Below are 288,358 nucleotides of genomic sequence, written 5' to 3' on the forward strand. Positions count from 1 at the left end.
AACATACCTAAAAACGCTCCAAAATAATTGACCTTCACTTTTTTATTAATTATTAATTTATTTTTTAAATCAGTTTTTTATTGTCGTGCGCCTTTAAGGGTTAGGCTCATTTTCAGCGAAGGTGCATTATAAATGTGTGTTTACAATGCAAAACTTTCACCAAATGTGTACTTAACAACATAGTGTAAAATATTCATCAGGACGTGGTCTGGTTTTATATCTGTGGGCCCACGCAAGAAAAATCCACGCAACAAATTTTCGCGCAGGAGGAATCTCCGCAATCTACGACGTTTTTTTTTTAAATAACGCGGTACCATTACCGTCGTAAAAAAAACTTCAGTGTAATTCGACCATTCGAACCGAAACCCCGCATATGATTAGCCCTTAAATGCGCAATGTTGTTTTAAAACAACATACCTAAAAACGCTCCAAAATAATTGACCTTCACTTTTTTATTAATTATTAATTTATTTTTTAAATCAGTTTTTTATTGTCGTGCGCCTTTAAGGGTTAGGCTCATTTTCAGCGAAGGTGCATTATAAATGTGTGTTTACAATGCAAAACTTTCACCAAATGTGTACTTAACAACATAGTGTAAAATATTCATCAGGACGTGGTCTGGTTTTATATCTGTGGGCCCACGCAAGAAAAATCCACGCAACAAATTTTCGCGCAGGAGGAATCTCCGCAATCTACGACGATTTTTTTTTAAATAACGCGGTACCATTACCGTCGTAAAAAAAACTTCAGTGTAATTCGACCATTCGAACCGAAACCCCGCATATTACGCCCGTTACACCGCCCATGTGACGGATCCCACTTTTGACGTTTTCTCCGATTCTCTTTTGTTTCGCTCACTTCGTGTTGTTTACTTTTGTTAAGCGCACGACGACGCTTCCACCCCCGCGTACCACCCACATCCCATCCGGCGCAGACTCCTTTTGTTGCTGCATCGGAACGCGTTCTCCCCGTCCGTGCCGTGCCGTGGTGGTCGACGACGGTGTTGTTCGAGTGCGAAACAGATTACGTTTTTTTCGCGATTCGTCAGTGGTCGGAGCTAGCGTAGTGAACGAAACGAACGACGTCGGAGTCGGTCGGATCGGATCGGAGAACCAGAACGTATTCTGCGACCGAACGTGTCGGACGTGTTGGATTCTGTGTTCGTTGTCGCGTGGTGTGTGAAAAGAAGTTCTTGCATACCCAGTTCTTCAGTGTTACAAGGTGCAGTTTACAATAGGAGGTGCCTTTCCCCGAAAAGGAATTCCCGTTTTATTCCAATCACGGGTGGATATCCGGATATAGAATTAGTGGACAGGGGACGAGATATCAGTGGTTTTGGAAATCAGGTGATTTAAAGTGTGTGCAGAAGAAGAATACTTCGAAGAATGGGGCTGAGACGCAACTAGAGGGAGAAAGCGTGTCCGTCCATTTGTGTCTCCCGGAGGAATGCAAGAAAAGATGGTGAAGGATGAAAAAAAATATTAGCACTCGAATTTGATGCGCGAGGTGTTGTTTATTCATGAGCGTGTTGAGAACGGGAGCCAAGAAGAACGCTGTGCCAGGCCGCTGCTTAGATAACACCCCAGGGAAATCGCGGCATGATTTGGAATGAGGACGGAGAGTGGTGTGCCCGGGACACAGCCGGAAGTGTTCCGCAGGGAGAGACTGAAGATTCAGATGATTCTAGATTACGATGTGTCCGTGTTTCATAGTGGACTATTAACACTTTGCTTTTTGTTCTTATGTTTAAAATCGGGGATTAGGAATCGCCTCACTGTCTGAAGATTGATTATTTTCCTAAAGTATGCCTATTAGCTATTAGCTTTATTAAAACGGTAACATAGGAATATGTTTTTGAAAGAAATTAGTCGAAATATCTCAAAAATCCAAAGAAATTCCTGGCAAAACCTTCAATAATATTCAAATATAAAAATTATGTATGAATTTCCAAAGAATCCCGTGCGGAATTATAACAGGAATTCCCATAGAATTTGTGAATAAATTTTCGTAGACATTTATTTTAGAGCTTCCAAACTTTTAGAAACCTTGCAATTTCTACTAAAACTTGAGCCGTAGTCTCTCCAGGATTTCTGCAAAAAATATACTAAGCAATCTTTCACGAATTTCTCCATGGACTGTCAAAAAAAAAAGACGGATCCTTCCGAAGCTGTCTCTGAATTTCTTAAAAAGTTCTCGGTAACTCTGCCAAAAATCTCTTGGAATTTGGTCAAACAAAATCTTCATAATTTCTGACGATATCCATCAAGGAAATTCTTAGGAAGCTTTAAACTCCATGAATTCTAGAAATTCCTTCAGGAGTGTTTTTGAAGATGCCGCCAGGAATTCTTCGAAAGAATTTAAAAAATCCCAAGCTGTTTCTCTAATAGATTTCTCAAGGAGATCACACACGAAGACGGGCTTGGTGGTCTAGTGGCTATCGCTTCTGATTCATATGCAGAAGGTCCTGGGTTCAATCCCTGGCCCGTCCCTTTCCTCCTACTTTGTATCTTTCTATATACTTTCTCCTAAAGTGTCTCGAGTATACCAAAGTGGAGAATCCTTGTCGTTTGTTTTGACAGGTCTCCTGCTCGATTGGAACTATGGGGATGACACTAGATCGACTGTTCCAATTTTGATGTTTCTCCTCTTTGTTTTATCCAGGCTCGTTACTTTCTCCCTCCTCTCTACATACCTATACAACTAATGTATATGCACATGTTCATAGCCATCGCTAGAACAGAAACGGGTTGTAAAAAGCCGTTTCCCTTTCTCCCAAATACTTTCACAGCACAGGGTCTCAATCCTATTAGATAACGCCTACAAGTTATGCAATCAAGCGAACTGTGCCGCACAGAATAATTAAAACACACAATTCTATCACCTTATCCCTTACCCTGGTATCCACACACCAATGTGTGAACCTTCTGCCAACCAAGTCCCACCAACACTCCGACATCCGCATGAATTTGTGCTGACGCAGAGGTATATTTGGTCAGATGTGGATACAAACGATTGCAATCATCACTTCCTTACCCTTCCCCACATTGACCTGCAACCTAACGTGACAGGCGCCATTTTCACCTAAAAATAGAAGATCACCAACGCTCACACACTGAAGATGTCTGTTAGTCCCCGGCAGATATCTCATTGGTTCCTTGTGTGAGTGTAGCTGGTCTGGCGATACTGCAGTAGCATCTAGGGCTTGTTCACAAATGTCATAACGTTGGAGGGGGTGGGTGGGTATCCTTCGTGGTGTTACAGCTCGAACAGAAAAAAAATCTCCCCATACAAATAGTGTTACGAAGGGGTGGGTGGGTGTCAGAAATGGCTAATTTTGGCGTTATGACATTTGTGAATGAACCCCTACGGGCGGTGAATCATGCTTAAGCCCAAGCTAGAATTCTCTGGGAGATCACACATGGATTTTCCCGTCCGTTCAAAGATCATACAGTACTTTTCACGGGAGTTCCTCCTAGAGCTCAATAATCCTTTGAAAAGATCATATATGATCCCGGCGAACAGATGTGTTCGAGACCAGCGGGATTGCGGCATCAGCGCGGCAAGAATTTGCATCCTTTGACAGATACGTATTTGGACTTCAACTGTAAGGTCGTCTTCAGTGTCCTGCAGAAACATCAGCGACCGTGTGTCTATTTCACACACTTTTTACTGAGAGCGGTTACGCCGGTAACGGGAAAGCATGCTTATCACGGCAGTAAGCACAATTTCTAAAGGAATCCTTAGAGAAATCCTTGGAGGTATGTATATCTGTGGAAGAATCCATAGAAAACCGCTAAAAATTTCAAGAGGAATCATTGAAAGGATTCCTGAAGAATTTACTCGAGCTATTCCAGAACGTAGGAATCTCGTAAGTAATTTTCTACAAACCTCTTGAGCTCCCGGATAAATCACTTCCATAATTTCTGAAGAAATCCCTATGGAAATACATATCTCAAGAAATTCCTAAAGGTATTCCTGAAAAATAAAATCCTGGAGTAATTCCTAGGAGCATTAGTGGAGGAATTCCTATTGGAAACTCTGAAGAAATCCCTGTTAGTATTCCAGATAAAATTCTCGATGAAATCCATGGATGAATTCCTGGAAAAAAGTTCTGGGGAGCATCTAAAGCAATTCCCGAAAGAATACAAGCAGAAATGGTTTGAGATATTTTAGCATAAAATCCCAGCAGAACCATCAGGAATTTTTGTATGAATCCTAAGAAGAAATTCTTACATAATCTGTAGGAAAATCCCTAGATAAATTCCTGGTTGAATCCACAAAGTTATTCTAAGAAGAATTATTGTAGATTTCTCTAAAGAAATTTATGGATGCATACCTATAGAGACGTAAATACCTGTAGGAATTCCTGGGAATAGTCCTGCAGGAATACCAGAAATAAATCTGTTGGAATCCCAGCAGGAGTTTCTGAAGGAATCCCAAGAAAAAAACATCCGGGGGTATAACTGGAGGAATGCCAGGAAAATTTCTTAGGGACTTATCTGAGGATTTTCTTATAAAAAAATCCGAGAGAATTTCTGGAGGAATTCCCGGAGCAACTTCTGGAGGAACACCAGCCGGAAATCCTAGAGGGTTCACAGCAAAATTTTTTAAAGGGTTCCCAATAAGAATTCTAGTAGAAAACCCTAGAAAAAATCTGGTGTAATCTTTGAAAAAATCCCTGCGAGATATTTCTGGAGGAATATTCAGAGATATCCTTAGGAGAATCCCAGATGAAACCCCTGGAAAAAATCCCAGCTGCAAATCTACCGCAAAAACTTCAGCATTGATTTTGTAACATTTTCCAGCAAGGGGCCGTTTATTAACCAATAGACCAAATTTTGGTCATCCAAGATTTCCCTTCCCCCTCGTAGACTTTCGTTCATACAAAAATTTGTAAGTTTAGGTAGACTTTTGTTAGACCTCTCGTCTCTACTCCTCCCTCCCAAAGTCTATGTGGTTTATGAACGAACCCTACATAATCCTGGAGAAATCCCCGGAGGCATCTCTGGAAAGAAGAAGCCAATTTTGCCATTTTTCATATTGGGACGGATATCAGTGAAAGAAGTGATTTCTACCCCACTGTCACATGTCTAGGGATATCCGACTTATATAGTCACATCAACTGGCAACGTTTTTGATGTTTGGTTGTTCCTTTCCCAGCTTGAGGGTATTAGGAGTTGCCGTTCGCTGATATCAGGTACCTGGGAACGAAAAATTGCCGGGGCTGGGAATCAATCCCGAGCAGGAACGGATAACTGACACATAACTACAGCATACCAAAGTCAGGTATCATACCAAGATGAGGTATTGGTCGGTTAGCCTGGTAATGAAAATAACTAATTTTGGTATTGTGTAAGTATTTATAAAATATCTCAACGAGTTATTGGTTTGGTGTTAAGGACTGCTTGAGGTATTATTTAATTATGGAAAAATCACTTTTTACCCGAGCAGGAGAAAATAGCTGAAGAATAACAAACTCAGGTATGGAAAACCCAATACCTACAACCTGGATGAGTTATTAATTAGCCCTGCATAAGAGGTAAAATACCTCAAATAATAACTGGAGTGTATTCTGTGCATAACTAGTGAATAATGACATCAGGTATTGCAATACCTAAATAATAATCGGCGAATTTTCTATACAAATAGCGATTTTTCCATAATTGAATAATATCTCAAGCAGTCCCGAGCAGGAACGAATAACTGACACATAACTGCAGCATACCAAAGTCAGGTATCATACCAAGACAAGGTATTGGTCGGTTATCCAGGTATTGAAAATAACTTACTTTGGTATTTTGTAGGTATTGATAAAATACCTCAACAAGTTATTGGTTTGATGTTAAGGACTGCTTGAGGTATTATAACTATATTATAACTATGCCACGGACCCCGATTTCAAGATTTTTGTAAGACTTAAAAGCATTACATATTTTTCAGTTACAGTCTTGTCAGGAACATTATTGTAATCATAGTAATCATACCTGATATGTTCTTGTTTAGATAACTGAATTAAATAATTATACCTGGAATGCTGTTTATAAGAAGTTACATCTGAAATTTGTCACAAAAATCACTGCCACAACTCCACAGGGAGCATCCATTTAGTACGTCACTCTAAAATTGAGTATTTTCGACCACCCCTACCACCCCCCCCCCCCTACGTACGGGGTTTTCCTACTTATTACATTCGTTGGACCCCCCTCTCCCCTAAAAGCGAGACGTACTTTATGGATGACCCCTTAAAAGAAATCATCTAGGGATTACTCCATGGATTGTTCAGAAGTCAAAATTCCTCCATGGACTTCGTCATAAATTCTCCAAACAAGTTCACTGAAACACCTGCTAGGACCTTACCTCACGGTTACCTTCCTTTTTTTACTTAAGGGCCTGTCCATAAACTACGTAGACTCTTAGGGGGGGACGACCCCCCGGCCAAAGTCTACGCTCCATACAAATTTCGCGGATCTCCAGTTAGCCTAGTGGTTAAGACTATGGATAGTCAATCCAGACAAAATTTTCCTCGACTCTCAAGGCATAGCGTATCATTGTAATTGCCTCACAATATACAAATTCATGCAATGGCAGGCAAAGAAAACTCTTTAATTAATAAGTGTGGAAATACTCAAAGAACACTAAGTTGGAGAGTAGGCAGGTCAAGTTTCAATGGAAACGTCGAGTCATAAAGAAGAAGAAGAAGAACATAAGCATCTTCACTTTCTTCTACAGATCTTCCGATGACTTAAAATTGTTTCTGTTTTTGTTTTTCTTTACAAATCATTGCATCTGTTGGATGTAATAATGTAAACCAAAATTAATGACCAAACGGCACTTGCAATCTCGGAGTTCGCTTTCTGTAACTCCCCGAACGCGGTGTTTGTTGCTTGCGCCGTGTGTTTATGTAATAGGCCGCGTGTACCAGACCAAACTTACCACCGTAGCTCTGGCTAGGCATCTATGAAAGGTGTACAGCAGCTGGTTTGCTTCCTGCTTCTTTCTCAATATATTCGAACGCGCGCGTTGTACTGTGCCGTCTGTGTTCATTGGAATGGTAAGGTGGCAATCATCTCCGATTGAGAAAGGCAATGTATGGTTCTGTTTTACACAGCTGGTTTACATTTGAAAACGATTAGATTAAGTTGTGCACTTTGCCCACGCATGTTTGTAGAGAATCACTTGCGGATCTGGGTCGGTAGGTTTGCCCGCAAAGTTCGTTGCCTTTTGGTAGAGTTAATTTGAGAAACTCATACGATGAACTCTGCGGTTGATGCAAATCTCGTTTAGTTCTGTATCATTTTGCCTAAGGACGTTTTAGAATAATGGAATGTGTCATAGAAAAAAACTTTGAATATGCCAAGTACGTATCCATTTCGCCAAACTGTTTTATGTCTAATAACTCTAATCCTCACAGTCTGATGAGACTGGTACACGAAAAATCACAAAACAAAATCACGTACAACACATTCGGAAGACCTGGGAATCCCGCAGACTGTAATTGATTTATAGTGTGGTTGTTCTCTAGCTCCATATTATTCCACGATTGCATCCATATTTATGAACTGCGGGATTTTCTAGATAAAATGATTTCATTCTCATCCTGCAACTGGAAAACACAACAGATTTCCTTCATAGATATAAGTTTCTTGTTTTGCCAATCCATCAACTGACAGAAGATTGCATTCTGCATTTGTAATTTAAATGAGCGTCTTAGTATAATGTTAAACAACTAGGGTAGCGAACCACTTGGGCAGTGGCCGGTATTTTGGGCACTCTTCGCTATAACTCAGTCAATTCCAAACCAATTGACTTGAAATTTTGTGCACGGCTAGATACTATACATATCTCATCGCATTCCAAAAATTGTGTTATAGTTATAGCGGAAAAGTGCCCAAAATAGGACCCCTGCCGAGATGGTTACACTTCCCTATTGCAAAACAACTCCTCTAATGGGCAACGACTTCTTTATTTAATTTTTATTGTAGAATGATTTAAATAACTACATAGTGTGACAAGTGTCTCAATATTAGATTACCTACTTTCGATATGCCAGCAGAACCGTAGTGTTGCTTTGATCCACGAACGCTTCTCCTCAACACGAGGCCTTAAATCTGCAGATCGCCCGAAGCTTGACCGTCTGTACTTCTTCTATTGGTTTAGTCGGCATATCACTCTCCATATATAACGTCCAAGTAACAATCTTGATTCTATTTGGTTTTATTTGTTTTTATGATAGTTTTATCGGAACATTGCATATTCTAGTTGATCATATCGTAGTTTCAGCTGAGTACAACTTCTTCTTCTTTCTTCTTTATGGCTCTACGTCCCCACTGCGAATTGGCTGGCCTCGCTTCAACTTCCACAGTTATCAATTGAAGGGCTTCCTTTGCCTGCCATTCCATGAATTTGTATATTGTGAGGCAAGTACAACCATACACTACGCCCAGGGAGTCGAGAAAATTTTCCCGACTGAAACGGGAATCGAACCCGCTGTCTCCGGATTGGCGATCTATAGCCTTAACCACTAGGCTAACTGGAGGCCCCTGAGCACAACTATTCTTCGCCAATATGTGGTTTTAAAAACACCTCCAAGATTACTTGAGGTTCAGTTCGTTAAACCATAAACACAACAAGAACTGTTGAACTTATTTTCAGTTTTATAAGGCTCTTGTAGTTATCTTCAACCATCCGATCTTGATCAAGAGCAACCGTTCTCGCATGAGAACAGTTTGGTACATGAAAAATACAAGAAAAAAGTCAAGCATCGGATTTTAATTCTCATCGTTCCATTATTGCTGCCAATCCTACCCGGAAACCCAACCGCGACGTGGTGCAGTGTCAAGTTCCTCCGGTTGCAGCATCCGCAATAAGGTGGGTTTGGTCATCCAGGTCGTCGATTCCCGTGCAATCGGGGTTCCAATCGATCTTCAAAATCAACAACTTCTTACCTGTTGGAAATGCTGACCGGAGGAATGAGGCACTGCACCGCATCAAGGCCGGTTATCGAAAAAGGTCTGCCTGGTTGGCAACAGTACCGGGATGATGATTAAATTCATCGGACGAGATTCACAAAATCCACCGCGGTGCGATAATTTATTATTTGTTTACAATTTGGCGTACATAATGTACGACGTTCTCGGTGGAGTTAACATAAACCTACATCAAGAACGATATAAACCAGAGTACTCTTAAGTAATACTTCTTACCCTTGCTTAAGATGAAATAAATTTAACCTTCCGTAACTCGCGCGGTTGGCTAACTGCGTCAGAACCACGCTAATGCTGAGTACAAAAAGCGAGATTTTTTCAACGTGTTGTACAAAATACAACAGCGCGATCGCTCGAGGGTTAAGACGTTCTTGATGGATGCCAACCAGGCTGCATTGAGAACGTTATAAATCCTAGTATTCTTGAGTTATGCTTCTAGCTCTGGCATGAGTTGAAAGAAATTTAAGACGATCTTATGGTGATGTTGATTAAAACCATAGATAATGGACCGACCGCACCGGCCTAGATTTCAATGGAAGCCATGTTGAGAAAACTCATGAACGATGTTCTCATGACCAGGAATAATATTTTTAAATATTTTATTAGTGTATTATAATGGAAGCGCGTTGCAATTTTTGAAAGTATCTTGCAACATATATACGATGAATTTTGCTTGGCATTTGGCATCCTTGTTACACCACGGAAATATTTCTAATTTGTGTAATAAATTAATCCCGATTACAATAATGGGTCATTTTCATTGTGTTTTTTTTTTTCAATTTAATTCACCAAACTTATTTGTCGACATAAAAGCTGCATCAGAAACAACACTGACAAATTATCGTTTATCGTGCACTTGTAGAATTCTACAAGGAGAGAGCAATTCGCCTTGAGGACAATTTGGGAAGTACAAGTTTTAAGAGACATTTAAAAACAACTCTCCAAGAGCATCTTAGGATTTGTCACGTCAACGTTAAGTCACGTTGTTGGCGACAGTAGCTCTTCCTCTCTGGCGCCACCAAAATGTTGGCGGCAGTAGCTCTTCCTCTCTGGAGCCACCATTTATTGACGACGGGGCACTTACCGTTGCGAAGGGAGACGGTATTCGATTCCGCGTGTGCCGATCAACAGGCAAGAGAAACGCACTGAATGAACTGTCGACGACCGAAATTACAGGGGATTGACAAAATGATCGGGACAGGCAAAATTTACACTTTTCAAAAAATGTTCAACTAGCTGTAACTTTTCGAAAAGAGCTTCAAATATTCTCATTTTTACTGTAAGTTCATCAACTAGTTGTGTATCCCTGGCCAAGTTCGCAGGGGTTGACGGTATTAAAGTGAAGGAGTTTCATTTTGATTATTGTAATGTAGTGTTCTTTAGTGAAACATATCACCTTTTTAACACTTTAATGCGCCTCCAACGGTTCATAACGAACCGGCTGCTGCAGATGGAGTATGGCTGATCATATGCATCAGACATGCTCGATAAACATGAAGGATCCGCCAGGGCTCATTAGAGTCTATTCCCATGAAATAGTTCCAAGTCGGTTGGATTTAAGAAGGTTTTGATGATCGTTACAAATCCTAATAAATGTATTGTAGGATTTGTGACAGATTTTGGAACCTTCTACAGCCAGCTGACTTCAAAATGTTGCTTGGGCTCTATTTCCCACGTTTCTCGGTTGATTTTGATTAGTAATTCATTAATGTCATAGTCGCTTTTTCGAATTTTTAGAATGTTAGTTGGTCATATTTTCTTTAAATAAAGCAATTAAAATCGACCGAAGAATTAATAGTGGGAAGGAGATTTGCAGCACTTAATTGTGCTGATAGATTCGAAGCTAACGTGCGAACACTTAAACGCATTGTTGACGTCAATGCGTTCGACGTGACATTTTGGACAAAAACTGACTGCTTTTTATTAACTGAACAACGTTACTTGTGTATGAGGTTGACAGGTAGGTTGACATTTCTAGGCTACGGTTGAGAAAATGACATGCTTTATCTAGGTAGGACAGATAGGACAATTGAACGAATTTGAACATTTTTCATAGTATTTGTAGGGGGACGAATACATAGTAGTTGACAAGCAATCTTTATTATTTTAAAATTTTATTGCAATCAACTGACCAACTTGACGTATTTTTGTTTATCTCTTAGATGGTATTTTGACACCAACAGAAAAATATCAGAAGTTCAGTTGCATGTTTCTGTGGGTTTTGGACCGATGGCAATTTAAGGACACAAGAGATGAACACAGAGAAGTAGAAAATGATTAGCGAAATCAAGAAAACAATTTGACACAGGATCGACTATATTTTAACATACAGAGTTTGATTGATTCGATGAAAAAAAAAAAAAGACAACTGACTTAACGAGAAGAAAAACATATTGTACCATACCACAAAATCGAACAAGGCGACAAACACAAACCGTGTGACCATAACACTACATAGGCAAATCATGACTGACTGACCAATTGAAAACTTTCCAACCTTCTACCGTAACTTTCTGAGTCAGTTGCAACAGTGTCTTAATGGATATCATTTTCCGCGTACGGCTGGCAAACTGCTTCTGAAAGATTACGTACTCTTTTCTATCTTCGGGTCTAGTGTAGAGGATTCAACTCTATTCAGAGTGCAGCTAGAAACCTAGCAAAAAAAAAAAAAAAAGTTCATCAACTAGTTGTGTATCAGTGGTTCAAATTTGGAAAAGATCCGGCCATTCTCCACGAAGTTATAAAGATTCTTGAAAAAGGTAAAATTATCCGGTGACCAACTTGGAGCTGTTATATCTCCGGATTCAATGAACCGATTGTAATAAAATTTTGACCATTTATGACTTATATAATGAACTCTGGAAAACATTTGACTTAATTTGAAATTTTTAACAAGAGACAAAATTATAGCGATTTTATTTTTTTCACGATTTTTTAGTAAAATGGTCCATTTTTAATATGCATTCTATTATTTTTTCATTTTATTGGTGGCTATGTTGTTACTTTCCTTCAAAACACATTTATATATTAGTTAATTAGAGGGAAATTAAATGAACTATAATATACATCTTGAATTTTGAAACGATGTTGATATTTTGGATAATTTGGTGAAAAATAATCTAATCGTTATAATTTTCTTCCGTGTTAAAAATATTAAATTAAGTCAATGGTTTTTCATAGCTCATTATATAACAAGTCATAAATGGCCAAAATTTCATTGCATTCGGTTCATTGAATCCAGAGATATAACAGCTCAACGTTGGCTATCGGATAATTTTACCTTTTTCAATAATCTTTATAACTTCGTGGAGAATGGCCCGATCTTTTCTAAATCTGAACCACTGATACATAACTAGTTGATGAACTTATAGTAAACATTTGAGAATATTTGATGCACTTTTCGAAAAGTTACAGCTAGTTCTACACTTTTTGAAAAGTGAAAATTTTGCCTGTCCCGATCATTTTGTCTATCCCCTGTACTTACTGATACTCGGAGGATTGAGTGGTAGATAATTAAAATCGACTGGTCCAAATCGAATGTGGGAGCGATCAACTGGCCTTCCTAGATCCGGTCAAATTCTTTCGCACTCGAAGACGTGACTTAGTCGGATGAGGAAAAGTTGATCGCAATGCATTTATATTTTTCTAGATTCATGCCAAAGTTACTCGCATTCGGAACCGTGGCGTACCAGAGTGGAAAAAGTTTGATCGATTCAGTATGATTTGGGACTTCCTCGATTCTAAGTTCCAAGTAACTCTTTTCAAAGACTTAAGTTTTTCCAATCAAGCTCCAGCCAACTCCTTTCGCATTCGAAGGCTTGGGTAATAGGAGGGATTAGAAAAAGATTAAGCTTCTCAAAGCGCTTGGTAACGAAGGATTTCGAGTAGCAAATAAATGAGCGTTCTGGTGCAGTTTTGCCTTGTACGTCACAAGCATGATTCTAGCTGTTTTGATGTAATTTTGGGACCTTTTGGAAGAAGAATTTGTAGTAACAGGAGGAAGAAGAAGAATCTCATATCCCCTTGATGTTGGAGAACCGTTATTCCATGGTATTTCGAGAGGTGTATTTGAATGAACAAAAAATTACTTGTGCTTCTTGCAGAAAGAAACATTGGTAAAGCCACGAAAGTGGGGCAAAAGTTCGCACTAGATTTCATAATTTTTGCAGTTTGCACCCTCAAATCCCGACAGAGGGTTTAAATTTGGTTTTGGAAGAAGGTCGATTATAAGGCAATCATTGTGTTCGCCTATTTAAAACAAAATATGAAAAATGGATGAAAAAACATTTTGAAACATTATTTTTCGCCAAACTCGTGTCACCCTTTGTATGCTTTTGGGAGTCTTATGTTGATCTACTTTATTGGGTTCTTTCATAGCTTTGTTTATAAATTCACAGTTATAATTCGTCACCATGCTGACGGAAGTTAAATTCGATTGCGGTGCCGTTCAATAGTTTCGCAGCATATTTGATTTTTTTTAAGTTTTTTTTTGTGCTCTATAATTACCCCACAATGTATTTCGACAACTTCAGTAACGCTCGAAAGAAAAACTCTTAGTTACAAGTTGTGGAAGTATGTACTCATAAAATATACTGTACTGAGAACCAGGTCGTGTTCCAGTTGGCATGTAATGCCATGAATAGAAAGAAACACATGTCAAGGCTTGAGTGAAAGGATGAACTTGAATTAAACTTCACAACAATAAACTATTCTTCGCACATGGTGAGAACTTTTGCCCCGTAACTACAGAAGGAACGCGAAAAAAATCTAGTACTACGTTTTGAAGGTAACATGATAGGGAAGCGTTTAACGAAGAAAAACGATTTTTTTTGCTTTTCGTTCAGTAATTATTTTATGAATACTGTTAGGTGCGAACTTTTGCCTCGCATTACTCTACTGTTGGCTTAAGCCTTAAGGCGAAACTGGAAGCATTTCCTCACTTTTTGGTTTTTGATTTTTTATTAAATAACGAAGGAATATTTTCAAAATCGGTTTTCGTGCACATGTAGAGTATGGATCATGGTATCTTCTGATTTTTTTTTTTGTAGTGGAAAATGTTTTTCGTTTTTGCAGAAACCATTTTTGAACAATGGTTTTTGCAAACATGGAAAACATTTTCCACCTCAAAAAAATTGAGAAGATACCTTGATCCATACTCTACATGTGCACGAAAATCGATTTTGAAAATATTGCTTCGTTATTTAATAAAAAATCAAAAACCGAAAAAATGAGAAAATGCTTCCAGTTTCGCCTTAACGGTTTAGTGCAGAATGAATTAAATACATAATTAAACAGAAAATTTCTTGTCAGTTCTTCACAAGTACTAAGCTGTTCGGAGGTGGTCAGTAAACTTTTTTTGTGGTCTTGTCGGCCCCTTCCGATAATATACGTCGCTCCTTGTTGTTACGATTAGATTCTTGAGATTTTTGTGTGAAATTTTAGGAAGTTGAAAAGAGTTTTTTTTGATAATTATTTCTGATTTAAGTATGGTTCTTCCAAAAGTTCAAATGATATGATATCATTTTTGTGGTGACATGCTCATTTTGGTATCAGATTACTCGTAAACACATTTATAATTATAGCTCATAAAGCCGCAATGGTTGCCTTACGAGCCCCTATAGCACGTGATTATTTCAAAATACACAACACATCCATTAAAGCGAATACTTCAAATAGTTTATGTGGCTTTTAATAACACCCCAGTTTCCGGGTTTTCAAATGCCGACCGGAAAGGCAAACCGTTTTCCTCGTGAAGCTACAAGGTACCTCGTGTCACGTCATTTTCCGGCAAAATATTATTTCGCTCCCAGTCAGCAGTGCCACCACATTGTAATGACGAAGCCACTCAGGAAAAACAACAACACCGCGCACAGATGGTATCTCTTCGGCGAGTGCAAGCCCGGAATCGAATAGGTCAGTAGGTCCTTCTTCGCCGTTGAGTGCCTCACCCGTCCGCCAGACCACTCCGACAATGGGTAATAGTGTGGAAATGTAGCCTTGTACACCCAAGCTAGGTAGTTACATACATACATCTATCTATCACACGTGGGAGGACGTGAACCGGTACAACCAGGCTAGGCTAGGCCGCCAAACCGACCAATATACGATCTACGGTCACGCAACATGTTTGCGGTTTTCCCGCTTCCTAACCGGCGAATGTGGAATACTTACGGTGCTGGGCTGGGGAGGAAGATGTTTTTATATTTTCGGAAATCACGAAGGTTAGAAAGGTGGTGGCACCCGGTGGAGTGATGTCGTAAATCAGGCAAAAAATAAACGTTGAATAACCAAATGGCATTCGGATTTTTTCCGGTGGTACCTTGGGAACGGTAAAAAGGTGAAGCGATCAAGAATTGTGGAAATGTGAGGAACGGCTTATGATTTTATGACAAAAGTTGCTACTTTCTAATCATTCACACAATATCTCATTTTGTTAGTTTTTTTTACTAAAAGTTCAAGATTTTCTGGAGTTTGTCTTGAAACAAGACAGCATTTTCAGAAGGAAAGCAGTTTTTCATACAAAAAATAATAACGAAAGGAACCTTCTAACTGCAAAAGTGTTTGAACTTCGCGAACTTGCAGTTCAAAACGCATTTGAACCGATCCAAAGTCTACTGCAATATTTCTTTGAAGAGTTTCTACAACACTTTATACAAATATATCCGTTACGATTGTTTTTAGATGTAATTTCCTGTTATTTTTAGAAGTTTCTAGAACAATCGATACTGTTTCCAGGAATTCTTTTACAAACATCTGTTAGGCGAATCCCAGATATCCAATCGAAACTACTAGATAAGTTTCGATACGAATCTACCTGAATTACCGGTAGAGTTCCGAGAGTATTGTTGTACTCAGTGTACGCAGAATATGCCACCGCAAGCGAAAAATAGGCAACAAAGAAGGCACCGCAACAACGCTTTGTTTTTTCGTTAGCAGATAATGACAAAATCGCTCCCGAGTTTGTTCACAACAAAAACGGTAGGAATATTTGTCTCGATCTATTCACATCGTGATTTTTGCATTGTTTTACAACTGAAACTCAACTCTGAGGTTTGTAAGAGTTTTATTTCGTCCAAATGCTTATGAATTCGATCATGTGGGTCGTAAGTTTCAGAAGAAAAGTCGGAATATCAGCACACGCACGGCAAGCGATGTTTGTTTTGTTACTCTCATCGTCTGACATGCGTTTGTTGCGGAGCGCCTTTGTTACCAACATGCACCGCTTAGGACAAAGCGTTTGTTTTTCGGCGTGATCCGTTTTTCGTACCCTGATTGGGCGCCGTCCACAAATTACGTAACGCTCTAGGGGGAGGGGGGGGGGGTACGGCCGAGCGTTACGACCCATACAAAAATTGTTGGGTTTTCATACAAAAAAGCGTTACGGAGGGGGGAGGGGGGGTCAAAAAATGTCAATTTTAGCGTTACGTAATAAATGGATGCTGCCTTGTACTACATATTCCTAGGGGCCTGTCCATAAACTACGTAGACTCTTAGGGGGGGACGGGGGGGGGGGGGTCTGGCCAAAGTCTACGCTCCATACAAATTTCGAAAATTTTGTATGAACAAAAGTCTACGAGGGGGGAGGGGGGGTCTGAGATGGCCGAAAAAAAGTCTACGTAGTTTATGGACAGCGCCTAGAGGCATTCCTCTAAAAATCCCTATATCATTTCGGGAAAATCTTCAGTAAAATCTGTTGGGGTCAGTGCTGAAAATTTCATTTCGTCAAATCTAAATTCAATCACCTACAGCTCATTTTAGAAGCTGAACCTGAAAATATGGTATATGAAAAACTTGTGCGGCTAGACCAGTTCTGCAAAAAAGTCACGGAAAAACTGCTACTTTTCGAATCTTTAAGGTAAATGTCACGCACTACCTGTGAAAAATGCCAAATGATATTCACCGTGAATATCATTTGGCATTTTTCGAAGGTAGCCCGTGACATTTACCTTAAATATTCGAAAAATAGCAGTTTTTCCGTGACTTTCTTGCAGAACTGGTCTAGCCGCACAAGTTTTTCATGTACCATATTCTCAGGTTCAGCTTCTAAAATGAGCTGTAGGTGATTGAATATTGATTTGACGAAATGAATTTTTCAACACTGGTTGGGGTAAACCCTGAAGGAACCCACCGAAAATGTGTATGAATTTCCGCAAGAAGTGCTGGTGAACATATGAACAAAAAGAAACATTCCTGGGGTTCTAGGGAATTTCTACAGGGATTTCTAGAAAAATCCTTAGAGAAATTTCAAAAGGGAAACCCCGAAAGCATTTCAAACTGAAAGTAAATCTTGAGGTTACTGAAGTTCGAATCAGTGTAATCAGTTTCGTATTCGTACCTTTCAATTCCGCCCAATGATGCTTAACCTTTGACAGATACGCGTATTTCGACTACCACTTGTAATCTTCCTCAGTGTCAGTTATGTCAGTGGATAACTGACACTGAGGAAGATTACAAGTGGTAGTCGAAATACGCGTATCTGTCAAAGGATAAGCAAAATAGGGCGGAATTAAAAGGTGCGAAACTGATTACACTCATTCGAAGAGGGTATTCTGCTTAGAGGGTTCGAAAAGTCGGTACAAGGTTACTGAAGTTGTTCCTTCAGTGATTTCCGTGGGCATTTGTTTCAGAAGTATTATTGCGAAGGTTTGTTCAAACATTTCTCCAGCAATTCATCGATGTGTTTTGCTGTACTTTCTTATGTACTTTCAATTGATTTGTATCACTTTCTTCAAAAAATTCTTCAAGAAAATGTTCCCCGTTTGAGTAAGGTTTGTTTTTCATAGAAAGGACATGTTGCAGGAGTTTAGTCTAGGAGTTCCTTTTTAATTTTCACCAGATTTTTTTTCTAGAAATTTCTCCAGAAATTCAGATGCCTTTTTTTATTCTTCCATCACTTAACCTAATTTACAGCTCTATTGTCACTAGGGCACTGCGTGAGCGATTCCATAGACTTTGTACAGCGCCTGAATGTATTGTATTCTAATTGTAATCATCGAACTGGTTGCCGTTGCGCTGCTTTCACGTTCTATCCTATCATGGTAGAATGATGAGCACGAGTATGTTGATTTGTGGCTGTTGGTTGTTCCTGTTTCCAGTCCGATTGGGGGTCCATTTTAGGTTGCCGTTCTCCGATGTCCAAGTATCCGGGTTTATATGAGCCATGGGCTCAGAAGAGGGTCAGTGTCAGCTGCTCTCAGGGGGAAAGAGCAACTGACGAAAGTGCCGGGGCTGGGGATCGAACCCGTGACCATCTGCTTATGAAGCGAACGTGTAGCAACTACGCCACGTGCCCCGGCAAATACAGAGTTCAGATGCCTTGGCCTATTTCTCCTTGATTTTTTGCTATAAAACAATATGAAATGAGCTCACCTGTATATACCAAAACAAATGATGATGTTTTTACAATCTTATATCAAACTAGCTGTACCCGGCAAACTTTGTCTTGCCTACTGCGTTTTTTGACGTTTCAAGTTTCTATCCAAGACCCACACCCCGGTCATAAACTGTATGGAAGATTGATTTTCAAAAACTCTCAATTTTTCCATGTTTTTTTGCCTCATAAACCTTCCTTAGCTGAAAACTAACAGAATAAAACTAAGACGATCAAAATCGGACCTTCCGTTCCGAAGTTATGCGTGGTCCCACGTATGCCACTGCATTTTTATATAGGGTGGGGCGGGGCAAGATGGGTCACCTAAGGATGGATCACCATAACTTTGTAAATACAAATCGTATTGGTTTGTATTCGTCCGCTACTCTTCAATACACTAGTTAGCTATGCTAAAAGTCGATAAAAAGTTCAATAAATACAAAATATGATGTTAAACAAGCAGTTTTAAAAAGTGATCGATTTAGCGCCGTGAAAAAAGTGCGGGGCAAGATGGGTCACCTTTTAGATAATTCACATTTTCTCAACGAAAAACGTCAAAATATAAGATTTGTTCCGCATTCATAAAGGGCGAACACGATGAAATTGCCACACAGAAAATATTGTATAACTTTTGATTGCGTTCGTCAAAATAGCTAACTTTTTGACCATGAATAGTATATTATGTGTAGCTAATACCATAAAATTTTCATTAAAATCGGTTGAGTATTGGCGCATATATTGTCGATACCATAAAATGAGATTTTAGAAAATTTGTGCACCCATTTCAAAAAATTACTTAGGCTATAACTTTTTTGTTACCTCATCAAAACGTTTGAAAATTTCACTCGATATTCTTAACATAGTATCAATTAAGTGGTAAAAATTTGGTCGAAATCGGTTCAGTACTTTTTTTTAGTAAATATCCAAAGTTCAAATCGCTTCAAGGTACATTTTAGTTACTTTTTGACCATTTTTAGTTCCGCGTGCACTATTTTGACTGTAGAACTGGTAACACTGTCCCGATTTTTATAAAACTTTGGCAGTGTAAAATTGTTGTGTTAAACTGTTTACAGTGAAAATTTCAGCCATTTTTGTTGAGTACTTTCAAAGTAAGAACAGTTTGAATTTCACTATATCAAAAACCACATCTGCTTATTGTGACATAGTGCGACATATATGGCTATAACTTTTTAACGGTATGATCAAATTGAATGAAATTTTGACAAACTACTTCTACATACATACTTTACGTACATAAAAATTTTCATTGAAATCGGTTCAGTATTTTTGGCGCCAGCGTTGAAACGGCAAAAAAGTGATATTTTCCAAAATGTTTGTTTGCACAAGATTCTCAAGTGGCAATTTCCTTGTTTCAACGATATCTCCGCCAATACTCAATCGATTTTAATGAAAATTTTATGGTATTAGCTACACATATATACTATTCATGGTAAAAAAATTAGCTATTTTGACGAACGTAATCAAAAGTTATACAATATTTTCTGTGTGGCAATTTCATCGTGTTCGCCCTTTATATGCTCCATATTCATACTGAGTAAATAAATGCTACTAGTAAACATTTTATAAATTTATTTGGAATATAAAAAACTTTACGATTTGAGTGGTACTAAGGCGACCTAAAAACCGATGTTTTTACTAAAAAATTATCATAATTTTATGTTATAATTTTCAGCGTTCATCCGCTTGATTGAAGTCATTTATGAGATAGTCTTGTAATAAAAAATAAATTACTTTTGAATGCTCCAAAAATACGTTCAAAATTGAAGGTTACCCATCTTGCCCCGCGGCCGTTTATATGGAGATTATATGGAATGTATCGCATAAGAAAAATGGCTAAAAACCATTTTATTTTTTATTTCCAATGAGAGTGAATAATTTTTCAATCAATGCCCCAAACTTTTGTACACTCATGCTGGTTATCTAACAAAATTATTAACATAATCAAAACATGAGTGCCCGAAAATGGCACTGACCCATCTTGCCCCGCGACCCATCTTGCCCCGCCTCACCCTATATAGAAGATAAGTTGAAGCGCCTTAACGTCACTGAACAAAAAGCAAAGTGTTAATAATGCAATGTCCTATTTTCAAATACAGAAATTGTACATGTGATTACCTAGTTGGAAAAAGCGGGATTATTCCGGTGAACACACATATTCGTAGTGCAGCAAGTTAATGAAACATCCATCGAAAGTGGCGTGCTCGAGTGACTCCTCAAAAACAGCGTCGGAAGTGGTGGCGACGGCGGCGGCGGCAACCATTCCAGGATGGTTGATAAACCAAAAATCGACCTCGGCTCGGAGGAGATAGTCAACCCGTCACCTACCATCAGCAAGGGGACCGACTGCAGCAGTCCGCCGCACGTGGTCTACCTGACGGAAACGTTCTACATCAGTTCCAAGAAGAATACCGTGTTCGAGGTACGCCTAACCGACAAAGGCCTTAGCCTCAAAAAGCAAACCAACGGATCAACCAAGGAACAAACCATCCCGCTCAAGGACATCATCGGCTGCCGCTGCCTACGGAGCAAACGGAAAGGAAAGGGAAGTTCCGCATGTGCCTGCACTTCCATCTCGGGGACCGCTCAGCTCAAGGTAGTCGAAGAAAACTCCGGCCAAGAGGATGAATCCGACGTCAGTGCGTATCTCTACATCTACGCCTACATCCTGAAACGGAACCGGCGCGGTGGATTTCGCGAACGAACGACCATCACCCTACGGTTTCGGTCCTTCGACAAGTACGAGGACAACAACAAGGAAGCGCAGAAATGGCGAGCCGCGATCAAGTATCTGGTCGCGGGGGAAACCTCCATCAAGCCCACATATCATCCGAAGGAAACGCGCAAAATGCTGGTGGTCCTCAATCCAAAGTCCGGTTCCGGCAAGGCACGGGAAATGTTCCAACAGAGGGTGGCGCCCGTTCTGGCGGAAGCGGAAATCTCCTACGATCTGCACATAACGAAAAAACCCGACTGGGCCAGGGAGTTTGTCCGCAACCGGGACATCTACCTCTGGCGCGGGATAGTGGTGGTGGGGGGAGATGGCATCTTCTACGAGGTGCTCAATGGGCTGTTCGAACGAGAAGACTGGCAGACGGCGATCGACGAATTGGCGATCGGAATCATCCCGTGCGGTTCCGGCAATGGGCTGGCCAAAACCATTGCGCATTTGTATGAGTAAGTATCTTCATCTTCAGTTATTGAGTATTATAATTCTCTTATTATTATCATTATGATTACATTTCCGACTAAAGCCTGTCCACGTTAAATATAGGACTCCTAAAAACTGCAGAATCTCGAAAACAATGTTACAAATTTCACATTAAATACAGGGTATCCACTACCTGAAAAAAAAACCTAGAAAACCGGGAATCCTCAGGGAATTTTATATAACAGGGAAAATCCTGGAATACTCAGGAAATATCGTGAAAACTCATGGAAATTTTACATCGATGGAAAAACAATAAAACATTGGGTCGCATGAATAAAAAGAAGCGATTTTTATTACTTGTAGATTACTCAAAAATTGCGTCCACAGAGTTTACTACATCATGGGTCTGAATAAAAAAGTTTTCGATTATGTAGTGTTAGGTAGTGTATCCATCTAGAAAATCGTCTACAACGATTTTTCCAGGAATTATGTCAGGGTATCTTTCTGGAATTTCTTTGGAAACACAACTTGAAATTCCTTTCAGGATTTTCTTCCGTATTTTTTTCATACCATTTGTCTTGGTATTTCTTTTTGAATTCTTTCGGGGATTCTTCCGGATCCTACCAGAATTTTTTCACGCGATTCGAATATTTCTTTCCAGGATTCTTCCTTGAGAATCTTCTAGGATTCTGGAATTCTAATTGATTTCTTCTGGAATTATTACATACGGAATTTCATATCATACAGATAATTACAAAATTTCTTGGGAGATTTTCCCAGTATTGCTCCCAGAGTTCCCGTGGATTTCTACCAGGATTTATCCCGAGATCTCCTCAAGATTTTCCCTCAGGATATACCGCAGATGTTGTTGCGGAATTTCCGTTAGTGTTTCTTTCGTGATTCCTCTTAAAGGTGTTATTCCAGAGATTTCTACCAAGGCTCTTCCAACGGTTTCAAAGTGTTTTTCGCTAATTTTCTGCAGGAATTCCTTCCAGGATTTCATCCGAGTCTCTCGTGTGACCTTTTCAAGAAACTTAGCTTTCTTCTAGAGTTTCTCCTTGGATTTCTACAGAAGTTTCAGCTGGTTTCCCAAAGGTTCTCACGGGATTTCTTCTGAGATTTCTCTCGGAACTTCTCAAGAAGCGGAGAGAAAGATTCCTTCCGGTGTTGATCCTGGGATGTCTCTGATAGTTTTTAAGAATTTGTCTTGGACTTTCTCCTAAGATGTTTTAGAAAGTCTTCTGCGATTTCTGCAGGAGCTACTGCTGGTGTTTCTCATGGAGTTCGTGCCGTATTTATTTTTCGGATATTTACCAAAGTTTTTCCTTGTAGTTGATTGTCTGATTTCTTTTAGTGATTAGATTGAGATTATTTTCTCACAGATTTTCTCGGGATTATTCCCAGAGCTCTTCCCGGAATCTCTATCAGAAATTATCCCGAAATTCTGGATGCTTTATTTTGAGATTTCTTTGAAAATTGCTTCCGGAGCTCTTGCAGGATTTTTGCAGAGTTTTTCTCGGAATCCCTTCTGATCTGAGATAACTTACAAGATTTCTTGTAAGAAATTCCCGGAGAAATATCTGAAGAAATCCCAGTCAAATTTTGCGAAAACCTCCACAAAGACTAATTGGAGAAATGTCGAAAGGAACTACGATTGAAATCCTGAGGGAAACTGGGATATCTCGGAAAAAAAGTTCTGGGACTGATCTCAAGATGAAATATTAATGAAAATTCAAGGAGGAACTCTGAAAACCTCTAAAAAACTACGTGCGAAATCCCGCAAGGAAATCCACGAGAAATATCTGAAAACTGTCTCTGGAGGAAATCTCTGGAAGAACTTCTGCAAAAATCCCTAGAGAAACTCTTGGAAAACTATCCCGAAACCACCAAGAGAAATTCCTGGAAGAACTTTGGAAACAATTGGAAAGATCTCCGGGAGGAATCCAGCGAGAAACTTCCGGGGGGTGGTACATACTCTAGCAGAGACCACGTGAAAAAAAAAACTCAAAAAGCCGTGAAAAATTTCGGAAGGAGCTGTTTATGGAAGTAAATACGTAAAAACCTCTGGATATTTTTGGGAAAACCGGAGAAAGCCAAAAAAAACAAAAATCTTCGATAATTTCAAAGAAAAACTTTTTGTGTGAAACTGGAATTGAATTTAAAGGAGGAATTCTGGAAGGATTTGAAGGAAGAATTACACAGCGCAACATTTTTTTGTCTCAAGAGCAAACTTATGTGTCTCCGAAGGATTTTGGGCCGCTGAATCCGAATCCGGGCTCAGATTTGCTCCAACACATCACAATTTTTAGCTATACCTCAATTTATAGGGCAAAATATAAGATTTTGGCCTTTTTTTGGCTGCAGTATGAAAACTTGCATGCAACTTTTGGAGGGTGACTTGTATGGGAAATATCGTACCTAACATAAATCGCTTAAAACTATCAAATTCGATTTGGTAAAATGAAATATTTTGCATGAGTCGTTAATTTAGATATTAATTGTCCAATTAACCTTTTGATTGCTAAAAAAATATTTCCATGCTTAATGGCTTGCAGTCAAAAAAGCCCAAAATCGCATATTTTTCCCTATAAATTGAGGTATAGCTCAAAATTGTGACGTGTTGGAGCTAATCTGAGCCCGGATTCGGATTCAGCGGCCCAAAATCCTTCAGAGACACATAAGTTTGCTCTTGAGACAGACCAAAAGTTAATTTTTGTTACGCTGTGTTATGGGTAAACTTTTGAAATCTCAACATTACTACACCACCAGCACAGAGTACAAACACCTAAGTTCAAATTTAAAACTGTGTGTGGAATTAACGGTCATACAGTCTGTGGAATCAGTAATGTTCTTCTGATTTTTTAGAGTATTTGTAGGTGGAAATGTCAAAGCACTTTCTTGCAATTAACCCAAAAAAACTTTGGATTTTTTTTTTTTTTAAATATTCCTTCACCGATTTTTGCAATATATTCGAAACAATTTTATTAGACAGTTTTTGAAAGAATTCAGTGATTTGGTGAAATGTCTTGGATAATAAATCTTGCGCATTTCTTCTTAAATGTTTAAGTTTTGAGAATAATTCTGTATATTTTTTTATCTGTATTAACGAGATTTTTAGCCCTAAGCTAGTTCATCTCGGGACCCACGCTTTACTGCCCTTCCGAAGGAAGAACTCACATTTTGCGAGTTTGTTGGGAGTGGGATTCGATCCCAGGTCCTCGGTGTGATAGTCAAGTGTTCTAACCATCACATCAGGTCCGCTCCACTGTATTTCCGTGTAGTTTTTGAAAAGTAGGGGTAGGCGGGGCAATATGGACACCCTAAGGTTTTTGCCAACTTTGCCAGGCAAGATGTCAAAAAAGTTTAGTTTTTTGATACATGTATACTTTTAAAGTCTATTTAGCATCTATTGCATAAGAATGCTCACTAAGAAAAATGATTTATCCACTTCAAAAAATGTTATGAAAAATGTTAGTTTTTATGACCGTCTTCAAGCATATGGGGCAGAATGGACACCCCCATGGGGCAATATGGACACCATGAGACTTTTACGAATTTCGTACATTATTTACACCTATAAAGTCATTTCATTACAAAACAACTATTATGGATGAATAATACGCCGAAGTAGTTAATTTTTGTTCAGTTAATTTAAATTCAGGCTGTTCTGGATAAAGCTGTGTTTTTGTCGGCATGTACAGCTGTGCCTAGAACAACTGTTTTCCACTGCTGTCGTTTTTTGACCAATTTGTTTCACCCTATGTCTACTATAGTGAACATTTAACCGAAAATATAATGAAATCGAAGAATTTTGTTGGTTTGTGATTTAGGTTATATTTTTCCCTTGCCGCTTCTTTCAAAAAGGTGAGTGTCCATTTTGCCCCGGCAGCAGAAGATATTTCCAAACTTGATTTTTGATATAATAAAGAAAAAAATATAAACATGTTAAGCATGTAGATACAGCAAAACTACTTGCATGTGTTCTAGAAATATCAGGTTTTAATCAACCCGTAAAAATAATCACTAAATATTATTTTAGATGGTGTGAAAATTATATTTTCCATGCACAAAAAAACGAAGGACGCAACTTTTTCGTGTAAAATCAAGTATAATTTTAATTTCGAATGTTTCTTTCCCGAAACTACGTTTTAGACAAATGGACTATTATTCTCCATTCATTAAAAGTTCAAAAAAGTTCGCATATTTCAAAATATTGAGGGTGTCCATTCTGCCCCGGGTGTCCATATTGCCCCGCCTACCCCTATAGACATTTTATGAAATTTAGGCTAATTTTTGATTTATCAACATTTAAAATTTTCCCCCGGAAAAACCTGCAAAACTCAGGAAATGTTAGTTTGTCTTATGAGTAGACACCCTGATGGAGAGCCAAAGACATAGATCTAAGGTAGCAAATTATAATATTGTCATTACTGGAGTTCATTCAGCTTGTATTTCAAGTACCGTCTACCCCCGTTGGTTTGACCTCATCTAATCTGAACACTTTTTAATTTGACCCCCTCTAATCTGCACATCGTTCAAACTAAAAATGATTCAAACGTCATTCTGCTCATGGAACGGGGTGAAATGGAACGCAGAATTAAAACAAAACAGCAAAAACGGTTACCATCAGTGTATTTTTCGATGTCCACAGGGTTACTAGAAGTTCAAATTAAAAAACGAACCCCGTTGGTTTGCATGAGGTGTCGTTCAAACCAACGGGGGTAGACGGTACAGAGCATAGACTATAGCTTTAAAAATTACATGTAAAACTATAGCCAATGAGTAATGAGAGTCATGGTAGATCTGAAAAATATATTTAGATAGTTTTATTGGCTTGGACTATCCCACAATAACTTTCGTATAATCCCAAAAGAGTTTTAGATTATAGTTGGATAAGTGACGTTACAGTTCATTTCATAGTGCAATCAATTGCTGTAGGGGCTGTAGATACCAAGGACTGAACTTCAGGACAGACTGGACGACTCTGAATGTCCAAAAACATACCAATATTTATCAATTTTCAGATTTGTCCAGCAGGTTACGTTATTTTGTATGACGGATATAAATCCAGTCACTACGAGTGGAATATCTCAAAAGAAATTAGGTTAGTTAGTTAGATAGTTAGATATGTAACGTTGCAGTTCATAGCAAAAATCACTAATGTTACAGCTGTAGATATCAAGAACTTAATTCCAGGACAGTTGGGACAACGCTGAATATCCCAAAAGAATATAACAATTTATACCGGTTTTCATGTTAGTCCAAAAATTTTAGTTCAAAGACCCAACATTTTATAATTATGACATTACTCTATATAGTGCATATGGCTACTGTTGCGAGTGTTAACCTGCCTGAAGTTCTGCTCCATAGGGTTGTTTAGTAGGAATTGGACTACCCTAAATGTCCCAAAAGCATATACTACTTTCTATAAGGCTTCCAGTAGATCCAGTAACCGTAGTTGATTATGCAATGTTACTCTGTAAAATGGACATGACCACTGTTACGTGTGTAGACCTGAGGTTCTGCTCTTCGGAGAGTAGTTCGATTGGTCTGGAATATCCCGAAATAATTTTGAAATGATTCATAAAATTTCAAGGGAGCCTTCAATTACTCTCACTCTCACTGAGTCCCGTTGGTATAGGGGCTATCGGCTGAGTCAAACAATCACTCGATCAGGGTTCAAGATCCGCCTTTGCGCAATAGTTGGAAACATTGGTTGTAGATTATAAAATACATTTTGCAATTGCTGACGATGTCGGTCAAGTAGATTTTTACTATTTTGGTCGATAAAATAGGTCTGAATGATAACTAATTGATAACAAAACCAGTTATCAATCAGCTTTGTTTTTTCAATTTCATAACTCAATGTAATGTTGAACAAAATATTGTATAACACAATTAGTTATCAACTTGAATTCACCGATAACTGAACTTCTTATCATTTTGGTATTCGACAAGTAAATTTGAGTTATCATTTTTGTATTGTTGGCTCTTAATTTAACCTAAATGATAACAAACTCAATTATCAAATGAATGATAACCAGGTTACAGAACTTGTTATCATTTTTTTATATGCCTTTCCTCGGGTTGGACGACCTTGAATGTACATAATAATAATATTTGTTAGTCACCAAGCAGGACCAGTAACCTTAGTTGATTATGCAACTTTACTCTTTATAGCAGACATGGCTACTGTTACGGGTATAGATCTGAGGTTCTTAACTCCAAGTTAGTTTGGATGACCTTCATTATCCTAAAAATGTCAATGAGTGGCCTCTGAGTTGCATGGATTACAGCAGATTAAGGAGTGTCATAATGTGTTGCTGAAATGCCCAAAATTACTCCTGCAGATTTGAATAACTTAATTTCAGAACAGTCTGGAACACTTTGAACATCGCAATATGTGACCATATTTATAAAGAACGCCATTCAAATAGGTATGAATATAAAACATATCGAAAATCAGCGTGTAACGCTACTGATTTATTGATTGTTTTGTTTTTTTGAAACTTCAACTTTACTTATCTGCTACAACTTCTTTGAACAACGAATATCAATAACATTTATTTCAATATAATTACAATAAAATTGCATTTGTAATCCGAAGCCAGAATCGAAGTGCCCGAAAAATTTGAATTTTTCACTAAATTCATCGGACAAGTCGGGCCTTCGCAGGTCGCCTATCATATATATGACCTGTGTTTCACTGACGTGAAGGTCATGGTCATATTGCACCGTGTTGTTAATCAACAGCAAAAGAAGCCAAAGACACCCAAGTACCGAGCACCGGAGCAGTTATAATTTGATCAATCTTTTTTGTTTCATTCACTACCGAGTACACCGCCCAAGTTGTATGTATGTACACATGGTCCTACGGTGAAAAGATCGAAAAAATGATTTCTTGCTAATATTGTACACGTGACGTATAGACCGCTTTGGTTTACTTAGCTGCATGACTGGTCGAGTTCGAGTAGTATCGTGTTCAAATCTTAGTTTTAACAAACCAAGAAGGTTCTATGAAAGTTATGGTAAAGCCATATGTGCACACCTTAACTTAAAACTACTGTGTCGGTTTGTTATGCACAATTTATTTTATTGTATTGCAAAAAGCAAAAATGAAAACATAAGCTTCTCGCAGCAAGAGTTCAAAGCTGTGATTGATCAAGGATGAAGCCTCGCTCATTTATCGCTTAAGTTTATTTTTGCGCGATTCTCACGTATATGTTGGGTGGGACAAGCCTATTACTGTCGGATCGTGATTGAAAAATAATAACAAAAAAATATCCGCATTTTGTGCACGCTATAAAACAATCTACTCTCTTATCAAGTTGACCGTCGTCATTTGTTGTTATCCGTATCCCTCTCTCTCGAAGCGCAGCAAACAACAATCGTACCTACGTAATGTAACCTAGAGAGGAAAATTAGCAATGCCTCGTAGGTACCTAGTGTATTGCGCGCTAAGCCAATCATAAATAAGTCGCGATGATTGGTTTGTTTGCCACACACTTTCGCCGCTACTAAAGGCTTCTTGAAGTCAGTCACTTACTGTAATCGCAACAAAGGCTCGCTCTTTGTTCGGCAATCGTCAATAGATTGTTTGCTTAGTAATAGGTAGGTACACTTGAAAGCTGGAATGTACTAACAGCTGGCAGTTAAGTAGCTCTAGGATTAATGGACTTACAATCGTAATTTCCTCGCGAATATCTTATAATGTGGCCCGTCGCCCGTGAAGACAGAGTGGTGGTGCAGGAACACAGTAGAAAAATGAACCTTAAGGCGAAACTGGAAGCATTTCCTCACTTTTTGGTTTTTGATTTTTTATTAAATAACGAAGCAATATTTTCAAAATCGGTTTTCGTACACGTGTAGAGTATGGATCAAGGTATCTTCTGATTTTTTTTAGGTGGAAAATATCTTTCGTTTTTGCGGAAACCATTTTTGAACAAAATTTCACAAAAAAAATGGTTTCTGCAAAAACGAAAGATATTTTCCACCTCAAAAAAAAATCAGAAGATACCTTGATCCATACTTCATATGTGTACGAAAACCGATTTTGAAAATATTGCTTCGTTATTTAATAAAAAATCAAAAACCGAAAAAATGAGGAAATACTCCCAGTTTCGCCTTAAGTTATCTATCCACTCCAGTAGCGTATGGAAATGCATGCAAATACACAGACGCTAATTGTTACCTTTTGGATGTTGCATGATAGACCTCTAATTTAGCAACACCTTCAATTGTGTTTCTATTAAATAGTGACTTGCTTGGGTGTTCACTGTAAGTGTGTGAAAAATATGACCAGTCCGGTTGTTGAACTCATAACCTACTGTATCCGTGATCAGTGGCGGAATAGCTTTTTAATAGTGAGCAAGTTTTGACTTTACGGAGAGCTGCAACTGAAAATACTGTTTTTGCTATCAGTAACCCATAAAGATGAGTGGCGTCAAACACATAGACGCCCTACTAAAATTGCTGAGGGTTCACTGATTTTGTGAATACAAACAGTTCGGCAAAACAACTTATCGATAGAATGCTACAAAAAGTTATTAAACTATCTCTGTGCTAAAAAGTTCGACAATTTTTTTTCTGGCATTACATAGCATTGAAGCAGATCTTGTTTCTCAGCGTAGTTGTGGAATGTAATCGAAATGATGTTCTCTTCGGCTTTTTTTGCTCAAAAATATCCATAATCCATGATATTTTCAAACCCTATTTACTTCTGCATGGTTATTTTTACGACGTTTAACGACGATTTTTTGTGTGAATGGACCCCAAATCTTGAAACTATGCATAGATAGAGGTTTGGTGTCTTCAGCAAAGATATTTGTATTGAACATATCTATAACTTTACCAAAAATGTTGCATAAAAAGTTAGATTTTACAGTGTTGCTTGCAGCAAAGTTCCGAACCAAAGTCAAACGCCATCGGACGAGCCCAATATTTATAAAATTTTTATCTTAAGTCACCATGCCGATAGAATCACGTTTAAACGCGCTACTGAAAAAAGTTCACGTTTTTTACCAATTTTAGACTAACATTTCAGAAGAGCGTAATAACCATTGCGAATTTCGGCTTCTCCACGTCCACCTGAGCGTATTTCCCATTATTCATGTAATCTCTGACCAGTAACAGGTTGAGCAGACACTCCTCTATCTGCTAACAGTATAAGTTTGAATAGGGAAGGGGAACCATCTCAGGGTCCTATTTTGGGCACTTTTCTGCTATAACTCAGCCAATTCTGAACCAATTGACACAATTTTTGAAACGCGATGAGATACGTATAGTATTTAGCCGTGTACAACAAGTCAATTGGTTTGGTATTGACTGAGTTATAGCGAAGAGTACCCAAAATACCGACCGCTGTCCAAGTGGTTCACTACCCTACATAAAATGAAATTCGCAAGTGATATTTTGATTTGTTTTACTGTGAGGTGCCGGGAATTGACGCGGGTGCCCAAGTATTTCGAAACCCTATGGGTTGAGTTACTTGAAAATGTCTGTGGGATTAATCATCATGCACAACAACTAGGGTATATGTACCATTCCTTGGCCTAATTTGCAAGCCGCCTTGACAATTTTGACCATAACTCATGAATTAATAGCACTGGAAATAATATGTTGACCCTCTTACACACTCTAGGCAATGCATATTTCACCAATTGGAAGTAAACTAACGTAAATATTCAAGAATTTACTTAATTAAGTTGAAAAGATTCGATGCGATGGTATACAACGTTGGTCTATGGTTCAAAAATTGGCCTATTAGTGGATACAACGTTGGCCTATTGCTTTCCATGCACTAGAACCACTAATTATCTCATTTTTTCAATATTTCTGCTGAAGTATTATCTCTGTTTGATCACCAATCTTACTTTTAAATTACATTTTCGGAGCCAAATTTTCAGAAAGTTATAAATAAAGCACTTAAACTAAAGTTCTGTCTTAATTTAGTAACGAAAACAACGCATCCCTTTTATTGTGTTATATTTTTACAGTCACCGCACACAAAATCTTTCTTCCTATTCGTTCTTTCTGGTTCTGAGGCAAGAAATGTTGTTGACGTCTTTTTATCGGTGTTTTTGACGTCACTTTACGGATGGGCCAAGATTTGGGTACATAATGAAAAAAATGACCTCAATATTCGGCCCACATTCAATTTGTAAAATAGTTATTATTCGTTGAAAACAAATACACAAGTTCAAAACAGCGTCTTCGACCGTCGCATCAAATGTTCAGTTATTGAAAAGTCATTTCGAAATGTTCCAGAATCATGCCATTTATGATCATGTGTACAGACTACCCACTAAGCCGAAGAATCATGGCGTCTGCAAAAGCTAAACAAAATGACATTTTCATTCAATTTTAATGTTCCAAAGTGCTAAATTGAAACGAAATGTTACAGTTGTTTGGCGCAAAGCTTTTCCGATATCCAGTTATGCGTGTTTGTTTGAGTTTTTGGTTTACGTTGATATAGGCCGAACGAGGGGACTATGCCAACGAAGCATCCCGATACCCTACCGTTTCCCTTAGTGACGTGGTAGCAGAACAATTCGATTTACGGCTTCCAATCGATAACTGGGCTATGACGACAGCAAGTGCCGATCGATAATTGTACTGAGCAGCTCCCATCGCTGGAGACACTGCAAGCCGCGGTTGTTAAGGAAATTTTTGCAAGACGTTGACGTTTACGATTTGAAATTCCCATGGGTGGTTGATTGAGTTCCAAAGTTCGCGTAAGTGTAAATTAGGGTGGCCCACACTTATATAAAAAACAAAAATTTCAAAAAATGCCAAGTCCTCCTCCTCCTAAATCAGTTGTTTTGGACTCCCAGAAGCTACGTTCAAAATTTGAGCAAAATCAGTTCAGCCTAAGGGGGCGCTCAAAACGCTTGATAGGGAAACTTGGCCAAATGTATGCAGGTGGCGCTGTAAGCGTTCAATAAATAAACCCTTTTGTATTATTGTAGGTGACTATATGCCAAAGAACTTTGTGAAAGACCGCGAAGTGATCCGATAGCTGTGAAAAAAGTTATACCCTAGGCAAAGTGAGGCAAAGTATTGAGATTTCATTATTGATATTATTCCTTTACATGTATTGGAAAAACAACAATAAAGTTTATCCTCACTTTTCCTAGGGTATAACTTTTTTCACAGATGTTGGATCACTTTGCGGTCTTCGACAAAGTTGTTTGGCATATAGTCACCTACAATAATACCGAAGGGTTTGGTTATTGAACGCTTACAGCGCCACCTAGCGGCAAAATTCGAAAACTTAAAATTACATACATTTGGCCAAGTTTTCCCTTACAAACTTCAAGCGTTTTGAGCGCCCCCTCAGGCTTAATTGATTTTGCTCAAATTTTGAACTTAGCTTCTGGGAGCTCAAAACAACTGATTTAGGAGGTAAGACTTGTCATTTTTCGAAATTTTTGTTTTTATATAAGTATGGGCACTAAGGTAAATACTAATTTATGACTTGCTGGAGACATCCCCCATGTGATCCTTGTAGAATTTCCTCAGGAATTCCTTCTACGGTTGTAACATTTCTCCAAAAGTTGCTGCATTCATCCAAAAATTCCTTCCGAAATGAGTCTTAGGATTTCATTCTGAGGTTCCTCCAGGAATTCTCTCTAGGATTGCTCCAGGAATTCCATCTGAGATTACCTCAGCAATTTTTCTTAGGATTTCTTCAAGTGTTCTTTCCGTGATGTATCCAGAAATTTATTCCAAGATTCCTCTAGAAGTTCCTTCTGATATTTCTCGGAGAACTCCATTTGAGATTTTTCTTGGGATTGCTTCAGAAGTTCCCTCTGAGATTTTTCTAGGATACTGTACACGGACAGAAATGTTGTCTGGTCGATATAACTTTTTCCATAGTTCTATCAAGCTTCAAAGATGTTCTTGGTGTAACAGCATGGTTGCTTCACAATGATTTGATGTTTGCACCAGGCATATTTTTCGATTGAATCAACGTCATTGAAGATCAACCATTACAATGCCTCAACCAAGCATATATGTCATTACTTGAACCCTCTGGCTGCTGTGTACTCAGCCATAAATTGTTGATATATTTTTTCATCATGGCGGCGGCAGTTGCAAGAGACGAGTTCAATTCTGTCAAATTCTTTTGACATCTGTGGGTATGTATATACCAAAGTTTTATTTCTATATTAAGTGTATTTTAATTATTTTGTTTTCAGTCAACAATAATGATATTTCATAGCTGTAAATTGATCGCGAAGAAATACAAGCTCTCCTGTCTCCACCACGTCCAGCGAACAAAGAGCATTGCAGTGGTTGACGAATTGTCTTGGACTTTAATAATTATCACAAGACAATTAAGTTCTAATATCCGTAATATTATTTAAGCAATAATTTTATCCAGGCGTTTATCCCAAATATAAGGTTTTTAATGATTTTAGAAATATTGCAGACTACATCTCAAATTGGACTATCACACTTTTTTTGGTACGCCTAAAAAGTGTGATAAAAGTGCACATTTGCCTCGGATCGTCTCGACGTCTTCGGTGTACTTATTCCTCCATTTACAAGGAATAAGTGCACCGAAGACCTCAATTCGATCCGACGTATCCCTGCGCTGTAATCACACTTTGAAGGTGTGTGCGCACTATTGTGTCAGTCCAATTTGGGGTGCAGTTAGCAATAATAAAAACAGCATTTGAACGATTCTCAGTGTATTTTAAACCAATCATCCGATACAGTTAGTTCAACCTTCAAGTTGAGGGTCAAGTTAAGCATAAACATGCTTGAATCCACCATGAGAAAAAGTGAGCTGTCAAACCATCAACCATAAATATTGTTGATGTAAGCATAATATGGTTGAATGAACCATATTTCTTGCTCTAACCAAATCGCCAATTCTGGTTAATTCAAGCTTCCATTATTCTTCGACCTATTGTATTATGCGTGAAACAATCTCAGAAAAGGATTATATTATTGTTCGAGACCGTAATATGATTGACATGACTATATATTTTTCTCCGTGTATGATTTTCCTACTGGCACTTCAAGCGATTTCTTCCGAGATTTCTCCAGGAGTTTCGGGAATCCTCCAGGAATTGTTTCCGAGATTCCTTCCGAAATTCCTCTTAAGATTCTTTTAGGAATTCTTTTCGACTCTTTCCTAATAGTGTCTTTCGGAAAGTCTTCAGTAGTTTTTTTTCTGGAATTTCCAGATACAATCTCGGATAGAGCAGGAAACCCAGAAAAAAAAACAGGGGAACTCCTTACAAAGCTGATGAAGAAATTTCTCAAGAAATAGTTGGAGGAATTTTTCAAAAAAATTTTGGAGGAATTTCTCATGGAACTCATCTAGAAACACCATAAGGAACTTTTTGATTAATTCCATGAAAAAACTCCTAGAGGAATTCCGTAATAACCTCCTGGAGGATTTACATCCCAGAAACATCTAAGATAATTCAGAATAGACTTCCGCAGGAATTTCAAAGGGATCTTTGGGAAATCCAGAAGGAACTCCTAGGAAAAGAGTTGCTAAAGGAATCCAGAATGTAGAATTCTTTAAGGAGTTTGCGGAAGAAGACCCAGAAAGAGTTCCCGTAAGAAGTGTCTGGAGAATTCCTGGATCAAGTTCTTGGAGGAATCTCGGAAGGAGTTCCCGAAAGAGGTTCTTGGAGGCATCTCGGAAGAATTTTCCGGAAGAATCCCAGACGGAACTCCCGGAGGAATCTCGGAAACAGTTCTTGAAGCAATTTCGGAAATTTTTTTCTTAAAGAATTCCTGAAAATGTTTTTGCGAGATTCCTGGAAAAGGGAACTCCAGGAGGAGTTCTCAGAATAATTCTGGAATGATTTTCTGAAGGAATCCAGGAAGGAGTTCATAAAAAAAATCCGGAAGCAGTTCCTGGAAGAATCTCGGAAAAAGTTCCAGGAGGAATCTAGGAAGGAGTTTCCGAAAGAATGCGGAAAGAATTTGTTGGAGAAATCCCAGAGGAGGAGTTCTCGTAGGAATCTCGGAACGAATTACCGAAAGAAGTTCTGGTAGGATTTTTTTTAAAGATTCCCGGAAAAATTTCGGGTGACAACTGAATTCCCTAAGGAAGAAGAAAAAGAAGTAGAAGAAAATCCATGAGCAATCTCTGACAGAACAATGGAACAAAACCGTAAGGAGCACATGGTGGAATACTAGGAAGAACTTCTGATGAAATCCTGAAAGTAATTCCTGATAAATTTCGTAAAAATACCTTGATAGAACTTCCTGGAGAAATCCCAGATAAAACTTGTTTAGGAATATCAATTCTTGGAAGAGTGCCAGAGGAAACTTTCGAAGGAATCCTAACTAATCAGCAGAAAAAGAAGAAGAAACTCTCAGGGAATCACAGGAGAAACTTCTCTAAGTACTTTTGGAGAGAAAACTCGGAAGGAAGTCCTAGAGGAAATTCAGAAGGAACTCCAGCAGGGATACCCCCAGCAAGTCATAACACACTTTCCCACGCACGCGAACCCCAAATTTTTGCTTCTGCGGAATCTCAGATTACTCTTTAAAAATGAAACTGAACAAATATACGGAGTTGGAATGCATTTCCCCATACGAGCGAATCCAAACGGGTTGATAACGATGACCTCCAAGGAAATCCACTTGAAATCCACAAGGAACTATGAAGTCTCAACAAAAGGGAACTCAGCATCTACACCACTCCCCCTGCAGATACTATCTACAAAAGATTGGAGCAATTGAAAGCTCAAATAGTCGTTTCTGTGACGAGGCGAAGGGAACATCAGAACACATTTTCTGCTATTGCAGTGGAATCAGTCATCGTAGGCTCAAAGTTCTTGGTAAGCCATTCTTAGGGCTTGTTGACATATATGGATCTTATACCCCAAGAACAGAGTTGGTTTATTGAAGCTTGTCTTAGTCTTAGTTCTTTTACAATATTTTTTACATGATATGGAAGCTAATAAATTAATCAGTAATTGATAACAAATTGGCTATGAGGTGTTCGCAAGAAAAAAATTGATCATTATTGGTTGATGCTTAGATAGACGGGAATTAGATAAATCAAACTTATGTGAAAACTTATTTATGCATTCATTGACCAGCTGAAAGTATCCATAATTGTTAAATTTCGTTTGGTCGTTCACCACAAACGATAAAACATTACATAGTTAATGTGAGTAACATAGCAAAATCGATCGAAACGATGCATCATTCCTGTCATTTACCACCGCTCTTCAATTACGCCTAATAATGTCATATACATAACCACCTTGAATTAATTAGGCAATCCGGTAGCCGCGGTGATTTGGTACTACCGGCAATCAACGTCGACTATTCGGTCAGAAATAGCTTACCTTCGCTCGTCAGGTGATAGCATTATGAAGGGGAGCGTGCTTCATTGCGCACCTATTCAGCTTGGTGGCAATTCTAGACTGAGCTTAACCCTCCCAAGATGTTAAGCTAGGCGCACCACGCTGCCGTAGTGCACGTTATTCTATTAACAATTGAATATCATAAACAAACAATAAAGTCTCTCCTCGAATTTCTTCCTTCGGTAAAGAAGCTCGTACCCTTCATTAACATGATTTTGGATGGATCAATACATCAAATTCCTCCCCTCCACCTTGGGCAACTTATTTCCTTGAGTGCGTTTCAAAGTATTCCCCCCTACCACCAACCGCAGTTGAACGGTTATGATGACTTCCCAGCCAAATCCGTGCCTAATTTCTCCTCCCTGCGGACAACGATTAGCAAGCCTGTCGACACGATTTTCCTTCGTTTTTTGACACACTCTCACCAGTTATAAACCCCACCTAAAGGTAATATGCAAATTAAGCTTGAGCCGTCCCCGTCGTCCGTGACATTGCTGCACCGTGTTCCCCATACACAAATCCCCGCAATCCCAGGCGACAATAATGTAGGGTGGGTGGGGCATGTAAAATTAACTCTTCCAACACATTGCAAGTGACATCTGACAACGATATCGCGGGACGGACGCCTTGCGTGACTACAGCGAACCCGGTTAGCTAAAAAACGTGCCGGAGTTTTTGGCGTGACAGTTTTATATTTTTCACCAGCATGCGCCATTAGCCAGAGACCGAGCCGCCGCGACAGTAGGGTGTCTTGATAGGTATCAACACGAATTAGCGGCATCATTAGTTGTTGCGGTGCGGGAGCCGAAGAGAACTGAAAACTGAATCGCTTTAAGGATCCATATCTGAGTGGCGTTTGTCTTGGTGGCTTCCGGTTCCGGCAACCTTTTGATACTACCTAAATATGCGACAGTTCTTGTCGATAATTTGGCAGGTAGTAACGTTTAGCTTGAGGGTTAGATTAGATCATCTCCTCCTCGAAATAACTTAATAATGGAAACTGTAGAATTATTGAGATATCATAGGCTTTATGAGCCGAAGCGGTTAAATTATGTTAAAAAATAGTGTTAGAATTCGATGGCGAAGAAAGAGTGGTCTTCCGAGATTTTAAATATCCGCGTGTATTTGGAGATATTTTAATATCCTGCATGAAATTTAACGATTATAAGACTCACATTTTGTTTGTTTAGTTGCTACTCACGTTTAGTCAATCTTCGTGTTCTTTGTCCCTCCTATGTCCAAACTCGGTCCAAAATCCCTGACTAGCGTTGTGAGGTCTGATAACATGTTATTTAATAAATATTTGATCCAATTCAAGCATAGTTTGTCACAATTACCTGTAGGTCTTCGTGTTGAAATTAGATATAGATTTAGGTTAGCTCTAGTCTTAATTTGTGTCGCACGAAATTGTACGATAAATATAGAAAAAAAGGATAATTTTGTATATATTCACATAGTATTAAGCTCCATTCACCTTTTAGCATATAATGACTAACTTTAAGCAAACTTTTAATTATTAATTATTAAGAAGTAAACTATCAAACTTTAGCTTTAGAGATTGCATGTGTCTTCAATGACTTAGCTATTCACTCCTGCTGGCTTGTTTACATTTTTACCTCTCCCTCAATCCATCTCTATGAACAATAGTCCCTATCCATCGTCATCCATCGGCGCACGGCCACTCCGTAGATGGGGGTACGATCAATAGGAGCGATACAACACCGTGGGGTTGTAACAGTCCCCCCCGGTATGCTTAATCCAAGATTTGGCTTACTCATTTTCGCTCCAGATATCTAGAACCGCCAATTTAACGGCCGGGCGCTCGTAAACCCCTTTACTTGTTTGAACTGTAGCCCTACGTACCTGACCGCCTTTTTCCACTGTACCAATAACCCGACCTTTCGGCCAGCAGCTTCTTGGCAACTCCGGATCTACAATAACGACAACATCTCCTACTGCTATAGGTTTTACCTTTTTGAACCACTTGGTTCGTCTTGTGATTACGGGAAGATAGTTCGTCAGCCAACGTCTCCAGAAAAGATTCGCCATCACCTGCGATATCTTCCATCCACGCCGTACCACCTGAACGCTATCGTCGTAGAGTGCCGTTGGTTTCGTGCCATCCGATGACCCCAATAAAAAGTGGTTGGGAGTAAGAGCCGGCTCCAATTCGTTGTCCACGGGTACCTCGGTTAACGGACGACTGTTCAACACAGACTCAATCTGTATCAGCGCGCAACGTAGTTCCTCGTCTGTTGGTCGCTTAGATTTCAGCACTTCCGTTAGGTTTCGTTTAACAGATTGAATAAGTCTTTCCCAGCTGCCACCCATGTGCGGACTGGCAGGTGGGTTGAACTTCCAGGAAGTTGTAGGTGTTGTAAACTCCTTCGCCATTTCGTGAGTGTCTATGGCGCGTAGAGCATCACGAAGTTCTTTAGATGCCCCAACAAAATTCGTCCCTCTATCGCTGTAGAAGCAAACTGGAGTACCCCGGCGTGCCACAAAGTTGTTCAAAGCCATCATGCACGAGCTGGTGCTAAGAGAGTTAGCGACTTCTATATGCAGAGCCCGAACTGTCAGACACGTCAATAAGACCCCCCAGCGCTTCTCGACCTTACGACCCACTACGACTTCAATTGGCCCAAAATAATCCACGCCTACATGGGAAAATGGCCTGGTGAAAGCAGCCATTCTTGCCGTTGGAAGTTCAGCCATTTCGGGTGGTGCGGGTGTTGCATCGCGGTTTCGACACCACTGGCAGTTGCATTTCATTTTTCGTAGCGTTTGACGAAGCCTTGGAATACAATATCGCCTGCGAACCTCATTCGCCACTGTTGCATAATTTCGATGATGATACCTTTCGTGAAAATCCGCCAGAACTAGATTAGTGACGGGGTGGTTGTCAGGAAGTATGACCGGAAATTTCTCGTCCGGAAACAGGAAAGAACATTTAGCGGCCCTGCTATTCATTCGCAGAACCCTGTTCTCGTCCAAAAACGGGCTCATCTTGTAGATACGACTGCTGCTTGGCACTTGTTTCCGCTTACTGACTCCATTTTCTTCCACTAACTGTAGTATCTTCAACTCATCGGTGAACACATCTGCTTGAGCTTGACGAAAGTGATATTGTTGAGCCCGACACAATTCTTCACTTGTTAACGGTCCTTGCTGTATGTGTGATCCTTGATGTTTTGCTTTTAGGTTCTTCACGAATCGTTGAACGTATGCCGTTACTTTCACCAGACGTCGCCAGCTCGAATAATTACTTGCCACGATAATTGGGTCCACAATTTCACCGTGGACGTGCACTAGAACGTTCGACCGCATCTCTTCAGAAGTTGTCTCTGATGTATTGTGAGACGGCACAGGCCATTCTTCCTCCGGTTTTTGCAGAAATTCCGGTCCTTGAAACCAGCGATCACTTGCCTTCAACTGCACCTGGCTTGTCCATTTGGTGCCGTCATCAGCGACGTTCCATTCCGATTTTACCCAGTTCCATTCGGTGACGTCGGTAGTGTCCAGAATTTCACTCACTCTTGCTGCAACATATTGACTATACCGGCGATGGTCAGAACGTATCCAGCACAAGACGTTCCTGGAGTCACACCAAAAGAAACGTTGAGACACTGAGAGCGATAGTGATTTGAATATGCTGTTCGCTAGTCTCGTGCCAATTACAGCAGCTTGGAGTTCTGATCTCGGTGTGGATAAATATTTTAGGGGAGCAACGCGTGTCTTCGCCCCAAGCAATGCACATTCTACACGTCCGTGCTCTTCGAATCGTAGATAAACTACAGCCGCCATACCTTTATCACCCGCATCTACGAAAGTGTGCATCTGGATCCGATTGTTTACCCCGACGGTCGTGATTTGCCGGTATCATCGAGGAATCTGCAGGTCCTCCAGCTTCGGTAGAAGCTTTGTCCAATCCTTCCAGCTCTCGAATTGTCCACCTCCTATCTGGTCGTCCCATTTCAAACCCAAACGCCATACTTCCTGGAGCATTACCTTGAGTATCATTAGGAAATGGGATATTAATCCCAAGGGATCAAAGATGCTCATCAGTATGCGAAGCAGCTCTCGCTTGGTAGGAGATCAACTCCCGTCAAATAGCGCAGTATCAAACCGAGACCTGCAGATCTTAAACGTGAAGCAGTCGGTTGATGTATTCCACCACATCCCTAATACTTTTTCGGTCGAGATTTCGGCAGTCAGGTTCAAAGATATTTCTCCTGTGGGAGTCTCGCCTAGAGCTTTCAGAACCTTGGTGGAGTTTGAAACCCAGTTCCTAATCTCGAAACCTCCCTGCTCGTGAACGTATTTAACAGATTGTGCCAGTTCAATAGCTTCAGCGTCTGTCTCCGTGCTGGCGAGCATGTCGTCGACATAATGCTTCTTTTCGATGACTTCGACCGCTGTAGGAAACTCCAGTTGAAACCTCCGAGCCGAGCATTTTGATTTTTGACAAATTGTGCTGTCGTCGGTGATGAACGAGCTCCGAAAATCATAACAGAGACCACGAATGTACTCGGTTCTTCCTCGTTCACGCTGTCGTTCCACAGAAATAGTTGGCAAAATTGGTCTTCAGGGCGAATACCAATCTGGAGAAACATCTCCCTGATGTCTCCGCAAATACCGTAGCGATACTCCCGAAAGTTGTTCAGTACGGATACCAACGAGCTCAGCATGTCTGGACCAGTGAGCAATACCGAGTTCAGGCTAACTCCATGAGCCACCGCTGCTGCGTCCCACACAATCCTGATTTTTCCTGGTTTATTGGGATTGATCACAGGAAATGTTGGTAAGTACCAGATTCGGCCCTTCTTCTGCTCCAACTCTTCTGCTGTCACCTTCCTAATGTATCCTTTCGCTTGATAATCGGTTAGCTTTTCGTTGTAGGCCAACTTCAGATTGGCATCGTTAGCTAAACGCCTTTGCAGGCACTTCAGGCGTTGCAGAGCCATCGGCCGACTATCGGGTAGTCGAATGTTGTCGAATCGCCATAGAAGTCCGGTTTCGTACTTGTTACCGACCATCTGCGTTAAAGAGTTCAGCAATGTCAACGCCCTTTCGTCATCTCTGGACATTGTTGAGCTTATCGGTGCCATTATTCCTAGACTGTCCAAGCTGAAGTATTGCTTAACGTCTCGGTGAAGTTGCTCATCGTTGGAATGGTTACATGTACGGATGTGGTACGTATAATTTCCTTCGGTCGCTGTTTCATGACTTGTCCAACTGCCAAAAATTGTCCAGCCTAGATGGGTCTTTACAGCGATAGGTTCACCTTCCTTTCCTTCGCGACTCCGTCTCACCAACGAAACATTGGCATGTTTGACCCCTATCAAGATCCTTGGACGCACACGATCATAGGAGAGGACTGGCACATCCTTCAAGTGATTGTACTTGTTCTTCAGGGAATCGACGTTCAAACTTTGACACGGCAACTCAAGCGCTTCAACAGTTCGCACGCCATTCAGATCGAACCTTTTGCCGTTCATCCCGGAAATTCCAACACCTACTCGTCTTGACTTTTCCTCGAATCGATGAGTTCCTCCCGTCCACTTCAAGCACAATGGCTGTTCATCACCGGCCAAACCCAACTCTTTTGCGATCTGTTCATCCAATAGCGTTAACTCTGATCCATCGTCGAGAAATGCGAAGCATTCCACCTTCGTGTTTGGCCCGAACAACGTTACGGGGAGGTAGCGGAACAGCTCCAGGCCAGCATCCACTTGATGTGTGTTTACGCTACGCTCTTCATTTGCCTTGTTTTGTCCCGTACTAGCTTTCGGTTCACTTGGAGCGACGAGGTTTTTATGCAGAAGTGAGTTGTGTTTAAATTCACAGCCGTTCACTCCGCACAACTTGGTGTTGCAATTACCCCCATGCTTGCGCAAGCACCTGCGACAAAGTAGGAATTCACGAACCGCTGACCATCTTGCCTCGTACGAAAGATCCAGAAACCGCTTACATTTAGCAGCTGTCCGACAGTTCCCTTTACAAAGGGGGCAGCTGCTCGGCTCTTCTCGGGGCCCTTTATCGAGGGGAGTATTGTGCCTTCGATTGCCAGCAACCATGGAATGGCCACTTGCTGCGGATGCAGAAACCTCAGCGTGGGTGTTCACGAAAGCTTTCCCGTGACGCTTACCCCGTGTTTCCTGCTCGTAACTGTTAGATCTTCTGGGATTTGCAACGATGCTTGCATCTTCCGCAATAGAAAAGATCCAATCGGAAAATGTAGTGAGGGTAACCTTCACGAATTTTTTGCTGTGCCTTGCCCAGTCCAACTTGATAGCCGGTGGAAGTTTACAGACAAGCTCTTGCATCAGCGTTACATCTCGCATATACTCTCTCCTTCCGCAAGCATCGATTGTAGAGCACAAATTCTGCACGGCTAGAGCGTAGTCGACTAGCTTCTCCATAGAATCAGATCTGACTGGTGGCATAGCTAGAACCTTATCGCGCAATGTGCTGATAATCATGTGCGGTTGGCCGAATCTGAGCTTCAAAACGCTGATCGCTTTCGGCACCATCGACGGATGCATGAGAAAACTTCGCACGGCAGCAAAGGCTTCATCTTTCAAGCAGTTCCGGAGACGGATCATGTTTTCCTCATCCCTGTAGCCGCACATCTTAGTCGTACTTTTGAACGTCGATATGAACATCGGCCATTCCTCTGGATTACCATCGTACTTAGGAAGGTTGCATTGCACTACCTGTCGTGCCGCAATTTGTTCACGTGTGAGATCGGTTTTGGACCGAGAGTGATTTCCAGGTCTTACAGCGCCGTGTCTTCTCGCAACAGGTGTTGAACGTTCTCGTGGAGCGAAGGGGTCCTCGTGATCATCGCAGTCTTCATCTTCGTTCGAACCTTCTGAGTCACTCGTATCCTCCTTCTCTTCGCTTTCCTGATCCACACCTTCAGATGATTCTCCTTCTTCGTCGATCGTATCCTCGTTGCTCGAATCGGTCGTACTCGAAGTATCGTCGCTGTCACCCTCATCGCCGTCTTCGATCGTGTCCTCAGATTCACTATCGGATGAAACCAGCTTCTGTAGCCAACCTTTCACCTTTGTCAGCGGATCCGTCACTTTGGCACCTGGGACTGGACAGCTACGTACTTCAGCAATCTCCTCCATCAACTCGAACTTCTTCTTCATAAACTCTCGTCTACGTTTCATCTCCTCCAGCATTAAGGTTTCTTCAGCCAACACTTGTTGCATCTGTAGCTTCAGCGAGAGACCCGATTTGCAGGTTGAACTGGATTTCACGGACTTCGCTTTGGCCGATGTGGCCATCTTCTTCTCGATCTCAGCAAGCAGCATGGCATCCAGGTTCGCTGATTTTTCCCCACCAGTAGCTTTACGATCCGCTCGGAGGTCCTTGGAAGTTGAATCCTTCACCGTCTTTGGCTTGCCAGAATTCTTCTTCGCACTTGCTTTCGTTGACTTCGCCGTTTCCACTGCGCTTTTGGATCTCGTTCTGGACGTCTTCTGCTTACCGGGCTTTGCCTTCGCGGTTTCGCATTTCAGGCAACTCCACTCGCAACTCTCGACGTCCTGAGTAACTCCTGCACAATCAAGGTGGCACCAACAGTTACACGTGACGCACTGAACCATCCGGTTATCATCTACACCCGCGCACATAACACAACTTCTTCTCTTAGACGAGGCTCGAATCCGGGACGAAATTGGTGATTTATTTTCACCCACTCGCGCTTTGCCAACATCACCGGCGATAGAAGTCTTGTTTTGGGGGTTGGGGTCGTTCGGGGGGTCTTTATTCGATTTTTGTTTTCGGGAAATACGTGTCTTTTCGGGTTTCTGCTTACCTTTAGCACCTCTGCTGGTCGTCGGGGTGTTGTGGTCGATCGGATTGGACATTTTCCACCTCTTCCAATAAACGATATTAAAAGATGTTAGAATTCGGTGGCGAAGAAAGAGTGGTCTTCCGAGATTTTAAATATCCGCGTGTATTTGGAGATATTTTAATATCCTGCATGAAATTTAACGATTATAAGACTCACATTTTGTTTGTTTAGTTGCTACTCACGTTTAGTCAATCTTCGTGTTCTTTATCCCTCCTATGTCCAAACTCGGTCCAAAATCCCTGACTAGCGTTGTGAGGTCTGATAACATGTTATTTAATAAATATTTGATCCAATTCAAGCATAGTTTGTCACAATTACCTGTAGGTCTTCGTGTTGAAATTAGATATAGATTTAGGTTAGCTCTAGTCTTAATTTGTGTCGCACGAAATTGTACGCTAAATATAGAAAAAAAGGATAATTTTGTATATATTCACATAGTATTAAGCTCCATTCACCTTTTAGCATATAATGACTAACTTTAAGCAAACTTTCTTCTTCTTCTTCTTCTTCTTATTTCTGGCGAGCCGACACCGTTCGGCATCAGCTCTAGTTTAACGTCCGCCTATTTCTGGTACTAAGCCTAAACACGGACGGTCAGGGAGACATCCACACACACCTGACACCCTACATATCGAACCCATCAACACATGGGCCGGGACCTACGGCTTTACTTCCTATCCGAGGGAAGGCGTGATCAGATATTTTTGTCTCAGAAATACCGACGGCGTCGACTAGGATTGAACCTAGACCGACTGGGGTGAGAGGCAACCACGCTTACCACTACACCACCGACGCCGCTTAAGCAAACTTTTAATTATTAATTATTAAGAAGTAAACTATCAAACTTTAGCTTTAGAGATTGCATGTGTCTTCAATGACTTAGCTATTCACTCCTGCTGGCTTGTTTACATTTTTACCTCTCCCTCAATCCATCTCTATGAACAATAGTCCCTATCCATCGTCATCCATCGGCGCACGGCCACTCCGTAGATGGGGGTACGATCAATAGGAGCGATACAACACCGTGGGGTTGTAACAATAGGATATAATAAACAAACAAATAATTTTAGTTATCCCATTGATGATGGAAAAATACAATCAAACAGTAGTAGGGTATGTGTGCCATCAGTAATCTCACGCTCCCATATTCATCCCATTTGAAAACAAGCGGTTACGGCACCGATTGATTCCGTTCTTTTTGTTTTCATAGGTGCTATTAACATGCTATTAACATGCATTATTAACATATGCACTATTAACAAAAAAAAATACAAAAATAAGAAACCAAACAGCTACTCAATCATGAAAATGGGAGCCACATGCTTAATAAGGGAACCAATACCCTATCAGGGGAATGGGAATCAAGGGGAAGAGCAACTGACGAAAAAGTACAAGTGCCGGGGCTGGGATCGAACCCTAGGAATTCAGTAGTCGTGCGATTGGGAATTGCTATGCTCTTAACCAGCAGCGGTGCTACTGGAGATGCAAAACGGCAGTTTCCTATATGCTGTTTTGGCATGCTAACCGATGACGGACGAGCATGATAATGTCATCGGCGTAGACCAAGATATGCATGCACTCCTAGTGTGAGAACTTCGAAAACACTATTTATTGCCACTAGGAAAAGAGTGACCGCGATCACCGAGCCCTAGGAGACTACAGTTTTCTCAGGGGTGGGTTTTAAACGGTGATTTCGTGTAGCAACGTGATAAGGCGTGATAAATTACGTAGACTTCAAAGGGGAGGAGGGGGTGCGGATCTGGCCAGTCTACGAACATTTTGTATGGACAAAAGTCTATGAGGGGAAATGAGGGTCTGAGATGGCCAAAAATAAGTCTACGTAGTTTATGACAGGGACAAAGTGCGATTAGTGAGGTAGCAAATGGAGACAGTGTCTAGTTACGCCCCAATCAATGAGTTGGCATCCAGGCCCTGTTGTAAGCGATGCTAGTTCAACATGGTCTTCTCTATCCATTATTGCTTAGTCTGAAATTTGACTCAAAGCTGCAAAATATGACCCTATACCGTCAACAGTTCTGAAGGCGTCCTTTTGTGATATAGACTGCTTATACTTTCCAATTGATGCACAAAATTTCAGGAGTTCTATCACTTTGGCAACTCAGCTGGTAATGCGGTATTTGAAGAACCCGAGCCTTTTGGAAATAAACAACGCCGTGTCCTTAACTTCTGGCATCATTCAGTTATCCTTTATTGATGGTGTCAACGAGAAATTGCTTGTAGAGCAGGACACATGCAGGAAGTTTTGGAACATCGTGTAAGCGATATCGTCTAAACTGGCTGACTTGCTTTTGAGCTTTCGAGGAGTGCTTCCGTCTATAAAAGAAAAATCAATTATTGAGCTGCTGTCCATGATCCGGGTTGTTCCTGATGAAAGAATAGCGGTATCAATTGATGCTGAGGATTCACCGGAATGGTCGGCAAGAGCGTTGGCAATAAAAAGGTCTATTTCTAGGCCTAGCCCTTCTTGTCGCGTCTACCTTGGCAAGCCAGTTACTCGGCCACCAAGTTCCGATGTAGATTGGTTGACGTTCTTCTGGTCCAGAAACTAGAACCATGGTGCGTCTTGCACTTCTCGGATGATTTGCATCGTGCCATTCGTGTCGGCTCCCCAGGTTGCTACCTTGTCGATGTGTGTAGTGTTGTGACGGACGGTTGTTCCGTGTTGTGTGGAGAAAATAAAAGTAATAATCGGCTGATGGTGGATCGGCCAAACTTTGGGATAATTATAAGGTTCGAATACCACAGGTAGCAAGGTCAATGATGATTTGCGGAAGGTTATTATCAAGCCAGGCTTCAAGCTGTCCCAGTCCGCCTTGTCTGACTTCCACCTGGGCCTCCTGGAGATTTCAGGTACGCTCCTTCCCGCTAGGGATTAGAATAACCAGCCACAGAAATCCAATGTCGCGACTGTTCGTGTGACTAACATCTAGTTTGCCTCGCCCTTACAGCGTCAGTAGCGGTACTATAAGTGTCAAATAAATTTTGTTTACCAAAACAAATGGTCCTCTACAAGATGGGCACTTAAATATAATCAATTATTGGAACTAAAGTTATTAAAATAATTAAATAGGAAAACTGAGTACAGCGCCATTGGCGTTCTAGTATATTTCTCCGGATCCACTGCCCAGGTCTACTGTTCGTATATATGGTTGGATGCAGTGGCATAGCCAGAAATTTACTCTGGAAGGGGTTTTCGACGAACAAATAGATTGTTTTGGTAACTGACAGTCACATTTCTTGAGCAGGGATGAATAATTTGAGTAGTAGTTTCGAAATAGCGGCGCAGCCGAAAAAAAATTTCGTTAGAAAGCGTTTGGTTTTGAAAAAAAAAAATGTCCAAAACAGTTAGATCTGGGGGGTATAACCCTTACTGGCTACGTTTAATATCGTAGAATCGGTCATAGATGTCACACTAATTACCTCCAACCTGTAGTTAGTGTGACATCTATGACCGATTCTACGATATTAACCCTAAAAGGGATACCTTCATGGCCTCAGTTTCGTCACCTCGCTGAGTGTGTTCCATCAAAGACGAGCTCTGAAAGGCGCCTGGGGTCCAATGGACCCCAGGTATCCCTTTTAGGGTTAAACTTGGATCATGCAATTTCCTCGATAGAACATGTTCAAACAGTTGTTTAGTATCAGGGTGTCTACTCATAGGGCAAAATAAAAGTCCCTGAGTTTTCCAGATTTTTCCAAGTGGAAATTTTTAAAAGATACAATTAAGTTCAAAAATATCCTAAAGAAATAGTGGAAGTAAAATGCGCAAGTCTTTGACTCAAGAAATCCCACCAAATAGCTGAATTCGTCCAAGCACTTTTTGGTGAACTAGATACCTAAATTTTTTCCAGATTTTCTTTGGGTTAATTGCAAGAAATTGATTCGACAATTTCATCGAAAATTTCTTTTAATGAGAAATGTCAAGAAAAACAGGGAAAAAACATTCCAATGGAAAACTGGAAATTACAATAGTATTTTAACAAGTTTGAGTAAAGCTGGTGGTACCGATCGATTATTTAGGCTATTTCGATGAATAATTACCTAAGATATTTTTTAGTGTTTTTTCGGGATTTCTGAGAATTGATCTTAGGATTTCTACCACATTTTCTCTCTGAATATCTGTAGCTGTTTTTCGCGAGGTCTCTGTTAGGGTACCTCCCGAATTTTTTTCAGAGGTTTTCTTAAGTTTCTCGTTGGATTCCTCCCGGAGATCGTTCCAAAACTTATCCAAAGTTGCTTAAGGCATTTCTCCAAATGGTTTTCCGGTAAAGCTTTCCAACAGTTTCTCTCAGGATTTTTTGCGAGGTTCATGCAGAAGTTCTTCCAGGGATTTCTTCTACAGAGTATCCTCGTGGAATTTCGCCCGAAGTTGCTCCCAGGATTTCTCTTGGAGGTTTTTAGGGTTCCTCCTTGAATTTCCTTAATATTTCCTCCCGGGATTTATTCCAAACTTTCTCGCGAGTTTTTCCAATAGATCTTCGAGAGGTTTCTCGCAAAATTTCCCCTGGATTCCTTCCGATAATGCTCCGGGAATTTCCTACAATGAGTTTAGTAAGTTATCCCAAGAGACATTCCGAGAAAAACTCCTAGAAACATCACTGCAAGAACTCCTGGAGCAACTATTAAACAAATCCCAATAATGAGCATCCAGAATTTTTGAATGATTTTTTGGTAATGGATTTTGAGATAATCTCTGGAAATAATACGAAGAAAGGTCTAGAAAAAGCTCTGAAAGAAATCACCGGAAGAATTCGATGAGAAATACCAAAAGGCACTGAAAAAACTTAGGAGATAGTTCAGGATAAATTAAGAAAAACTCTAAGAGACATCTCAGGACCAATTCCGGAAGGAATCTTCTGAGAGAAGTACTGGGACAAACTCCGAAAGAAATTTCAGGCGAAACTTAATGCCGTAAGATCTTTTAAGAAGTGTTCCAGCTGCAACTCCTGTACAAATCCAGGGTGGAACTTTGAAGAAAGCTCATTGAAATTGGTGTCAGGCCATTCGGCCGAAGGTCATTAGGCCGAAGGCCATTCGGCCGAAGGTCATTAGGCCGAAGGCCATTCGGCCGAAGGTCATTAGGCCGAATGGTCATTAGGCCGAATGGTCATTGGGTCTTCTTCTTGCCATTACGTCCCCACTGAGACAAAGCCTGCTTCTCAGCTAGTGTTCTATGAACACTTCCACAGTTATTAAATGAGAGCTTCCTCTGCAAATGACCATTTTGCATGTGTGTATCGTGTGACAGGCACGACGATACTTTATTGATGCTGAATCTACTAATATTTTACCCATGAATTTTTCCTTCTTTTAAATATAGGCTGTTCTTTCTAGTATCATTGCTAAAATAGTTTTTGGCGCTGAAACTACTGATATTCAATTCATAAATTTTTCCTTCTTTAAAACATAGGCTATTCTTTCTAGTTTCATTGTTAAACTAGTTTTTGGCAAAAAATGTTGGAAAAGGTAAAAACAACGGCTAACTTTCAATTCGTCCTGATGACCATTCGGCCTAATGACCATTCGGCCTAATGACCATTCGGCCTAATGACCATTCGGCCTAATGACCTTCGGCCTAATGACCCAGCATCGAAATCCTTGCAGGAGCCTCGTAGAAATCCCATAAATAACTCCTGCAGCAAATTTGGAAGAAATCCCAGGAAGATTTACTGGAGAAGTCTCATGAGAAATACTGGAAAGAATCGCGAAAAATTTTCAAAAAGAATCCCGAGATAAACTTTGGGAGAAATTCTGTGAAAACACCTGCAATATATCTTGATAGAAATTCTTGTGGAGATCTCGGAAATAATCATAAAATTTTCTTTGGGCAAACCGCATTAGGAACTTTAGGAAAATCCCACGAGGAACTCTGGGAGCAATACCGAAAAAAAAAATGTTTTTTTTAGGATTCCCGTGAAAAGCTTCAGCAGAAATCGGCAATAATACAGGAATTTTGGAAGATTCTCAAGGAAGAATCCAGGAAAGAATTCGAATCTTTGAAAAATGCCAGTAGGGATCCGGAGGAATCTCCTGAAGGAATTAAAAAAAAAATATTACCAAGAAAAGTGACATGGAAAATACGGAAGGAATCCTGCAAGAAATTGTGGGAGGCATTCCAAGAGGTATTACTGAGGAAGTTTCAAAGAAAAATCTAGACGGGAATTCTGGACAATATCCTTGTAACGGTATTTCTAGATAAATTTCAACTACCAGAATAATATCAACAATGTAGTAAACTCTGTAAATTCTTCATCTTAGTGGATCTAGAAGCAGCAAAGTTTACTACTTGTTACTCATACCACCCAATTTTTTTTATCGAAGTAAAATTTCCCTGAGTATTCAGAATATTACCTGAGTATTCCTGGTTTTTCCCTGTTAAACAAAACTCCCTGAGGTTTCCCGATTTTCCAGGTTTTTCCAGGTAATAGACACTTTGAGTAAGTTTGTGTTTGTTGACCATAATATGACTCCGGAGGTTCGATAGCCGGCTTCATCCATGCCGGATGATGGCCGTTGACATATAGCCGAGGAACAGCCTGAGATCAGAAATACATATTATCCAGACCTTCGTAGATCTTTTTCTTCAAATCATACAAATTCCCGTTTGGCAGATATGGCAACGCGACCGATTTAAGTGAAAGGTCATGTTATTCGCACCGCGATTTTGGGGAGGTCGTTTTCTAGGTCTATCATTTCTGAGAATAGCTCCGCAGCTATTCCAAGAGCGACGTACTTCCAGGCTTCCCGACATACCATATGTAGCTACCGCGGAAAGTTCGTTCCATATGGGTAATGTCTCTCAAAACCCGCGGTTGATGGTATGGTATTGTAAGGAGTTATCTGTGGTAGTTTTATTTTTATTATGCTGTTCACATGAAAAAAAAAAAAATAGAATCCTCTCAGTCCTTCTACAGTTACTTCAATGTCTATATTTTGTCAGTTCGGTCTCTTTTATCAAATGGCCCTTGAGCCATGTTCGTGACTTCTTATTTTCAATAAATTTGCGGCATAGTTTATACTTCTTTTTTTTTTTTCAAATAACTATTTCGTAACTTTTCTAAGTAAAAGTATTTCAGAAAAAAATGTTTAAAGAAACTTTATATGGGTCATTCCATATGAAGTGACCGAGAAAATGTGAAAACTTGCAACCGACCATCACGGATTTGAACCAAATTTGGTTGAAACATTTGTTTTGATGGAAAAAGAAAAAATCCAAATTTTGGTGCCGATCGGATCACCCCTCGGCCCGTGGCAGCACCCCTCGTTTTGGCCAATACTCAACACTGTTCTTCACCTCTCTGCCCGGGACAATAAAGGACATGTTCTATTAGGGTATTTTAGCCAATAGTGGACCCCTTACCTATAGTGGACCCCCTTATATTTTTCCTAATTTTCCTGCTTAAATCTGTTTTTACCGGTGAACTTCCACCGGGAGACGATGGATCATGTTCCTAGCCAGTAGTTACAAGTGGTGGAGCTACGCTGGAAAGCAATAATTTGATTTTTTGAACAAATTTGTAAATGTAAACAAATCTGGGGGACCACTATTGGTTAAATCCAAGGGGGTCCACTATTGTCTCCGTTTTAACATGGTAAGAGAATACGATTTATCCTATAGTGGACCCCAACAATCCTATAGTGGACCCCGGGGGGACCACTATAGGATAATTTGAGCCAGATTTGAAATGATTATTTTATGGGAAATATAGGGTGGTTTGGTAAGGTTTTTGTGTGCAATGTGCAGGAAAGACATAGAACTTGCTGTGCAAACGTTGACAGGGTCAATTTAATTGGAATATCATACTGTTTTAACGATCAGAACAATTTTCAGCTACTAAGGGGTCCACTATTGGTTAAAATACCCTATTCTGCGATCCCCTCATAGGCGTGATGCATTCACAGTAAGAGTAAACGCAATACTAAGCATCCCGCACCTATTGTTTGCGTTTCCGCGAAATACTAGCATACATGGCAACACTGCCGTTAAAACCAATCAAAAGATATTTTTACAGGGATTTTTATAAGAAGTTGAACCTTCGAATATAAAATAATAATACTGAAGTCTTTGCTACCAGTTGCGCGACGATGCGTAGTATCTAATATTATCTAATTCCAAAGGATATCATACTTCATATTTTATCATATTCCATATTTTCAAGTTCAGCTTCTGAAGTTAGCTGTGGGTCATTGAATGTAGTTATATCGAAGTGACATTTTCAGCACTGTTACACTCATCAAATGTTTTCCTGAATATATTTTACGTCGATGTTGCCAAATGTACTAAACCTAAGTAAAAAAAATACTTTTGGCTTGTTAATTAGATTTCATACCAAAGTTCTAGTAAAATTAAGATTTCTACAATAAATATTACATATTTGGCAGCACTTCCGTTCAGATAATGTTAAAATATATGAAATTTGTTTGGAATTGATGATATCAATATATTTTTTTTAGTTCAACAGGTTATGCTAGTCCATTACGATAGACTCATAATTGATGAACGGGCAACACTGTCACAATTTTTTAAATCATTTTTATACTCGATATTGTTCAAATCAGCACAAAACATCTATATATGGCATCGAACAATGTTTTTTTGCGAAATTTATAAACTGCACCTGATTTTATATGATACTTTATATGAAAAAAAATGAATATTTTTTCTTAAAAACGCTATATCTCAGGAACGACGCAAATTACCTTGGGGAGTTAAGCTTTTTCGATCGGAAAACGTCTGATAAACACGATGGAATCAAAATTTTTAAAATCAAAATATACGTATTTTGAGAAAAATCGATTTTTAGTTTTAAAATTGAAAAATACGATATCTGGCAACACTGTATCAAAAAATAATATTTTTTCTGGATTCCCTGAACGATTTCCTTTAAAAAAGCCGAAGGTCGAAAATGTGTATGTGCAATCGTTTCAATGATAAAAATAAAAGAAAGAGAGGATAATTTTCATATCGGCAAAAACGAGGAGTGCTGCCACGGGCCGAGGGGTGATCCGATCGGCACCAAAATTTGGATTTTTTATTTTTCCATCTAAACGAATGTTTCAGCCAAATTTGGTTCAAATCCGTGATGGTCGATTGCAAGCGGTCGGTCACTTGGCGCGGAATGACCCATATTTTAAATGAAGACATTGCCTGAAAATCCTCTGGTGACCTTATTTTTCGTTCTCTGCGTGAAATATTAGGCTAAATCATCGTTTTATTTGCACGTTCTGGATTCAGCTCAATGAGCATCGGGAGCTTGAGGAAATCACTCAGTTTTGACTGTGAAATGGATTAATATGCATCTTAGTTTGATAATCGTTTGCTAGTCCACCGTCATCATGATATAACGCAATAATGGAATCTTTTTGTTCGAATGCACTATAAGTGGCATTTAGGACACGAGTCGCACAATTAGCAATCATTTACTTTTTGTTTGAGAATAAAAAATAGATACCTAGAGCTTAACCACAATGATCTTTTTTGTAAACATCACACTTTCTCACTTCTTGCCTAGTAATGCACTAATGGTTCACATGGATTTTCGATTGAGCACCACGTTTTCTTCTGTATGCTCGTTTTGGATGACTTTGCACATCTTGTTCTGAAGAGCTTAGCTATTGACCATGATCATGTTTCTTGAACTGCGTAAAGCTTCCTTATTCGTCCCGATTGTTGGGTACCTACTTTCAACTGTGAGTCACAATAAGCATTGAGCAAAAATGACGATATGTAGTGATGATGTGACGAACAATCTGACGTACGCACCTATACGAGTTTATTGGACTCGATTGGATTCAACTTTCCTTTACCGTGGGTGATTCCGCGGATTCCCCGTTCTCAGAAGTGGTTCGCTAAAGGTTCGCTCCAAGGTGAACAGGCTAGGCGAAAGCTTATGTTAATGAACTGCGATTATGACGTGACCTTGCTAACCGGAGAGTAGATGTAGTATGATTCAACCATACGAGCAGTATCGAGAAACTCAGTGTATGAAGAGGTATCAACAATTGAATGTTTAAACTAACTGAGATCACTAGGCACAAGGGTGGAAATCTTACGATACAATTTGAGTTTGAGTTTTTCAAACAATATCAACTTCATTAATATCACAGAGTTCTTCAACATCTGAAAATATAGTTATGGTAAAAGTTTATCGAGATTTGCATGATAATTATGGAATAAGTTTAAGGCCGATGAATATGGCGTTAACTTGTATGTACAGGAAAATCCAATTCCTATTTTTGAACCTTCCATGTACGATAATATGAATGTCTATCATATAATCCAGTCTGGCACACATCATCGCTGCCACGTTGACTTTTTATCATAACACACCGCCGTAATGATAGCAAATAAATCGAATCTCCCAGCTTACAAGAAATGCTCGTATCAATTCGCTGCCAAATCAACCGTTTGCAACAAAGCTTTCCTTTTCCCATCCCAGGTGTTATTGACTCGTCGTCGTCGTCGGTTCGTTTTCTTATCTGATATTTTTGATTGGTGAAAAAATGAAAAGATTAGTGAAGGTCGTTTGATGTTTGTTTTCGTTCCGATGTCCGAAGCCGACGTGGTGTAAAATGGTTTGGCGCGGTTTGGGTTACTGACATACATACATCTGTGGTCAAAAGCACAGTCGACAGATAGTACTGGCCAGACGTTGCCAGCGGGATTAATTAGCTTAACACACCAAATGAATCATGGTTGAAAAACCGTTCGGTGGTTTTTTGAAGATTTTAGAGACGCTAAGATGTGAGCCCGTGGGATTACCATTAGGTCTGTTCAAAATGGATGCATGTAATTATCCGGTTGTTATAAATAGTATCAAATATTCTTAGTAAGGTACCCAGGGGCAAGTGAGAATTCGGGGCAAATGAGACCTACAGCTATATTTTTTTTATTTTTTTAGTTTTAAGGCAAACATTCTTCGTAGAAAACATAGGTATTACACCAACGGATACTTTGAATTCAAAAATTGTCATTGTTCTCACCATAAAGAAACCATATATGTTATTGTTGTTCATATGTAATTTTCAATTCACTAAGTGAGATTAACGTACTCTACTACATTCGTCGTTTAAAAATAAAATAACAAATAAAGTAAAACTTTTTCGGTTTCAGGATAATCTTTGGAGTGCTTGCAAATTATTTTAAGTGAATAAGCTGTAATTTATTCTCATTTATTACCTTTAGTTAACTGCTCTAACTTGCCCCAGTGCATTTCAGCATCTGGGGCAAGTGAGACCTATGAGAGTAAACAAACACAACTTCATAGTTTGATCTCGCTTTCTTCAGCCTTAGTCGAAATTTACACAAAAGTGAAGTAAAAATCAGCGTCTTAAGTAAACAATCGTTGAATTACACTTAAATACTTCTATTCTGGTGATGAATCTATTGTTTAAAATGGTAAAGTCTTGGGTAGAACCATCTACCATCTAATCATCTATTTTTCATACTTTATCAAATTATACTATTTTTTCGTTTTTTGGTGCACAATGAGTTTTTCTGAATATTAAGAAACCGGTCATAGAGTATGAAAAAAATGGGAAACGACTTATTCAAAGTTCACGATTTCAAAATCTTTCTATAATGATCGTAAAATTATGTTAGGGTAAACATAATATCTGTAAATCTTGAAAAATCTTTTGGCGAGTTTCATCAACTACGTAATATGAAAAGCAAGTTTGGAAATCTTTCGGCATTTAACCTTAGCGCGCTATTTGTATAAATAAAATCAATTTGTATTGCACGAGCTGCTAGAGTTTAATCATTCTTTTCTCAGTGATTCGTTATTATATGTGTTACGTAATTTATGCACGATACCACAAAACTTTTCCAACATAAATCGCTAAACATAGTTATTCGCATAATATATCTATAATTCATGCTACATTACATACATGCAGCAACTTTATTAAGGCCGGACGGGACGGTGGTTGAATCGTCCGCCATTGCTCTGTTGCTAGTAAGATGCAAATCTCAACTTCTACTTCATATTATTGACTAGAAATTTGATCGTTCATTTGCTCACTTGTGGTGCACAATCGACTAAAGTTTCGGCTACGTCAGTGCAGTGGAAATTGATATTTGCTTCTTCAAAATCGCGAGGCAAATTGTTAGAAAGAGAGGGAAGATAGGAAAAAATACACGTCGTCCCGTGCGGCCTTAAGCCATTTGTACAAAAATTCCGAATAGGTCCCACTTGCCCCGTGATACGGTGTAAATGAAGATCTGCTCCACTTTTCATCATATGCATAATATACAGAATTTAAAAATTTTGAAACAGTTTCAATGCCCGTTAATAAGAAGAAATATACCAACAATGTCTTTCAGAACCATTGTAATTATAAAATTATTTATGTTTAGAATTTTTTGGCTTGACAAATCCAAACTAGCATTTTTTTAGGTCCCACTTGCCCCGGGGTACCTTAAGTTTTTGTATTTTTGTCAGGGAATATTATTCCCATAATCCTGACTAATTATTAAAAATATTGAGAAATTTCTAACATGACTTACCTATTATTTGATAAAGCCGAAGAATAGTCAACGAATTCCGTCTTTTTACGTCATGCCTTCTATACTAATGTATCCTACAAATAAAAGACCACACAGAAAACAAATTCCCAACCTGATGGCTGATTTCGTCACCAATCGAAACGGACGAAACCGTTTTATGCCGGAATCGGCTTGACTGACTGAGCGGCCATGCCACTCAGCTGCGACATAGTAGAATGAGCTGATGGCGTGTAAGGCATAGTAAAATGTTCGATTCGAGAAACTTGTTGAAAGACCTCCTCGAACACTGTTCTGTTAGTGAGCAGGAAAGGCAATCACACAAATGAAATGGCATCCTCAATGGGAATCACAACTATGTAACTAGGCCATGAAGCCGGCTGACGAAAAGGAGCACGACGTAATGTAAAATCAACAATGTTCTCAATGTTCCGTGTTAACGTTCGACAGTCAGTCAGCATTGGGAGATTCTACTGTGTAGGTGTATGATGAAGCTGTTCCATGTTTTACAAAACAGCAACTATTAACTACGTCAATTGTTGGCTGTAAACAAAATGTTATTAGGGTAGAAGCATCAGTTTTGGTCAGTCAGTTGTTTTGGCCATAGTGCGTTGTTCAGGCTGTTGTGATCCCAATCGGAATCAAATCATTTTCACGAGTAGATTCTAGTGTGCTGTGAAAACCACAGATTTCAATTAAAAATGGCAGAAAAAAAATATTTTCCTTAAGCAATCAGTTCTCATCTAATTTGACCAGGGTGCTTCAGTTTTGGCCACTCCCATAAGAAATGTTAGTTGCATCAGTTTTGACCAGTCGGGTGTTTTTTTTTGCCATAGTGCGTTATTCATCTACTGATTGATACATGATGCACTATGAGTTTATGTAGTGCGCAGAGGTTCCACACAGATAAAACACGTGATTTAAGTTCTTCAACAGCTCATAAAACTTAAGACCTGACTTCAATCGAATTGGTCCGAGTAAGTCGAGAGACTTACTTGCTCCTGTTCGTTGTAATATTAGTTTATAGATCTTACCGTTTTCCCTGTGTTCAAATAACCCCAAAATAGTTTTGGGGGATCTACTAATTGACATATTATAAAATATGCCTTCATGTAGGGCACAGAGGTTTCACATAGGTAAAACCTGTGATTACAACTTATCTGCAGCCCAATGAACTTAAGACCTGACTTAAACCAAACCATCCTGAGTACTCAGGAATCTAGTCGAGGAATTTACTTATACTCTTGTTCGATCTCGATGTAGTGTTTGTTTCTGGGGCTGACCATTGTTTTCCTCTTGCAAAAAAACTCTCATTGTTGTCCATCTACGGTTCTCTGAAGTCAGGGCATGACTTCTCTTAAATCATAAAATTTTCTTAGGAATAGTTTTAAGAGATTTTTTTATTGGCCCATGATAGAATATGGCTTTATGTATTGCAAGGAGGTTCCACATAGATAAAACATGTGATTACAGTTTATCTACAGTTCAATGAACTCAAGGACTGACTTTAATCAGGCCATATCCCGGGTACTCAGGAATCTTGTAAAGAAATTTACTTGCTCCTGTTCTATGTAGTATTAGTTTCTGGAGCTAACCGCTGTTTTCCGCAAAAACAAACTCCCATTGTAATCCATATACGATTCTCTTAAGTCAAGGCAAGAATTCGCTTAGGTCATCAAATCTTCCTAGGAATAGTTGTAAAAAATCTTTTTGTTGACCGATGATGGAATATGACTTTATGTAGTGCACAGAGGTTCCACATATATAAAACATGTGATTACAGTTTATCTACAGCTCTGTAACGTCTGCTTGTCTATACTATTATCCTCAGGTGGTAAATAGGGTCTGATTTCTGGCATTGCAATGCACTCTTACATGGTGCATGTACATGTAAAAATTAGGCCTCTATGACTTCATTTATCCCTTCATGATTAAATGTTAAGGAACGACCAAAGTCGTCATTCTTTAGTGTTCAACAGAATAAAATCACGCAAATCATATATGTATCTATTATCTAATAGAGTGCGAGCACCGGTTTTGGCCAGTCTAAGGGGAATCATTTTTATAAGAATAACCAATAATCCAATGAGAACTAGCATTGTGTTAAATGAAAGGTTTCGATCTATACTTTATTAGAAAAATGCAGAAATCAAGCTAATACTTGATTTTTGTATTAAAAGTGGCACTGGCCAAAATAGAAGCCTTGCCGCAGTTTTGGCCATATTCTCAGCTTTGGTTTCTATTTTGGCCAATCACGTGTATTTTTTATGGGAGTGGCCAAATTAGAAGCACCCTGGCCAAAATAGATATATGGGAGCTGATTTTTTAAGAGAAATTATTTTTTCTTCCAGTTTTTAATCAAAATGTATGGTTTTAACAGCTGCAATCATATTATTAAATTAGAATCTACTAGTAAAATAGTTATTTATGTAACGAGTTGCAAAAAGTTGATTTTTTCAGCACGATTCGTGATACTGAATTGCATAAAATAAATTTATGCCAATTTAGATCGTTACAGACTGAATACCGCACTATGGCCAAAACTCCGGGCTGGCCAAAACTGAAGCTTCTATCCTATTATTGATTGGCCTTCAAGTTTTCGGAAAACGGTTTTTACGTTTTTGCCAGTCATAGTCGTAACGTCACAAAAAAGGATCTGATGCTGTGTCGCTCGATTGAGGATTTCTCCACCCAGCCGTGCATACATCCAACTTAGCCAGTTAATGTCTAGCCGATAGGCACTGAATCGATGCATACTTACAAGCAAGGTTATCAAATCCGAAAATTTAGGTATTCCAATCGTGCGGGTGAAAGCATCCGGTCCTATCGGTGTGATGTGCGAGACTGCGAGGTGCTGCTGGGGACTGTTTGATCGATTTTCCATCTACATTCCACAACCAATTGTCGTTACGCGTTTTGCCGGCTTGGGGGTGTTTGATTCCGTCTCGTTCTGATGATAGTGACGATGACTGCCGGGCCATACCAGCTCATTAAACTAATGGGAATCTCATTTACAATATGAGTGGTACACTGTGTTGACATTGTACAAATATTTGCGCTACTCAATCGATGGGCTTTATGAAGATTTTCACTTAGAAAGGCACAATGACGTCTGTAATTGAAAAGCTTTTGATTTGGCATTATCGAGAGGCGGTAGAAAATACACATTTGCCAGATCGCCGCCAAACTTGCACGCGGCCCTCCAGGTCTTCTTGTTCCATCCGAATCTCTTACGAACACCAGCTTTGCAGGGTTGTTGTCCGGTATTCTCACATCATGTCCTGCTCATCGTGCCCTTCCAGCATTTTCCACCTTCCGAATGCCAGGATCGCCGTAGAGTGCAGCAAACTCGTGGTTTATATACCGTTCTTATGTACACCGGCAAAGATGGTCCTCAGCACCCGCCGCTCGAAAACTTCGAGAGTGCTCGCATGTCCTCCTCGATCATGGTTCAGGTTTCGTACCTGTAAGGAACCACCGGTCTTATGAACGTTTTGTACATGGTACATTTGGTGCGCGGGTGTATCTTTTTCAATCGCAGGTTCTTAAGTCTATAGTAGGCTCGACTCCCACTGATAATGTTAATAAGGATCCGAGGTAGACGAAGTCCTCTACCACCTCGTAAGTGTCCCCGTCTATCGTAATGCTGCTGCCTAAACATGCCCTGTCGTTCACGGTTTAGCCTGCCAGCATGTACTTCGTTTTTGACACGTTCATCATCAGTCCGACCTTTGCAGCTTTACGTTTCAGGCGGGTGTACGTACAGTTCTGCCACCGTTCCAAATGTTCTAGCAGTAATGTCCATGTCATCCATCCGCAAAACAGACAAATTGGCCGGATTTCGTGAAAATCGAGCCCGACTCGTCGAATAACACCTTTCAGGGCGATACTGACCAGTCGTTAGACAGCCCGTAACCCTTACGCTGTTTTTATACCGTCCATCGTCGCTTTGATCAGTCTAGTCCAGCCTTTCTCAAACTACTTTACCGACGCGTGTATTTCTTACGGGGCTAGTGGATCGCGACCCATTGTTTGAAAAAAGCGGGTCCAGTGAGTTTCCCGGAGAAGTCGTTCTCGTCCATGATTGTCCATAGCTCTGTGCGGTCGATACTGTCGTACAGTGCCTTGAACTCGATGTATAGAGGTGGTGCGTTGGAACCTGGTATTTGCGGCATTTTTGGAGGATTTTCGGCACGGTGAAGAACTAGAAAGACGACGGAAGACGATCTGGGGTAGCACCTTGTATACGGCATTCAGAATTGTGATCGCTTGAAAGTCGCTGACACTCCAACTTGTCACCTTTCTTGTAGGCTGCTGCTAGATAGCATCTTTAACTTTCTTCAATGTGGGAGTTGGCTCGTTGTTGCTACCTACTGTATTGACGTAGTAATTTCCCCCGCTACTTTTGGTGCTCCATGTCTGCGCTTCCTTCCACATCATTTAGGTCTTCGTCGTAGTGCTGATTCCACCTTTCGATCACCTCACGTCCGTCCGTCAAGATCCTTCCATCCTTATCCCTCTACATTTCGGCTCGCGGCACGAAGCCTTTGCGGGATGCGTTCTGGTAGAACTTCCGTGTTTCTTGTGAACGGCACAGCAGTTCCATTTGTTCGCACTCCGCTTCTTCCAGGCGGCACTTTTTCTCCCGGCAGAGGCGGGCTGCTGGTTCCGCGTTCTTTTATATCGTTCCACGTTCTGCCGAGTCTCGTGCTGCAGCATGACTGCTCTTGCTGCGTTGTTCTCTTTCATTCCAAACCATTGATGAAAGGTTAGGGGCTGTTCATAAACCACGTAGACCAACATTTTGTCATCTCAGACCTCCCCCCCTCCCCCCTCGTAGACTTTTGTCCATACAAAAATTTTGAAATTTGTTTGAAGCGTAGACTTTGGCCAGACCCCCCCCTCCCCCAAAAAGTCTACGTAGTTTATGAACGGCCCCTTATATAGGTTATATGAAGATATCTATAAAACCAGATTTTAAGAGTAAACAAAACTCTCCGATATGTAAACCTTCTGGCATTTATTATAACCACAATAAAACTGTCCGAACTCTCAAAGAACTCACATATTTATTGTGAGTTTGTCGGGAGTAGGATTCGATCCCAGGTCCTCGGCGTGATAGTCAAGTGTTCTAACCATCACACCAGATCCGCTCCACCTCGAATTGATAACCCAAGTAACCACGGTACTGAAGCCTTATTGCATGCAGATATACGGTGTATTTAGTGCAATCATTACTTTACATGCAAACTTAAAGTTGATTTAAAGTGGAAATGGGCAATTATGCGACTGCTCCAAGTTATACCAGTATAATCTTAATTTGATTGTATAATTGCCCACTTCCACTTTAAATCAACCTTAAGTTTGCATGTAAAGTAATGATTGCACTAAATACACCGTATATCTGCGTGCCTTGGCTTCATGGTCGTGCGGCTAAGGTCACCAAGCATCGTGCTGAGGAGCGCGGGTTCGATTCCCGCCGCAGCTGTCAGGAAAAGTTTTCGGCTGTGCCACTGGGCGTTGCATGCTAGTCCGTTGTCTAGTGTCGTGCTTCCTTCAAAGAGCAAATAGCTCACTGGAATGCATTAAACGTGTCCGTGTCTTTTTTAATAAGGCTTCAGCACCGTGGTTACTTGGGAATTTACCGTCATAGCCATAGCACGTTAACCTAAATAAACTCTCACAGCTGCGATTTCTTCTAATTTGAGATACTTTTACTAGATTAACAGAGTAATTTATTTCATTCCAAGATGGTAATATTCACCATTTTCGATGCGCATTAATGCTATGATTCTACAATCCCAATATTCACAGTAAAATTGATTGCGCATACGCCTCGTAGCATAATAACTACTAAAATATAACTTTGAAATTATTATTTACTACTTGCGAATGACATCTCCTCCTGAACTTTGCGTGCCATTGAAAAAGCTTGTCTGCATCTTGAGTTGTCATAGTTTTTGTTGAAAAAAAAAAACAACAACAATCACCATAACCTCCCTCAGAGTATGGAAATTTTTTCAACCGGGTTTTAAAACAGTTTTATTGGTACCGTCGTTGGGGTGACAATGGTTCAGAGGGGCGAGATTATGTCAAAACATTATCTGAAATATCTCATCAAATATTGCGAATTTCCAATCGAAAATTTTTATGGTGTCATTCTCGTTGTTGCCATTAGTTCCTGTCGAAAAATTAGGTTCCTAGAGCAATTACTTAATTATTGAAAAATCATCAAAAAAAGCTTGAAAATAAGGCCTTTTTAAAATGCCATTTTTAAGGCTGGATGAAACATCACACTTTAAGATGGATTCATACTTTAAAGAATCTCAAACTTATATTTTATATTATTGGTAAGTAGTATCAACCTTGACCAGAACTTTATTAACTTGCTTTGTTGCCAATGCAGAACAAATTCGGTTCCCTTGTCCCATTCTCACCCCCTCGAAGGGGTGAGAATGGGTCAATTTTCATAAACTTGTAGTTTTAAGAAAAATTGACGAACTCCAAATATTTTTTCATCATTTGTGCATGCATTACCAAACATCACATTCCAGTGATCGAAGGACTTTTTCATGCAAGCAAGTAAAGCAAAGCAAAGATAACCGTACACATCGTAGTTGCTACTCAGTGATTGACCAGAACAATCGAAGTTGCACAGAGATTCAATGAATGGTGCTTGGGACTAGCTACACACTCTCAATGTGCACAATTCGAGAGTTCAATATTTTAAAGTCAACAACGGCGCCGGTCACGTCCCAAGCAGCACCTGCAACATCATCCAAAATGTGGTTTTCTATGCTTTGGTCTAAAAGAGTTGCAATAAAAGCGCACGCAACTTCCATCTTGTCAGTTGAGTTGCATTTTAACTCCGCATATCGTTAAGTTGCAGCTTTGTTTCATAGGAATTACAAATAACATCGTATTTAACATCGATTTATGGAGGCGGAGCTTACATATTCCTCACAAGTGGCAATACAGTCAGCTTGCATTAAATGTGCTATGTAACACACATGAAACATCTTACTCTGGTTTGTTTGTTCAGATTAGGTTCCAAATGTGTTGCGGAAAACTTGCGCGTCTTTTCATTTTGACAGCTTTCTAACTTGTGGCAAAGACGGTACAATGAAGTAACGCGTAACTTCAGTAGCTTTTATTGTGCATTGAGCAGCAAATCTTACACAGAGCTTCTGGTGTAGTGTGTAAGGTGAGTGGTTAATACTCCTGGTGTCCATGGTTCGAGTCTGAATATATTGTTTTCATTTTTTTATCATTTCCCCTAGCTCAAGTTGCACAACGATTTAAAATTTGCGCTTTTTGCGTTTCAAAGAAGAAGCAATTGTGTTCTGTTGTCCTTAATTTGAACAGTGAATAAATTGCACTGATGTTGCTGGTACTGGCTTTGAAACAAGTCGTGTTGCTTGGGGTCCTTACGGCCATCGGGAGAGGGGAAGGAATGTTAGTTCGACAACCGTTGTTACTAGAAACCTTGGAATCCACAGCATCCCCACAGTTGTCTCGGGAAGGAGTGTTTGTTAGTAGGGTAGGGTAAGGTGTAGATCTTGGAGCCACCGTTGGTAGGTGAAATGATCCACTAGCTATCTGAAAATACACGACACGGTTATCATCCCGACTATGATTTATTTGGTCGGGATAGTAAGGGTAATGCACATACGTCAACGATCGTTCTATATTAAACGCGTCACCGCATTGTTCGTTTACACAACCGTAAAACCGACTTTCCCACGAAAGTTATCGCGCGCTTCTGATTTGGCATTCAATATTTGCATCCCCACCTCCCTACCGAGAAAATCGACCGAGCTATTTTCGAATTATGTATTTTACTAATAGTAGTCCCATGTGTTACCTGTGATCGGCAGCCGTTGAGGTAATTAGGCCAATTATTTTAAATTTGCTCAATGATTGTTGTGAACTGCAATCACTTTCTTCTAACATTTTTATCGCTTCAATATTGGGCCTGCACCAGAGCTACAAGATTAATTTGCAGATATTACCAGACTCCAGGAGTCCTCATGAAACGCATTGGCGAAATTACCCCAACTCCATCTAGTATGTAAAGAAAAAAAAACTCGGAATGATCTCACCCAGTTCCATGTCGTCGGATGAACGCAACCACTACTTAACTCCTTCAATTTTCTGCAATGCTGTTTGCTACCCCCTGTGCATCCATTTTTATCCCTTCATGATGAAGGACAATGTGCACCTGCCTCCTATGATGCAAATTATCATCTCACGAATGCTCAATCAACTTATCAATTCAGGCCAAACATGTCTAATGGTCCTATCTGCAGAAGAGAGGCTCTCTTTGGTTTCCCTCTCTTTCGTTAATATCTCAGCTGCTTATTTGTATTATGACTGTCTCCTTGTGTTGAAAGATGGTCAAAACAATCGTCTTTTGATTTGTACTTCAAAAGTAGTTGAAAAGTGTACCATTACATTGCAATAATTGATAGAGAAAGTGAACAAAGAGAGCCTCTCAAATGCAGATAGGACCTATTGAAATGTTTGGCCTGAATTGTATTTTTATCGCTTGCGATTGAACTGTACACTGCTCAGCGATGACCAGAGCAAAAGAGGTGGCAAAACGAACATGATATAACTCACAAACGATTTTGCACACATCTGTCAGTGCCGCCACATGCTCACCCGAACAGCCGAACAATACCGAATGGGTTGGTTTTAGAAGCTATAGCACGAACGCTCGACACGCACGTTTCCAGTTTACGATGCTTCGCGATAAGCGATCGAAAGCGATAAAAAGACTTGGATGGCTGGAACGCAACAGCTCAACGGCGATAAGGAGCAGCCAACAGTGCTGATCAGCGTCGAGTCTGTTCGTGTGCTATTCGTACGGGCGGTTGGTAATAAAGCGAGGAAGGGTGAAAACGTATTCGTTGTCGAAAGATAATTGCATAATTTCGTGAATGTTTTCACCAAATAGCAAGCTTGCCTGCCCCAAACACGTGTCACTTTTCACTTTTTCCTTCGAACCATGCAACGCGACCGAGATTTTCATCACAACTGCCACAAACACGCGTAATTTTTCACTTTTTCCTTCGAACAATGCCACCCGATCGCGATCCCCATCGCAACTGCACCAAACACGCGTCATTTTTCACTTTTTCCTTCGAACAATGCCACCCGATCGAGATCCCCATTGCAACTCTCAAAGAACTTTTTCATGCAAGGAAGAAAAAGTTTTTGAACAATGAATGTGGAAGTTTTCTCACCCCTAACGACGGTACTTTTAATACGGTTCGCAAAACCTCTACGAGATGTGTGGTCCATTTAGCCTGAAGATGTTCTTAAAGCGGTTATCAGTAGTTTTTGATGTACTTACTAATCAGTGTTATTGCGAGTTTTATTAAATTGGTCTAGAAACTCTATTATAGAGTCGAACAAAACATAAAATATTACTTGAGAAGTTACTTTACTCTATTAAGTTTTAATTAATTTTAATATGTTATCAGCATATATTTAGAAAAAAAGTGTATACCATACCAAATATTTAAAATGTGTAGTTTTCCTTAATATATTTGAATGGTTAAATATGACCCAAAATACCACAATCAAAATTAAAAAAAAAATGCAAACCTTACCATTTGTCAGATACAAATTTGCACATAAACCGGTGAACATTCGTAATCCACCAATTTGTCGTCTCAAATAGTACGACCGTATCGCCTTTGGGATTCCATCTCATCAATCTTTGTTATGCCATTCAATTCCCTGTCATAACTCACCGACATTCGAAACCGTAAAACCGCTTGTGATTATAGAGACAAACATTATGGCCTTTGCTAGCCATTATTCTGACCGTGATCGGTGTTCTGCAATAAACCGTGATTCGCATTTGCAAATCTATACACATCATCATATAGGTAAATGTGACACCCCAATCCCCAACCATTCTAGTTCGAATCTGGCTCAAATGCCAGCAGTGCCACCACACGCCGGATTCACCCGTCAGAGTCGACGACATCCAGAAATAAATGTGCCGGTTTGTTTATTCATTCCCCGTACCTGGGTGTTGGCCCGGCCATGCTGGATTGTTCCAGTTTTTCCCACTCTGGCTAGTTGGCCAGCTAGGTTGGTAGACATTCTTTTTGGCATGCATACGTGTGTACATATGAGACGTTGTTGTATAAAATAAATGATACCAATTTCAAGTCTGAGTGTCACTTATTTGTTCCTACAATACCTAGAGTGGCAGGCGTCTACCAGTGGCGGTAATAAACGGACGTTGAGTCAGGTCGTTCCCATATGTTTGGGACACTCGCTTGTCTCTCCTGATGCACGTTTATGTGTACTCGAAAAATGTGTGTCAATGCTATCAGCAGCATGTCTCAGAGTTGTTTGCCTGTCAACGCGATATCTTTTGGAGGGATCGTCCGAGAATCATGTAGAAGAAGCGAAATTTGTGAAATTTGTGGAGGGTTATAGGCCCACAGGCGCTGTCCATAAACTACGTAGACTTTTTTTTCGGCCATCTCAGACCCCCCTCCCCCTCGTAGACTTTTGTTCATACAAAATTTTCAAAATTTATATGGAGCGTAGACTTTGACCAGACCCCCCGTCCCCCCCTAAGAGTCTACGTAGTTTATGGACAGACCCACATCAACTCCTTGAATATCACATGGACAAAAGGCCACAAATTGGTTTGTTCATCAAATTAATCGACGTTGTTCTTGAACAGCCCCCGGCAAAATGTGTATCTACCCATCGTGTGTTCCGGTTTGATTTTATGTTCCGCAAGATATACGAAAACGAAATTAGCAGCGGATGAACGGACTCGTAGAAGGTCGTTGATTGGAGCCACTCAGTGTGGCGTGCAGATTTATTGACCTTGCCGGTGGTGTCGATTTCGGATGATGCTACACGGCTACACTACGTAGACAGCGATTCGCCATAGAGATGCCGCTATGCCTCTGTGCAACTGAAAGTATAGCTGCAAGCTAGAAGCCACAGTAGTAACCGAAAAGTCATAAAACGAGAATGCAGATTATGGCCAGAGTGATAGGTACGATTATAGCGTCGCTAATGCTAATAGGAGACAATCAAATCACTTGATTTACACCCTGTAGTAAAATAGCAATACCATCGTGGTTTGTTTGAGTGCAGAAAATGCTGTTGAACTCTGAGCGATAAAAGCTCATGAGCGTGAATGACAATTCAAAATTGGCATACATCAATGTTGGAATTTTTCTAACCACCGTACTTCTATTTTGTTACAGTTTTTGGAAATCCTGGAATGTGTTTCTGATCATTGCATTTGAACGACCTTTTATACATCTTACGCTTATTTGATCTGCTGCATCACATATATTCCCTTTAAGTGTCATCCATGATTGTTTCTAGGATTGCGAAAATATTGTATGTTATGAAGTCAAATGTAAGGGTCCGTTCATTAACCACGCAGGCTTTTTGAAAAAAGGGGGGATCGGCCAAAGTCTACGCTCCACACACATTTTAAAATTTTTGTGTGAACAAAAGTTTACGAGTCTTAGAAGACCAACATTTGATACATAGCTGAATCATATACACAACATATATTTGTCTTCACTGGCTTCCTCTCTGATTGAATTCTCGCGTGGTTTTCTAATGCTCCTTTTACACACATAATCCCAAAGCAACAAACAGCTCTTCATAGCCACATCATTACCACCAATCAACAAGTAGGACTTACGATTGCTTTCTAACGTTTGTTTTTCGATTTCTTTCTTTTTTTTCTATTACAGCGAACCCTTCGAGACGAAACCGATCCTGGCATCAGCTTTAACCATGGTCAAAGGCAAACATTCCATGTTAGATATAGTTAGAGTGGAGACACGGTCTCAAGTAAGTATGCGAAATCGTATTGTAGATATAGAGATTCTTGTAAGCAATCTTTCTTTTGCTTTCTAGAGTTTTACCTGAATTGTCATTTATCATATCATATCGTAGCTACTTCTTCGTGTTTAACCAGAGTAGTCAGAACAGAGAACCAATGAATGGGGATTGAGACTAGCTAACCATTCCAAACGTGCACTATTTTAGAATTCAGCATTTAAAAAGTCAATTACGGCACTACAAACGTCCTTGTTAGGTCATTGGCAAAGGGACGGAATGTGTAACTTGACAAAACGTTGCGTTGTTTCTAAACCGTGGAAACCGCAGTAGGAGTTGCCTCGGTACAGGTACAGGTGTACAGGTCGGATTCTTTTTTAACCTTCCTTAGTCCCTAAAAAAAAGTTACAAATAAGACCCTGGGGTCATTTTTGACCCCAAACTTTGGACAGCTCGCAAAAATCAGTGGCTTGACCGATTTTGGATCTCTTTGGCTCAAATGAAAGGGGCACAAGTCTAGTTTTCAAAACCACCGGAGAAATCCGGATTCGGCTACTGTGGCCACCGGGAACCTGCTTCAACTGAAAAATGCCGCTTTTGAGACCCTAACTTTGGCAAGCTATAACTTTGCAACCAAACAAGTAATCAGGACCGTCCAAGGGTCGTTGGAAAGGTATTCACGTGGACTTTGATTATAGACATTAATATTGACTAATTATTAAGAACCGGTTCCGGAAATCCGGAACATCCGAAATATTAATTTTCATCATTGCTATGTGCTTGAAAATCCACAAATGTATTTCCTTTATGCATTCTATTGCATTACTTCTCTGCACGCTTCACTGAAATGAGACACATATTGTTTAAGGCCATTTTTGAAGGGTTCTGGGCAGGTCTGGTCAATGCGGAACGGGTTACAGGGACTCCGGAAGGTGATCAATTGGGTAACGACAATGAACTTCGTATAGTTTTCGCTCCAAAACCCGGCGCCACCACATGGTGCAACCTTCATGGATTTTCATATCTGTTGTTCTTGTGATACACAAAGAGATCGATAGTCATCTTCTTCTTCTTCTTCTTCTTGGCGTAACATCCCTACTGGAAAAAATCCAGCTTCTCAGCATAAGTGTTTTATGTGCACTTCTAAGGACTGTTCATTAAAGAAAGTGGACATCTGTTTACCATTAGTTTAGAGTTAAAACTAAACAAAAAATTGTGAATTTTTGCTCAGTGTGTAGAAACATTGTTCACTTCGGCAATACACTCAAAGAAAACGGAAAAAGTACGAAATTTCGAGCGATAGGTCGTATTAGCTTTGTGACTAGCAGATTAATTCTGCACAAATGGTGTTCCAAAAAGTTGTCGTTTCGAGAATTGGCTTACTAATACACTTCCGGGACCGCAATTTTTTAACGCTAAGCAGGGGACAGTTGTGCCGGATGATGTAGGGTACATCAGAACTGAAAAATTTGGGAAAAAGTTTTAGTGTGGCAAGCCAATTGTTCATGTAGCTTAAAGAGTTCTTCGTATTTCACAACGGGAACAATCAATCAACGGTGAAAATAACAGAAAGGAATGCATCAAAAAACGACTTCTACTTATCTACCGAAAACATACGGATCCTCTTTTGTTTTAGGTGGATCTGGCATCCGCTTATTACGCTTCTTCTACACTAGAGATGCTCAATACGGAAATAGTCGATTTTGTCGAAAAATGGCAAAATCTACAAAACTTCTCTGAACAGCGTCCTGGGGAAAGATACTGGACAATAATTTAGCGGCATCTTAAGAAAGATGGAAGAGAAGCAAGCTCTGTTGATTGGTTCAAAAAAATTTGGCCTGCGGCACAACGGAAAGTTACGGAGAAAGTTGTGCAGAATCTAATGGGAGGTGTCAAGAGGAAAGTCCGAGCGTTCTTCCGAAAAGCGAAGAAAATGTTCAAACTCACGTGAATTTGGCCACATGTATGTTGATTGTCATTTATAAAAAATAAACTTATGAATTTGTTCAAAAATACATATTTTCTATTGAAAAACAGGTGTCCACTTTCTTTAATGAACAGTCCTTACTAGTATATTCTGAAAGTTTTCTCTACCAATCATTAGTTTACATATGCATATCATGTGGCAGGCACGAAGATACTATATGCGCATGGGAGTAAGAGAATTTTCCCTTACGAAAAGTTCCTAGGCCAACCGTAAATCGGGCCCGTCTAAATGCCTTTGGGGCCAGCTATGGTTATAGGGGCCCCAAATGAATAGTCATATTGGTTCCACATCGTCACCGGAGTGGCCACCGGAGAAATCCATATTATATTGCTCTCAGATTTTTACAACAAATGTAGGCTTCGACAGCTAAATTTAAATCATTTACATTTATAATTTGTAATGTTCTGGTATAAAAAGGAACAAATGATGATCTCAATCTTGTCTTGCGATTTTGACTGTGAAGATTACAAATTGGGTTCCAAACGTTGGAGCTAAAAAAATAAATTCGTAGGCCAATTTATTATGCAAGTCAGACCAAAGTTCGTTCAAAGATCAAAGATGATCTCGATATTTCCAGGCCATGGTCACCAGAGAAACTGTTTTACAGCATAAGTAGACATTTAGCAGCGGGCCTCATATTGTGTTTCACACTTGAGGTGCAAAGTGTGAGAAACCAATCTGTCATTTGGTTCTTTGTGATCAAAGAATTGATTATAAAATGATTCCGTACTTTAGAAAATGAAGTTTTCCGTGCTTTAGAAATTGAAGTTATACTGAGAATTACTCCAAAAGCTTCACCAGGAATTTTTTCAGAAGGTGCATTGAAAATTGTTGTAGGAGTCAAACCGGGTATCTCTCCTTGAGAGATTCACCGATAAATCATCTAAAATTTCCGCGGATAATTTATCTAAGAGTTTCCCGGAGAATCTATTGAAGGAATTGTCGGGTCGATCTCCTTCGGAACTTATGGAAAATTTATGACAAAAATTCCGAAGGAACTCTTGAGGGAATTTTCGGACGACCACCTGAAGAAATATTCTGAGAGACTACTGAACGAAATTCTAGAGATCTACTGAAGAACTTTCTGCTAGAAAGATTCTTAGTAGAAACCCTAGAAGAATTAGGGGTGGAACTCTTAGGACAATTCCTGTGGAAGTCCTTGAGGAATTTCCAACTAACATTTTTGCTGTAAAAGAGCTTAAAGAGCATTCGTCCAAAAGCGTTTGTTCTACAAGTTGCTATGCAGCTACGTTTGTTAGTATGGTTCCTGGTGGAACTGTTTTTTGTTAGTGTTTTTTTTTCAAATTAAAAAAAAATAATAAAATTATCTTTTGGTAGAATTACTGGTGTAACGCCTGGTAATTTTTTTTACAGAATTTCCCGGTAAAGCTCCTTGATGATTTTCGATAGGAAATCTTAGGATTCCCGTAAAAATCCCAAAAAAAATCGAATGGAAGTCTTTGAAGAACTCCATGTGGAGCATCCATAGAAACTATAAACCAGAAACATTGGGCATTTAGTGGCACTCCTAGAGGATTTCTTGGTGAAGCTCCTCTGAGTGTACCTACTAAAAATTCTAGAGGAATATCCGGTGTACCTATTGTAAATTCGAGAGGAATTTCAGGAGGAGCTAGAGTAATCCACGAAGCATCTGTGTTGTAAAGCTCCTACAGTTATTCACAGCAAAACTCTTGGAAGCTGATGGATATCTCAGAAAAATTTCCGGTTAAACTTCTTAACAAATTTACGGTGAAAATCTAATAAAAATTAGAGTGGAACTCTAGATTTTCACACAAGAAAATGCGTCACGGAGGGTACGAAAATTAAGGTTTATGTATTACGTATTAAATTGATGCTGCCTAGATGAATTTCCAAAGTAACTCCTAGTAGACTTTCCGCTGAATTTTCTGCGGAAATTTTAAAGCACTATATAGTGAAACTTGCAGAGAAATTTTCGATGGAATTGTACGGTGGAACTTTAAAAGTAATTACTTACCCAGTCAACCAGTCATCGTATAAGACGTTGAATAAGATGTTAAAGTGGAGGCGATATGCGTACATTTTATATGCGCCTAAATGGAGGCATGCACGTATATGGCCTCCACTTTATCATTTTATACAACATCTTATACGATTACTGGTTGTCTGGGTAGAGAAATTCTTAGTGGAGAGCCTAGAGGATTTTCCAAAGGTATTTTGAAAAGAAATTTCCACAAGTATTCTCGGCAGTATCTTCTGTGAATTAAACTTTCAAAGGAATTCCTGACAGAATTTCTCTAGGGATTAAAAGTTTATCTCCTAGTGGAAATTTGCGGCGGAACACATAGAGAAGTATTTTGAGGAATTCTTGGGGAAATTCTCTTTGAAACTTTTAGAACGATTTCTGAAGAGATTTTCGGTGGAACTTCGAGAAAAATTACCAGAAGAATTCCCGATAAAACTCTTGCCAGACTTCCCGATGGAACTTCGAGAAATAATCGATGCAACTCCTAGAGAAATTCTCTTTGGAACTCCTTGAAGAATCCCTAGTGGATTTCCTAGAGGGATTCTTGCTGTTACTCATAGAAGAATTTCTGGTCGAAGTCTTAGAGGAGTTCCAGTGCATGTACTGAAGGAATTCACGGTGTATTTGCTGGACAGATTCAAGGTGGATCAACTACTACTAATTCTGGATATTAGCGGAGGGGGTCCCACAAGTATTCACAGAGGACCTTCGAGTGAAACTTCCTCTGTAACTGGAAGTACTTCCGTTGAAACTTTTAGCAGAATTTCCAGTGAAACTCTGACAGGAACTCCTAGAGGAATTCCCAGTGGATCTACCAAAGAAATAACTAGGGTAATTCGCTAATTGTTGAACACTACCCAAATGTTGAACAGTTTCTGAGTATTTTATTATAAATCTTACTTAAGTAATTTTCATCCAACGTAAACGTATGATGTAGATGCATATACATGTGGGTCACGATATTGCTCTAATTAAGTTACAAAATTATACATATTTCACGTCAAAAAAAATGATAGAAAATTTTGTACCGCTGATGACACGAAAACTGCACAAGATTATTTTTTTAGAAATTGCTGTTACGAAATAAGCTTTGCGGTCAAATCGATCACAAATATCAAAGGCACACCATAGTTACAATAACTGGAAAGATGTCCTAAGCAGTTTAACACTGTTTAAAATCACATTTTCATTGTAATTTAATTTGAAAAAATATTTTTCTTATCACACTATCATTATGCATCCATGATCCAATTGTTGAACACTGGCATAACCTACGAGGTTAAACTGCTAGATTTTTGCCTGCTAGAATTTTTTTTTTACTTTATCTAACCGTGCATTTCATGGGGTTTCAAGAGCGTTCCAGGGATGTTCTAGGGGTATTCCAGTGGGCTTCAGAAAGATTCCAGTGGTTTTCAATAGGTTTCAAGGGTGTTCCAGAGGTGTTCAAGAGGAATTTAGAGTGTTAAGGGGATCCTAGGAATATTTCAAGGCGTTCCAGGAGGTTCAGGAGGAGCAACCCACGGGTTTTCAAGGGATTTCAGGGTCGTTCCATGAGTGTTCTTGGGGGTTGAATGGGTTCCATGTGTTTCCAGGAGTGTTTCAGGGGCTTTAAAAGGCGAACTCTGGAGCAACATTTGAAAAGGGCCCAAGAGGTCTTGTGTCTTTTTTCTAAAACGCTCCGTAGGGCATAACAGCAACCCGCCCACGCAAATGAACACCGTTATCCGAAAGATCGATGTTTGCTCTATCTGATAACGGTCTTAGTTTTTGTGAATAAGCTGAGGGGGGCGCAGGAGCGACGTGTGAAGTCATTGTTTACCAATGCTTGTATGCCCTTTTCAAATGTTGCTCCACTTTTCTTCTGTCGTTTTCGCTTCTAATCAAATCTTTTCAGCCATTTCTGCATCTAGTCATGTTTAAAACGATTTCAGTCCACTAGAGCTCTCTGCAAATCAGCGATTCCTTGTCATTTAAATGAATTGTCACTAGCTCGGACCAGCTGGGCACAAAACACAAAAAAACCGGAAAAAATCCGCCAGAGTGAAAAAATATCCGATGTCAGGTTAAAGTCGGGTTAAATTTTATCAAATGTTGGACCACTGTTGGACTCATATCGGATAACTGTTGGGTCTATGTTGGGTTTGGTGCCCAAAATAAAAACAGATGAATGATAGGTTGATGTCGGGTTATACGTCATCAATTACGAACAAAGCTTCAACCGTTCAACAATTGGCGAGAACCGTCCAACATTAGGATGAGCTAGCTTAAGGAAGCGTTCAACATTTGGGTTACAGACTTCTCATACAAATGTTCTATTTTCTCTTAGAAAATGGAATTTAAGGGAATACAAATTCAATGGGCAGTATAAGGGATAAGTAGATCTAGACGTTCACTGGATATTTTTCAACTTAAGTGGAATTATGCACGGAAAAACAAACGAAAACCTAAATGCCGGTACTAACCGTTCAACAATTGGCGAATTACCCTAGTATCTTCGTGCCTGCCACACGATATACATATGTAAACTAATGATTGGCAGAGAAAACTTTCAGTATATACTAGTAGAAGTGCACATAAAACACTTATGCTGAGAAGCAGGATTTTTTCCAGTAGGGATGTTACGCCAAGAAGAAGAAGAAGAAGATGATTATCGATCTTTTTTGTGTATCACAAGAACAATGAAAATCCACGAAGGTTGCACCATGTGGCGCCGGGTTTTGGAGCGAAAACTATACGAAGTTCATTGTCGTTACCCAATTGACCACCTCCCTGTAACCCGTTCCACATTGACCAGACCTGCCCAGAACCCTTCAAAAATGGTCTTAAACAATATGTGTCTCATTTCAGTGAAGCGTGCAGAGAAGTAATGCAATAAAATGTATAAAGGAAATACATTTGTGGATTTTCAAGCACATAGCAATGATGAAAACTAATATTTCGGATGCTCCGGATTTCCGGAACCGGTTCTTAATAATTAGTCAATATTAATGTCTATAATCAAAGCCCACGTGAATACCTTTCCAACGACCCTTGGACGGTCCTGATTACTTGTTTGGTTGCAAAGTTATAGCTTGCCAAAGTTAGGGTCTCAAAAGCGGCATTTTTCAGTTGAAGCAGGTTCCCGGTGGCCACAGTGACCGAATCCGGATTTCTCCGGTGGTTTTGAAAACTAGACTTGTGCCCCTTTCATTTGAGCCAAAGAGATCCAAAATCGGTCAAGTCACTGATTTTTGCGAGCTGTCCAAAGTTTGGGGTCAAAAATGACCCCAGGGTCTTATTTGTAACTTTTTTTTATAGGAGCGCCCCTAGGGGTCATTCAATGCTTTTGATTTTTGGGAAAGGTTTATATCTGCGAAAAAATAATTGTCAGAAAATTTCAGATTGCTAGGATTCGTTAAACAAAAGCTACAGAGAATTGAAATTTGAAAAAGGTCAAAAAAGACCCCAAGACCTTACTAAGGTTAAGACTACACCGTCTTCAGCCAGATGCTGCACAGACTAAACATTACTAACACGAGACAACGGACAACACACATAACACCCAGTGGCCCAATGGAGAATTTTCCGTTAGACGAAAAGTTTTCCCCAACTGGAGCGGGAATCGAATCCACACTCCGAGGCTTACGAAACGCCTTGACGACTGACGCCGCTAACCGCACGGCCACGAAGCCCACATTGGTTTAGTTGAATAACTATGTTTTCTGGAGCAAATAGCTCAAAAGTAGTGTGTTTTAATTTGTTTTTGTCAATTATCTTTGAAACATGCGTAATAATTTAAAATTATTTCTTTGGCAAAGTTGTGACTCCTTTTCCACTCTACAATTCGTTTTTTGACATCAAACTTCTATCTCTTATCGTTTTATTGCAATTTCGATTTAAACATTGCATTTCAGATCATAAATTTGCAACTGTCATGGTAAGCACTTTTTTGCGCACTGTGCCGCACATTTAAATCAAAATTGCTAGAAAACGATAAGAGCTAGAAGTTTGGCGTCAATGAAAGAATTGTAGAGTGGAGCAGGGGCCACAAAGAAAGAGTTTTAATTTATTACGCATGTTTCAAAGATAATTGACATAAACAAATAAAAACACATTATTTTTAACAATTTTGCCCTAGAAAACTTAGTTATTTAACTAAACCAATTGATTCAAAGATGCCATTTGATAGACAATTCAATAATCTTTCGAATAAGGGTAAAAAAACGGCAATAATAATAAAAAACATGGTGTGGTATCCGAGCAATTCGGCCGCTCAGCCATCAGCCGATTTTGTTTTCCACTAGCGCACAGCGCAGGACGACCGTCCGTCACAAAAATACTCACAAAACTGAAAATTCATGTCATGCACGCTAAAACCCCAGACAGACATGTGATACGAGTGTGATTCCTGTACCACGGTACGCAGTGTCAAGAAAATTCTAACAAGACTGACTTGAACTGAGAGAATTTTCAGTATGGCACTCATTTCAAGCGTAATTGTACAGTGATTCTTGTATCACATGTGTGTCATAAGTATAAGATGGTTGCAGACAGCATGCACGCTTAAATAATAAGAGTACATTTTCGAGTAAATTTAAATTTAATTTAACTTTATCCACTACAGATACTACACACTTAATTTTGATTACCGAGTTCGGTAATTTTTTGACGAGATTAAAACTGCTGAGCACCGAACTCATTCAGCAAAAATGCATTGTTTACCTTTTCCATACGATTTTGACAGTTGTTTTACAGAACCTCAGTAAAATCGATTACCGAAACTACCGTGATCGTACTGCTGTTATAATCTCGTCAAAAAAGTACCGAACAGGCAATTCAGAAATAAGTGTGTACATCCGCCTACTTCTGTACTCTATTTGTATTCCTTTTTCTCGTGGCAAAAAAATCATCATCATCATCATCAAACTCGTTTTTCCGCCTCCCGGCCTATTCCGCTGCTCTTCCGGCAGGGAATCTTACCGGGGAGCTCGTTTTTCCACCTCCCGGCCTATTCCGCTGTTTTTCAGGCAGGGAATCTTACCAGGGAGCTCGTTTTTCTACCTCCCGGCCTATTCCGCTGCTCTTCCGGCAGGGAATCTTACCGGGAAGCTCGTTTTTTCACCTCCCGGCCTATTCCGCTGCTTTTCAGGCAGGGAATCATACCAGGAAGATCGTTTTTTCACCTCCTGGCTTATTCCGCTGCTTTTCAGGCAGGGAATCTTACCGGGGATTTGTTTACATCCCATTTCGTCAACCTTTTGTCATTATTCACAATGATACAAACCTATCACAACTTTCCGGCGCTGTTATCTCCCAGTGAGAGCGCTGTGGTTCCAATCCAGCTGCGCCATTGTGGTATCCGAGCAATTCGGCCGCTCAGCCATCAGCCGATTTTGTTTTCCACTAGCGCACAACGCAGGACGACCGTCCGTCACAAAAATACTCACAAAACTGAAAATTCATGTCATGCACGCTAAGATGGGTGCAGATGCAGACAGCATGCACGCTTAAATAATAAGAGTACATTTTCGAGTAAATTTAAATTTAATTTAACTTTACCCACTACAGATACTACACATGGCAGCTTCAATAACTACGTAACGGTTGAGATTTGACCATATGCGTAAGGACTGTTCAATTTATAAAACGGACAACTTGCTTGTGCGATATCTTTCTTTATTTGATGATTTTGTGGCTATATCGGTCTGTTTCTACTCATAAGTATAAGGGAGTAGAGATCAAAGTGGATAATGAAATGATAGATAAGCCTAGTTTGGTGTTCGAAAGGAATCGCTCAAGAAACTTCTTGACCGATTCCTGGCAGAAACTTTCCACGGTGACTGCCATTTGAACTGTCATTTCTTTGCAACTGCGTACTGTGATCGAAGAAAAACGGTTTCTTAGGCGATTCAGGCAAGTAATTTCCCATGCATCAAGATAGGCCGAAAAATTCCTCCTGAACTGCAAACAGCGCTATATGATAGAATTCGCTAGGTAGCGAACAAGTGTGAAAATTTTATAGAAGGTGAAATTAGGCAAGTAGGCCATGTATTGAACGAATACATCGAATGCGTGAAACTTCTGCCGTGCGACCTGTGCTTTTAGATAGATCGGCTTGGTTGGTAGTTCATACCACCTTACCAAGCCAGTCTTGGGCTCGTCCATAAACTCATTTTTGCCCAAAATGCAGATGGGACTGATTTGCGATTCACGGCAGTCTATAGGAAGCAATCAGTGAAGTACTAGATTGAAAGTAGTGAGCTGGATTTTTGTATGGTGAGATGATCAGTTCTTCATTTCTGCAATGAAATGGTGCAAACAACGTGGGTTATTTGGTTTCTTGCCTAATTTGAAGCTGTTTGAGCAAAAGTTTGGGTAACTGTGTTGTTGAAGTTGCAAGAAATAAATAATACAACAACACAGTTACCCAAACTTTTGCTCAAACAGCATCAAATTAGGCAAGAAACCATATAACCCACGTTGTTTGCATCATTTCATTGCAGAAATGAAGAACTGATCATCTCACCATACAAAAATCCAGCTCACTACTTTCAATCTAGTACTTCACTGATTGCGTCCTATTAGGCACCCTACACACTACTCAAACGGTTTGACCAACATTGACTCCGCCCCCAGGTTGGTGGTTGAGTTGGTGCTGTGTTTGACCGTGTGTGATGCTGTTTGACGAACCGATTTGGCAGTTCGTCAAACCGATTTGACGGTTGATGGTTTGGTTGGCAAAAATCAAACCAGTTTGATTTTACTCAAACCAACGGTGGGCGGAGCCAATGTTTGACGAACCGATCGTACCGTGTGTAGTGTTGTTGCACAAACATAGTGCGATTTCAAATGGGAGATGATGTTGGTGCAACCTCAGTGACATGTTGGTGCAACACGGTTTGGCAGTTCGTCATACGGTTGCAGAAACATTCGATGGTTCGACCAACCTGGGGGTGGTGGCAATGTTGGTCAAACGGTTTGAGTAGTGTGTAGGGTGCCTTAGACAAAAAATTGTTTCTTGAAGTTTGCTTAGCTTCGAACCGTGCATCAAATGTAGTAAACCAGATTCCTATTTTTTACTGTTGATATATGAATTTTTTGGAGAATTCTTGTATTGCGATTTTCCAGCAGTTCCTATTTTGTTTCAACTTTATAAATTATTTTTTCTTGTGAGTTACTGCAGATCTTAAGAACATGGTTTTCTTTTAAATTTATCGGCTTTCAACTTGTATCGTAACTTATTTCATTTTCTTAATTTAGCAGCAGTTTCGTGATCAGAACATAACATAACGAATAATCGACATTTATTACATCTTTTCCAGATAATGTTCTCCTTCCTGTCGGTGGGCTGGGGTCTAATCTCGGACATCGACATCGAGAGCGAACGACTGCGGGCCATCGGTGGCCAACGGTTTACACTTTGGTCCGTCCATCGGCTAATCAGCCTCCGTACCTATCAGGGCAAGGTGTCGTACGTTCCGGCACTGGTTAGTAATATAAATCGATCCAATTCGCTTCCCCGCGAGGGCGGAGCTGGCGGTGGAGGCGTAGGATTACTGAAGCACAGCATAAGCTACAACACTACCCTGGATTGCCACGACTGTCGGAGTGGGGGTGGCGGTGGAGCCAATGATAGCCATAGCAACTGTGATGCCTGCGATACGAACTTCAGCGACGTGCTATCGTTGGAAACGGGTAGCAATCTGGACACGTTTCGGCCTAGGATAGACAGTTGGTATTCGGCCACATCACGGAAGAGTACGTACTTTTCCACCGTGGACAGTATCTATGAGAGTGATCGTGCTTCCAACGAGGGTGCTCCGACCGGAGTCAACATGGTTCAGATGTATGGGCCACCTTCCAGGCTTCCGGCGCTAACGGCGTCTGTTTCGGACAGTTGGAAGACCATCAATGGAGAGTTCGTGATGGTGCACGCAGCCTACCAGACGCATCTCAGTACCGATTGCTACTTCGCTCCGCTGTCCAAATTGAACGACGGTATCATATGGCTGTTGATTATCAGGGCCGGGGTAAGCCGGTCTCAGCTGCTGTCGTTCATGCTGGGGTTGAGTAGTGGATCGCACATTCCAACGCAGGCCAACGAGTACATCCAAATGGTTCCGGTGACGGCATTCCGGATCGAGCCCAGTGGGTCCACGCCGGGTCACATGACAGTGGACGGCGAGAACGTGGAGTATGGGCCCATACAGGCGGAGATCTTTCCTAGTTTAGCCAAAGTTATGGTACCGAAATGAGCGCAAGAGTTCAGTTTTTCATGAAATGAGAGTATAACTTCGTATAGATCTTTGTACGAAGACGTTGCATGTGGAGCTGCGCAAAGTATGTTGTTTTCTCTGATATTGTTACCATTTATTAAGGCTGGGAAGATATATGATTGTGATGCAAATAATGAAGGGTCAATGGACTGCTTCACTGTTGAATAGGATAATTTAGGAGTTGATTGTTTTGTCCGATTTAGCGCGGTAATAATGAGTATTGTCTTTCTTGCAAGAAACTTATTTACTTATTTGTCTTTGTTTGTGCTATAAATGTGGAATACCTTATTTGGCGGAGATTCCTCATGGAGTATCTCCAGAGATTCTTTCTAAATCTAAATCCAGGGATTCTTCAGGGATGCTGTTTAAAGTTTCTCCAGCAATTCCAGTTTTTAGCATAGTCCTACCAGTTATTTCTGCCGAAGCTTCTCCGGAAGTTCGTTCTTAAGCTTCTTCAGTAGTTCTTCTTTGAACTTTTCCAAGGATTCCTTTCTCTAGCGATTCCTTTTGAAATTTCTTCAATAGTGCTTCTTTAAGTTTTTTTTTACAGGGATCCCTGCTGATGTTGCTTCAGAGATTATTGCTTGAGTTTCTCCAGAGATTAGCTGCCAGAATTTTCACTGCATTTTCTCCGGAGATTCTTTCTGGGGCTTCTATAGGGATTATATTTAAGGCGATTCTTTAAGAATTTTCTCCTGGGATTGCTTCTGGAATTTCTGTAGGAGTTCTTTCGGAAAATTTTCCAGGGGTGCTTTTGGCGTTTCTGCAGGATTTACTCATGGGTTTCTATCTAATGTTTCTTCAGAGTTTCATGCATGTTCTTTCTTCTGTGTGAATACATCTGATTTTTTTCTAGGAATTTCCTCTGATGTTTCTCTATGGATTCTTGATTGAGATAGTCCAAGGATTCCTCCAGAAGTGCGCATCCAGGGATTCCTTCTGGAGTTTTTTCAAAGGTTCATCTGGATTTTGTTCAGGAGTTACTGCTTGTGTTCCTACAAGGTAACCTTCTGGACTTGTTCCAGAGATTCATTCTGAAATTTACCAATAAGTGTATCTTTTAGTGTCTCCAGGCAATTCTTCTGAAGTTTTTTTTTGTTTGATTTTTGTCGTAAATTCCTCCAGTTTCTCAAGATGTTTCTCGTGTAATTCTTTCAGGAGATCCTCAAGCTTCTAATGAATTTCTTCCGCAATTTTTCCTGTGATTGCTCCTGGGGTTCCTCATGATATTTATTTTGAAGTTTTTCCAGGAATTTCTTCAGAGACCAAGAATTACTCAAATTTTTATATTAAATATTCCGAGAGATGACGCAGAATATGACACTAAAGTGCTGAATTGATTCTTTGAGAATGTTTTGAGTGTCAGACTGAAAATTTGTTAAATTTTTTTTTGAGCAAAGTTTCCATGAATTTCTCCATAAGGCCTACGACGGATCCCATTAACCCAGAGTTTATAGTTTACTGAGTTTTAAAAACGTCTTGGAGATCGCCCTGAACCCATAAATATTTTTGTTTGTTATCACAATGAACTTATAACTTTCTACTTGGCTTAACAATACTCGTAGAGTTTTATGTAGTTTCAATTCAACTCTGCACTAGTGTTCCATTATTTCTTCAGTTATTTCAGCTTTATGTGAGAACTTATTGCTGATTCACTTTCATGATTTTAAGATAAAGATTACTTTTTTATCTGAAATATGTCAAGTTGGCAAATCAAATAAAACAGTTCTCTAAGCTGGTCATAAAATTGAAAGTGCATAGACAAGTTTGCATCCTGAGCTTCGAATCGTTGATTATTTGTCTCCTGCGAGGTCTTTCTATTGATTTATTAGTGCATGTTTTGCAAATTTACAACTATTCCTGATTCCGCTACAGAAAAGCAATTGCAATGCTAAAGGAAGTCCATTAATATGTATTTGAAAATATAATGGGTAATAACACCAAACATTCCTTACATCAGATATCATTGGTAACTTGGAGCAATTAAATACCATAAACATTTGTTCGGCCCTAATCTAAGGCAACGTAATCCTAATCAACCACACTCATCGAATCATGAAACAAATATGAACATTATCATTAAATCTGAAAAAAAAAAAAACAAAATCTTAAAGCTTTAAGATTTATCTTAAACACTAAAACATACTAAAACAAACTAAAACAAAGGAGAATAAAATCAAGGTTGTAGATTTTAGCCAAATAAGCATCGGATGTAGAAACCTAAATTACTCCCCATCCATTTCAACCGAAAAAGAACAAAAACATAAAACATAAGTATTATGATTAGCCAACTAGAAGCAAAGCTGAATGCAACAATTAGTTCAAACCCATTTGTTAAATTTCTCTTTCGATTTTCGACTGTTATCTAGTCTGTAATTTAGTGCGCTCGCAAGCGTTTTCTAGCAAATTGTTAACAACAGGTCATCATTATTGATTGCTCCACTGAAGTTGTACCAAAAGTAAAGGTAGGTCATCGATTGGTATAGTTTAGGCAGGCTCAAACCGAACCGAACAGTGTTTTGCATAGTTGTTTCCTTAGCAAATTTGAGCAGTTCAGTTTTTTGGGACAATTTTTGTGAAGCTTTATCCAGGATGGTATTCCCGGTATTTTGAGGATCTACCAACGCAATACGGATTATACATGCGCAATATATTTGTTACTGTAATTAGTGGGGCAGGGCACAACACATTGATGTAGTTGTAAATCATACCATGAAGGTTAAAACATTTTTAGACTAAAAACAAAATAATGTTACGAACAAATACATTTTCATCACATTTAACGGGGAGTTGTTCTTTAATGGAGTTGAAAGAAAGTTCCTTATTCGTGTGTTTCACGAGTTGTTTGACTCGGATTAAAATTTCACATAAATTTCACTGGACATGGGAAACATATTTTTTTTCATCTTAACATTTACCATAGTGCGTTATTCAGCCTTTCGCGATCTAAATCAGCACAATTTTAGTTTTTACTAGTACTACCTATACATAAAGAAAAAATAGTAGTAAACACAAACAAATTTCGGTTCGATTTAAGCGGAAATTCGAGTTGAGCTGGGCACAAACGGAATATTGTTGGGCCGCCACCAAACCGGACGTCGCACGATCAAGTCGCGACGCGACCCGATTCGCAACGTTTTTGAATCATGTTAGCAGTAGTGTGCATCCTTCCCGTTGTTATCATCAAAGCGCACTAGATGCGAAATAGTTGCGACACTTGTAAACCATGAAATGGCAATTTTTGATTGAATGTTTGTCTTGATTCCAACCGGATAGACAATATTAGTTTGATTTTACTAACCGCATTAGTGAACTATTTTTTTTTTCGTTTTTTCGGAGATTCAGTGATTAAATTCTACAAACATCCGGCATCCGGTTGAATTTACCAACCTGTTAGTTGTTTGATTTTGACAACTACGAAAACAAATGGTTTCTTTAGTTGTTTCAACTAATATTATTAGTTTGTTTTTACCAATTTTTAGTTTGAAATAAACGGACTAATTTGTTGAAAATACTATTTGTTCCGGTTGAATTTCCCTGCTCATCCCTTCTTTCTTTAGGAAAAATTTTATTTGTTAATAATAAATAAAATAAATTCATTTATTCTCGAGATTCATTGCACATTTAATTTATTTGTCTTTATTTACAAAATATTTTTACCTTAATTATAAAATTCTGATGAGCTTTCCGGTGGGCAAATGTATTGCGGAGATTCCACCTGTTTAGACTCCTGCGCGAAAATTAGTTGCGTGGATTTTTCTTGCGTGGCCCCACAGATATAAAAACAGATCGCGTCCTGGTGAATATTTCACGCTGCGTTCTTAAGTACACACTTGGTGATAGTTTTGCATTGTAAACAAACATTTATAACGCACCCACGCTGAAAATCAGCCTAATCATTTATTTGCGTCGGAATCTATAAATCTTCGCAACGGGCAATAGTACCATTGCTTTATTTTCTTAGATATTGTTCTTGTAAGGTGAACGGGAGCTTTAACCCAAGGATTGTTTTTCTCTCGTTAAATTCCGAGGTGTTTTGGCTGACGATAAGGAATGACCTGAGACGAGACTCGCGAAGAGGAAAAAAAGCAACGTCAAGTGAAGCCCAACTGAGCTGTCAGTTGTAGCCCGTTTGATTACGTTACCTAAAACGAGGAAAGTATTGCTATCCGAGATAAATTCTGAAGCCAAAATTCACTCCGAGCAGCATTTTCTTCTCCTGTACTGTCAAAAATAAATTGAAAATAAAATATTCCAATGATTACTTTGCTTGGCGATTATTGACAATGCAAAATTTCACTTCAACATGATTTTGTGCGTGAATGGGATTCAGTCACACTGCATGTGAGCTGATGCGGTCACGTACGTGTTTGAACCACCAGCCCAAAACATAATGTCAACACAGATAGGAAGAAGAAAAAAATAATAAAGTGGAGAAAAAGAAGACCGTCTTCGCGAGTCTCGTCTCAGGGAATGACTATCGATTCTTCCCTATCTGACGTATAGGAATGGCTTTTTGTTGTAGCTTCTCCAGATATCTGTGCTAACATCCAGCGAAAGTAGCCAAGATGGCGTTCATAGGTCCGATAAGCTCGAACGGCGAAGTCAGGTTTTGCCGAGGGTTTTGCGCTTCATCAGGTACTGAGATTTATGATGAAATACAATAAATGCAATCTTTTTTTGCTTTTATTCATTAAGCCAACAATTGGGTTTTTAAGGACAGACTTGTTAGAATCCCAAAATGGTCGCCACAATGGCCGACTTCGGCACCTACTCACGATTTTGAACGCACAAATCTTTTCGTAAACAAAACCAGCGCACCTGATCTTCCCATTTTAAGCTTATTACAAGTGAGCAAGAAAAGAATAATGAAATTCACTGTTGTTTGAAGCACAGATAACAGATGTTTATGCTAGTACAAATTTTTCGCAGAATCCTGTGTAAATGTTCAAAACGATATACGTTGGCTCACTACCGCCATCTACTCAACTGATTGCGGCATTACATCTAACTTGAATGCAAGAATAGTTCAAAGTTCCAGTTTCATTCAAGATCGAATACAATCTTGAATGTAAAATTGCGTAGTGCATGCAATCTTGAAAGCGATCACTGACTATCGATCACTGCGCCATCTCTAAATGATTGCCACATGAGTTTCAGCTGCTCGTTACATACGAAATGGCTGTTGAGCATTTTTACACACATTGCCAATATAAGCATAAACGTCTGTTATCTGTGTTTGAAGCTTGCTTCTTGAGATTTGTGCGTATAAAGTTTTGATGCACTGTTTAAGCGGGATTTCAAGACGTTTGTCCTTAAATTATGAAGAATGTATTGATTTTTTAATTTTATATTGAAAAATCACCTTTTTCTCTGCCACTATGATTTTTTGCAAATTTTTAGCACTTTGTTTTGGTACCTAAAATCCATTGCAAAGAGATTTTTCGAAATCACCTTTTGACAGCTGGGCAACTGCTTGACAGCTCCGCCTAGTACACGGAGAAAAATAATAAGTAAACACAAACAAATTTCAGTTTGATTTAACCGGATTTTTATGTTGAATAGGCTCCTAAAGTCCTATCGGGATTCTTGTTTTAAACCACAATATATGGTTCAAGAGTACATATTTACTCAATTTTTGACGTTTTTATCAACCGTAGTTGAAAATATATAATTTTTATTTTTTTAGCCTTTTGTCTCGTCCCTAGCTTATAACACATACTTTGAGTGATTTTTTTTTCACCGTGTAAGTCAGATAGGAACATTATTGAAATCCCAGTGCGAAAAATGTCGAGCTCAGTCACACAAGGTTGACCTCATATGTCAAAGTAGAACTATTTACCATTTTACTTATTTCAAATTTTCTCATTATTCCTTTGTTTTTCAAGTTCAAGTAAAGTACAATTCCGATTAGAATACCATGCTTGATCGTATTATTCAATATAAGCGAGATTTCGTCTTTCATTTTAGGACCCTATTGGGCACAGACAACATATTGGTTTGATTTTACTACCTCGGGCAGTATTTTCTAACCAATTTTTTTTTTATGGGTTTTCAGTTGGAGCTGCGTGACAGCTTGTTTGTCAAGGCTGAACCCGTATTCAAATTTCATCTCTACAAAGACCAATGTTTAGACGGAATAGGCTACACACCAAAATTTTTGAAATGCTTCCAGCACGCCAAAAATCAGCAAAAGAAATTGCTGGATTTCAGCAACATTTTTGCTGAATTTCAGCACAACTTTGCTGATCAACTGTCAAAATTGCTGGATGCCCGCATAATTCCAAACCACAATAAAACATCACGTATTAGAGCCGATGCACACGGGCGGCGCGTCCACGCAGCGTGCACGCAAGTGCGTCCTGAGTTACACACAATCAAATGGGAGGATGCACACGAGAACGCAACGCTACCGCACCGCAACCGCGCCGCACCGTGTGCGTCACGCAATGTCAACGCATACCCCACAGGAACGCTGCGGCGACGCAGCGTGAATTCACGCAGCGTCAAGTAACGCTCGTGTGCATCGGCTCTTACGGTGTATGTTTCATTTTTTACCATAATCAATATGGTACCTCCGACCATAAATGAACCTTTGCTGGGTAATGTTTCAACCGTACTGATTGATGTTTTCAGAGACCCGACCATACGAGGAACGGGTTGTTAAGAATGTTTACCATTCCAAAATTGAAATTTCCCCATACAAAATTGGATCTTCAACCTTAATGGTAACACAGCATGTAATGTCGACATTCACTATGGCAAAATAGGAAATAATGGTTGACGTATTGTTGTACCATAAAATTTAACAGTTGGTGGTATGGTTCAAATCAGAGTTGTATTTCATATTTAAAAAAATAAAAAAAACAAAATTTTGTGAAACTTTCATAAAATTTATTTCATTACAATCAAATAAACACTTAAGACCACTGAATACATAATGATTGTCACCTATTTTACTCTGGCTGAGCTTCACATGTAGACCCGATAACTTGAAGGAACATTCCACAACCGCATTTGTAGCCGGGAGTACGCTCGGAAGGATGAGTAATCTAATCACTTGCGATGATATAAGACACTTTGCTGCGACACATTTTCGTCGGATTCCTAGCTGGATGGCTTGCCGGATGCTTAGATTTTGTGTTGATACCTTGGTTTATACGGTTGCGGCTGGACAATAAATCCTGAATTCTTATGAAGCAACATCCAGATGTCCAGCTCACTGTTGTTAGCGGTGCCACTATGAACAGAAAGAATGTAATGTCAAAGTTACTTTATTTACAAATCTTTTTGGAAAAAAAATCAACAGAAACTCACCACTAATTGTATCTGGGGAAATCCGGATCAACTTCCACACTTTTACTGTTTAGTTTCACGGCGAGTTGTTCCGGAAAATCAGGTCGCGTTTTGAAACCAAGCATGAAACAGCACAGCAGCGGGATTAGAGGCTGCAATCAGAACAGAAAAAAAGTTTATCTGTAGTTTCACTAAATGAATTAGGTTTAAATAAGTTCATTCTACTTACCGCTGTTGGAGGTATCCGCTTTTAAATAATATTTATCTGTTTTCCGGCTTAATTAGATGCCAAATGTGAATTGGCACTTTGTTTGTTGAAAAGAAAACGACTGATTGACGTTTGCGTTCGGCCTCGGCGTGGTAACAGTAGCCATTATGGTAGGACTATGTTTTCTTATGGTCCACAAATCTGTCTACTGTCGAAAAATACCTGAACATCAATCAGAACGGTAACGGTACTATGTTTGATACGGGTATTGTTCTACCATAATGTGTGAACTATTTGCACACCATATTGAGATATGGTAACCATATTGTGAACGTCCGCATTGTTGTTCGAACTGTTCTGAAAGTGGTTAATTTCTATGCGGGTGGTTCAGCAAGTTGAAAAATAATTGCTGATACTCAGTAATTTGTATTGCTGAATGCAATCAGCACGCCAAAAATCAGCAAAGTTTGCTGATTACCAGCAAAAATATTTTGCAGTGTATGTTGCCCAATTTAACACTAGTTTTCACATTGTGCCCAAGTAGTTTTAATCAAAATTTTGTATTTTCCCTCCCGTAGATGTATTAGTCATGTCCGTCCTCAGTCAAGTGAAGTCTGTGAAGCTATCAGAATGGATCTTTACCCGCGGAACCTGAAGCACCAGGAATGTTTATACCCTTGCTATTACTTCTTGGAAATAACATAACACAAAATGCTGTCTATGTTGACAACTGTGCTTATGCTATCTCTAAGAAATATTATGTAAAATGTATAATCGAATTAATTACGGTCAAATACCAATTGAAGACAACAACCTTTACTGCGATAACACCTATGTTGGTAGCCACCTACAGCACTGGCGCCATCCCCAATGATAGACACTAGTTTTGAACATGTCATGAGTTTCCAATGATACGAGATACGAAAACAACCTAACTATTACAACAGAGCCAATCCGTTCATTTGTCCTAGCAAGATAAACCATGTCATTTTCTCTCCTAGTCATACAAAAGTTACGTCCTTCAGCTTAGAAACAATCAGTTTTTGTCCAAAATATCATGTCGAACGCATTGACGTCAATAAAGTGTTTAAGCACAGACAAACAGACATACTACTCAAATCGAAATCATCGCACGATTTAACGGTCATTTTGAAAATATAGTGTGGTTTGGACTGTGCTCGCAAGTGTCATGGTGGCGCTGCTGTGCCACCGTCACCTCTCAATTTCGGGGAGAAATGAACGCGACGCCGATCAATGTTTACATAAAATGACTCAATCATGAACCTTCATTCATGTTTTATGAATGGATGACGCCTCGGGGGAGTCGTCACCAGCAAAATTTTTACATCGAGCCGAGGGAAAAAAACACCTGCAAATGAATGCTTCGGATTGAGCATTATAGACGGTGCTAGTGAGATGCCAAACGATGTTTTTGAAGCAATTTTCTTCTAAGTAATGTGTCTGCTTGTCTGTGGTTTAAGCACAGACAAACAGACATACTACTCAAATCGAAATCATCGCACGATTTAACGGTCATTTTGAAAATATAGTGTGGTTCGGACTGTGCTCGCAAGTGTCATGGTGGCGCTGCTGTGTCACCGTCACCTCTCAATTTCGGGGAGAAATGAACGCGACGCCGATCAATGTTTACATAAAATGACTCAATCATGAACCTTCATTCATGTTTTATGAATGGATGACGCCTCGGGGGAGTCGTCACCTGCAAAATTTTTACATCGAGCCGAGGGAAAAAACACCTGCAAATGAATGCTTCGGATTGAGCATTATAGAGGGTGCTAGTGAGATGCCAAACGATGTTTTTGAAGCAATTTTCTTCTAAGTAATGTGTCTGTTTGTCTGTGGCTAACGTGCGAACAATGGACTACTGCACGAATTTATATTATTTTATTATTTATATTATAATAAATTTAGTAGTTAATCAAAATCAACCAAAAAATGTGGGAAAGAAAGCCCAAACAGCATTTTCAAGTCTACTGTCAATAAAAAGGTTTCAAAACCTATCACAAAACCTATAATATTTCTATTAGAATTTGTAACGATCTTCAAAACCTTCTCAAGTCTAACCGACTTGGAACTATTGCTTGGGTATAGAAACTATTGAGCACCGGCGGTCCCTCCGTGTTTATCGAGCATGTCTGATGAATATGCCAAAACATACCCAAGTAACCACGGTACTGAAGCCTTATTGCATGCAGATATACGGTGTACTTAGAGCAATCATAACTTTACATGCAAACTTAAAGTTGATTTAAAGTGGAAGTGGGCAATTATAGAATCAAATTAAGATTATACTGGTATAATCTTGGAGCAGTCGCATAATTGCCCATTTCCACTTTAACTCAACTTTAAATTTGCATGTAAAGTAATGATTGCTCTAAGTACACCGTATATCTGCATGCAATAAGGCTTCAGCACCGTGGTTACTTGGGTATGATCAGCCATACTCCATCTGCAGCAGCCGGTTCGTGATGAACCGTTGAAGGCGCATTAAAGTGTTAAAAAGGTGATATGATTCACTAAAGAATACTACATTACAATAACCTTCACTTTAATACCGTCAAACCCTGCGAACTTGGCCAGGGAGTTATTTCTAACCAATATTGTTGGTTGTTTATCCGGTAATTCAGCCGTTAAATTCTACATCCGTTTGTAAATATCATTCCGTCGGTTGTTTTATTTTGACAGACGAGAAAACAATCGTTTTGTTTGTTGTTTTCAAATGCCGTTTACAGATTGTTTTGACTAAACTTTGGTTTGACTCTGTGGCACCTTGTGGTATGCACATAATAAATAAATTATTGTATTAAATTGATTGATGCACCAAGCGGTAAGAAGAAGAGTTTTGACATCCAAGCGGTGTGCCGTTTACATCCATCGACCAATCAGCGACGAGGATCTAATCGACGGCACACCGCTTGGATGTCAAAACTTCTTCTTCTTTTCGCTTGGTGCATCAATCAATACCTGAATCACCCTATAATCCGGCAGCAATCTGCCCCTGGTTTCCCCAAAACGTAACGCTATTGAATCAATTTTCACTAACGGGTATTAAAACGTCAGTCCGCGCGCGTTACGCTTGTCTCGAACAAACAAACGAAGCGACCTCTCCTTCCGCGCTTCTGTTTGTAAACACGCGTCGTCTGGTCATCATCTGTTCGCGGAGTTTCTTTGCATTTATTTCGATATTTTGTGGTATTTTCTGCTATTTTAGTAAGTTTAACCGTGAAAAACATTTACCGTAGCCATGCAGAACGTTGTGATTAAGGAAATTTTCGACGGGTTCAACGATTACCTGAACAAAGAGCAAGAACTTCGCGAGGTAAGTGGTTGTTGGCACTCTGCCAGCAGCAGCCGGCAAGTAGCGCCAGTTTGGTCAGGGATTGCAAAACCAATCATTTTTTATCAATTTAGAAAAATTTAAGAGTTTCAATGTTGATTTTCTATATTTTAATCTAGCAAATTCGTGAAGTGGTCCGCGAGGTTGACCAAGCCGTCAAGGAGGCAACAATCGCCTTACAGGTCATTCACAGCAGTTTGACGGAAGTGTCCGCTGCGTGTGTCGTCGCACGCAAACAGTTCGAATTGTGCCGTCAAAGCTTCCAACGTTTGGCCGCGTTGATACCGGAGGGTCAGTACTACCGGTACAATGACCACTGGCACTTCCTGATGCAGCGGGTTGTCTTTCTGGTGGCGCTGACCGTGTACCTGGAGAAGGGTTTTCTCGTCAACCGGGACACGACGGCGGAAATTTTGGGAAGTAAGTGGTCGGAACGGTTGAAAGGTTGACAGCGTGAATTAAATTATGTGTTTTTACTATTTCAGTGAAGACCAAACAGGCCGACGGATTTCACCTGGACATCGAGGATTACTTGTTGGGAGTTCTTCTGATGGCGACAGAACTGGTAATACCTGGTAGTCACTATAGAACTTGCCTTTCATTTTTCCGTGCTTATTTATAACATTGCGCCATTTCTTATCATGATTTCTTTCAGAGCCGTTACGCCACCAACTCGGTCACCCTGGGAGACTACGATCGTCCGTTGGCCATTTCGAAGTTCGTGGCCGATTTAAACTCTGGTTTCCGGCTGTTGAATCTGAAAAACGACGGCCTGCGCAAGCGGTTTGACGCCCTGAAGTACGACGTCAAGAAGATAGAGGAGATAGTGTACGACATCAGCATTCGGGGACTGCGGGCTGATTCCACGACCGGCTCGTCGGCTGCGGCTCCGGCAGCAGAGCAGTGAGGTATGATGGGTGTCTCATTTCCGGCATTTATATATGCTCATAACTATATGAAATAATAGTTTCTTCTACTTATCATATTTTTTTTGTAAACATGAATTTATCATTGTTCTTTTTCCTTTAATTTGTTGAAATAAGTCAAAAGATAAGAAACAAGTTACATTTCAAAGTGCATATTGATGACTTCCTTTTATTACAAATAGATTTATATGGGATTTCTATACTTACCTTACCGTTAAGGGTCAGACTAAGATCTGCTGAACGTAAGAGTCATCTCTATTCTAATCGGTCCATGACTGTGCGTCTCCAGTTTCCCACTCTGTGCAGGGTCCGCAAATCGTTCACCTCTAGATCAACCCACCTAGCTCGCTGCGCACAAAAATTGGATTTTTTTGTGTGACGTAATTTATGGACTGCGCAACAAATTCCAATTCCTGAAGGAATTCCTCGAAAAACTTTGGACAACTTCTTGAAGAGATTCCAAGAGAAATTTTCGTAGAATCACACAAAATTCGGAAGAAGATCTATCTATCTATATATATAAAAATGGATTTCCGTCTGTCTGTCTGTCTGTCTGTCTGTCTGACCGCTATGGATTCGGAAACTACTGCACCGATCGGTGTGAAATTTTGTATGTGGGTGCTGTTGGGGCCGGGGAAGGTTCTTAGCTTGGTGTGAGACCTCTCCGGTCTCTGGAACGGGGGCCTCCCATACAGATTAATTTGCGGGGCACTTCGCTATGGAACTGGATGTCAATAAACATAGTAGGCAGCCAGTACGACGTTTGCCGAGACGGCTATGTGTAATCAACATTTCAAAAGAGTTATTATTCAATTATTCATCTGGGAACCCCTCCAATTGATAGGTTTTACAACATATACCTGCTTACAAGGGACATTTAAACACTTCTTGGCTCCGGGTGTCAGTGGCAAAGTCTGTTTGATCAAGGACAAATCAATAAGGACGGACCGGATGTGCCAGCGTCCTGACGCTATTCAGGAGTAATACGAAGTTACCAGCGATCATGGTGCACCACAAATTCAAAGGTAATTGCAAACCATAAGAAGTCCTGACTGAGGATCAATTGCACTAAACCGTACGTTAACCCTAGCCAGACCATGTCGATTATGTTAACGGCCAGCGTATACTGCTTGATTGGATCAAGGATGTCGTAGGTACCGATCCACTACGTAGTGCGCTGCGTAACATTGAATTCATGGAATCTCGGTGCATCGGAGCCCAATATCTAGCCGCTGATCTGAGAACCTATTGCATATTGTGAGTATGAAAAATACTAAGGGGCTGTCCATAAACAACGTGGTCATTTTTTGGGAGATTTCAACCTCCTCCAGGATTCTCTCCGGAATCCTCCCAGGATCCTCTCCGGAATCCTCCCAGGATTCTCTCCGGAATCCTCCCAGGATTCTCTCCGGAATCCTCCCAGGATTCTTCTCCGGAATCCTCCCAGGATTCTCTCCGGAATCCTCCCAGGATTCTTTCATGAATCCTCCCAGGATTCTCTCCGGAATCCTCCCAGGATTCTCTCCGGAATCCTCCCAGGATTCTTTCATGAATCCTCCCAGGATTCTCTCCGGAATCTTCCCAGGATTCTCTCCGGAATCCTCCCAGGATTCTCTCCGGAATCCTCCCAGGATTCTCTCCGGAATCCTCCCAGGATTCTCTCCGGAATCCTCCCAGGATTCTCTCCGGAATCCTCCCAGGATTCTCTCCGGAATCCTCCCAGGATTCTCTCCGGAATCCTCCCAGGATTCTCTGCGGAATCCTCCCAGGATTCTCTGCGGAATCCTCCCAGGATTCTCTGCGGAATCCTCCCAGGATTCTCTGCGGAATCCTCCCAGGATTCTCTGCGGAATCCTCCCAGGATTCTCTACGGAATCCTCCCAGGATTCTCTGCGGAATCCTCCCAGGATTCTCTGCGGAATCCTCCCAGGATTCTCTGCGGAATCCTCCCAGGATTCTCTCCAGAATCCTCCCAGGATTCTCTCCAGAATCCTCCCAGGATTATCTCCGGAATCCTCCCAGGATTCTTTCATGAATCCTCCCAGGATTCTCTCCGGAATCCTCCCAGGATTCTCTCCGGAATCCTCCCAGGATTCTCTCCGGAATCCTCCCAGGATTCTTTCATGAATCCTCCCAGGATTCTCTCCGGAATCCTCCCAGGATTCTCTCCGGAATCCTCCCAGGATTCTCTCCGGAATCCTCCTAGGATTATCTTCGGAATCCTCCCAGGATTCTCTGCGGAATCCTCCCAGGATTCTCTGCGGAATCCTCCCAGGATTCTCTGCGGAATCCTCCCAGGATTCTCTGCGGAATCCTCCCAGGATTCTCTGCGGAATCCTCCCAGGATTCTCTGCGGAATCCTCCCAGGATTCTCTGCGGAATCCTCCCAGGATTCTCTCCGGAATCCTCCCAGGATTCTCTCCGGAATCCTCCCAGGATTCTCTCCGGAATCCTCCCAGGATTCTCTCCGGAATCCTCCCAGGATTCTCTCCGGAATCCTCCCAGGATTCTCTCCGGAATCCTCCCAGGATTCTCTCCGGAATCCTCCCAGGATTCTCTCCGGAATCCTCCCAGGATTCTCTCCGGAATCCTCCCAGGATTCTCTCCGGAATCCTCCCAGGATTCTCTCCGGAATCTTCTTAGGATTCTCTCCAGAATCTTCTCAGGATTCTCTCCGGCATCTTCTCAAAATTCTCTCCGGAATCCTCTCAGGATTCTCTCCGGTCCTGTCAGGATTCTCTCCGGAATTCTCTCAGGATTCTCTCCAGAATCCTCTCAGGATTCTCTCCGGAATCCTCCCAGGATTCTCTCCGGAATCCTCTCAGGATTCTCTCCGGAATCCTCTCAATATTCTCTCCGGAATCCTCTCAGGAGTCTTTCCGGAATCCTCTCAGGATTCTCTCTGGAATTCTCGCTGGATTCTTTCCAATATCCCTGCAGGATTCTTTCCAATATTCCTGCAGGATTCTTTCCTGAATCCTCTAAGGATTTTCTTTGGAATCCTCTCAGGATTCTCTCTAGAATCCATTCAGAGTTCTCTTAGGATTCTCACTAGAATCCTTTCAGGATTCTCCCAGGATTCTGTCAAGAATCCGCCAGGATTTTCTCTAGAATCTCTCAGGATTCTTTACAGAATCTGGAGTTTTTAAAGGCTAACAATATCCATAATCCATGATTGCATAATTTGGAAATGGTGCCGGCCGACAGCCATTAGGCCGAACGACATACAACCAAATGCACAATATCCCGAATGGATACTAGGTCAAATGGCCATTGAACCAAACTGCCATCAGGCAGAATGATCAACATGCCCTCATTGCCATACAATTTATACTTCCTGCTGCTTATAATGCTCACTATATCTGAGATTTTAACTTTTTTTAGGAATAGGCTGTTAAATTTGTCAACTCACACTGTTACATATGTTCTTCAAATACTGAAAATTAAAACAGAAATGTTCCCTTCTTTTAATCAAAGGTTTTTCTTTCGAGTGGCATATTGTTGTTAAGCTTATGGCAGTTGAACTGTTAAATCTGTGGTAGAATTTAACACTGATAAAGAGTTGGTTAGCTACCATACTGCATAGTTCATCAAAGATTTTTCCTTCTTTTAAAAATAGGCTATTCTTTCGAATTATACTGTTACGAAAGAGTGGAAAGTCACATAAAAATCAACCAAAAATTACATTTATACAGGCAAATAAAACACGAACGGTGTGTTTTTTTTATAAGAGACCTGTTTTAATAGAAGCTTGAACTTCTCATTAGTCCAGCATTTGGGATTATGATAACAGATGGGAACAAATGCCCAAAATGGAAGATAACGTACCTCTGGAGCCGGCCTTCCGATGAGTATACAAATTAGTTTACATATCCTTTGAAGCCATGTAACTAATAAACGAAAGAAATGATCAACAAGATTTTTGAATTGTTTAATTTGTATACATGGTGACTGTGTTAAGAAAATAAACAAAAACATTAGAAAAACTGTGAAATTATAATAAGTTTTATGAGAAAAGAAGAAATTCAAAACCATCTCAACTAAACCAATCTAAAGTGTCGTAGTGCAAGAGCCACAATTGAAATGGGCAATACAAAGTTTGCCGGGTTAGCTAGTCTCTGATAAAATTCCTGATGAAATCCTAGGAAATCCTGGCTCCTGTATGCACTCCTCTAAAACTACCCTAAAGAATTCCAATACTAATCGCTGAAGGAGCTCCTCGAAATCTTAAGGTAATCCTTGAGAAACTCTTGGGTGCATCCCTGAAAAGGTTTCTGAAATTTTTGAAAGAATTTCCCTGAATAAATGTCGGAAGAGATCACTAGAGGAATTTCCGGAGGAATCCGTGGAAGAGTTCCCGGAGCAATCCCTGGGAAAATTCTTGGAGAAATCCCAGGAGGAATTGCTGAAGGAATTACTGGAGGAATTTCTGCAGGAATGTTTAGAGGAGACCGTGGAAGGAGATTTTGAAGGGCGACCTGTAGGATTTTCTGGAGGAATCCCTAGAGAAATTCCTAGAGGAATTCTGGGAGGAATCCCTAGAGAAACTTCTTGCGGAATTCCTAGAGGAATTCCTGGATGAACTCCTGGAGAAATCCTTGGATGCATTTCTGAAATAATTCCTAGAGGAATCCTCCGAAGAATTTCTGGATGAATCCCTGAAGCAATTCTTGGAGGAATCTCTGAATGAATCCTTAGAGGAATTCCCAGGGGAATTGCTGAAGAAATCCCTAAAGGATTTTTTGGAAAAAAAATTCGTAGGAATTTCTGAAGAAATTTCTGGAGCAATCCCTGGATAAATTTCTAGAGGAATTCCAGGAGGAATCCCTGAAGCAATCTTTGAAGGAATTCCTGGAGGAACTCAAAACTCTTGAATGAATTCCAGGGAGAATTCCTGGAGTAATCCCTGAAAAAATCCCGGAGGATTTTTTGAAGAGACTCCTGGAGGAATTACTTTACGAATTTCTGAGCGAATTCTGGAGGAATTGCTTAAACAATTCCTGAAAAATTACCTGGAGGAATTCCTGAAAAAAAACTCTGGGGTAATTCCTAGAAGAATTCCGGGAGGAACGCTTGGTGGAGTCTCTGGAGAAATTCCAGGATAAAATCCTGGAGTAATCCTTAGAGAAATTCCTTGAGCAATTCCTGGGGAAACTCCTAGAGGAGCTTCTGGAGGAATGCCTAGCCTATTGCAATATCTAGAGGAATGTCTGGATGAAATTCCGGTGGAATCTCTGAGAGAATTCCCGGATGAATCTCTGGAGAAGATTTTGAAGATCCAGATCCCTCGGAGTGGATTTCTGGATAAATTCCGGGTGAAATTTCTGGGGAAATGTCTGAAACAATCCCTGGAGAATTTCTTGAGAAATTTACTGGAGAAATTCCTAGAGAAATTACTGTAGTAATTTCTGGAGAAATTCCTGGAAAAATTCCTTAATCAATTCCTGGAGGGATTTCTGAAAGAACACCTGGAGGAATTCCTGGGATAATTCCACGATGAATTCATGTGGGAGTCACTGGAGGAATTCCTGAAGGATTTCCTCTTGGAATGCCTGGAGACAAGCCTAGAGAAATCTCTTGAGGAATCCATATAGAAATGCCAAAAGAAATCCCTGGAAGAGTTCTTGGAGAAACTTCTGGAGGAATCCCTAAAGAATTCCCAAAGAAATACTTAGAAGAATGCCTGGAGAATTTGCTGTAGGTATCTTTAGATAAATTCCTGGAGGAATCTCTATAGGAATTTCTGGAAGTATCCCCGCATAAATTTTCGGAGGAATCCTTTGAGAAATTCTTGGAGAAATTTGTAGGGGAATTTTTAGAGGAATTCCTGCAAGAATTCCTGGAAGAATTTTTAAATTCTTGGAGGAATTCCTAGAATAATTCTTGGAGGAATTCCTAGAATAATTGTTGGAGGAATCCCTCGAGGATTTTTTTGGAGGAATCCCAAAAAGAATTCATGATAGAATCCCAAGAGAAGTTTCTGACGAGTTCCCAGAAGGAGGAAATGAAGCAATCACAGGAATTCTTGGAGAAATTCTAAGAAGAGTTCGCGAAGGAACTCCTGTATGCATCCGCATAGCAGTTCCTTAAGGAATCCATGGAGGAATTCCTGAAGAAACCCAGGGAGGAATCCTGGAAGCAATCCCAAGAGGAATTCCTTAGGGAATCCTGAAACAGTTCCTGGAGGAAGTCCTGGATCAGTTCATGGTGGAGTTCTTGAAATAATTCCAGGAGGAATTCCTGAAAAGTTCCAAAAAGAGTTCTTAGGGGAATTCTTGGAGGAATTTTTAAAATAATCCCTGAAGTTGTTCCTGAAAAAAATACAGAAGGAATTCTGCAGTGAATCTCTGGAGGAATTGAGTTATTGGAGGAATCCTTAGATAGGGTCCTAGAGAATTTTTTGTACAAAATATTTAAAGAATTCCTGAATTTTTTTTTTTAAATAATTCCTGGTAAAATTTTCTGGAAAAGAAATTTGGAAGGAATTCCTACAGAAATATTTGGAATAATTCCATTTGGAACTATTGGAGCAATCTCTAGCGGAATTCTTGACACAATATATGAAGAAATCCCTGAAGGAATACCTGCAGAATAACCTAAAAGGATATCTGGTGAAATTTCTGAAGGAATCCTCAGAATAAAAAGCACTGGAGGAACCTTCAAGATAGAGGAAAATCCCGGAGGAATACCTGATGAAATTTCTAGGAGATTTCAAGAATAAATCTCTGTCAGCAGAGATGGCATGATACACTGATAAACAGCTCTGCGTACACATCTTCAATAAAATGTGCGCCGCTTTGTTTTGCTATGGCAAAACATAATCATCGACCCACCAACGCTTCTTGTGTGCGTTTTGTTTCTTCTCACATCAACCGGTTCGATAGCCGAGTGGTAGCGTGCGAGCCTGGTGATGTCAAGGTTCTTGGTTCGAATCCGGTTGCCAACAGAAACTTTTTTTAATTGAAAATCGAGTCCATGGTAAAATTGAAAACATAATTCTGTTGAATTGAAACGAAACTCAGTCTGCACAAATTTAGTGGCGTTGTGTATTTAAATTGACCCTCAGAATAGTAATTTTCACCGCAAGCCGCCGTTCAGTGTATGAAAAATAAGAATCACAAAATTTAGCCATTCAACAAACCTTGTTATTAGGTGTAAAAATCAATGATAAGATTGAAGTGGTACTGTTCGGGTCGGAATTTCGGATCAACAAACCGTTTTTGAAAATCAGCCGTTTTACGTTGTGGCAGATCAAACTGTAATTCAATAAACAATAATTGTTCGCAGCAACATCGCAGCAGTCCCGTCGCATGGGAAACGATTTGCTATAGCTTTCGTGCGTCATATTTTCCTTTCGAAATTGCACGTCCCTGGTGCCCAGTGTTGACACTTCCCACATTGGACCCAGTTTACGTCCTCAGACATCGACTCCGACATCGAGCAGAACCAGGGTGTCTACTCATTTACGAAAATAAAATTCCCTGATTTTTCCAGGTCTGAGAAAATAATTCCAGGTTCACAAATAAAGTAAATTGAACGCAACACCAAATTTAGCATATACAAGGTAGATAAGAATTTGCTAAATTTTGTAAGAAGAAATTTGTGGTGGCATTACTGGATTTATTTCTTATTGAACTTCTGCCAGTAATGGAGCAGCTTCAACAGTTTTCGGCGGTTTTTCTAGATAAGTAGTTATGGGATTTCAGATTAAATTTATTGCACAAATCTATATAATTTTTTTGTCAATCAATAGGATTTTTTGTGTTTTTTTTTAATCATTGAGATGTTAATAAGAGTTTTTAAAATTCTGTATGAATTTAAGATGGCATAACCCAACTAACAATCGCCAGCTACAAACAAGCATGCATGCTGAATTGTTGCTTTATAATAGTAATTATAGCTGAACTAAAATTATGCTGTACACATTACTGTACAAATGCTATTTCAATTGAAAAAGCAGCCAATGTTCAACTTTTCGTATTGGTATTGACAATAATAATTTAAAACACTTTTCAAGCGTTTAATAAGATTTTTATTCGACTCGCAGTAATTCCTTTACAACATAGTTTAACAAGACTTTTTTCTGCTTCTTGTTAAGTTCATATGGTCGGCGTTAAGTCAGAGAGAACCATGTGTCTTTTACCTAATTTCTAGAAAAATGACTTAAAAGTTTGCAACTCTATAAGTTTTGAGTTTTTCAACAAATGTTCTTGAATTTTTGCCATAAATGTTATTAACTATTCATCAAGGCATCGCTCTGTATTGATCGCGAAAAAACGTAAAAAAAAGCTTAAAACCGAGAAATTGCTTAGCAATTGATTGTACTTAGTCCACTCTGACTGAACGATTTTTGGAAAATCTACAACCAACTACAGTTAACACTCAAGTTTGTACATATTTGATGAAAAAATAATGCACAAGTAGGACAGCAGTTAATCGGATTGATGTACAATGTGAGCAGGAAGTTTGAAATTTGATATTTCTGTTATTACACTGTTGATTACCATTTTCAATTTTTATGTTCAGTCAGAGTGGACCAAGTACAACAGTTCAGTATCACATGAAGGGTAGTCAATTAATGAGCTATTTAAGAATTCTTAACTTGAACATTCAATTGCTAACAACTTTTAAACGTATTTTCATAGTTCGGCACGTTTTCGAAATATTGTAGTTACACAGTTCATAATAATTTATTCAGAAGACTGGAGTTTTTTAAAAATTCGTTCAGACACAGTGAACCAAGTACACAATTCTTAAATAACCGGTAAAATCAATTTCCTCATGAAACGGGTATTGGTACATTTCAATATGATGTCCAACAGCTACTAAATAAACATATTTTGATTTGGAAAGGATTACGAAGAATAAGATAATTTCAACCATTTTTCTTAGAGACACATGGTCCACTCTGTCTGCACGCGAACTGCCACAATTTGCTTCAACACGATGATCTGTAAAATACAATATTGACCATAATAAAATGGGTTTTCACGTGCTTTCTTGATCAATAATCATCAGAAAATGCGTTAGGGGGTCATACGATTTGGAAACGTATTATATTTTGATGATAAACTAGGTTGATTATTGGATTTTAGCCAATACATATTTTTTCTATTCTCTTGACATCAAGCATTTGGTCCACTCTGACTGCACACTATTATCGATTTTTGCAGTTCAATCAAAAGACAATTGTGCTATAACTCTCGTTAATTGTAACATTAAGAAAATCGGATGAATGTTCCAAGTAGCTAAGGTAATTCTTAATCAAATGCCTGAAAAATCTAATTTTCGTCAATTTTGTTACTTGGTCCCCTCTGACTTAACGCCGACCATATAAAAATTAGGACATGTATCTGTATGATGTGTTTTTCACAAGTCAAATAAGCGCTTTCCTTTTATCATACTTCGACTCAGAGTACATGATGAAAAACACGTGTTTTTTACCGAACAACAGCTGAATTAATTTGTTGTTCAGTCGTTAACCATAATGTTGTGCAAATTCACCACTGCTGAATAGGAGTCAAAGTCTGATCATTATTAAACCACGGGAAGTTTATGTTTTGATTTGAGCGCTGCAATTCATCATCTCTAGGTTGGCGCAGTTAGAAAGGCATGCGGCTGGCAATCGACGGGTCTCGAGTTCGAATCTGGATTTAGGTAAATTTATGTGTAGTAATTATTTCACAATATGTATTCACAGCATTAAGTTCCAATAATAAATTCTCGTGGAAATTGAAAAATTTTGCATTTTTTTAGTTTTTAATCATTTTTGCCAAAGCTGAATAGCAGCTTTACTATATAGTTGTAAAACGGTTTAACAACAAACAGTTCAGTTGGTACACAACACTATGCTTTATAGTTTCTCCAAATTTGTGTGAACAAAACCCGAACAAAGGTTGTGCCTGAAAATTATCCAAATATTATTCAGCATCATGCTGAATCAATTCGTCGTAAAAGTGCTTGTAAAATGAGTGATTGTTAGTTGGGAACATGATAATGTCTTGTAGAAACATGTTATTTAACCCTAAAAGGGATACCTGGTGTCCATTGGACCCCAGGCGCCTTTCAGAGCTCGTCTTTTATGGAACACACTCAGCGAGGTGACGAAACTGAGGCCATGAAGGTATCCCTTTTAGGGTTAATCAATTCTTCTCAGGCAATCTCAAAGAAAAATTTAAAATTAAATAATGAACTTTTGGCAACATTTCATTAGAAACTGCATAGAAATTTTACTGTCGATATTCTCGAAGAAATCCTTTTAAGACTGATTCCAAATATTATTCTAAAAGTCGTTTTGGGAATTCGATTAGAATATTCTAAATTACATCAGTCCATATTTTTTTTAAATATTTTCAGAAAAAAAAACAACTTTTCAACTATTATTTAAAACTACTTCTAGAAAATCCTACATTTTAGGAAGCTCCTTATATTTTTTAGAAGTTTTAATAATCCATTCATTTTAAATATTTCCAGAAAGACTAACACAATCTTGTCGAATTGAATTTCTCAAAATTTTCAAGGAATCTTAGAAATTACTCAAACAATTACGTCAGGAATTTTCAAGTAGTGTTACCATAAACTAGACGTAATTCGACTAAAATCTTCACTCCTTTAGATATTTTTCTTAACAGTTTGTTGAAAGCTTATTTATATACATAATATGGTACAGGTCGGATTCGATCATCCGGAGTCGGGTTCTAGCACTTCGCAAAATAATCCCAAGTAACCACAAGCATTATATCATTGCACGAATTAGACTGACTATCAACCTTTGCAATGCGAAATGCAGTAACTCCACACTTGTCATGCAATGATCCTTTAGATTGGCATTATCAATGTAATGATGCATTACATTTTTCTTCACATTCGAGTGTATTAAAAGCTGATATACGATAGTTCAATAATTCAACACTGCAAAAACTGAATAAATGCAATGTACAAACTAGCAAAGTTTGCTCTAACCATACAATTATAAAAGCTTGACTCTAATGGTAAACAAATGAAATCAAGAAGAGTGAACAACTTTACTCTAGCGGTCATCAACACTTCTGGTTTGACTCCCGACCAACTTAATCCCCGTTTGAACCACCGATCGAAGCAAGGATCGAAGGCTTTGTTCAGAAAAACCTTTTTAAAGAGGCCATGCCAATTCACATGCCAGTAATGATGGAAACCTCAATTAGCATGTGAGCAGTGTGCGAAGAGTGTTTTAATTTTCTTATATTGATCAAATATCTTCTAAAATGCATTATGTATTTATCAGTGATTTATCAGAATGTGATTACAGGGTTTCTATTACATATGACATAGTCGTTTTGCCCTCTACTGCAATGATTGAGACCGAAGAACAGTTTCCTTTTAGTTAATGAAATATCTGTTGTTTTCACTGCAGCAGAAACGGTCCAAGGTGCCAGCGCGTATGGAACTCATCTAGCGGTCATAAACAAATCTGGTTCGACTCCCGACCCGGCGACAAAAAATAATGGTTAAAACATCCATGTGTGGGGGCATTAGTACCGTCGATAATGAAGCGGTGCTAAAAATAGATTTTTGTTTTGGTTTTTCGTGTTGCACGTATTTAGCATGTGTAAATGCATATGTACAGCACATGCATTTATCTTACATTAGCAATGGCTGTCAACGTGCTGCAATATGTGGCATTAATTTGATTTTAGTGGGGCCCTTTTCGACTTTAATATTGCTTCAATGAGGTGTTTAAAGTAATGCAGCATTATATGCACAATTTTAAATATAAATATATAGCAAAATTGATGCACTTATATACGGCTTCGTGGTTACTTGGGATATCTCGCAAACGGAATGCTGTAAGAAGCTGAAATTTTGACTGTTGACTAGTCAAGGTTGGCATGACAAAATGTCAGAATTCCAGCTTTATAGAGCATTCCGTTTATCAGATATTTGTTTGAGAAGCATCAGAATCAGACTCCGGATAATTGAGTCCGACCTGTAGTAGAGATATGTCAAGCCTTTCATCAGACATTTTTCCGACATTTCTGGATTCATCCTTTAGAAATATTGGAGTACTGACTATAATTTTCGGCAGATTTATTTATTGCTAGCTGTCCCCTGCAAACTTTGTATTGCCATTGTTGTGGTGGTTTGACAACTTTTGAGTTCACTGCTACACCGTGCTCTAGATTGGATTTATTGTGATTGTGCTGAATTTCATAGTAACTACAGAAAAAAAACTATTTTTTCTTCTTTTTCATTAGGTTTTTGGAACTTTTTCAACGTATAAACACATCCACCATGAATACAAATCTAACCGTGCCAAAATCAAATTGATGGGATCATCCATCCTAGAGTTTTATTGCCTCAAAGAAAAATAAAACTCATTTTTATACATGAAGACTGTTTATAATTTCAATTAGTAGTTGTACAGAGAATTTTTCTAGCTACTTCAGAGAACGGCTTTATTTACTCGTGATTTCCGTTAAAAATAAATCAGGTATTCCCTGAAGGGTATCCTAAACAAATATTTGAGAAAATTTTGAGTTTTTTTAAGAATCTGGAATTTCCCAAGGAATTTCCTTCTAGACATTTTAGGAAACTAGTTTCAATAACAAATGCTGACCACCAAAAAATCCCTGATTGCCTCCAGAATTCCCTGATAATTCCAGGTTTTTTCCAGGGTAAATGAAATTCCCTGATAATTCCAGGTTTTCCAGGTTTTTCCAGGTAGTAGACACCCTGAGAACAAACATTGCTCGGTCTTGGAGGGTGAGGAAGCCATTCCGAAGAATCCGATTTAAATTTTTGATTTTGTTCGGGTCGGAATTTCGGATCAACAAACCGTTTTTGAAAATCAGCCGTTTTACGTTGTGGCAGATAAACTGTAATTCAATAAACAATTATTCGCGTCAGTAATCATACAGTTTAAATGGGTAAAATTATGAAAAGTTCATGCAAAACTCACAATTTAAGTTTGATTTTCCTCCTTCTTGGCTTTCCTTCCTACTTTCCGAAGGGGCAACGCAACCACCTATCAAATTATTTACCTATGTCTTATTTCATTTAAAACTTTAGTAAATATCTCAACTTACAAATTTTGGCCACAGTAAGCGCAATTTTCTACACTGTGCCGTTGGATCTGTCCCGTCGTGTGCGTCTTCCTAATCTACCAGATCAATCAATTATATTTCTATCCACATCACTATCGTTCACTTTGTTACCTTATCCGAGCGGAGTCTCTGTCCTACCGATGTTTTCCTGTCCTGCCTGTCAGGGCCTTGGAATTCGCTTCGATTCACCGCAGCTCAGCAATTACTACGGATTGGGATAACATGTAAATAGTGGTCCTTTGAACCACACAATTTTGTTTCACTTACAATCTCCTGGTGTTGAAACGGGTCTACCACCTTGTGTGATTCTAACACTCACGGAACTAATTCAAAATGGAGCTAATCTCCAACCAAATTCAATGAGCATGAGCATGAGCATAGATGACCGCACAATTCGTAGTTGCTACTCCGTGATTGACCAGAGCAATCGAAATTGCACAAGGAACCAATGAATAGGGCTTGGGACTAGCTTACTATTCTCAATGTACACAGGTCGAGAGCTCTCAACTTTAATAAGGTCAATAACGGCGCCGGCCACGTCCTTACGGTCATCGAGGATGGAAGGGAATGTTAGTAAGACAAACGTTGTTAAAAAGACCGCGAATCGCTGCATCTCCACGTTTGTCTCAGGAAGGAATTTTTTGTTAGTAGGGTAAGGTACATTGTCAGTCCGGGAGTCACCTATGGTTGGTGATATGATTTGACAATGGATCAATATACGCAAACCGCCGTTAACAACCGACCATTTTTCGACGCAAGAACTAGCCAAAAAGAAAATTCTATCGCGCGTCTCCACTCCACTAGGGAGCAGAAACCTTTAGTCTATTCCACACAGAAATACACTGAACGCGACTCACTTGTCGGCGCCCGGATTTTTTTCTCGACCGGCGAACCCAAAGTAACATTTTTCACTCCTTTGTGTAAATGCAAAAATGAAAGAAAATATTTATTATCAACTAAAAGTGTATTGGAAACTAGCGCCGAAGGGAAGCGAAAAATTCGGAACCGACTCGAACCACGGCGCGCGCACACTCGTCCCGTCGTCGGAGCCCCGCAGAGAGAAGAGAAAAACAAAATCGCAAAAATCTAGCAAAGCCAGCGCGCGAAGCTTTGCTGCTGCCGAACTACCGCACACTCTCCGCTAATCTCCAACCAAATTCAACTAATAGAAACTCGCGCACTTTCGTCTTCACTCTCATCAAACTTCTATTTACAAGGATTTCATTTTATTACGCTACTTCTTATATTATTATTTACAGTTTTAGGTTGACGTCTTTCCTTCTTACTCACTCCTGACATTTATGCTCCTGTCATTTTGACGTCTGTCAACCGACACTTACCTCTGCCTCATCGGCCAACATACACGGAGAGACGAAACTACCCAAAAGTGAGTTCTTTCCACCCAACTTCGGGGTTGCGTGCGTCAAGCCAATTTTGAGTTGATGGAATCGATGTTTTTGTTGGGTTGTTCCCGCTTGCTTCCATGTGAAAAAAATACCTAATTTTAAGTTTTTTCCACTCAACTGAAATTTTGACTAGGTTGTATTCACTCAAATTTGAGTACTGTGCTAGAAACTCAATTTTGGCTTGACGCACGGAACTGCAAAAGTTGGGCTGTTTCTCTCTTCACTCTCTGACAACAACAGAAAGAGCGCATGAAAAGGGAGATGAAAAAGAACTCAAAATTGAGTTTAAAAGTACCTAATTTTGAGTTTTTCAGTTTCTCCGTGTACCTTGTGGCAACCGACACTCATACAGTGCTGCCAGAACAGGTACTCTTAGAGATATACCCAAGTAACCATGCTGTTGAAGCTGTACGTATTGCGTATATAAAGCGCATATATTGGCATGCATTGCCCTACATTAACCATTGAAGTTGAATTAAAGTGGCAAGTGGCGCCACTATTGCTGACTTACGATTATACTTGTATAATCGTAATTCAACAATAGTGGCGCCACTTCCCACTTTAATTTAACTTATATATGCAATACGTACAGCTTCAACAGCTGGTTACTTGAGTAGGAACTTGGCAAACATTCTTGTAGTATTTGTGGAAACCTAGTTGATAATTGTGAATGAAATCTTAAATTATTGGAATGATTTATTTCCCTAGATTTTTTTTTCTGGGACTCTTCATTATTAATAATCCTGAGATTGTTCGAATTTAATAAAAAATCTGGTGGCACATGCTGGTACTTCGCTCCGAATTGGGGAACTTCCTACACTCGCCAAATCACTCTCAATCTGGTCAGCCCACCTTGTCCGCTATGCTTCACGTCGACTTGTCCCATACGGATTTCTTGCGAACACAATCTTTGCAGCGTTGCTAGCTGGCATTCTTGCAACATGTCCAGTCCACCATATCCTTTCGGCTTTGGCAACCTTCTGGCACGGTGTGCTGAAACATGATTATTATCGAAGTTGCATGAACCTAAAATATTTTTTCGTTATAAGTTAGCCTTAAGCGTGTAAAAAAAGATTCTGGGGGGTAGAAAATCTTTCATCGGGGAAAATTGAAATAAAATCGATTTTTGTATTTTACCATTTTATTCATATAAAGCTAGTGTTACGCAAAAACAGGTAAGTCAAACTCCTCTTTTAAAGCCACCTTTCCAATCATAAAATTAAACATTCATAGAGTAAAATAAATGTAAAACATTTTACAACGAATTACAAATTATTTGAGACGTTCGTTCTATGTGACCAGCCCACTAGAGTCTGCCAAATTTCATATATCAGAATAGCACATAAATTCAATGCCCTATATGTGAAGGTTCTGCCTCTTATCTCTTGTTAAATTTTACTCATAACAAACTCTGACAGTGACAAAACATCGTCCTAAAGTATAGACGTGACTTGTGAATTTACAGGCATTACCCGTAGTTCCTGTCGATGCCAACGGCCCAACTTCCCTTCTAAATGGCAACGTTAGTTTTTTTCTGATGCAACTTCTAATAATATTTGATTCTGAGTCAACGATACCAAAAGTCTGACTTCTAAACGCGACGCCAGGACAGCATCAATGTTCTTTATGTGTTGTGATGTGAATAATATTAATATATATACCTGGTTTTGTGTGGTAGCCCCAAAAAGAGAACATAAAATTTTAGTAATTTAATAAAAATTTTGTGTACCCTGAAATTGCCTGTAATCATCCATGCCATGACGCGCAAATTATTTTATTTTTATTTATTTTTTCATGACAATTTCAAAACATGAAATGGTTTTCTGTAATTGTGTTTAAATTTAAATTATTAAATTTATGTTATCTTACAATTGTTGAAAGCATAAATTTCTGCCACCTTTGATAAAATGAATAAGCAAATCACACTGGTAAAATTCGATAAACTGTGCATGAAAAAGGAGCTCCTCATTTGGCCTCAATCCCATTCAACCAGACGCAGTATGTCTGTGAAAATACGTATCTTCACCGTTCACAGTATGGTCCAGCGTTCTGAAAGGCAGTCATCTTGGATCGTTTCTTCCCCAGCTGTACATAAATGACGTTAAAATTATCCTTTAATGCCTGAAACTTTCATATGCTCACGACCTGCAGTTGTATTTCATGATTAAGCAGCGTCCCGATGCAGCTTTTCTGCAGCAACAGCTTAAAACCTTTGCTACAAAGCGGATATCACTAAATATATCGAAATGCTCTGTCATATCATTCGGCCCAAAAAAGTCTATTTCCTACTTTGGCTACGCTTTGGGAGGTGTTAAGTTAATGCGCGAATCGACAGTCAAACGGCCGTAATTCTGCAAAGTGCTGTAAGCGCCATTCATAAGTTTGACATTTTTTTGTTATAAAAAATGGGCCAAAACTATCAATGTCGCTTACGTCACTTTGCATAATTACGGCAGCAAAGATCTCGGAGTTCTGCATGACACAAAACTGTCATTCAAAGACCGTGTCACTTATGTCATGGTCAAGACATCGTCGCAACATGGCTTCCTCTTTCGCCTCGCCCTCGCCAAGAAGTTTAAGGACATCTATAGCTTGAAGTCGCTATATTGTTCAATAGTGCGCCCCATCTTGGAATACTCGGTTGTTGTCTGGACTTCTTATTACAACAATGAAATTCCCCGCATTGAAAGAGTACAGCGTACATATATTCGTTTTTCGCTTCGTCATCTCAGGTGGAGGAATCCGCTAACATTGACAAGCTATAAAAGCCACTGTTAGCTTATTAATTTGGACCTTTCAGTGCGAGACGAAATGTGGTCAAAGTTTATTTTGTTAGAGATCTTCTTCAAGGCAACATTGATTGTCCCCCTTTTTTTTAGGTATGTTGCTCATCAACACACGTCGACGTAGTCTTAGATCTCATCATTTCCTAAATCTTCCATCAGTGAAGAGATGAACCAGCCTAGGGCTGAAAATCTCTATAATAAAGTAATAATAATAATAATAATTCCATCAGCAAACACCAACTACAGCATGAATTACAGCCTACATGAGCCGACTCGTGGTATTTCTTGTTTGTTCAATATTTGTTATTTTGAAATTTTTGTGCTAAAACACGATTGTTATCGAACTTGCATTGAATATATCACGTCTATACTTAAGGATGATGGATTAACAGCTTGTTGTAAGTGAAATTCAATAAGAGATAAGAGGCAGAATCTTCACATATGGGGCAATGAATTTATGCGCTATTCATACCTCTGATATATGGATTTTGGCAGACTCTAGTGGGCTGGTCACATAGAACGAACGTCTCAAATAATTTGTAATTCGTTGTAAAATGTTTTACATTTATTTTATTCTATGAATGTTCAATTTTATGATTGGAAAGGTGGCTTTAAAAGAGGAGTTTGACTTACCTGTTTTTTGCGTAACACTAGCTTTATATGAAGAAAATGGTAAAATACTAAAATCGATTTTATTTCAATTTTCCCCGATGAAAGATTTTCTACCCCCCAGAATCTTTTTCTACACGCTTAAGGCTAACTTATAACGAAAAAATATTTTAGGTTCATGCAACTTCGATAATAATCGTGTTTCAGCACACGGTGATCTGGATGCTGCGCGCTCATGGTTCATTATATATTCGTCTCCTTAGTACGCGTCGCTCGAGAGGATCTTGATCTTTTTATTGCAGTTTTTTTTTCTGGAGTCCACAGTAGGCACGACGGTTTAGATTACCGTCAGTCGTTCGCAAGGAACTGAGGTAAACGAATTCCTCCACCACTTCGAAGAAATCCCAGTCTATTTTAACGCTGCTGCCTAGACTTGTATAGTCTCGCTCAGCTCCTCTTACCAGCATGCCAGCAATCGCTTCGTTTTTGAGGTATTCATCACTAATTCGACCGTTGCTGCTTCCCTTTCCAGGCGGGCGTACAGCTTTGCTACCGTTTCAAATGTTCTGCTGATGGTATCCAACAAATGGACCATGATGTTCTCTACAAGTTACACGAAACAACTCGCGCAGATTGGGAAGTCGGAGGTCCCAGTGTTCGTCAAGCATCAATCATTTTTTTTACAGAAGGCTCAAAAGTTGGAATAAAAACGGGAGCAGGAATCTACGACCCTGGAATACAAATTTCCGTGGCAATGGGTTACTATCCTACAGTCCCAACTAACATTTTCAGCGCTATAAGCTTCAGTCATTTGCTTTCTGTTGTGTAACCATCGAGTAAAAGCAGCCAACGCTGAATAAAAGGAAAGCTAGTCAAATATAAAGCATAAGCTAATACACGACTGCAAAACAAGCACCATCCAGCTACCAAACTCGGTTTTCAGAAATCCATTGCTTGTCACTGGGGCTGCCTTTACTCCACTCTATTCCAACTCCGGGAGATTTCCCGGAAGATGTGAAAACTTGAACACAACGAATAGGAGTCCCCACTAACAAAACAGCTGCTACTATACAGTACAATTCGTTATACTGACAAATCCCCAAACCAGCAGCGCTTTAAAGGCCGTTATGCGGCTAGAAGCTGTAATAAAGAAACTGTTGGTTTACCAACACGGCTTGTCGGATGTAAACATTATTGTCAAAACAAACTTTAAGCGGGATATATAGCTACTACACAAATTCTTTACAGCTATCCATCTCTGTGCTGTGAAATTATTTGGGTTGCTTTTATTGCACTTTAATTCAATGCCGGAAGATGTTTCGGAAGATGTGCAAATCGAGTAAGAGTCCCAGCCACTACAACAGCTGCTTTTATACAGTACGTTTTGTAATGTTGCCAAAACACAAAACAGCAGCGCTTCGTAGCCGTTTAAAGAACACTCTTTCAGCTAGAAGCTGTGAAGAAGAATCTGTTGGCGCAACCACACAGCTTGTTCTATGTAAACATATTATTGCGTTTGACGTTTCACAAGCTTTTGCAGCAAGATGAAGTTGGGTAAGGTTTCTTGTGGCACAATTATGAAGCCTTGTCTGGAGTAAAACAAAACGGGCTATTTTCTATGTTATTTATATATAGCAGTGTGGCAGCGAGGACATCATCGGGACCAGTGGATACGGAGATCGGGAGTTCGATTCCAAGTAGCGGCAAGTACTTTAATTATTCAATTTTAAAAGTGATAATTCCAGTTCCACATGTATTGCGTCACGGTATCCATAACCTAATTATATTTAATCGTTTAATTTGGGGATGCCGTAAATCTATTATTTAACAACTGCGAAAAGGCTGAAAAAGCGCCTTCTCAAGATGATATTCAGTTAATGGTTACATAGGAGCCGAGAAAAGAGCTGTGACTAGGTGGCATAGAAGCTGATCGCACAGCATGTACAAGCTGATTAAGTTCGCCAGATTCATTGGTATAGGGCTTGCATAGAAGCTTCCATCCATATGTACAACACAGTAACTCAGCATCAAGCCGTATTGAGGACGCTTTGTTGGCGTTTACATTCACAATAAATGTTAGTTGGGAATACCACCTTCATCCGTGGTGGCGCTGCTAACAGACTCCCGATTTTCAGCAGTGCTGCAAGTCTTCTTGATAAAATGGGGGGAAAAACAATCATTATTGTGATATTGACTAAGCACACTGACCCACATTTATAGGAAAATTTAATTTTCTTTATTTCATCTTCTCACTTACAGAAAGACCTGTTATTCTTCTTGTTCTCGAATCGATCATGTTAGCAAGCTACAGTTCTACATATTTTTATTCTACAGTTTGTTTTCCATCTTCTCTCAATCTTATTTTTTCTTGATGTACTGCTTGTTTTCACAAATCTTTTCGTATAAACGATTTCCAATGTACAATACACAGTTATTTTTTTGTAAGTTTTGTTTTTCCCTTATTACTAAATTATGTGTATGTTTAATGTATTTATATTGCAGTACGCATTCTGTTTTTTTTTGTGTGTGTTTGTTTCGCGTCACGTGTAGTTTTAGTGTTCCTTCTTCGCTTTGAAAAATTTGTCGCAAAGTAGTATTATTACGTCAATATCACCTTTATTGAGTATTTATCTTTAAGAATAGGGCAGAAATATATGTACAGGTAAGAGTTTTGCATGTTTTTTTTTGTTTTTGTTTCATATCAAAAAATAATTTTATACGCATTTCTTCCGGTGGTTCCGCACGGCTCCATCGAATGAAACAATTTGAATCACTTTTGTATTGGCATATGGTGTTGCATCTAGCGACGCAACCAGAATTTACTCACACTCCCCGCTGAGGTCACCCAAGGGGACCCCGGTCCCTCCCACGCACAGCTGGTTTGAGTAATAAATAATTTCCTTAGATCCTTGTGCGCTTTGCCTCTCAGTATGTATAGGAAAAGGCTCGCTTTTGTTCAATAAATTAAAAGTTACTTCACTCTGGTGGCTCGATATGGAAAACCCAAGTAACCAGAAGTTCGAATGATACCTGAAATGGTTCGTGAAAATGGTTTATTATGCCATATTTTGGAAACAACTATTTGTGCCAAAACTTTGATGTGGAGTTGTTTGGAACTATCAAATATTTTGAAATTACTTAAGATGATCATACGAAATTTGTCAGACGTTGAATTCCAAAGAAATGCTCAAGAAACTCTTATTAGGCTTGAAAGTGGCCTAATGCGCTCCTTGGAACTCAATAAGAACTTTTAAGTTTTTATGAGAACTCTATTGTACACTATATAGTCCAAAGTAAATCGTGACCTGCCTAAGCAGAAAGAGGTTTTATTTTCTTAGCAAAACATGGAAAAGTTTTATAGTAGAAAATCGAACTTTTGATTACTTGGGTAGGTTCTTCGCACCGTCTAATATTCGTACTCATACTCGTACCGGCCGTGACCAGGGTGACCCCGCACCTGGCTGATGTAGACCGTCGGTTGTTGCATCTGATGGCCGAAGGCCGATGGAGGCCGTACGGCCGCCCGCCGGAACTCGGACGGAGCGTAGATGGGTTCGAACGGGACGAATTCCGAGTCGGAACTCTGGTGGATGTAGCGATTACGGAAGAAGCTTTGCGCCGGCGCACTTCGGGTCAGGGGTTTCAATGTGGGGTTCAGGGCATCGTTCAGCGTAACATCGAACTCTTCGTCGTACAGCTGGTCCAAGGTTTTCACGCGGTTTTCGTTGGGTGGCCGGACGGTACTGGTCTGTGTGCCCAACTGGACGGAACTTACCGGTGAGCTGCCGACGTCGATGCGGAACGGAGATGGCCGTTCGGACTCGGTGCTTGGTGGAGGTGGCTGCCGTGACGGGGTTTGAGCTTGCTTCGCTACACCAACCGGCTGAAGTCCTCGGGCTGCGTAGGGGTTACCTCCCCGGCTGGGAAGGAATGGCCGTTTTGTTGCTCGGATTATTGGGCGTGCGGCTTCTGCTGGGTTGCTGGTAGCGTCGTAGTCTCGGATATTCTGATTGGATCCGGATGGTTTTCGACTTTCGGTTGGAGGAGTCTGCTTTTTGTTTTTGAAGTTACTGTATATGTTGGCTGGTGATTTGGGAGGACTTGGTTGTCTTGCTTCCGATGGATCTTCATCCAAATATGCTGGTCTAGCCCTTTGGGAAACCGCTACATTCTCTGGCTTGGAAACTCGCTGAGTTTGTCGGATTTTCTCATTATACCGATGGTTCAACTCGGAGTTGTCCCGACTGTTGATCCTATCGGTCCCTTCCGGCTTCTTCACGTTTCCCGGAACTGGTTTTTGGGGAAGAGAGTCCTTTGGCACAATCACATCGTCGTAGTAGACCACATCGGAAGAAGCGCTTTGTCTTTTATCCTCGGCGTTACCGTTACGATCTCGGCTACCCACATCAGTTGCCTTTCGTTTATCGACCACAGGTTCCGGTTTCTTCGGCTCATCTTCGTACTCATCGTAGTACTCAGGTTCTGGTTCCTCAGCTGGAGCTTGCGTGGTGGATGGTTTCTTCTTCGGTGGATCCGGATTGGAATACGAGTACTTGGTCTTCTCATTCAACGGAACTGGCCGATTGATCCTCGGGGCTGCACGCGGTCTATCGTAGATTGTAGACCCTGAAGGCTTCACCGTCACAATATCGCTTTGTGGGCGGGATTTCTTCTCTGGTCGTCGAGGACTATAATCTTCATCTTCGTCGTCGTAGTCGAAACGGCGATCGTCATTGTAAGGCCTCCTGCCTCCACTTCTTTCCTCCGAAGGCCTTCTTTTGACTTCGTCGCCCGAAAAAGATCGCCGATCATCGCTAGTCGGTCTTCTCTCGGAGACCTTCCTGTCCTCACTAGCAGACGGTCTCCTACGTCGATCGCTCGACGATGAACGTTTCTCCTCGTCATACATAACGCGCCGATCATCGTCTACCAGCTTGCGGCGATCATCATCAACCGGCTTGCGGCGATCGTCGTCGACCGGCTTGCGACGATCGTTGTCGACCGGGCTTCGATCTCGATCCCTCCTGCGATCATCGTACCCATAACGCCGATCATCGTCTCCGTTGCGTCGATCATTGTTGCGGTTGCGGTTCTTCGTACGGTACGTTCGACGGTCCTCGTAGTCTTCGTCGTCTATGTCCCGATCTCTGTCGCGTTCCCGGTAGCGATCGGCTGGTCGTCGATCGAACCGCTCGTCATCCTCGTACTCGTCCTCGTAGTACGGCCGTCGGTTACGTGGACGATTCTTCCTGCGCCGTGGACGTTCCTCGTAGTAATCGTCTTCGTAGTCTTCCTCGTCATAGTAGTAATCCTGCGGACGTCGTCTGCGCACTGGTTTTCTCAACGGTTTCGGCCTGGACGGTACCGTGGTGGGTGCCGCCGTTGTCGGTTGAGTCGGTGCCGGCTTCTGCGTGGTAGTCGTCGTTGCTTTGTACAGAGGTTCATTTCTGGAAAGGTGAAAATAAGATCGGATTAATCGAAATTCTGGTAGAACATGTGGTCCAAAGTCCTAGCGCACAAACCTAAACCAGTATTTCGGTGAGTTTTTACAGTCCACTTCGGAGGCAAAGTGGCAAATGAAGGTCTTCTGATCGAACGCTGTATAGTTGGCACACAGGAAGTCATAACGTATTCCGTGGATGCAGTGGTGGTACAGCTACGGCGGGAAAAAGAAACACTTTAGTCGAGTTGTTCGCTAGAAAGGCATAAACAGCGAAAATACCAACCTGACAGTTGTACTTGATGGACGCGTAGAATCCGTCGTGTAGTTTGGGATCGCAGGTGAACCCGATGTCCTCCTCCGCTGGTACCGAGTCCAAGAATGGGTAGCTGGATAGATTTGCGCTGTTGGACATGGTAGATGTAAGAAAACGATTTTACTTATTTATTTCTTCAGATAGATCAGTGGAGAGAATCTAGAGGCAGCGTAGTTGAACGTGGGCATGCTCGATCAAGCTCTTCTTGAGGACTTCTGGAATACCGTCAAAGTGAAGAGAAGCAACGGAAGAAGCAAGCCATGACATTGTGTAGATTGTAAAGTTGTAAAGCTAATATAATAAAGTCATTCCTAATCATTTGTTCAGAGAGATCAGACGTGTTTCCCTAGTACTCTCCGCAGGTTATGAGCCTGAGTGCATCAAGTCTGCACTGAACTGTAAATTTTTTTACGTAAAAGTTGTTCAAAAAAATGGAAAAGTTGGAGTCAAGAAACTCAGCGACGTCATATATTCGGACTGGAAGTTTGAAGTTGAGCTTTTGCTGGTTCGAGAGATGCTTTGGAGGTACGTGGAACCTGGAGTTCGACCAGGGGACCGACTTGGTACAGCGTCTACTCAAGTCTACGAAGCGGATCTTGCGGAGTGGGACGACGGAGACAAACGAGCAAGGGCCACGATTTGGGCTTCTTGTCGAGTCTACCCAGTACAGCCTCATCAAGAAAACGAAAACTGCCAAGGTAGCATGGGAGTCGATCCGGAGTGCTCACGAGAAGCAGGGACGTACCAGCAAAACCACTATCCTCAGGAAGATGATGCGATGCGGATGGAATACGTTGACGGCGAAGATATTGAAGCATACGTTAGCCGGATGGAGGACCATTTTGAGTAACTCGCGATCGCTGGTCAAGAGCTCGACAAGGATGTGAAGGTGAACATCGTACCAAAAAAAATCCATGATCGTACTCAGCAGTCTACCTGATTATTTTTCAACGCTCGTCACAGCACTAGAGGGACGTCCGAATACCGATTTGGCGATGGAGTTCGTGCGAAGTAAGCTGGTTGATGAAGTAGTTCGGCGGCGAAACTCGAACGGAGCGGAGTCTGCGCTGAGAATGGAGTTCAAGAACAAGCCAATTTTGTGTCCCTTCTGCCAGAAACCTGGGCACAAACGCAAGGATTGTCGCCAGTGGATGGAGCAGCAGGACGCGGAAGAAGCGGAGAAGGTAACTCCGAAGCACAGAAATCACCAGAGAGCAAAGGTTGCGGAGAAGTCCAAAGGAGAATTTGCGTTTCTATCAAGACTACAGGCCGATGGGGGACAACCACGATCGGAGTGGTTAATTGATTCCGGAGCGTCATGCCACATGTGCAACGAAGAATCCAAGTTTTTAACCATGGACCCGGGCGTTGTCGTCGAAGTCACGCTTGCGGATGGAAAACATATCATGTCAAGAGGTGCTGGAACATGCCTGTTGGAAACATTGGATGACCATGGCGAGAAGAATTCACTGAAGCTGAGCGAGACCCTGTTCATGCCGGACCTGGACGTCAATCTGTTGTCAGTATTGAAGCTCACAAGCAAAGGAGGTAAGGTCATTTTCGAAACAAATAAGTGTACCATCGAGAAAGAAGGATTTGTGGCGATAACGGCAGCAGCGCGAGGTGGACTGTATTACGTCGACAACATCAATGTGGCGGTTCAAGCGATGAAGGTATGTTAGCAATCCGATTGTGTGCATGGTTGGTATCGTAAGTTAGGACATCGCGACAATGAGGCCATTGTGAAGCTGGAGAAGTTGGAACTAGCAACCGGTATCAAGATCAGTGAATGCGATGTTCGAAGCGGTTCGTATGAATGCTGTATCGAAGGGAACACGACGAGGTTGCCGTTTCCCAAGAAGGCAAAGCGCAGATCAAAGGCAATTCTGGACCTAATCCATAGCGACGTTTGCGGACCGATGGAAACGAGGACTCCTGGTGGACGCCGGTATTTTATGACGCTGATAGATGACTACAGCAGATACACGACGGTATTTTTTTCTGAGGCAAAAGTCGGAAGTTCCTGGATGCTTCATGCAATTCGTGAGAGCCGTGGAAAACCGCTTTGGAAAGAAGCAGAAAATTCTACGGTCAGATCAAGGAGGAGAATTCAAGAGCTTCGAGATGAAATCATTTTGCGAATCCGAAGGAATCCAGCAACAGTTCACAACGGCGTATACACCAGAACAAAACGGCGTTACAGAATGCAAGAATCGATCTTTGGTCGAGATGACACGTTGTATGATCCTGGATGCGAAGCTGTGTATCACCTACAGAATCTACTCCCGACGGCTGCGGTAAGTCAAACACTGAGCAAACCGGATTTGACTCATCTGCAAGTATTTGGCACTCCGACGTTTGTTCATATTCCCGAAGAAAAGGAGACGAAGCTAGAACCGAAGGCGATGAAGTTGATCTTTGTTGAATACTCGGACAAACACAAAGGATATCAAGTGTAGAATTAGCTCTAAGTTAAAATACACATAAATAAAAACAAAAAAAAACCCTAATTAATCCACCTAGCGGTGATGGTGCCTTTCTCGTGCTTTAAAATATCCGTTCAACAAAACTCGAGCGACATGTTGATGACATTGACATAAATACAAAATGTAAACTGCTTGCTAAATCTACTCAATATGGAAACATTTTATATTAGCATAACATCCAATATTCAGAAAATATAAGACATCGATCCAAAACTCAAACCAAACAAGTGTCATGAAGCCGCAAAATTTTGAAACGTTATTGTAGATTTTCCGGTCATCATTTTATGACTCCGGATATCTACCCCAACTAAACTAACCGCCATCTTGAACATTGAGACACCATCTTGGATGTTCTGGTATTCATTTTTGGACTGTGCACCTAAAATTACATAAAATATTCGCCGTATTGAATTTTGGCATGTCGTTTATGATTTTCTGGTTACCAGTTTTGGACGAAGACCGGCATTCTTCCCCATTCAAACTATAGGCATATTGCAGACCTTGTGAAACAGCGCACAGCTTGGGTTTTCTGATTACAAATTTTGAATTCTGGACATATTTTCATACAAAATATGCCCATAATGCAAGAATTAAAAATCCTATAAAATAGGCACTAACTTGAATACTGGGCCATTATCTTGGACTTTGGACCGCTATCTTGGATACTCTGGTGGACTCCGAACATATTTCCCATACCAAATACACTTATTTTACATTGTTTTAGAGCTCAACATTCCTTAAAACAGCCACCATCTTCTGTTGACGCGATCAAATTCTTATTTTTCCATTCAATGTTGACCCATCCTGCTATAAATTTACACCTTAGGAATCTGAAATGGTACGATTTGATGAGATCGCTTTAGTTTTGTCTATATTTTGTTCTCATATATGAGAACTTAGACCTATTCGTCACTGTTGTTCATACCTAATGTTTATCAGGCCATTAAACAAAGCCACGATTTAATTTTTCACATGAACGTTGATTCTGCTACACAACAGCTAGTCTCTAATGTAATCTAAGGCTATTTTCTTGCTAACCGTTCATTAGATTATCAAAAAATCTGCGATCTGATGTGTCGTGTTGGTTCATTTTTATATTTGGTAATTTCCTGTGGGATAGCCGGATCTGATTCCATGAGTCATGGACCATGACACTACCGGTTGTCCCAATTATGGTCTGAGAATATTTTAATGCTATTTATTCACCTTTACCTAATCACCGCGATTTAATATATCGCATGAATGGGTTTGCTTCACTTTTACTTCTAACCACTTTTGAAGCCACAGCTGAACCCGCAACACTACCGGGAATCTAATGTGGTCTGACCCTATTTTCCCATCAGGTTGTCGATAAGTCGTGATCAGTCTTGCTAGAGATCACAGTCATTAGAACCTTTTCGTCGATATTCGGCCTCCTTTGTCTCCGACATTCGCAACACAAGCAATCAAACTACTGTTCGAATCAAAATGTCAAACGAATACACTTCACCACGATAGCGGCTTCGGGAGACGGTTCGGCTTTTGTTATTCCTGTCTTCTTCCATAATAAGAGCTATGTTGCCCATCTGTGTGTCGTTTTCAATGCAACATGCAATAATAAACTAATATTAACATTCATAATCGGAATTGGCTGAAAATCTATGCGTAAAGCTAGAATTAGACACATGTCATCGTGTCAGATGACATTGATTTGACCCTTTCTTATGTTTATTGATCTTCGTTCTACTGCTCGTGTTGTGTGTAGGTAAGAGGTAACGATAGCGCACGAATGTAACAAAGCCGACTGACACCCGACTGCGGCAACGAAATGAAGGTAGTAAAAAGTGTCGAATGTTTACAAGACTGGTCGTGATTTGATGTACCGCATCCATGGGTTTGGTTAAATTTTACATTTTACTACCCGGATCTGATTCCGGGTAACTACCGGCTGAACCAAATATGGTCTAACATTATTGTCTTGTTAACTGCTCATCGGTCAACCAAAAACGCTGCAAATTGAAGGTGTCACATGCAGGGTTTGACCATTTCGACGGGACTCTCGGAACCAATTTCGGAACACTACCTGTGACGTAAGGCTATTTTCTAGCTAACTGTTCATCAGGTTATCGCAAAAGCCACGATTTGATGTGTCACATGCCTGGATTTGGTTCACTTTTACATTTGGCCTCTTCCGGCCACTCAAAACCGATTCCGAAACACTTGCTGACCGTTTATTAGGTAATCTAAAAAGCCGCTATTTGATGTGACGCATGTACGGGTTTGTTTCTTTTTCAGATTTAACCACTTCGGCGGGAACCCCGGAACACTACTGGTTCAGATATGATCTGAGATGGTTTTCCTGCTCATTGTCCATCAGGTCATCGAAAATGCCGTGGTTTGATGTGTCGCATGTATAGATTTGGTTCAATTGTATATTTGGCTACTTCCAGCGGGACGACTAGAACCGGTTCCGGAACACTACCGGTTCAGATATGGTCTGAGATGATTTTCCTGCTCATTGTCCATCAGGTCATCTAAAATGCCGGGGTTTGATGTGTCGCTTGCATGGGTTTGGTACAATTGTATATTTGGCCACTTCCAGCGGGACGCCCAGAACCGGTTCGGGAACACTACCGGTTCAGATATGGTCTGAGACTATTTTCCTGCTTACCGCTCATCAGGTTATCGAAAATGCCGTGGTTTGATGTGTCTCATGCATGGGTTTGGTTCACTTTGATATTTGCCACTTCCGGCGTGACACCCGGAACCGGTTCCGGAACACTACCGGTTCAGATATGGTCTTAGACTATTTTTCTGCTTACCGCTTATCAGGTTATCGAAAATGCCGTGGTTTGATGTGTCGCATGCATAGGTTTGATGCATTTTCATATCTGGTCCCTTCCTGGGGTACCGTTCCGGAACACCTAAATGGCCATATCTCCGGAACGGCTGAACCGATCCAAACCATTTTCAATAGGAAACAATGGGACCAGATTCCGCGTCGAATGAACCGTCGGTCATTGAAATCGGATGAGGTTTACTGCCAAAAAGTGATGTGAGTTTTTTTGTACACACACATACACACACACATACATACACACACACACACACACACACACACACACACACACACACACACACACACACACACACACACACACACACACACACACACACACACACACACACACACACACACACACACACACATACACACACACAGACATCACCTCAATTCGTCGAGCTGAGTCGATTGGTATATAAGACTTAGTTTGCGGAGGATCCAGTCCGGTTGAGGAGGAGTCGTAGGAAGTGTTTCCGGAATTGCGATGTAGGATGTGCTGGAGTCGGAACGGTGAATAAGTGAAAAGTATTGGCAGTGATACTTTGCCAAAGACAGACATCACCGTGACTAGCACGTCCGGAAAAGTGAAGCGACTTTGTTTTGGTGGATAGTTGGGGTTCTGCGGGGTTCAGCAAAGGTAAGGCCAACCGTTGAGGAGGAGTGTTGGAGAAAATGCAACGGTCGTCCGGTATTCGACCTGATTGCCGAACCCCTCGCCTGTGTTTTTATTTCCAACAAAAATACGGATGTGACTACGATGAAGTGTTCGCACTCGTCGCGAAGCAGGTCACCTTGAGGCGATTGGATGAGACGATTTTCATGCAGGAACCCCCCGGACTCGAGACGGATGCTGGAAAAGTGTGTTGCCTGGACTCAAGTCATCAGCAAGAATGTGGAACAAGTAGATCGATTCTGTCTTTTACCGGATCGGATTCAAACCATCAAATGCTGACCCTTGATTGTATGTGCGACTGACGGGTGGTAAATATAGCTATATTCTTTTATATGTGGACGATATGCTGGTGATTACCCCGAACCTGGAGGAGTACAACAGTCTGGTGGCGTATCTGGAAGGATGTTTTACCCTGACGGTGCTTGGAGGCGTGACACATTTTCTCGTGTGCTTGAAGAGCCATGACGATGAGCTGACTCGTTTCACAGACGCAGACTGGGCTGGAAACGCAACTGACAGGAAATCAAACACTGGTTTTATCTTCCAACTCGGTGGGGCGCCCATTGCCTGGGTAGCACGGAAGCAATCATGTGTGGTACAGAAGCAGAATACATATCCCTTGCGGAAAGATGCCAGGAACTTCTCTGGATATTGAAGCTATTCAAATCAATCGGTGAGGAGGTCAAATACGCAGTTACAATTGGAGAAGACAACCAAAGTTGTATAAAGCAGATGAAGCAAAATTCCGTTCATCAACGATCAAAACACGTGGACACTCGATACCATTTCATAAAAGAACTTTATCGAAGCGGAGCAATTCAAGCTGTCTACGTTCCAACAAACGATATGGTGGCTGATGTCCTGACCAAGCCGCTAGGACGGATCAAGCTCGAATATTTCCGGAGAAAGCTTGGACTTCGCTTTGAGGAGGAGTGAAGAGAGAAGAAGCAAGCCATGACATTGTGTAGATTGTAAAGCTATTATAATAAAGTCATTCCTAATCATTTGTTTAGAGAGAGCAGACGTGTCCTAGTACTCTCATCACAAAGCAGCTATTAATGACGTAGCTAGGGAGCATCGTTGGGTCTAACATGGAACGGAGTCAACGGATCGATTGGTTCGTCGAGAACTTTAGAGTGATTTTGGAGATCTCATCTCTACAATGACAATGTACCTACACGATTGCGGTTAGAAACAGATGCAGATGCAGTGGAGCTTGCACTGATGCACATTGATTGATTTGACAAGTGTTTGAAATTGTAGATGAATTAGTATATCTTGACAAGCGTCGATCACACCATAGTTAACCAGGTGTCATCCCCTATTTGGTAATCTAACGAAACTTACCCTCTGAGTTCTCGTGGCAGATTGGGATCCCACACGTAATCCACCTGTGGAATGCCGGTAAGTGGCGCTTTGGTGACCGCTTCTTCACCTTGATCATCAGACTGCCGAATCGAAAAGGAAACGAAAGAAAGAAAGAAGAAATGCTCATTATTATGGTAAATAAATCGATAAATAAAAAAGTGTGAACATATAGACAAATTGGGTATAGGCGCTCAAGCTACTCAAACTTGATTACCATTTGATTTGCACATCGCATCGCATCGTCAGTATGGATGGCATGTGGCTCATGTACCACCTTGAGGACCTAAATACTCCGCGCTGCTCTATAGTAACGCCAAACAGATCGAATACGTAACCGATGACGACGACGACAGTAGCAATTTGAATGCACCAATATCGAAAATTACGTTTAGACCGATGGCATTGATAGATAAGTCTTCGGTTCGACTCACGAAGTGATAGAAATGCAATAAATCCGGAGGAGAAATTCAGTTTCATTACTATTTAATAGAAATGCATCGCGGACATGAAATGGGCATGTTGGGGATGATGTTGAGTGGTACTTAAAAGATTTGATTGCGTGTAGCCATGTAGCCGAAAAGCATCTTGTATTTAATGGTTTCTTCTTTTTCATCTTGGTGTAACATTCCCACTGGGACAAAGCCTGTTGTTTAGATCATTGTTAATCTCATGAATATAAAAATATTAGCTATATTAAGCTATAAGGTTTTGAACATAACTGATGTTCTATTGAGTTTCGAGATAGAATTACTTACTAAAAACTATCCCTCTGCGATTGACTTTTCGGTTCGGATAAATCATTCCCAACACAAGACTAATTCTACCAAACCCGACAACGCTACGCCAAGCAACCGGCGACAAACACGTAGCGGTACCCCTATAACCTCCCTGAAGAAGGCCCAAACCAAGGGCCGAAACGTCGGATGAAATAGAATCACCCCGCTTTTAATTTATCCGGACCGAAAAGCCAATCGTAGAGGGATAATTTTGCCAATTAGTCTCCAGAATTAGCTAAAACCGTGTTGTTCAAAATACAACAGCGCGATCACTCGAAGGTTAACCTAAGAACATTTTGACATGATCAAGAAAGATCACGCTTGTTCTTACCGTCACATGATTTATGACCCACTGTTGTGTGTCGACCCCATTTAATATCGCCATCAACACAATACCTCTGTACAAGCGATAAAATTTATGCAAATTATTTTACCCTAGCCATAGTGTTACCACGGCTCTGCCGATGGACTACCTATACAAGATTTTGGATTTTCCAAACAATCCAACAGTTGCAGCCAGGGCACCGGGAATACCACAGTTCAACGACTTCCAGTCCCGCCCACGTAATCTCGAGAATACGGGGAGTCGATCTCATTAGAATGCAAGGATCGTTCCACCGCAGACGGTTATTTTATCCTTGTTCTGGAACGGTTAACTGCGGTTTACGTGAGCGGTACAAAGATTTTGCCGGTATTTTTGCGGTCTTTATTGTTCGTGATCTTTCTTCGATATGAATATTTTACGACCATACCAGTGTCTCTTGGGGTATTTATTTGTTAACGATTCCATAAAGTGGAGCGAACCTGGTGTGATGATTGAGATAGCTACTCAACGTATTCACGGAGTTTTTAGGGCCCCCGTATGATGTTGATCAATATCAACTTCTTTTCCCGATCAGCCTAAATAGCTGTGTAGTGACGGTAGCGATTAGTCCAACTGGCTAAGAATAGCACAACGAACCGCCTATTCCAGTAGTAGAAGTAGTGGACCTTGTGTTACTCCAGGATTATCAGCTGTCCTTCTTCAGTCTCTAGCTTGAGGCTGAATAAGGACGCGATTGAGAAGATGCCATTATTGATTAGTTAAAATTTTCACCTATCGACCTGGTTTTATTGCTGCTGTTCTTTGTTGTGCTGTGATTGTAAAAAGTTCAATATTGCCTAGTTTGGGCAGTGGCTACAGTTAGGGCAGCTCACATCAATCTTCAACAAAAAAGAACAGCATGAGAATGGTCCATGTAACGGACGTTCAATATATCTATCAATATCTATCAACAAGTGTGTGTTATATTTGCTGAAAATGAAGCACCCAGTTTATGATTGATTGATGGGCTGCGAAACGGTGAGTCGTTATGGAGAGCGTCCAACAGAGCTCTGGTCCTCACAAGTCCCTACCTCATGCTTTCACGGGTCAATCGATAAAAAGACCGTCATCTAAGAGTTGTGGGCTTATGCCATCAAGATGACGAGGAAACCAAGATGAATTGAGCAGATAACTGATTTGATGCAGTTTAAGGGCGAACGGGACGATCGAGGAAATATCCACCATTGCTCTGTTGCTACTAAGATGGTAATCTCAGATTCTTCTTCATATTATGGAACAAAAACTTATCATTGTGTACAGAGCCGTAGCGTGGTCCCATGGCGCCCTTGGCAAGCATCCTGATTGGCGTCCCACGACAATTGGACATTATTATTTTGCAAAAGTTTGCAGTAATTCATTTTATCTCTCAAAGTTTGTACAAAAGTAGGTGTCTCAAAGAAACAAATTTCCTACTATTTTTTTTTAGTTTCTTCGAAAATTTTTCATTCATGTATTTCTTTGGGAATTTCAACGGAAGTCGCCCAAGAATTTTCTCAAATTTGTTTCTCTTATATGAGCATGAGTTCAAAAACATTTTGCATTTCAGAGATCTCATTGTGCTGGTCTACAATAATGGGAAATGACATTCCAGATTTTAAACATAAATTTCTTTTTTTTTCTGAATTTTTAGTTTAATTGATTTTTATTTTTGTTTTAATACTGCATCCACGATTTATGCAAGTAGTCGTGCTAAGCTAATTGAATTTTGTTTTCAAAAATACTTAATTGTGTTTCAAAGGTTTTCAGAAATCCTCAAACGATTTATTTTACCAATTTCCGGCGATTAGTTCAATTGGTGTTACCTCAACTTATCTTTACCTAAAGTTTTTTGTAGAAGTTCAATCACAATATATCTCAGAAGATCTGTAAGAAAATTTTCAGGACATGTTGGAATCCCTGGAAGAATTGCTGCTGGAATATCCGGATAAATACCTGGTGAAAATCCGAGAGACATTTCAGCGAGAATTTCCAATGGAATTCATAGAGTAATTCTTGCAGGAATTCTGAAAGAATATGTACTTGAGATATTTTTTCAAGAAATCCCTGAAAAAGCTTCTTGAGAAATCTGTGGATGATTTTCCAAAATGAAATCGTAGGTGTTATGAACAAATCCATGAAAGAATTTCTGAAGAAATTCATGGAAAGATAAAACAATCTTGAATCTAAAATACTTTTAGATTCAAGATAAACAATCTTGAAATCTAAAATACAATTTTTTTTCCATGGATATTCAAAATATAGGGGCCGAATAATATCCGGATGAAGACAATCGTACATATTTATGCCAATGAACATATTTATTAAGACGATGAGCGGCTATTGAAACACGAGCGGCTATTGGTACATTGAGACGGTAATCTCTAGTATTCATGGAACAATTTCAGGAGAAGTCAATGGAAGATTTTCCCAGTGATATGAGAGATTTGTTTTTCCTAAGGGAATATATAGAAGACTTTCTAAAGGTAACGTTGAGTCAATTCCTAAAAAATACATATGAAAATTTTCCAAAAATAATCCCTCGAAGTATTCATTTGGGAACTCTCAAAACAAAGAAGAATCCCTGAAGAAACCCCTAGAAGGAATACCAAAGGAATCTCTGCAAGACATACTGGGAGGAATCCTTTAACTATTTACTGAATATTTTTTTAGATAACTACCTGAAAGTCTCCCTGGAGGCAGAGATGGCATGCACCTCAGAGCGCTAAGTGAGAAGATAAAAAAATACACATTACACACAGCCTTCATGGTGAGAAAGAGTGCGTGTAAAGAATTATCTTCTGCGTGGTCCGACTGCACGCGCTCGGTATCGTTGTTGCATCGCGCACGACGGTGAGCGCAGGAAAGCAAGAGAAAGTACAGTCCAACCTACAGCTCACATCGCAGCGCTGTGCTACTCTGTACTTCCGAGAGCGAACAACTTGCAGCTCAGACAGCGCAGATGTGTAGCACATTGCTAGAAATGAGCGAAGCTCACGCAGAAGAAGTTTGAGCTCTGCGACGTCTCGCGCAGCTGGTGTGGCAACTTACACATTCGCACTCTCACGCAAAGTTTTACGGCTGAGCGATGTGTGTTTGTCGCCGGTCCACATTCGTAGCAAAACAGAGCGGCGCACATTTTATTGAAGATGTGTACGCAGAGCTGTTTATCAGTGTATCTATGCCATCTCTGCGGAGGAATATCTAAAGAAATCCTTCGAGAAATTTCGAGAGGAAGAGTTTCAGAATAGATTTTGTTTTAATCCCAGAAGGAGTTGCTGTAAGAATTTCTGGGGGAATTCTTTGAGATTTTTTCAAAGAAATCCCTAGGGAAATATCCGAAAAAAATTTTGAAAGATTTTCTGAAGGAAACTGCAAGAAATTCCGAAGAGATACTTGTTCCTGATGTATCAGGAAGCTAAAATAAAAAAAAAAAACACTGGTAGATTCTTGGATGAATACGACTTGAATGGATTCTGCTAGATTTACAAGACTTTAAGCACAAAGAAACATTGACTGGTAATTACAATTGTATGAACTGAATGAACACCGTTTGCATATTTTCCATTTAAAATACTTTTTAAACACACTGTGAAATAGTTCGATGAATGCAAAGAAAATCCTCGGAAGTAACCTTCAGACATTTCCCTGTGAAAATGTTTGGGAAATTTCAGAAAGAAACTTTCACAAGAATCAAAAGCATTTTGGTTTTGCTTTGTTCATAAAAAAAACTAAAATAGTTACTCAAAATTAAATAGTTGACAAGTTCTCAGGTAACATCATGTTAAATATTCAAAATAATCTTGAGAAATCTAAGTTTTTAAGAATACGGAAGAACGTAAAAAACACATAATTGTTCGAGATTACCATCTTCAAAATCGCGAGGCAAATTGTTAAAAAGAGAGGGAAGATAGAAAAATTAACACGCCGTCCCGTATCACCTTAACAAAGGTGTGCCTGAACGTTGCCAAACGTATCCTTTGTAGTTTACCCCTCCACAAACAACACCCAAATTCCCGTGACACCTAGGTCTGAGAGATCGTTGAGCTGTCTGTATCTTTCATAGGTGTCCAAAACTAACCATCCTTTCCCATCCCTCAGCAGTCGCAAAGACGTGGCCAGGACAGTGCTCGCCCATTGGAGGATTGCGTCAGTCTCGTCTAAGAGTCAAAGATTAGTCCCAAATCTTTGTGCTTGGTTCGGACGGGAAGGAGGCAACCCTCATTACAGCGCTCTAGGACTTTACCGTACCTACGAATTGGTGCGACTCGCTTAATGCTAATGCTAATGCCAATGCCATCTAAGAGTTGTGTGCTTAGCTGGTAGTGCAGCCTGGGCACTGTTGTCCTTCTGACTTCAGCTAGATTGAGGAGGTACGTCCCGAGCGTCACCAAGGAGGTGCGGCTAAAACAGCGTCTGTTCTGGTATCCAGCGGTTGGGTATGAAATGCTCTTCCACCGGAAGCTATACCAAAAGTGGCAGTCCCATCACGGTGGATAGAGGACCTTAGGCCTACAATCTACTGTTTCCGAAACCCAAAAACCGTTAGGGAAACTGAAATTGAAGGTTACGAACTGATTCAACGGCAACGACTTTTAGCGTTACATAATGGACAAGAATTGGAACTTGTAATGTATTAATCCTGGGGTCTCCTGTAAGCCTAGTGGTTATGGCTATGGATCGCCAATCCGGAGACGGCGGGTTCGATTCCTGTTCCAATCGAGAAAATTTTCTCGACTCCCTGGGCATAGTGTATCATTGTCCGTGCCTCACAATATACAAATTCATGCAATGGCAGCGGCAGGCAAAGGAAGCCCTTTAACTAATAACTGTGGAAATGCTCAAAGAAACTAAGTTGAAGAGAGGCAGACCAAGTTCGTACGTAAGAACGTAGAGCCATAAAGAAGAAGAAGAAGAAGAAGAAGAAGAATGTATTAATCCTAGCCCAGCAGGGTAAACTGGCACAGCTAGCCAATGAGGCATGCCGTATGCAGCTTGAAATCCTAAGACTGGTCGAAGTCTGTTGGTCGAACTTTGGATAACACAGATTGGCGTCGGGTCTAATTCTGCTATACTTTAGTCTACGAGGCGAAGACGCTCCTCGCCACCGTGAAGTGAAGTTGGTCTCCTGGTCTGCGCTCATGAAGTGAGAATCTATTAATGAGAGGATAATTGTAGCCAGATTCATAATCACAACACGGGATCAAAACCTTACCGTGATCCAATGTTATGCGCCAACCGATGCTACCGAAATGCAAGACAAAGATAACTTTCACAGCCAACTGAATGCAGTCTTCCCTCTCTTTCCAACAATTCTAGATTGAGTTTAAATAAGGGCGAAAGTAACATGAGAGAGTTCTCTTCATCGACTCTCTCTTCTTCAAATTAAAGTGACAAGATGCAAGTATGGTTGCACTTTTTAGTCATAAATCGCTAGGTTGCGATGCGTCTAAGTGTAAAAAAGTTCGATTGAATTTATTTGCCTCACGGTTTTAAAGATGGTAATCTCGATTTCTGTCGCACTAAATTGGCTGAAAAACAATCAGCATATGCACTGCAAGTGAGCATTAGGCCTGTCCAGCTTTTGAAAAATGTTCTCTGATTCTCAAGTCCACCCCCATATTTTGATTGGCATCCTAAAAGAAGTAACTGGTCAAAATTTCAGCCAAATCCGTTGAAATTAAGAGGTGCATCAAATCAATTTTGTGTTTTTCGACTATTTTTGAACTTCAAAAAATCATAACTACTCTAAAACATGTCAAAACTTAATTCTTTCGGCAGAAATTGAAAGCTATACTTGTCTGCTACAACTTCTCCGAACAACGTGTGCCAATAAAATTGAAGGAAACATGTGTAATTATCACATTTGTAATCAGAAAAACCTTAAAAAGTTGATTTTTTGGTAGATTTCATTCTGGAACACCCTAATATACTTAATAAGTTGGATTTTTCAAAACGGCATCATATTCTCCAATGTTTTTTGGTTATTTGCTTCTTTGACACTAATGCTGTAGGAGTTGAGCAAAAATTACTAAAATTCGTGAAAGTCAAATGTGGCCTAAAAACTAGCTTTTTGGAGGCAATCACGTTGTAGCGCGAAATTGTACTGAACGTAGTAGCTTTGATTCCTAGTAGTTTGCCTTGGCTACCCCCTACCACGGGTGATAACAAACAAGCGCGATGACAGGTGTTGGCTATCATATCAGTGCTGACGCGATGCCACTTTTTGCGCGCCAAAGCGTGATTGCACCCGAAATGCTAGTTTTTAGGCCACATTTGGCTTTCACGAATTTTAGTAATTTTTGCTCAACTCCTACAGCATTGGTGCCAAAGGAGCAAATAACCAAAAAACATTGGAGAATATGATGCCGTTTTGAAAAATCCAACTTATTAAGTATATTAGGGTGTTCCGGAACAAAATCTATCAAAAAATCCACTTTTTAAGGTTTTTCTGATTACAAATGTGATAATTACACATGTTTCCTTCAATTTTATTGGCACACGTTGTTCGGAGAAGTTGGTAGAAAACAAGTATAGCTTTCAATTTCTGCGGAAAGAATTAAGTTTTGACATGTTTTAGTGTAGTTATGATTTTTTGAAGTTCAAAAATAGTCGAAAAACACAAAATTGATTTGATGCACCTCTTAATTTCAACGGATTTGGCTGAAATTTTGACCAGTTACTTCTTTTAGGATGCCAATCAAAATATGGGGGTGGACTTGAGAATCAGAGAACATTTTTGAAAAGCTGGACAGGCCTAGTGAGCATACACAGTGATCAATTTTTATCCCACAATATGAAGTAGAATCTGAGATTACCAGTGGGGTGACACAGCTGTCAAACTCGGTACATCGCCGCTCTACCCATCATCGTTTTTGGTACGGCGCGTTTTGGTACCCACTTTCTGGTCGCTTTACCCTACTTGCTCCTAATTTTCGGGAGTGTGGCTCGTGTATTGCTAGTGCTTATTTCGAAATTACCGTCAAGGCGCCATTCACCGTGGGGGCTCCGTTCACCGTGTGCCTTCGAATATTTTTTCATTATTTCCATATTATGATTGAATGATATGACAATTTCCCTTCAATTTCACCAATACAACACTAATGTATTGTTACCGTGTCAAAACGCTCATTAGAAACATTTAAAAGTATCATTTTGACACTAAAGTGTGTTTACATGAAGCGGGTTTCTGCTCGTTCACTGCATTCATAGTGAAAAAACGAAAACTGCGCTAAGGTGATTTAAGCGATAAACTAAATGTAGTAACGTTTTTATTCCACCAAGAAGCAATTAAATTCACATATCAAGTATGTATTTTGCATTACCGAAGTAAGTTTAACAAGAAAGTAAGATTACTCGTACTTTTTAATTGAAACAAAAAGGCACGGTAAATGGGTACCCTAAAAGTCAATGGTCTCCATTCACCGTGCCCCATATTGTCCCATATATCTAGAAAAAATCGAAAATTTGAACATTCGTTTTTCTAATAAAATCTTGCAAGTTATTACTTGAAATGAATTTAAATTAAGAAAATTCCCTTGGCTGGGTTGTTTTAAACAAAGTAGAATAAAATTTCTCATACACGGTGAATGGGTCCCTACTACCACGGTGAATGGTGACCTACCACGGAATTAGGCGACCCTACTACCCTTTACTAATTGTACTATATCACCAAATTTTGTGTAAAATTTTCTACTTCTGTGGATATTGCTTTAATTTTAACCAATAATGGAGGCAATTAAAAGCGGCACCAACAATGTTTATAAGACTGGTGTCAAATGACAGCCCTTATTTGCCCCGAATCCTCTTAGATCCACGGTGAATGGTGCCTTGACGGTACACATTTCAAACGAAATCTTTGTTTTGATGATTGTTTCTCTTTCTTTATCACTTTGCACGATATTATATGTAGCAGCGAAGCAGTGTCGATGTTTCCAGCGCATTTATTCCATGAATTAAGCAATCAAAACAAAAACATTGGACGCCATGTTGAATCTAATGCTGGGTTGATGATTCTGGCCCTTCGTCATCCCCCTGGAGATTACCGTCAAACGGGGTTACTTTCAACAGCGGTGTAACTTGCAACACGATGACATACACTAAATGTGAAGCATTTTATAATAATAACGAAAACTAGTATGCCCTACTATTTCGGTTATAGAGATTATGTGTATCAAAGATCGATTTAGTAAAAAAAATAGCTTTGTTTCTTTGTTTATGGATAAGCTACACTGTTAAAACGGATTGCTCATGTTATGCCATAAAAACAAGTATGAAAATCGTGCTTGACCTCTCCCTTATGGTAAGTGCGATAAGTCTGATGACCTTGCTTGCAGTTAGGGTACCTAATAGTAAGCTTAGCTAAACGATAAAAGTTTGATAAACTTATCGACTAAGTAATGCAAAAAATCATTATTATATTCGACAACCACTATGGGGTAACTTGCAACAGTTGAATTTGACGAAACCTTCTACTATTTATCTTCATTTCACGATATATTTGACAGAAATAACCGAAATGGACCATTTATTGATTATGTAACGCGTTCATTTTCCAGTGAAAATTCATTTTTTACATTTTTTTTTGCACGTGACCTTCAAACATTGTTAGGAAATACCACATTTTGAAGTTTCATTCATGTTTCATCATGTTAAAAGTTCAATTTTTGTTTATGAGCGGTGTAAAGCAATCACAAACAGCAATTCTGAACCTAGATGGAGTAAATTATTTCAGTTTAATACCCAAATTAGCGAGTTTGACATTTACAAAGTAGAATAGGTGTGTTTCAATCAATTTCCCCACAGATGGGGAAACTTGCAACAAGCATGTATTTCGCACCTCCTGATTAGGTGGCAACGTATTTTGGTAAACCAAGTGCTGCATAGTATTCTACTCGGGGTAATTAGCGTACACGATGCTTCACAGGATGTTTCAAATGTTTAGATTTTCAATGATATTGCTTCAAAGTCGAAAAGTGTTGCAAGTTACCCCATTTGACGGTACCATCTTAGTAACAATCGAGCAATGGCGAATATTTCCTCGACCGTCCCGTTCGCCCTTAAGGAAAATCAAATCGACCACACCCCTGCATCAGCTGAAAATGGAGATGGAGCCTTCTAGATGTGTGGAACAAGTGTAGCGCCGACATTGCGTCTCCTAATCGGCGAGATCCGGCTGCGCATTGCTAGGACCCATCGACAGGAGTAGAAAATCTGGCGTCGGTTCAACACACGCCGACTGGAAGACGCTGCGGTTAAAAGGTCCTTCGTCGAGGAGCTATAGAACCGTGCTGCGGATATTCCGGAAGGTGGCGGCGTAGATGATCAATAGAGTGCCATCAAGAACGGCTTCATCGCCGCCGACGAGAATAGTTTGAGTAAGCTACGCACCCGGAGAAAGCAGTGGGTCACAGGGCCCATATAGCCGAGGCGGTAAACGCACGGGTATTCAGCATGACCATGCTGAGGGTGACGGGTTCGATTCCCGGTCGGTCCAGGATCTTTTCGTAAAGGAAATTTCCTTGACTTCCTTGGGCATAGAGTATCTTCGTGCCTGCCACACGATATACACATGCAAAATGGTCATTGGCAGAGGAAGCTCTCAGTTAATAACTGTGGAAGTGCTCATAGAACACTAAGCTGAGAAGCAGGCTTTGTCCCAGTGAGGACGTTACGCCAAGAAGAAGAAGAAGATATCTTTTTGTAAACTAAACCAGCGCACCTGATCTTCTTATTTTAGGCTAATTACAAGTGAGTAAGAACAGAATAATAAAATGCATTCTTGTTTGAAGCTTGCTTTTTTAGATTTGTGCCTCTGAAGTTCTGATGCACTGTTCAAGCGGGAATTCAAGACGGATGTCCTTAAAGGTTCCTACAGTGCTTTCTTCGATGATTCCTGGAGGAATTTCTTCAAGGATTCCCACTGGAGTTTGACCAAAGATCCTTTGAGGTATTTCTGAAGGTTTCTTCAGGGGTTTCTCCATCTTTCAAGAACCCCACTAGAGATTGCTCCAATAAATCCATCTGTAATTATTCTAAGTAATGAAATTTTTCCCAAGGAATTTTTCATTCAAAAATTAATCCAGAAATTCCTCAAACATTTCGTACCAAAATCCTTTAAGAGTCCATCCAAGGATTCTATCAGTAGTTCGCCCAGAAATTACATGGATTCCTTCAGACTCCCTACAGAAATTCTTCCAGGAATTCGTTAAAATAGCTTTCCTGGGATTTCCAAGGGAATTCCTTATGAGCTTGCTTTCAGGATTCCTCACAGGGATTTGTTCAGAAGTTTCTCCACGTATTCCTCCAGAAATCGGTGATTCTTTCAAAAACATTAATATTTTAAAAATTCCCCTAAGGATTCCTTCCTAAAGATTTCTTCAGGAATTCCTCCAAGAATAAATCCAGGACTTTCTCCAGGATGTTTTAGGGATTTCCTCAGGAACTCCTCTTGTAATTGCTTCCGGAATTTCTACTGGGGTCCTCCAGCGATTCTTTCTGCGATTTCTTCAGTACTTCCTTTTGAAATTTCTTCAGAAACTCCTCCTGGGACTCCCTCGGCAATTCCTTCTGGAATTTCTTCTGAAACTCTTTCTGGGATTCGTCCTGTGGTCTAGGATGGCGGGCAACCGCCCAGGATGGAGATCTTTCCATTCGGCCCTCTGCACTGGAAGTACTTAGTACCGTGATTTCGGGTGAAATTGATCACTTTTCACAGTTTTTGGCTTCTAATGTTTGAATAGTTGTCGATATGTCAAACTCAATGCTTTAAAACAAGTACGACCACGGGTTGCATCAGTCAACGAGATTGAAACTTTTACTACAAATCATATTTTTGCAATAAATATCAGTTAAAACAAAAAAATCAGAAATTACAGTTTCGGGGTGAAATTGATCAGTCAGTGAAATGTCTTTGTAAGTGCTGAAAATAAATTTTCCATATGCATTCATCACCCCAGAAAGCGAAAAGCTTTGTAACACTTATACATGTTTCGTGAATTCTTAATTATTTAAATTTAAAGTTTAACAAATCTAAAGAATACGCCTAAAAGTATGCAATTTTCATACTAAACAAGTCATTACTTTAGCAAAAGTACAATTTTATGCATAAATATCAATATTTGTAGAACTTTTGATGACGAAATCGGATTTAGCAAACACTTGGCAGCTATGAACATTCATTCGAATTTTTTTTCCATGTGCGATACAGCTATGGTCACAAAAGTTTGAAAGTGTCTTTGAAATTCGCCAAACACGCAGTTTTGGAAAATATTAATTTCAATACAGAAATATGTGACTAATTAGCTGTAAAACATGTAAACTCATCATTCAATAACCATTGAGCCAGATCCCGAGTACCCTAATAAACATACACAATAAACGGACCGTAATGTAGACGGTTCAACAATACCACATACTGTTCGAACTATATCCCGAATGGGTGGTTAAGCAAATCTTAGGGTTATCGTTTATGCGGGTAGAAGAGAACATCAACAGAATAATAACATATGTTATTTTGGCATAATAACTGTATAATGAAATCAGTAATCTTTATGTTATTAACATATCTTATTATGTTATAAACTTGTCTGTCATAAGCGGCAAAATAACAAAAATCATAACAAAAAATGATCTTGGAAGACCAGTTAATAACATGTTTTGTTAGTTCAATAACAACTTAATCACAATAAATCTTGCAGTGAATTTGAAAACTTGTTATTGTTGTGTTATAGTTCATTACATATTTGTACATTTTTAATTGTAAAATAATAACAAAACTTGGTCTACATCAAAGTATATTACTGAAATGTTATTAAGTGGATGAATCTCAATAATTTGAACATAACAAACTACGATTGTGAAAAAGTAATAACAAACATGTTGTGAAAAAGTAATACTTTGATAAGTTAATAATAACAAATTATTATATAAAAACTGGCCATGTGATTCTGTTGTTACGAATTTGATATTCTCCTCTGCTCGGGATGATGGTCATTTTCTACAAATTATTTTAAGTTCAAAGCTTTATTTTTGACAAATAAAAATTGCCCTCACGTCGATCAATATCACCCCACTGATCAATTTTTTATGTTATAATTGATTCTTAACCATTTCAATATTTGGTGTAGTTGTTGTGTACAAGTTATACATGTATGGTTTCGATACACGTAAAACAATTGGTTTTCTGACCCCTTGTCCGCAATTCAGCGCACCGAGAAGTAGATTGCATAAAACAATTAACACATTAACCCGCCGCACCAACGGCCTTGCGCACGAATCTTAGTGTCTTAGTTTCGTCGTGTCAAAAAAGATTTAACTTTCCGTTATCAAATATTGGCACGAGCGCGCTAAAAAGACCCAACAGCGCCTCAGCGCACAAGTGGCACATGCACGGAGTTGAGTATGTAGTGTATGGAAGTCATTATTGGTGGAACGCGCCTCAAAAAAGGCGAATAGAAAACGCAAAGCTACGGTGCAGTTTTAGCAAACGACCTCCAGCCATTAATGACCAGCAGTCATCAGCTTCAAAAGTCAGTAGCACGGGTCGGGTCCAACACGCAAACCGAAGATACTGTAAATGAGCCAAGCACCATGCTGCTGGCCACTGCACTGCAACTGGTCACAAATCATTTATTCTAGTCGTATGCGCCATGCGCCAAACGCTGCGCTGGCTAGTATGGGCCCACACCCGATTAGTGGGAATGGTCAAAAGTGTTGAATGGACCACCACCGGTAGCTATACTGGCTGTTGGGAGCTTCTTTTATACAACCATAAGATACACAAAACGTTGTATAACATGCTGAAATGTTCTACATGCAATGACGCATTTCCTCAAACTTATAAATTTGATGGACTGAAACTGGAAGCATTTTCCAAACTTCAATGATACATTTTACTATTGTAGTTATCGCAAAAGCATTTGTCCATGAAAAAACATATTCGAATGAGAAATGTTACGTCGATCAGGGCTCCAGACCAGCTAGCGCTACCTTGTTGCCCATATAGTTGATTTGATTTGTGTATCGGAATACCCACCCTTGCTTGGCGCAGCCAGTATGGTACCCACCAACCGACCCCATGGCAAATGCACATGTAATCTGATTTAGACGCCATAAGGATATTATGAATGCAATTAAAATGCTTCGTAGGTTCGTGGGTAGGTTTTGAACTGATTTAGATTATTAATTCAAAAACGCAACTAAATCAAATCGAAAAATAAATGTGTTGGAACCATACCTACCTATCTACCAATATTGCAAGTGCGCAGTTAAGGTTATGCGCTTATTATGAGTCACGTTTGAAACGGAACTGTCTGCGCACCGCTGTGCATGCCTACGGTTGGCATATTAAGCAGAGATCGATAGATATAGGAGTGATGGCGAATGACACAACTGTACTAATAAATTCATGATTGAACCCTTGAAGTGAACTAATTATTGAAATTAATTAACGATTCAATGTTTCAAACCGTGAGTTTTATCTAGCAATCGTATTGGATTATAATTTTGCACATGGACAGGCTTGGTGGTAAGCCTACCACTTACTGATTCGTATGCAGAAGGTCTTGGGTTCAATCTCTGGTCCGTCCCTTTCCTCCTAATTTGGATCATTCTATATAGTTTCAGCCGAACGAAAACGAAACAGAAACGAAGCCGTTTCCCTTCCTTTCAACTTTCACAGCACAGTGCCAATCTATCATATAACGTCTACGAGTTATGAAATCAAGCGAACTGTGTCGCATTATATTCAGAGTAATAGTCCATTTTACGAGCCGATTTTATGAATGAATTTTGACAGGAGGTAGCGTTCAATAACCCGTGAAAATCAATATCATCATTGTTGTCACTTCGTAAAATCATAATCACACTAATCACTGTGGTGAAACAGACGTAACTCTTAGAACAAATTTAATTAAAAAAACATCCTCACGAAATAATAATCGCCCAACAAGTCGCCCAATGCTAAACGTGCTGTGTTTGGCCGGGCCATCGCAAGGTGACGGTAATGAGCAAACGTCAAACGAGCAAAAACGATGCCAGTGCCGCGAGTGGTCAATCGACCACCTACTGAGTTTTGAATCAGCCGTTAAAAAGGTGGTCGATGGGAAGCGATCAGAGTGAGTGTGACGTCTGTTTCTCTGTGCTTACGTCTGGCATCCACGCAGCAATGTGTGAACCCTTTGTCAACCATATCCAACCATATACGCATCCAACCACATACGCATGAATTTGTGCAGACGCAGAGGTCTCTTCAGTCTGCTGTGGATACGATTGCAATCATCACTTCCTTCTCCTTTCCCACATTGACCTGCAACCTGACCTGACAGGCGCCATTGTCACCTAAAAATAGAAGATCACCAACACTCACACACTGAAGATGTCTGCTTTGTCCCAGGCAGATATCTCATTGGTTCCTTGTGTGAGTGTAGCTGGTCTGGCGATACTGGAGTACACGCTTAAAAATCCGTTCTGGTTTATGTGAACAAAAAATCATGGCAACTGGAACAGTCAGTCAGCTGGGTTTCGTGTGCTTTCGTGATTTGTTGCAACTCATATCTGAGAACTTGTTCTCGAAAGCAGGGACAAAAGATCACATCTGTTCTCTGTCATCAACAAACTCGTTACGATTCTGAATGCAAGAACAGAGTTCCTGTTTTTGTGATAATGAAAGTCCATACGCGTGATTTTGTGCTCGATAACGGGAACAAAATTCACGACTACGTGTAGCTGTCACTTTTTGTAACGCATCGATAAAGAAAAATAAAAATAAAACGGATCATTAGCAAACAAAAGTGGTAAGCGTATTTTGAAGGATTTTGCCCATATAACTTGTAATTATTTCATTCTAGATCTGTGAACTTTCATCTAGAAAACATTCTAACTCCTACGCACGTCGTTGGCAAAATATTCTGGCAGACTCATCGAATCGCAAAAAGGAGCTCTGAGCTGAAATTTCTTTTGAACAACAACCACATAAGATGAACATTGAACATTGTTTGCCGTTATACGTTTTTGTAAAGTTGTATTGTGAAAGCTATTGAACCATTGATCTGAATAATGCAGTGAAAATGTTGAAAATTGATCTTCGCGTACGTGGGAGTATACTGCGAACAGCCACCTCTTTTTCCTCAAGAAAGTCCACCGAAGACTCAGGAGGAGTAGTCTTTGCACCTGCTTTATGATTTCCAGAAACGGATGAAGCCAGTCTGCCCTATGCCAGGCAGTTTTGCCTTTTTTCAGTTAGATGATGCTGGTATGGAACAGTTCAGGCGATTGTGGGATTTAAACCGTTTGTGAACTCATTTTGCCTCCTCGATTCAAGACTATTATTAAGATATTATGGTCACCTTCTAATAAAATATCACGGAAAACGAACAATTTTTAGTATTTGTTATGATGGATGACTTCGGGAACGAATTTCCAATTGCATGGTTTTGGTTCAGGCAGCGCACAGCATTCTTTCACAGATCATGAACTATGTTCTCAGTGCCGTGATTGAAATCACGGTTATAAGAACATAATTCCTGAATCCGTGATTTTTGTTCTGTTGGTCCTGTCAACCTGATGCAGACCATGAACTATGTTCCAGACGCCGTGAATTAGAATCATGGCTTTTGGAACACAGATCGCGTTCTTGTGACTTTTGTTCTGCAATTGTTGTTCGTCAGGCGTTACTCAGACGTTACGTGCAAGGCGGGGAACAGATTTCTCGTTATCGTGATTTTAAATCACGGTGTATATTTGTAAATTAAGTTCTCGCTCGATCCGGGATTCGTGACTAGATGTGGACAGTTTTAGGAACGGATTTATTTGCGTGTAGCATCCACGGGCGGTCAATCAAGCTCAAGTTCAACTTATAAAAAACTTATATTGCCGTAGTTATATAGGGTGCCCCAGAAAGTATGGGCACAACTTTGTAAAGCGAGAATACAATCATTTTCTGAACAATAGTATTTTTATTCAAAGTATTTTCATTGATACCTGTAAAGAGTTTATACATTAAAAGTGTTTTTTGTATACAGAATGTTTAAAATGAACATAGGACATGTCCTACCCACTCCTCGCGCCACTTTTGTCAATAATATTCATGTGCAAATCAATCAAAACGTGTAGACTATTTTTCGTTAGTTATTCTGCTTCGAGGAATAAATTTGAAATCAAATTGGTCTTCCTCGCTTTCCCTCTTCATACAGGCGGACCTTTAGATTCTTCGGAAACAATAAAAATGAAGCCCAGGATTATAGAAATCATTGTGCCCACAATGCATCGCTTCGTACTTCATTTTACCATGGCTATTTTAAAATAAAAACAAAACATATAACGAGACAAATGATGCATTTTGATGTTTATCAACTGTGAACAACGAGGTTTAAAAAAAAAGGTGACTACTAGCAACACGGCTCACTTAACAACAAAGTGCCTTCAAACAAAGTGTCAAATCGACCAATCAGAAGTGGTCTTTTTTAACAGGCAAATTGTTTGTTCTTGCACTAGCACCTGACGGGTCCCGTCCCAGTTCTCTACTAAATATACCAGTGCTGGAAAAATGGTCCTATTATTTTGTGGCATGTATCGTATATCTGTAACTTTTGATGTAGTGAACAGAACTCAATCAATTCAATACAAATCAAAATTCACGTAACTTCATGACGACTGTCGAAATTTCAGTCAAATCGGTTCATTAGAAACCGAGCATCATATCGTCAAGCTTGGCCATTTTGTATGAAAAATGGCTGGGTGGTCTTAAAGGCCCCATTAGACATGACAAATATTTGGACAAATAAGCCCAACAAATGACCAACACAACGTGAATCATAGCAACCTTGGACGAATGTCGGATTTCAATGGCAAATATTTGTCATAATGACAAACAGTCTAATGGCACCTTTATTGTGTTGTCCGACACTGTACCTCTACTGTAGTTATCTGTGTCGTATCGAACAGAATGCGAACGACACGTTGAGGCGCCTTCTAGGTTTCAATTGTTCTTGCTCAACGCATTCATTGGGGAAGCGATGCCTGTACGATATGCAAACAGTTTAACCCTAGTAGGATGTTGGGGTCAATATGACCCAGAGTTGATGTACACGTGCTGTAGTCCCATGTACGGCGTACGGGAGCCACATATTGCAAGCGAGCTCCTAGGAGCACTGTACATTTTTAGACTGAAAATTGTGCTCCTCATTTTTCTCAAGATGTGTCTCATGTGTTCTCATGCGCTGATTAAATTAGAAAATTTCATGACAAAAACTTCCTAAACGAACGATAATTGAAATCTTAAACTTTGAATTGAGATTCTCTAGTCCACGGGTTCCCAACCGGTGGTCCGCGGCCCCCTGGGGGGCCGTGAAGCCAGTCCAAGGGGGCCGCGATGTTACCAAAACCTTGTTAAATTTTTATTCTATTTTGTGCAAATTATACCAATTGTTAATTTTGTATACCGCCACCCCTAAAAGCGACAATTTAAGGAACAAATTTTCAGTATAAAACGCCTTCAGATGAAAAAATTTCGGCTGCGCCGCTATTTTTCAGCTATAACTCAAATTGAATGTACATGACATCATTGTTTACGAAATGTGAGTGTCGAATAAAAAAAAACATATAATTGATCGTCGACAACCCCTCCCACAGTAAATTTCTGGCTACGTCAATGTACCCAAGAAAAACACGGTTTCGTTTATTTAATTCAATTTTTTTTCCAAAAAAATTCATTGGGCCCCAGATGTTTCGACAATTCTTAAAGGGGGTCGCCACCTCAAAAAGGTTGGGAAAGTCGTATCGCATAGACCAACCAGACACTTGAGTTGTGTACGGAAAAAAAGATGTTGAGGTTCTCAGTTACCAAGAAGTTGTTTTTCACCTTAAATAGATACCAACAGCTCACGCAGCGCATGAGACGAGCTCCTCGGAAGCAATGCGCCTAGCTCGCACCCACCAGATTTTCGTGAGCCTCCTAGCAGCGCAGCACATGGGGGCAGGCCGTTAGGCCGAAGGCCATTCGGCCTAATGCCGTTAGGCCGAATGGGTCATTGGGCCGAAAGGGTCGTTACGCCGAATAGGTTGTCATTATATGTGTCTACTGTCTTTTATCGTTTTATATTGCACAAAACGTAATAAACATGAGAAAAGTTGACATCATTGAAGAAATGTGGGGGATATGAATTTGGGAGGCTAAGTATAAAAGATTTATATACAGCATCTCGAAAAAGCATATTTTTAGTCAGAAACAAAGTGTTATGGTGAACGGGCTCAACCAAAGCTATCGACAGGATAAAGATATTCAATACAATAACATTGTCAACATAATTATACTACTTGCAAATGAATGTAATACAAATCTAAAGGCTATTATACCTAACCTAAAAGCATCAACATCATCGTGCTTATCATTCTACCATGAGCAGGATACAAAAAAGAAAACAGCGCAAAGGCAACCAGTTCAATATAGTAAAATAGAATACATTTAGGCACTGTACAAAGTGTAAGTTCAGCTGCCAATTGGAATCGCTTACGTAGTGCCCTAGTGGACAAAAAAGCTGTAAGCATAAGTGGTGAAGAATAAATATAGTATTTCAGCTATTAAATTTATCATCGGGGATTGGTCCTTCTTTTAAACATAGGCTGTTCTTTGTAGTTTTAATGTTATATATTTAATTATAAGTATTTCAGCCATAAACTTTTTCATAAGAGTATTTCCTTTTGTACATAGTCTGTTCTTCTAGTCTAACAATTATACTCACTATAAGCATTACAACTTTTAAATCTTTTTTTTTATTCTTAACCACTTAACCTAATTTACAGCTCTATTGTCCACTGGGGCACTACGTGAGCAATTTCAATTGACAGCTGCACTTACATTTTGTACAGCGCCTAGATTCTATTCTACTTTATCGAACTGGTTGCCTTTCTACTGCTTTCACTTTTTCTACTTTATACCTAGTAGAATGATGAGCACAAGGATGATGATAGATGGCCGTTGTTCCTTTCCAGTCCAATTGGGGGTCCATTATGAGTAGCAGTTCGCCGATGTCCAGGTATCGGGTCCGTTTGAGCCATGGGGCTCAGAAGAGGGTCAGTGTCAGTTGCTCTCGGGGAAAAGCAACTGACGAAAAATTGCAAGTTCTGGGGCTGGGAATCAAACCCATGACCATCCGCATATGAAGCGAACGTGTGACCAACTACGCCACGGGCCCCGGCTTTTAAATCTTTTATCGGAGATTTTTTCTTCTTCTAAACATAGGCTGTTTTCTCTAGTTTTAGTGTTCTACTCACTATGAGCATTACAGCAATTAATTTTTTCATCAGAGATTTTTCCTTCTTTTGAAAATAGGCTGTTCTTTCTAGTTTAACTATTCTGCTCATTATATGTATTACAGCCATCATTTTTTGCATACAAGTTTTTCCTTTTTTTGTACATAGGCTTTTCTTCTAGCTTAACTGTTATACAGGTATGTTCCGTTTTTATCACTTCCCGTTTTTGTCACTATCCGATTTCGTCAACATTTCATTCCGTTTTTGTCAACACTAAAGTTTTTGTCAAATTTGTTCCCTAGAACACGAGTTATTCATAGTTTACACATCAATCTTGAGGCCATGCATCCATTTGTGTCGCATTATCTCTGATATGCTGCAAATATTAATGCTGACAAGAAAATATCGGAAGAAATTTTGGTATTTCCAGGATGCTTTTCAATACTGGCTGTTCTAGCACTAGAATAGAAATAGAATAGAATCTTGAGGCCATGCATCCATGAATGAATTTCAAGCAACCATCAATGATGACATAGAAGACGTATACGCCACATTAGCTTTCAACATAATTCAAATTCAGCTGTAATTAATGTTCATTCATGCTTTCTCTCACGCATAATTTTACTTCTTATTTGAACATACAAAAATTAAACCAATTGTCAAATAGAAAAATCAAACCAAGCCAATTTAATTATTAAAAATCTGACAGAGGGTGGCAGGAAGTAACACGTGAATATCAATATCATCGTCAACAATTTTGTCGTTTTGTTAAATGGCTCAATCATTTTCCAAGTGTAACATAAGTAGTTAACCATGGTAGATCTGTAACAGATGGAATGTGCATATAAAACCATCAAAGGACGGACTCGATTATCTGGCAATGGAAAAAAAAACCACCCTGGAAAATCGGAACTTTTTTTTTTATTTCATTAGCCCATTGTAATTAGGGCACCTTAATTGGTGTCCCTTCCGGGGATTGCTCCAGGATGTCCATTTGAGTATTCCTCTTAGAACTTGGCCTGCCAGTTCGTTCAAGTATTCTTCAAGAACTCAAACAGTTTAGGGCTTTCTTTGCCTGTCATTGCCAGAATTTTTACACTGTAATAAAATCAATAGACTTCGCCACTGCTCTAGTCTTCGCCCCCTCCATACCAATACCATTTTTTATGTATGGAAGTGGCGAAAACTAGAGCAGAATTTGGAGGGGGCCGAAGTATAGTGTTTTACCCTACAATCTTTTCACAAGTTTTTTTTAAGTGAAATAAATTACACGCGATTTTTTACACAAATTTCTGAAAATTACGCGATGTGTTGAGTTCTTCTCCCCTGGTAGCAAATTCTTTCCGATGGGGCTCTCAAATTTCTACCAGAGATCTCTCCTGTCCAAATTTTCCCGACCGAAACTGATATATTCACTAGGCTAACTGAAGATTCCTATAGAATTTTATTCGTTCTTCCGATTGCTCCTAAAATGCAATCTTGGTTTTCTTCAGTTATTCCTTCTAGCGATTCTACCTTGTATTCCTCCAGATTCCTTAATGGATTTCTTCTGAAATCGTCAATTAATATTTCAGAAGTTCCATTAAGTGAATTAGGAGTTAAGTTTTTCAGAAATAAGTTTCTCTAGGAAAAAGGAGTCTAGGATCTTAAAAAACGATCTGGGGATTTCTTCAGCAACTTCTGTAGGGTTCCCAGAAGAAACTAAGGATTTCAAAAAAAAAAACCCTAAAGAAATCTCATCAATTCTGAAAGTATCCTTCGAGAAACAATTTGATGATTTCTTGAAAGAACTTATACAGGATTCTTAGAAGGAATTTCTCAAGGATTCCCACATGGAACTTCTGGAGGATTCTCAGGAATAACTCCCCGGAGATTTCTATACAGAACATCAGCAGGACTCCCTGAAGAAACTTCTGGAGGATTTGAGGAAAGAATTCCTGGAAGATTACTAGACTAAATTTCTGAGAGATTCCCAGGAAACGCAGTAAGAAATCAGGAATTATTATTAGTATATTATCTTTATTAACGAGATTTTCAGCTCAAGACTGGTTCAACTAGTCATCATGGAGAAATAACGAAGATGAAAGATAGAATCCTCTTAGAAAATCTCTTGGAAGTATTCATAATAAAAGTTCCAGTAGGCGTTTCTATTGCGCAACCAAAACAAAGTCCTGTAGGAATCCTTAAAAGAAATTTTAGGATGAACGACATTCCAGGGTAAAATATCGTAAGAAGCTCTTTAAAGAATCCAAGAAAGACATTCTGATGACATTCTAGAAAATTGTTGAAGGAATCCCATAAAGAAATTTTAGAGAAACCCAAGAAACAACCCCTGAAGAAATATCAGAGAAAAAATCGGGAGTAATTTCAGAAAGTAATCTTGGATGAATTTCCGTAGGAAATTCTGAAGAAACGAAGAAACTCCTATACAGTCAACTTTCGGTTGTTGGGCTACGTTTAGGAGGGCTACGTTTTAACTGGGCGCCCGTTAGCTGGGCTATAGCCCAGTTAAAACGAAGTCAAACGTGACTTTTTGACGTGAAGCATGATTTGTCAAGGTTGGTAGCCCTGAATCTCTATTGTTAGAGATTATTTGACAGCTAAAAACTCAGCCCACCTAGTGAAAGTCTTTCACTAACTGGGCTACGAGCTTAGTGCAACGAACGAAAGTTGACTGTATTTGAAAAGTAAAATCTTGGTGAATCTCCAAAGCTACTTTTGAATTTCAACAGGATGTCTAGGTTAAATCCCAAAATGGTTTTCTTAGCCCACCTTGTGCATTAGGGCCATTCTAGCCTCAACCCTTATACTACGTCAGCGAGCTGTTCCCAATATAATGCATAAGAAAGGTTAATAAATTCTACTTCGTGGTTGAATATTTGGATCTCTAAAGAAACTCCAGGAGAAATTAAAAAGAAACATCTAATTCAATACATCGATCGGAGTACTGGAACTGTAATATGTGTCATTTTTGCGTTCATCAAAAAAAAAAATTACAAAAATGTGGTCAAAAATATGGTGAAAACCTCTTGTCGACGTCACAGTTATAAAACTGTTATTTGAACTGTGCAACGAAGATGTGCTAAAAGGGTACCTGTATATTTTTACTTTTGGAATATGTTCTACAGTAAAACTTCCGATTCATATTAAAATGTTGTAAAATATTTTGTCAAAGAAAATTATTCCGTTTTTACCACTATTCCGTTTTTGTCAACCGAAAATCGCAGACCGTGTTGATAGAAACGAACCATACCTGTACTCACTATGAACATAACAGCTGTTAAACTCTTCATCGGAAATTTTTCATTCTTTTGAAAATAGGCTGTTCTTTTTTCATTATAAAGATTACAGCCATTAACTTTTTCATCAGAGTTCCTTCTTCTTCGGAACATAGGCTGTTTTACTCATATTCGTATTATAGCTATCAACTTTTTCATCTGAAATTTTACTTCTTCTAAACTCTTTCTAGTTTAACTGCTCTGTTTCACGGCGGTTGTCTACTGCTGCTCTTTCTAGTTCAAATGTTTTACTCATTATGAGGATTACAGCCCTCAACAGAGGTTTTCCTTCTTCTGAACATAGTGTGTTTTTTCGTAATATTACTGTTATACTCACTATAAGCATAACGGTTAACAAGTTTTTCATCGAAGATTTTTCCTTCTTTTAAACATAGGCTGTTCTTTCTAAATTTTAGAGAACTCGATTCAGTTGCACTTAATCTTGTTAATCATCTTCTTCTTCTTATTTGTGGCTCGACGTCCCCACTGGGACTTGGCCTGCCTCGCTTCAACTTAGTGTTCTTTGAGCATTTCCACAGTTATTAATTGAAGGGCTTTCTTCGCCTGCCATTGCATGAATTTGTATATTGTGAGGCAAGTACAATGACACACTATGCCCAGGGAATCGAGAAAATTTCCCCGACAGGAACGGGAAACGAACCGACCGTCTCTGGATTGGCGATCCATAGCCTTAACCACTAGGCTTACTGGAGACCCATCATGTTCGTACTGGAACTCTGAATTTGTTTCCAGTGTAACTATAATTTATACTTTAAAACGCGAAAAACTATTAGTGTGTTTATTGCGGAGATTCCACCTGTTTAGACTCCTGCGCGAAAATTAGTTGCGTGGATTTTTCTTGCGTGGGCCCACAGATATAAAACCAGACCGCGTCCTGGTGAATTTTTTACGCTGTGTTGTTAGGTACACATTTGGTGATAGTTTTGCATTGTAAACAAACATTTATAACGCACCTACGCTGAAAATGAGCCTAATCATTTATTCGCGTCGGAATCTACAAATCTTCGCAACGGGCAATATTCAATTGACCATTCAAACTGGATAAAATTGAAATTAGAAGGCACGAAATGTTGCTAATTGACAAATTGAGAGATGAAATTTGTGAAAAAAATCGCGTTCTGGTGGGATTCGAACCCACGACTCCGTATTCGCTAGACCGGCGCTTTAACCAACTAAGCCACAGAACAGGTAATGGTTCTGCGGAATAGAAAGCCAAACTGACTCCGAAGCCGCACCGTGAATACTCCTATTTCACAAACTCATCTCTCTTTTCGGCTTAGATGCCACACCCTTAAATGAAACAACACAGCGCACGAGTAACTTTCACGCAGCGAGCAAAAAGACAAAAGAATTTTCACGCAGATTTGTGTAACACCGGATCAGCACATTTTTTGTGTTGATCCGGTGTTACACAAATCTGTGTGAAAATTCTTTTGTCTTTTCGGTCGCTGCGTGAAAGTTACTCGTTGCGCTGTGTACATCGAGTTCTGCGTGCAATCCACAACACACTCCTGTTTGTGCCCACTAACGACAAGTGCGAGCGAATTATTTATATGGAGCCGAGACTTACTCTCGCACTCCGCATACCTAGCCACCAGGCAGTTTGTTTTGCTGGTGTCTAATTAGTATGCGTCGAGAGCTCGGCACGGTCGGACGCTCGGACGACCGAACTGCGCCATGTGACGCAAGCAAGAGTACAATGATACATATTGCCCATTTTACTGGCATATTACCAGGTTTGCTGGTATGTCTGAAACATACTGGATAAACTTGAAATTAGAAGGCACGAAATGTTGCTAATTGACAAATTGAGAGATGAAATTTGTGAAATTTCCAGTATGTTTCAGACATACCAGCAAACCTGGTAATATGCCAGTAAAATGGGCAATATGTATCATTGACCATTCAAAGCCAACCAAAATTTCAAGGTTGAAGACCGTTTCCCTCAAACATTAAACAGTCCCTTACCATCCAGTTGCCTAAGCAAACCGTTTAACTAACTAACCGACTAACGACCCGACCCATCCGGCCTAACGGCATTCGGCCTAACGGCTTTCGGCCTAACGTGGTAGAATCCAGCACACTGCGATTTTGAAGAGCTGGGAGACAATTTGGTGGGAGGCTCGCTGTCACATTTATGTACACGGAACCGCCAAACTACCCAAAGTTGAGTTTTTTTGACGCAATCCCATAGTTCGGCCCAATAAGCCAAATTTGAGTAAATCGATTAAACTCACACTAGGTAAATTGCCTTCACCTCCAGCAAAAACATTTACTTAAGAGTAGGTAAATTCAACCCAAGACCCCCCCTCATTCAACCCAAATTTGAGTAAAACTGCATTTACCCAAAATTGGCTTATTGGGCTCAAGGACCCCCGTTGGGTAGATGCTTGAACCTCATTTTGCACCGGAAATAAGTGCCCCCTGGTGCTATGTTTGGCGATATGTTCTACAGCTGCCTTTTGGCCACTTTTTCAATACTTAGCTGTTAATTCTCGGTAGATCAATCAAGGTAGAATCTAAATCTGGCCTTAAATTTCTTAGCGAAGCGTGCTTTGACAAATTGGAATCAATTTTGTAAATTGGGACAGAAACCGATAAACGCCTAAAAGTATGCAATGATCTAGTAATAATTCATTGGCTAAAAGTGTGACCCATGTTTGAATTTTAGGTGGATTAATCACGTGAGTGGTACTTTTAAAAGAAGGGCTCAAATATACGAAACAAATTCTTTATAGACACCAAACTTCTGGAATCATCTTTTCAGGTGCAAAATGATTATGATCACGAAATTGAGTCTTAGGGAGTCTTACCGGAAGTACACACCTGGGACCAAGTTTCAGATGCAACTCATGCTAGAAAGCAGCCTCAGTATTGTGTTCTTGCGTTGGCCTACCATTTCAAGTTGTTAGAGATTTCAGAATTATTATAAAATACCAGATTCATAGACGATTCGCCAAAACATTGCACCAGGGAACACTTATTTCCGGTGCAAAAACAGGTTCAAACATGGACTTCCGGTTTGACAACTACTCTTACATGAAGTACAACTCTTCCCATCGATCAAAGTGAAAACCGCTTATTTTTATATTTTACAGGTCCTGAGTATCAGACGATTAAAGATTAAAAATAAGAAGTTTGTCCTGAGGCTTTGAGGGTTAACCAATAATTTACTCTTCTGTACGTTGAGTTATTATATAAAAAAAAAAACTATTGAAATGTTCGTTTTAAACTATAAGTATAGGGTGGGGCGGGGCAAGATGGGTCACCTAAGGATGGATCACAATAACTTTGTAAATACAAATCGTATTGGTTTGTATTCGTCCGCTACTCTTTAATACACTAGTTCATAGGTTCCAAAACTTTCAGGTCCCGCGACCCCCTTTTGCCAGCTGACGTACTTTTCGCGACCCCCCATAGAAATATCCTCATTTGTTGTATGTTACAGTAAAATATTTTAATGTCCCTCGCGACCCCCTGGATGAACGCCGGCGACCCCCCTGGGGGGTTGCGACCCACAGTTTGGGAAACCATGCTCTAGTTAGCTATGCTAAAAGTCGATAAAAAGTTCATTAAATACAAAATATGATGTTAAACAAGCAGTTTTAAAAAGTGATCGATTTTGTGTCGTGAAAAAAGTGCGGGCAAGATGGGTCACCTTTTAAGTAATTCACATTTTCTCAACGAAAAACGTCAAAATATAAGATTTGTTTCGCATTCATATATGCTCCATATTCATACTGAGTAAACAAGAGCTACTAGTTGGCTACTAGTAAACATTTTATAAATTTATTTGGAATATAAAAAACTTAACGATTTGAGTGGTCCTAAGGCAACTTGAAAATCGATGTTTTCACTAAAAAAATATCATAATTTTATGTTATGATTTTGAGCGTTCATTTCGCTTGATTAAAGTCATTTATGAGATAGTCTTGTAATAAAAAATAAATAACTTTTGGATGCTCCAAAAATACGTTCAAAATTAAAGGTGACCCATCTTGCCCCGCGGCCGTTTATATGGAGATTATATGGAATGTATCGCATAACAAAAATGGTTAAAAACCATTTTATTTTTTATTTCCGATGAGAGTGAATAATTTTTCAATCAATGCCCCAAACTTTTGTATATTCATGCTGGTCATCTAATAATATTATTACCATAATCAAAACATGAGTAATGCGCCCGAAATTGGCGCTGGCCCATCTTGCCCCGCCCCACCCTATCTGGTTGTTACATTTATTTGAAACAGTAGAAATCGTGATTAGTTGATATCGTATTAGGTACACTAACAGAAAATCAACTATCTTCAATATATATTACCAATGACATAGTTACTCAAAATTGAACTATTTCTAAAAATCACAATTTGTTGACGCAATATCGCCAATTTCGTCACCTCCGAACACCGTTACCTTGAAGGCAAACCAGCAAATATGTTTAAATGGAACACATAGCCTTCCGCATTGAAATTCATCACTTTTGAAAAATAGATCCTTCACAACATTTACCATAGCATTCTATGACTACTTTTGGCATAAGATCTCTTGGATGAGCCGAAGTTTGTGTCATACCATCCATTGGAGTCATTACCCATGTAACAGTGTTGTTTAGTCAAATAGACTAGAAGATGTTCTTAGAACCATCATAAAACCAAAACAAAAGCCGTTAGGTTTTATGACGGTTCTCAAGACCTCTACAAGACTAATTGGTTATCGAAATGTTACTTGGGTATGGCCCACTTAGGGATACAGCTTTGTGCATGGGCTCAGTTTAGGCATACGAACAAAGTTTGTTGAGTTCGTCAAGTAAATTTTATCAACTTAAAGCATTTTCTAAACGATATGCTTTTTATAAATGAATAAAATTAAGAAATTCTGAAATACTGGAAGGATCTATTGTCACATTGAACTAATCAATAATGCTCCTCACAGTACAATATAACCGCTTTTAACAGTATTTGTTCCAATCAATTAAAAATTGGCACCGCATCGATCTCTTTCGCTTGCGTTTGTTGCTTCCTTTCGCCGATCGATCATCATCATCGTCCGTTCCGTTCAGGGGTTGATGTTTGATTCCTCCTCATTCATCAATCAAATTTGTATTCATCGAAGACGATCCGACGCGTACCGCCGGCGAGAGTAGCCCATATAAACCGATCAAGTGTTACCGTAATTATTGCGTAAGCGAAGGTGAAAAAGTAAAACACTAGGTACCAACCATCGAACGGTCAGCCCCAGTACCTTACATATTTCCTATTCGTTTTTTTTATTTGGTGTTATTATTTTCTAGCTTTGTTTACGTTTTTTTTCGTTGTCATTGGCTGTCGGCTGTCTGCTACCGTGAGTGAGGTCTGAAATTGATAGCCCTGTTTTTCTGTGGTTTTTTACTATATGCGTGTACCTTTGCTCAACTCAATTATACATACACCGGTCATATTTTATGTGACCATATGGAGCGTAGTGTGAACTGCATTGCCCCACATTTGACGAATGTGAGCAAGTGGACCTCGACAGAGTGGAGACGGTGGTGGAGCACCGAAGGAGTTTAACCAGACTGGCTGTCCGACGTGTGTGACTCAACAACGGCTGGGCAAACGCATGGCACATTCAGTAGGGTCCCTCGCAGGTACCTTATGATGTTTCGCAAGTGTTGACCAGCTACTACCGCCGGTATCCTCGACATGCCAAATAGGGGATTCTGGGGTAATACGCACCACTTAAGGAAGATGCGTCCAAATGCATATAAAAAAGTAATAATTTATTGGTTTAATGCATGCATTCATTGCATATACTTTCACTCTAAGAGAAACCAAACAAAATTTCAGCCTTAATACAGTTCAGCTCTTGAAAATAACGTTTTTTGTAAAGACTAACATTACGGCTTCGTATGTTTATGCGGGGCAGTATGCACCCTTGCTCGGGGTAAAATGCACTACAACAATGGGGCAGGATGCACTCAAACAAAGGGGCAAGACGCACCACAACATTGAGTTTAGAAATCTTTTTACTTCTTAGACAAAATGCATGTTTTATAAGGTTTTAAGACAAACAATAGCTCAATTTTGTTTGCGATTACTTACAGAGCACTCATAGATATTATTACAGCTTGTTTTCTATAGGTGCGTTTTGCCCCAAGCAATGGAGTGCATATTGCCCCAATCAATAGCAAAAAATAAAATAGTTAAAAACATATAATTTACGTAGATTACTGTTTAAGTTATTTTTCCTATGCTTAGCATTGCCCTCAATGAACTGAATAAACACAACAGCATTAGATGTTTGGTCGGTTTTCACCATCAAATCATTCGACAAACGATCGGGAAAATTACATCAGAATCGTGCTTTCCAATTTTATTCATTTTTCTCACTAATTACGTAACGCAGATATGTAAAATTTTCCAGATGCTCATTTATTAAGACGTTCTATTAGACTGATAAGGTTTCAAAGCTCTAAAACCGATAATCCCTGAAAAACAAAGGGGGTGCGTTTTGCCTCGACAGTGCGTATTACCCCAGATGCCCCTATAACATTGAACAACGTGTGAACTATTGCGCTGCAAGTAAGTGGATCACATTACTACAATGTTTCACACGTGTAATTATCATTAGCGTTGTGACCAGATCATAGTCTAGTAGTAGTCTTACAAGTGTCTTGAAAAATCCTGTCCGTTCATTACATATTCTACTTTTTTTTGGTGTGATTATGATAGAGCTGATAATCGGATCGTAGCAGACTGTGCGCGCGAGCGGCTGCATTTTCGAAAATGTCACGCGTTTTCTTTACTCCGCGTTGTTTTGATTATGGCCGGGCGAATTGAGAAACGGCTGGTGTTGCAAATTTTGTCTCGAAAAGTGCTTGTTAATTGATCTTCGGATAATTCGCGATTGTTATGAGAGTTTGCCTTATTCCCATCGGCGCAACGTCGTATGAAGTTTTTGATGATTGCAGGTGGATGTCCCGGGACACGCAAATGGAAGTCAACAATTTCGTCTCGAAAGTACTGGAATTCGTATAATTTGGTGAGTCTGATCCTGTACATCGCCTAAACGTTGATCAAACGTATCCTTTGGACTTAACCCTTCCACTAACAATACCCAATTTCCCGTGACACCTAGGCCTGAGAGGACGTAGAAATCTCTGCATACCTCCCAAGTAACATTTTAAGTTTTGTTCGGCTCTACAAGAGATCTTCATGACCAATTTTATAAAACTTGCAATAAAACTGAATCATACATCAAAACCTCTTGATAACCTCTTTAAGAGCATCTTCCGGCTAAGTGGACCACTCTCGGAGAGGTTTTGCAAACTGCATTAAGATCAGCAATAAACCCGTTTTAAAACCTAGTTGAAAAATTTTCAATTCTCGATAGTTTTTTTTTCAACAAAAACTATGACAGCTCAAGATACAGAGAAGCTTCTTCGATGACACGTTAGGTTCAGGAGGATACATCATTCGTAAGTAGAAAGCGATCATTACAAAGTAATATTTTAGTAGTTATTGTGCTGGTAGGCTTATGCGCATTCGAATTTACCGTGAATATTGGGGTTGCAGAATCATAAAATTAATGCGCTTCGAAAATAGTGAATATTATTATCTTTTAATGAAATAAATCAATTTGTGAATTTAGTAAAACTATCTCGAAACACAAGAAAACTCAGCATAGAGAGTTTATTTATGTGAGCATGTTATGAAAATGGTGGAAAACTATCAATTCATTGCAATTAAGCAAAATTAACTATTTTCCATTCACGTAAGCTAATTATTCAATATGGCGACGACCATAATTAGCGAAAATAAAACGAAAGCAAGTTTACTTTTATGATGACCGCAATAAACCAAGCAGTGTCGTAGTTTCTGCTTTTCCACCAACAGATGTCGTTACTAATCGAACGGATCGCCATCTGTTGAGAGTTTTAACAGTTTTATTGTGGTAATAATGATTGCCAGAAGGTTTACATATCGGAAAGCTTTGTTTACTCTTGAAATCTGTCTTTATGATAAGCCCCAAATCTCTGTGCTTCGGTAACGGACAGGAAGGAGGCAATTCTTTTAACAGCGGTCTAGGACTGTACCACCTACAAATTTGCTACAATGCTAATGATTATGATAGAGCTGATAAATGATAGGTCGATAACCTGGAAGACGTTCTACATAGCTTCAGTTCTTAGAAGTACCTTCTGGCTTCAGCTTGGTTGAGGATCTTCGTTCCGAGCATCTGTTCATTAAGGCGAAACTAGAAGCATTTCCTCACTTTTTGGTTTTTGATTTTTTATTAAATAACGAAGCAATATATTCAAAATCGGTTTTCGTTCACATGTAGAGTATGGATCAAGATATCTTCTGATTTTTTTTGAGGTGGAAAATGTTTTCCAATTTTGCAGAAACCATTTTTGAACAAAATTTCACAAAAAATGGTTTCTGCAAAAATGGAAAGCATTTTCCATCTCCCAAAAATTCAGAAGATACCTTGATCCATACTCAACATGTGTACGAAGACCGATTTTGAAAATGTTGCTTCGTTATTTAATAAAAAATCAAAAACCAAAAAAATGAGGAAATGCTTCCAGTTTCGCCTTAAGGAGGTGCGGCTCAAACAGCGTGTTCTGGCATCTAGCAGTTAAATATGGAAAGTTCATCCACCGGAGGCTATACTTATAATGGCAGCCCCAAACTACTACTGCTCTCCAATACTTCCTAAGAAACTACGAGGCACTTCTACTCACCTCGGGACTATTATAATGCTAATAAGGAGCCCACATGTTCTATATTGGCCGCTTAATAGCCCTGTGTACCAAAAAAGGCGAAATGTAGTGCTAATGATTACTTGGGTTATGTACAAACCGTTCAAAAGAACGAAAGTGAAATATTATGAAAAAAAATGAACGATAACGCGAAACAACGGACAATTGTTAGAATTTGGAATGTATTTGGGATACAGAGATACGTCTAATGGGGTTGTGACTCCTTAGGACTGAGTGATAGTTTAACGAAAATTTACCCTCTGACCTCATTTCAACAACTACTTCATACATAGGTCGCCTCGATTCCACCAGAAACCTGAATTCTGCTAATGAGTTCGCCCTACATACGCCAAGGTCCCCAGCAAGGTACCATGACATAATATACCGAACCGATGATCGTGTGTCAAATCTGCCACGATCTTTGACCAACAACATGTGAAATGCCAACGATCATATGCAGCACCGAGTCGAACACCGAGCACCGCACCGGAATCGTTGAAAGAGAGCTTGAAAGAAGCTGTGGTGATCATCGCCGCAAAAAGTGCAACCGATCCTATGACGTAAGGGAGCCCCCTCAATGCAGTCAGCCAGTAATGCGTGTAAGACTATGGAAGCATCTACATGTACAGTGGGTCCCCGATTTAGGACGCAGATTAGTTCCACTTGAACAGTCCACACACCGGAAGCACTGATGATGATAAGGACGCATCCTACACGCAGTTCGATGGTGCGTACGACCGCTGCCTAAATCACGATGTCAACATCATCATAGGAGTCCTAAACGCTTAGGTAGGCCAGGAGGAGGAATTCAGACCGACGATTGGAAAGTTTGACGCCCACCAACTGATGAACGAGAACGGCCTGCGACTCATCGATTTTCGCTGCCTCCAAAAACATGGCAAATGCAGCACCTTTTCCCACCACAGCCTCCCTTATCGTTACACCTGGAGATCACCACAGTAGACGGAATCGCAAATCGACCACGTTCTGATTGATGGACGGCATTTCGCCGACATCATCGACGTCAGGACCTATCGTGACGCCAACACGGAATCCAATTACTACCTGGTGATAGTCGAACTGCGTCCAAATCTCGGCGTCATCAACAATATACGGTAGCGACGACCACCACGGTACAACTTACTTAAAGCGACTCGGATGTTACCTCAGCATACGCACAAAACTGGAAGCAATGATGCCAGACCAGACGAGGGTGAGCCCGACTAAATGACTGCTGGAGTACAGAGCGATTTTGTAGAAGAACGCAGCGCGGGCGGTAATGCTGCAGCATGGAACCCGGCAGAATGTAGAACGTTATAAACAGGAGCGGAAACAGCAGATCCGCCTCTTTCGGGAGAAAAAGTGCCTACCGGAAGAAGTTGAAGAAGTTCTACCAGACGCTCAACGCATCCGGAAACGACTTTCTAGTCGCGGGCCGGAATATGCATGGATAAGGGCAGGAGCCTCTTGACGGGCGGACGTGAGGTGATCGAAAGGTGGAAGCAGCACTTCGACGAGCACCTGATTGATGTGGAGAGCGTAGACTTGGATACCCAAGTTGGCAGGAGAAATGACTACGTCAGTACAGCAGGGAGCACCAACGAGCCTGCTTCCACGTTGAGGGAAGTTAGAGATGCTATCCAGCAGCTCCAGAGCAATAAGCCAGCTGGGAAGGATGGTATCGGAGCTGAACTCATAAAAATGGACCCGGAAAAGTTGGCCACCTGCCTGCCTGCACCAAACAATAGTTCGGATATGGGAGACCGAACAGCTATCGAGCGATCACAGTTCTGAATGTCACCTACAAATATCCCAGATCGTCTTCCGTCGTCTTTCACCTAACTTATGAGAAAGTTAAAAAAAACTTCAATGAACGCAGGTTTGTGCCAGGTCTGCATACACTGCATTTTAACAGCGTAGAAGAGAACGTTTTGAAAGCAACGTGGGTCGAAACCACCCCATATAAAGTCGGCCCACAGCAACGGATTACTGTATTCTTCTTCTCTGTTGGAAACCGGTTAGAGTACCTTGCATTTCCCCCCAACAACGCCCATCATAAACGGTTGTGAATTATTTTCACCGGTAAATGAATACAGTACCTAGGTAACAGCGGTAGCCCGGAGTGTATTGTAATGGAAATGAAACATGCCCCGCTGCAAGAAAGCCGAAGATGAGAGCCGTGTCGCATAAATATGTGGTAAGCTCTGTCAGAAACGTATAGCTTAGCATGTACCTACTTACCGGATTGCAGTGAAAAGAAAAAAAAACAGCAATTGGCTTCTTCGCAAAAGTGGGGAAAGGTCAAACATTTCATGAATGAGCGATGATGGTCCCCGTCGTCGTGCGGTCAATCTCTCGAACTTGCCCATCACCACCTATATGGGCAATGCTATGTATCCCGTGCCGGGAAAAGGCCAGATCATCGCTTAAATGAAGCGGAACATGTGATGATGACGGGGCATTTTACGGTAGTAAGAGGGATTTCCTCGGACTACAAAGTGGCGTTCAATTACCTACAACCGTTTACCTTTTTTTGTAAATAGCGTCAAGGTCGATTCGGAAGGGAACAGTAGTGTGGCGAATGATGGTAAAGCAGAGCCAACGTAGGAACTTGCCCATATAGACTTTATAGGAGTTTTACGTGAGTGGTACAGAGTGGCGGCAGCACACAGAGAGTGTGATTGCTGAAGCACAGGAAAGCATAGATCGGAACGATATGCGGAAATTTTATGCACATGCCAATGCCGCTTGGCATAAAATTTCGCCAGGTCCCGCCATGTGCTGCAAATTCCTGACCACACCGGATTGGCGATCTAAGGCCTTGTTCACTCTCGTATACTACTATCATCTGTCAATAATCATTTCTTTTCACTGAAACGTACGCCGTGAAGCCAATAAACAAAGGTTAAGTCTGCAAGTTGTACTCTCTGAGTTGTGTTCAACTTATTTAGAATTGGTCGCAGCTTGGCATTCGCCTTGGCTCATCCAGCGGTATTAATATGTTGAATGGAATAGGTGACATGATGTCATATTCCGAATTAAGGAGTATTCCGATAAGATGGGAATAACGAAAATGTAACACACTTATACCAACGGTTGATAGTTATAGCAATGTTTGTTATACATATTTAGATATACTTGAAGGAATTCTTCTGGCAACATGTTCTCATTATACCAGAATTATATTAGGGGTAGCAGAGCAGTCCCGGCAAACGTCGTTCTGCCTGCCTACTCTGCTTTTTGACAACCGGGTCCATGAAGAAATGCCTCTCAAAATGAAATGTCTGATTTTACCGTTTTTCTTGCCTTCCCGGTCACTTTTCCTCATTATTTTTTCATACGAACACGTCGGAGCCCTGGCGGAATGCAACAGTGAAAGAATCATGTCGATCTGTTGACCCGTTCCCGAGCCTATTCGTGACATACAAACACTGAAACGTTGATCATCTTTAACAAACTCAACTATTGTTTTGAAAAATGCTATGCGTAACAAAATTTGATGCAACATTTGAAAAGGACATACAAGCATAACAATGATTTCGGACGTCGCTCCTGAGCCTTACATCAACTTATCCACAAAAAGACCGTTATCAGAAAGAGCAAACATCGATCTTTCGAATAACGGTGTTTGTTTGCCTGGGCGGGCCGCTGTTAGGCCCTACGGAGCATTTTCGAAAAATAAAAAACACCCCTTTTCAAATGTTGCTCCAGAAATGAAGAAATTTAGGCAGCACGCAAATTTGTCACTGAATAGCGCTGTTTGCTTGGAAAATACACAAAGTTTTATATTTGATATAAACTACCAAGACAGTTTATGAATGTCCTCAGAAAACTTGAACTGAAAGTATGGTACGCATTTCCACCACTACGTGGCTCTAGTATGTAAATTTTTAGATTTTTCATCTCATGAATTAGAAATCTAGATGCATACAAAGTTGAATATAATATATTTGTAATATAATATAATATAATATAATATAATATAATATAATATAATATAATATAATATAATATAATATAATATAATATAATATAATATAATATAATATAATATAATATAATATAATATAATATAATAAAATTTATTAATAATAATAATAATATATATAATATAATAATATAGAGGTATTTTACATATTCATTAGATCCCATCATTCGGACTAGACCTGTGCGCCGACTTAATTTTGCTCGGCGGCGGCGTAAGGGCCATTTTTGGCCGGCGGCGGCGGCGGCGGCTTCATCGGCGTCTCGCCGGTGGCAGCTATCGGCGGCGGCGGCGGCGGCGTGAATCGGCGTGACCAAAATTTGACCATAATGTAAACATTGGCAAAGCAAAGAAGTTGTCATTATGCTTATGAATTTTTAGTCTGAGCTTTTTCATGACCATTGATGACATAAACTATTACGTTTAAATGAATACCTATTTTTATTTCTGTTCGGGTCCGTCACTGCCACGCCACCACATTACCTGCATTCTTAGTGTAGTGCATGTTGCATTACTTCATTTTAAATAAACGGCAATAAAATATCGGTTTTGCTACAGTTTTTGTTTTGTTTTCTTCGAACCTTCAGAAGCTATCACATTTGATAATAAGGTCGCATTATTTACACTGAGGAATCCCCGAATGATTTCAGGGAGGAATCTCAGAAGGTATTCCAGAAGGAGTCTTAAAGAAACTCCTGGAGGAATCCATGAAGAAAACGTTGGACTTATCTCTGCAGGAACTGCTGTATTTAACCCTGAAGGAACTTCAGCAGGAATCTCTGGTGGTTTAAAAATATCTCTTGCAGAGATCCCTGCAGAAACTTCTGAAGAAATCCCTGATTTTTGAGGAATTTCAGAAGGAAATCCAGAGAGAATCATCGAAAGAATTCCCGAAGGATTCTCCAAATGAATTCAAGCAGGAACTCCAGGACAAATCCCCGAAGGAATTCTAGCGGGATTTTCTAAAGGAATCCGAGAAGGATTTTAGGAGGAATGAACGAAAAATGTCCAGGACGAATCTCTGAAGGAATTCCAAGAGAAATCCCTGAGAGAATTCTGGGAGGAACTGCCGAAAGAATTTCACGAGGGATCCTCGAAGGAATTGTGGGAAGACGCCGCGAAGGAATACTAAGAAGAATTCCGGTAGGGATCCCCGAAGGAATTCCAGCAGGAATCTCCGAAGAAATTCGTGGAGGAATCACCAAAGGAATTCTAAAAGGGAGTCCCGAAGGAATTCCAGAAGGAAACCCCGACGGAATATCAAGAGAAATTCTCGAAGGAATTTCAAGAGCAATCCTCGAAGAACCCCCCAGGAGAAACCCCCGAAGAATTTCTAGAAGGAATCTCTGAAGGGGAGGAATCCACGAAAGAAATATAGAACTTCTGGACCAGAAGAAATGTTTGAAGGAATTCAAGGCAGAATCACCATAGGAGGAAACCCCCAAACATCCCCGAAGGAACTCCAGGAGGAATCTCCGAAGAAAATCGAAGAAGAATCTTCATAGGAATTCCAAGAAGGAATCCCGAAGGAATTTAAGAAGGAATCCCCGACTGAATATCAAGAGAAATCCCCGAAGAAATTTTAGGAGGAATCCTCGAAGGAATTGTAGAAGGAATCCCCGAAGGAACTCGAGATACAATTTCAGGAGGAATCTCCAAAGAAATTGGAAGAGGAATCATCAAAGGAATTTCAAGAGGAAATCCCGAAGGAATTCCAGATAAAATCTCCGACGGAATATCAGAAGGAATCCCCAAAGGAATTTTAAAATGAATCCCCGAAAGAATTCTAGGAAGAACCTTCGAAAGAATTCCAGGAGAAATCCCTGAAGGAATTCCAGGGGGAACCACCGAAGCAATTTTGAGAAGAATCTCCGAATGAATTCCAAGCGGAATCCTCAAAGGTTTTTTAAAAGGAAACCCTGAAGGAATGGCAAGAAGAATCCCCATAGGAAGTCCAGGAGAAGAAATTCAAAAGGAATCTCTGAAGGAACTCTAAGAATAATCCCCAAATTCCAGGAGGAATTTCCAAAGGAAATGTGAGAGAAATCACCGAAGAAATTCAAGAAGAAAATCCAGAAGGAATCCCAGGAGGAACCCACGCCGGAATATCTAGAAGAATGCAGGAAAGAATTTCAGGAGGAATCCACGAAGTAAGTCCTGGAGGAATCCCCAAAGGAATTAAAAAAATAAAATCAATGGAATTTGAGAAGAAATCCCAAAAAGATTTCTAGAGAAAGCCATCGAAAAATATCCAGGAAGAATCTTCGAATTAGTTCAAAAAGAAATCCTCGAAGGAATTCCATAAGAAACACCTGGATAAATTTCATGAGGAATCCATGAAGGGATTTTAAGATGAATCCGTGAAGGCATTTAAGGAGCAATCCCCGAAGAAGTTCCTGGAGGAATCCTCGTATGAATTTCATGACAAACCCCTGAAATAATTTTAGGAGGTATCCCCGCAGGAATTCCAAGAGGAAATCCCGAAAAAATCCAGCACGGATTCCAAAGGAGTTACAGCTATACTACACAAAGCAATCCCAGCAGGAATTCCCAAAAGAAAGAATGCGCAAAGTGTTTCTAGGAGGAATCAACGAAAAATATCCAGATGGAATCTCTGATAGATTTTCAGAAGACAACCTCGAAGGAATCCTAGGAGGAATCACTTCAGGATTTTCAGAAGACTACCTCGAACGGATTCTAGGAAGAATCCTCGGAGGAATTTCATAAGGAATTCCCTGAGGAATTCCATGAGGGATCCCCGAAGAAATTCCAAGAGGAATCACCAAAGCAATTATAAGAGGAATCCCCGAAAGAACTCCAGGAGGAATCTTCGATGAATTCAAGGAGGAATCTCCCAAAGAAAGCCAGGGGGCAATCATGAAGGAAGACCCGAAAGAATACCCGACGGAATTCATGGAGGATTTTGTTTATCCTTGAGGATAATTCCAGCAGAATTCTTCAAAGAAATTTCTTGAGAAATCCCTGCAGGAATCCCAGGGGGAACCCCTGAAGGAATTCTAGGAGGAATCTCCGAAGGATTTCCAAGCGAAATAATCGAAGGATTTTCAAGAGGAATCCCCGTAGGAACTCTAGCAGGAATCCCCGAAGGAATTCCAGGAGGAATCCCTAAATGAAGTCCAGGAGGAATCCCCGAAATAATACCAAGAAAAATCTCCAAAGGAATCACAAAATGAATTCCAGGAGAAAACCGCGAAGGAATTCCAAGAGGAATCCACGACGGATTATCAGGAGGAATCCCCGAAGTTTTTCAAGAGGAATCCTCAAAGGAAGTTCAGGGGAACCCTCGAAGAAAGCCCAGTTGGAATCCCCGAAAATAATGCAGGATGAATTTCTGCATGAATTGCAGAGGAAATTCCCGATGGAATTTCTTCGGGGTCCTTGGTTTCTTCTATAAGATTCTCTGAGAGAACTCCTGTAGTAAACCCTGTAACAAATTAAGGAGCAATCACTGAAGAAACACCTGCAAGAACCCCTGAAGCTCCTGGAGGAATCTCTGCAGGAACTCCTGGACTAATTTCTGTAAGAACTCCTGTAGGAATTTCTAAAAGAACTTCAGAAGGAATCCCTGCAGGAACTCCTACACTAATTTCTGAAGACCTCCTGCAGGAATCCCTTAAAAAGCTTCTTACAAAATTCATGATGGATCTCCAGAAGACATTTGAGAATCCTTCTGAAAGCCTCTGAAGGGACTTCTGAAAGGACACGTGAGCGAACTATTGTTGAAATAGTTCAGGAAGTTTCTGAAGGAATTCCCAATGAACATCTGGTCGAACTCTTGTAAAGATCTTCGAAGGAACTTCTGGAGCAAAAAATTACATGAGGCATTCCGAAGTAATTCCAAGAGGAATTTTAGGAAGGATGCTAGAAGGAATTCCTGTGAGAACCCTTGATAAAACTCCCGGAGTGATCCCTGAAGGATTTTTTTAGGATCCCTACAGAACGTCAGTAGAAATACCTTGTTGGAATTCTAGAGAAATTTCTGATGGATCTCCTGGAGGAATCTCTAAGGAAATTCTTTGACTGGTTTCCGAAGAAACTCCTGTAGGAATTCCTGAAGGAGCTTCAGAAGGAATGCCTGATGGAACTCTCAGACTAATCTCTGAAGAACCTCTTATGAGAATACCTGAAGGATCTTATGGATGAATCTCCAATGTATTCCCAGGAGGCATCCCTGAATCCTATTAAAAAATCTAAAGGATTTTCTGGAGGAATCCCTGATAAATCTCCTGGAGGTATCACTGAATCATTTTGGAAGAATCTTTGGAGAAACTTCTGGACAGATGTGAATGATGAATAATAAACGAAATCTAATGTAAAAAAAGTTCTAAGAGTTTCGTATTTGAATGGACACCCAGAAATTGCATTAAAATTTCTTCAGGAGTTCTTAAAAGAGTATTCTGCAGAGTTTGTCTAAAACAATAGAAAGACAAAAAATAGACAGACCAACGTATCAATGACCGGATTTCAAATTGTTTAGAACGTACTATTTTCAATTTCAATATCACAAGGACATAACTTTAATAATTGTTTTTTTTATTGGTATTCTCTTAATAGTATTGAGAAAATCGATGATGGGAAATCAATTTTTGCAGTCAAATTCTTATGATAGTGATCGTTAGATTTTTTTTATCTCAACTTTATATTACCGTAAAATGGGGTAACTTTGATAGATTTTCAGCAAATTTTCTCAATATTTTAACATGTAACCGTATTTCCCCGAGTTTTATATTTTTAAAACAAGTACTGGAGTATCAGTTACACAAGTTTACAAAATAAAACGAAAGTCGTGAACTTCTGTCAACGACCAAAATTTTTGAAGCACAATTTAGTGCTGATTTCGAAACCGACCTTCAAAAATTTTTAAGTAGAACAGTTTTTGAGTTTTAGCTCAATATCGAGTTTTGCAACTTTTCAAAATATGTAATTTACTAAAATTCAAATATATTACGTTTTGTTCAACATATTTTAAATCTTTTTCCATAAATTAAAAGCTGAATACAATACCATTCGATCATCTGAATACAGGTTTTGCGTCAGATTGATGAAATTCAAGATATTGGCGAGTTTTAGGGACGATCTTCTTAAATTTGAGCAAAATTCCCAAAATTTTTTTAAGAAATGTATTTTTATCAATAAGAAAAAACCAACTTAAAAATTCTCTCTCGACGTTTATTTGACATATCATATATAGGCGAGTTACAGTAAAAATTTCAGATCAATTGGAGCATTGATTACGGAGAATGAGATGTTTGAAGTGAGCGACGTTGCTTAAAAATAGAACAAAAATCGATTTCAAATCATCAACCTTGTATGGAAAGTCGAAAAAAATTCCGCTCCACTGTAATTTTTTTCTTTCGCGTTTTCGAACTCAGGGCATGATTCTACACCAAAATTGATCATCAGCTTACCGAGTTCAAAAATGCTGTAAACTAGTGTTATCAATTGCAATTAAAAGATTCGATAATCTGAAATATTTTGGATAACTTTTAGTTTGTCATATAACCGAAAATCAGATTTTGATTTTGGGGTAACTTTGATAATGCCCTAAAAACACATCAAATTTCAAAAAAATAATTACAGATTGAAATCTTAGGAGTATGAACATGATGAGAGAAGGCTTGTGGAATATATTACATAGAATTTTTATATCAAAAACCGATTTTTTACTAAATTCTATATATAAAATGAGTTTGTGGAGTATTGAGTGCAAAACACAATAAATTTAGCTATCAACAATCATTATCTTCGTAATAATAAATGCTTAACGGTACATCAACATATGATTACATGCTATTCATGGTTAGTTTCCTTTTTTTTTTGGGTAGTTTTTCAATGTTTAATTAACAAGTTTTGAACAACACATATTTTTCTAAATGATATTACAAGGGCATTGCATGCTTTTAGGCGTTTATCAATGTATGGAGAATAATATCCCACTTTACAAAATTGCTTCCATTTCGTAAAAACACACTTCGTTAAGAGATTCAAGGCCAGATTTGGAATCTACTATGATGAATCTATCGAGAATAAGAGTCCATGCATTGAAAAAATAGTTCTAGCGAAGTCGTATAGCAGATTGTTTGAAGGGGTTGATAAATGACAAAAATATCAACAATTTTTATTTTTTGTCCAAAAAGGTGTATATAAACTAGATTTTTGTGAAAATACGTCTAAGATGAACTTTCATATGTATGGAATTGATTTACATTTACCTTTTTCTTAACTGTTTGAAGGAATCATAGTTATAAGATAAATTACACAATGTCTGCCGCACTAGATACCCCGTTTTACGGTAACTTAATTTTGTTCGTGCACTGATCACCGGCGTGAAAAATGAAAATCGGCGGCGTGACAAACAGCGGCGTATGGCGCGCCGCCGATACCTCGGTCGGCGTCGGCGTGGTACAAAAAGTGTCGGCGGCGGCGGCGTGGCGCGGCGGCGCACAGGTCTAATTCGGACGTTCTAGAATGATCGGGTTTTCAGCAAAGTTATCGATAGGTCATATAGTCCTCAAGTTGTTGAACTTTTTGTGTGAAATCAAGCCGTCATATGGCGCTACTGTGCATTTTTAATACCGAATTCTATACATGTTTTAGAGGAGTACTTTTAGCCCGTTGTTGAGCACTGTCAGGAAATGCTGTTTTAGTATTTCTTTTGTGTGTGTAGAATTAGGTTTAAGTTTAAAACACACAATTAAAAATTAAAAAAAAAACCTTTTTTCTCAGCCATTCCACAGATTGTCCTGCATGTCGTGCATCTTTAGGGTGATCAACTTTCAGATAGAATGATCCAAAAATCAAAATAAATTCAAAACTAAAATTTTTCAAAAAATCATAATTTTTTACCCATTAGGCCGATTTAAAACTTTCTTTGTTTGTTCGAAAGAATATTGAATTGTAGTTTCCAGGAAAAATACGTTGAAGGAGATAAATTGTGTTCAGCTGCAAACTATATGCAAATATACTGTTTTTTTGCTTTTTATGGTCTCCAGGACTAAAGAGGTTTGCTAGTTTTATATTTTTATTAGAAAATTCAGGAAATTTGGCGTAACATATTAATCAATCAGAGATGTATTTTTTTTAGTTTTTGAAATATTTTTTTATGAATAAAAGATCAAATTTTCTACCACTAGATACTTTTTAAAAATTTTATTATATTTTGAAAGATACAAAAAACATCATCAGACATCACTCAAAAATGCAATACAATGCATAGTTGTATGATTTTTTTTTTATATATTATACAATTAAAAAGTAGCTAGTATAAAAATATATACTCTATTTTCAAAAAAATCATATCTCAAAAATTAAAAAAAAACACAATTCTGGTATTTTGATGTTTTACGCAAAATTCCCTGAATTTTCTGATAATAAATATTAAACCAGAGTCCTGAGATCATGAAAACGGGAAAACAATTATATGTTTGCATATTTTTTTGCTTCTAATCCCAATTTAACCTCTACAACGTATTTTTCATAAAAGCTACAATACAGTCAATCAGTACAGCTCAATCTGTCAACAAAAAATAAAAATTTAAAATCGATCAACTGATTCAAAAATTATGTTTTTTTGAAAAAAAAATTAGTTTTGAAAAAACATTGATTTTTTGGACCACCTTATCAGAGAATTGGCCACCTTAATGACGAAACAAAAAATACCAATTATTTTCGATGAACTACAAACCCATCAAATATCACGCCATTTGGAGATGTACTATATAGATTTTTTATGGAATGGTTGTTTTAGAAATTCTTCAATATCGCTTAAGTTCCTTCACAAATAACGCTTTCAGTTCATCCTGCGATTCCTTCAGCAATTCCTACAAGGATTTATTCAGGGATTTCCAAAAAAAAAAACCCTTCAGGAAATCCTCCAAAGATTTCTCAGGAAGGGGCTGAAATGCTCGGCAATACTTTCAAGATTTTTTTCAGGAATTCATCAACTCAAATATCTCTGGTAAAAGTCCTTCGTAGCTGCATTCACGTAATCCTACAAGAAATTCCTCAGCAATTTCTCCGCGAAATATTTCAGGGATCGCTTCAGAATTTCTTCGAAAAAGTCCTCTAAGGATTCCTTCAGGAATGCCCCCAAAGATTTATTCAAACATTATTCTAAGTATTTATTAAAGCATCTCCCAAGGATTCCTTATGGAATCCTTCAACGGATTTTACAAAACATACCATCCTCTAAGGATTCCTTCTGATAAACTTGCATCTTTTCTGTCAAGTATATCTTTATAAAAATCTCCTAGTTGCGTGAATCCTTTTTAATGCTCCAAGTATTCAACCTACTATTTATTTAAAAATTTCTCCAAGGATTCACTTAGAAATTTCTCAAAGGATTTCTGCAGAAATTTCTGGAAGTCTAGAAATTACTCCAAAGATTTTATGGAAATTCCTTCAAGGGTTTCCTTATGAATTTCACCAAGGATTCCATTTCTTTGGGTCTGCAAAAATCTTTAACGATTCATTACGGAATTCTTGTATGGATTCCATTATGTATTTATCTCAGCATTCCTTAGGAAATTCTTCTAACTAGTCTTACGGGAAATTCTCAAATAATTCCTTCAACAAATCCTCCAAAAAATCATTCAATAATTTCTCAATGGATCCCTTCTGGAGGACCTTCAATGTTTCTATGAGGAACTCCTCCAAAGATTTCTTTTACAGTTTTCTTATGTACTCCTTCAAGAATTCTTCCAAAGATTACATTAGAAATCCCACCAGTGATTGCTTCGGCAACTTCTTCAAAAATTATCCTTCAAGGTTTACTTAAGGAATTCCTCCAAGGGTTCCCTCAAAAAATTTTTCAATGATTTCCTGCATGGCTTTAATCAGGATTTTTCGAAAGAATACTTTAGATTTTTAAAAAATCTTCTGTTCTATTCTTCCGAGAATTCCTCCTAAAATTCCTTCAGAAATCGCAACAACAATTTATTCAGAAATATGTTAAAGGATTCTGTGTGGTGAAAATAATGATTAGTGACAATCCCTTTGGGAATCCCTCCCCTAACAAGCGTCAATGACAGTCAAACATCATGACGAGGTGGCCAGTGTGATGCTACCTCATTGAGGAGTAGAGCTTTGGCGGAGCAAGTCGTCTGCATCGTGAGTTCCCGTATCATGCCAAGTGATTCTACTGCAGTTTGCTAAGATGGCTGGGAATGGATAGTTCCGATGAATTTTGCACAGATTCTCACAGATTCTTACAGAAATTCCTCCAATGATTCGTTCAATAAATCTTTCAAGGTTTTTTCAAAAAAAAACTCATCAGCAATTCCTTCAAGGATTTCTTCGAAAATCACAAAAACAATTCTAGAATTCACTCTAGGTATTTCTCTAAAGATTGTTCAAAAAGGTTTTTCAAAGATAATTTTGATAATTCGATTTCATTCAAGTATTTCATCAGAAATTTCCCCAAGCAAAGGATTTCTACAGATATTTCTCCGATGATTTCTTCTCGAATTACTCAATACAATTTTCAAAAAAAATCTTCTCATCTCGGAATTCCTCCAAGGATTTCCCTTTATCATCCTATTCAACAACATATACGACCCTTTGTTGGCTGGAGAACAATATGGTATAGTTTTCGAATGTACTAGCACAGACAAACTGACGTAACACTTCGAACATTTTTCGATTCAAATCATAGTCCCGGAATCATGTTCGCCCAATGCTAAAATGATTGAGTTTGGCCAACCATCAACTAGGTGGCGGTAGTGGGCAAACGTCAAACTTGAACAGAAACGAGCGACCGCCACGGATGGGCAGTTGGCGAACTATCCAATTTTTAAATAGCCCGCCAAATCCGTGTACGATGGGAAACGTCAGAGTGTTATGTCTGTCTGTCTGTGGTATTAGAGCTTACACAGTAAAACCATTTTCAAAAACAGCTTGTACACTCGTCTAGATGCGAAATGTCGATATTTTTTTGTTTTCCAAGGTTACTAGTAAACCTAGCTAGATTGCTGTACAAAAAAATTTGCGAATTTTACGATTTTGCGGACACAGGAGCTGATTTTGTGAATGTGCAAGGGTTACACATTTTTGGTGTAGTCTGGAAATTATGCACTTTAGTGCTGAGCGGCGTTAGCGTGTAGCTACGCTCATACTGAGCACTTTTGCATCTTTTCATTAGCCTTCTCAAGTCTAGGATCTTGAGGTTCGAAATTTCATGGCCATCTTTGAATAACAACAACCTTTTCTTTAAAATTCTATGGCATTCTGAATTTTTTTATTTCATTTCTGCAAAAGTAAATAAAATGAGGAGAACCAAAATTGTCAATATCCTAGTGGCAATATGGGAATCGCAATGGTAATTTGCCAATGAAGGAACAAACTGCAAAAAAACAAACAATCAATTGGACAACATTTCAACACCTTAGTCCAGCTGGTCGTTGACCGGCCTACCGACTAACCGATAACTGTGTCAGCAGTGCCAGGTCTAGTGCGGCTACCGATTGCCAAAGCTATTATTTCCCTAATTGGCCATCGTTGTTGGTCGGCCTGACTCCAAGTCGGCGGCAGCGGCGTTGGGAAAGGTGGCCCATATTTTCCCTTTCGATTTTAACACACTTCTTTACACTGCATGAGTAGCTAAGCTCTTGCTTGCGCACCAGTCAGTCAGTCGATTGTATGTCATTGCAGTTGATTGGCGACCCATTCTCAATCCGACTCGACTCGCGACTGTCTACTACCCACATGTCTAGGTTTTTTTCTTCTGTTGTTTGCAGCCTCGTACATAGCTCATTCCAGTAACAATAATTCATGCACCGACCGCTTTTTTCTGTCTGTGTCCTCCCCTTTGTCTGTCCTGCCCTCGCGACCAACTGCAACAAATCGACGTTTCCAGTACAGTGAAACTGGGTAACTTTGATCTGTTTGACTCAAGATTTGACCATTTGTGCATATGTGTTAATTCTCAATCAAGATTTATGCGCTTAAAATTGTGACTAGGGCAAAAGTCGGCCACTGTGGCGGCCATTTTGAGCTTCTAACAAGTCTGTCCTTAACTAAGAGCTTCTTCTACCAATGGCCATTTCGCATTTATATATCATGTGGCACGCACGAAGATACTCTATGCCTAAGGAAGTCAAGGAAATTTTGCTTACGAAATGTTCCTGGATCGGCCGGGAATTGAACCACCTTCCCATCTTTAGCAGGGTCATGCTGAATACCCACGCCTTCACAGATTTGGCTATAGAGCAGGGGCCACACGTTAAGAACGTGCAACTGTTGAATATGCACCATATCCCGAGCAGGAACGAATAACTAACACATAACTGCAGCATACCAAAGTCAGGTATCATACCAAGACAAGGTATGGGTCGGTTATCCAGGTATTGAAAATAACTTATGTTGGTATTTTGTAGGTATTGATGAAATACCTCTACAAGTTATTGGTTAGGTGTTGAGGACTGCTTGAGGTATTATTCAGTTAAGGTACACCGTGGCAAGTTGAAACGGGTGGGGCAAGATGAAACACGAAGTTTTGAAATAGATTTCAATACAATTTGGAAATTTTACTTTCGCCAAAAGATTGTTTGAATCAAAAACTATGTGTTATGGCATTCAAGTTGTTTACTATCATTGGATAACATCATGTTAACCCGCTGTTTCATCTTGCCCCACCCGTTTCAACTTGACCCGGTGTACCTTATGGTAAAATCGCTATTTGTATGGAAAAATCGCCGATTATTATTTAGGTATTACCATACCTGATGTCATTATTCACGTGTTATGCACAGAATATACACCAGTTATTATTTTAGGTATTTTACCTCTTATGCAGGGCTTCTTAATACCTCATTCAGGTTGTAGGTATTCGGTTTTCCATACCTGAGTGTGGTATTCTTCAGCTATTTTCTCCTGCTCGGGATGCGCACAGGTATGAAATTGAAAACTTATCAATGCTGCCCCAACTTACGGTACGCAGTTGAACCGGCGCGATAGATTCCTTCTATCGGCACAGCTGAGATTGTTGAAACCTCGGTGGTAGCAGTGCAGTCAGTGGCGGCAGCGGACGTCTCCAAGGCGGCATATGCAGGTCCAATAGCGCATGCAGTTTTGTTGTTGAAAGTTATGTAAAACGTGTAAGACTTTCAAACGATTTACACCTGCAATTACCCGAGACCAACTACCGACATACCACCTATCATCATAGGAGGGCACGAAACTGATGATTGATTGTTGCCACGGGGTAATTTAGATTCTGGAAAAAATTCTCGCTTTTTGCCGGATTGACCTGTGTTTCTTTGCGGTGCAGGGTATCGGTTCGACAAACGGATTACGTGGCAAACCGAAGGCTTCAATAGCAAGAGAAGAACATAGATTTTCACACTCAATACTTTTTTGACGAGAACAGCAGAACTATTTCGGTAATCGATTTTACTGAGGCTCAGAACACCAAAAAAATCCCTAGGACCGAAATGTTTTTTTTTGTTTTGTGGTTGTTCTAATCTAATATTCTACTAACCGCCTACGAAATTTAATAAATTACTTCAAGAATGATAGAACAGGAAGTCTTCAAAGAATATTGTTTAGGCATCTTCTACATTTTTATTTGAAGAAGTGATTTCACATTTATCGCAATAATTTATCTCCTAATATACTTATTCAAGCAGTTTTATTTAAAGGTTCACTTTCAAATGTTTTCCAATTTAGTTAGAACCCCAGAAATCGTCTTGATCATTACTGTTTTTTTTTTCTGGAACTTCGGACCTAATTGTATCAAATATTTAGTTCTAGAAACAGCTACATAAAATGTGTTTTATGTTTTAAATCCACAAAAATCCATCATTCCTTAAAAACATTCTCTAAGAGCTTATGACGACTGTTTTGTTCAAAATTTGTTCTTATAGGATGTTCAACACATTGCATTGTTATGTCAACAGAGATTTTGTTGAAACTTTTTGGCTCGGCCTTTTTTAGGGCTACTACAAATAGATTTCTGCAACAAGTATTACCACTGATTTCTTCAGTATTTTTCTGGGAGTTCATCCAAAAATGTTTGAAAAAACTTCTACATTGATTTTACAAGAAATTCCGTAAGATATACTGCCAGAACATCTACAGGGTATCTGATAGAGCTTCAAAAGCTGTTTCTGAATTAAGCTTTCGAGAAATTGTGGACATAATTTGAAACTTTTTGTAGTTTCTAGTAGTTTTTGATATAATAAGGAAATTATGAATCTCTAAATAGTTTTCATACAGAATTTCCGGATTTTTTGAAGAGTTGTAGAATAACTTCTTCGAAGTACTGGTTGGGTAAACTATCTAATTTCTGAAAAACTCTGCTAAACAAGACGTTTAAAAGATGTTCGATCTTTAACAGAGCCCGTAGCGTGGGTAGATCGCCTTTTTGGGTTGCGTTGCGGTGATAGATCTACCAAACCGAAATCTAGTGTCGTCCTATTTTTCAATTTTGGAATATGTGTTCTTGTAATTCAAGGAGTTATAGCATTTAGTCCTACTACTGGTGTTTTGGTGACTTCTAGTTTTTGAATAAAACTAAGTTTACCAACTTTATTTTGCATATAAAAACCTCACCATCTGAGGCTAAACTCAATGCAAAGGAAATCAAATTGGGTTAGGGATCCATGTATGTACTAACTCTTCGAAGACTGGAAAGTGCTAGTACGCAAGGAACATACTAGAATCCTTATTACTGAACACATGTTCCATTATTGGAATGATATTGCTGCTAATGTTAAAACCCGGGTCCTAAACTTCCTACTCGGGAGAATTTAGCAGTAAAACAAGGGTGATGCTAGGTTTCCGATGCATGGCCAATATCAGTACTCTTGTTTTGTTTTCTAAGAAACCAAAACAAAAACTGTATCAAAATCGATACTTTATTGCTCCTCAATGGCAATTGAGTAATGCGACATGCACTACACTAATGATACGGGTAATGTCACAATAGGTCTAAAAACTGGTCGCAGTGACAAACCCGAACAGGAATAAAAAAAAACAAGACGTTCGCTGGAATCGCCAAAGGGATCATCCATAATGTTCGTAACGCTTATAGGTGGAAAGGGGTTACTTCTTGATGTTTGTGAATCTGAGGTTCTGTGTTGGACTGGGATTCAAAGACGTTTGTCCTTAACCATCCGTCACTTGCGCGGTTGGCAACCACTAATACTGAGTGTAAAATGCGAGGTTTTTTCAACGTGTTGTACAAAATACAACAGCGCGATCACTCGAGGATTAATGAATGCTCCCAAAGAAGTGTTCAATGAACCTTTACAGGCATTCATTCTAAAGTAGTTTTTGTAATTTAGCTGAATTGGAAAAATCATTTCAATTGAGAAGTTCTATAAATCGCCCCTTTAATGCTAGAACTAGGTAACTCGTTTTTCGAAGTGCGGATTAAAATGGCTGGTAAAACTAATCTATATATATAAAAATTAGTTTGAAATCCCTTTGAGGCAACAAAACTCACGAATGGCTGAATCGATCAGGATGACTCTTGCATGGTTTGATTTGTATTCATGGTGGCTGTGTTTATATGCATAAAAAGTAACGAAAATCAACTAAGAAAGTAAGAACATTGATAAAGTACTGATTTTTGATGAACTGAGAACAAAATCAACACGATCGAATTGAAACCAATCTAGAGTGCGGTGCTGTTAAGAGCTCAACACATGGCTCAACAGTTGTCAAACCACCACAGCTTGGCAAGACGATGTTTGCCGGGACAGCTAGTCCTGGTATAAAACAAACACTTTGTTGGTTTTAAAAGATGAATCATTGTGTGTTTTCGTAGTTCCAATGGATCAACTTTTGTTTATTATGATGTTTGTTCAGATATAAACAAAACCTAGAACAAAACTCTCGAAATTTTGCAAAATCAGTTACCTAGTTCTAGCATTAAGGGGGCGAAATAATTTTTAAAATACACAAAATGTTTTAAATAAATACAAATTAAAAAAAAATATGATAGGGGAGCGAACCTGATGTGATTGTTGAAGCGCGTACCTCTCATTGCCGCGAGGACCTGGGATGGAATCCCACTCCCGACAAACTCACAACATGTAACTTCCTCCTTCGGACGCGTGGATCTCGACCCCGAAATGAACTAGCTCCTCAATACAGATAAAAATGCGATACCTGCAGTATTTCGGTTTTCCTATTCCATTTTGCAAGGAAATAGTTGCATTGACCTTTCCTTAACCGAAAAAACAGTACCGTAAACCGGGGTCAAATTGATCTCCGGGTCGAAATTGATCAGACGTTTTTGTATTGGATAAAGTATACTTTAAATAGTTTTGATGCAAATATCGTTTAGTATCTGTTTCCAACAGCATAATACATAAAAAGGAACAATGTAAAATATGCTCAACCTAACTGAAAAACGTCTGATCAATTTCGACCCGAAGATCAATTTTACCCCGCTTTACGGTACTGATAACTTTTGCAGTATTTAATCAGTTTATTTTGTAAGATATTATCACTTGCACACTGGCTTATCTCAGCTCTTTTCGTTTTTTTTTCGCACGACAATGTTTTATCTGAAAAGCGCAATAAAATCCGTAAAAAAAGATATGATTCTGAAAGAATTCGTTGTGCATTAGTTACAATTTTGAAGTTATATAACTCGTTTCATTATCAAGATGGCTTACTTTTTTATACTGAATCATTATGGAACTAACTGTAATGATTTATGCGACGAGTTGCGAAAAGTTGATTTCTTTTGCACGAGTCGTACATTTATCCAGCGAGGCTTGTTGAGTTGGATAAATACGAAGAGTGCTTAAAAAAATCGAGTATTGCCACAAGACGTGACACATTTTTTTGTAATGATTTTTTAAATATACCTACAGCTCATTTGGGTTGCATAATGTTCATAATACAGTTCAAATGAGTTGCATAATGAACTAATCGCAATTACGTTGTGAAAAGTTGGACATTTCTATTGGCAGAAGTATGATGAAATGGTTTTTTTGCAATTTCTCATTATAATATGCTGGTTTACCTTACACAAATCTGCCAGGAAAAGGCCTACTTTCCCACACTAAATTAGCAGTGCTGTGATGGTTCATTACATCACTGATTTGCATTGCATAATGAACTATTACAGCACTGTTTTCAGTTTGATCAGCTTCTTGATGCTATCTGAACGCAATTTTGAAAAAATTGTGACAACTGCACAGTATAACCTGCTATTATTAGACTGTCTTAAACATTGTTCTGGACATCACTGTGCAGTTTGGTGAAAAAGTTTTGTTATAATTTATCATCAAGCGGTAATTTGTGAAATTGTAAAAAAAGGTTGTACGCAACTCGGTGCAAAACTTGATTTTTACAGCACTCGTCGTAATTATCCAACTCGGCAAGCCTCGTTGGATAAATCTAAAACTCGTGCTGTAAAAATCTTCATTCTGCACCTTGTTGCGTAAACCACTATTCCAGTGTTGTCATAGTTAAATCAGTGCTAGTTAGTCAAGGTTCCCCTATTTCAGCGCCCATTCACTGGTACATTCCCACACACTTAGATTTATTTCACAAGCTCGGCTGTGCAAATCTCGGTTTCTGAATTTTAACCGAGACTCAGCTAATAAGATAGTAGGTTGCTTAGCAACAGGGCGTGCTATACTGATTATCGGCATTTATAAGCTGAGATCTCATCAAAATTTTTAGCTGACTACTCGGCTGTGCAAATCTCGGCATTTGTAAATCGAGATTCGGCATTTTAAATTAAGTGTGCATGGATGAATTCCTGGAGAAATCTCTGAAAAAACCGTTTGAACAATTCCTGAAGGAACTGCTGGAACAACTTCTGAAAGAATCCGTGGAACAACTTTTGAAGAAATCGCTGCTGAAATCTAGGAATACTGAAGAAGTCTCTAAAGATATTCCCGGAAGTATCGCTAAAGAAATTTAAGAAATCTGAAGAAAATTATAAATGAATTCCTGGACGAATTTCTTAAAAACAGGCAATTTTTTTAAAAGAAATTCCACAAGGAAAACCTGAAGAAACACCTGGAAACCCCTGGTGCAACACCTAACTAAACATCTTGAGATATGTTTGAAAAAAAAAAATCCTAGAGAAATCCCTTAATAAAAACCCTAAACAATTTGTTTAATGAATTCCTGGAGATATCCAAAGAGCAGTTCCTAGAGGTACGCTTGGAAGAAAATCCTGGAAGAATTTCTGAGAAAATTCATACCCTGTGGTATTTCTCTTGAAATCTCTGTGTAAACTTCTACAGCAATCTCTGAAAGAATGTCTTCCAGCCTTTCCAGAAATCTCTGAAAGAATCGGTAGACAAATTTCTGAAGGAAACCTAGGAAGAGTTTATTAGACTTTCTATATAAATATTTGGAGCAATCTCTGGAAGAGAAATGTCTTGAAGAAATATCTAAAGGAATGTGAAGAAATCTTAGGAATATCCTTAAGAATCACTTGTAGAATTTCTTAAGCAATCCTTGGAGAAAATTCTTTAAAAAGCTTCTGAGAAAATTTTAAAGGAGTTCTGAATTTCTGATTCTCAATGTATCCGTGAATCATTTTCTAAAACAATCCATTGAATATTTTTAAGAAAATTCATAGAAGCATATAAGGTTTTCTAAATGTATGCTTTCGAAAATTTCTGGATGAATCTCTATGAAAAAAATAAGAAATTCGTAGATGAATTTCTAGAATAATCTATGCAAGATTTTTTGAAAGTATTTTCTAAAGGAATCCATGCAACACTATCCGTGCAACACTTTCTTAAGGAGTCCTTAGAGAAAATTCTGGAGGACATTCTAAAGTCTAAAGGAATTCCTAGAAGATTTTGTAAAAGAACTGCTGACTGAATTTCTTCAGGATTTCCTGGATGATTTTTTAAAATAAATCTAGTGGAAGATTCCCAAAGAGTCCCTGAAAGAATATCTTCAAGAATCCCTGGGAGATTTTTTCAGGAACTCGTGAAAGATTTTTTAAATGAATCGTAGCATGGATTACAGCCAGGGTCCATAACACAATTTTCGAAAAATCTGTGGAAGTCATCCTTGGAGAAATTTGCAAAGAAATCTCTGGAGGAAAATCTGTAGATTTATAATTAATCCTTTGGGAAATTTTCTGAAATAATCCGCTGAAAATTTTGTGAAGGAATCCCTACGGCAGTTTCTATAGGAATCCTTGTAGAAAATTTTCGAATGTATCTCACATTTTTTAAAACCCTTTGAAGCCGGATTTTTTCCAAGCGCTATAATGGAGTTTTTTCTACGTTTTTCTGTAGTTTTGGTGGTCAATCGCATAAAAACGGTAGAATATTATGTAGAATATTTTTTCTGGATATCCTAGGTCATCCAAACTGTTTTTGAGTTTAGATCCCAAAGCCTACGGATGTAATGGTATTTTCTTCCATTGTACAAAGCTATGATTTGTAATCTATCATGTCCAGTAAGTCTTCTGAAAAGTTCATAGACAATATCAGTTCAGATGGGATATCCTAGGTTATAGGTTATGTAGAGTCTACGGATTTAATGGTAACTTGTTTCATTATACAAAGCTACGATTTGTAATCTATCATGTCCAGTAAGTCTTCTGAAAGGTTCATAGACAATATCAGATCAGTCGAGATATCCAAAATCATCCAAACTGTTCTTGAGTTTAGATCCTTAAGTCTGCGGGTGTAACGGTAACTCTTTCATTATACGATGCTACGATTTGTAATCTATCATGTCCAGTAAGTCTTCGGAAAGTTCAATAGACCATATCAGTTCAGTCGGAATATCCTAGGTAAGGTACCCCGGGGCAAGTGAGAATCGGGGGCAAGTGAGACCTATAGCTAATATTTTTATTATTATTTATTGTTAAGACTAACATTCTTCATGGAAAACATAGGTATCACACCTACGGATACTTTGAATACAAAAAATGTTATTGTTTCAACCATAAAGAGACCATATACGTTATTGTTGTTCATATGTAATTTTCAACTCACTAGGTGAGATTGACGTGCTCTACTATATTCGTCGTTTAAAAATAAATTTGTCATTATACAAATACTTTTTCGGTTTCAGGATAGTATTTGGATTTCTTGCAAATGATTTCAAGCGAAAAAGCTGTATTTTATTTTTATTTATTACCTTTAGTTTACTGCTCTCACTTGCCCCAGTGCATTTCGCTATCTGGGGTAAGTGGGACCTATGAGAATAAACAAACACAATTTTATGGGTTCATCTCGCCTTGTCCAGCCTAAGATGAAATTGGCACGAAAGTCAATAAAAATTGACGCGTCAAGTAATCTACTGTTGAATTATACTTTATTACCTCTATTTAGATGATCAAATTCTTGTTAAAAATGGTAAAACCTTGGGTAAAACAAAAAAAATCAAAAGCATGTATTTTTTATGTTTTTCTCTAAATATCTTCCATTTTTTTTACTTAACGCTGCATAATGAATTCTTTTGAGCATTCAGGAACCGTCCATGAAAAGTTAAAATAGGGAAATGGCCTTTTCAAAATTCATGATTTAAAAAAAGCATTATTTAATGATCGTAAGATTATGTAAGAGAGAAGATATTACTGAAAATCTCGAAACCCCAGATTTACTTTTGGCGAGATTCATCAACTATATAATATAGAGACCAAGTTTCGAAATCTTTTGTCTCTTCACTTTACGGCGCTTTTTGTATAAAAAATCAATTTATTTTGCATGAGCTGCTAGAGTTGATTCAAGTATTTTTTCCTAAGCGATTTTTTATGTGTTACGTAATTTATGCACGATACCATAAACCTCTTCTTATTTTAATCTCTAAAGATAGTCATTCATATAAGAGATTTATGATTTATGTTACCTTATTTGTTGTAACTTATATTAAGCCCTTTGAACAAAAACTCTGAATAGGTCCCACTTGCCCCGTGAAACGCAGTAAATGAAGATCTGCTACACTTTTCATTATATGCATAATACACTGAATTTTAGAATTTTGAAACAGTTTTAATGCACGTTAATAAGTACAAATATACCAACAACGTCTTTTGGGTTCATTGGAATTATTCAAAAAATTGTGTTCTGAAATTTTTGGCATGACAAAACCAAATTAGCATTTTTTTAGGTCCCACTTGCCCCGGGATACCTTAATCCAAACTGTTCTTGAGTTTAGATCCTAAAGTCTACGGATGCAATGGTAACTTCTCACATTGCAAAAAAACTAAGATTTGTAATCTATCATGTCCAGTAAGTCTTCTGAAAGTTCAATAGACAATATTAGTTCAGTCGGGATATCCTAGGTCATCCAAACTGTTCTTGAGTTTAGATCCTTAAGTCTACGGATGTAAAGGTCATTAAAAGCTACGATTTGTAATCTATCATGTCTAGTAAGTCTTTTGAAAGTTACAGTGGTTGTTTTTATCAACTAAGCTTCATAACAGTAAGTAAGTTCATAATATCCCAAAAATACATATATAACAACGCGTATTGTTCCTCTATCTGCTTTGGTAAGTACAGTAGTTTATGTAACACTACTTAACGTAGTGGCAAAAGCTATTATCACAAGTGTAGACCTGAATCCATGGTCTCCGGAGTAGTGTTGTTAATCTGGAATATCTCAAAACTATATTGAATTGACTCATGATATGCCAGGCGGATTACAGAACATTCCCATAGCGTATCTAAATGACATTTGAGAGTTCAAGAGCTTCACGGATCCCAGCAGATTATGCTGTGCTATTATTTGTGGTGAAAACACATAAAGTTTTCTTGTAGATTTGAAGTTCTTCATTATACAACAGTTTTGACGACCCTGAATGCCCCAAAGGTTTAAAATAAAAAAGTAGACTTCAGATTGGTCCAGTAACCACGGATAAATATGCAACGTTACTCAGTACAGCAGATATGGCTGCTGTTATACACTCGTGAACTCCTGAACTTCACGGTAGTTTGGCAAACCTGGAGTATCCCAGTAGTGTTTCTAAATGGCATTTGAGATTTCGAGAGCTTTGCGGATCGCAGCAGATTATGCAACACTATTATTTGTGGCGAAAACACATAAAATTATTCTTGTAGATTTGAAGGACTGCATTATAGAACAGTTTGGACGACCCTCGATGTCTCAAAGGCTTTTAATGAAAAAGTAGACTTCAGATTGGTACAGTAACTACGGATAAATATGCAACGTTACTCACTATAGCAGATCTGGCTGCTGTTACGAGTGTAGATCTGAAGTCCTGAACTTCAAGGTAGTTTAAATGACCTGGAATATCCCTGTAGTGTCTCTAAATGACATTTGAGATTTCAAAAGCTTTGCGGATCCCAGCAGATTATGCAATACTATTATTTATGGTGAAAACACATAAAGTTATTCTTGTAGATTTGAAGGACTTCATTATAGAACAGTATGGACGACCCCGAATGTCCCAAAGGCTTATAATAAGCTAGTAGACTTCAGATTGCTCCAGTAACTGCGGTTGATTATGCAACGTTAATCAGTATAACAGATATGGCTACTGTTACGAGTGTAAATCTGATGTTCTGAACTCCAAGGTAGTTTGGCTGACCTGGGATATCCCTACAGTGTCTACAAACGACATTGTGAATGTGAAGTGCTTGAAGGTTCCCAGTAGGTTATGCAATGCTATCAGTTGTGGTGAAAATAAATTAAATTATTCTTGTTGATTTGAAAGGCTGCACTATAGCCCAGTTTGGAACACCTAAAACATCCCAGAACATAAAACACGAACACGAAAAAACATGATATTGTTGACGAAGGCTTAATGAATACATATAAACGTAACCCACATCCAAGTTCTGATTTCAGAACAACTGGTATGTCAATTATTTCGTTTTTCCAAATTTCATGGTGTTCAGGATGTTCTAGGTTATCAGTGAAGTCCCAAATGCAAATATTCCCATTTTCCCTAATAGAGGACTCAATTTGCAACAACTTTGCCGAAGACAGTATTCTGTTTCATTGAATGGATGAATTTATACAGCCGTTTTTATGTTGGGGTCATATATGACCCCTCCGGCTCCAAAGGGTTAACCCTGAAGGAATTTATAAAGAAATCAGGAAGATTTTCTGACGAAAATTCAGATTTTCAAAAAAATCCCTAAAGAAAACTCCGCAGTATAAATCCTTGGAAGATCGTTTGCGAGAATGCTTAAAGGAACTTCCGAAGGATTTTTCTGAAAAAAAAAATCTAGACAGGTCCCGAAGAAACAGGGTAAACTTCTGAAGGGTTTTCTAAAGAAATCCCTGGAGGAATTACGGCAAAAATTCCTGCACAACTCTTTGTGAAACTTGTGGATGTATCCCTAGTGGAATTTACGGAGAGATTGGAAGTTACTGTGGGAATTTCTGGCCAAATCCTTGGAAGAATTTCCAAAGTAACCACAGTACAATTTTTTTGGGGAACTTTTGAACCATTTTCTGAAAAACTTCGGAATAGTTTCTGAAGACATCGCTGAAAGTTTTATTAAATGAATCTCTGGAAAAAAAATCTTTGTAAATGTCTAAAGAAGTTTCTGAAGGAATATGAACGGATTTTGAAAAGAATCCCTGGAGGAATTTCTGCTCAATTCATACATATTTTTTTTTTTGATAAAAATGAGGAATTCCAGAAGTAAATCATGCAATATGCTTTTGAAAGAATTCTTTGTGGGTGTGTAGAATAGGAAGAATTTCTAAACAAATCACTGAAGAAAATTTCTGAATGAATACCTGGAAGATTTTTTGAAAGAATCCGTGAGGGAGGTTTTAAAGCCTGTATCTGGAATAATCGGGACACAGAAATACTACTATAACTCTGCAAAAATGCATTAAAATTACTCAAATTTGGCCTGATAACATCTCAAGATGTGTTGATTTCACCTGAAAAATTTCAACTGAATCCGTGCAGTACTTTTTGTTGTATTAATGAAACAGTAGATTGCGTGCAATCGGATTTTGTACAGCCACTAGTTTAGCTTGTCAGCGCTGTAACTTTTGAATTTGGCGAAGGAGATGGCTGAAATTTTGAACACAAACCTCTCAATCTACAATTCTTGCATAGGCAAAATTTCAGAAACAAAAATCGATGCACTATCAACAATTTATGGTCGAAACATGTATTGTAACCCCTTATTGTTTCGATTGTACTTTTGAAAGTACTAATCCAAAAATTATCAAATTTTGCAGGCATGATAAACACATAACACAGCGCAACATTTTTTTGTCTCAAGAGCAAACTTGTGTGTCTCTGACAGATTTTGGGCCGCTGAATCCGAATCTGAGCTCAGATTTACTCCAGCACGTCACAATTTTGAGCTATACCTTAATTTATAGGGCAAAATATGCGATTTTGGGCTGTTTTGACTGCCAGCCATTAAACATGGAAATATTTTTTTTCAAGTAAGCAAAAGGTAAATTGTACAATTAACATGTATATTAACGACTGATGCAAAATATTTCATTTTATTAAATCGAATTTGATAGTTTTAAGCGTAATTTTGTAAATTTTTCAGTTCTTAGTATTCAAACTTCTCACTTTTATTCTGGAAAAGTATTCTCATGGTACACTTGATCGTCTTCAAGCAATAAAACACAGGGGTCTTCACGATGAATGTTACGTTCTAACCAACAATACAAATACCTTTGCAAAAAATCGAAGGAGAATGTAGTTCCAATAGGTATTAGTCATTCAATTATATTTGTTTGCGATATCGCCTCACCTTAATCGTGACCCAAATTTTTCGTCTAAACATTGTTCCATCTATAAGTAATACTGCCAACACCTTATTTCCTAATATTTCAAGGTTGGAGATGACCAACTTAATTCTGGCGAGCGGACCGTCCTCGTATCGACTAGCCAAAAATCAATTAGCAGGTAAACGAAATGCATGCTTGCCTTTTTCATCAGCTTCACCTTGCGAGGTCCAACCAACCAACGACGACACGATGGAGCGTTCGTCGCTTATCTGCGCATCGAACTTACCTGTTCCATCGAATCTACGCCGACAACGGCACGCACACGTAGTAGGTCCCATTGACCAACAAAATCAATGAATCATTGTGCCGAGGAAGTGCCACGTTCCGAGCGGCGGCCGCGGGTCTCCAAATGAGCGGAAAATGGTAGTGCAGGTGTACATGCGGACGGACTCCCAGAGGGTCACGGTCAAGCCATGATGAATGAACAGTTTTTTTTCTCGGTTGGCAGCAACCACCACTGACTGCCGTGTGATTGTCTCTGATTTCGTAAGGTGACTTCGCATTCGCACGCACACTCCAAGACAATAGAACCCATTGAGGAGGCCCCCCAGGGGTCCGGTGGTTGCGGAAGGTTTACATGGTGGGTCTCTTGAACCAGCTTCGTAACTTATACAAATTAATGCAAATTAAAGGTTTTGTGATACTCTTTCAAATATTTATCTCGCGTTGCATATCGTATGGCACCTTTGGTGAAGATGAGAGGAAGATGATTCATAGGAGATTGGAGCACAAAATGTGCATCATTATAATACTTGCTAATGATCGCCCAACCTTGACCTATAAAGATGTGTATTTCATAACGATCATCGATCAAAAACAAACAAAACTATCGAACGGACAAACACGTTCCTCTCGCTTCAAGCTCAAGACGAAGCTGACGACAGCCAACGATCAAGTGTGGTGTCTCGACGGGGCACCTGGCTATTGTAGGTAGCAGGCCTTAAAGGCCACCGTACTTTACAACCATTAGCGCAAATAAAATACGATCTCTTAGGGGACGAATCACGTTTCATGCGCTAGCTGAAACAAACGCATTCACATTCACACGTACTAAATGCGATGATAAATATGGCCCAGTGAAGGGTTATCCGTTCACTTCTTCAGTCGGGGGACTGCCTTGAGGTATCTACCGAGCAACAACACAGCTGCTGTCAGCAGGTCTCCAAGGCAAGCACTCTATTTGATAAATGAAGGAACACGCGTTTGGGGGCTGCCTAACAGGGCACCCGAGAGGCGTCGTCAGCGTTTGTCGAAACTGTTAACCGCACTCTTCGGGCCACCACTCAACTCAGTACTTGTCACTAGGCCTTATAAGGGGGGGTGTGGTGAAAATCGATAAGTAACGGTCAAGCGCACGCGTGCTGCACCCAGATCACGGTTTGAACCTAGCGGGGGGCGTCTTCCCTAAGGCTCGGCTGGCTGCATCGTCGCCGGAGGATTGTTTGCCATATGCCAGCCGGCCATGAAGTTTACGATGGCGCTGTTGTCATTATATGACATGACACGATTTTGCGGCCACGGTTTCTCTGGCAATCAATTTGGTGCTGGGTCGACGACGACGGCACGGTCATGTTTCCATAATGGAGATAACGATATGACACGGTTTTCGTCACGTTGGGCGGGTTGTGATACTTGGGGCGATTATTAGCCTTGGATCGTGATTGGTTAAACTGTCAATGGAGGTTACAATTCATGGTTTCGAGAGAGCATTAAACAAATTTATGGTGTACATAGTGTGAACACTGATTCTAGCTCCGATGCTGGAATTATACAGACCTTAAATATGTTATTCGTTGTCCGCCCATTGATAAAATTGTCAACGTCAGTGTTCAAAAACATGCTTTAGATGAAATACTCTGCGAAAATGGTTATCAAACTTTTTCAGTTCGTACCCCACGTTACTGAGGACATTTTAAATTATCTGCACCATTGGGATTCCTTCAGTGATTTCTCACGAGTTTCTTTCAGGGATTTTTCCGATATTTTTCCAAGGGATTTCTTCAAATATTTCCCGCGGTTTTTTTTATGATTCCTCCATAGATTCTTCCCGGGTTTCCTTTTGGGATTTTCCTGGGATTGCTTCTGGATTCTGTCAAGGATTCTTTTTTTAACCTTCCGTTAATCGCGCTGTTGTACTTTGTACAACACATGAGAATTATCGACTATTACTTTGAAACCATCTTTTCTATCGACGTCAACCCCAAATGTATTCTACAGGAATCTTATTTGGAATATTATAAGACCTTTTTTGAAAACAGTATAACTCCTTATAATGCGGAAAATTGAAAACCGCAATATGAAGAACGTACTATATTTAAGATAAGATAGACAGTTGAATGTGAATTAGTGTATTTCAAAATCTAAATGATCTAGAAATATGGTGTCTTCGGCAAAGTTACTTGGGATATCAAGGGCCTTCGCGAGGTGATCTGAGAAATTCAGATTTCAACCGATAGGCGACGCTAGTGAGCATGTAATTTTTATATCCCATATAACTCAGGATCCTGAGTACTTAGAAAGATGGTGTCTTCGGTAAAGTTGTTTGGTTGGTTAAACCCTAACTGATGGAGAGCCTCTCTCTCTCTCTTCTTGGCGTAACGTCCTCCTGGGACAAAGCCTGCATCTCAGCTAAGTGTTCTATGAGCACTTCCACAGTTATTAACTGAGAGCTTCCACTGCCAATGACCATTTTGCATGCGTATATCGTGTGGCAGGCACGAAGATACTCTATGCCCAAGGAAGTCAAGGAAATTTCCTTTACGAAAAGATCCTGGACCGACCGGGAATCGAACCCGTCACCCTCAGCATGGTCATGCTGAATACCCGTGCGTTTACCGCCTCGGCTATATGGGCCCGTTTGGTTTAAAACTCCACATCTAGGTGACGCTAGTGGGCATTGAAATTTTATAACTCATACATCTCAGGACCCTGATTACTTAGAAAGATAGTGTCTTCTGCAAAGTTGTTTAGTAGATCAAACACTAACTGATGAAGACAAGTATGATGTGGAATTCCACATCCAGGTGGAGCAAGTGAGTACTCAAATAATATAATTCATATATCTCGAGATCTTGATTACTTAGAAAGATGATGTCTTCAGCAAAGTTGTTTAGTAGATCGAACACTAACTGATGGAGAGCCGTATGATTTGAAACTCCACATCTAGGTGGCGCTAGTGGGTATTCAAATTTTATAACTCATGTGTCTCAGGACCCTGATTACTTAGAAAGACGGTGTCTTCTGAAAAGTTGTTTAGTAGATCAAACACTAACTGATGAAGGCAAATATGACGTGCAATTTCACATCCAGGTGGCACTAGTGTGCATTACCATTTTATACTTCATATATCTCAAGATCCTGATTACTTAGAAAGATGATGTCCTCGACATTGTTGTTTGATGGATAAAGGATGGATGTACTTATCCCGTGACATTGACAACCTTAAGATAGAGTATATTGAAATACGACGGTCAGATATTGAATATGTATTTTACTAAGCGCTTTAACTTCATGTAAAATTAATCAATCAAGTGCAAATTTAAACAAATTATAATCAACTAGTTGTGTAATTTTCAAATTTTGAAAACTTTCGGGAGTATAAAAATTTACAGCTCGTTGATTTTTTTTTATAGATGAATAATAACACGTTCATGCTTTTGCAAATTTACAATTAGCGTCTTCTGGTGGCAGAGACACGAATCAAATGGTCAATCAACTGAAAGCCCTTGATCTACCAACCAACCTTGCCAAAGATATCAACTTCCCAGGTAATCAGACTCGGAGATATATAAGATATAAAATTTGCATACTCATTGGCACCACTTACTGGCGAAATATTGATTTCAACGACCCATCAACCAAATGCACTTAACCTATTTGACAACTTTGCCGAAACCACCATCTCTCTTCTAGTAACCAGGATCCTGAGAACTATTGCATATACATTTGTTATGTTCACTAGCGTCATCTAGTGGTGAAATTACGATTCAAACGGACAACTATCTGTAAGTTTTCGATCTTTTAGAAGGTCGGCACAAGAGGTAACTTTTTCTCCATTTGGTCTTTGATCTACCAAACAACTTTGCCGAAGACACCATCTTTCTGAGTAAAGTGGAGCTTCGTGGCCGTTCGGTTAGCGTTACCAAGCGTGTAACCGCACCATGCTATCCACTGGTGCATGTAATGTATGTCGTGTCCATGGTCTAGTGCTAAGTTCGGTTCAGTCTGTACAGCCTCTGGCTGAAAACGGTGTCCCGTGCCTTTTTAATCGGGATCCTGAGCTACATGAGATTAAAAATTTACATGCTCACTAGCGCAACTGTCACTCATCTATAAGCCCTTGATATACCAAACATCTTTGCCGAAGACACTATCTTTCTAAGTAATAAGAGTTCAGAGATACAAAATATATAATATTTACGTGCTCACTAGCGCCGCCAAGTGATGAAATTTAAAATTAAATTGCGAATCATCCGTAAGTACTTGACCTACCAAACAACTTTGTCGAAGACACCGTCTTTCTAAGTTATCAGGTTCCCGAGATACATAGGATATAAAGTTTATTTGCTCACTAGCGCCGCCTAGTGGTATAATTTCCAATAATCTGTAAGCCGTAATCTTCCGTAATCTGTAAGCCGTTTACCTACCAAACAACTTTGCCGAAGACACCATCTTTATAAGCCATCAGGATCCTGAGATATAAGAAATAACATGAAATTGCTCACTAGCGCCGCCTAGTGGTGAAATTTCATATTAAACTGCGAATCATCCGTAAGTCCTTGACCTACCAAACAACTTTGTCAAAGACACCATCTTTCTAAGTAATCAGGATCCCGAGATACATAGAATATAAAGTTTATTTGCTCACTAGTGCCGCCTAGTGGTGGAATTTCCAATTAAACGGCCAATAATCTGTAAGCCGTTGACTTACCAAACAACTTTGCCGAAGACACCATCTTTCTAAGACATCAGGATCCTGAGATATAAGATATAACATGATATTGCTCACTAGCGCCGCCTAGTGGACGTATTACGAATCAACTTTGCCAGCATCAAGTAGCCCATGAAATTTACAACAACTTTGCCAAAGACAGTCCTCTTCTAAACAATCAGGATCCTTAGATATTTCAGAATGTATGGGTGTTGTACAAAGTACAACGCGCAACTGCTCGCGTTACAAAAATTGGCGCGAGTACTGAAAGGTTAATACTGCACGCTAAGAAAACCGTTCTGATTTTTGGGAACAAATAATCATGAAAACCGGAAAAGTCGTCCAGCTGGATTTTGTGACATTGTTCTCATTTTTGTGATTTGTTGCACCGCATTTTCGTGATTTTTTATCTTGATTCAAAGAACAAAGTTCATGTCTGTTTCATTCCGCAATAAAATTCTTTACGAACTAGAGTGTGGGAACAGTGTTTTAGATTCTGTAACTTTGAAATCCAATACACGTGATTTCCCCCCGCATAGAGAAATACAATTTGTGTTATTCTCCACACAGTATGTCTCCTTTATATCAAACTGTTACTGTACCACGAACAGGTTCTTTTCTGTTGAAACTATGAAATTCGTAGCAATTGATCATAAAGAACGGTGGGTTGCCTACATACCAAGGTGTAACAATATGTCAGAATGTGCAGAAATTGTCGAATGATATAGTGATGAAAACTCAGGAGATATGGTCGCAATATAGAATGACCTATTCTCAAACGGTTTGTGATTTTCTTTCGGCAACACACTTACACCTGCGCATTTCACTGTATGCCACTTAAATTCAACAGTTTGCCAAATAGTAGCTTGCATTGGTATTTGTACCGGTCGAACTTTGAAGTTTGCACAAGTAGAAAAAAAAACAAAATCTTTCGCTCGCAGTGAACTGAAAACTTTCCTTGAATGGATAATAGTTTCAAGCGCCTTGAGCACGGCATGGATGAAACAAGGGTAAGTTTTGCAAGACTTAATTTGTTTTTTATGTTGTGATATATTTCATCGATGCAAATTGTTTTGCAGGATTCCGGAACTCCAAGTCAACTGGAGAAACCTGATCCGGCCTTACTTTGCGGCTGCGGGGAGTCCCGCAAAAGGGAGTACCGAAGGATTCGCCCTGCTGCGAGCAGTAATTGAATGCTCCCTGCGATGGAAGTCCACTTTCACCACAGCAATTACCACCTTGATTACCACTTAATCAGTCAATAGTTGTAGGTATTACCAAACCCAGTATGAAGTATTGTATTTTGTTAAATAAAAATATCCGATAAACGCATAAGTGCCTTTTTATTTCAAACGGTTCAAGTGTAGCAGAACCATATTCCATACGCCTTAAATACCACGAAAGACCATACATGAATAATAACCCATACAGTGTTCGTTTTTCTTCTGGATTTACTGTTAAACTGTTCTCTTACTATTTGCTATGCAGTGAATTGTCTGAAAAACTGGATAATATATTGACCGTTTCCTTTACTGTATTGCGAAAAATTAGTTCGAGAAAACGAGCGAATTTTTATGGTAACCTATCTTAACCGCCTATTCCACATACTGTAAATTGGCGGATTACCGTTTGTCAAACTGGCAAATCTATACATGGAATGGTTAGCTTACTGTTACCTCTGATAGTCTAAGAAATGGTTAAATGACAATTGCTAATGGTTATATACAGTATGTAAAACATTGAATTTACAGTTTGTGATTATGCGGGGCCGTGTTCCCGATACCGTGAACTATGTTCACGGCAATCTGTCGCTGTCACTTTCTGTAACGCATGAACGAAGAAAAAATAAAATAATCGCATCGCACGTCAACAGACTGGACTGGTAAGTAAATTTTTCTCAATTTTTCGATTTTTCCGGCTGTTCGAGTCCGTATGAAGTAGATCATCAATATTAACTTCTTTTCTCGATCAGCCTAGATAGCTGTGTAGTGTCGGTAGCGATTGTCTCAATTGGCTAAGAATAACACTACGGACCGCCTGTTCCGGTGGTAAGAATCCACCAACAGGTGACCCCTAATTCATGGTGTGATGCGGCTTTATGCTTACCGTGCCTAAGAATGAATGGCTAGGGGGGTCTAATAAAAACCTAACCGCTAACGGAGCCTGTGGAGTACCAGGGCGCCCTCCACAGTATGTAGCCCTTACTGCGCTAACCGGAGCAATGGTGCAGTGGACCTTGTGTTTCTCCGAGACAATCAGCTGCCCTTCTTTAGTCTCACTTGAGGCTAAATAAGGGCGGGATTATGAAGATGTTGTTAATTAGTTTAAATTTTCACTTATATGGTTTCGCATTATGCGATTTACACAGTGTATTCTGTGTATCCTCGCCTTTGGCGTTTTCCAATCGATACCGATTTGGTTTTATTGTTGCTGTTCTTTGTTGTGCTGTTGTTGCGAAGAGTTTAATCTTACCTAGTTTGGGTAGTGGCCACGGTTAGGATAGCTCAGATCAATCTTCAGCATAAAAGAACAGCAACGATCAATCTTTGCAGACTTATGCAAAATGGTACAGCCCAAGTGGCCTTGGTACAAGAACCTTACTTTCGTAAGGGAAATTTCTATCTAGGAAACCTTGTGAACCCGGTGCTTACCACTTTCAGTAAACATGAAATGGCAAATTCGCGTGTCATGCCTCGAGCCTGTGTGCTTGTCAACAACGCAATAGTTGCTACACTCATCTCTGAACTGAACTAACCACCAGAGATGTATGTGCTATCACAATTGATGTATCTGTTGGAAACCTCAACAGGAAATACGTCTATTGTTCTGTGTATTTACCGCATGATGAACCATCCCCTACGGATGCTTTCAAACAAGTCATCGCATACTGCACTTCAAAAGGCCTTCCGCTAATTGTTGGCAGTGATGCTAATGCTCACCATATCATCTGGGACAGCTCAGACATTAACTTGAGAGGCTCCAGTTTGATGGAGTACTTAAGTAGTACAGATCTTGCATTACTTAACATAGGCAACCGCCCAACCTTCATGGTATCTGCTAGAGAGGAAGTGTTAGATATAACGCTTTGCTCTAGCAGAATTAGTCACGAGCTGACCAATTGGCATGTATCAGATGAAGAATCTTTATCTGACCATCGCTATATCTTTTTTGAACATTTAAATGTTACTTCGCAAACATTGCGTTTCAGGAATCCTCGGTCAACAAACTGGGATCTTTATACTGATTTGGTTGCAGCCAAATTTCATGGATATTCACCATCCATTGACACTCCAAGTGATTTAGATGATGCCGTTGATACTACAACGACCTTCATCGTGGAAGCTTTTGGAGAAGCAAGCCCTCTACGGTCTGTGAAGATCACAAGAGGAACCCCTTGGTGGAACTCTGATCTGGCGAAACTCAGGAAACAATGTAGAAAGGGTTGGAACAGACGACGTTCGGCTGGTTCGGAGGCTTTCAGGTCGGCTCGCAAGGCCTACAGGAAAGCTCTCCGGTCTGCTGAACGATCCAGCTGGAAAAACCTTTGTACAAATGTTTCCAGCTTGAGTGAAGTCAGTCGGTTAAACAAAATCCTTGCGAAATCTAAGGATTTCCGGGTGAACGAACTTCGTTTGCCAAATGGCGATCTGACTTCCTCTGATGAGGAAGTTCTGGAATGCTTATTCAGCACACACTTCCCTGGATGTGTGGATATTACATTTTCGGATGAACCTGATGTCTTTTCTTGTAGTTATGATTCTTAAGCTTTGGCTCGGAGCATTGTAACTATAGAATCGATTGAGTGGGCTCTTAATAGCTTTGCTCCCTTCAAATCTCCTGGGGCAGATGGGATTTATCCTATCTTGCTTCAGACGGGATTTGATTATTTCAAACATGTTTTGAAAAAAACTACTTGTTTGCAATTTTGCTACAGGGTATATTCCCAGATCCTGGCGGGATATTACTGTAAAGTTTATTCCAAAAGTGGGTCGTGCGTCGTATGAAGAAGCAAAGAGTTTCAGACCTATCAGTTTGACCTCTTTTCTTCTGAAATGCTTAGAATGCATTGTGGATCATCACATCCGTGATGTTCATCTGGCCAACGTGCCTCTTCATGTGAACCAACATGCCTACCAATCTGGTAAGTCCACTGTGACTCTTTTACACAAGGTTGTTTACGATATCGAGAAAGCATTCGCTCAAAAGCAGTCTTGTCTGGGTGTTTTCTTAGATATCGAGGGTGCCTTTGACAACGTGCCTTTCGATGCCATATTGGAAGCCGCACGGAGTCATGGTATATCTCTAATGATTTCCAATTGGATTCACCAAATGCTCAAAAACCGATATCTCTTCTCGACATTGCGTCTAGCAGGGATTAGGAAATTGAGTGTTTGTGGATGCCCCCAAGGGGGAGTCTTATCACCGTTTATGTGGAATCTCGTAGCAGATGCGCTATTGAGGCAACTCAATAATAGCGGTTTTCCTACTTATGGTTTTGCCGACTACTACCTAACATTGTTAGTTGGTATGTGCATCAGCACCCTTTTCGACCTGATGCAAAACGCCCTTCAGGTAGTTGAGGGTTGGTGTCGCCAATATGGCCTTTCAGTTAATCCGAGTAAAACATCTATTGTTCTTTTCACGGAAAGGCGAAACCGTAATGGCGTTCGACCTTTGCGTCTCTTTGATTCTGAAATCGACGTGACTGAACAGGTGAAGTACGTTGGAGTCATTCTTGATTCCAAGCTTTCCTGGAAACCTCATATTGAGTTTAGAATCAAGAAAGCTTGTATGGCCTTCGGGCTATGCCGGCGAACCTTTGGTACAATTTGGGGTCTAAAACCCAAGCATATCAAATGGATTTACCCAATTGTTGTTCGTCCAATATTGGCCTATGTCTACGTCTTTTCATGACACTGTTTGAACTCACCGCTTATGCGTTATTACCCTTTTCCAGGGTAGTTTTCCTATTTCCCTACCTGTCCCTATCCCCATTCAAATCCTTATTTCCTTCCTTTTCCCTCAGGTAGATGATGAGTCTTTTATTATGGCAATGGCACAAATGTCCCAAATGGAGGATAACGTGCCTCTGGAGCCGGCCTTCTGATAAGTGAAAGAAACATATGTAAGCAACAGTAAAGATATGTATGTACATAGAGCTTCCAATTGCACCTAAAACTAATTTCAACGTTCCATTGCAGTATCTGTTTCTAATGAATACATTTTAAATCTCATTTTTAATGAAAATAGGGCAAATTAGACAACTCCCGAAGATTATTTTGGTGGTGATAGATTTAGCGCTGTTCGTTTATGCAAAAAAAAAAAACAACTTCAAACCAGTAACATTAAAAATCAATGCATAATTAGGTAAAAGTGTAAATTTCCACCAGTTGTTGGAGCATATGGGGCAAAATAAGCATTTGAAAGGATCTTTCATGTATTCTAATGATTGCTATTAACCTCTAATTACACCTGCAGCTATTTTCAACGATCTAAAGTCGTGTTTGATGTTTGAAAGTGCATTTTGATTCACTTCTTGTATGAAAAAAGGGCAAAATGGACCACTTCCCGTATTGTGCGGTGGACGAATACCAATCGATTTCTCGTACTTCTTTATGTAAGAAATGGTCAACTTCACGTACCGAAACCAGCGGTGTTAAAAGATCCGTTTTTGGGTCCATTTCTCCCACTGTGCACTGGGTCATTACCAAGATTTGGGAGGAGGAAGTATTACCGGAGGAGTGGATGGAAGGTATCGTGTTTCCCATCTACAAAAAGGGCAACAAGTTGGATTGCGGGAACTATCGCGCGATCATACTACTGAGCGCTGCCTACAAGATACTCTCTCAAATTTTATGCCGCCGTCAGAGTTCGTGGGGCAACATCAGGCTGGATTCATGGGTGAACACGCTACAACGGACCAGATGTTGGCCATCCGCCAGGTGTTGCAAAAATGCCGCGAATACAAAGTGCCCACACATCACTTGTTCATCGATTTCAAATCGGCGTATGATACAATCAATCGAGAACAGCTATGGCAGATTATGCACGAATACGGATTCACGGATAAACTGATACGATTGATCAAGGCGACGATGGATCGAGTGATGTGCGTAGTTCGAGTATCAGGGACACTCTCGAGTCCCTTCGAATCTCGCAGAGGGTTACGGCAAGGTGATGGTCTTTCGTGCTTGCTGTTCAACAGCTGCTTGGTTTCGCTAATGATATTGATAAATTTGAAACGATGGCGGAAACGTACATCCGACTAAAGAGCGAAGCCAGGCGAATCGGATTAGTCATTAATGTGTCGAAGACAAAGTACATGATGGCAAAGGGCTCCAGGGAGGGATCACCGCGCCCGCCCGCTGACGGTGATGAAATTGAGGCGGTTGAAGAATTCGTGTACTTAGGCTAACCGGTGACCGCCGACAACGACACCAGCAAAGAAATTCAGAGGCGCATTGTGGCAGAAAATTGAGCTTACTTTGGACTCTGCAGAACTCTACGATCGAACAAAGTTTGCCGTTACACGAAGTTAACTATCTACAAAACGCTGATTAGACCTGTAGTCCCTTGGGGAGTCCTCTATGGGCACAAAGCATGAATTCACGTACAGAGGACCAACACGTGCCCTTGGAGTTTTCGAAAGGAAGGTATTGCGTACCACCTACGGTGGAGTGCAGATGGAAGACGGGACTTGGAGAAGGCGAATGAACCACGAGCCGCATCAGCTGCTGAGAGAACCAACCATCGTCCACACCGTGAAATCGGGAGGCTACGGTTGACGGGTCACGACATCAAGATGTCGGATAGCATCCCGACTAAAATGGTTTTCGAGAGTCATCCGACCGGTACAGGAAGACGTGGAGTGCAGCGAGCTAGGTGGGTCGACCAAGTGGAGGACGATCTGCGGACCCTATGCAGAGTGCGGAACTGGAGACACACAGTCATGAACCGAGTGGAATGGAGACGGCTACTATGTACAGCAGACGCCACCCAGGCCTTAGTCCGATCGGTAAGGTAAGTACGATAGAAGTTTGGCCTTACCACAGTTCAAGGCGATGGCGGGCAATCGCCCAGGATGAAGATCTTTCAATTGGGCCCTCTGCACAACCATGGGTGCTCAGGACTGAAGGTAAGTAGTGTTGGATTTCGATGAAGAAGTTAAAATTATAATAAAAGATCGCTGTTCTTATCTACAAACCATGGAAAAGAAGTCTCTTAGAAAATGATTAGGGTACCCATGATACTACCCTGAAACATACAAGTTTTTGAATTGCAGAATTTATACAAAATTACGAATTATTCAGTAACATTTTCTGGTCAAATAGAAGAGGTTCTTAGCACTATCATAAAGCCAAAATAAAAGGCATTTGGTTTTATAATGACGGTTCTCAAAATCTGTACAAGACTAATTAATCCTATGTTATTTGGAGATGAATTAGCATCAGGCTGAAAATCTCCCTAATAAAGCTAATAATAATAACTAATTGGTGCGGAGCGGACCTGGTGTGGTGGTTAGAACACTTGACTATCACGCCGAGGACCTGGGATCGAATCCCACTCCTGACATACCCACAAAATGTGGGTTCTTCCTTCGGAAGGGAAGTAAATCGTGGGTCCCGAGATGAACTAGCCTAGGGCTAAAAATCTCGTTAAAAAAAAACTAATTGGTCATCAAAATGTTACTTGGGATAGGAAGACAGTATTGTAACACCCATTCATCAAATTAAATTCAACCTTGCAATGCGATGCGATGCGCAAAAAAAAAACATAAAAACGATTATTCCCCGGGTACGGGTCACTAACCTCTTCCTCTTCTGCTGATGCCTCCTCGGTGGTGGTGGTGGTGGTACTGGTGGTCGATGTGGCCGCCGCCGTCGTGGTGCTGGTGGTTGAGGTGCTCGAGGTGGCTGGTCCGCGACCGAATATCAACGAGGTCGCCTTTAAACCATCCACCCTGACCATCAAGGCTATTATCACTGCAAAGAAAGTAACGAGGAAAGAGAGAAATATGATAAAAAAAAACGTCAGAGGTCAACGTCAAGTAAATTGAAGCATACTGCAAATCGTGGGAGTACGCGTGGGCCACTGCATCATGAGCAGCCGGGCGGTCTAAGGATGGATCCACGATATCGTCACTAATTATCGGTGTTGGTTTTGAGCTCTCGAGTTGATTGCATAATCAGCTTGCCTATTGAGCAATGCACTGATAAATATCAACAGTGAGTGTGAGAACCGTTGCATGGCGTAACTTTGTTTAAAATTTACACACCAAACGTTTTCGGTAATATTTTGCTGAATTTTGCCAACCTAAGCGTTCAGCGAAATTAAGCTTTTGGTGAAATTTGCTGAAATTCGGCAGTGTTATATGGTGCGGACTTGGAATCAGTTTGGGTTTCTATTCCGCATAATCGTTACCTGTTCAGTGGCATAGTTGATTAAAACGCTGGTCTAGCGAATGCGGAGTCGTGGGTTCCAATCCCACCAGAATGCGACTTTCCTCACAATTTTATATCTTAATTTGCCAATTAATCAGCATTCCGTGTCTTCTAGTTTTCAAGATTTTCCAAGTACCTGAAACATTTTTTTATTGAAATTTATTAGATTCAAACTAAAGACAATAACCAACGAATGTAATAGAATTGTCGAAGAAACCCCCACTAACGGTATCAAATTCGCCGACGCCTTTGTCGACTGTCTTCGCCGTAGAGTGTGGTGCCGTGGTGCACCTGTGCTTCTATCCAACTATCGTCGATATGTGAACTGTGTCATGCTTGTGCTGTTTGTGGGTCAGTTTGTGGGCTGTGTGTTATAAATTATAAGATCGCGCAAACACTGGCCATACCAATCAGTGCAGTGGCTACTGATTGGCCTGCCACTGCTGGCTGGAATGCAGTGCACAAACTCGCGTTGGGCAAAACAAAAGCACGATAATGAGATTCGTTGCGGATCGATGATGAAGATGATGATGATAGCTAACGACCGGCGCGTTTGTGCGATTTTTGGGGTAAATTATTGGATTAGCAATGTTTATCTTTTCGATCGATATTTCGAAAATTTTCCATTTAATGCAGAGCGGTGCATTTGAAAGAGGTTTTGAGTTTTTTTTTTCATGGCGATCAATGGAAACTGATACACACCAAAAACTCAAGGTTGTACAGGTCGGACTCGATTATCCGGAGTCGGGTTCTGGCGCTTCCTGAAATAATATCTCGCAAACGGAATGCTGTAAGAAGCTGAAATTTTGACTGATCACAAATCAAAGCTGGCTTGACAACATGTCAAAATTTCAGCTTTATAGAGCATTCCGTTCCCCAGATATATGTTTGAGAAGCAACCGAACCTGACTCCGGATAATCGAGTCTGACCTGTAGTTGATTAGTTCAAAATCTCGTTAAACGCTTTTTTTTAAAGTGTACCGGTGCGTTATGAGACCTTTAGAGAAAACAGTACATTTATTGTTATGTACACTGACAACAAAACTTATCACACAACGCTGCCAGTAGTCCTGGCCGCTTTGATGCTTGAAATGCATCTCCAAAGTGCTGCAAGTATTGATATTGACAAGAAAAATTCATAATTTTCCAGGATTCTTTCAATGAATGGCTGTTTATGTGTAGGCAAGAGTAGACTAGACTTGACTGGACTATTTCATATTATTAGCTTCAATTTAGTGGCCACAGATCATGTAGACCAATTTTTTGGATTCTTAAACCCTTTCATTATCCGTACACTTTTTTTTTATTATTCTTGACCACTTAACCTCATTTTCAGCTCTTTTGTCCACTAGGGCACTACGTGAGCGATTCCAATTGGCAGCTGCACTTCCACTTTTGTACAACGCCCAAATGTATTCTATTATTCTACTAAATTGAACTGGTTGCCTTTGTGCTGCAAATTTAATTTGGATTTCCTTAGGCAATTGATTTGAATATTTCTAAAGCAGTATTGTGGAAATTTCATCGGAAAGGTCTTTGATAACTTCTTTTGGAAATTGATTCGTCAATTCCTCTTTTGGTAATTATTTTTGAGAATCAGCAATTTCTTCTATAATTCCATTGCATATTCCTACAGTCATTGCAACTGGGCATTAAAGAAATTGTATAAGATATTTCAAAACAAAACACCGTAAGAACTTACAAAGAGATGACCGAAGAAATAGCCGAGGAATATACCCGAAAGAATTGCCGAAGCAGCTACCTAAGGTATTACAAAAACGAGGAATTTGCCACAGAAATCTACAAAGAATTTTCCGAACACGTATGAGCAAATTTTAGAGAAGTTACTGAAGAACTTCACCAAGCCGTTGTTGTCTCTTTCCACCTTCCCACTAAGCTTAATGAAGATGCGTGAGTTCAATCAGATACCATACAGTCAAATGGAGGCTACCACGAAACTGCGGGAAGATTTATCGTACAAAGCAAAATGCCTCGGTTGTCGGTTGTGCTGCACCGCGGATGATGATGAGACGAAGTCATGGTAGCGCATGCTCGCGCTATATGTGTTCAATGTCACTGTCAGCGCTGGCGCAGGGGGAACCGTTCGGTCATGTGGTTGGTCATCCCAAAATATTACGAATGTGGCCTAAGGCACCGTGACACAGCAGAAAAATCCCGCCTTTGTAGCGAAACGCGTGAATTATCCCAGCTTCACCGTAACTTCGTTCTCTTTCCTGTGAAACTATTGAGACACGGTCACGGGGCATGGGGGTCACTAGTGGGGCCAGGGTTTCTCAATTGTTTTTTGAGGCGAATTTTGGGAATATCAACGTTATCAACGTTACGTATCAATTCTTATGTTTACCCATGCGCACATAGCCAAAATGGTAAAGGCTCGGGTTAGCTGAGATTTTTTTTCCAAAATTCTATTTTGAGTCCAGCCAGAATTTCTACAGAAATCCATTCAATTTTATTTATTCAGCATTCGAAAAGCTTTTCTTGAGATTTCGCCCAGAGGTTTTCGTGGGATAACTACAATTTTTTTTCAAGATTTTTCCTGCGGGGTTTTCTCAGAATTTCTTTTGAGACTTCAGCAGAAGTTTGCAGTAGGATCATCTCGAAGATCCTCCTGGAATTCATCCTGGAATGTTCCAAGGATTCCTCCTGGATTGCTCGCAGATGTTTTTTTTTTCTTGAAGATCTCCCAGGATTTAAACAAAAGTTCCTCCAGAGATTTCTTCCAGAGATTTTCCCGAGGTTTCTTCAAGAGTTTTCTTTTACCAGAATTCTCCTGGAATTCAAATCGCGACTTCTCTTAGAATGTATCCGAAATTGCTTCCGTCGTTCCCAAAGTTAGTCCAGATTTTTTTTTTGGTGATTCTCTACGAGTTCTTTCCGGATTTCTCCCGGGATACATCCCAGAATTGCTTTTGGAGATGTTTCTGGAATTTCACCAATGTTATCTGCCGGGATTCTTCTCTTTACAGGGGTTTCTCCTGAAATTTTTGCTTGAGTGATCTTTTTCAGAAGTTTTGCCATGACTTTCCAGAAGTCTCACCAAGAATTTTGAGATTTTCCCGCAATTCATCTCAGAGATCTTCACGGAAATTCTACCAGAGATCCTCATGGGAGTCTATTAGAAGTGCTTCCGAGATGTTTCTTGCAGATTCTTCAAGGAACCGTGATTATTTTCGGTATTCATTAATGAAAATCTTCGTAAGAAATTCCAAGAAAATAACCTAGACAGAAGATTTAGAAATTCAGAGAGAAACTATTTAAGAAAATCCTTCAGGTCTTTAGGTCCAAATTCTGAAAGGATCCTGGAAAAACTTTTGAGGTAAATCCTAAGAGAATCTTCACAAGAAATCCCGCGAAACCCCCAACAGAAATTTATTTAAAAAAAACGGTGAGCAACTTTATACGAGATCCGGAAGACCCGAAAAAATCTTAGAACGAACTCTTGAAAAAGAGTTGGGATATGAATCTATGAGAAATCCCAGGAGGAGTTATTGAAGAAAACCCGAGAGAATCTACACTAGAAATCTTCAGAGGAACTCCAACGGAAATCCCGGGAGAAACATTGAAAAAAATCTTGGGAAAAACTTCTAAAGAAATCTCGGAAGAAATACTGGATGGAATCCTGGAACCATTCTATAAACGAAAACTCGGGAGAAACTCCAGAAAGAACTCCTGAAGAAATATTGGGAGGGATCCGAAGAGAAATCCTTTTATGAACTCTGAGAAATAAACCGGGATAAAACTTCTTCCGAAATCACTCGAAGAAATCCCACGAGGAACTCCAAGAGAAATTCCGATAGAAATGAAATACTAGTTTGAATTCGGTGAGAAATCCCATAAGATTATCAAGAATACATCTCGGGAAGAATTTCCCCTGCAAGAAATCCTGCAAAAATCTCTGGAGGAGTATGGAAATAAAGATATGCAGGAATATGACTCAGTAGGAATGTGGAAGAACATCCTGGATGAATCCTATGAGAAATGCGGGAGGGAAATACGGAAGGAATCTTTTATGAAACCTAGGAATGAACTTTGAAAAATATTTGTAGAATTTTGTGGACTTCGTGGCCATGCGGTTAGAGGCGTCAGTCGTCTGGGCGTTTCGTAAGCCTCGGAGTGTGGGTTCGATTCCCGCTTCAGTTGGTGAAAATTTTTCGACAAACGGAAAATTCTCCACTGGATCACTGGGTGTTTCGTGTGTTGTCTGTTGTATCATGTTTGTGATAGTTCAGTCTGTACAACCTTCTGGTTGAAGATGGTGTTGTGTAATCCTTGTGATCCTTGTAAAGGAGTTTGGCTGTGCTTGCGAATAGCTGCTTTTTTTGTGAACTGTCACGTTTTTTATCGCTTCCGCGTTACATCGAATATTTCAGACGAATTTCGAAAAGGTGTTGCGCCATCTGGACTGCGATGGATCCGGATGTAGTTTTGTGACTTGGGCCACACTCGAAGGCTACAGTACTTCGGTTCACCTCTTTTGCCTCAACTCAGCATACATACATTTATTTGTTCAACATCATTAAGACAGGACATTATCAACAATAGTACGCCACAATATTCGGTTTGTGGCTACCGCTCTCCATCCTCGGTCGTGCCCAATGCTCGCCAAGTCACGCTCCACCTGGTCCGCCCATCGTGCTCTCTGCGCTCCACGCCTTCTTGTGCCAACCGGATCAGTAGCAAACACCAGCTTTGCAGGGTTGTTGTTCGGCATTCTTGCAACATTCCCTGCCCACCGTATCCTTCCGGCTTTCGCCACCTTCTGGATGCTGGGTTCGCCGTAAAGTGCAGCGAGCTCATGGTTTATCCTTCTCCGCCACACACCGTTCTCCTGCACACCATCGAAGATCGTCCTTAGCACGCGTCGCTCGAAAACTCCGAGTGCTTGCACGTCCTCCTCGAGCATGGTCCATGTCTCGTGCCCGTAGAGGACCACCGGTCTTATTAGCGTTTTGTACATGGTGCATTTGGTGCGTGTGTGAATCTTTTTCGACCGCAGTTTCTTATGGAGCCCGTAGTAGGCACGACTTCTACTGATGCCGTCAGTAAGAATCCGAGGTAGACGAATTCCTCGACCACCTCGAAAGTATCCCCGTCTATCGTAACACTACTACCCAGACGGATCCGATCGTGTTCGGTTCCGCTTACCAGCATGTACTTTGTTTTTAAGGCATTCACCACCAGTCCGACCTTTGCTGCTTCGCGTTTCAGGCGGGTGTACAGCTCTGCCACCGTTCCAAATGTTCTAGCGATAATGTCCATGTCGTCCGCAAAGCACACAAATTGACCGGATTTTGTGAAAATCGTTTCCCGGCTGTTGAGCCCGGCTCGTCGCGTCACACCTTCCTGAGCGATGTTGAAGAGTAGGCATGGGAGTCCATCACCTTGTCTCTGTCCCCTGCGAGATTCGAATGAGCTGGATAGTTCACCCGAAACCCTTACGCAGTTTTGCACACCGTCCATCGTTGCTTTAATCGGTCTAGTCAGCTTCCCAGGAAAGCCGTTTTCGTCCATGATTCTCCATAGCTCTGCGCGGTCGATACTGTCGTGTGCCGCTTTGAAGTCGATGAACAGGTGATGCGTATTCACGGCATTTCTGGAGGATTTGCCGTACGGTAAAGATCTGAACCGTTGTCGACCGGCCGTCGATGAAGCCGGCTTAATAACTTCCCACGAACTCATTTGTTTTAGGTGACAGACGACGAAAGATGGTCTTTGTAGGCAGCATTCAAAATAGTGATCGCCCTGAAGTTCTCACATTCCAAATGGTCACCTTTCTTGTGAATGGGGCAGATTACCCCTTCCTTCCACTCCTCCGGTAGCTGTTCGGTTTCCCAGATCCTGACTATCAGCCGATGCAGACAGGTGGCCAACTTTTCTGGGCCCATCTTGATGAGTTCAGCTGCGATACCATCCTTACCAGCTGCTTTGTTGGTTTTGAGCTGGTGAATGGCATCCTTAACTTCCCTCAGCGTGGGAGCCGGTTCATTTCCGTCCTCCGCTGCACTGGCGTCGTCGTTTCTTCCGTTGCCGTGGGCTCCCGTGCCTACGTTTTCCACGCCGTTCAGGTGCTGATCGAAGTGCTGCTTCCACCTTTCGATCACCACACGTCCGTCCGTCAAAAGGCCTCCGTCTTCATCCCTGCATATTTCGGCTCGCGGCACGAAGCCGTTGCGGCATGCGTTGAGCTTCTGATAGAACTTCCGTGTTTCTTGGGAACGGCACAGCAGTTCCATTTCTTCACACTCCGCTTCTTCCAGGCGGCGCTTTTTCTCCCGAAAGAGGCGGGTCTGCTGTTTCCGCTTCTGTTTATAACGTTCCACGTTCTGTCGAGTCCCTTGCTGCAGTATTACCGCCCTCGCTGCATTCTTCTGCTCCAAAACCGTTCTGCACTCTTCGTCGAACCATTCGTTCCGTCGATTAGAATAGTCGAATAGAAAAATAGATTATTAGAGAGAAATTTTCATTTTGATACACCTAGATAACTCTATTAAGGACATACGTCTTGAAATCCCAATTCAAGAGTGCATCAAAATTTCAGACGCACAAATCTCAAGAAGCATACTTCAAACAACAGTGCATTTTATTATTCTGTTCTTGCTCACTTGTAATAAGCTTAAAATAAGAAGCTCAGATGCGCTTGTTTTGTTTGCGAAGAGATTTGTGCTTTCGAAATCGTGAGTAGGTGCCGAGGTCGGCCATTGTGGCGGCCCTTTGGATTCAAACAAGTCTGTCCTTAAACATGATGACATCTGACATACATTTTCTTATTATTCTTGAGAAGTCATCTTCTCTTTTCCTCATCAGAGATGTATTATATCTATTCAGATCAGAATACAACGAGAGTATGAAAGATGTGTTGGAACTCCCGCATAGAAAAATACAATTCATGGTATCTTGCATATTAAACAATGTTTATTGAGCGAATGATAATCATTCAGGAAATAATAGCTTTATAATAAAATGTTTAGAGCACCAAAAAATTGACTATTCAAAATTTTTCAACTATCATAGAGCTTACGATAATGATACATTGAATAATGCATGAATAATTTTATTATTAAATCCGTAATGAAACTAGCACACAATCACGTTACCCTGCGTTGCTAGCTATATGTGGCGCCACAATTTGAAACGTTGAAACACATCCAATGTAAAACTTGTCGAAAATCGTTGTACGGCAGCGTTGCGGTGCGTCTTGAGTGCGTTAACATGCAATCCTTCTATTTGATTGAATCTGCATGTCTGCGACCGTCGCGCGCACGTACCACCGCCCCGTCACCCGTGTGATGAACTCAAAAACAGGAGCCCTGTTTCGGTTGCTGGTTTTTCGTCGGATAAGAATATCACTTAAAACTTTACCATCTACTAGGTATGTATGTACTTGCTATGAGAACGTACAAAGTGGGTGCTGGTCCCAAAATTGGTCCTTGTTATTGATCCATCGGAAATGTTTTCAGAGTATTCGGACATCTTCTCTACGTTCATCTCCAGCATTTGACTCACTTTTATAGACACATTCTACCGTGACGTTACAACGTTTTGACGCATTCGTAGTCAGACTTTCCACTATAACTCATGAAAACGAGCGTAAACCTTAAAATATTTTTTCATATTCAGATTCCTTGTAAAATTTCTGATATATTTGATCTATTGAACATTTAGTTTTCATTAGAAAAACGTGTTCAAAATGCGTATTTGTAGCGTGACGTTACAACGCGCTAGAATCCGACCCTCTCTAACGCGCTACCAACATCTTAAAAAATCTGCTCGGATTTTTATGATATTCTGAATTTTTTTCCACCATTGAAATTTATTGGTTTGTTCTTCAATTCAATGCAATAAAACATTTAAATTTCGGATTTGTTTTTGGATAATCGACTTTTACATTTCGTGACGTTACAACGCCCGTTCAGTTTGAAACAGGGTTCTGCTCGCGTTGTAACGTCACGAAAATGCACATCATGTTAGAATCAGAATAATCAGCCAAATTTACCCGAATTTGTGAATACATCATTGCATTATCTTCACTACTTCAAGGGGGGCTTTATTCTATTGAAAATCCGTTTTGTGATAAATGGCTCGGAGGGCCAAGTTATTGCTATCAGTAGTATGAATACTCCTTCATGAAGGTTAATGACGCCGGCACCCATCTTCGCTTTAGTATCACCCATATTCTTCTAGTTTTGTTCCAAAGACTAGCGCGCTGAGATCCATTATTTTACACCGCCAGATTTTTAAAATTTTCAGCATATAACTCATCACGCCGTCGAGATAAGACACATTCTACCGTGACGTTACAACGTTTCTACTTATTCGTAGTCAGATTTTTCACTATAAACGACTGTAAACCCTAAAATATTTTGTCACATTTAGATTCCTTGTAAAATTTCCGATATGTTTGACCTCTTTAACATAAAGTTATCATTAGAAAAACTTGTTTAAAATGCGTATTTGTAGCGTGACGTTACAACGCGCTAGAATTTGACCCCCTCTACCGCGCAACCAACATCTTGAAAAATTTTGCTCGGATTTTTATTTTAAACTGACAATTTCTCCCACCACTGAAGTTTATTGGTTTGTTCTTCAATGCAGTGAAATAAAACATATAGGGTCTGGGACCATTTGGGCAGGAGCACCTATTTTGGGCACTTGCTGCTATAACTCAGTCAATTGCAAACCGATTGACTTCAATTTTTGAACAGAGCTAGATACTGCGCCTTGCTAATCGTGTTTCAAAAATCAAGTCAATCGCTTCAAAATTGACTGAGTTATAGCAGCAAGTGCCCAAAATAGGTGCTCCTGCCCAAATGGTCCCAGACCCTAGGTACATTTCGGATTCATTTTTGGATTTTTACATTTCGTGACGTTTCAAACAGGGTTCTGCTCGCGTTGTAACGTCACGAAAATGCGCATCATTTTAGAAATATCAGCCAAAATTGCCCGAATTTGTGAATATATTATTGCATCATTTTTACTGCTCCAAGAGCAATTTTATTCTATTGAAAATCCGTTTTGTGATTAATGGCTCGGAGCGCCAAGTTATTGCTATCAGCAGTATGAAAACTCCTTCATGAAGGTTAATGGTACCCATATTCGGCCTAGAACAACCCATATTCATCTAATTTTGTCCCAAAGACTAAACCGTTGATATTCATTACTTCGCACCGCCAGATATTTAGATTTTGCAGCATAAAACTAATCATGCCGTCGAATTAAACATTTTTTCAATAATTTATGCAATGTCGATTCAATTAAAAACGCTTTAAGATGTGCGAGCAGTTATTGAACCAAAGACATACCTGAGGATCTGCATACCACTTAAGGGCATCAATTTCTGTGATTCCAGAGACAAATAGACCTAATTTTGACAAAAAAAAAACCATCCTATATATTGAATGATTTGTCTTTATTTAAGAGACTTTCAGCCCTTGGCTGATTCGTCTCTCCATCCTATATATGTCAGAGTCATATCATCATTATAATTACTTAGAGAGTTAGTGTCTTTGGCAAAGCTGTTTGATAAGTCAAAAACTTACAGCTGATTTACTATTGGATGTGGGATTCTGACACACTGGGCGACGCTAATTAAAAGTTAACAATAGTTAACGATTAGAATTTCTCAAAAAGTTTTCAACAAATTTTGACTAATTGAGAAACTATTTTTTTGGCAAAATTTTTGGGCACTTTATAAAAAGTAACAACATGTTGAATATTTTTTGAATAGGCTGAGTGTACCAGTTATCGTCAGTTAGTGGTTCCCTATTTGTCCATAGTGGTTATTTGAGATAATTCAAAATTGTGCATCATTTCAAGAGTTTTAATGACAAGATGCTTTTAAATTCTTGCTACTAAAACATTCATAATAGGTCAAAGCTTGAAAACTTTCCAAATTAACACTATGGCCAAATAGGGAACCACTATGGCGATAACTGGTACAGTTACCCTAAATATAAAGTGCATGATTTTTCAAAATTTTAACTACCACTAGTTAGTTAGAAACTTGAACCAAACGGCTTTTAAACTGAAAATTCTTGCCAAGATAAACAACTTTTCCAAAGACATCAACATTCTAAAAGTCTAAAGTCTAAGTAATTAGAGTCCTGAGATATATGAGTTTCAATTTCGTAGGAGTTAAGTCTGTTTGTCGGTGATTCTTGTTATATCAAAAATAGATGTAACACTGACGTAATATCCATTCCATATATTCCAAGATCCTAACTATTTTAGACAGTTGGTGTCCTCGAAAAAAATGTTTGGCTAGTCAAGAACTTTCAATTGATGGGCCGTATGATCTCAAATCCTTCCACTAGGAGGCGCTAGAGGGCATACACATTTTTAGTTTTACTTATCTCAGGATCGTGATTAATTTGAAGGATGGCTGCTTCAGTAAAGTTGTTTGGTAGATCAAGGACTTTCAGTTTAATAGCCGTATGGTATTAATTTCTGCCACACATTGGTGGTAGTTGCAAATTTTCAACAGCATGCTAATTTTATTAATTACCAAAAAACACATTCAACAAGCCGTAACTTTTTATAAAATATATCAAAAATTCTCAAATTTTGACTGATAGTTCTTCATCTTGTTATCTGTAATTTCTACGAATTTGGACTTGATTGGTTAGCTCTACGCAAATATGGAGCGCTTTAAGCAGAATCATATTTTTGACTGTTTTTCTATTAACTCTTATATCTTAGGAATAAATGAATCAAATCAAATTAAATTTTGTAAGTAAGAGTTATATATTGATCTTAGATTACTATTTGATTTGGATACAATGTGTCCAAAGTGAAAAAAGTTGCAGGTTGTAGAATACTTTTCAAGAAATTCTAATCCCCTTACTGCTTTTGCAAAAGGGAAACTAACGCCTTCTAGTGGCAATATCTCGCATCTATTGATAAATCAACCGCAAGTCCTTTACTTGCCAAACAATTTTGCCGAAGAAATCGTATTTCTATGTAATAGGAATCCTGAGATGTATGAAATTTAGAATTTGTAAGTTCTCTAGCGCCGCCTGTTGGTGGAACTTTAAATCCAACTATTCATCAACTGTAAGTCTTTGACCAACTTAATAACTTTGTAATTTCGTCAGTTGGCTACTGATATCACAGAAATTTTCGGTTTGAGTGGTATTTGATTACGATTAAAAAATTTTACAATATCACAGTACAATTACATCGTAGATTTTGGCCAAACACCATCTTTCCCGTCCTTCAAAAGTCTACGTAGTTTATGAACGGGAAATGGTACGCAATTTATAAACGATATCTTGAAAAAGAACTCATACACAACGAGAACGAAACTGTTTTGAATATAGAACTACGTTTGTCCAATTCAGAAGCCGTCCAATCCAGAAAGATGTGGTCTTTTCCACAGAACTTTTTTTCGTGACGTTACAACGCAAACTTCAACCAGGTGAAACTCAGGCTTCCGTAAACCGATTTTCTTTCTTTTAGGCTCATTTGAAAGATCTTTTCGAGTACAAAGAGCATACAAAATTTCATTTTTGTAACGTTTTCCGTTTTTGAATAAAATTTAAAAATGTTGATTTTTCGTGACGTTACAACGCAATAAAAACCCATACTATGATCAGCTATATTTCAGAGTTGTAAAGTCTTCCGATTAAAAATCTTTTTATGCTAAAAAATCTACATACATTTATCTACAAATGATGGAAGACTTTTGAAAAATCAGTGTGTTGGTGTTTAAAATACGACAATTTGGATGAAAAGTGTGCCTAAATGACTTAAAATCACGATTTTAATGTCAATCTTAATCGTCGTTCAATTTATATTTATTGTCATACTAGTATCATGTCGAATACATTTTTGAATGGCAAAAGTTGTGTAGAATGTGATAAAAATGTCAAATATGCCATAACTAAACTTTGAAAAATTGATATTGATGATACAGGGCCCGTAGAATGTGTCTATAGCATTATTGACATTGATCCACCCGCGAACACTGAGCAGATTTGGTCTACCACAGAAGCACCGCGCGAGAAACTACGGAGCAGCATCGGAAACTTCATACAGTTCGAATCCGAGCATACAAAACAATGAAAAAAAAAACACCACACTACAGCTGACAAGCTTGACAGAAAGCGGCGAGTGTCCGCAGGGGTGTGTAATTTTTTCATGTCGATAAAACAGAATTGATGAAATATTTCTCTTTTATTTTTATTATTCACTGTATCATATGATAAACTGATTATAAAGTCAATGATATATCGATTTTTTTGTTCGAGAAAAAAAAGCATTTTTGAATGGTAACGATACTTAACAACCCATTCAGTCTATCATTGAAACGTCGAGAATGATAACTGCAATCATTAATATAATTCGTGGTATCATAGGTTTACAATCCAGTTTATCATAACATGAATAATACGAAAATTACAAGTGTTTAACCCGTAACGTGGGTAGATCACCTTGGAATGGTGCGTTACGGCGTTTAATCTTGCTTTTTAAATTTTCCAAATTTTAATTTTGCTATTTTCCAGTCTGGTTAATTTAAATGCAGGATCAAAATTTGGTTTACTTTTTTTAATGTTTTTTTTTGTTTAATCATTGTTTTTTATTCTATTTTTGTAATTTGTTTTGCACTGCTAATGTACCATTTGTTTCAGAGGGATGCAGGTAAGTTTGTCCCACGTGTAAATAACAATTTACAAAAAATATAACTGTTGCGAACATATCACCATTTAATACTATTTTCTATTTCAGATTTACAAGCAGCGATCCAAACGGCGAAGCATCTCCTTTGTAGAAAGATTAAGATTACCGTACGATTCAGTGGTAGGTAGACCACGGTGTCCGCGTCGATTTCTTCGAGCCGAGTTTCGCAATTTTGCGTGTTCTGTTTCGTAATTTCGTAATTCCACGGGTGTTTATGTGTGTCTTCCGTTTCTTATTTCCGCGAACCTCGTTTTACGCGAACTATTTTTGATAGAAATAAAAAACAATGAAATGGCTGGAAGCCATTCGGTAGTTAAAATATAGTGATCGGGGCGTGAGTGTGGTATCCGGGATCAGCCGTACGACGCCAGCTAGCAGTAGATGCGGTTTTGTTTTCTCTAATTGATTGTGCGGTGGACATTATTTCCTGACATGTTGCGTATGTGAGGACGTATTCAATTTTTCGCGAGTGCATCGTTCATAGCTAAACAAGAATCGGTCTGGTGATTGTTACCAAAACAAATCATCCCTTCCCGTATCCAAACTCCTAGTGATTACTCGTAGTAACGCAGAGAATTCCTCGGTTATTGGCCTAAGCGAGAATCACGTCATCACTTCCTTCCCTATCCTCAATTGACCTGCATTCGGACGCGGCCGGCGCTGGTATTGCTTTTTAAAAAAGTATTGGGATGCCAGCATTTACACAATGAGGAGAAGGCTAGTCCCAAGCATTATCTATTGGTTCTTTGTGTAAATGCAGCTGTCCTTGCAATAACAGAGGAGCAACCGCGGGCGGTCAATCATGCTCATGCTCATGCTCATGCTCACATAAATAATACGAAAATTACAAGTCGTATAATAGTCGTATGATACCGTTTTATTCGGGTACACCATAGACTTCCATTTTTTTCCTGAAACATGCACAGATAAAAAAATCGGAATATTACTGGTCATGTAATCAAAAAATCACCGTAAATATTGGTAATGTAAATCAAATTCAAAATGTAACTTTCTCAGAGCGTTCATGATTAACAAAACTTTTAATCATGATTAATCATTGATGATTAAAATTCCTATTTTGGCGATTATTGATTATGATTAATGATTAATTTGATTTTTAGGATGATTAAAGATTATGATTAATGATTAAAATTGGTTTTATCTGTGATTAATGATTATGATTATTGATTAAAAATGGCTCATTGATTAAAAATCATGATTAATCATGATTAATCAATCACAAAAAACTGGAAATGATTAAAATATATTTATTGTTTCACATGTTTTTGAAGTTTCAAAAGTAAAAGGTAACTCTGTCCGGGAGATTTTTGAAAAAAGAATCAAAAATTATATTATTTAGAACAGCATTTGAACCAATTTAAATTGGATAATATATTTCATATGATGAATCATTTTTGGTGATGAATGATTAATGATTGATTAATTTTTTTCTTATGATTATGATTACTGATTATTGATTAAATTGCAAAAACAGTGTGATTAAGATTAATGATTAATGATTAAATGAGATTTTTTTGTGATTATGATTAATGATTTTGATTAATCTTAATCATTAATCATTAATCATGATTAAATTTATGATTAATCATTAACGCTCTTTCTATCATATTTAACACAGATGAATATCCCACGGAAATTTTTTTACAGAAACTGATTTATTTTTGTCTGAATTCCAAAGAAGAAATTAACTTGTTAAATTTACGTTGATGCCATAGTAAATTACATGTTTACTATCTGATAAAAAACATTCTAGCAATTCCAATGTTGTTGACAATGTTTCAGTGAAGCTCGAATTGCAGTTATATAAATTCCCCTTGTTGTCAATGCTCTAGTGAAGAATCCAAGTTGCAGTTCCAGGTGCATTTTCAAACTCCCATACAAACGGCAAATATGTCTGTTTGTCTGTGGATTAATCATGGATCGTTTTATCTCTCAGATTTTGGCAGTCATCTATGATGTTTGAAACGCTTTGACATTCATGCACACAAGAGAAAAACGTGTTCGTTGAATAAATAAAATTTTAAATATAAAAAATAATCCACGTGCTCTGGTGGCAATCGAATCCACGACTCACAATTCGCTAGACTAGCGCTTTTATCCTCCAAGCTACGGGGCCATTTGACCATCGCCATCGCCTGATGGTGTAGAACTGAACTATCCCTAATGTCAATTTCTTGATTTTGCTTTGGCTGACCAAGCCATGTGGGAAATTACACTGTTGAAAATGCTTTGACATCCATGTGCACAACAGAACATGTGCTCGATGAACAAATTGAGATTTGAAATTATGAAAAGAAATCCACGTACTCCGGTGAGACTCGAACTCACGACTCCCAATTCGCTAGACGGGCGCTTCTATTCCTTCAAGCTACGGAGTCACTCGACTATCTCCGTCGCCAGCAGGCCTAGAACTGAACTCGATTCCACAATCGCACATGGTTATCTTCTTTTCACAATCCAAACCCCCTTCGGATGGGATTAGATGAACATCTAACACATTGTCTGTTGTGCACATGTATGTCAAAGCGGGAGAGGAAGTTATTTTTAATTGTCGAGAGCTTCGGGCACTGCCTTCCAATCACTTATTGGTATGGCAATTAGTGTGCAGTCGGACTCTCGACGGGTCGGTCCTCGGCCGACCGAATACGGTAAGGGTGACCGTAGCACCTTACAAATGACAATTTCTTGATTTTGCTTTGGCTGACCAAGCCATGTGGGAAATTACACTGTTGAAAATGCTTTGACATCCATGTGCACAACAGAACATGTGCTCGATGAACAAATTGAGATTTGAAATTATGAAAAGAAATCCACGTACTCCGGTGAGACAGTGTAATTTCCCACATGGCTTGGTCAGCCAAAGCAAAATCAAGAAATTGACATTTGTAAGGTGCTACGGTCACCCTTACCGTATTCGGTCGGCCGAGGACCGACCCGTCGAGAGTCCGACTGCACACTAATTGCCATACCAATAAGTGATTGGAAGGCAGTGCCCGAAGCTCTCGACAATTAAAAATAACTTCCTCTCCCGCTTTGACATACATGTGCACAACAGACAATGTGTTAGATGTTCATCTAATCCCATCCGAAGGGGGTTTGGATTGTGAAAAGAAGATAACCATGTGCGATTGTGGAATCGAGTTCAGTTCTAGGCCTGCTGGCGACGGAGATAGTCGAGTGACTCCGTAGCTTGAAGGAATAGAAGCGCCCGTCTAGCGAATTGGGAGTCGTGAGTTCGAGTCTCACCGGAGTACGTGGATTTCTTTTCATAATTTCAAATCTCAATTTGTTCATCGAGCACATGTTCTGTTGTGCACATGGATGTCAAAGCATTTTCAACAGTGTAATTTCCCACATGGCTTGGTCAGCCAAAGCAAAATCAAGAAATTGACATTTGTAAGGTGCTACGGTCACCCTTACCGTATTCGGTCGGCCGAGGACCGACCCGTCGAGAGTCCGACTGCACACTAATTGCCATACCAATAAGTGATTGGAAGGCAGTGCCCGAAGCTCTCGACAATTAAAAATAACTTCCTCTCCCGCTTTGACATACATGTGCACAACAGACAATGTGTTAGATGTTCATCTAATCCCATCCGAAGGGGGTTTGGATTGTGAAAAGAAGATAACCATGTGCGATTGTGGAATCGAGTTCAGTTCTAGGCCTGCTGGCGACGGAGATAGTCGAGTGACTCCGTAGCTTGAAGGAATAGAAGCGCCCGTCTAGCGAATTGGGAGTCGTGAGTTCGAGTCTCACCGGAGTACGTGGATTTCTTTTCATAATTTCAAATCTCAATTTGTTCATCGAGCACATGTTCTGTTGTGCACATGGATGTCAAAGCATTTTCAACAGTGTAATTTCCCACATGGCTTGGTCAGCCAAAGCAAAATCAAGAAATTGACATTTGTAAGGTGCTACGGTCACCCTTACCGTATTCGGTCGGCCGAGGACCGACCCGTCGAGAGTCCGACTGCACACTAATTGCCATACCAATAAGTGATTGGAAGGCAGTGCCCGAAGCTCTCGACAATTAAAAATAACTTCCTCTCCCGCTTTGACATACATGTGCACAACAGACAATGTGTTAGATGTTCATCTAATCCCATCCGAAGGGGGTTTGGATTGTGAAAAGAAGATAACCATGTGCGATTGTGGAATCGAGTTCAGTTCTAGGCCTGCTGGCGACGGAGATAGTCGAGTGACTCCGTAGCTTGAAGGAATAGAAGCGCCCGTCTAGCGAATTGGGAGTCGTGAGTTCGAGTCTCACCGGAGTACGTGGATTTCTTTTCATAATTTCAAATCTCAATTTGTTCATCGAGCACATGTTCTGTTGTGCACATGGATGTCAAAGCATTTTCAACAGTGTAATTTCCCACATGGCTTGGTCAGCTAAAGCAAAATCAAGAAATTGACATTTGTAAGGTGCTACGGTCACCCTTACCGTATTCGGTCGGCCGAGGACCGACCCGTCGAGAGTCCGACTGCACACTAATTGCCATACCAATAAGTGATTGGAAGGCAGTGCCCGAAGCTCTCGACAATTAAAAATAACTTCCTCTCCCGCTTTGACATACATGTGCACAACAGACAATGTGTTAGATGTTCATCTAATCCCATCCGAAGGGGGTTTGGATTGTGAAAAGAAGATAACCATGTGCGATTGTGGAATCGAGTTCAGTTCTAGGCCTGCTGGCGACGGAGATAGTCGAGTGACTCCGTAGCTTGAAGGAATAGAAGCGCCCGTCTAGCGAATTGGGAGTCGTGAGTTCGAGTCTCACCGGAGTACGTGGATTTCTTTTCATAATTTCAAATCTCAATTTGTTCATCGAGCACATGTTCTGTTGTGCACATGGATGTCAAAGCATTTTCAACAGTGTAATTTCCCACATGGCTTGGTCAGCCAAAGCAAAATCAAGAAATTGACATTTGTAAGGTGCTACGGTCACCCTTACCGTATTCGGTCGGCCGAGGACCGACCCGTCGAGAGTCCGACTGCACACTAATTGCCATACCAATAAGTGATTGGAAGGCAGTGCCCGAAGCTCTCGACAATTAAAAATAACTTCCTCTCCCGCTTTGACATACATGTGCACAACAGACAATGTGTTAGATGTTCATCTAATCCCATCCGAAGGGGGTTTGGATTGTGAAAAGAAGATAACCATGTGCGATTGTGGAATCGAGTTCAGTTCTAGGCCTGCTGGCGACGGAGATAGTCGAGTGACTCCGTAGCTTGAAGGAATAGAAGCGCCCGTCTAGCGAATTGGGAGTCGTGAGTTCGAGTCTCACCGGAGTACGTGGATTTCTTTTCATAATTTCAAATCTCAATTCGTTCATCGAGCACATGTTCTGTTGTGCACATGGATGTCAAAGCATTTTCAACAGTGTAATTTCCCACATGGCTTGGTCAGCCAAAGCAAAATCAAGAAATTGACATTTGTAAGGTGCTACGGTCACCCTTACCGTATTCGGTCGGCCGAGGACCGACCCGTCGAGAGTCCGACTGCACACTAATTGCCATACCAATAAGTGATTGGAAGGCAGTGCCCGAAGCTCTCGACAATTAAAAATAACTTCCTCTCCCGCTTTGACATACATGTGCACAACAGACAATGTGTTAGATGTTCATCTAATCCCATCCGAAGGGGGTTTGGATTGTGAAAAGAAGATAACCATGTGCGATTGTGGAATCGAGTTCAGTTCTAGGCCTGCTGGCGACGGAGATAGTCGAGTGACTCCGTAGCTTGAAGGAATAGAAGCGCCCGTCTAGCGAATTGGGAGTCGTGAGTTCGAGTCTCACCGGAGTACGTGGATTTCTTTTCATAATTTCAAATCTCAATTTGTTCATCGAGCACATGTTCTGTTGTGCACATGGATGTCAAAGCATTTTCAACAGTGTAATATCCCTAATGGTTTGCTTCTTTTCACAATCCGGCGACGGAGATGGTCAAGTAGCACATTAACTTGGAGGAATAGAATCGGGAGTCGTGGGTTCGAATTCGCAATTCAAATCGGAATTTGTTCATCGAACATACAGGGGGTGGCCAAAATGTTTGGGATAGGCAACTTTTTTTCTCTCACAAAAAAGTTCAACATGCTAAAACTTTTCATTGAGTGCATCAAAAAATCTCAAATTTCGACTGTTTGTCAACCTATTATATGTGCATCATTAGTACAAATTTGGGCTCGATTGAATAATGCTTCGCAAAGTTAGAACCGATCGGGTAAAACACTGTTTTTAGACAACTCATTTTTGAGCTGTCATATCTCGGAAACGAGTGAACCGAATTGAATGAAATTTTGAACGTACACTAACAATATGTAAGTGCTTCACAAACCATTAAAACATAGGTACTTTTTAAACGTTGAAAAAAGTTATCATGGATTGACACTTTTTGGATTTTTCTCGAAAAAATAATTTTTTTTTACATCAACGTCAATAAATTTTAGTGTTGATATCCAAAGATTTTCCACTTCAGTACTCAAGTTATCTCTAATCAGATGTATTAGAGCCTATTTAGTATTTATATTGAAGGAAGAACACATTTAGTAATTTTTATGTGGTATTGTATATTTGACTCATTTTCCTCTATATGGGTAAAAATTTCAACCCTGTATAATTTAATTCGCCGTGAGAAAATATTACATTTTATAACGTTGTATTAAGTATCAATATATTGTTGATGAACGTAAAAAAAATCATTTAATTCGGTTCACTGGTTTCCGAGATATGACAGTTCAAAAATTAGTTGTCTTAATAATAGTGCTTCACCCGAACGATTCTAACTTCTCGAAAAATTAAACAATCGAGCCCAAATTTGTACTAATGATGCACATATAATAGGTTGACACAGTCAAAATTTGAGATTTTTTGATGCACTCTATGAAAAGTTATAGCATGTTGATTTTTTTTGTGGGAGAAAAAAAGTTGCCTATCCCAAACATTTTGGCCACCCCCTGTATGTTTCTGTTGCTAACATGGGTGTCAAAGCGTTTCAAACATTGTAATTTCCACTTGGCTCAATTAACCTACGCAAAATCGAGAAATTGACAGTCATCTATAAACCGAATCACACACACATAGATTGAGAAACACTGTCGGTAAAGTCAACTAATGGGGGGCAACCCACCACCTCACCGCGTGTTTCCGCCGATAGTAGTGGCGACCGTGGCATTGAAATTGAATCGTTCGATTTAATTGGTTATGATTGGGGTTATAGAATTGATGAGGCGGATGAGCAAGCTCGTCCATTCCAGTGCGTGTTTTTCTAGACCAATCCAGTTCCAATTACTGTTTATTTTCTGATGATGATGCTTCTCGGTCCACTGAGGAACCTGTTCGGACCGCCGCCGCCGCCGTCTGAGCTGGCCATTACGTAATCGTTTGATCAATCAATTATGCGCATCTCTGGTAGCTTTACTTACCCGCAAACACCAGCAGCCATCGCCGTATCTTTTTCATAGCTTCCCCTGAGGAATGGAAATGAGAAGGAGAAAAAAAACTGAATTCAGTAAAATGTATACTTCCTGGGGATTCGATGCGATGTGCGATGATTCGATTATACAATTTTCCTAAGCCGAAAAATCGAAACTGGTTAGGTGATTTGATGACTAATGCGATCGATCGCGATCGCACCGATTTATGAAAGAAACACCAAATATATAGGAGGTGGGCATTGGATTTGAGGTAGGCAGTTCGTTTGATCATCGATCGCGATCCGAGCTCTGATTGAATGACTGTCGATTTCACTAATCATTATGGTCATGCTGCTGGGATGGTGTAGTTGAGAGCGGTTTGTTTGATGCGATGAAGGTAGGCAGGTAGTATTTATCTCTATTTTTTGGTTCGGTTTTGTCTTCCTGGGTTCCGAATTTCCGGCAGATTGGGGCGTTGTGTTTTATTCGTATTGTAATGTTTTTCTAATGCCTGTCGTCGAGGTGTTGCTGTTGGTGTAGGAAAATCAACACCTTGGGCTGAGTTATGACATGATTTCCGTCAGTGATTGGGAGGCGTATTTCAAATGTCAGATATGTTGTTTAATGAGATTTGAAAAGGTGAGCGGAATACGGAACATTATGTCATGAGAATGTCATATTAAGCTCCACAGGAAACCTTGAACGCAAGTCTATTTTGAACACTTGGTTTTCATTAAACCCAAAACATGATTTCCTACATCCCATATGCCTTTGATAATAATTTATTTATTTCGTCAACCGTTTGTAGACTACATACATACATAATTTGTTCTATATTCTATTGTATCGTACAGAGTTGAAATATTGTTTTAACTTTACGCGAGACATGGTCAAGTCGATAGATTCGTAATGCTTATTATAAATTAACATCATTCTATTGATTGGGCTGAATTTCGCATAATTTGTACGATGATGACTGACCGCAAATATGTTTCGATTTCTTAATTGTCGAGTCGGAGTATAAAAATTAAAACAGAATAGCAGATTGCTGCAATCTACACGTTGCGAAACAATGTCATTTACAAATGTTATCATAGCATATTCACGACGTTCCTTTAAAGTTTGTATGTTTATTAGCATACAACGTGATTCATAAGAAGGAAGTGGAAAAGTTGTCCATCTCAGTTTACGTAGAGCAAATAGCAAAAATTTCTTCTGCACCGATTCTATGCGTTCTTCATGAGTTTTCATAAATGGGGACCAAACAATACTACAATATTCAAGAATCGATCTCACATAAGAAATGTACAATGTTTTGATAGTGTATGGATCGTTAAAGTTGATACTAAATCGCTTTATGAACCCCAGCATGTTGGTAGCTTTATGAATTATTGTATTGTAATGATCGATAAAACTCATTTTAGTATCTAAGATCACACCTAAGTCTCTAACTCTTTCACATCGTTCAACGATTTGATCCCCTAAGGTCACACTAGTTATATGCTGGTTCCTTTTTCTACTAAAGGTGATAGAATTACATTTTTTAACGTTTAACTGAAGCAAACTTTTATTACACCATATGTAGAACAAACGTATTTCGTTTAGATATATACTAGTGTCTTCTTCACTTTTGATTTCCATGAAAATCTTCATATCATCTGCATAAATTAATATCTTTGAATGCTTGAATATATAATATGCGTCGTTCACATATAAAATGAAAAGAAGAGGACCTAAATGTGAACCCTGGGGGACACCAGACGTTACATTAATGGGTTGAGATTTGCTACCTTCGAAACGTACTGTTTGTTGTCTATTTGTTAAATATGATTGAATCCAAGAAAGCAGTTTATCATCAATTCCTATTTTCGAGAGTTTGAAAGTTAGGTATATGACTTCCGCAAAGATAAAATAAAAGTCAAATAATTTCGTAAGAAGCTAAGATAAATGACCTAATTGATTTCTCGTATGTTAGCATCCAGAAGCTTAGGTCAAGTTGATTTAAATTGAATATTTTTTTAAATTCTGATCTTCACTATTAATTTCTTTACGATTTCTTTCAGAAATCATCCTAGTAGTTTAACCAGAAAATTACTTTTATTTTCTCTAATATCTCACATAGGAATTTCGTAGCGTTGTTTCCCAAAACTTCACTTCAAACAAAACTAATTCTACAAAAAAAATCAAGTTTTTCAGAGATTCCCTTATTATAATTTTAAAGAATTTTGCAAAAAATGCTAGAAAATCATCAATTATCCACAGTGTTTTTGCTAGCAGATTCACTGGAAAATATTTTCAACACAACAGGACATAAACAGAAAATCATCGAAATTTCGTCAATTATTCTATTGAAAATTTCGGTGGAAATGTATACTCACATTCATTACACCATACATTTCACAAACGGCCATCAAAATAGCACTTTGGAAATTCGTCAGACATTTTTCCAGTGTGATTTTGAACAGAAATTTGTGTGGCTTCGTGGTCGTGCGGCTAGTGTTACCAAGCATTTAGTCGCATCGTGCTAAGGAGCGCGGGTTCGATTCCCGCCGCAGCTGTCAGGTAAAGTTTTCGGCTGTGCCACTGGGCGTTGCATGCTAGTCCGTTGTCTAGTGTCGTGCTTCCTTCAAAGAGCGAACAGCTCACTGGAAGTACTAAACGTGTCTGTGTTTTTAGAATCCGGTAGTTATCTTCTAAAGATTTTCTAAACATATTTCATCTGAAATTCTATCTAAACTGTTGCTCTGTGACATTTAAAACCCTTTTTTAGAATGTATTTCTAAAATGTCTAAGAATTTATGAACCTCCTATTACTTTTTTACGTTCGTATACGTAACAAATGGACAGCCCCTTGAAGGAATAGCTGTAATTCTGGTGTATTTCTAAGCCCATCATGCTAGAAGAATTGTTGAGTCCTTGGGGGAATCTCTAAGCAATACCTTTTTTTAAACAAATCCTTGAGGGAACAACAAAGTACGCTTACAATATCCGTGATGAATATAGGGTAGAAATTTACTTCGTAATATGTGCTAATTCCCGTCATATCAGGTGGAAAATAGCCAATAAATAAAGATATTACAACTTATCTTTGCAAATGACTAATTAGATGAATGCAAAAACATGTAGACTATCAATAACTGGAAAATGAAAAATTACGCAAAATTGCACGTTTTAATTTCACTCCACTTACGACTTCACATATTTTCTCGTTTTGCGTATGTCGAAGGCAACCGCACCAAAGCAGCAGCTAGCCGGATTGTTTTTTATCACCGTTCAATTTTCACTTCGCCAGATTCACTAATTCAACTGGCCTTCAATTCACACCCTACAAAAGCTCTGTGGTACTTCAAAGTTGAATTTCATTGTTGCAGCATGCAGCACAAGCTGCTCAATTATTGAAGTAAATTGCTTTTTCCCATCGGTAAATTGTAAATGCAGGCATATGTGTGCGTGGATTTTCTGCATTCGAAACATCGTATTTCACAACCACAGAGAAAGATTTCTTCGTTGCACTGTGATGGTGTTTTATGATCTGGTGAACAAAAATATTAATCGGGATATTTTCACAGACAAACAGCCGTAACGAAAATTTTTTGAGACTTTAGCCCAATGTCTTTTTTTATGAACACTATTGGCAGCAGGTGGGCAAAACCACGCGAGACGGTGTCGGCCATGATGGATTGCGATTTGATGTTTGTCTTACTCTCACACTTTACTACACAAACGCCTGTAATTTTCGTGTGCATCATTCAGCAACGTATACATTAGCAAACGCTAAAGCGATCTAACACTAGTGCCTCTGATGAAAGGACCGCAGAATTCAAATGAAATTTGAATAAATTATTTATGCAATTCAGTATCATAATTTCAATTTTATATAACTCATTTCGATATCATAATGGCCATTTTTTCAAACTGGTTCATTATGCAACTGAAATGAGTTGCATAATGAAAAATAGTTGCATAATGTTCATTATACAACTCATTTGAGTTGCATTATGATCATTATGCAACTCAAATGAGTTATATAATGAAAAAAATCATTGCATAAAATTTTGTATGTTACTCGTTACAAAACTCGATTTTTTCAGCACTCTTCGTATTTATGCAACTCGGTAAGCCTCGTTGGATAAATGTACGACACGTGCTGAAAACATCAACTTTTTGCAACTCGTCACATAATAACTATTAATGCATGCATCAATGAAGAATGTTACGTCTGTTTGTCCGTAATATTTTGGTCGTTATTCTAAAACTACATCTATCTCTATTTGAAAGCTTTCTGCTAAATAGCACTTTGAACACATGTTTTGCTTGGATTGCGAAGGATTTGACCGAATCGAATATGCAACTACGATCAAATCATGGTTTTCTGACTATTCTATGTACCATAAGGCATTCCATGACGACTTTTCGCGACGGGGGTGAAAGCCAAAAATGAAAACACAGTGTGAGCACAACTTAACAAAGCTTCGTCAAGTGTCGTCGGTGCTTAACAAATTCCTTTGTGTTTAACTGTCACCCTGATCATCGGATGTCAAAATACATGGTAAACAAAAAAATCAGCTCATCGCATTTTTCTAATGGATTGCTATACATATACGTAGTGTCACGTAGCAGGTCTGACGGGAATTTAATTCATGCTGTGCCTGAAATTGACGTGGATTAGGAAGAAGGAAATAGAATTCGAGGGATAATGGATCAATGAAGCCAACTTTTCTAGCGTTTACCGCATGTAAACAGAGGCTGCACCGTTATGGACATAAACATTGCGACAGCAGTGGAGTTATGTCAAACACTCAACGCTACGGTGGCACCATCTGTTCATTCCATAGCGGCCGTTTTTTATTCTTCAATCACTTAACCTAATTTACAGATCTTTCACAGACAAACAGACGTAACTCTTAGAGGAAATTCATCAAAAACTTTTGCCCGCTGTCATTTTCATGAGCACACTGCCACTTGTTGGCAGAACCGTGTGCGACACTGTCGGCCATGATGGATTTCGATTTGACATTTTGCTGACACACACACTACTACACAAATTGCCTGTAATTTTCGTTTGCATCATTCAGCAACGTGTACACTGGCAAACGTCAAAGCGATCGAACACTAGCGCTTCTGGTGGAACGATCGCGCAAATCAAATCAAATTTGAATTGATCGTTAAATGCATGTGCCAAGCCGTTTTGAAGAGTGTTACGTCTGTTTGTCTGTGGCTCTTTTGTCTACTAGGGCACTGCGTGAACGATTCCAATGAGCCATTTTACGAGACGTTTCGGATCAGCTGATCGCTCATTTCATGAATGAAAATTTGACAGGAGGTTGCGCCCAAGCCCATGAGTGTTAATATCAATATCAACACTGTTGTCGTTTAATAAAATAGACTATTGGAAGCTGTACTTACACTTTGTACAGCGCCTAAATGTATTCTATTATAATTCTACTATATCGAACTGGTTGTCGTTGCGCTGCTTTCACTTTCTACCCTATCATGGTAGAATGATGAGCACGATGATGATGATGTGTGGCTGTTGATTGTTCCTTTTTCCAGTCCGATTGGGGTCCATTATGAGTTGCCGTTCGCCGATGTCCAAGTATCCGTGTCCATTTGAGCCATGGGCTCAGAAGAGGGTCAGTGTTAGCTGCTCTCAGGGGGGAAGAGCAACTGACAGAAGTGCCGGGGCTGGGATCGAACCAGCGACCGTTTTAGTTATTTTAGTGATCCATTATTCAATTTTATTACTTTAAGAAAATGGTCTTGTGTTACAATATGTTTTTGCATGATATAAAAGCTAATTTGAGAATTAGTCATTCAAATCAATCTAGTCATGGGGGATGAACCAGCCTCGGGCTGAATTTCCCCATAATAAAAAGTCAATAATAATAATAATAATCTAGTCATGGAGCTTTGGGCCTGGTGCAAGAATAAACTCGATCATTATTGGTCGGTGCTTAGTATGACAAGAATTAGATACAACCCAAGTAACATTTTTTAGTCAAATAGACTAGAAGAGGTTCTTAGAACCTTCATAAAACCAAAATAAAAGGTATTTATTTTTATGACGATTCTCAAAACCTCTACGAGGCTAATTGGTCAACAAAATGTTTCTTGGGAAACCATACTATTGTGTTTGGTGCAATCTACAGATCGAAATTATGAAAATATTGCACACTTTCTTTTGTCGTGCCTTAAAGTTCATGTCGTGTTCAGAAATCTACTAAAAATCTAAGAGACTGCCCATAAACCACGAAAACGTTCTTTTCGGGAGAGTGGAAGGAACCGCCGGGACTGCTGGAGAAACCTATGGAGGAATTCCCAGAGAATCTTTTGAAAAAAATCTGGAAAAATTCCAAGAATCGTTTCTTTGATTTCCGAATTCTTGAGGAAATCCATATTGCAATCCTGAAGTTATTCCCGGAGAAATATATAAAGCAATACCTGAAGGATGTTTTTTTTTTCTTTTTCATTTAAGGATTATCTGAAGTAGGTAGTTTTATCCTGAAAGAAACGAGGATTTATGGAGAAATCCCTCCAAAAAATCTTATGGAATTACTGGAGAAATATTTGAAGGATTTTTCTTGAATCTAGGAATTTCAGAGGCATCTTTCGAGAAATATGTGTAAGTTACTTTGGAGGAAATTCTGCAAAAAAAATCTATGGAGAATTTTCTGCAAGAAATCTTTGGAATTATTTCTGCAGAAATCTCTGGAAGAATTTCGTTCCGGATTCGCGGAAAAATTTCTGAATTGAACCCCGAAGGAGATTGTGAATGAATCCCTGGAGGAGTTTTTGAGTTTTTGATCCTTGAAGGAATTTCAGATGGAATCACTGTAGAAATTTGTATCGGAATTTATTTATTGTCATCAAATAATCGTAGACCAGATTTCAGTACATTTATTTTTTTGTCCATTTATAAATATAGTGTACATTATAATTGAAAAAGAATACAAAACTCGCGTTGTACAAGACTGATTCTTTCGGTTGCTTTATACGGTCATGAAAGAAGTTGATCGGAGAGCCTTTGGAATCTTCGAACGTAAAGTGCTGCGAACGATACTCGGCGGTAAACTGGAGGATAGCGTTTGGCGGCGTCGTATGAACTACAAATTGTACCAAGTATATAAAGAAATGGATATGATTCGAATAAAACACGGCAGGCTACGGTGGGCTGGGCTCCTATCTCGTATGCCGGAGGAACAACAAGCTAAAATCATATTTAGAAGAGAACCAGGAAGGACTTTGTGGAAGGCCGCGCACACACTGGCTTTTTGCAGTTGAGGAGGTCCTAAGAACTCTAAAAGTTCCCGAGTAGATGGGAAAAACAAAATTATTACAGGTTTTGTTATTTTGTTACAATGATTTACGGTTGGTATAAAACATGTACTGTTAGTAATTAAAATAACAAAAATTCTAACAAAACTCGTTCCAATTTAAACAAAAATATAACAAGTTGAGATATACTCAATGAGACATAACAAGATCATAACAAAATTTGTTAGACTAAACATGCGAACTCATAACAAAATTCCAATTCAGCTCCTTGAGGCATTCAAGGTTTGAAATTTTTGAGAATGTTACATTTATTTCAATGGTAACAATGGTAACCTCTAGGTGAAAACATTTGACAATTCGGGAGCAGTGAACTGAAATGTTCCTGCTGTGATGCTGCAAGGGCTGTCGACAAGATCTGTCAAAAACAAATCACCCCTCATCACAGCGTAAAAAGCTGGATAACAAGTTCTGTTATATATTTTAAAACAAAATTGTTACAAGCTTTTTTAACAAATCACTTGGCTCGAGTGACCAAAACAACAAAAATTATCAATCTTTTTCGCGACAACACAAAAAATCTTATTAATTCTGAAATTTTGTTACAAAAAATATAACAAAGATTGCAATAAATGTGTTACAAAATTATGTTAAAGGCAATTATATTGTAATGCATAATATAACATTGTTATACATCTGCATGAAAAAATGAAACAAGTTTTGTTACAATTTTGTTACTAAAATTATAACAAATGTTCATATAATGTTGTTATGGATATTCACATGGAAAAATCCATATATCAGAATTATATCAACTATTGTTATTTCCTACATCAGTTGCAATAATTTGTTATGATCTTGTTATGTGCTTTTGGTCGGGTTCAGGAAGACTGGAAGCGATTGGCCTAGGAGGAGGACACTTCATTCGGCGTAGACTCACCGCTATACGAGTTGTAGCCCATCAAGTATCAAGTAAGTATAATGGCAATGTCATTCTACAAATGAACATCTATCCACACTCAATCCTGAATTGCCTGTTCGGTACTTTTTTGACGAAAATAGAAAGCAGTACGATTCCGGTAGTTCCGATTTCGATCCGAGGCTTAGTATACCAACTGTCAAAAACGTGAACAAAAGGTAAACAATCCAATTTTGCTGCATTCAGCTGTTCTATTTTCGTCAATAATTTACCGTACTAGTTATTCAAGATTAAGTGTGATCTACTATTTTATTTAACTGCTATCTCTATAGGAACTCCATTTAAAAATGCTGGATGAATTTTTGCTTCAAAAAATGAAGAAACTACTGGTGGAATCCCTGCACGATCTTCTGAAAAAAAAAAAATTCTGAAGAATTATTTAGAAGACCTCCTAAAAATGCTTCTGGGGGCATTTATAGCTGAAATTCCAGAAAAAAAATCTGGAGATTCTTGAAGAAATGTCCAGGAGAAAGTCAAAGTGGTATTACTAAAGTAATCCCTAGAGGAATAATTTGAGGAATACCTGAAGAATATATTGCATGAAAAGATAGGAGATTGCATGGAGCAACTTCTGGAGAATATCCTGCAAGACATAATTCCTCGAAAAGTCACAGGTCAGGTATTCTTTATACCTGGAGAAATCCTAGATGAAACTTTGAAATGAAATTTTGTGCAAGAATCTTTGGAGAAATTCCTGCAAGATTCTAGAGGCGACTCGACCGTATCGTATCAACTATCATTTAAAATGGTTACGCACTCTCAAAATAGCAAATCCCAACGTTTCGACACGGGGTTAGTGTCTTCTTCAGGGGGAAACTTATTTGGTCGCTTTTGGTCTTATGTTTCGGCTGCAAAAAATTGTGAAGGAATCGAGTTTTTAAGGGATCGCTGCAGGAATCACTTTTTAGTTAACATAAATGATTCTAGCCTATGCGAGTTTGTACACACACTTTAACGAGTTTAGTTTTACATTTATGCGGATTCATTCGTACACCAATGCGAGTACACTAGCATAAAAAGAAAAGTACCAAGTGAAGTCATCCAATCATCGTAGTTCGCTATTGCGAATTTATTTAACTATGTGAGTTCGCTCGCTTGTGCGAAAAAGTTATGGAGATAACAGAATATCGTTTACTACAATGTAGTAAAGTTGATTTGTGCTATTATACGACTTTACCAGATGAATCTTGTGCGATTTGGGCAGGTGAACGTATTTTGGGCACTTGCCGATATAACTAAGTCAATTCCATACCAATTGACATGAGTTTTTGTATAGGGTTGGATACTGTACGTATCTAACCGTGTGCTAATAAATAAGTTATGTATTAAGTATAAAATTGAATTTGTTATAGCGGCAACTGCCCAAAATAGGTACACCTGCCCAATTGGCACAAAATATATGAAAAATAACATCACGGAGAAAAATCAAGCTTATTTGAAGCAACCAAAATTTTAGTTGATGTTGAAAGTCTGATCTTGGTTACTTCAAGGTAAACAAATATTCATTGCCACGTTGCGGTTCCGTTTAGAACAAATGATTTTTTCAAGTATTTTTAGACTATGTGATTTTATTCTTTCAAAGCAATGTTTACTTAGATTCAAACTAAAAATATACCTTATATCAACTGCCGGTATGCTTGTTAATACCAAAATTTTGGTTGACGAAAATCTTCATCGTTGGCAAATTCAAACTTGATCTCAGGTTGGAATGAATCAATTAACTCAGTAAAAATTACCTAAAAAATTGGTTGGGTGAAAACCAATCTAAAACATGGTTCGAAGCAAACTTAATCATTAGTTTGTTCATACCGCCAGCTGCGCCGCGTCAGCCGTACTCATCCTACAATAGTCCCATTGTTGTCAATTTGCTGCTGCTTGCCTCCCTCTAGTTGGCGTTTATTTGGTGAATGAAAGTTAATTTGACTAGTGATCTGGACAAGTGTTTGCGGTCATTCCGCAGCTCGGATCATCTGAATTTCACGATCTCCGGAAGGCATAGAGCCACACAAACCATCATCAGCGTATGAGTAAGTTTTTTACTTCAAACATACTGTTTTTTCTTATTAGCCATGTATTTTTTTTTCAGATTGATTATGCATGTTGAGACGAGAATTCCGCAAAATATCGTGTTTTCCCCTGCGGTTTTCGGGCTTTTTAATAGTAGTTCGCAATTTTCCGACCGAATTTAAAAAAAAAACCAGGCAACATGTACGAAGTTCGAAGAATCATGGAGTAAAGGCTATAAGTCTGATCTCCGCGGAAGTTTTGTAAACGATTTGAGTTGATATTCGAAATATAAGCTATATGATAAGAATGAATTTCTGACAATAAAACAATGTTAACACAGATTCATCATTTTATTTCCACATTATTTATTTGCAATTAAAAAAAAAACATGACAAGAAGAAAGAGGAGGGTTGGGAGGGATGAACCATCAAAGTAATTTCAACAAGCTCTTTGTTTATTTTGAATTACTGTGTTTGTTTGTTTTTAAGGACAAGGTATTTGGAGTACATTGCTCAAAATTTCTAGAGCACCGTTTTTTAGAACCGTTGAACGGATTTGGATCAAAATGCATCACGCTGTTGACAACCACTGAATAATTAGCGTGATGCATTTTCATCCAAATCCGTTCAACGGTTCTAAAAAACGGTGCTCTAGACATTTTGAGCAATGTACTCCAAATACCTTGTCCTTAACCAACTTTTGTTAAATTGAAACTAAATTTTATTATTATTCTTATTAGCTTTATTTACGAGGCTTTCAGCCCTAGGCTGGTTCGCCTCGGAGCATTGAAACTAAATAATTTTATTGAAATAACTAAAGTTTAAGTTTGTTTCGATAGCTGTCAAAATTGAATAACCAAAACAATGATAAATTTAAACAAAATTTGGTTGAATTAAGGTATCGAACCCTCAAAACAGTTACCTAAGATTTTATTTTGCTTTAACCAATGCCACCAGTTCAATGAAGCTAAGATTTTGTTTGTGCAAAACTCAACCTTGAAATTTGGTTGAATCATGCTAAATTTTGTTTGTACTTACCAAATACTTTTCTCCGTGATATCATATGCGATGAAAATTGTCCTTTTGCCGTGCGACAGTAACTCAAAATCGCACTTTATATTATGTACAGTAGACGTTCATTAACTGCAACATGTTTACGTTTCACTTAGCGAATAAAATTCGATAACTGCAACAACTGACAGACGTCAAAGAGCTGTCAGTTGCTGTAGAATGCAGCCAATGTGCATACTGAAAACATCGCACTGCAACAAAAGTGCATGCGAAAAACATCGCATCGCTGTTGATATTTCGTTTTGACGGATAGCGGTGCGATAACTGCAAAATTGTTGCACTTAGCGGACTTGCAGTTAAAAAGCATTGCAGTTAAAGCGTTTGCACCGAGCGAATGTCTACTGTACTGCGTGCATCCTTATGCGACTTCTGGTTGTGTGGGGAAGCCTACTTCTCAGTTTAGAGTGATAATGCACTTCCATATGAATTAGTTGAGAGCTTTCCCAAGTACCATTTTGATGACAAATTAGTGTTGTAGAGGTTTCGAGAACGGTCATGAAACCTGATTCCTTTTATTTTGGTTTTATGATGATTTTTAGAATCTTTTATTGTCCATTTCACTAAGAAGAATGTTACTTGGGTCCTCGCTTGGGTGATCACTTTGTATGTGTCTACACCTACATCGTATGGCAGGCACGAAGATAATCTTTAGCAAAGTAAGTGAAGGAGATTTCCATTACGAAAAGTTCCTGGATCGACTCGGACTCGAACCTGTTGCCTTCAGTATAGTCTTGTTGATTACCTTCTCGATTACCACTGCAACTATCAACAGCTTTTATGATCGAAATACTAAAAATAAAGATTTAAATTAAGGAAAATGCCTTTTTGTTTGATACTGAAACTATACCTCACGTTCCAAATCGAGTTGATCGCAATGAATCAAAACAAAATAAGAACTTGCAAGCAATGATGAAAGCACTTTGTAACCACCGTTTCAATATGTGTTCCTGTAAACCATTAATCATATGCCAACTATTCAAAGCAAGTTGACCACTTGACAGCAATTCTGCAAACCACCGTTGCTCCAAGACAAGTTTTACCCAACAAAACAGGATCAACCACTTATTTATTGCACTGATCTTGCTGTGCAACAACTAGGAGCAGCCAAAACGGGCTGCAGAAATGGAAACGCAAACCGCAACAACCAGACACTGGACGTCCTTCGGAGAGCACGCTCACTTTGCGGAGCCCAACCGAACCCTGCAGCAGCCTTCTGATCAAACTATTCCCCACCGCGCTCTGCACCCGATCAACCACTCACGATCAATGGATGGACGCGTGCCCAAACGATTTACATCAGCCAGCTCCTGCATAAACTGTTGCACCGCTTCTGATGGCGTGGTCGCGTGTTTGCCTTCTTTGCGGCGATCTTCACGCGGTTTCCCAACGTTCTTCAACACCATCAGCAGGTTTATTCTCGGTCGATTTTCACGCCTCGGGCAGCGGAGGCCTTCAAGTCTTCAATCTAATAAAGCCATCACATTGGAAAAGGTCACCCGAGGGTGTATCGATTTGTTCCGCTTCGGTAGATTTATTGCTAATGAATCGTCTTGCTAATGCCTGTAATTTGATCATTGCTCACGGTGACTGAACGGTTCAAACAACTCATGAGGTCTACTCTCTGATCATTGCTAATGCTACTAATTATCACGTAACTAGATTGACGGTGTGCCGTTATTCAATCGCGTTCCAATTCCCATAGAACTAGTGTGACTTTCATTTCTTGAAAAATGTGTCAAACTATCCGAACGACATTCTCCACGTTTACTGGTCAAACGATTGCAACGTTGGGTACACTAGCCATTCATATATGCAGACTTTATGGCCAACCAAACGGTACCGATTCATTTACGACGACCGATCGAGAAGTCGTTTCATCGGTCTACGGCTAATCCATACTCACGTAACATCCATGTAATGCGGCTGACAAACAAAACACTCTACCACATACTACAGTCACTGTGCATCGCACGAACGCTTCAATCTGTGGTCAAATGACCAGACCGGGGACAAAAACGATCAATCTCCGCTAGACGTACTAACCTAGTGACTTTCAGACAGAGGAATGACTACCAATCATGGATCATCGATCGAAAGGTCCACCACGATGACGTTCACAATCACTGGAAGCCGGAAGAAAGAAAGAGCCTCCTCCTCGAACGTTCATCAATAATGTGTTCTGCTAAAGCTGGGCATTTCATATCTGGAAGGTACCTACAACCTACATCATCCACAATGTCATCATCACGTTGTGATCACCGGACGGGTGATCATCCGTGAGCAGGGCCGGATTTAAGGGGGGGGCAGGGGGGCCATGGCCCCGGGCCCCCACATTTTAGGGGCCCCCACAAAATCTAACTTCAAATGGGAAGCGAAAAAAAAGTAGGGCAAGAAACATCATGATTTTATTTTTATCACAAGTACTTCTACTCTCAAAATGTGTGTGTGTGTGTGTAAAATATTGTGCTTCAAATTAGAAAGAAGCAGATTTCTGCCTTTTTATAAAATTTTAAACTTCTTCTGAAAGTTGTTAAGATTTTTATGGTTCGGAATGATAATCTTCACCTGAATTCTGGATGAAATCTTGAACTCTATAGTCTATAGAATTGACAGTCAAAAAGTTTCTGCTGAAAATTCGTGTAATTTTCTGTAGAAAATTATTAGTATTGCTTTTAATCATTTCCTACATAGTTCTTTGAATATTTACAAGTGTTTCTATCAGAATAAAGACAAATTTTTGTAGAGTTGTAGGGTTTGATTCCGCTTACCAAACTTATAAATTATTCAAATTGAATCCCAGATGTGTTCAAACTTTTCTTTGAAGGTACTAGCAAGTATTCTAGGCGTTTTTTTTTTTTTTGCAAAGATCTGGTCCGATTTTCTTTAATATGATTAAATTCATGACGATTTTTTCTTCCTGGCTTGAATGTGTAATTTAAGGCGAACTCTTAACAAATCCATAGGTTCCTTATGAAAATTGCAGTAGATATTTGAGAAGAAATTCTTGAAAAATCCTGAAATATTTAAAGTTTTGCAACCACTTTTTGTTTAAATTGGCTAAAAATTCGTCCGCCAAAGATTATTACGAAATGTTACTTATAATTTTATTTAAAATAAAACAGAAATTCCATCAGGAACTATGGATTTCCAATGAAATTTCTTCAGCTGCTTTTAGTAGAATTTCCGCTTAAAATACCACTATGGACTTTTTGCCTCTTGAAGTTTCACAAAGAGTTCTTAACAATTATTTTGCGCGTTCACCAGAAACTCCTCTCGAAGTCGCGTTAGAAATGCTTATGCTTAAGATCCCATTAGACATGACAAATATTTGGCCAAACAAACCCAACAAATGACCAACACAACGTAAATCATGGCAACCTTGGATGAATGTCGGACTAACATGGCAAATATTTGTCATTATGACAAACAGTCTAATGGCCCCTTAAGTTACATAAAAAAAAGAAACCTGATAATCGGTTAGCAACTCTATAGATTTCATCAATGATTTCGCAAGAAATTTTATTTAGAGCTTTTGCCATAACACCCCCTAAGATAGCGCTATAAATGTCTCCTATAAAATCTATTTTAAAATTTCTTAAAGGACTTTCTCATGAATTGACTGAATGGAATCTATTGCTATGAACACTCTCGGATAAAGCGTTATTTACTTGATAAAATTTCTTTTACTATCGTCTTCAGACTAAATTTTCATATCTGTATCTCTGTTATGCCTAGATTGCCTTTTTTTCTAGTTACGCTAATTAAGCTAATTTCTCCAAAAACAACCCTAATTTTTGAAAGAATTTTTCAAATTTTCTGGATTTTTCTACGATGAAAAAAATATGTTGGGGCCCCCCACAACACTGTGGCCCCGGGCCCCCACATTTGTAAATGCGGCACTGTCCGTGAGGAAGCATCATGCCGACCACAATGAAGCCATTTTCGCTATACTTGGCTACACTGGGCAACAGAAAAAAGTAACAGACCGCAGCGTTGAACAAATTTAGATTGTAAAAAATATTTGATTCTCGAACACTACACGAATTTTCAAATTGATTATTCTACCAGGTTTAGGTGATCGCGTTGAAAATTGATAACTTCGATCTCGATGTAGATAGAGATGAGATCATCGAGCTTACTCTGCATATCAGAGCTCCGTCCAGGTCGCACGAGGGCTTTGCAATAGCGAAGATAAATGGGGTGTATTACTGTAGTTGTTATGCCCCACCCATGTGGCCGATAGACCAGTTCTCAGCTATGCTGGGTGCGTTAACAAACTCGCTAGTAGGGTTAAGTCCCGTGGTCATCGGCGGAGACTCCGACGCCTGGGCGATTGAGTGGGGTGACCGATCGACTAACACGAGAGGCTGGGCACTACTCGAAGCCATGGCAAGGCTGAATGTGGATGTCGCGAACGTAGGTGAAAAAATGATTTACAGTGGGAACGGTGCAGGCACGGTAAAAGCTGGGTATGCTGCGCAATTCAGATCCCTTTGTGATCCACTAGCCTCTACCCAGCAACTCCTATCCCTACCTCCTCGCGGTACCGGCTGGAAACTATGAGCAACCTTAGGGAAGATCGGGTAACCAACCCCGGTGGGAACTTTGGTCGTAGGCTGACAGAGAAGGGGGGGTTTGCTTGGGCAAACCTGAGCGTCTGTTCTTCAGGAGGAGCGGCTCACAACATCGTCTGATCCCCATGTTAAGGCGGCTGATTAACGTCCGAGTGCCAGGGAAGGACTCTTAGCTCAACTGTGCACTATGGTCCTCCGGAAAGTAGGGGGTTGGTGTCAGGCCCTACGAGCCAGCCGTAAAAAAATCATTGTAACGGAAAATCAGCGACAGAATAATACGAACCGAGACCAACGGCAACGACCCCAGTGAACAAAAAGGACTTGCGATTGGAAACTCGGTACGTGGAACTGCTGATCTCTCAACTTCGTTGGGAGCACTCGCATACTTACCGATCTACTGAAGGACCGCGGGTTCGGCATCGTAGCGCTGCAGGAGGTGTGTTGGACAGGATCCATGGTGCGAACGTTTAGAGGTAATCATACCATCTACCAGAGCTGCGGCAACACACGCGAACTGGGAACAGCTTTCATCGTGATGGGTGATATGCAGAGGCGCGTGATCGGTTGGTGGCCGATCGACGAAAAAATGTGCAGGTTGAGGATCAAGGGCCGATTCTTCAGCTTCAGCATAATAAACGTGCACAGCCCACACTCCGGAAGCACTGATGATGACAAGGACGCATTTTACGCGCAGCTCGAACGCGAGTACGATCGCTGCCCAAGCCACGACGTCAAGATCATCATAGGAGGTTTAAACGCTCAGGTAGGCCAGGAGGAGGAATTCAGATCGACTATTGGTAAGTTCAACGCCCACCAGCAGACGAACGAAAACGGCCTACGACTCATTGATTTCGCCGCGTCCAGAAATATGGTCATACGTAGCACCTTTTTCCAACACAGCCTCCCTATCGTTACACCTGGAGATCGCCACAGCAGACGGAATCTCAAATCGACCACGTTCTGATTGACGGACGGCACTTCTCCGACATTATCGACGTGAGGACCTATCGTGGCGCCAACATCGACTCCGACCACTATCTGGTGATGGTCAAACTGCGCCCAAAACTCTCCGTCATCAACAATGTACGGTACCGGCGACCACCACGGTACAACCTTGAGCGACTGGAACAACCGGATGTCGCCTCAGCATACGCGCAGAATCTCGAGGCCGCGATGCCAGACGAGGGCGACCTCGATGAGGCCCCTCTAGAAGTCTGCTGGAGTACAGTGAAAGCAGCCATCAACGACGCAGACGAGAGCACCATCGGGTACGTGGAACGGAATCGACGGAACGAATGGTTCGACTAAGAGTGCAGAACGGTTTTGGAGGAGAAGAACACAGCGAGGGCGGTAATGCTGCAGCAAGGGACACGACAAAACGGGGAACGTTATAAACAGAAGCGGAAACAGCAGACCCGCCTCTTTCGGGAGAAAAAGCGCCGCCTGAAAGAAGCGGAGTGAAGAAATGGAACTGCTGTGCCGTTCCCAGGAAACACGAAAGTTCTATCAGAAGCTCAACGCATCCCGCAACGGCTTCGTGCCGCGAGCCGAAATGTGCAGGGATAAAGACGGAGGCCTCTTGATGGACGGACGCGAGGTGATCGACAGGTGGAAGCAGCACTTCGATCAGCACCTGCACGGCGTGGAGAACGTAGGCACGGGAGCCCACGGCAACGGAGGAAACGACGACGCCAGTGCAGCGGACGATGGAAATGAACCAACTCCCACGCTGAGGGAAGTTAAGGATGCCATTCACCAGCTCAAAACCAACAAAGCAGCTGGTAAAAATGGTATCGCAGCTGAACTCATCAAGATGGGCCCAGAAAAGTTGGCCACCTGTCTGCATCGGCTGATAGTCAGGATCTGGGAAACCGAACAGCAACCGGAGGAGTGTAAGGAAGGGGTTATCTGCCCCATTCACAAGAAAGGCGACCATTTGGAATGTGAGAATTTCAGGGCGATCACCATTTTGAATGCGGCCTACAAAGTGCTATCCCAGATCATCTTCCCACGTCTGTCACCTAAAACGAATGAGTTCGTGGGAAGTTATCAAGCCGGCTTCATCGACGGCCGGTCGACAACGGACCAGATCTTTACCGTACGGCAAATCCTCCAGAAATGCCGTGAATACCAGGTCCCAACGCATCACCTGTTCATCGACTTCAAAGCGGCATACGACAGTATCGACCGCGCAGAGCTATGGAGAATCATAGATGAAAACGGCTTTCCTGGGAAGCTGACTAGACTGATTAAAGCAACGATGGACGGTGTGCAAAATTGCGTAAGGATTTCGGGTGTACTATCCAGTTCATTCGAATCTCGCCGGGGACTGAGACAAGGTGATGGACTCTCATGCCTACTTTTCCACATCGCTTTGGAAGGTGCAATGCGACGAGCCGGGCTCAACAGCCGGGGAACGATTTTCACAAAATCCGGTCAATTTGTGTGCTTTGCGGACGACATGGACATTATCGCTAGAACATTTGGAACGGTGGCAGAACTGTACACCCGCCTGAAACGCGAAGCAGCAAAGGTCGGACTGGTGGTGAATGCCTCAAAAACAAAGTACATGCTGGTAGGCGGAACCGAACACGACCGGATCCGTCTGGGTAGTAATGTTACGATAGACGGGGATACTTTCGAGGTGGTGGAGGAATTCGTCTACCTCGGATCCTTACTGACGGCTGACAACAACGTGAGCCGTGAAATTCGGAGGCGCATCATCAGCGGAAGTCAGGCCTACTACGGGCTCCAGAAGAAACTGCGGTCGAAAAAGATTCATCCACGCACCAAATGCACCATGTACAAAACGCTAGTAAGACCGGTGATCCTCTACGGGCACGAGACATGGACCACGCTCGAAGAGGACCTGCAAGCACTCGGAGTTTTCGAGCGACGCATGCTAAGGACGATCTTCGGTGGTGTGCAGGAGAACGGTGTGTGGCGGAGAAGGATGAACCACGAGCTCGCTGCACTTTACGGCGAATCCAGCATCCAGAAGGTGGCCAAAGCCGGAAGGATACGGTGGGCAGGGCATGTTGCAAGAATGCCGGACAACAACCCTGCAAAGCTGGTGTTTGCTACTGATCCGGTTGGTACAAGAAGGCGTGGAGCGCAGAGAGCACGATGGGCGGACCAGGTGGAGCGTGACCTGGCGAGCATTGGGCGCGACCGAGGATGGAGAGCGGCAGACACAAACCGAGTATTGTGGCGTTTTATTGTTGATTATGTCTTGTCTTAAATGTGATGTTGAACAAATAAATGTATGTATGTAAGCTTGGCACATCCCCGAATGCCCGTCCATTCGAGTCGGCAGAATCCTCTCCATACCATCATGCCGCCACCCCCAACAGATTCCTTGAGAAGTAACGTGGTTATTCTCGTAAATCTCTCCAGTACGAAAAGAAAAGCCATTCGGTCGATAAAAGCTGAACTTCTTTTCGACCTAAAAGGGCTCTCAAAGTGTCAAATATGTCTTGAGAAGCCAATCAAATAGATATTTAATCAAATAACAGTTGATTCGCCACATGTTGAAGGACCATCCTATCTCGATATATCGAGATGAGCAGACTGAACTGTAATTTGTTGAAAAATTTAGAGATCGAAATAAAGAATCAATTTTAAAACTTTCGTAACTATGAAAAACCTCCACCAAACAGATATAATTTCACCTTCTCAAAATAATTTGCACCTTGGAAACCAGGTACATACAGTAACTTGTAAAAATGGTAGGGTATCGGGATGCTTCGTTGGCATAGTTCCCTCGTTCGGCCTATCTCAATGTAAACCAAAAACTGAAACAAACACGCATAATTGGATGTCGGAAAAGCTATGGGCCAAACAACTGTAACATTTCGTTTCAATTTTAGCACTTTGGAACATTAAAATTGAATGAAAATGTCACTTTGTTTAGCTTTTGTAGACGCCATGATTCTTCGGCTTAGTGGGTAGTCTATACACATGTTCATAAATGACCTGATTCTGGAACATTTCGAATTGACTTTTCAATAACTGAACATTTGATGCGACGGTCAAAGACGCTATTTTGAACTTGTTTATTTTTTTTTCAACGAATAATAACTATTTTACAAATTGAATGTGGGCCGAATATTGAGGACATTTTTTTCACTATGTACCCAAATCTTGGCCCATCAGTAAAGTGACGTCAAAAACAGCGAAAAAAGACGTCAACAGCATTTCTTTCGTAAGAACCAGAAAGAACGAACAGGAAGAAAGATTTTGTGTGCGGTGACTGTAAAAATATAACACAATAATAGGGTTGCGTTGTTTTCGTTACTAAATTAAGAAAGAACTTTAGTTAAAGTGATTTATTTATAGCTTTTTGAAAATTTGGTTCCGAAAATGTAGTTCCAATGTAAGATTGCTGGACAAACAGAGATAATACTTCAGCAGAAATATTGAAAAAATGAGATAATTAGTGGTTCTAGTGCATGGATAGCAATAGGCCAACGTTGTATCCACTAATAGGCCAATTTTTGTACCATAGACCAACGTTGCATACCATCGCATCGAATCTTTTCAACTTGATTAAGTAAATTCTTGAATATTTACGTTAGTTTACTTCCAATTGGTGAAACATGCATTGCCTAGAGTGTGTAATAGGGTCGACATATTACTTCTAGTGCTATTAATTCATGAGTTATGATCAAAATTGTCAAGGCGGCTTGCAAATTAGGCCAAGGAATGGTACATATACCCTATATTGACAGATCGAGAGAAAATCTAGAACAAAAACCATCGGGATCGAATAAAGACCGGGAGATAAAGTGATGTTTACCTTCAAAGAACGGTTTGTACCTTTTGTATCTTTTAATTCCGCCCTCTATACTGCCCTTTTTTTCCTCCCCTGTTGGGGAAATTAAGCCACTGCGTCCAATAGACTGAACTTTTGTGGTATGTCCCGTTTTGATATTCGCATCTAGCCAGCTAATTACCATGTGTCAAGTAATCAGCTACTGCCACGACGCGTCGTCTCCCAGTCAGGTGCAATGGAATTGATAAACTCCAAGACCTTCCCAGGTTTTGCAGACCAGATCTCACTGGGTTGCAAGCAACCACTATTTAGAAATCTTTGTCTGCGCGTGTATAAAGCACCACAACTGCAAAGCAGATGTTCCGAGGTTTCACGTTCCGTATTACAGAAACGACAGATACTGCCCTATAGAGGGCTAAATTAAAAAGTACAAAACTGAATACATTTATTCGAAATTTGGACAATTCTGTATTATTTTTCCAAATTTTTGTGCGTTTAAAAAACATTCTTCTATCATTTGTATTGCTTTAATATAAAGTTAATATAAGAGCTGCATGATAAATTTGTAGATGTTACGGCACTCTATGTGGTTTTAAAGGAGTTTCAGGAAAGCGCATTGGCAAATTTACCTCAACTCCTTCTATAAAGAAAAAATCAGAATGATCTCACCCAATTCCATCTCGTCAGATGACCGCAATCCCGCCTTGACTCCATCAATAATTATCTGCACTGAGGACAATAGACCGCAACTGCCACACGATCGCGTCACTTTTCACTTTTCCCCGATGAGGCGGATCAAAATTCAAAACACTGGAAGCTCCATTTAGGTACGTATGATCCATTTAGGTAAAATTCATCCACTATTAGCCCTATCCGCCCAGCGTCCTATTTATAGGTCAGATTCCCCGAACGCCCAGAGTCCTACATATAAATAGGACAGTCCTTTTGAAGGTAATATCTCCAGAATTAGTCGAAATTTTAGAATACTTTCTTCTTGAAAATAGATTACATATTGTCGCATTTCCAATGCGAAATAAATTTATTATAGTTCATTGTGGTTCATTTTTTCGGTAGAGTTGTTAATCCATACAAAAGTCAATGTACATATATATGATGGTATGTTTATATTCTTGTATGTTTATATGTTTTTATGTGTGTCTATTTGTATGTTTATATGTATGCATTTAGAGTGGGTCATCCGTTATATGGGAAAATAGAAAATTTGAAGGCATGTCATCAGATCAAAGTTTTTTAGGGCCCATTTTAGGACCGAATCGGATCCTGAAGGCTATCGGATAAGGCTAAATAACTTTTTCCACGAATGTCGCATCGCTTTGCGGTCCTCAGAGGTCTGATTCCTCGTGAAGTTGTCTACTGAAATCATTCAACGACTGATTTTTAGGGATCAATGGGTGATCTCAAGCGCTTTTTCTTTGAAGAAGTAAATTTTTCCCATAGTAAATCGTATGAAAAACTAAGAATGGCGGGCGCTAAAATATAGTTTCTTCGATCGATCTGAAATTTTGCACAGTTGATATAGGACCAAAATGGAACTCAAAAAGTATACAGGAGGTGGAGTATTCCCATCTGTATATATAAAAATGCAGTGGCATACGTGGGACCGCGCATAACTTGCGAACGTCTTAGTTTTGTTCTGTTAGTTTTCACCCAAGGAAGGTTTATGAGGCAAAAAACATTAAAAAATTAAGAATTCTTGAAAATCGATCTTCAATACATTTGGTGTCCAGGGACTTGGTCTTGGATAGAAAATTGAAACGTCAAAAAACGCATTAGGCAAGACAAAGTTTGCCGGGTACAGCTAGTTTTTTTTATATTTTCCCATATAAACCGTGTACCAGGCTAAGAGTGTGTTTTTGGAGGCAAAGTGAAAAGCCCGCTTTTTTCATTCGGATCGGCCGCGTCGTCGTCGTCAATTTGAATGTGCACATCGTCGTACCTGTGTGTAGTTGTAGCGGTTCAGTGTGATTTCGGAGAAGAGGCCAGTTAGTGGAAGATGCTGCAGCACATACGCACTGGACACTTCGAAGGATGTTTATTGATGAGCTCGTTCCATTTTATCATAATAATTAATGCTTAAGGATGTATAAAATTCAGCTCGGGTTTTTGTGTATTTATCTAACAAATATTGAAAAGTTCGTCACGTCATGTGTCGGCGCTAGTTCCCAATGCACATTTAGTTGATAATAAATATTTTTCTTTCATTTTTTGCATGTACACAAAAATTTGAATGGTTCGTCATCATCGGTGTCGACATTTGTAATATTTTAGTCAAAATGAATAAATGTTTTGCCTCAAAAAAAGGTTGCATGAATCACTTCACTTACCAGAGTGAATCCAAATCAGGTGACTCTCCCCCTCCCCACTAAGAAAAACTCCTTCCCGTGACAGTCGTGGAGAAGATGAGGTGATCTCGGTCTCTAGTAGCAAAGTACGTCACACTAACATTCCTTTTTATGGTCAAATCATGCTTATTTTATTGTAACTTGACCTTTGATAACAAATTCATTTAAAGATTTAAATTGTGAAACACCTTGAGCGTTAGCGGGTTAAACCATCTGTTTTTTTGGAATATGATGAACATGGGGGGCATAGGCTGAAAAAGCTTGAAGGGTGCTCATATTATGAGTTATGATTTTTTGAAGTTCGATAATAATCGAAAAACAATAAATTGATTTGATGCACCTCTTAATATCAATGGATTTGGCTGTCATTTCTACCAGTTTCATCTTTTCGGATGCCAATCAAAATATGGGGGTGAATTTGATAATCAGATAACATTTTTGAAAAAAAGTGGACAGGCCTAATTCCTACGTGATTCTGGAGCAGATATGGAGTGATCGTTAAAGCACGTGTCTAACTCAGCCAGGACCTAAGATCAAATCCCACTCCGGTTCCGACAAACTCACAAAATGTGAGGTCTTCCATTCGAAAGGGAAGTCAAGCTGTTGGTCCCGATATGAACAACACAGCAAATAATTTTGTAATATCCAGGCGCGTAATTTTTAGTGACGTATCCAATTTTGAACGTAAATTCACTCGGCTACATCGTTTTCCAACAATAATCACACTCACCATGTACACCCTAGTTGCCACCGGAAAGTGTCAACAAACCCATTCCATCAGATACCTAGAAACAGTATCATATTTATCACCCACCTTCCAACTCGGTGAAATAGCCGAGAGGTAAGGGATATGCCTCACAATCTACGGATCAGTGTACGAATCCATGCCAATATTTTATTTATATATGATTCATCCATCGATTCGGTTCTAGCGATTGCTAGACCCTCTTTCAAGCTTCGGCGGCTAATTAGCTGCGTAGAAGGGATGTAATATGTACCTGTGATGTACCTTTTACGACGTGACTGATGTGCACCGAAAATGATGTGATATCACAAGAATTTTTTTGCTGTGAAGCTCCAGGCTAAAAATCTCGTAATAAAGATATAAAAAACGTGATTCTCATCTAAGTCTGCAATACATAGAAACTGTGATAGTAGAGTGGGTCATCGTTTATATGGAAAAACAAAAAATTCAAAGGTACCCCATCAGATCAAAGCCTTTTCGATCCCATTTCAAGACCCAAATAAGTGTACAAAATTTGGGCACGATCGGTTATGTCTACGTTTTGCGCTTCGCGTTTGAAGTTTGTATGGGATTTTACATGGGAAAACACACTTTTTTCCATTTCTCTCATAACAAGCTCGAATTTTTCAAAAACCATGTAACCGATAAAGTGAAAACATAGGCTAGGGTGTCCTGAAAAACTTTGTCGATGATCGCGAAGTGATCTGATGCTTAAGAAAAAAGTTATAGCGTTGGCATTGCTTGGCGAAACAGCATGATTTTGTTGCTATTGTTATTCCTTTACATGTTAAAACATAAACACATGCATGCGATTCGTTGGTTATAACTATTTTCACACGCATCGGATCGCTTTGCGGTCTTCAACAAAGTTTTTCAGAACATCCTAGGCTATCATTTTATAGTATCGGTTAAAAAGTTTCAGACAAACTTTTTCAACTTATGACAAAAATGCAAAAAAAGTATGTTTTCCCATACAAAATCCCATACAAATTTCAATTGCAATGCGCAAAGTGTAGACGCAACCGATCGTGCTCAAATTTTGCACAGATACTCAGGACCCGAAACGGAACCAAAAAAGTTTTGATCTGAGAAAACGGTTCCGATGACCCACACTACTGTGATAGTGCTGGTACATTAAGCTGCATACTAAGCCGAAAAGATGCTGTGTTTTCAAATGGGGCACCAAAACAGGAATATAAAGAAAATTAGTACATTCGTCTTTTTTTTCACGAATTACGGTCAACTCCGATTTCTTACGAATTTTCTGTTTACCAGTGTAATGTTTCTTCTCCAGCCACTACCATCTGACAAATGATTAAGCCGACAGACTATGGCAGCTATCGGCACGGTGAGATGTCATGACAAGACAAGACGTTAACGAGATTGTGCGGTTTGTGGTCTTCTACCATCAGGTGGTTTGAAGGAATACTATCATTATCATCATCTTAATTCAATTTGTTGTTTCGTCCATCGTCACTATCGTCTGACCATTATGTGTTGTAGTATATTGAACACTGACTGTTGGGTGATGCCTTGCAGTGGTTGCTTAAAAAAAAATCCTATCATATCAGATTAATCGAGTGTTGTAATTGGCGGCAGTTTATGATAGAAAACATGGGTAGTGGTATGAGCAATGAAGTTAATTTCTGCATCGTAGGCAACGTTGAAGGCATATTTTCAAATTCGTATTTTACATCATCTTTTATGTTTTCTGTCCTTAACGTGAAGAGGGGACATGAAACTATTTTTTATATAATTTCGATTTAGATGACAGTACAGAAATAAACTCAAGCCTAACTTTACCAAACACCGTATCTAACAAAATCTACGAGCGGAGAAAATCGAAGGGGAAGTTGGCTGTTCCCATAGGGCATTATTTTTTATTATCGTACAAATTGGGCCGAAGGGTCTCAGATTTTCATGAAAAATTTTCCACAGGCTGGGCTCATGAATATATGAACAATAAAAAAATTTAAAAAAATCAGGGTCGCCTATTTTCCCGGAAAACTCAGGTGGAAATTCTTTGTTTTCCCCTGGCACTACATATTTACTTTGAAAAATCATAATTCTAAAACGAAGCATCATAGAAACAACGTATTTTTTTTAGGAAATGAAAGCAAATTTTCTCAGAAATCCAAAATTATATGAACTGGAAATTTTTCACAGTTGAGAAAATTCGTAAAGAAAAGCTGGAAAAAACAATGTCCGAACTCGTGGAAAATTTTCAAAAAAAATATTTTTTTTATGAGAAGGTTATTTCATGAGCATTCGCTGAAATTTTTGGAATGCACTTTTTTTTGTTTTTGAGTAATGGCCAATTTTGTTGAAAAATGTCCAAATGTATCATATAAGCCTTTTCTTCGAAAAAAAATATAACTCAAGAACGAAGCATCGTAGAAACAAAGTATTTTAATGAAAATAAAAGCAAATTTTCTCAGGAATAAAAGAAAAAGTGAAGTGGAAAAAGTTTTTCCAAAATTTTCCACCGTTAAGAAAATTCAAAAAGAAAAGCCGGAAAAACAATTCCCGAACTCGCGGAAAATTTCCAATTTTTTTTGAGAACGTAATTTTATAAGCTTTGATCGCTGAAATTTTTGTAATGGACTTTTTTTTTTCTTTCTGGAGTTATGGTCAATTTTGTGAAAAATGACCATGAGCATTCCAAAAATATCAGCGATTAAAGCTTATGGAATAACCTTCTCAAAAATATTTTTTTAAGAGTTCGGGAATGTTTTTTCGGTTTTTCTTTACGAATTTTCTCAACTGTGAGAAATTAGCTCTTTATTACGGGAAAATTCAGCACGAGGCTGGTTTATCCCCTTCCAGTTCATATATTATTTGATGATTTTTGAGAAAATGTGCTTTCATTTCCTAAAAAAAATGTTTCTATGATGCTTCGCTCTTGAGTTATGATTTTTCAAAGTAAATAGTGTCAGGGGAAAACGAAGAATTTCCATTTGAGTTTTCAGAGAAAATAGGCGACCCTGAATTTTTCTCAATTTTTTTTTGTTCATATATCCATGAGCCCTGCCTGAGGAAAAAGTTTCATGAAAATCTGGGACCCTTCGACCCAATCCCGTACGGTAATAAAAAAAGGCCCATAGCAACTCATACATTGAGCATTTCCGAAACGTGAATGAGTTACTATGATTGTTTAAAGGGTCCATTACTAGAATCGAAACCCTATAACAAATCTAGCTACACATAAAACTTTTAGTTGCCTTTGTCATAATGGCTTACAAACCGCCATATCATACCACTGCATATTAATCTAGATATTTATTCATCAAACATTTCATAAGTTCAAGGTTAAAGCTGCTGGACGGATACGCTATCCACGCTTGCTGTGACGTCCGGCAGTGTCACTGACTATTTTTTGTTTCCTCTATCTCTACGGAGCCAAGTCTTGGCCCTCAATGGTAGAGAAACGGTGCGGTGTGAGATTGGGGGCTGCTTGTTTATTACCAATCGCATTACGCTTGGAACTAGATCCGCCTATTTATATGTCACACTCAAACACCTGCCATTCATTAGGGAAATGTCAACCTCAAGCTGTTTTCCATGGTTTCTCACGATGGGGAAGGCAATAAACGGCCCGTGCCGAATAAATTAATTCTGAGATTGGTGGCAAATGGCAGATATTAGGGTATCTGGGGCATGCTTAGCGGAAACATAATGCGGAACATTATAACGTTTTTTATACAGTATTCTATAAAAAAAAAAACAAAGAGCAATATGTACTATTTTCTATGTTTTTTAAGTTAATAATAGACAGACAGGCACGCAGAGAATTTGCAGTTCGAAACTATTGAGATTCTTAAGTATATTCTTGATCTTGACGATATATTGGAAGAATGTTAAGAACTATTCCGAAAACGTATTCGGTTTCCAGTAGGATTTTTAAATATGCAAGCCATATTTGGAGATACTCTTGTAAAAATTGTTGGTGGAAATTAAGTAAAAAAAAATCTCCCTACATTGCTTTAGAAATTTAATTCTGACTTTCGGTAGATTTATACATACATTCTTCAAAAACCTCGTGATCAGTCAAATGCTCTCAACATAACTAACAAACATTTCTTCGTTGAAACTTAATTTCATTGGAGGCAGCGCCAAAAAAAATCATAATACTTTTAAAGTATTGTCCCTTTTTGAACAATAGTATGTAATCCGAAAAAATGCCATAATGTTATTGATCGAAAGTTTCTATTCCTAGAGGTGACTGCGGAAGAATTTCTAAGACAATTTTTGGAACTATTTCTGGGGAAATTCCTAGAGCACTCTTGTAGGAGTTTGTGAAGAAACTCCAAAAGAGGTTAATAAAGGCATCCCTGAAAATAAGGTCAGGAGAAATTTTTAGATTGGGTCTGGAAGATTCTTTGGTAAAATTCCCATGAGAATCTTTGGATAAATTTCCGTAGCTGATGGAAAAAATGGAGAAATTTGCAGAGAAATTCTTGGAGGTGTCGTGTAATCTATAAACGAATTCCTACTGAAGTTTATGAATCATTTCTTGTGGCATCTGGAAACAATATGAAGGACAATCGCAGGAATTATTAGGGTAATTTGTAGATAATTTTCTGCAGGAATTGGAGGATTCCTTGCAGAAATTCCAGGTTGAGTTTCACGAAGAATTCGCTGAGAAATTTCTGGAGGATTTTTGAGGAATTTGTGTAAACATTCCTGAAGGAGTTTCTGAAAAAAAAACCTGGACAAATTCCAGAAGGTACATATTTGTGGATACATTTTTGGAGGAGATTGTGAAGCAATTCATGGAAAAATCCTAATAAAATGATTAGAGAAATATCTGAGGAAATTTTTGGAGAAATATCTGCAAGAAGTTTTAGAGGAATCCGCACAAGAACTAAAAGAAAAAGATTCTAGAGTCTAGATAAATCAATATGTGTGCTTACTGCTAACGTAAGAACAAACACGACATTCACGAGATGCTACGCGAGACAAGACACGACACTTATGGTTCTAACAATCGTCCAAGTCTTGAGTCCAGTCTAGTCTCTTAAAAAATTCTGAAGCAATTCCTGCAATGATTCCTAGATGAACTCCTAAAGAAATCCCTGAAAAACTTCCCAGATGAATTCCTGGATGAATTTTTAGAAGAATTTCTCGAGGGAAGAGTGAAATTTCAGCGAAATAACTGTAAACTTTTTGTGGAGAAATTTTTAGAGAAATATCTAGAGGAATAATTAGATAAAAATCTGCAAGATAGAAAAAAAAAATATCTAAAGAAATTCCAGGAAGATTTCTTGGAGAAATCCAAAACAAATTCATAGAGAATATGTAGTGCAATTATTGACGAATTTATGTAGAAATTCCAAAAAGAATTCTTAAAATAACCTTACAAATGTTATTAGAATCCCTGAATGATTTCATGGTTGAGGAAGTTCTGAAGAGTTATATTGAGGAATTTCTAAAAAAACCAAGCAATCTCTGGAAGAATTCTTGGAAACTTTCTTAGAGGAATTTCAAAAAGAATCCACAGAAAAATTCCAGGAGAAAACGCGTCCCCTGTCTTCCTATTCTCTGCATCGACCCCTATGGCATTGCCTTTTATGTGCGAAAAATTGCTCAATGTAAATCGTTTTGAATGGCGAAAAGTATTTAAAGTCAAAGTTCTCGAAGTGAAACATTTTATTCGAAAAAATACTTGGTAGCGGGTATGCACGACAATAATCACTTTACGTCTACCAAATGTTTTTCGAGAAAATGTGTTATTTTCGAGAGAACCGCGTTTAGATACTTTTTGTCATATAAAATGAAACGCGTTTACTCCTGCTGATCAACGCACAAAGCGGGTGATCGTTTCATGTAGGAATTGCAGAAGGAAAACCGGAATGCATTTCAGATAGTATTTCATGAAGAATGTTTAGAGGTATACTAGGGAAATTTCTGTACAAATTCCTGAAGGAATGTTGACAATTTCTGGAGAAATAATTAAAAAAACATATAGAAGAATCCCTGGAAGAATTCCAATTGGAAGAATATCTGAAGAACATTTTGTGGAATAATTCATGGAGTTATTCCTGGAAAAAATCTTAAAAGAATTTGTGGTATTCACGGAGATTTTTAGGGGAATACCTGTAGGAGTTAAAGGGAAAATTTCTAGGCGAATCCAAGCAGTGATTTCTGAGGAAATTTCTGGAAGAAATCCTAGAGGAATTGCAGAAGAAATTCCTGGAGGAGTTCCTACAGGAAACTCAGGAGGTGTTTCGAAGAGATTTTGCAAGAATGACTTTTAAGGCCTGTTAATAGGTGGAATTCGTGTAGAAATTTCTTGATGAATTCCTAGAAAATTTGGAAAAAAATCATCATAAAAGAATATTTACCAGAAGGACTTGTTAGTTGAGAAATTCCTGAAGAAATTCCTAGGGAAATGCCTGAAAAAATCATAAGTAGTTGTAGTGCAATCCCTGAAAAATCCCCGGAGAAATTTCTGGGAGAAATTGAAATGTAATTCCTGAAGGAATTTGTGGAAGAACATCTAGAAGAATTCGTGCAGTAATTCATGAGGTTATTCCTGGAGGAATTCCTCAATAAATTGGTGATAGTTCGTGTCATTCTTAGGAGTATTCCTGCAGGAAATAATCGAAAATTTCCTAGACGAAACCATGAAGGAATTCCTGAGAATGTTTTTGAAAGAATTCCAAGGGGTGATACACAAATTATGTCACGCAAAAACCGACTTTTTTCAAACCCCCCCCCCCCCCTCCCCCCTATCCCGGGTAGAGGTGAATAACAAACCAATAACTAAAGAACAACATATTTTGTCATCATATCTAAATTTGCAATTTTTTAGCTTTTTGTGAATAGCTCAGGATGACATATGAATAACACAATAGGCTATCATGGTAAAACTTGTAATTGGAGAGTTATTATTAAATAGTATAATAACATAATGATAACAAATGTTACTATCATAATATCCTGCCAGAATATCAAAAAAAAAAATAACTTAATTTACCATCATGTTAAAATATGTTATTATTTTGACATTATTTTTGCTATTATTTTGTTATTACAATGGCAAAATCTGTTATTCTTTACTTGTTATTCCATAGAAATTTAGTTATTATTTTTGCTATTTTAACTCTTATTTCAAACAAACTATTGGCAAATTTTGCCATTCAAACATTCTATTTTAATGATAAAATTTGCCCTTCATTTGCCATTTCGCTCTACCCGGGATGTCACACTTTCTGTATGGGACCTCAATATTTTTTGTAAGAGTCGTCACGTTCTGCAAACCCCCCCCCCTACCCCTTAAAGCGTGACATAATTTGTGTACGACCTCCAAGAGGGATCCTCGAAGAAATTCCTGGAGGTTTTTTTTACAGAAACCCTGGAGGGATTTCGGATAGAATTTCATAGGGAATGTTTAGAAGAATTCTAAGAGGAATTGATGTAGAAATTTGAAAAAAAAAAATCGCAGATAAATATGTAAAAAAATACTAGAAAAATTACTTGAGATTTTTTATTGCGGCTCAAATTCAAGAAGAAATTTCTGGAAAGTTGCCTGAAATATTCATATAGGAATTTCAAGAACAACCCTTGAAAGATTTCCAGAAGGTTGATTTTCAGGGTTCCCTAAGATCTTTCTAGAGCATAAGCAATCGAATCTACATGCATAATTTGTGCGTTTGGAAGAAATTCGTGCTTGCACAGCCTTATACAGCTATTGTATGTGAAGTGGTGACTTTTCTTCTTAACCATGCGATATCATCTGCTCAACAGACACCTAAACAGGCTGGTCCATATGGTGTGGAGTTTAGGACCATCATCTACAAAAAAGGGAAAGCCAGGACTACTCTTTCCTCGGACCACTTAATAGCATTCCCATGGTCGCCAACCCTTCGTCTCTCCGGAACTACCAAGAAGGCATTGCTGCAGAGAGGGGCTAGTGCATACCAGGCCATCAAAGTTAGCTGTGTAGCCTGCATCAACGAACATCGATGACTCGTTTTGAAGAGTCCCCAAGGTAGCATGCTGCCAGTTTCCCAAGTGGTCCATAGCACTTCATTTGTCCTCGGAAGGCAGGCAGGGTCAATACCACGCCTGCTTCCAACTGTACAACAAGTATCAAGAACTGATACCAGCATACAGAAGAATGTGCCAACATGGGGCCTCCACCTGCCCCGGCCTAGCCGAGGATCCCTTTCCAACCGCGGGCTCGGATCCAACCCAGTAAACCGACACGCGACGCCACGACAGCAACGCTACCAGGATGTTCTCTACGCGGCCACTTAATCACTGTACGGGTCGATTTCGACCGCATGGCACCGGTATGACCTACGTAGCCGACATGCGCGTATTACTACAGCGTATTTGGCCTCTCAGCTCCAAACCTCCTTGTAACACCTCTAAGACCCTCCAGAAACCCCCCAATACCCCTCTGAAATTAACTGAAGATCATTCAAAACTTCCTGAAACCGACTCGGACCCTCTGTAACGCACATGAGAACATTTGAAGCCTCCGAAAACGCTTCTGTAAGGCCTCTGAAATTCGATTAGAATCCTCTAGTTATTCTTGAAATACTTCCGGAAGCCCCTTGAAATGTCCCCATGCAGCCGCCTAACGCACCTGCGACCCTTCTAAATCCAAAAACGCCCCAGTAACGCCTCTGAAACTCGCTGAAAATCCACTGAAACTGCCGGAAATACCACCAAAACCTTTTGAAACCTTCTCGGACCCCATGTAACGCACCTGAGGCCTTCATAAACCCACAAAATAGCATCGGTAACGGCTTCGAAAACTCCTGAAAATCCTCTGAAACTTCCTGAAATGCCTTCTAAAACTCTCTAAAATCTCTTCGGATCCCCTGTAACGCACTTTAGACCCTACCCACCTAGGTTTTACAGAACTGTAACGCCTTCGGAACCCCCTGAAAATCCTTTGAAACTTTCTGACATGCCCCCAAACCACACCGCACAGAAACCCCCTCGGACCATCTTTTAACCCAGAGAACCAATTTGCACGTATAATGAAGTTCATGACCGTGTTATGCGGTAAAGTTATATTGCGTAAGATGCAGCAAAAGTACCTTATGCGTCCAAAAGTGGAGGCGATATGCGTGCAGTGGCGGAACAATAATAACGCCATATGACTTGAAGCGATATTTTATGCGAAGAACAGTGTGCACTATGGTGACGTAACAATTCGTTAGTTGAAATGCACTTGGTTACCCAGAGATGTGCGTGTTTCCAGACTCTAGGGTTAAATGTTGTAATCATATTGATAGCTGTGGCTTTTTGGCACTGCATTCGCAGCCCAACAGCACATTTCTCATTGTTACCACATATCAAATCGCATTATATCAACATAAACGATTATAGCTTATGCGAGTTTATATGGCGCAATCACTTCTGAATTTTCGAGTAATTAAAAGGTGTTTTCACTTCAAGTGCCACAACTTTTTCAATTTTTAACCGATTTTCAATTGTGAATATCTCACATTTTAAATTTCAAATAAACGCGTAGAACATTATTATTTTCCAAAGACACGCAAAATATGAGTTTTTAAAGGTTTAATTAATTTTTTTCTTCTTTTTACAAACAATTTCAACTTTAGAGTCCGATAGCTTTTTAAAACATGCCTTAAAACTTAATTTTTTCATGCAAAATTGGAGTTTTTGACGATTATTTTCAAATTTTTACTCCAAACCAGATACTTAGCATCATTTTTAGGGATGTGGAACATAATGGGGGATGGGAGATTTTTTTACAATTTTTTTCCTCGCATTTCGAACATGAACATATTTTTTGATTCAGAACACTCCAAAAATTAAAGTTTTAGCTTCCATATGATTATCTCGAATAATTTTTTCACTTTAAGCCCGAAACTAAGCATGAAGTCAATTAAAATTTTGCCAAAATTCTGATTTTTTCCAATAAAATACGTGTTTTTGAACGGTTTTTAGTGTTAACTCATTTTGAAACGATTTCTTAAAGGTACAGTTTTTTCACAGCATTCTTAGACAACAAAAATATCTACAAAAGCAAGCTAAAAAATTTTAAATTGATCAAACGGTTGAAAAGTTATAGGACCCTAAAATTATTTTTTTTTGTGAAAAGAAGAAAAAATGAATTAAATCTTTAAAAACTCATATTTTGCGTGACTTTGGAAAAATTTAATGTTTATTTGAAATTAAATTTGTGAGAGGTTTATGAAAAAAAAAATGAAATTCGGTTGAAAATTGAGAAAGTATTGAAGTAAAATCATCTTTTTATTACTTGAAAATTCAACTTTGCGGCGGTTGCGCCACCTCTAAATCTCAATATTTTTGGCTCAAACTCAGAGGTTTCTCTTTCTGTGTCATTTGAATCCAGAAGAGCTTACGAATTCAAGGTTTCAACAACTGCCTACTGCGCAAATTTTCCGAACCGTAATCCCAACCAAACCGTCCAACTCAAGATTGAATAAAATTCGAGAATGTTTGTTAATTTGAAGATCAAGTAGTTTTTTTTTGGTTTTTTAGTCCCGTTTCCGTTTAGTTCAAGTTGTAGGAAGTTCACTCCAATTGCCAGGACCTTCCTGTTTTCAAAGCTTACTAGGATCTTCACTCTGATTCAAACTTCTCCCGTGGTGTTTAGTGGGTTGAGCCAGTCTAATTAATCAATCCTTTCAGATCAGATAAAGAGAAGATTTTAAATCTCCTGGATTAAAGCATCCACTATGTCTAAAGCATCGATTTTGGAGGTGGTACACATCTCAACTTGATTCTCAATTTGTTCATAGCACATTTTATTTGCTCATGGTTATTCCGATGCAAATTGGAAATTGACATATCTATTATTGTTTTTGATCATTCCGCTATAGATCACGACGAAGTTGCGAAGATGTGACCCCATCAGTCGTGCTCTCGATAGGCGATGGTGGAACAAGCTCGTTAGACAGTCGCAAACAGCGCGCAATCACTTCGCCAGAGCAGTCGTGTGGGTTCAAAAGGGGCCAAACTGGTTTCATTTAGCTCATCATCATCTCGTGACCAAAACAAAACCTCAACTGCGGCCTCATCTTTGACATCTTGAACGAACAACAATGGTCAACCAACGTAAGGCTTTCGCAACCGGCGGCGTGACTTTGGAGAGACTGGCACCACAAGACACTCTGCCAATCCTGTTCACCTTCCCTATCCATCAGAAGAGCATAATTTGGGACAGCAGCAGCGGAAAACTTGAAGAAGCACTCTTTGAACACAGCCGGCAAGAGGGTAGTAGGTAGCCGTCTTAGAAACGTAACCATTGGAGTACCTTCACCCGGAGGCGGCGTGTGATCACGATCGGGCACACGTCTAAGTAGGTATGGTCGCTTTGAAAGGAAGATCGACATTAATCAATCGAGAGCATTATTGTCTTCTTTCAGCAGGGCACCACACTCGGCGCTCTTTTTCTCCTGAAGTGGAAGAGCAGATGTTGCAAAATGTTGACTTCAGTCAAGATCTACGATTCGATTGTTGCCATTTGAACTGTGAACCGGGTTTCGTTAGTGCACAATGGTGTCATCTTTGGCATCGGTAATGTTGCGTTTGTTCCAGTTCGTGATCTAACGATTATGTGTAGATCCATGTTATGTAATGGCCATGAGATTTTTCTAATTTCTATCGTTTAGAATAAAGAATGAACGATCACTTTTTCCCTGTGACACTGTGGATCGGAACGGTTTTCTGTGAACCAACAAAGCGTGACCTGATTTCGCAAGTTGCATTCTCATAAGAAGAATTGGACACATTGTGAAGTAAATCTCTTTAGGACAAGGATTATCGCAATAATCGAGCAAGCTGCAATTTTGACCAAATGAATGTTCTTTCTTAAAAGATGGAGGGGAATTTGGAAGAGAGAGAAAGGGATCAAAAGCTAAGGATTTTTATCCTTTATATATGAGCAATCCTTTCAGGTTCTTCCTCCTGAATTTCCTTAACGGGTTTTCTGGAGGTATGTCTCCATGAAAACAAAATCACCTTATACGATCTGTAGAAAATATCTGCTAATACCATAATGTTCCAGACGAATATGTCTATGAAATAGACCTGTGCGCCGCCGCGCCACGCCGCCGCCGCCGACACATTTTGTCCCACGCCGACGCCGATTGAGGTATCGGCGGCGCGCCATACGCCGCTGTTTGCCACGCCGCCGATTTTCATTTTTCACGCCGGTGATCAATGCACGAACAAAATTAAGTTTACATAAAGTTGAGATAAAAAAAAATCTCATGATCACTATCATAAGAGGTTGACTACAAAAATTGATTTTCTTTAGTTTCTTTAAAGATTCTTCCGGAAAGATTCAGTGATGCTTCCAGGAGATCCACCTGGGATTCCTCCAGAAAATTATTCAGGAATGCCTCCAGGAGTTTCATCATTGATTTTTGTTTTCAGAAGATCTCTCAGAAAGATCTCAACAGAAGTACCTTCAGGAAAAACTCCAAGAATTCTTTCAGGAGAATCCATGGATGCCTCCAAGAGATACATCAGAGATTCATCGAGAAGATCCCTCAGGGATTCTCATAGGAGGTCCTTCAGAGATTAGTCTGAGAGTTCCTTCGTGGAATCCTTTAGAAGTTCCTTCAGGGATTCCTACTGGAGTTTCTTTAGGAACTAATCCAGGAGATCCTTCAGAAATTCCTCTAGATTTCCAACAAGGGATTTCTCCAGGCGTTCTGTAGGGATTGCACATGAAGATAATTCAGGGATCACTCCGGGAGTTTAATCAAGGGTTCCTACAGAAAATGCTTCTAGCATCCCTCCTGGAATTTGATCAACATGATTGTTGAAATTCTTTCGGGGATTCCTCTTAGAATTACTTCGGGATGCCTCAAGAATTTTTTCACAGATTCTTGCAGGTGTTCTTTCAAAGATTGCTCCAGAAGTTCCTTCGGTAGTCTCTCCAGGAGTTCGCTCAGGGATCTCCCTAATAGATCCAGGAGGATTCAGGGATGCCTCCACATGTACATTATGAATTCCTTCAGAAGTTTCCTAAGCTATTTCAACAGGAGTTCGTTCTGGTATCCTTCCAGAAGTCCTTTTAATGATTTTTTCAGGAGGATTCATAAATGCCATTTGAAGATCCATCAAGAATTCAGTGAGAAGTTTCTTCAGCAACTCCTGCAGGAGGTCTTTAGAAATTATTCTAGGAGCTCCTGCAGGGATTTCTTCTGAAGTTCCTTTAGAAATTCCAACAGGAGTTCTTACAGCAATTAACCCAGGAATTTCATAAGAGATTCCTCCTGGAGTTTCAGGGATTATTGCAGATATTTCTTCAGAGATTCCTACTGAATTACTTCAGGGATTCCTACAGAAGTTCCTTCAAAGAATCATATAGGAAGATCCAAGGATACGTTCAGGAGAATTCAGGGATTACTCCAGAAGGTTATTCAGGGATTCCTGAATAAGAGTTCCTTCCAAAATTCCTTCAGGATTCCTCGAGAAGTTCTTTCGGAATTCTTCCGGAAGTTCTTCCAGGGATCCCTCCTAGGGTTCTTTCAGATTGTAGATTGAGATTGAGATTTTTTCAGGAAGACTCACGGATGCCTCCAGGAATTACATCAGAGATTTCTCCAGAAGCTCTTTCAGGAATTGCTGCAACAGTTGCTTCAGGGAATCTTGTAGGAGTTCCTTCAATAATTTCCTTAGGATTATAATCAGTCATATCTCTAGGATATTCTTGAGGGATCTTTAATGGAGTTTTTACAAGAATTCCCCAAGGATCTCTTTCTTGAATTCTTCCAGGATTTTTTTTGGAGGAAACCTTCTGCTTATCCTTCTACTAACCGGAAAGATCCGGGAGATTCCTCTTGGAATTCCTCCGGAGGTTCTTCCTAGATTTTCTTTCGGGGTTTCCTCCTACTCTTCCTTCGAGGATTCCTCCTAAAATTCTTTCGGGGATTCCTCCTACTATTCCGTCGTTGATTCCTCCTGAAATTCCTTCACGCTTTCCTCCTAAAATTTCTTTGGTGATTACACTTAGGATTCCTTCGGAGATTTTTCCTGGAATTACTTCGGGGATACCTCATGGAATTCGTCCAGAAATTTCTCCTGGACTTCATTTAGGGCAGTGATTCCCAAAGTGGGCGAAATCGCCCCCTGGGGGCGAAAATCAGCAAAATCAAAATTGAGGGGCGAAAATATTGAAAAAGGGGGCGATTTATTCAATGATTGAAAGACATCAATAGTATTGAATTACAAGTTGAGAATGTCAACTGCATCATAAAAACTCTCTGACATTCAAGCTTACAGTTAAAATTTTGTCAAGGATTATAGAAAAATGCTGTTACTATTAAACTTAAACATCGACTTTATTTTACATAATTATTGGTATTTATGTGGACTCTTTTGTGAAAATGCTAGAAAAAAAGACTGCTACTCCTATAACAAACAGTCGAGTTCTTCATGGAATTTTCAATCAAAAACTTGAGGTTCAGACGAATTTCAGAACACTTTTCTGTTGAGATTCGTAACACAGTGCTTACAAAAAGTTTCACACCCAAATTTAACAACTTCACAAACATATTTCATAGAAGCTTTCCGGAGGAATACAAACTTTTCTGGAAGTTAATTTAAAAATTTATTTGAAACACAGGATGCATTCAAATTTACACGAAGCTAGAGCTCGAGGCTTGTTGATTTGAATCTGGATTTCGATTTTGAGAAAAGCAACTACATTTGAAAATACACCGATATTTTTCTGAGTTGCACATTTTTCATATGACATATTTTTGTATTTGTTTTCAAATTCTCCCCCAGTCTTATTTGACTACTAGTGACCAAACATCGACTCTCAGTTGTTTATGAACAATGGTAAACATCTAGTTGGGAATAACGAGTGTTCATAAGTGTTCACAGTCCGTTATATTTCTATTGATCAATGCTCAACCAACAACGGTTTTAGAAGTAGGCACAAACACGAACTCAATAATTATGTACGCACGATGAAAATTCAGTATATTATTTTTAAATGCGGAAAATCAACACATTTATAAATCGATTTTATGTAATTGAGAGTGACACAGATTTAGATACAATAAATGGCACTACTAGGTTTGCCACAGTAGCGCTTTTAAAGGCTTTAGCTAAGCACAGTTTCAGCCTTCTACTATAGAAAAATAAAATCTCATCTAGGGGGGCGAAAATATTTTTTGGAAGCTCTAAGGGGGCGATACCACCTAAAAGTTTGGGAAACATTGATTTAGGGGATCCTCCTAGACTTCCTTCGGGGATTTCTCCTGCAATTCCTTCGGGGATCCCTTCTGGAATTCCTCCGGAAATTCTTCCGAATTTCATCGAAGATTCCTCCTAGACTTCCTTCTGGAATTTCTTCCGGAATTCTTTCGGGATTCCTCTTGAATACCTTCAGGAGTCCTCGGGATTTCCTTCTGATTCCCTTCTGAAATTGCTTCAGTGATTTCTCGTATAAATCACAGAAATTTCTCCTGGACTTCCTTTGGGGATTCCCCTTGAAAATCCTTCTAGCTTTCCGCTTTAAAACCCTTCGGAGATTCCTCCCAGAATTCCTTCAGGGGTTCCCCCGGGGTTCCTGCAGGGATTTCTCCTGGATTTTTTCGGAGATATTTACTAGAATTCCTCCAGGAATTCCGTCGGGTATTCCTTCTGGGCTGCCTTCAGAGATTCCTCCTTCGGGGATTATTCTTGGAATTCCTTCGGGAATCTCTCATGGAGGTTCTCCTGGGATTTCTTCTGGAGTTCTTCCGGGGATTCCACTTGGAATTTCTTTGGTGATTCCTCCTTGAAATGCTTTAGAGATTTTTCTTTAATTGGCTTGGAAATTCCCCACATAATTCTTTTGAGGGTTCCTGCTGCATTTTTTTTGGGATTCGTGTGGGAATTCTTTCGGGGTTTCCTCTTGGAACTCCTGCGAGAAATCCTCCTGGAATTATTTTTGGGGTTTCTCATGGAATTCGTACAAGGATTCCTCCTGGATATTTTTTTATCTTTCTTCTCGAATTCCCTTATTTTTTTTCCTGGAATTCTTTGAGGATTCCTCCTGGACTTCCTTCAAGAAATCCTCCTGGGATTTTTCGGGGATTCCTCTTGATATTCCGCCGTGGATTCATTCTGGAATTCCTTCGGGGTTTCCTTCTAGAATTTCTTTGGTGATTCCTCTTAGAATTCTATAGGAGATTCTTCCTGAAACTCCTTCAGAAATTTTTCATGTAATTACTCCAGGATTCCTCCTGGAATTCCTTCAGGGTTTCGTTCTTGAATTTCTTGCGGGATTTCTCCTAGGTATTCGAGGATTCTTCCTAGAGTTCCTTCGAGTATTGCTTCTTGAATTTCTTTGGCGATTTCTCCTGGGCTTCCTATGGAGATTCCCTCTAGAATTCCTTTGGGGTTTCCTCTTGAAACACCTTTGAGGATTCCGCTTGTAATTCCTTCGGAGATTTATCCCGGAATACCTTCGGTGGCGCCCTCTGGAATTCCTGCATGGATTTCTTATGTAACTTCTTCGGGGATTCTTTTTAGACTTCCTTCGAGAATTCCTCCTAAAACTCATTCGGGGAGTTCCTTCTGGGTTTCCTCATGATTTCTCTTCAAATTTCTTCGGAGATTCCCTCTAGAATTTCTTCGGGGATTTCTCCTGAAATTTTATCGGGGATTCCTCTTAGAATTCATTCGGGGATTTCTCCTAGAAATCCCTTTCTCACAGAAACCCCTTGGGAATCCATTATGGAACTCCCTTGGAAATTCCCACTGGAATTCTTTTGAGGATCCCTGCTGGAAATTCCTTGGGATTTCTGCAGGATATTTTTTGTTCATTCCTCCCAAAAATACTTAGGAGATTCCTTCTCGCATTTCTTTAGAAATTCCCGCTGGAATTCCGTTGGGAATTCCTCCTGGAATCACGACTAGAAAATTATGTCAAGATTATACCATATTTTGTTGTAATGTTACAATATTTTTCAATAACTTATTATTTTATAAACTAGATGCAGGATGATGTTAAATTAACTAAAACTATAACAAAAACCATACTGATCTTATCAAGTTAATAACCAATTGTGTTATAATCAGAGTAAAAATATTACAGAATGTGATATGAATATTAGCTTCGAAATTACTAGTTTCTATCAAAATGTAATACAATTTTGTAACATAATTATTCATATACCGTCGTGCGGGGTATCATTGGGCCAAAGTGGGGTGACATTGGGCCACTATTCCGCACATTTAGAGAACGACGGGAATGCATTTTGTGTGCTAATATACTAGAATACATTATTCTAAGATGCTTGGCATCCACCGTCAAGTTCTCTGACTTATATTGAATCCGTAGGATCAATGGACCAATGTTACCCTCTAGGCCCAATGTCACCCCTAATGACGGTATAAAAAATCAAAACTTTATTATATAACAATTTGTTGCCAAACAACATTTATAGCATAATATGATATTTTTCAGTTATTTGACTATAAAAGCACCAATGATGTTGAACATGATTATATCACAATGAGCTATAAATGTCATGGTTTGTTATATTTATGTTATATTTCTGTTAACACTTTCTTGTCGGGATTTCTTTGGGATTGCCTGCTGTAATTCCCTTAGGATTCCTGCTTGAATTCATTTGGAAAATTCTGCTGAAATTTCTTCAGAAGACTCGTGCTGGTTTTCTTCTGAAATTCCTCTTAAACTCCAATCAGACATTTCTTCAGAAATTTCTGCAGGGATCTCCATAAGAGAGATTCTTGAACCACCAGGGAACCCTATAGAAGTTTCTTCGGGGTTCCTCCATACAGCAGTTCCTGCAGAGATTAGTCTAGAGTTGTCTTGATGGATTCCTTCAGAAGTTTCTTAAAGGCTTCTCCTGGAATGGTTTCAAAAATACCTCTTTGAAACCATTCGGGGATTTCTAAGTGTCAATAGTGTGACCTTATTATGATGTTTGATAGCTCCTGACTACAAATTCAAGAGCTCAATGGCAACTTCTTTGCTTTGCCAATGTTAACATTCTGGTTAAATTTTGGTCACGCCGATTCACGCCGCCGCCGCCGCCGCCGAAAGCTGCCACCGGCGCGACGCCGATGACGCCGCCGCCGCCGGTCACAAATGGCCCTCACACCGCCGCCGAGCAAAATCTAGTCGGCGCACAGGTCTGCTATGAAATCGAGAAACTTTCATTGAAACTCCCTGAGACCCTGTAGAAGACTCCTGAACGGTCCTAATACCTCATGAAACCCCATGGAACGCCCATGAAATACCCTGGAAATCATCCAGGAATTCTTGTAATACTTTCTAGTCTAGTCTAGTCTAGTCTAGTCTACACATACACAGCCATTCATTGAAAGAATCCTGGAAAATGATAAAATCGACTACTTCTATCATTTTTCTTGTCATTATCAATGCTTGCAGCACATCGGAGATGTGATACAAGAATTGAAGCGGCCAGGCCTACTGTGCAGCGTCTTGTTGTGGATAACGCTATAGAACGGGGACATCTCGTACCAACCGCTCAGCATAGTATGTAGTATAAATGTGAAATAAATACGTTGGGAGTGACTTTTGCTAAGAAAGTTAATGTCACCCCGTCGATGCTCCTCTTCCTGGGATGGGACATAGGAATTTCACCCTGATGTCCAGGCTCGAAAGCCTAGGCTTAAGCGCCATTACTCGCTCTCTGAAACGAGAAGAAAATAGAGTGATCCCTTCCCGAAGTACATATGATGATGATGATGATGATGATGATGATTAAAGTGTATCCACCATCAGCGCAAGAATTACCTATGGCTGCAGAGTAATTCCGGCAGGGAATTATCTACCTGATGGTTTGTTGTAGCAGGGTGAGTTAAAATCGCTGAATTCCTTCGGTAGTCAACATAAAGTTGCTATCTCATGAAAAAAAGTCTGGCTACTCCACGAACTTTAGTCCAGTCATCAGTTCTTTTAACTCCCTTAGGCTACCCCCCCGTGTGTGTAAACCCAGCAATATAAAAATGAAAATTGTACAATGTTATAATGCATAAGCAATGGAAGGTAAAATTAGATAGATCTCACCAAATTTGTCGCCAATTCCCGAGTGCCGAATGTAATTGTCGTCATCTACGTCTTCTGAATTCCGGAAGCGGCACATCTGACTGGCATGCCTGACCATTCAATCCAATACTCGTTGGATAACCGACACCGATAGCAAACCGTAAAGCACATCCCCACTAGAAAAGCCCATCTTCTCTTGCCAACAGTAACTACACCATGCCAGGTGCGTACCCAAGACCTCATTGATCACAACGCACACAATCAACCCACTAAGTTCTATACTTAATATTTTTTCTCAGATTTTTACTTTTTCCCTCCCTGCGTCTCATAAATGACGCTTCTCACCCAAGTTAAAAACGTTATCCCACACTTAGCTCCTCTCGCCATCACCTCCACACTCCCTCACTCTTTTTCCCTTTCAACAACCAGCAGTTCGCTCAGCGTCTGTTTCCTCCTCTTCTCAGCCCTTCACAATCCGGACAAATCCACTTCGCCACCCTAACTGTCGACCCCGGCGTCCAATTTCTTCTTCAATAACAAGACTGTAAAACTTTTTTTTACCGAAAACTGCAATCGAAACCGTAAGACACTTCTAATAACCGAAATAGGTACGTCTTCTCTCCCGCTTAATAATACGGAACCATTTTTCCAGGAATTCTTGTAATACTTTCTAGGGCAATTACTGGAGAAATCCCTGTTGAAAGTGCTTTAGACATCCCAGCAAGAATTATTGAAGAAATCATAGCAGGAAAGAAAATCCTTCCAGAACTTCATAAAAACAATCCTTGAAGATATCTTCCTAATTACTAGAAGGATACCTGCTAGGATTCTTCCAGAAATTCTTCTTGTTAGACCTCAAGCGATTTACACCCCCCCCCCCCCCCTGAATCTAAGAGTTCCTCGTTACATTGCTCCGTACATTTCACCCGGAATTTCTCGTTGAGATTCCTGTAAAAGTTCCTTCTGTGATTTCTACAGAGATTTTCAAAGGATTCCTTCGAAATCCTTTTGGATTTTCCTTAAGAATGCTGGCTGGGTTCGGATCCTCCAGGAACTCCTCGTGTGATTCCTCCAGAGAAATCCCGAGCATTTCTCCAGGAAATTCTCTAAGATTCCTCAAGCATTTATTGCTGGGATTCTTGATTTGACTCCGTCAGTTATTTCGAGAAATTCATTCAGAAATTTGTACATGAATTTCTTCAAAATTTCTTTAGGGATTCTTACAGCCATTCCTCTTAGTGTTTACTTACTGGGTTATGGAATTTTTGTAGGGGTTACTCCGGGAATGCTATTGGAATTTATCTTGGAATTAGTTATGGATTCGTCATAGGAATTCCCAAAGGAAACCCAGCAATCATAAGCAGTAATAAAAGAATCATAAGAGCGATATCTGAAGAGCAATTTCTGGAGGAATACTTAAAGAAATATTTGGAAGAATCCCATCACATATTCCAGGAGGACTTTCAAGAAGATCTGTACACAAATTCCTCTTTATTTTTTTTCAAGAATGCCTGTAAATGTCTGGAGGTTTCCCAGTAATCCTGGAGCAATTCTAAAACATTCTTCTTCTTCTTCTTCTTCATCATCTTTATGGCTCTGCGCCCCCTTTGGGACTTGGCCTGCCTTGCTTCAACTTAGTGTTCTTTAAGCACTTCCACAGTTATTAATTGAAGGGCTTTATTTGCCTGCCATTGCATGAATTTGTATATTGGGAGGCAAGTACAATGATACCCTATGCCCAAGGAGTCGAGAAAATTTTCACGACTGGAACGGGAATCGAACGAACCTGCCGTCTCCAGATTGGCGATCCATAGCCTTAACCACTAGGCTAACTGGAGACCCCAATTCTAAAACATCTCTCGGTATGAATTTCTCAAGAAATCTATGAAGATGTGCATTGAGGAATCCCAGCAAGAATTACTAGATATAATCCCAGAGAAATTGCTGGAAGAAACCTTGGAAAAATCCTAGAAGATGAAGAACCACAGAAAGAATTTATTTTTTTATTCTTCAATCATTTAACGTAATTTACAGCTCTTTTGTCCACTAGGGCACTGTGTGAGCTGCACTTACGTTTTGTACAGTGCCTAAATGTATTCTATTCTAATTCTACTATTTCGAACTGGTTGCCGTTGTGCTGCTGTCACTTTTCTACCCTATCTGTGGTGACGAGTGCCTTAAGCGCGCACTTTCATACATTGCAATCGTGTGCATACATGCAACTGTGCGGCGGCGACCGTCGGTACATGATCTGCTGCGCAGCAGCCGAATAGTCAGTTCGTTATACACTCTTGTGCTTATCACACGCGGCTACCACAAGTGGCGACGAGGATGAAAAAAATGGAATGATTTGCAAATAAAGCAGATCTTATTTATTTCGTTGATTCAATTTCGGTTGAGTATCGGTCAATGCATCAGTGAATTGAATAATTTTCGTTATATTCTGTGTTATATTCAATGAAAGCTCTTGAACAAAAGAAAAATTGAATGAAGAAAGAAATAATGTTGTGCTGGTGTTGACGCAGTGGTGCAGTTTTTTCTGTTGATCATTGATTTTAGTGAAAACAAATGCGAATAGAGCAAAAGAAAAAAGTCAATATTTGAAGAAACTGAAGATTTTGATTTGCTTCACAGTGAACAGCGAAAAAGTGGTGATACTACGCTGCGACCGCTTTGTGCAAGCTTTGTGCGAAGGTGGTGACCTTGAAGCATTGTTTTCTGCATGCGGTGCCGCAATAAAAAGCGTTCTATAGTGAGTGTGTGGCATTGCGGGTAAGCAGGTGAGCGAAGAAAAGGCGGAGGGGATGGCTGTTATGTGTAAATTGCAGGTAATGCAAAGTGTATTGGGAGAGCGATGTGACTTTGTGCAATAATGGAAAGGTGAGTAAAGTAAAATCTTTGCGTTGATGTTTCTTCGATACACTGGCGTAAAGCCGTGTTGGAAGTTGTACTAAAAGGTGTGTATGCAGGAACATTTTAATATTAATTGATTTTACTATGGCTACTTGGTTTCCAAAGCTTTCCGAGATTTAATTTGAATGCAATACTTTGGAAAGTTGGAGTTTTGGAAATGTGAGATGCTGAAAATTTTGTCGTATCATGTATCACGAGAGAAATGCAGATAAATTTGCAGATGTAGATTAGCATTTTGAAATAGGAATGGCCTTAGTAGCGTAGTGAATTAAGCATGACAAAGTGATTGATGTCACGAAGAGCTTCGATGGTAAACGTGATTAAATTCACTTAAGCTGAAAAAAAAATCTGAATGTGAGGAATTGTGATAAAATTCACTGATGACATCGATAAACTTCTGAAAGGATTAGCTAAAGAGTGGTTTTACAAAAACTGCTACTGTCAAGCACTCTTTGCGAATGCTCTTACAGAATATTCAAGTCGTTGTATCCTACCAGTTTTGAAGTTTACTGGATGCTGTGTTCATCGTACAACTCAGCAGCAGCGGCCGTTCTCCTGCATACCTTTCAACATAGTCATAAGCTTGCGGTATTTAGATTCATTTTAGAATTCCGAGCGTGGACAAATTCAAAGGTTCGTGAAAAATATGTACATGTGTGTTCTATGTAAGACATTTGCTAGGTTAACTTAAATCGCTGTTTCTTCTGAAGGTCGAAATTCGCGCAACCGTTAAAAATATTGTTTCATTGGACGGATAACGTTAATTATCGTGATGCAAATTGTTTCGGGAAATAATTCAAAAAAAAAAAATAAGAATCCAAAATTATCGTATTATCTGGTTGTTGTGCAGTATCGATAGTTGCTCCAATAAATCTTGCTTGCTCCGTGGAAACGTCGGTATCATTCCAGTTTTACAATAGACTTTTCGGGTCAATATCATTCAACGCCATAAATGGGACAGAACACACTATGATCGGAAATTCACGGTATTTCTGAAACGGGGTTTTTAAACAAATCTGTTGTGTTGTGCTACTATTTCATGTATTGTACGTTGCATGAAAACCACAATTATGGCGACTAATTTCCAAGGCCGTATGTGATGGTTGAAATTCAATCGCAGTGCAAATATCACGTGCAGTCACAGCAGGCATCACATCACCCGACCATGTGGCTACCTTTTTTTGAAGAATTATCAAAGAGCCCTGTGATGGAAATTTGAAAACAGGTCTGTTTTCTTAGTCGACTATCTCGCGCGTAAAAGTAGTCACCAAAGTAGATTTTATATTGATTCATACAATAAATACTGGCGTTGGATCAAGCTTTCAATTCCTTCAATCATAGTCCTTATTTCATTGCTGGATCGGTTACATAAATTATGGCCATTTTTCCCAAATCTTCTTTCACTTTACCTAATGCTCGGTGATCTATATTGCAAGGATTGTCATAAGGTATAGTTGCCAAAACAGATGCAGATGCAGAACAGATGCACCTCTTCCATCTCACTGAAATTAGGATAACATTTCTTTAGGTGCAACACCAATTAAACACCTACGCAACACTTAGCTGGCAATCATTGTTATCGGCTAACTCGAGATACAGGAACAAATAAAATAAAACCATAGCTATGGACGCGCTTTTCAGTTTGTCGACTTCCGTTTTGCAGTATTGTCTTGTCATAATGATGAACTTCGAAACATCAACAGTGCATGGAATGGGTTTTGTTCGAGTTGTGATTAAGTTCACTGCTCACAAAGACACGGTTATTACATACACCAAAGGCAGTTGGAGATTACTGTGATTGAATTCACTCGGAGACTACGGTAACATATGTGATTAAATTCACTGATAATGTGAGGAACAGAATGTTACGGAGAGCACATTGAGCTGTGATTAAATTCACTGAAAGTACGTGGAAGATACTGTGATTAGATTCACTTGTAAATGACAGAATGACATGTGATTTAATTCACTGATGGCGTGATGAAAAGGAATTCATTAAGGCAACGGAAGTGCATGAAAGCAGTTGTGATTAAATTCACTGATCAGATTAGTCCAACTGACGGATAGAGTATATAGAATGGTGTGATTAAATTCACTAAAATACAAAGAGAATACTAGTGTAAAAAAAAAAAAAAAGAAACGTGATTGTACTTATTTTAGAGAGTACTGCAAGAACTTTGATTAAATTCACTGAGAACATATAGAAAGTTGTAACCGAATTCAGTGTTACATGAGTAAAAAGATAGGAATGCTTCTATATAAGAATAAATTACATTAGATGCCGCTGTTAAAAAAAAAAAAGAAATTTCTAAACAAAATAAGGGGTAGCCCATCAATTCTCATGATTTTATCTACTCCCTTGTACAGTTAACCCTCGAGCAGTCGCGTCTTCGACCACCTTCAACGACACCATGGTTACGCTGTGTACCACAAACGTGCATTTTTCATAGTGCGTGTATTCAGTACACGACGCGACCGCTCCCGAATGGAACAGTTGTATGGCAACCTCGAAGTCGCTCTCTATTATTCAACTATATTATCGTCATAAATTGTATATGAGGAAGCTCTAAGCAAAAAAAAATATACTTATACTTTATTTATATACAACTAAAAAAAATTGCAACGTATTTAAGGTATCTGACAAAGCATAAATGTTTTGTGTTGATATCAACCACTAGTATTGTGTAAAGTTTTGAGCAATGGTTTCCTTACGAAAAGGCTTTAATTCTGTTTGAATCAGTCACAAATTAAAAAAAAAAAATCTGAAAAACATGGGAACTTTGGGAAGTTTTGGTTCGTCATTCCAAAGACAGTTCGATTTCTGTTCCGGTCGGGACTTGACTTCCTGGACATAGTATACCATTATGCCTGCTACATAATGTATACATATACATTCTTTCAATGGCAGGCAAAGAAAGCCCTCCTATTAATAACTAAGGAAGAACGCAAAGAAAACTAAGTTGAAGGGTGAGAAGGCAAGTTCTAGTGGAAATATAGAGCCGAAGGAAGAAGGTGAAGTATTCATTTGTGCAGTATATTGAAAAATTGTGATTAAATTCACTGGCTGAAAGTATGAAAAATACTGAAAGCATACAGAAAGCGCTGGTTGTAATTGATTCCACTGTTAAGAACAAATTGAAAGAATAAATGCGATTTGTGGATCACCTAGATTGTGGTAGTGTGGGCGGGCGAACTCATAACAATAGGATGCGTGAAATGGAGCTTGATCTACTTAGAAGGGTAGCAATGGAAAAAAAAAAAATCCCAAAGGATGCATCAGCGAGGATTCCTATATGGATTCGGTGGAGATGAGCTAGTATTATTGCCAACATCGAAATAGATATTATATAACGAGACTAATACGACAGACTGAGTTTTAGAATGATTACGATATACATAATGACCCCGAGGAAATAGTTAATATATAGGACCATCAATCCATAGTAGGCTGCACTTTTCCTTGGAGTTGAGAAGAATTCAAATACACTTAAATCTTCAGACGATTGGAAGCAGTTAATCAACATGTTCAACATGAGAAATTATAACTTGTCAAATATAAGTGCTCGGAATTTGATAACGGTGGCAACTAACGAATTAGTGTGCAAGACGAACTCGAGTGAATAAATCCTTCCCAACAAACATTGTTACTGTACAACAGATGAACCATCTTTTCTTTAGCTTGATTTTGAATAATTTGGCTGAATAAGCTGTTATTCAGCTATCATTGTTAGTTGGGTTCTTGTCGTGCATTGACAATATACGATCAAATAATAACAGTCCCGAGGAATGAAAACAGGTACATACTAAATAGAGACAAGCATAAAGAATTGCTATTAGGTACTGCATAGCATGGGCTTCGAGACTGTGCGGCTAGCGGCGTCAGTCGTCTGGGCGTGTCGTAAGCCCCGGAGTGTAGGTTCGATTCCCTCTCCAGTCGAAGAAAACTTTTCGTCAAACGGGAAATTGTCAACTGGGCCACTGTGGGCAAGCAATGTGGGCATAGTGTCTTTTAAGTGGTGTTGAAAAAAAAATCCAGAATGTTCCTGGCAAAATACACAATCAATGTTTCGCGATCATGCGGTCCGAGAGAAAACGTAAATTGCCGGTTTGAGTAAAGACATAAAATCCTTTCATCAATCCGGGAAGCAGTGACCTATCGCAGAATGCAGTCCACTTATATGTATACCTAACAGTGAGTCAATGGGGAATGAATGAATCGATGATGATTGGAGTGCCTCCATAAATGTTACGATTGCTTATGAATGCAAGATCCCATCTTGGCACAACATGCCCAGTAAGATAGATTTTGCTTATATAATGCATTTGGGCGTGCGAGTTCGACTGAATATTCTGAGTGCACATCAATGGAGAGAAGAGTAGTTATTGTATTATATCAGTGGGTGTTCCTGTTTTACAAAAGATATGAAGTAATATTTGTGCTGTTTCACTCCTATCTCTACAAACTCAGTAGGTAAAAATAAAAGAGTCAATTCGAATCCATTGACAAATAATCTTTTAAACCGAAAAAATATTTTTTTTTTGGGAAATATGGAGGAGCAGAAAGAGAAGACAGAATGCAGTAGAAGGCTTGCCTCAGCAACAACACAAGTGAATAAAGGAATAACATTTGTCCTGATAGGTATTATGAAATGCTGACTGGTGCCATAATTAGAAAGTCATACAGTAACGTACATCTATTGTAACAATACCGCTTTGAATCATTCTATTGTTGATCAGACCCCATGTCCATTCATTAATCAGAATCGTGTTTAGATCACTTAACTAGAGCACAGCTTTTAAAATACAATTGCACCTGCAAAAAGTTTGAACTTATTGACAAATGTAGAATAAAGAAAGGGGGATGTGGTGACGAGTGCCTTAAGCGCGCACTTTCATACATTGCAATCGTGTGCATACATGCAACTGTGCGGCGGCGACCGTCGGGACATGATCTGCTGCGCAGCAGCCGAATAGTCAGTTCGTTATACACTCTTGTGCTTATCACACGCGGCTACCACACTATCCATTGTAGAATGATGAGCACGAGGATGTTTGATGTGTGGCTCTTGTTCCTTCTCCAGTCCAATTGGAGGGCCATTATGAGTTGCTGCCGTTAGCCGATATTCAAGTTTCCGGGTCCGTTAGAGCATATTCTCAGAAGAGTGTCAGGTGTCAGCTGCTGTCCGGGGGAAGAGCAACTGATGAAAAATTGCAAGTGCCAAGGCTGGGATCGATCCCATGACCATCCACTTATGAAGTGAACGTGTAGCCACTATGCTACGGGCCCCGACAGAAATTATTTGTTGAAGGATTCTTTTGAAACGACAAGAAGTATTTCTGGAGAACTCCAGCAGGCATTTTCAAGAAATATCCAAGAGTAATTTCGGGAACAACTCTTTTTCTATAGAAATCTGCAGGAATTCTAGGGTAACTTTCTGAAGGAACCAATCCGCGGAGAACTGGCAAGAGAAATTCTTGGAGGAATCCATGAAGAAATCCCTTCAAAAGTAAGGAGAATAATTTCTAGAGTAATCCTAAGAGAAATCACTGGACAAGTTGAAGCGGGAATTTTTGGAAAAATCCCTTGAGGAATTTATGTAGAAATAATTGGAGAAATTCCTGGACGAAATGACAGTTCAGTTGGAGCTTCAAGTGGACTTCCTGGAGCAATCTTTGAAAGAATTTCTTCATTCGAGGATGTCTTCAGCACTCTCTGCCAGTGTTGGTAAAATCACACTCAAAGCTCACTCATGAACCGCTCCTGCGTGAGTAAACTCGTGCGCGATTCTGAATCATTTTCTCACGCGCGAGATTTTCATGCAAATTCTCGCTTTCACGAGTCAAGCGTTGAAATCTCGTTCGCTTGTAAAGCGAATCGAAATCAATTTGAACGGCATCCAATATTGTTGTACGATAGGTTTGCTTTTGTTCTATCATACAATCCTAAAAGCTTCGATGTTAATAATAAGAACATCAAGAAATAACGCAATGAGTGAAATCGCGAGTCAACTCATGCATGATTTTTTCGGCGGTGAGTTTGGCGAGTCAAGAATCACGCGTGAAACAACTCAAGCATGAGATTTCAGAATTTGAGTTTTTACCAACACTGCTCTCTGCAGGAAATTTCTCAAGAAATCTTCTTGGAAATCCTTCAGGAATGCCCGATGGGGTTGCTTTATGCTGGGGTCGCTCCTGAAGTTTCTTCAAAGATTCTTTTGAAAGCTTCAGGAATTCTTGCTAAGATTTCTCAAGCGTTTCCATTTCTCCAGTAATTGCTCTTGGGAGTCCTTTAAGAATTCCTGGAGAATTTCGAACAGGAATCATCAGAGAAACCCCATTAAGACAAAAACTAACAGAACTCCTATAATTTAGCTTATAAGGTAATATGTAGTTTGTCAGCCACATTTTCCAACTATATATTTTTCTACAATGTAGCCAATACTCCTCTCTCTTCATTTACGCAAAAAGTACATTGCTATCTCACCTCTAGGTGGATTAATCATTCATAGGTGAACATTCCAAAATAGTGAGTTAAGTATTGTATGTTGATTGCATAATAAAACGCGCTGCCAACATCCAGTCACTATTTCTGAATCATCGCGACGAATCAAGCACCACCTTTGCTGCTATTGGTGTAAGTGAGATCGGAGAAACGTCAGAATCCCGCCTGTTGATTGGCTGGCGATGACTCTGGCGATGGTTTAACCCGCAACAAATTCAAATCGTCGCGTTCGATAAGGGGGAAAATCGACAATACCTATATAAAACAACCTCTTTCAAAGACAAAGTTGCTTAAGTACAAAAATGGTCGTCACAATAGCAACTTTTGTTTTAGCTCGAACACAAATCTGGAAATCAATCAAGCAAATTGATCTGGAAATGCCAGTCGTTGCTAGCTCACTCGCAGTGAACACCAAGTAGCATTTTCAGACTTACGCACTTGACACGTCTTCGAATTTGTGCTCGAGAAAATACGAGGCAACATGGGTTGTTTAGAAAGTGAACGCTGGTGACCTTCACCTTAAGATATCATAACGCTTAAGTCAAACTACACTGAGAGGAAAATACATTTTATTTTATTGGATTTTTCCGATGGAAAATTTTCACAAAGCAATCATTTAAGTTTCAAATGTTCAGTTAGATGGGAAAAAATCTACTTGATATTTCCAGTAGAATTTCAGTGAATTTTTCGCTCAATGTTAACTCTCATATCAGGTATGCACTCTTATAAAAAAAAAATCATGCAACTTTAAGTTCATTTGGATGCAACCCGTTTGACTCAAATTCACATCTTCTTGAACAGCAAAAATCGGTCTCAATCTTTAGAACCCAATTGACAAATAAACGATACAAAAGAAAAATATTGGCATGGATTTAGACATTTATCTACTGATGTCTCTACACACACTGAGTTGAAAGGCAATAGGGCACTGCATGAAATTATTTCCTTCTCTTATTTCTCTTACCGAAATTTTGTAAACAACAAGGCCAAGAAATGTCGTAATCCCATACCAAATCAAAACAGTGCAGTGCCCTATCGATCAATGTTAAACTGTTTCTGGGTATGTTGACGTCTTGTGCAACCAGTCGATGGGTGTAAAATTAAGTCCTATTTTGCTATACAGTCAGGTTTTTTTTACGCGGGGGATACGTACCGCGTAAAAATAAAACTCAGTTCAAAATTCGAAAAACCGCGTAAAAAAAGTCTCACCATTTCTCGACGAATCATGCAAAAAAAGACGATGAAAAAAAAATTGTATGGAGTTTTCATTTACGCGGCCGCGTAAATGAAAACCGCGTAAAAAAGACCTGACTGTACAGTGTATTTTGCGTAAGCGAGGCATGATGTTTTCCATCATTAATCCGGTTACAGTACCATAGTATTAACCTTCTGTCATAAATATTCGATTGATGGGAGACATACCTGAAAAAAAAGAAATAAAAAAAGGATTAGTATAACTTTTTTTACAAAAATAACAAATAATATACAGTGCTATTCATATCTTCAGTATCATGGAATGCCCACAACACTAAATGACGGTTTCGCTCGCAAATGCTTTTTTTCGTTCTTGTTCCTCACTTGTAGGGTGTGAGAACAGTCTATAGGCAAGCTTGGTGGTCTACTGGCTACCGCTGCTGATTCGTATGCAGAAGGTCCTGAATTCAATCCCTGGCCCGTCCCTTTCTCTCTACTTTGTATCTTTCTATGTACTTTCTCCCTCCATATACAGTCGAGACGCTTATAAGATCACTGGTCAGGTTCTTGAGCTTTCGCATATCGTAAATATTGCTTGACAACCTGATATGGTTCCTGTAGTGCAATTTAGCATCAAACTGTTGATGGTGCCTCTAGCGGCTAAGTTGCTAACTAATCATTTGAACCAAAGTTCTAAATGGTAGATCAATTCGGGCCCTAAAACTTTGCCGAAGAAAGTATTGTGCTATCTCCCCAAGTAACACCAAAAACATAATCCAAAATAGCAAAATACTTACTTTGTCCTACAGCAGTTGTTATGAAGTTTCTCGAAACATATTATGTCATGGATTTGTCGTTTTCATGATACCTAAAACTTTTGCACAGTGATCTTCTATTTAGAAGTCTTATTAAATAATATATTTTGTTTTCTCAAACAAACCTTGCATGTTGTTTTCGATTATGTAGGGTATGTTCTATTTATGTACACTTTGTTTGTTATCATACATGCTCAGTATGTTCTATATGTCATATTAGACTATTAGAATAACATTTGCAGTTTCTTGTTTAAGACTTGTTTTCAATCATGTTTAGACAACCCAGTAAACACACGATCGTATACGATGTTACATAGGATGCTAAAGTGGAGGCTATATACGTACACTTTACACGTGGGTAAATGGGAGCATGTACGCATAAGGCCTCAACTTTAGCATCCTATTCAACATCATATAAGACTTTGTGTTAGCTGGGAAAACATAGTATGTTTCGTATGTTTATAATTAGTCAAATTTTGGTTTTCTGCAGTATGGTAGAAAACATGTGTAACATAAATTTATTTCATTTTTTTTTTTGAACAGGAACACTACCGATCATAGAAATGTAGAATCAATTTTTATTACCTACGTAAAAATATACTTCCAAAAGAATCTTAGTTATGAATACCTATATAAAAAAATGACAGGAGTACATGTTACCACAAAATATATGATTATCTATAGGGGCCGATTTCACCGAGCATAATGCACTTTGAGCCACTTCAATGTATAAACTGTGATAATTATTTTATACTTGATATTTGTTGTCTTTCCAAATCGTGACAGATATCAAACCGTTCAAATACCAAACCAAACATGAGAATCAACAACAACCACAATTAAAATTATCCACAAAAACAATATCATGCCGATTTTGAATCATATCTCAAAACATGTATCATGCCCTGCCACAGAGTGCCATTTAATTTTATTTCTAAATTATTAAATATTTATTAAATATTCTATTATGTTTGTACATGCTGGTGAGCGATCGAAGCGGATATTATCATAACTCGAAGAGAATTTCTGCATGTAATGCATACATTTTTACTGTAGTGTTGCTGAAATGCTAGATTAGCAAAGAAAATAATTCGAAAACATCAAAAATTCGTATGCACAATATCAATCGCATCACTCACGAATCGCATTCGCTTGCGATGCGAATGTGGACGAATGAGTAATTTCCAAGTGTGGCTTCCCACCGTTCGCCGGAGTTTGATGTCGTCGCTGACAAGCATACACACGAACTAAAGCGACAACCGTTCGCTTCTGACTGTCTTCGAATGTGGAAGAAAATGAAAAGTGGAAATCAGGAACCCTGGTTTTAGTGTAATGAACATATGGGAGGTTTGAATTTTTAACATGTTTAAAATCTGAACTGCCCTAATGTACAATATTATAAACTTCATTGTGACGATCGAGGTCATCTGATCCAGCTAACACAGAACAGCCTGCAAGGACATGCTTGATCGTTTCTCCACTGAATTACACTTCCAGCGGCGGTCTTCCAAGTCTTTGTGCAATATGTACCGCCGGTAATTCTTCGTCGCAATTACTTTGTGCTAGATGGCTATCATGAAACCATCTCGAGATCAGTCTTGGTCCACTTTATCACCCTGAAGTTGTAGGTCAGTAGAGGCGCAGCCTGCAAACGTCAGAACACATTTGACACGATACATGAACTTGTCCTGTAGCTCCTTGATGATCGCTGTGTAGCGAATACCTCTAAGTTCCAGTAATCAAAGGTATTTGTACGCTTCGCCTTCAACCATATTCCAATTCTCTTCCTGTTCGCCGATGCGGAAACAGCTCGACTCTGGCGAAGATGGTCTGACCGAAATTTGTCAATTGCAAACTCGATCCGGTTGTCGTTGATTGTTGGACATGGATATTACTTGCTTAGTTTCACCAATTTATTCGTCTACTAATCACTATAGAATAGAAACAATAACAAGGTGTCTACCATCAATTGTACATTTGCCCTCCATATCTTCTACCAACAACATTTCATCTCATGTATACATTGGCAAACCCTGTTACACTAATTCTCGAACCTGTTATCGTGATTCAATCGAGCTCAAACCTTGATTCAAACAGAATGGTACCCTTTGTCTTCACAATTAATGGACATTTTCGATTCCATTCATCTACATTGCTCTGAAGGTCGTCCAAAGTCCTTTCCCGTGTGGTCGGTTTGGTGCTACAACGAACAGCCAGCAATATGCTTTTCGCGATCCGTTCCATTGGATAATGATCCAGTTTGGTTTTTACTATGGGTACACTATTTTTAACGCGCGATTGTACATATTTCCCACCGACTGGTTCCATTCTCTTTCGCGCCGGCCCGATCGGTCGGTGGACTTGTTTTGGACGCTCTACAGCACAGTTCGTACAATATAAAGCTATAATACTCCTCCGACAACCAGACCAGACACGGAAGCCGCAGCAACATGTGACAGGGAGGCCAGTTACTGGCGCACATAGTTGCTGTATCTGTCGCGGTCCATAACCAGACGACGACGACGACGACGTCGATGGCAATAACGTTTGTATATTGAGTGAATAGCAAAAAAATCCGTACTCAAGTAGGTAGCCATCAACAAATTAAACTTCTTTTGTGGTGCTATAACTCTAACCGGTTGCCTTCGACGGCCATCGTGGCTGCGCTTCCCTGAACGAGCAACAATAACTCACACGGGGTACGAGACTTTCAGGAAATCCAGAAAACCACCCATTGAAGGTGTTGATATTCAGTTTAATATAAATAATTGCACAGACGACTCCTCCGACTGGGTTGGGGCATTCGTTGCCTGGTGTGGCAAGGTTTCATGGATTAATTGATGTGCGTTGTTGCTGGTTTGTTGTTCGGTTCCAAGCTGGGTTTGACAGAGCAGCGGCAATCGGTTCACCAATCTGAAGACAAATGATGACAGTCACTTTTATTAAATGGCACGGCATTTAGTGACAATATGATGTGAAGAAAAAAAATCCAGTGACCATCCATATTTGCTTGTTTGCCAATGATTCGGGTTTGATCGAAAAATTTTCCGGAATGATGAATAATTTTATTGCTTTAGGGTGTCAGAGTCTTGCGGTGTAGTTGCCAGTTTGGAACAGCACCTACGAACGTGCCTCTGGAACCGACCTACTGATATGGACCACCTGTTCTGAGAGTAGAAGTCCACCATACAGAGATCGCCAATTCCTCATTTTTTTATGCAACGTGTTTCCCATCTATAAAAAGGACGACAAGTCATATTGCGAGAACTATCGCGCGATCACACTACTTAGCGCTGTCTACAAGATATTCTCTCAAATTCTATTTATGCTACCGACTATCACCGATTGCAAGAGAGTTTGTGAGGCAATATCAAGCTGGATTCATGGGTGAATGCGCTACAACGGACCAGATGTTCGCCATCCGCCAGGCGTTGCTGAAATGCCGCGAATATAACGTGCCCACACATCACTTGTTCATCGATTTCAAATCGGCGTATAATAGGGTCTTGTACCATTTGGGCTGGTGTACCTATTTTGGGCACTTGCTGCTATAACTAAGTCAATTTCAAACCGATTGATTTGAATTTTTGTATAGAGTTAGGCACGTACACTATCTAACTCTATACAAAAATTCAAATCAATCGGTTTGAAATTGACTAAGTTATAGCGGCAAGTGCCCAAAATAGGTGCATCTGCACAAATGGTACAAGACCCTACAATCGATCGAAAACAGCTATGGCCATAGCACGAAAATCGGGAGGCTACGGCGAGCGGGTTACTCCATCAGGTTGTCGGATAGCAACCCGATTAAAATGGTTTTCGAGAGTCATCTGACCGGTACAAGAGACGTAATGCGCAGCGAGCTAGGTGAATCGATCAAATGGAGGACGATCTGCGGCCCCTTCGCAGAGTGCGGAACTAGAAACACACAGCCAAGGACCGAGCAGAATGGAGACTCCTATGTAAAATCGCTGAGACCTTATTCTGACTAAATAAATGAATAAATGAATGACCGAGGAATAAATGGACGAGGTGGTTTAAAACATGCAACACCGGAGTCTGTGAGATACCTGGGCACCTTTCTGGCGCGGTCTATTTCCTTTAAAGTACTAGGGTAACCAACGTATTTTGGACACAGCGTTAGGCCAATATATTTTGGACACTTCCATTTGTTTTTGCGCAAGTGTCCAAAAAATATTGGGTTGTTGCTGTGTCCAAAACACGTTGGTTCCCCCTATTCGTTGACATCCATAATGAACTTCAATCGAAATCAAAATTCATCATCTAGTGTAGTAGGAAACAGTGAGGTTTACTCCTTCGCAAGGAGCGGATTGGCTAGGTCTCCGGTGAACAGAAAGGCCTGCTGAAGTAGATGTTAGCGGCAACCAAGAGCATGATAAACTCACGATAATAATGGCAGCGGCAGAGGCTGTGGAGCAGAAAGTCTACTCAGGCAAAAGATTAGCCGCGGATAGCCTGATGAAAACGCCAGAAGTCGACCGATCTTTAAAAGCAGTCGCAGAATCGTGCGAGACATCCAACAGGAGAGGAGCTACCCGGTTGCACTCACAAGGTCAGGAGGTTGGTAACCCTAACCCCGAAGCAAAAAGGACAACAAAGACCGTCTGAGCCAGGTGCCCCAGAAGACTGAGAAGGGTGGGATTGAAAAAGTGTGCGTCGTGTGGGTCCTCACTGCCCAAGTAGCACCTGCAGCATCATCTAAAATGTGGCTTTCTATGCTTTGGTCTAAAAGAGTTGTAATAAAAGCACACGCAACTTCAATCTTGTCAGTTGAGTTGCATTTAAACTCCGAATATAGTTAAGTTGCGACTTTGTTTCATAGGAATCACAAATAACATCGTGTTTGACACTTTTTGCGTTTCAAAAAAGAAGCATTTGTGTTCTGTTGTCCTTAATTCAAACAGTGAATATATTGCACTGATGTTGCTGGTACTTGTAGGATATTCGGATACCACACTTATTCTTATTAATGTCCAAACTTCTTGAATAATACTTCAATATATTTTCCACCACTTTACTCTCGAGCTCTACTTCACACGTCTACACTCTGTCGGTCGCTGACCATCAATCCTCTCTCTTCCCAACTGTGCCTACTTCGATGCTGTCTCTTAATGCTATAGGGTAGACCCTACAACCCCCCTTAGCTTCTATTTCGTTAATGTGGGATGAAATCTTTGAATCTTGCAGGTTCTGCCCTAACACGTTTTTCACGGATTCCTTCGCGTTCATGTGGCCCTGTGTTATTTTCGATCCTTTTCAAATGAGCTACATTTCGTCTGTATTCTTTTCCTGTTTCCAACGACTTAACTGTTACATCCCCTCCTACCTTTTTAATAACTTCAAATTCCTCTGCAGAAAAATCTGCTTCTAACTTGTTATTCTTCTTCATTCTTTTGCTTACAACGCGGTCTCCTATGCTAATATCACTTTCCTTTGCTCTCCGTTTTGAATCTGCATAAACTCTTCCTTTTTCCTTGGATACTGCATCTCGATCACGTACTTCTCCGTCGTTTAAGTTGACAGACTCAACTTGGGGTAGCTTGCTACGAATTTTTCTGCCAAACATCAATTCAGCAGGAGACTTTCCGGTGGTACTATGACTCGTTGCATGATATGTGAGCAGATACTTCCGCATTTCTGCTCTCCAGTCCTTTCCCAATTCTTGAGCAATTCGCATCCTTTTCAGCAACGACCTGTTTTGGCGTTCCACTTCGCCGTTCATGGCAGGCCAAAACGGTATTGTATTTACTAAGGCAATCCCGTTACTTTCACAAAAATCCTTGAATTCTTCACATTTTGAGCTGAATTGTGGGCCATTGTCAACACGCAAAGTTGAAGGAAGCCCATACCGACTGAATATGATGGCAAGTTCTTTGATGGTCTCAGCAGCTGTTATCACATTCATCTCGCAAACTTCTATAAAGCGACTGTAATAGTCTACTACAACCAACAAATATTGCCCCTCCGGTAATGGACCAAGGAAATCAGCTGCAATATCTTTCCATGGCTGATCTGGGAGTTCCCGTCGAATCATAGGTTCTGGTGGGTTTGGAGCCGATACCAACGTACATCCTTTACACTGTTTCACGAAATTCTCGACGTCTTGATCCATTCGAGGCCACCACACGTTCGTTCTCAGATGGCTCTTCATCATTCTTACTCCTGGATGACCTTCATGAGCTATTTGTAATACCCTGGATCTCAGACTTCTGGGAATGATGATACGGTCCACCCGTAGCAATACAGTATCAATGATGCATAGTTCACTCGCAATGACCTTGTAAGCAATCGGCATGTCCATTTCATTTCCGCTTTGGATGATTTGTATGACCTCTGAAATTTCAGCATCATTGTCACTTTCTGTTCGTATTTCATTCCATTTTAGGGCCACTGACGAGCCAGCCGAAACTGCTATCTCTCTTATGATCAACTCTTCATCTGCATCAAACGGACTGGGTTTCACTATAGCTAGTCGAGAAAGACTATCGGCTATATTCTGGCTTCCGGGAATATGTACTATTTGATAATCAAACGATTGAAGCCGTAATACCCAGCGTTCTATTCGGGCACAAGGCTTAGAGCGAGGAGTGAACAGATATTCCAAAGCCTTGCAGTCTGTCATTAGTTCAAATGGTCTTCCATATAGATACATGTGAAAACGTTCCACGCTCCACACTAGTGCCAAAGCCTCTTTTTCCGTTTGGCAATAGCGCCGCTCGGTATCCGTTAGTGATTTTGATGCATAACAAATAACTCGAGAAACATCCAAGCTGTTAGTTTGAATCAACACTGCACCAAGTCCGGTGGGGCTAGCATCCGCCATGACTGTGGTTTTATCTCTGACGTCAAAAAATCCAAGTTTAGTGGCTGCAGCTAGCTTATTTTTGATTTGCTGGAAAGCTCGGTCATGTTCGTCGCTCCAAACAAATTTCACTGCCTTTTTCGTCAGATCTCTCAACGGTTCAGCTATAGTGGCGAGATCTGTGATGAATTTGTTCAGATAGTTTGCCAATCCTAGAAAACTTCGTACTTCTGATTCAGATGAAGGAGGGCGAAAGGATAATACAGCCTTGACTTTGGTACTAGATGGACTTATACCTTCATTCGAAATGTCATAACCGAGAAACTCCAGCCGCGATACCCCAAACTCACACTTCTCCCAGTTAAGCTCTACGCCACGTTCTTTGAACCTATCGAGTACCTAAAAATTTTACATAACTAATTTTATTATTCCATTCAAGTTTATTACATTATGTTTGCTGTTATATCTTTACAATACCTTCTTCAAGTTTTTATCGTGGATTTCCTTCGTCTCACCTTCTACCATCACATCATCTAGGTACCAGTATGTACCTTCACAACCTGACAAAATCTCCTCCATTATTCTTTGAAATATTTCAGGGGCAGTCACGAGTCCGAACGGAAGCCGTTTGAACCGGAACAATCCTTTATTCGTGATGAATGTTGTCACGTCCCTCGAATCATCGTCCAGCTCAATCTGATGAAATGCTTCACGAATATCCAGCTTGCTCCAGATTTTTCCTCTTCCGAGTCTTGCGAGATACTCATCCACTACCGGCATAGGAAAATGTTCTCGAACTACCGCTTCATTCACTCGTCGTAGATCTAAACAAATTCGTGGTTCGCCTGAAGTTTTCCCAACGATTACCAGCGGAGAAACCCATGTTGCCGGTCCTTGTTTCACTTCAATGATATCTCGTTGCAATAATTGATCCAGCTTCCGGTTTACGGCATCCTCCATTGGAATCGGCACTCGACGAACTGGCTGAAAGACAGGCCGAGCATCTGCCATCATTCTTATCTGCGCCTTGACACCCTTGATTTTACTGAACGGTTTCATTTCTTTGTCGACGTTGTTAACTTCGATTCCAACTTTCAGCACACCCAGCTTCTTAGCAGTCGCGTCTCCCAAAATGTCTTTCTGTCCGCCATTGACAACGAAGAATTCCGCCACTGTAGTCCTACGCCCGATAGAAACTTCGGCCTCGAATGTGCCTACCACGTCCAATGGTGTATCGCTTCCATATCCTTTCAAAACTCGTGATGACCCTTTCGTCGACGTTACTACAATGACCTTCCTCTCTTTCATCATTTTCCACGTTTCCAGCCGAATCAAATTTGCATCTGCTCCCGAATCAATCAAAACCTTCACCGCGATTCCTCCAATAACTCCGTCCAAAAGATTTGTTTGGTTTCCTCCATAGAACGCATAATACACCTTTTTCGGCTCCGGAGAATCATCACGCTTATCCTTACCTTCCTCCTCTTGCTCTGCTGCTGACGATTTATCGATGTTGTAGATCTTCCTTGGTCTCCTCACAGCTTCTGATCTCTGTTTTTGCTTCCTGCAAACAGTTTCGAAGTGACCCAATTCACGACAACGACGACATATACGACCACGTGCTGGACAATCCGGTGAATTTGCCAAATGCCCGAACTGCCCACATGCAAAACAAGATGATTTCGAGCCTTTGAACGCCGTCGGTTTGGTAGCAACTTCACGCCTGGATGTAACCCCGAACAGCTGCCCACGGTGTGTTTTACGATCTGCTGTTGAGTTTCTGCGCACCGCAGGTCGTGCCTGATTTGGTCGGTTGACTTCATAAACTGCTACTTCTCGGGATGTATTGGTGTGTTCCTTCAACTCCTTCATTTGCTGATCCGTATCCTCAATTGTCGCTGCTATTTCCTCGATTTCTCTGATCGATCGATCGCGTTTGAGAATGGCCTTGCGAAGATCATCTGAACGGCAATTCTCCACTATGACATCGACCAGATAAATTTCCTTCAAGATTTCGGTGACTTCTGTTCCATACTTCTCGAAACCACAGTTCAGTGCCTGTTGTCTCAACCGGATGACATAGTGAGAAAACTTTTCATTTGATTCTTGCTTCAATTTACGGAGCTTACGGCGTTCAATCACATCTTGTCTGCCAGCTTGGAAGTACGTATCAAGCAACTCAATGGCAAAATCATACACCTTGGGCTCCAATGCTACCAGAGGTGTTTTATCATGCTCGGGCAGACTTCGAAAAATTCTCTGCAGTTCTACTCCTCCCAAGTGGAGCAGTTTGGCTCGCTTTATTTTCTGATCGCTGACGCTATACGCTTCGAAATAGCACTCCAAAGACCACTTCCACGTTTCCCACTCTCGAGAAAGTTTGCCCTTCTCGATTGATTCACAACGAAATGGGGGAATTTGACGTGATTCTTCCATCTGGAACAGTAGTATATACAAGAATTTCTACCACATTATTCATGTGTGGACTTTTATTTTTTTTTTATTTTTAAATACATATGTTTGATGGTATCGGATGATGGCTATGAAAACTTCAAATAATAATCAGGTATTAACATATCCCCAATATTTCAAAAAACCCATAGTTGGAAAGCATACCATCAGCATTTATCAAACCGTTATATGCTTTCACTCGTCGTACATCAACATATGTTTATGTTTATGTAAATGTAGTAAATGTGAATAAATTAGTCAACGCAAAAAACACTTAATGTCAACTTTATTTATTTTCAATTTTATTGATTGATTTATTATTTATTATTTATTATTTATTTTTTTTTTTTGTTTCATACTTATGAAATGATCTTTCGCATTTATCAGTCCATAGTCGTCTACTGATTCATTCAACTTTCATCATTCCTTAGAACACTACTGGTTCAGTTTCAGTAAAGTGCCTCACACAATGCATACGTTTGCGTGTGCGTGACAGTAGTTTGACACATTTCCCATGGGAAAACTATAAAAAAACGCAAACCTCGATGGAACGGACGCTATGTGTTCCAGGCTTAACTCTCAGAACGCTACTGATTAAAAAAAAATCAGAACGGTCCTAGTTCAATCAACTTCTCTGAACATTACTAGGCCAGTAATCCTCTGAACGCTACTGGATCAGTAAACATTTCTTTGAACGCTACTGGTTCAATAGACATTCCCCTGAACGCTACTGATTCAGTAATCCTACGAACGCTACTGGTTCAACCAATATTCCTTTGAACGCTAATGGTTCAGTAATCCTTCGAACGCTACTGCCTCGATAAACTTACCTCTGAACGCTACTGGTTCAAAAGACATTCTTCTGAACGCTACTGGTTCAGTAATTCTCCAAACGCTACTGGTTAAATAAACATTCCTCTGAACGCTGCTGGTTCAGTAATCCTCCAAACGCTACTGGCTCAATAAACATTCCTTTGGACGCTACTGGTTCAAAAGACATTCTTCTGAACGCTACTGGTTCAGTAATCCTCCGAACGCTACTGGTTCAATAAACATTTCTTTGAACGCTATTGGTTCAATATACATTCCTCTGAACGCTACTGGTTCAGAAATCCTACGAACGCTACTGGTTCGAACAATATTCCTCTGAACGCTACTGGTTCAGTAATCCTATGAACGCTACTGGTTCAATCACAACTCCTCTGAACGCTACTGGTTCAGTAATCCTCGACTTCATCAATGGCTGAAAATAACGGCACCAACACTAGATATTGGACAAGACCCATCTTTGAAACATTATACTTCAATCGTTTAGAGACATTCATAAATTAAGAAATTAAAAAAAAAAAATTGGTTACGCATCATCATTTATTTGTCATCAATAAGCAGGAAAATATAAACATTTAAATTAATTACAACAAACGGAAACATCTTTCATGACTTTCTTTATTTTAATTTGCCCATTATTTAATATAGGTAATATAATTGGAAAATATAATAATGTATTTTTTTTTTACCGTATACATGTACTGAAGTAGCTATCCCATGTGGTTTCATTTCTCAATTTTGTATATAATTCCCATTAAAATAAAAGAAAAATGAATTCAAATGAAGAGCGAGTTCCTCTTTTTTCATTTTGTTACTTCGGGATACTCGGGAACAACAAACAAACAAACAGCTAATGAAACTGGATCGCATAAACAGACAACCAAAATGTCTTCACGTTAGTTTTCCCAATTCTTTGCAATGGAACAACACGGCACAATGATGATGTACTGAAATATTCCTTTCATTCCTGATCTGAACAATCAGCTTATGCATAAGAAAACAAAACAAGTAATGCTGTACTCCTGGGTTCACCAAATACCGTTAATCATTCTGAACTGAGGTTCTCAGGTTCCGAATACCGTTCAACCACAGTCCAATATTAGCTAGACGACAAACGCCTCTCTCGTTTCCACCAATGACACAATTCATTGATGTCGTTTTCCATCACTCTCTTACCCTCCGCCGCACGCATGCGCGCATCGCACATAGGTACATCTTCATCGTCATCATTATCATCATCACCATCATCATTCAAACAAAGCAGAGCGCTAGCAGAAGCCCAACCAATGAGTGACGTAACCAACACGCTAGAGTGAGAAAGCAAAATTTTGAATTTTTTAGAATCGTCGCGAGTGGATAGCGTGTATCGCAGCATGCGTAGCCTGCGCACCGCGTTACTATAGCAACATGTGTTTTTTTTTCACCTATGACGACGGTGGTGCTCCCTTCACTTTCCATTGCAAGCCAGCACAGCAGGAAATGCATAATCGAAATCGAAACATTTTCATTTATCAAAGAATTCTCACTCAACCCAACAATTCCGTATACGTATAGAGACGAACCAGCCAAGGGCTGAAAGTCTCTGAAATAAAGACAAATCAATCAATTCCGTACACCAAAGTGTCGATATTTAATTTCGAATCACATTCTATAGAAGCACACCATCCGATACATCCATCAACACATATTGTTTCCAAACCGAGCCAAAGAGCGGCATTCTTATATCACTTTCACATTTATTTATTTGAATTCGAAATAAAAACTCTTACCGTTATCCTTGTCGCCAGTTGTAGGATATTCGGATACCACACTTATTCTTATTAATGTCCAAACTTCTTGAATAATACTTCAATATATTTTCCACCACTTTACTCTCGAGCTCTACTTCACACGTCTACACTCTGTCGGTCGCTGACCATCAATCCTCTCTCTTCCCAACTGTGCCTACTTCGATGCTGTCTCTTAATGCTATAGGGTAGACCCTACAGTACTGGCTTGTTTCAAAGTCGTGTTGCTTGGGTGAGGACTCCTCAGGCATCGTAAGTCAGCCGAAAAAGAGTTCTAGTAGAGCGGTTGCCAAGAGAGACAAGGGTGACGCTTTCATCACTAAGCTGAGCTTGGGGCTGAGCTTGATTGAGCGCCCGTCGATGCTAATCCAGCTACATTGACACAATGAGATATCTGCCGGGGACTAGCAGACATCTTCAGAGTGTGAGCGTTGGTGATCTTCTATTCTTAGGCGACAATAGCGCCTGGTGCATCAGGTTGGAAATCAATGTGGGGAAGGGGAAGGAAGTGATGATTGCAATCGTTTGTATCCACATTCCACATCAGGCCGAATATACCTGTGCTTCTGCACAAATTCATGCGGATGTCGGAATATTGGTGGGATTTTGTTGGCAGAGGGTTCACACATTGGTGTATGGATGCCAGGGTGAGGTGATTGTGTGTTTTATTATGGGCCACGGATTGAACCCAGGACTTTCTGCATACGTGTATCAGAAGCGGTAGCCAAACCCGTCTTAAAGGGTGACGCTTTCATAATTAAGGTTTAAGAAGTCGTGATTGACATAATCGTCAACATTGAAAACACGAATGGAAAATTTCGAAGCGAAAATATGTCACTTCGAAATGTTCAGTTTCAGTGTTTGGCAGCCGAAGTGATAAGTGAACCACTCAGCAGTTTTTCTTCCCTTTTGTTGGTTCTTTTTCAATTACCAAGCGTATCTATGTTCTCTGGCACGTGAAGGCTGGGTATGCTGCGCAATTCAGATCCCATTGTGATCAACCCCCCCGTAACTTGACAGATGAGCTCAGTTTCGCGTACCTACTTGCAAATCGCAGATGTCGCTACTGTACGTAAACAACGGGTCCATCCTTCACTGACGCAACGATTTTTGTCCATGCGAAAACATCTTTTTGTTTCGTGATGAGTGGAAGCCAACAAGAGACTAGCGTTTCGTATCAAAAGGACGTATTCAACAAAAGCAGAAATTAATGTTTTTTAAATTCAAATCATTTTGATTTTTTTTTGTTGTAGAAAATTTAATAAAAACACATGTTTAGTGCATATATTTTTCAATTGGCATGCTAGTTCAAACCGAGGATCAAACAAAAAAACATCTGCAAATGATTTTTTCAACTTCTATTTTGGCTTTGCCACTAGATATGCAGCTGTAAAATGTTAGTATATAAGTAGTAATTTATTACTTGCAGGTGCTTAACAACCACACCAGAAGAAAATATGAGTATCTGATTAATTTTATAAAAGTCGAATATTTTGACTTTACCCGTTTTATAGATATAATTTTCTCTTCTAGTAAACAAATTCATCATGCCGCACTTTATTTGCATTTTCCTACGGCAGAAGAACGGAAACAACACATTAAGGTTCCTGTTTAATGTATTAATATATTTTGTGCGGTTTGTTTTTATTCGATTTCGTCCTTTTGAAAAGTAGCGCTTGCCGCTTTGAATCTGACAGTACCACCCGGACCAAGATGTTTATAAGGAAGGTGTTAGCGTATAAGCAGTAAGTGGATGCGGGGAGTGCGGCACACTGCGGGGGGATGGAGGCGACAGCCGGCCAGTTTGTTTATGCTGCAGAACGCTACAGAAGCGTTGCTACGCCGCATCGGCAACAACATTCTCAACACGGATAATCAATGTTGACATATTTCCATGGCACTCATAAAATGAGTAATATTCCCCCAGGTTTAAAATATGCTCGTGCCCCCGCATTTTTGTTAATTATGAATACAATGGTAATTTCTTAACCAAAAGAGATTGCTTTGCCGAAAATATTGCAAAATATTTGCTTGAGTGGGTGTACGAGCTAATTTGCAATCCGTGTAAGTAGGAAACATTCGATGAGTGTCATGGAGTTTGTCCGATTTAGGTGCTGAGAAAGTTAAGCGTGCATGGTTTCTGTGGGGTTGCTACGTTGCTAGGGCTGAAAGTTTTTGTTTGTCATCTCACTAGTGAAAAAAATTGAATACAAACTTGCCAGCTGTCGTTAGGTTTTCCAATATGGCGGATGGTGGAATCTGACATATTGGATTACCTTCCTTTTACTTACCTTGACCCGGACCAAAATTTTTAGGTACGCTGACGTTGTTCGGCAGCTGTCAAGTTGCTCCCGGGTTGATTGTGATCCACTAGCCTCTCCCCAGCAACTCCTATCCCTACCTCCTCGCGGTATCGGCCGGAAACTATGAGCAATAGTGTGGGTCATCGTTTATATGGAAAAATGAAAAATTCAATGTTATCCCATCAGATCAAAGCTTTTTTGATCCCATTTCAGGACCCAAATAAGTGTGCAAAATTTAGGCACGATCGGTTATGTCTACGTTTTGCGCATCGCGTTTGAAGTTTGTATGGGGTTTTACATGGGAAAACATACTTTTTTGCATTTCTCTCATAACAAGCTCGAATTTTTCTAAAACCGTGTAACCGATAAAGTGAAAACATAGTCTGAAAAACTTTGTCGAAGACTGCGAAGTGATCTGATGCTTATGAAAAAAGTTATAGCGTTGGCATTGCTTGGCGAAACAGCATGATTTTGTTGCTATTGATATTCCTTTACATGTTAAAACATAAACACATGCATGGGGTTCGTTGGTTTTAACTATTTTCACAAGTATCGGATCGCTTTGCGGTCTTCAACAAAGTTTTTCAGATCATCCTAGGCTGTCATTTTACAGTATCGGTTAAAAAAATTCAGACAAACTTTTTCAACTTATGGCTAAAATGCAAAAAAGTACGTTTTCCCATACAAAATCCCATACAAATTTCAAATGCAATGTGCAAAGTGTAGACGCAACCGATCGTGCTCAAATTGTGCACAGATACTCAGGACCAGAAACGGAACCAAAAAAGCTTTGATCTGAGAAAACGGTTCCGATGACCCACACTAATGAGCAACCTTAGAGAAGATCGGGTAACCAACCTCGGTGGGAACTTTGGTCGTAGGCTAACAGGGAAGAGGGGGGGGGGGGGGGGTCTGAGCATCTGTTTCAGAGTTTAAAATTTTCATTTTCAATGAATGAAATGCAACGTGAATTTTGAAAATTTTCAACTGAGGGATCAAAATAAAATTCATTTTGGTGAATGAGTTTTTCTGTCACTAACAATTTTCACTGAGAAATAAAACTGGACCGTAACTCCCGATTATTATTACAATCACCTCAAAACTTGTGTAGAGTGGTTGGTTAGAACAATAATTATGTTCTCTATTTGTCCATTAAGTCGGATTGTGCGTCTGTTAAAAGAAATTGGACATTTTACGACGTGCGAAAAAATATTCGTGACAGAGAATTGAATGAAAAAAGAGAGGCATTCAGCTGACAATGAATGTGGCCAAACACGAATGAAAAAATGAGAATGTCAATCTTCACTTTCAATTTTCGAATTTTTTACTATCTGGTCTGTTCTCCAGGAGGAGCGGCTCACAACAGCGTCTGATCCCCATGTTAGGGGCGGCTGATCTACGTACGAGTGCCACGGAAGGACTCTAAGCTCAACTGTGCACTATGGTCCTCCGGAAAGTAGGGGTTGGTGTCAGGCCCTACGAGCCAGCCGTAAAAAACCATTGTAGTGGAAAATCAGCAACAGAATAATACGAACCGAGACCAACGGCAACGATCCCAGCGAACAAAAAGGACTTGCGATTGGAAACTCGGTACGTGGAACTGCCGATCTCCCGCATACTCGCCGATCTACTGAAGGACCGTGGGTTCGGCATCGTAGCGCTGCAGGAGGTGTGTTGGACAGGATGTATGGTGCTAACGTTTAGAGGTAATCAAACTATCTAACAGAGCTGCGGCAACACACGCGAGCTGGGAACAGCTTTCATCGTGATGGGTGATATGTAGAGGCGCGTGATCGGTTGGTGGTCGAACGACGAAAGAATGTGCAGGTTGAGGATCAAGGGCCGATTCTTCAACTTTTGCATAATAAACGTGCACAGGCCACACTCCGGAAGCACCGATGATGACAAGAACGCATTTTACGCGCAGCTCGAACGCGAGTACGATCGCTGCCCAAGTCACGACGTCAAGATCATCATAGGAAATTTGAACACTCAAGTAAGCCAGGAGGAGGAATTCAGACCGACGATTGGTAAATTCAGCGCCCACCAGCAAACGAACGAAAACTGCCTACGACTCATTGATTTCGCCGCCTCCAAAAATATGGCCATTCGTAGCACCTTTTTCCAACACAGCCTCCCTTATCGTTACACATGGAGATCACCACAGCAGACGGAATCTCAAATCGACCACGTTCTGATTGACGGACGGCACTTCTCCGAC

General features: G+C 39.7%; 3 protein-coding genes and 1 long non-coding RNA gene across 10 annotated transcripts; 2 read left to right on the forward strand and 2 right to left on the reverse strand.

Annotated features, from left to right (window-relative positions):
• Positions 1–924: 924 nt before the first annotated feature.
• On the forward strand, positions 925–84,140 carry LOC134284008 (sphingosine kinase 2-like). Of its 7 annotated transcripts, none has more exons than XM_062853439.1 (4): positions 925–1,356; positions 20,472–21,549; positions 69,023–69,122; positions 80,404–84,140. In XM_062853439.1, exons 2-4 carry the CDS (start codon positions 20,642–20,644, stop codon positions 81,334–81,336), a joined length of 1,941 nt encoding a protein of 646 aa, XP_062709423.1. In that variant the 5' UTR covers positions 925–1,356; positions 20,472–20,641; the 3' UTR covers positions 81,337–84,140. The 7 variants fall into 7 exon arrangements, with proteins under 7 accessions (XP_062709423.1, XP_062709421.1, XP_062709424.1 ...); XM_062853437.1 differs by having other exon boundaries at positions 925–1,346; XM_062853440.1 differs by having other exon boundaries at positions 925–1,346; positions 20,495–21,549.
• A 3,756-nt stretch (positions 84,141–87,896) lies between these two features.
• LOC134287330 (uncharacterized) lies at positions 87,897–90,208 on the reverse strand. The gene is made up of 3 exons (XR_009997220.1): positions 88,883–90,208; positions 88,675–88,805; positions 87,897–88,597 (listed from the first exon to the last, which is right to left on the reverse strand). It is a non-coding gene; the product is annotated as an uncharacterized LOC134287330 (long non-coding RNA).
• A 1,776-nt stretch (positions 90,209–91,984) lies between these two features.
• LOC109417965 (translin) lies at positions 91,985–93,280 on the forward strand. The gene is made up of 4 exons (XM_019692111.3): positions 91,985–92,201; positions 92,339–92,639; positions 92,705–92,784; positions 92,875–93,280. Exons 1-4 carry the CDS (start codon positions 92,127–92,129, stop codon positions 93,124–93,126), a joined length of 708 nt encoding a protein of 235 aa, XP_019547656.3. The 5' UTR covers positions 91,985–92,126; the 3' UTR covers positions 93,127–93,280.
• Positions 93,281–113,241: 19,961 nt separating this feature from the next.
• Positions 113,242–217,813, reverse strand: LOC109417966 (zinc finger CCCH domain-containing protein 18). Its single transcript, XM_062853445.1, has 6 exons — positions 217,747–217,813; positions 196,972–197,144; positions 124,115–124,215; positions 116,755–116,872; positions 116,551–116,684; positions 113,242–116,475 (listed from the first exon to the last, which is right to left on the reverse strand). The coding sequence occupies exons 1-6, from the start codon at positions 217,781–217,783 to the stop codon at positions 114,435–114,437; spliced, it is 2,604 nt and encodes an 867-aa protein (XP_062709429.1). The 5' UTR covers positions 217,784–217,813; the 3' UTR covers positions 113,242–114,434.
• Positions 217,814–288,358: the final 70,545 nt, after the last annotated feature.

Source organism: Aedes albopictus, chromosome 2 (genome assembly GCF_035046485.1).
Source record: "Aedes albopictus strain Foshan chromosome 2, AalbF5, whole genome shotgun sequence".
NCBI classification, from domain to species: domain Eukaryota; kingdom Metazoa; phylum Arthropoda; class Insecta; order Diptera; family Culicidae; genus Aedes; species Aedes albopictus.

Bases quoted from the DNA above. Each gene is read 5' to 3' on its own strand.
- LOC109417966 (XM_062853445.1), bottom strand. From the start codon at position 217,783: ATGAAAAAGATACGGCGATGGCTGCTGGTGTTTGCGG. The intron at 116,873-124,114 runs GTAAGTTTCGTT...CATGTCCAACAG, and splicing joins CTGCCACGAGAACTCAGAGG to CGCAAATCTATCCAGCTACC. The intron at 116,685-116,754 runs GTTGGTATTTTC...TTCCCGCCGTAG, and splicing joins CCATCAAGTACAACTGTCAG to CTGTACCACCACTGCATCCA.
- LOC134284008 (XM_062853439.1), top strand. From the start codon at position 20,642: ATGGTTGATAAACCAAAAATCGACCTCGGCTCGGAGGAGATAGTCAAC. The intron at 21,550-69,022 runs GTAAGTATCTTC...TTTCTATTACAG, and splicing joins ACCATTGCGCATTTGTATGA to CGAACCCTTCGAGACGAAAC. The intron at 69,123-80,403 runs GTAAGTATGCGA...CATCTTTTCCAG, and splicing joins GAGTGGAGACACGGTCTCAA to ATAATGTTCTCCTTCCTGTC.
- LOC109417965 (XM_019692111.3), top strand. From the start codon at position 92,127: ATGCAGAACGTTGTGATTAAGGAAATTTTCGACGGGTTCAACGATTAC. The intron at 92,202-92,338 runs GTAAGTGGTTGT...ATTTTAATCTAG, and splicing joins AAGAGCAAGAACTTCGCGAG to CAAATTCGTGAAGTGGTCCG. The intron at 92,785-92,874 runs GTAATACCTGGT...GATTTCTTTCAG, and splicing joins TTCTGATGGCGACAGAACTG to AGCCGTTACGCCACCAACTC.